Source organism: Melanostigma gelatinosum (genome assembly GCF_949748355.1).
Source record: "Melanostigma gelatinosum genome assembly, chromosome: 1".
Classification (NCBI taxonomy): domain Eukaryota; kingdom Metazoa; phylum Chordata; class Actinopteri; order Perciformes; family Zoarcidae; genus Melanostigma; species Melanostigma gelatinosum.
Window position 1 is genome coordinate 12,666,396 of NC_136634.1, and position 245,979 is coordinate 12,912,374.

Consider the following 245,979-nt stretch of genomic DNA (forward strand, 5'->3'; position numbering starts at 1 on the left):
TAACCCATTATGTATCCCACTAGTCAGCAAAAGACTGCTCTACAAGAGGTTGAACTGAGACACAAAAAGCACATTATGTATCAAGGCCAACCCCTGTGTCACCAATAAACTTTAACAAAATATGACAACAAAAAAAAGACTTACTCTCTCCATGTGTGGACCAGATGCAGATAGAGACAGAGAGCATCAGACCCCAAAACGGGCTACCCATCCGTGTGTCAGATCTCATGTTCAAAAATGGTTGACCTTTTCTGTGGTCTGTAGTTGAGTGTGGCTCCAAGGAAATGCCAAGCCCAGGGTTCAAATGTTGCAATTTTGAATGTGTCACTTCGAAAGAGTCATTTTAGCACAATTGACCATTCGATAAACCCCTCCCCTCCAACAGCACTTGCTATTTTGTTTTAGCACCTGTAACAAGATCCAACAGGTCGTTCCACCTGCAATAAGGTATTTCATGACAGTCGACCGAATCTGCCAGTGGCTGGAAATGCAAACTGGATTTGTCAACTTCTGTGTGAAATGAAGAGCCAAAGTATTTTGAAGAGTAATCTCGCCCCTGTCCTTACTGTAAACTGCATGTGCAAGAACGGACAGCTCTATAGGAGTCGCGACAGTAACTAAGAGAGATGGGACTAAGCAAGTGGTGAGTTGCTTCATCATCAGATGGCGTGGTTTCGTCCAACACTCGTGTAGAAACAGAAAATTAAGAAATAGAAGCAGTGGTGGGAAAAGAAAAAGCATTGTATGGAGACATGAGGTATACATTAACATCCTTGAGATAAGACCATTGATCAATATCCTCCTCTCGTGGGGCGTTGAGTGTAGAAACAGGCATGCTCTTTTGAGTTAAAACATCAGGTAACTCAATGAAATCATTTGAACTCATACCAGACACTTCAAGACCTGACAGAATATGTGCATTTACAATATTCTTTTGACTCATTGTTCTCAGAATACCTGTCTTTTTACCCCTCAAGTTCAACTTTCTTGCCAAGTTCTCTGTACAGAATGTGCCGGAACTCCCTTGATCCAAAAAGGCATATGTCTGCACCGTTTTGTCACCCCTCTGGCTCTTGACTTTGACTGCGACAATAGAAAAGATGGAATCATCTTCATAACCAGCCCCAATATGGCCGCAGGTCTGAGACATGGTGGTTGAGACACTTGGAGGGCTCACAGACTGTTGGGCTTGTTGAAAGGTTGTTCTTTTATCTTGTCACTCTATGTGAAGGACTCCTGGGTGCTTTTGGTGACACACATCTGCAGTCTTTGCTTGTGTGGCCTACTTTCAGGCAACCAAAACAAATACCCTGATCCTTGATAAAGTTTATTTTATCACGATGTCCTTTCACTTTAAACTGTCAGCATTTATCCAATGAGTGACAACTTTGTGAACAAAACAGACAGTTGTGAATAGAGGAAGTCTTGGTCTTGTTTCCCGTGTACTGAGTGATGATGACTCCTTTTACTCCAGTAATTGGTGGCAAAGCTGCTTCCCTGTTTTCTTTGCTTCAAGTGACTAACGTTGGGGACCTTCAAGTTGGTGGGTTGTGAGTCCTGAATGTTGCAATTCTGACTTGTTTTTCAATGAAGGCAACAAGGTCATTAAACAGTGCTCTCTGGCCACTTCGCTCTTGCAGATCACAAGCAACATTTCTCCACATTTCACTTCATTTATAAGAAAGTTTCAAGATGATGCTCCTCATATTAGCTCATCAAACGCCACTGATGCACCGTGGTTGGTTTTTTACGCAGGCAGAAGAGAGTAGATTGTCCATGCAGGATTCCGATTTTTCTTCTTTATTTAAGTAAGCCAAACAAAACAAGCGAACAAACAAAAAGAACAAAGAAAACTCCTGTCTTACTGTCCTGTGCTGGTAAAAACTATAGGCCCACCCCGGTGCATGCTGGTCCTATACCTATAGTCCTATATATAGCCACAGGTGCCCACAGTGTTACCCAAAGAACTAACAAACGCACTAACCCAAAACTAAGTATACTTAGACAACAAAAAATAATATAACTAAACAAATGACTATTAAAGAGAAAAAGCAATCTTAACATATCAAACAATCAATCTAACCTAAATAAGCAAGCATTTGGCATAATTAAACAAAACTACTTATTAATTAAATAACAAAATACTAATATCAAATAAATAGCTCCAACAGACTGTATGCTGGTGACATTTTTTCAGCTATTTCTAAAGTGTGTTTGTTTCCAAAGGACGGAAAATGCTTAATTTAATGAGCAAACCCACCACTAGAGGGAGACATGCATTTATTTTTACCCCCAGTTACAATAGAAAAGATGGAATTATCTTCATAACGAGCCCCAATATGGCCGCAGGTCTGAGACATTGTGGTTGAGACACTTGGAAGGTTGTCGCCGTCCAAACAAAATTACAGGTTTCCTTATTTGTCCAAAGATTTTAAGAGTGGATCTCTCAGAGAAGTGGTTTCCAACCTTTCTTGTGTACGACCCGTGACTTGTTTCATCACAGGTATCGGCCTTACTGAGAGCATGAGTGCCCTTTCTTTGTGAGATTTGTGTGTGCTTGCTGAAGGAAACCTTTCAGTGTCTCACAAGGAAAAAGTCAGAAAAAATAAACATGGTTTTGTGTAACAGAAATATTTTTCATCTTCTGACTTCTCAGATTTATCTTGGTTCCAAAGCCTCAGGTTGAGAACCATGTCTTAGAGGCTGTGAGTTAAAGTTTCATTTCACCCAAATCACCAAGATAAACAAACAAATGTGCCCAGATGAGGATCATGTGGCTGCACTCCACTCTCCTTTTATCCTCCCTCCACCAGCACCTCACCTCACCAAGTGTTTCTGCACGCATGTACACAAACACACGTTATCATTATTTCCCAGCAGCAGTTGAGAAACTGGTGAGCTCGGATAAACTTTGCTCGAAAGAAAAAGATAAACAGTCGAACATATTGTACAGAGGTTACTATATTTTACTCTATTGTGTGTTCTGTTTATTTATATATACAACAAATTGTTTTAGTACTGAAGGATATTAATTATAACACTGATAATGACTGTAATGCACTTTTATGTCAAGCTCTGAGAAGTTCAATTTCTAAAATAAATAAAAATAAAATCAGTATGCATTGTACACAAGGTGTTATGTTAATAAATCAGGAATGTGCACACCCCTTTCTCTCCCTTGTCCTGGATCATTGAAGCCATTGAACGGATGTTAGATGATGACAAAATGTTTACTTCAGATTCTGTGTGACGGCTTACCAATAATGCAATAATTATCCCCATTTGTCAGTTTTAGCTGATGGAGCATTTCTCTCTCACACATACACTAGCAGACAAATATTCAGATGTCAGTGATGATGAATGGGCCACCATACAGTAGCCAATATGCAAAACATAAAATATTTAATTCAACCATGTTGCCTAATTGCCTTAATGTTAAGTGCAATTCACAAGTTATTTCACCAAGTATGCAATATTCAGACAAACAAAAATCTGTTGAAATACTTGCTAAATCTTGGCAATGTGCCGTATGTTTTTCTTAATGTCAAATGCCATGAAAACACATGAGTCAGCCACACTGTGTTAAATACTTCTTTATTAAAATGAACACACACGGTGGTTTATTTTGACTCAATCCCACCTCCACCGTCCAGCTGCTGTGAATACTCACCAGTGCACCAAATCTGTGGCTGATAATAGTTCCCAACAAACACACCCTTTAGTCCAGTTTGTGTAACATTTGCTTAAAGCTGCAGTGCCCAGCTCTTTCAGGAAGTGACTGTATATTTGTGACCCACCTTACAATATGTAAGGGACTGACAGGACAAGGAAAACTAAAATGTCAGCAGCCTTGTCCTCTGAGCTTCAAATCGCTTCTTCAGTTCACTTCGATTGGAGGCAGGTCTTCACAGTCATGCCCCTCAGAGCCTTTTTTTCGCCACTGATATATTTGAGTCACATGGCGGGTGCGTTTGTGCTTTCTACCTGCTTAGAAGCATGTTGCAAAGTCTCTCAGGTTCAGCCAGCTCCTTGGTCCTGGACTTCACCTGAAAGCACCCGGCTATGCTGAGACTAGCGCGCTAAAGCAGGTAGCACCTTAGGAGGAGAGGGCTTCTGTCTCATCTCCTGCTGCTCTTTCTTTACCGCTTCTTCACTCCTTTTGTCCTGAGCTGCTGGAGGTTTAGGGTCAAGGATGAGACTCCGAGGCCCACGAGAAGCTGTGGGTTTCAGATTGTCCTCCTCCGGGTTGGGGTGATGGGGATCCAGTTCTATAAGTTTGGTTAAAGTCACCTCTTTAATGTTCTCCTCCTGCTTATCTTTCCCCTCTTCTTCTCTTCCTTCATATATCTGCATTTCACTCTGATTTTGAAGAAAAGTTAAATTTACAATTGGAGGATTTTTTTATCACCATCCTTTAAGAAAGTAGTCCCTTCTCTTCTCCTTTACCGCATCCAAGTGTGTTAACAGTGCGTATTAGGTGAGTGCATAAGTGCCAGTGTGTGTGTGTGTGTGTGTGTGTGTGTGTGTGTGTGTGTGTGTGTGTGTGTGTGTGTGTGTGTGTGTGTGAGGGCAGCAGACTCAGATGTGAATCGAGTGTCAGGGGCACAGAGTTCAGACCACTGCGCCATCCCTCTCTCTCCCCCTGGCTCAGCTCTCCCTCCCTGCTTGCATCCTTCCTTTTTTCCTCTTCTTCTCCTCCCCTCCATCTCTCATCCATTCCTACCCATTTACTCATCCTTGTCTTCTCTCCCCCTTATCCATCCTTACCGTTGCTCTTCTTTCCTCCCTCTCTCTTCTTCAATCTCCAACTACTTCCTCTTCTATTTCCTTTTTTCCCCTCCGCTGGCCATCCCCTCTTCCTCTTTCTCTCTACCTCCCTTTTTGTCTTTCCCTAGGGCTCTCCGAGTGAGGCGACCTGCTCAGACGTCGATGAATAATTCAGACTGTGTTGCACTGCAGGTTTTCCCCGCACCTCCCTACTCTGCATCATCCTTTTATTTTGTAAATACAGGAAGAATTTTTTTCATCTCCATGTCTGTTAATTGTTTGATTCTTATCTTAGATGATTGATGAAATGAACAAGTGCACATATAGTATTTCAGAGTGTCGGTGTGTGAAAAAAGAAAAGCGAAGAGGGAGAGATCCCCTTCGTGTTTAGTATTCTGCAGCTCTCTTTCTGGGTGTGTGGTGTCTCCTCTCTCTTTTTGTCACACAGACACACACACTTCTATAGAGGAGGTGCCACTCGACAGCAGGGCTCTCCCACTACCCCTCCCAACCTCAGCACACACCTCCATCAGCATCGCCCCTCTCAGCCCTTGATCTATTTTAGTCACTACTGGTTTGTGACGAGGTGAGGCGCCGAATGCTCAAAATATGTGAGGAAGATTACGTTCGGTGAAGAAATGGAGCCAAGACAATGGACCATATGGACTAACGTTCAACACTAAAATGAGTTTGATCTGGTGTTAATGTTGCTCCTGGGATAACACACACGTAACGTTACTGTTAGCGTTACCTCAACAGACCAAGAGAAACATTATCTGAGATGTTAACAGTTCAATAATCATGAAGACAAGACAATACTGGAGACTTTGAATTTGGGATGATAAGAGTAAGTTACCTCGGCTCCTCGGTTGATCTCCACATGGCTCAGAAGGATGAACTGAAGCTGTGATGTCCAAAGTCACGTCTTGTCACTCAGAAATGACTTGTAGGCAATGAGCAGTTTGAATAATAAAAATATTCTATCGTCATTACAGACACATTAACCTACAACAGACAGTACGAAGTACTTTTGAAACGCACCTGAATGTATTATGTGGATTTTCCCTGTCTTTTTTTTTAACCCACTTGTAATACTTAAAACGGTGAATTAAAGGGGTAGTCTCACTATGACATCATCAGAATAAATAGCATTAAAATAAAATCACCTATCCCCAACCTTGATCTTCTATATTGGGAAATCAATGCATTTAAAAACATTTAAAGTATGTTTCTCGTATTGCTTTCATTTAAAATATTACCAGAAACAAAATGAAAATAAATAACATTATAATCGCAGAGTCCTGGAATTTAAATATAACGCGTTTGAAGTTGATTGACTAAATCTGATAAATACTTTGTGCAAAGATGTAAGTAAAGTGTGACAGGAGCGAATGCATAATTTATGTCGTGAAAATAACATTAACTGTAGTTTAGGGTTAGGTAATGCATTTATTTTATCAAGTCATAAAACTGAGAGCCTGTGCTGGAAAGTCTTCTGATATGATGTTGAGGTAAAGTGAGTGGTTAAGCAAGTGTAAGAAACTAAATAAATCTCCCCTCGGTGTAAAATTGTAAAAGCAGCACGCGCCACCATAGATGAGTGACACTGAACCAACTGGCTTTTTTAATTTATCTATTTATTTTTTGTAAAACTGAAGTTTTGGATTTTTGTTGTGGTTAGCAGCATCTCCTGAGATTCGCTCTGGTTAGGTCCTTTCAGTGTTTAGGTGCTGCCCTCTGTTGCTACAAAGGTGGCATTGCAGCTGTATTGTTGGAGCAAATGTCAAATACCACTGGAACATCAAGTCAAAACTGTGCAATAGAGGCAACAAAGGCACATCAAAAGACACATATTCCATCAGATTCAAAGATAATAAACAGATATGGTTTCATTTTTTTTATGAACGCTTGCAATCACAAAACATCTAAAAAATAGCAGTTAAAATTCTATATCTTGATGGTCCTTCAATGATGATCCCTTTAAAACATAAAATAATGGTAAATACTTCAACAAGCAGGCACTTGCTGCTCGATCTTTTTTGTTTGCGGGGAATACTCAATCTCAGCGTCTCAAGTATTGCATCACAAATGTGATTGCTTTGTCCCCTCAGTGCTTGATCAATGCAAAGAGCCAGAACTCCTTAGGAAGTGATTTCACAATAAAATAACACCACCTGTGTTTAGCTTCATTTACAGAAAAGGTTTGAGTGGCGGCGACTTAATTAAAAAACTACAAAAATGTTTGTGTCACCAGTGACAATTGAGGAAAGAGGTTCATTTAAAAAGAGGATTGTGACGATGTGAAAAAAACTTCTGACATTAAGATCAGAATCCCGAGGTCTTCATATGTGGCCTTAATCCTCTTCTGTTTAAAAACGACAGCCAGCACGCATCAATGCCTCCCTGAATCACTCTCCACACTGCTGGTCAGCTTGGTGCATATAAAGCATATGATTCAGTATTAAACACGTGTAATATACAGTACATGTAAGAAATGTGCAGAGAGACGAAGGTTGGTAGGAATTTGCGTAAAAAGAGGTTTGAGTATACTTTGGCTGATGTTGTACTTAAGTTAAGCCTAGGAGGGGGGGGGGGGGTTCCCTCCCACAGTCCACGAACAAGCGGGTTAGATGAAGTGGAATTTATTTTGAAATTGTCTGCTGGTGTGAATATGTACGTGTGAATGTCTGCCTGTAGGCCCAGATAGACCAGCAATCTGCTGTAGGGTCTATGAAAGAGCCTTGGTGGGAAAAATAGTGCTGTTGCACAATAGTATCGATAAGTACAATGTGTGCCCTTCTCTGGCTAGGACAACTTAAACTCTGTGTCCATGACTTGTGACGTTAAAGTATCTGCTGCTTCATAGTTTCTGTCGCGAACCTAAACAAACCCTTGCACATGTACTATTGCATTTCCGTCTTTTACATGGCTAATACTGACAGTGTAAGGGAAGTAATTCAATAAAGGAACACTTTGGCGCAATACATAGAGTATGTGGATTGTTCATTAGCCATGTTGGTTGACTTTGTGATGTATTTGAGTGCAACTACAGGCACAAAATCTGCATGATCTTACGTCACGAAAGGATTGGCAGACTTTGGATCTATACCCTGCATCTAGTCCAATGCATGCTGAGATAGGTGAAAGGCCACAACAAGACTAGTTAAAGACAAGCAGAGTTTGAAAAGATGAATTACATAATGTGATACATGAGTGTGTGAGGCTGAAAATACAACCACAGGGTGCTACTAAACAAGAAAACAACCTTGTTAAAATGCCAGACAATGTTTTGGAGCGGTATAATAAGTTAGTACAATAGCCTTCACCTCTCCATCTGCTGTGTGTTATCATACAGAGGCTTCATTCACCCTTTTTAAGACCCTGTGAAGTCATTGTACCTTTCACCATGGCAGAGCCTGTACTTCATCCCCATATCTCATCAATATCTCCAATAAAATCTATTTCAGTGGAAATTCCAAATGCATGTGAAATTGACCCAAATCGTCCATATCACAGTCCATTTATTATGCTGCGGCCCAACCAAAACAATAGAAGTGTTGTTTGAAGAAACATATCAAATGTTTTTTTCTACAAAGCCTCCTGGCTGGCTAATGTGTATCATATAACCTTTACGTGCTGGTTGGAGTTCATCCTGGAATCTCTTCGTACGAGAAGAAAAAAAATCAGTGACCCAAACATCACAAAAACAACCTTTATTTTAAAATTATGTCGGTGTTATTAACGATGTGCTATCTATCTGCCGTAGTGGCATGAGAGTGAATTGTGTTACTGTCGATTTAGATATCAGGGTTTGCCTGTGCGAGCTCCTCGTCGTGGGCCGCTGACTGTGGGTGGTTGAGAATTACGAGCCCTTTCCCTGCAGAGTCAGAGGTGCACAGGATCCAGTGGTTGTTGTCCTGCTCGCCTCTGCACGAGTTCAGGAAGGTGTGAGCCGTCAGCTCATACTCGTTGCCGTATGGAGTCCTGCAGAGACACAACTGTTACATACACAACCACAGATGGCGATGACATGACTTTTAGCTGCCATATTGGAGGTCCTCATCTTTTGAGTAGCTGTGAAAAGCTGACTGCAGCTTGATCCAAGTGAATCTACATGGTGTGTTTCTGTTACATTTGGACAGGGCTGATTATTTTTGTTAAGATGTATCACATATTTTGTTTGGGTTAAGAAAGCTGATTCGTCTCGAGCTACAGCTGACTGGGTCAGAGTTATGTTTCTCTTGTCACTGTAAAAACACAAGTCCTATCAGGCTGTCTGCTTGTACCTACAGTTAGCTGACTTACATTAACATTGCAGTTTTCTTGCTCTGGTATCTCCTTTGTGGATCTCACATATTTAGATATTATTTGTGCCAATTCTTCAGTGGACCTCCAAATTGACATCCAACATCAAATTGAAGGCGTTTATATCGCATTTAACACGGTAACATAAGGTTTTGGGTTCTTTTTAGAATTAAAAATGGAAAATACCAAATGACATGTTGTCCCAGCACAGCAAGAGCCTGGTTTGTCTTGCAGTGTTTGATCAGCACTCTCACATTAGCCTGTAGAAAAAATTATCAGGATTGCATGGACATCCTCAATGCCACAGAGGAAAAGGAACGTTACAGTTCAGCTACAGATTTAACAGAACACAAAATGCTGACGTTGCAACAGTTGTAATAGTTAACCATGAAGACCCATTAAATACTTACTGGAACAGGCTGACCTTCATATTCGAGCCTCTCCTGGGGTTCAAAGTGCACTGTCTTCCACCATGACGTGAAGGAACCGCTGTCATCCAACGTTACTTCTTGTAGACTGGACTTCTTGGCACACTTTAAAGGAAGTCATACTAATATGAGACTGACGATAGCAGAAAAACCAGTGAAAATGACAAACACAGCGGCTGCATTATGTGCTTTATGCACGTAAGCTCGGCTTTGTTATACTTCTCATCACAGATGGTGGTTGTTCAGTGTAATGTATTCTACTCGATGGTCTTCAATAATTCATTCATGTTAAAAATGTATCTACCTTTTCAAAACTTTTTGTGTCACTCATCAGGTAAAGCTGTGCAGAGAAAGGAAGAGAAATGTGTCAACACAAAGTTAGTTAGTTTTAGTTTAGACACAGACAGAAACACACACAGGCAGACATAGAAGTATTTTAATTGGCACAATTTATCGTCACATTTGACGTCCAAAAAGTACTTAAATACGTGTGTGTGTGTGTGTGTGTGTGTGTGTGTGTGTGTGTGTGTGTGTGTGTGTGTGTGTGTGTGTGTGTAAATGTTAGTTCACTTACACCACCAGCAAAGCCACTTGTTGTTTTTAGAGCAAAACGTTGCTCGAAATGCAGAGTCGACCCTTCAGGACTGCCATCAACACTGTAGTCAGAGAAGCAGCATTACAGGTTTACATCTGGGAGTGTTATTTGTGAGATAGATTTACATTTAATTGGTTGTCAATTCATCAAAATCTAGGCTGAACCGAGAAGACGATCAAACTTGACTATCTAGGAAGTAAAAGTCGTAACAAGGTTTCCGTAGGTGAACCTGCGGAAGGATCATTAAAGTGTGTTTGTGCGTGTACCTGGTGATGATGAAGGCGGTGCGCACGCAGCCCTGAATACCTTTCCCTGCACTGACTTCACATGGGGCCTGAATGCCAGGCGAAGGGCTCCTCCTCACACTGTTAATGTCTGCGTTAATGCTCACTGCACTGCACGCCCTATTTTCTCCTCCCATGTTCACCAGCATCACAACATTCCCAAAGTGCAATCTCCCATCATCTGTCACAGTGAGATTCACCTAGACACGTGAACAAACATTATCATTGCCATCCACATCAGCATTGTGATATTATTGGTGTCATTGATGGTGGTTTGTAATTAGGATAAATTATTTTTACCGGTCTCAAAATGTTCTGTTTGAGGAAGTCTACTTTCTGGGCAACAAGCTCACCCCTCTCTTTTTTGTCGGGATCTCTCTTTGCATCCTGGAAAAAGATCATATATCACTGATTAGCCTGCATATACAAACAAACAAATAGCTTACGATACACCCGACGGCTACAAGGCTGCACGTTGTATTTAAACATTGGTTATATTGTTGCTTAATAAATACAAAGTAATTGTTGCCTGTGTCACGTGGTCTTCCTTGTCCTGTAAGTAGAGAAACTGTGGATGTGTCACTATGTTAGCTAGCTGAGATGAACGACGTGACACTAGCTGTTACGTGACGTTATGTTACGTAGTTTAAACATTAGCTACGCTAGCTAAAAGTTGAGCGCTAGCTACAGCTATATTTTGAACAAACCTCGCAGAGCACGTCCTCAAACCAGTTTCCCATCTTCACTTTGTGGCTATAACGTCCCGAATAAGTCATGTTGGAAAATAATTCCGACAACTATCCGTATGCTAATAATAATATTGTTTGCCCCAATAGACGTAGAATTTGCATGTGTATGGTGGTTTCTATGGTAACTGATGACCAGTCATCTGTCGCGAGAGGGCGTGCTAGTCCAGCAACTGATACCCAGAGCCAGTGAGATCATTATGTGTCCCATGCGAGCAGGACGAACTCATGAAATAAAGTTTATAAAAATAAATACACAAACAATAAATATGTTTTAAAAACATTTCCTGTTGTGCTTTGGCTTGACATCGATGTGCCCCACCAAACAAGCACATACCCAAACATGTGCTGAGCATACCTATCCCCAACAACATACAAAAATGAAAGAAAAAAAAAAAAACTTATGAAAGGAGTCTTCCTCGATTTAATAAGTAGAATAAGTTGTTAAATATTCTGAATTCAGAAATCTGTTTATGTATGTATAATCATTTACAGTTCCTTTGGAAATGACATTCTGCTGAATTAAATACTACTGCAATGGAGACTGAATGAGTTGCGGAGCAATCAGTCCCGCTGTCCATTTTCCTCTCAGTCTGTATGTGTCAGTGACCATTGGCTCTGCCTCTGCCATTTATGTGACTCAGTTTGTGGTGTCTGTCCTTCGGTGAGTCACTGTCATCATCATCCTCCTCTTCATCACTCCTGTCGTCACCTTCCAGCTACAGGATGAAGATGAGCCAGCGAGAAGAGGTTGAAAAGACTCGCATTCATGCATTTCCTTCACATAAATGAATATAAACACACCTTGCTAAAGATAAACTTGTAAGCCATTCGGGATATAAGAACAGCCCAGTAGAGGTGGAGTATCTGAAGAACCAATAACATCACATTGAAGAAGTAGTAGCCAAAGAAAGGAGCAACCTCCTCCAGTGGGTACACCCATGTACAGTGGATCAGCCTGTAGAAGATATGCAAACATAATGTTTTTAACACATTACTCCAAGATCATCTCCATGCATCATCCTTCCATTTCCCACACTTACCAGAAAGGAAAAATGACAAGTCTTGTCAGCATAAAGAGAACTGTAAACACCACAAACATGGCATTAGCAGTCTGGTGCCACTTGGCATAGTTGAAAACCTTTGCACCCTGTGAGATAAAAACAGGAAAAACAATCATGTTCACATTTTTTTCCCTATGCTAAGGCAGGAGGTTGACATATTATAATAAATACATGTACAAATTTACAGTTACATTTTTGCAAACACTGCAGTACGTTAATTCAAGTCATGTAGTGTTGCTTTTACAGTCAACCTCATCTCGCTTTAGTCATCTCAATTGTGATACTTAGTTACCCGTGAATCTGATTGGGACTTTTTCTTTTTTTTTACTTTTGCGCTGCTTAAATGAAAAAAAGAACGTGTGACGAAATGTATGGTGGGGCATGGCAACCGCCTTCCACATAACTGCTGTTCAAAGTCTAATCAATGTTCATACAGCATGGAGGGGATGTACAGGTGGGTCCTGTAGATTTTATCCACACTATCTTGAGTGCAGGTTTTAGGCTTTACATACTAACACGGCGACTAAACCACATGCATCACCTTAGAAGCGAATTGTTGTGCTTTTATTTGAAGATGTAAAAATTCTGCTTTGCAATCTTCAATGTATTTTGATTGTTGCTGCAGAACTGTGACCATTCAAAATCACAGTTAACCTACAAATGACAATAGATATCACGCAGATTAGCTTGCACATGCACTGATGCAAAAACCAGCACTGACCTCTAGCAGTATGTCAGCAGAGTCATGAACTGCCATCACAAGGGTTCCAATACGAATGTAGTTTGAAATCCAAGAGAAACTCAGAAGAGTCAGTGTGGCTATGTGATGGATCACCTGCTCTTTAAAGTCCTACACAAATACAGCAGTGTGCATATGACACAAAGACATCCAGAATGTATTGCATCTTTACAACATTAAACGGAAATACATGGTTTGGTTCATGTGCAGTACTTCGCTTTGATTTTGGACACACATCAGCATACTCACCTTCCGTTTCACATCAAATGTGAGGCTGAGGAGCAGAGAAAGGTAGAAGCCCATTTCCAAGAGGTAATAAAAGTACTGAGACGGCAGCATGGACTGCATGGACACACAGCACACACACTTGGATGTTTGTATACTGTAATATTGTACAAGCCACCCTGATAGCAATGGAAAAATCACTTACCTGTTTAGGGAAGCCTGCCCAAACCTCCTTCAGATTATAAAGCCAAGGTTTCTTCAGCCAACAAAAACAGAGAGGGAAATAAGTGTGTGTGTGTGTGTGTGGGGGGGGGGGGGGGGGGGTAGCCTTGAAAAGGGGTAAATGTTAGCCAACGAGCTCATGCATGATTATCTGCCATACCAACTGTCAAGTGTGTGAGAATAACCCTGAAGCACAAAAAGACATGAGATAAAAAGAGCGACAAGGAGGTTCACAGACTGCACATTAGAGTGAAATCAGAGCGAATAGAGAGACAGAGACAAAATAAAGAGAAAGAACTGTCCCAAAGCAGGAAAGGATGGAAAAAAGGTACCGACACGGGAGACAAGAGCTACTTACGTCATAGAGAGCGAGGACTCCGCAGACAAATGCAAAAAAATAAAACACACATCTCCAACTGTTGACAGACGATGACGATAATGTTACATATTTACACATAGACACTTGTTCTCATGTCAGTGCACAGTCAAACACAAACCTGGCCTCGCAGAACCTCTTGCGAAGCCCTGGACGCTCCTGGTTCCTCCTTCTCTTGAACCAGACTTGAACTCTGCTTTCCGACCAGCTGGTCTTCTTACACAGAGACCTCACATCAGCCTGAGACACAAGGGAAACAATTCAGTTGTTCCACTCTAGGATGCACATTATATACCAGCATTCAAATGTACCCTCTCATGACTTTTGTTTCCTTACCAAGAGAACAACTTCATTCATCGTTAATACCACACAAAGTCACATAACCAAAATCTTATATTCCATATGTGTGACTGTTGATTAGGATTACTGCATGTGCACAACAAAGCACCTATGTTTTTCAGTGAAATGCCCCTTTTAATATACCTGCGATGGAGCTCTTGCTTGGCTGCAGAAGTAGTTTTCGAGGCTGGGGTTTGGCTCTGCTGTCAGACGTACACTGTCCCTGATTCCCCAAACGTTAGCCAGTGGTGTGGCCAGGTACCTGCAACAGCACACAAGCAACATCACAGTAAATGTGTGTCCGTGTATCATCCTGTACTGTCTGGCCTTTAGAGTTCCATATGTAGCATTGCGCCACACAGTATTTGCAACACAATCCCAGTACTCTGAAACCATACGCTTGCATATTCTCGCCTCTCAAACAGGCATCTGATGAGGAGCAGGCAGAGGGCGCAGGGCAGAGCAGCGTGAAGTTGAGAGGCTTTAGCGTAGACATGACCTTCACCGTCTTCCAGATCAGACCAGGAGACGTTTGCTGGCAGCCACAGACGCTCCCACCACAGCCACTCACTGACTGTCTGCAACATGCTGCTGGAAAACACAGAATACAAATCGGATACTGTAAATTGCAGAACCATGATTAATATATTGTTTCATATTCAGGTAATGAAATCACATTTTCTGCAATGTAATATAATTAAAGTAAGCGTTGTCCACTCATTTCTAAGAGAGAACATGAGTTCACAGAGTTCTACAAAAAACGTTTGAATTGTCAACGATTAAGACTGGATTGAAAATAGCATACCACATTGTCAGCCGGAGTGTGCATTCATGAACATATTCATAAACTGGACACAGGCTGAAATAGCTACGGTAGGGATCTGGTCCACGTGGATTCACAGTCAAAAGTGCACCACTATCTTTGTCTTGAATCTAGAGCGCCAATTTTCAGCTGTGGCCACTTCTGGTCTCTTTCAGTATACTTACACTTAGGACATGCAGTCACAAAGGAAGGGAGTAATTTGGAGATAGAGTACAATATATATCAAAGGGCAAGGAAGATAAAGAAGGGCGAGGAGCAATTTAAAAGGAAGAAAGATTAGAAGAGAAGTAAAGTCCTTTCTCTGGACTCTGCCCATAACGGAGTGCAGATAAAAACAATGTTATTTGAACAGTTAGAAAACTATCAAAATGTGAAATAAATAATGAATTCCTGTGATGCCCAGATTTAACCACTGGGCTGCAGTATTACTCATATCAGTGTGTCCCTGAACCTCAATGTTATTAAGTCAGCATCTGAAAACAAGCATACATACCTGCAGCCAGTTTTGCTTTACAAGTACCAACCGAAGAGAGGGAAGCTGAGGAAGATGGTGGACACAAAGTGTGTGACCAAATCCATATTGTGTGAAAGCTAAACCTAAACTGAAAATCTCCAGTTCCATACTTAAGAAGTGATTTCATATTCAGTAGTTTACAGAATTCATCCATTAATGTATGCACATGCCCATGTACACACACACACTCACCTTCAGTATGCCCATTGTGAGACGTACAGGGACCTATTTGTCGGAAGCCAGTCTGTGACTTATACAGTTCATTCATGTAATACACATCAGATAACAGCCCTTAATATATCCTCTATGTTCACTCTCTCAGCGTGTCTGGAGACGTTCTTCAAAGACAGCATAAAAAGTCAAGAAAAAGGCAAATATGCTTCCCTTAATCTGTACAGTGCACCTCATGGTGTGTGAGGCGACAGGCTCCAGTGAGCATGTTGATTTGTTGAGCATGCAGGTGGTCGCTCACCTGGACAGAAACAATGGGATCCTTCCCTCCCACTCTGTCTGCTCTTGTGATCACACCCTCAATGGTGCAGCAAGTCCTTCAAGGTAAAGTAAGCTCATCGCTGGACTGCCCTTACTTGCTCTTGTAGCAGCAGTCTTAAGTGTGGGATAGATACCCTCACCTGCAGGAATTCCCCTTGGAATGCTGGGAAGCCCCCACAAAGGCCCCATTCAGTGGTGGGGCGGGGGCGGCGGAGACAGTGCAGGTTATGGAGAGAGGAGAAAAACGCACAAAGAGAGCGATAGAGTGAAACACCACTCTGTATAAATAGCTGCCTGGGACAAACATACCAATGAAAAACAAGTAACCTCGGTTACATTGAACCATCTTACGATTCTGTGGGGAAATATTGCTGATTAATGACTGTGGTGGTTGGGCGCAGCTGCAGAGGGGACGGAGTGTGTGTGTGGGGGTGGTTCAGGGAACGGTGCCGTGAAGAGGCTTGATTAGCCGCAGCTGAAACGGATCCTTGATTGTCTCTCTCTGAACATTAGTGGGGACGGAGCAGAAGTAAGCAGGAGGCAGGAGTTGACAGGACGATCCTGACGAACGCATGGTACGCTCGGTGGCACGGCAGGAGCGCGCACGGCCGAGACCAGCATTAATAACAATAAAGAACATTACGAAACGCTATTTGAGTGTGTGCTGGCGTCTTTGTGCGTAAAGGACCCACGGCGCTAACAAGAGGTTGTTACAATTACAATTCGTAATTGTGTGTTTTAAAAAAAAAGATTTAAGCAGGTAAACACTGAAAATGAAAGAGGGATACAAAAGTAAAGCAACACATCACTGACCATCCATATTAAAAATACAGCACAGTGAATCATTTCTCAATGTCTCACTACACACCAGAGGGTGGCAACAGAGACAACAGACTGTCATCTCCAAATTAGGATTTACTAGTGACGTTATGAATGCTGTGTTGCTGTTAGTCTCGTATTGACAACTTTATTCAGCTTACGGTCTCTGAAAATAAATGATGTTAATTGGCATCTCTTAAATTCTCTGAATATGTGTAAATTCTTCACATTAGCTGCAAAAAAATACAACACTTCCAATTTCGCCTGCTGTCAGCACTAAAAGCTCTCGTGGCTACAATGCAACATGACAAACCATGACCTTGAGATTTCAGAGAAAAAAGCAGATGTCAAAAATATGTCCTTTTATTATAATTTTACATTTTTATATATCAAAACATCTACAAATAAACTGTAGAGCTAAAAGCATAAGTGTTGATACTAGCTTTGCTGTATATATGTCCTTTCTCTGGTCTAAAGGCAGCACTGCTGCATGTGTGGGGCTGATAAACAGAGGATCAGTGGCTATTGAGCTGTGAAAACGAACCATGAAAAACAATCAAAAAAAAATACGGAAAAACAAGAGGTTGAAGTTCAAGTGGTATAGTTTCAGAGCAGTCTTTCTCTGAATAGTCAAGTAGTCTCCTTGTCAGGGTCAGCCCCTAAACCACTGAGTGGTACAAACAGCTCCATGAAGATTATTAAGAGGGCCAAAAGGACTTTCAGTCAATCTGGATGGTCTCTCTTCAGACCCCAGGTATTATATATGCAAATACGGAGGACAGACGGAGGTCTCTTGGCACAGATGGAAGAAGCTAATCTGGATAGTCCTCGCCGTCCCTCTGCCACAATTTGTCTCTTTCCCTTGTCTTCCAGCTTCTCCTCATACTGGCGCTTTGCGTTTCAGTTCACTGGGGGAAGGGGGGATGCAGCTTTGTAAAGCTGGCGGAATGGCTAGGCTTGGTGGAAGGCTCCTCAGGACCAGGGGCTCTGTGTCGAGGTGGCAGGGTGGAGCACCGGGCTTTGCCCCTGGAGCGTGGCTGCTGAGGCGGAGGGCCTGTCAGCGCGAATAGTTCACTGGGGGCTTCGGGCTGTTGGGCTGATGGAGACTGTGTGGGATGCGGAGATGATGGTGACACAGGTGTGTGTGGGGGAGGGAACGGGTTGGTTGAGGATGTGGCTGATAATGAAGAGCCCAGAGGAAGCAGGGGAATAAGTGTTGGCGCCTGCTGGAACCTTGTGAGGCTGGTGGAGTGGCTTGGCCTTGGCAGGCTGTAGCAATCCTCAGACCCTTTGTGGCGGGAAGGCAGGGTGGAACAGCGGGCCTTTCCCCTTGAGCCTTGCTCTCTGGGAGGAGGAGCAATAAGTGAGAAGAGCCGAGTGTCGCATTCTGATGTCATTTCTGCTCTGGAGCCCTTTAGACTCTGAGATGAGCTTCTTTGAGATGATGGATGTGACAGAGGCTCCTGGTCTTTCTGGTGTTCCTGTTTGGACTCTGAGCGGGGAAGCTCTGTATCTCTGGCTGCGCTCGATGGGAGTTCTTCATCTACGTGAGAAGAAATGAAAGAAGAAGAAAAATGAATCTCTAGACACAAACAAGACCAAAACAAGAAGACAACAGACACATAAGGGTTTCTCCTCTCACCTAACAGGCCCATCTCGCTCATGAATTTGTCCAGATCGACAATAAAATCCTCCATCTCAACTGCTTTATCGTCAACTTCCTTTTCTTCTTCTTCTCTTTGATCCACTTCCTCTTTTTCTTCTCCTCCCTCTTGCTCAGTATCTCCCTTTCCTTCCTCTTTATTTACTTCTTCATCTTTTTCCTTTTCTTCCCCTTCGACCTCGCCACCCTCATCTTCTCCATCTCCTCCTCGCTTTTCCTGTCCATTTTCTTCAACTTCTTCGAATGACTTCCCAACCTCTGGATCACTGTCACTGCTCCTCCTCTGTTGATCCAGATTGATCTCAACCCTTTCCTCTTCCACTTGTTGCTCCTCTATTTCTTCCGGTGGTGCCTCCACCACAATGTCTATGTTGGCGTTAGAGCAGCGCATGGAGCGTTTTGGGGTGTGAGATTTGGCACGTGCTTCTTGGTCTTGATTCAGCAGAAACTCCATCAGCATCATGTTCTCTTTCTTCAGCTGTTCCCGCAGAGATTGAGGTACGTCTGGTATCATCCAGGCCACCAACATGCTGAGGAACATGGCGAGGTTCTAAAGGGGAAATGAAAGTTTTTCTTGCAATGTATATACAAGAAGAAGTATCAGGTGAAAGACAGTTGGTTTGGCGCATTTCTTTTATTTATTTTTATTTTTTAAAAGGGACCATGTACAGTTTAAACATAAATGTCTCCATTCGATGCACTGTACCAGATTGTAGCTTAAGCTAATTTGCATCTGCAGTCCCTTGGCTGGCATACCTCCTTGTTTCTAATATTATATCTGTGCCAGCAATAAAGACAAGACAATGGTGACGAATGAGTGAAGATAGAAAAAAGGCCTTTGCTATAGGGTGCACACCTGCCATTAAAGATATCTATATGTCTCATGGGTGCAATGGTGTACATGGATTTGAGTGGGAAAGACTTGGAGATCTGAGACCACTTTTTAGACGGACATTAACATAAGCACAATTGTAAACATGATATCCATACCTGGAAGAATATAACGAAGGCCAATTTTGCAGCCAGGACCGACCAGTACTGTTTCGAGAAGGTGTAGGCATCTGGGTCCCAAGGTGGGTCTCTGTAGTCCTTATACCTTAAAAAAATACAAACAGTAAATTTGCAAGGAGGAATCTAGACAAACTGAAGGAACACGTTAACACAACAAGAGAAACATTTCATAATTGTTAGGGAGATTTGCCTCAGTAAAATCCCTGCATAAACGACACATTTTACACTTTCAGAGTGGCCTCAAGGACATAAAGGAAAATCCAGGTAGGTCAGGGTTAAAAGAGTCACTCTGACCTGCACATAGAGACTCCGGTGATGAGGGCGGTGTTGGACGCACTACCCGGTGAGAAGTTGCTGATATTAAAGTAGGACAGTGAGTGCTCTGTGTAGCCATTCATTGTGCCATTTACACTGTACATGTACTGGTAAACCATGCGTGGAACAAACTCTGACGTGAAGGAGATGACAAACGCCTGAGAAGACAAACAAGGAGTGGAAACGACACATTGACTCGTCATCAGCTAAATTCAACTTTTTAACATCAATATTTTAACATCAATAGTATGATCTGCCTCCAACAATTAGATTCATTTTGATAATACTTTTGAGAATTATCTCCACATTACTGTATTACTGAGAGATCGAACCAAAATAAACCGTTTTACACAACAGGAAACAGCTCACAGCCTCAGCCAGACGGCATTGTACCCAGAATTATTGAGACAGACCAGCCGTGACAGCGGCGCTTGTATTGTTTTTATCTTGTGAGTCTTTGTGTTTGTCACAGTGCGGTCCTGGACACATGTAGCGGGAACTACCACAGAGGTGGTTTGAGTACTTTGCCAGGTGTTTCTATGTCTGTGGACAAATTCTGTAGCTGTGAATGAATTGCACCTGTACAAAATGCAGTCATGAATCTGAGCACATGAAATCTAACTGAAGTTTGAGTTTAAATATAGGCTTGGCCCGAGCGAGGGCACTGGAAGTAAGGGGGTGGGAAGTGAGGAAGGGGCCGTAGACGTTTTTCACAGCAGACATTTTCAGACTGAGGCAGGAAATGTGTTAAAAACCAAAGAACTGTTATGCTGGTTGGATGTCTACTGCAGCAAGGGAGAGAGACAACGAGCACCTGCAGCTTTTATAGCCTGAAAGGCCCAAGTGAGCTCAATCAAGCTGACGACCCTCCCTAGTCAGCTGCCTGCTGAGGTTGGCTAGCACAGAGGGAGGGGCATCTCAATAGTAAGAAAAGCACAGGTGAAAATGACTGTTAATGTTAAATTGACAGAAACTATCCAAGTAAGCTGTTCCAGTGAGCCAGCATGCACCACATGACCTCCCCTAAGTAGATTCAAGCCATCACTAATGTTATGAAATAAACCTGTACCATTCCTCCGATGACAAGTCTAAAAGTTCTGCTGTGATAAAAGTCTATTTGCCCCTCCCCCTTACCCCGCTGGTGGGATCCCATCGCAAGATGGTCTCTAGTTATGAGTAGTCCCCTTTTTGTGACGTGAAACACATTCCTACCACCGGTTTTCTGTGACTCCAGTGATAGACAGCTGGCTTAGGTAATGTGTAAATCAGTGTACCATTGCAGCAACGAAGGCAAAGGGGAAGAACACTGCCTGCTAGAAACATGAACGTAAATTCATCCAAGCAAATTATTCCAAAAACTTAAGATACACACAATATGTTTTGGTGAGAAACAGAGTTTGTTGAAAACACATGGTAGGGATTCAAGATGTAGATTGTTGTGCACATCACTTTAGTAGGATACTCTACCAGAGGTCAAAGGTTATGGGCACAATAAACATATACTCACTCACTCACTCACTTACATTGGTAATGACAGAGAACTTGCTGATTCCACAGAGAATGTTGTACCAAATCCCTGGAGAAAGCATGTGCATGAAAAGAGACAGAGAGGGAAAGGGAAGTGTGTGTGTGTGTGTGTGTATTTGTGTAAAAGTGACAGACAGACAGACATGGAGACAAAGAGACAAAAACACGGAGGGACAGAGTGGAGTAAAGGAAAATAAAGTGATTAAAAGCTCCAGGATAGTTTGATTCACATTCACACAGAGACTGGCGGAGTGGACACACTCTCATGTGTCATCTGTACCTATGTCTTTACACCTCACAGGATCAGGCCGTCGGAGCTCAGTCACAAATTTTGCAGCATCGAGGCGGATCTCAATGATGTTGTTGAGCAGAGCGAACGCTGGCGCCAGCGGGAAGGAGGCCACGAACAGAGACACGAACCCATACTGGATCACTGTAAATGTTAACACACACACACACAGTTAAACAATCATCTTATGTGATTGCAGCTCAGTGAATAATAGAGTGAAACCAAAAGAGACTCACTCATCTCCATGTACTCTGGGGTCACGCCTTCATAGGGCTCAAGAGCGAAATCTTTGTCAAATTGTTGCTTCGGTCTCTTCTCTTCTGTATCATTCTCCTCTTTTTCTGCTGCTCTTTTCTTTACTTTTTCTTCCTGTATTGTTCTGTACATCTTTTTCAGCTTACTGTAAAAACAAGAAGAAGCAGAGGATGGAGTCAGAGCAAAGATATGAAATTTGGTAAATCTTTTGTGAGAAGTGTATGCTCGTAGAAGTAAACAATATCTTTATATGTACAGTATATACATACGGTATGAGAACCTCGAACACATTGTTTTGGATGAGCTGCTTTCCGAGCATGATCATGCTGAGCTGGATGCACAACTCGATGAGGCAGCCTGGCGGAGCGCACTGTAGAGAAAAAGCACACGTGTACAAGGGTGCACGTGGGTGCACATTTGCTGTACATAGACGTAAACAGCAACCACTAATGTGTTTAACTGAGCTCACCTCCTCCATGCGGTAGTGTCCAAAGACATAAACATAATCGCCAGGCCGCCCACTAAACCTGAATGAAGAGAGGACCAAGTCACATGATAAGAAGTAAAGAAAGACAACGGAGGAAAGTGAGACTTTAAAAGAGACACACACACCTGCCCTTGAAGAAGGCCACATAGAAAATAGGTGCAAAGGCGTTCATGGACTTGAGGAAGAAAGACTTAAAGATCAGCTTCTCTTCAAACTCTTCCTTTGTTTTTGGAAGTTCTATCGGGAAGAAGACACAACAAACGTAAACACGTTAAGCAGACCTGCTCATAACAGTATGTTACAATCACAGTGAGGGACTTTCAACGAGACTGGTGATTCCTAAATCAGTAACATGGCCTTTTATGCTACTGAACTCTACCACATTCTGTCTCCAGTGGAACATAAGTTGTATAACATTGTGAGTCCTCATCATTAAATACTATACCCAGTTCAGTCAGCCACACAGCGATTGCTCCATAGACCTCCTCCAACACCAGAACGACCAGCATGTTCAGGACGATGCCTGTGGTGGTGACGGTCATCCTCACGCTGGCCTTGGCTTCAGGATCGGGGTTCACGGACCAAACGCTTAACATGCAGATGCGATAAACTACCACCCCAAACACAGCTGAGAAGGTTACGAAGATCTGAACACACACACGAGTAAAAAGTGACTCTGGTGTTTAATGACAATTCTTTATGATGATATTATATTTTTAATAATTGGTTTGTAGAAATATCAATTTTTCTTTTTTTCTTTTCTGTATCAATTTTATTTTAATAAATGTTTTAATGGTTTTTAATGTCTGGAATTGTTTCCCACAATAAAACAATGTTACTAGTTTGTTACTTTAGAGTCAGTACTGTTGACACTAGATTTATGAGAAACTAATGGATACAATATGAGAAACAGTGAGGAAATTATATAGATAAATAGAAAATGATGGAGGTAAAATCACAGATATTATGACAACAGAAGGGAAAACTGCTGATTTCTGTTAAATGCCTGGTATGTCCAGAAAAAAATGCAAAAAATGTGATAGCATTGAAATAGTTTAAATGCAGTACCAGGAATAGTAAGGTGGAGACATTGATGAGATAACCTGACAGATGATCCTCAATGTCCAGTGACTCTGGTTCTCGCTGTCAAGAAAAACATGCATATTACTTGGGCACACAGACACACACACACACACACACACACACACACACACACACACACACACACACACACATACATACACACACACACACACACACAATGATGTATTACTTAATGCATGTGTAGAATGTGATGTGCAGTAATGCTGAGCAAATGTTCTGCACACATGTTATATTTATATATTTTCTGTCTGGCAGGAGCATGTTTGCCATCTGAGAGGACAGAAGTCCCCTCCCCTTCTTCCTCTCCCTCCTCCCTTTTCTCGCTTCCATCAGTAATCTGGGCTAATCTCAGGAAGGTAAGCAGCTTTGGACTCAACCACCCACTGCAGGTGGAGGGGTTTTCTGTTTGTGCACCAACATAAATACAGACAGACAAATACAACTAGCATCTCTGTCCACATAATGTCCTATCACAGCAGTGCAGTGATACCTGCGAGGCCAGCATCTGGTCTGTTTCTCTATCCACACCATCCTCAGCTTGAGTCAACTGCAACAGAGTGAGAAACAACTGTCAGTAACAACCTGTCAATTTCAACCATTTATATGTCACAAGTCATACAATTGTATCTGAAACACAAAAACACACTCAGACACAATACCTTCTTCTTAGACTGTGCTTTCATCTTAGCTTTCTTCTCCTGTAGAACTTCTTCATATGCAGGCCTCAGCTCCTCCTGTAGCACACACATGCACATGTTAAAACAAGGGATCACATACAGCAAGAAAATAATCCTGAGTATCACAACTTCACAGTATGAGGGCTCCAGTCACCAGTTAAAGCGACACATTTTACTGTCCCAAATCAATCTAAAGCTGCAAACCCACTCAACGCCGCTATATTCTCTGACATTTTTCATGGCTGTTGCATGATATTTGCAGTTTTAGGTCCGGGACAGATTCAAATTCTTTTACTGACTTTAACTTGAAAACATTTTCAAAAGGAGCAGACTGATTTTAATTGGATTTTCTGTACAAACACAGAAAAGCGTTGTTGATTACGGTTTCCTCATTAGAAGACACTATTCGCCACCGTTAAGAGTAAACAGGGTCTCCTCGTCGACAGCTCAGAATATGCTTCTCAAGTACAAAGTGAAGAGAACAGACCCCAACAAATCTATTTGCAGTATAAAGATACGCGTAAACTGTTAAACTGCATGAACGTTAAATGCAAGTTGTAGTTTTATTCGTAAAAATTCCAGATTTGCTTGGATTATTGATTCGTATTATATGATTTTCAACTGCTTATAAATATTCCAAAAAATAGCAATGACATTTTTGGAAATTTCTAAAAAAACTAACAAATATAATACAGCTTCTTAAACCAGATTGTGGGTACTTTAATAGGTATAGAAACTTGCCCACCTGGACTCGCTCCTTCAGGCAGCAGAGACAGAAATACATAAAACAGAGACACACAGAGAGAGAGAGTTTATGTTGTAACCCTGCTGTGTCATCAGCACGTGCACTGCTTTAAGAACAGAACAATCCCATTACAGGCCCTTACAGAGAAAAGGGTTAATGCATTGGTGGCCACGTGTATGTGTGTATGTGTGTGTTATAGGGGGAGGGCACTGTTCTGACACAAATAATAATCTGCAAGGTAAACAACTGTCGTCATGATTGACCCGGGCCTTGAGGTTAACACTCTCACTCTGACTGACTTGGCACTTTAACAAACAGAACGATAGACACAAGGATCCATATTCAAGTGAAGGCTCTGACTGCACAAATGAATCTGTGTGTGTGTATTGCTCATTGCAGTATTCTTGAATCTATTTTGGTACCTCTTCATCCTCCAAGCTAGTCAGGTCCCACATATGTTTCAGAAACATCTGTTGCCTTTTCCAGTGCTCAAGGAAACAGGCAGCTACAAGACGATACACAGAAGGAATATTAACATATTAAAATGAAAAACACACAAGAAGATGCAGAAAATATACTCCACTTGAATTCATACAAACATGAGCCACCTCAAAGTTGACCGAAAGCACATTAACATGCAGGGTAGCAGCATGATGTTGATATCTATAAGTACAGCGATTAGAACCAGTGACTCTCATAGTGTCCAATCATACTCTCACTGTCACTCCTTGTAACATGATCAGGAAAGTGTATGAGGATGTTTAGCTACCCCAAAGAGACATGAAAATGGCGAAGAGGACAGTGGCTCCATTGTCAAAGAGGTATGACGCTCGGGCCAGTGAGCACACCGTACTCAGATGCCAATAGTCACACACTCCATCACACAGTGGACACATGGTGATGTTCAGGTTGTCATCACATGTCTCCTGGCTGAAAAAGACCAAGAAAATAATATAAACACATGTCCATTGACAATATAATGTACTTTTGACAAGCATACACAAGTATGAAGAGTTGTTTTTATCTGCTTACCTTGGCACATGGGCATCCACAGTGAATATGCCGTACAGGAAGACAATGATGCCCAGTACAGAGGGAGGGATGAGGAGCTGAGTGTAAACACCCAGCCAGGCAAAATACAACCCAATCTGCTCTCCAAAGTACTTCCTGTTAAAATAAAGCCAGCGTATCAACTAGCTGTCTGGATTTGCAGGTTTACAGATTTATATTTTTGCCCCTCTAACCACAGGGCCTACTGTCTAACTCTGGTCCACAGCGGTAAACAGTATGTCCACGGCTACAGGCCCGATCATCCCAGTGAAGTCTAGTGCCACCAACATATCAAAGCTTTCCCTTAACCAACTCTGTGGTGCATCATAAAAGGCCTCGCCAAAATAGTGGCTAATATGTAGTTCATTATCAAAGTACTTTACTGATATGATTATAATAAACACATCATGACAATAAATGCACAACATCACCTCTAAAGTGTTCATATGATTATCAGGACAATCTTTTTATGTTTAGCCCCACTCGATCTTCAGTATATTTGTTTTTTAGTGACTTAATGAACATCGCAGTCTGAAGCTCTTTTATTCACATTTTGCTTAGTACCTGATCAGGTCCACAGGCTGGTATTTGTGCATGACTCCATAGTTAGCCCATTCTTCATGAAGGAGCTGAAGGACATCCGGGCACAGGACATGAGAGAAAAACACAAGTTAATGACAGTTAATAATCGAATATTTGACACGTTGTGTCTATGTAATGTTTTTGGGACAAACAGCATAGCTTTGAATTTTGTATATTTACAAGGAACCAGGCTGATATCATTTTTCAAAATCGATGCAGCAGAACCAGAATTATCATCTTTTATCATGCAAGATCAGAACAAGCTCATCTTCCAAATAAGGACAAAAATATGTCTTTTAACAGCGTCATCTGTTCCTGCCTTAAAAGAGTGACTGGCATCACCTCCAATGACTCCACAAATATTAATAAAAGGGTAGTTTAAAAACACTCATCTCACCTGTCGGTCATTTCGCTGATCTTTCCGTCCTCTCCTTGTGAACGACCCCTAAAGAAGAAAAACAAGTTACCAGCTCTTCATAGAGAGATACACTGCCTAACAGTATGCCATGTTTTTCAGATTCTCCCCATTGCCCCCCACTTGTATAAACGTCCATACTGCAGATATATTGACTAACCTGTCCTGTATGACGCAACAAAGTCCTCTATGTACATAAGATGTAGCACACACAAATATATGTTCACATTGTCCAGTGAAGGTTCTTCTCCTCTCATACTCACATCATGCAGAGGGAAGGCAGAGTCGTAGACACCCCGAGCCAATAATGAGTTGATGCCTTATGACACAAAGAGGAAATGCCACACAGTGTCATGGACACGCTCAGTTTTGTGACTGATAGCATACGGAAACATGAAATCTGACATAATAACACCACAGCAAGTTAGACCTTACCAGTGGTTTGGCAAGTTTGTCTGCAGGTAATACGTGAAATAATTTCAGCGACCTAGACACAAACAAAGCAAAGTCCAAATTGTGTGTGAGCTCAAATATATACACAACATATTTCTCTTAATATAAAATGAGAAGATATTTGTTTCTGGACTCACCATTCTGCTGCGTGTTGCATTATCAAATACAGTTTCTGTTGACTTGATGTCGTACCTGCAAGAAATGACAATAACAATATTCAATATTAACAATCGACCTGTTCACCAAATGTATGCATTGTAGTGGGATCATTGTGAGCTCTTTTATATTTGCCAATGAAAGTGTTTTTTGTTTGTGAGTTTGTTAAATCAAATAGTTTTGGTCAACCTAAGAAAGTTCCTACTACTACAGTAAACATTCAATTGACGGCGAAGCTCCACCATGTTATGATGAAAGCACACAGCCTGCAGGTGATTCAGATATGAGGGTGTTATCTAAATCACTGACCAGGACTGGACTGAAAGGCATGTGTGTCCCCAGCCGAGGGCGACTCCTAAAGTTGGTTCGTTTTTGGATACCCCTCCACTACATGTGTGCATGTGAGCATCACAGTCCAGGTATACTCACAGGTGGAGCTTGTCTCTGATAAAAGGGTGTTTGAGGGTTTTGAAGCGGACGTGTGTCTGTGAGTCTCTGTGGATGTCAAAGTTAGGGACGTCCGGTTGAAACGGTGTGTTGACTTTGCCCATTATGGAATCCCATATTCCAGCAATGCCCATCCGTTTCCGCAATTCACACTTCTGCTCAATGAAATACATACATGGATTAATTACTCAGTCACACTATGTTGTATTTACCACACTACACATATCTGGTACTATTCATGTCATGTCACAGCTTTCTGACATATAACTCATTCGTCTTTAAATGGGATTGTAATGTGCACCCAAATTAATGTCATGCAAATGTGAAAAATATATTGTATATTGTAGAATATTAAAGACCAGGGTGTGTAAAAGGCTGCTGACCTTTTTCACAGCAACTTTGATCTTCTGAAGCTCGGCTTCTCGGCTGAGGATTGGCCATGGGATATGCAGCCGAATAAACCCTAGGCCATTTGCCCTCTGCAAATAAACACACACATTAACACACAGATCATCACGATATTTTAACTTTAACCACTGTGTACATGACCAATTAGACTTGGATTACAGGCCTATATGGACAGATTAACTGTGTATCATGTCTTCTTGACTCCCTTTGTCTTTTGCATGTAATTGCTCCCGCTAGTCCTGACTGAGGCAGCCAGGTGAGCTTTTCCTAAACCTGTAAGTATGCTGCTTTGTCTTGTAATTGAGGCTGGTCATATGGAATCCCATTAGTTCAAGCCCAACACCTCCCAAACATCCAGAGTATAGAAAATGAGTGCAAATAATGTTGGGAGAGGTACCTGAAGGCCACCATAATGTAGCCAGTTATCAATTATGATCATGTGAACAGTGACTAGCTTATTACCTAGCTTATTCTGGACCACTGAGTTACAAGTTCAGTGCAAGGCAGATACAACTGCACAGGTTAAAACAACTCCTGCTACACCTCTAATGTCGAATGTCTAGTATGGTGGTCGCATTAAAATCTAAATCTGCACCAAAATACTCTAATTCTGATCCAACAACTCCCTCATGCTTTAGCCCACAGAAAACAACACAACTGAGCGTATGACTATCAGCAACACTAAATATTAAAATGTTTCCTTCACTGTTCTTTTCCCAAAACGTTAGCCAAATCGTATTTTACTACACACACAGTGAGTGCCCCCCTTCTACCCATTCAATCAAAATGAAACCTATCTCGCCGAATGTGCATTCAAGTGTCAGCACACACACCTCCGAGTAGTGGATCACTCTCTAATAAGGCCCTATAATCTGGCCCATAACTGTCTATAGGAGTGTACAGCAGATGAAAAAGTAATCATGGTGACAGCAGATACACACCTCTTTATCACGCTGTAGCTGTAGTCCAGCATCCAGTAAACCCGCCTCAAACTCCTCCCTCATTACAGCCTTTTCCTCCTGAGACAGCTTTGACTCCTCTACATCTCCTGCAGGTGCACCTGCCTCCCCAGACTCTGCTTCCGTTTCCCATCGGCCCGATATCGGAAATGGTATACTCCCATTGGATGCAATGGAAAGGCGTGCCTTGGACGCCCGCCTTTTTTTGTATTTGTAGCACAGGACGTAGTCCACTTTTCTCTTGCCATCGGCAAAATAAAGCCCAGGGCCTAGATCGATGCCAGACTCCTGCACAAACACACACAGGGAATTAATGAGGTCAGCAATGAAGGTTACAAGTAGAGAATTTAGAGAGTAATATGATGTAAGAGCATGACAATTAGATAATGCTCCGTGTGTGTCGGCTCAGGGACGGGAAACCTGAGCTGACATATTGCAGCAGGATGTTAAAGCCTCAGGATGTGAGGAGACCGTACCGGAACAGGGGGCTCGTCATTGTCAGGGGGGGTGATAGCGCCTCCGTTGGCAGCATCCAGCCCAAGCCCGGACAGAGATCGGGCCAATGACACCAGCTTCACTGAGTGAAAAGTGGATGACTCACTCATTTCTGTGGTGACAGGCATACGGTCTTTTCCGTTTCATCACTGTTGGTATATGAAAAGAAAAACAAAGATTTAAGGATTCAGAAGTCGGGATGAACTGGCAGCTCAGGCTGCAAGTGAACAAAAATGTTCGATTAAAGGACGAAAAATTCCTCCCAGTAGCATCATGATATTTGAGCACGTTGGTCGCAAATGTTTGTCCGACCCTTTAAAAATGCTGAATGTAAAATTATCCAACAATTCTCAAGGAATAAAGTAAACAGAGCAAGGTCTGAAAAAAGTAAACATAATTCCCAAATTTCTGGTTAATATGGAAGCCCATTAATGCACTTGGGAAAGAAAGTGCAATTCATTCCTTTTCTGATTAATAAGACTTTTTTTCTCACAACTATGACTCATAAATATGTTTTCTCGTGTCAGAAATGTGCTTCCATTTCTTTAACCACTATTTGAACCAATCATTTTTTTTTTACATTTTTTTTTACATTTTGAAGCGTTGATAATGGCCTGTGGCAGATATGTAGAGCCAGCTAAACATGTTACACCTGGATCAATTTTACTTTCAAAGATGTGATTGAAATGTCACACACAGTAGTAGTTGTTTTAGACTGACAGTGAGCCAAAGTTAAGCTCTCTCATCTATATTTCACCCAATTGAAGATGTAGGCTCAGATTAAGCTCACAGTTCAATCCAAGCCGCACAGTTTACAATCTGTTGGGGTAATTTGGTCGCTGGGCTCATTCTTTGGAGATAAAGGAGGAAGTGTTAAGAGGAAATTGAGTACCGGTAGATAAGTTCACACTAAAAGAAGCGCATGACTCCAGGTTCAACATGCAGATATAAAATATGGAAGTGTTTTAAGTGCAAATAACAAAGCTAATATTCCTAAAATGTGCAATTCAGTTCCTCAATTGTTCCTAAAGGTCAGAAATAACAAAAAAGATAAGAATATTGTTACCAGTATGCATCGTTTTAAAAATTGTTTAAGATAATTACAACATGGGACAACAAAAATTGAACATATTTCTCAGTGCTTGCTCAACATTTATTGGATGTGGGAAAGCATTGTGGCATTTTATGATAAAGCTTCATCTTTCATATGTTTGTGATCATCTCATGTTTGTCAGAAGATGAATCTATCAGTGACGCCGACATTGTTGCTGTTACTTCGGTGAAAGACAAAGGGAATTGCATGCAACAGTGGTTCCACCACAGTTTCAAAACTACATGTCCTAGTCGCCGGAGACGCCGGGGAGCAGACATGCAGGTATACCAACAGTCAACCACATAAACATATACAGTGGGCTTCAACCGTCAATCCCCTGACACATAATCCCAGTTTACCATGTGTTAGCAAACACAGAGCCAAGCTGGAACTGGAGAATATGTCTCATAAGAGTTCAACCGGTCAAAACGATGACAATTACGGCTCCATCAGGACACAGTGCTATTTAAATCAGTGGTTCTCAAACTTTTTGTTTTGTAACATTCATAAAACAAGTTGATGTCATATGCTGTTATACTGTTAGCCACATGCTTCATTTGCTTATTAGCCATGATTCCCCAATGGCTGATTATATTCTTAAAGCTTCCAAGAATGTTTATGTTGCTAATGCTAATCAATATGCCTGCACAATTTGACTCAGCTATGATAGTTTGATAGTTATGATAGTTTAATTCTGCCAAAATGGCTCCTTTGGAAATACCTTACCATGAGGTCCAATATAACAGACCATATCGTGTTGTATTATATTTTCATATTTCTAACCTATTACTACTTTTTGTGTTTATTTTAAGGCACAGATTTTGTTTTTTTTGTTTTTCTATATCCTTGCTGCGTTTTCGCTCTGGAAAAGGCACAAGAGGAATGCATCCAAGTGTGTGTCTCTGCGAGGGGCTTAAAGGCCTAAAGCTCCATGACAGCTCAACAGCGAAGGCAAGAATGTCAGCTGCACCCTCACCCTAACTACCGTGAACATGTCAGAGGACAACAGGGGAGCAGTCTAATGCTGTCTCACCTGGAATACAGCAGATTACACTTTGCTAATTTTAAAAGCTGCTTGCTTTCTAATGCTTGAACAGGAAACATACAACTCAAATAAAGACTTTAGTTTGAAATGATGTGGTTTTGTATGTTATGTGATGAATCAAAGTCCAAAATCAAATGTGCAGCAAACGTTCACTTTACACCTGTCTGTAAGTCTCATTGGTGTATACATAAGATCAACAACAGAGAGTACATCAAACTAATTAATTCCCATTTTGACTAATTAGTCCTGGAGCAGTTGTCAGGAGCTGTTTATTCGACAAATATGAACGCAACAGTTGTCTGCACCCAGATGGTCAGATGAAAAAAAACAGCCTCAGCACCCGGGCACGCGCCCCTGCTGTCACGGGAAGATTGAAACACGTAAAGTGTACACACAAGCACCTATAGCTCACAACAATCAACAAGTGAACGCAAAAGTGCAAAAAGACGCTATCAAAGCCGAGTGATGAACGTCAACTGCGCACATTTTTATGTCACACTTCACATGAAAGAAAAGTGGAAAAAGTGAACTCACCAGTCCTCGTGGAGGATCAGGGCTTCGCAATGGAGAGGGATAATAAGACGCGTGAAATGCACAGCCTGGTGAGATGGGTCTGAGATGGTGGACAATCCGCGCGCGCTCCCGGTACCCATGGCTTAACACGCGCGCACACAGCGCGGCTAATTCCTCTGACCGTTTCACACGGTAGGGAAAGAAGCAGTGATGCATACCACCGATGAACAGGTGTGTGGGTGCGTGCGCACGCGCGAGCGAGTGTGTGTGTAAGCCAGAGAGGATCGAAAGCTTACGGTGACCAGACTTGAAAGTGAACCTCGCTTACCATCTGGAGGTCTCAGAAGACCCAAAACACAACATTAATGCAAAACAATATTTATAATCTTACACAGAGCGGCAACATTCATTATTTTATTGATTGATTGATATATTACAATATTTGTGTATGTTCCCAAAGCATTCAATAATAATTTGAAATGGAGAAAAGCACTTATCAATCCCTATCGGAAAAACATATTCAAACATCTAAATGACCAACATAAATCTCTACAAACCCATACATTTAATTACTAACAATAATATTAAAATAAAAGACAGAGACAAAATTAGTGATTACCAAAAACTGTCAGGTTTGTTTTATTGTTGTGTATTTATTTTGTATATGGGTACATTTTACTTGGATACACATATACCTTCTGCATTTATAAACGCTCTCTCTCTCTCTCTCTCCCTCCCCCCCCCCCCCCCTCTCTCTAGGTGCAGTGTTTGGACAGACAGTCACATGCGGTGACAGACAGGACAGTCTGCTGGCTACGAGTGCCATTGGCACACAGGACGGGAACACCGAGAGGCTCCGTCTCCACGGCAGCACAGCACACACACTCCTGCTCCACAGCAGCGCTCTCCAGGGAGAACATGGACTTACTGCGACATTTGCCCTGATAGACAGACGGACAGATGCACGGATAGACAGAACCACAGGGAGAGGCAGAGAGGGTGGGATGGAGAGGGACAGTGTTACAGTGTGATTTCATTGAACTTTGCTGGCTAATCCTGGGGGGGATTAATCATCCTGTGTGTGTGTGTGTGTGTGTCAGAAGCCTGTTACCTCACAATAGTGCAATTCTATCTGGTGCTCTGATTGGCAATCATCCACTTTGATGTAGTTAAGCGTTCCTACTGTCCTCCGACACTCTGGCTCCGTACCTTCATACATGCACACACACACACTGATTAAAATCAGAAAGTCTAAATAAATAAAAAACAAATAGTGTACCAGTCTTGCAGAGACCACAGCTATACTTACACATCTCACAGCAGGTTGTTCCGAGCTGGCTAACTTTCCCCTGAAAACAAACAGGAGAGGAAAAATGTTATCCAAATATTTGGCAGCTACAGCTGTTCAGGGGTGGGAACACTGGGAGATGGAGATATAGGGCCGTTTTTTGAAGCAGTCGTATACCCCCTGGTCCAGGCAAGTTTGACGGTCAAAAGGAGGGCAGGTGGTCATTCTGGTTTGAAGGACAAGATCCCCTTTACCGTTTACACCACAGGTATACAGGTTGCAACCATCCTCGCTAGTGGTGTTCACCTGGAGGGAGAGAGGCACACACTTAGATCAGCATTCATATATGCTGCTGAGAAGCTGTTGTCTCCTTTTTAAATGAAAACCAAATATTATATTTCTGATGTAGACAAACTGTTTTGATCCAAGGAACAAGCATGGTACAGCGTAGAATAACAAAGTATAGCAGTTGTATAAAATAGTATAACACAGTATGGTGCTATCTGGAAAAGGTCTGTATGAAATATATCAACATCAAAAGCATCATCCTTATTATCAAGTTTCTTTTCAACAGCAAAAGAGTCGGTATGAGCATCAATGTCTGCGTTCTGTGTGTGACAGTGTTCATGAGCAAGGCGTCGTCTTGTCTGCTAAGAACCTACCTGCAGACTGATCAGTTTCCCGTCTGGCCTTTGCATGAAGCAGGCAGTGGGAACACATCGGCCGCAGCAAGCATCTTCCTCCTTCTGCAGAGTGTATCCCTGAAAACGTTGTGGTTTGTATTGCCTGTTAGCTCATTTAGGCAGACACCAGAAGGACATTAATGTAAATACAAAGACAAATGTGTCTGGGCCCTTTTGTGCTCATAAATAATTCACTATTTACCTCTGTAAGCAGAGTGAATCATGGAAAACGTTGTGGCCACAATTAAATGACGAGTAGGGAGGGAATGTGGTCAGCGGATTAGAAAATCTTTGATGAAAATGACGAACGTTTGAATTTGTTGGTTAGTCATGACGATGATGATGACGATGATGATGATGCCAAATGATAATGGTAAAAAATAATGATTGTGGTTACCGTAGGGCAAGTGGGACAGCTGGTTCTCCTGCAGGACAGTCTGTATCTCCTCACGGCACCGTTTTCCACATTACACTCACAGTGTGTGCACACGTCCACCATCAGCTTCTCCCCGGCCTGCACAAATACACACAGGTGGAGGATTGAAGGAACCATTCAAAATGTCCTAATCCAAAAGAAGGGTTTGCTTTTCTGCAGGACTTACTCCTATCACAGTCGTGTTGAGGACACAGACATCCATAGGAGCTGTGGAGAGAAAAGCACAAGTAATTGAAATGCTATTTATTCAACACAACATTAGACCCCAGGCTTTGTGAGGTCAGGTGAGGATAAGAGGCTCTGGGGTGACACTAATGTGAGAGAGAGTCATCTGCTGGACAGACACTGCGACTGCATCGCAGTATCCTGAGTTTATGATATAGTGCCTGCTAGTTGAAGGACACTCTCCTCCTAACACCACCCTGCTGTGCCAAATGGTCTGTTTATGTTTTCCCATGTGTGTAATTGCGTATGAATGTGTGTTTACCGCAGTGGCAGCTGGGGCAGCAATCCTGGGTGTCGCAGCGTAACTCTGTCCCCAGCGGGCAGGAGGGGGTGTCCATAACAGAGCAGCTAACGTTTGTTGCAGAGATGAACGCCTCGTCTTTCACTTTCATACACTGATGTAACACACATCTATCCTGAGGAGACTGCCATACCTCTCCCACCTATTAAAAGAAACACAGAGATTAGATGAAAAGAGAGGAGAAAGTGCTCCACTGAAACAATACACAGCCAGAATTATATTTCCGAAGCAGAAGGATTGTTATTGTTATTCAACCATCACATTAAGCTGTATATGGAGAATTGGTATTATTCAGGCAAGTATGATTTCTCTGCACATACGCGTCTGAGGTTTTGCCCAAACAGTGTGTCCCCTCGTATCTCTCCCTTTGACTCCACACAGCTGGTCGTTGTGCACTTGCCACAGCACTCTCCTTTTGATGGAGTGTAAGTGGAGCCCTGAAATATATAATACATATATATGGATTGATGGTTATAGAAGCATAATGAAAATGTGTACATTTGGTGTGTGTGTGTGTGTGTGCTCACCTGAGGGCAGGTTCGATCACACACAGGCGGCGTACACTGAGCGATGCGCAGTGATGTGTCTTTGTCCTGCAGCTGGGTGCACCTGCACCTCTGGCATACTTCCTCCCATTCACTCCCCACTGGGTGAACCACGCCACCAACCACACACACCTGGATAGACACAAATAATAAAAACAGGATCGTTTAAACAGTAAAAGCACATCAATGAAAACAGATGCATTTAAACAAACACACACACACTCCTCAAACACCTTGTCTGGCAGGCAGGTGGTTTCTGTGCAGCCGCAGTCGTCGGTAGAGGAGGATGTGATGAACCCAGCAGGGCAGGTGTGGGTGGAGTTATGGCAGTTGCACTCACATTCAAACACGTCGCAGCACTTTGTGTTTTTCACTGACAGTTGGCGGTGTGCGGCACAAGCGGGGGGAGCTTGAACGGCACACTCTCCTTTTTTGCAGACTGCGAGGGGGAAAAGAGATGAAGAGAAACACGTGAAAGAGATCACATAGATGTGTGCTCTGTTTCATGTCTGTATGTGTGCCAGAGAAAAGCAGAGCTTGAACATCACAGAGAATGCGTTCATGGCATACCGCACTCGTGTATAGGTTGACATTCCCCAGGGTTTTTCAGAACCACAGCCTCCCCGTCCTCACAGCGGGGCACTTCAGGCAGGTCACAATTCACCAGATCACACGCTGAAAAGTCACAGAGAGACAGTCTGTTGCATTTGGTCGAGATATACATTCTATATGAGATACAACTGCGTGATAGATATAGAGCACTTACAATTGAATGAATGATTTCAGTTGTTTTTTTAATTAGCTGTTGAATATTTAGGTGGTTGAAGTTTAATTACGTTTCGCGAGCAATAAATTACAATAAATTGTTGCATTGTTGATGTGTGAGCAATATATTCTAGCGTTCAGCACCAACCTTCCAACATCTCTTCGAGATGGAAATGGGACCTAGTTTCACACACACATATTATATCCTATTGAACACAGACAGGTCTATTTTCCCCCTCTCATTTGATGAGGCTACTGTAACACTGAACTGGAAACAGAAACGTAATAATGCAACATGGTGTTTTTTTACATACCACACTCGTACTCTTGGCAGCACTTAGAGTCTCTCTTCTCTCTCAGGATCTCACAGGGTCCACATACTGGAGCTGCACACACATACAGATGATTCATTATTAAAGCGTTATATCCAAACACACAATGCAACGCTCATATATATATATTTTTTTTACTGTATGAGCACAAGCAGCAGAAAGCTTGCCTTTGACGTCATTGCAGGGCCGGGCAGTGCAGTTGATGTGTTGTTGGTCCAAACACATGCAAATCAAACATGGGTTCTCATCTGGTACCCAACTCTGCATGTACTGTACGAAAACATCACACCATGTTTAATGTTATTGATGTCTTAAAAAGAAACACTAGAGGGCGCTCAAAGCACACTTTACTGGTGAACACCTCAGTGGTTCTATCAGTATGTGTTTCTGTAACTGAGAAGTTGGAAGTTGATTTAGATTTTGCCTCCTGTCCTCACACATTCAGTCATATTTGTCTTCTCATGCGTCTCACCGTATACGTGCGTCCATGATGGTCGACACACTGCCTGCATGCTTCTGGTGATACACACTGTCCGTGATGCAAAACTGTCCCTCCAGTGCAGAAACAGCCCTCGGTAGGCATGTCCATACAGGATGACTCGTTACCTCTGGCAACCGACCAGTCGCCTTGCAACGCCTGTATGCTAGCACAGTCCTCTACACACCCTGTCCGACATGCAGCATACAGCATGGACCTGGGGCATTGTAATGCTGCAACACACAGATCAGGCTAAAGTTTAGGTTCATGCTCAGACTGGGTGTTAAACTGCGTCCGCTGAATTGAAACACATATACACATGTCAAAAACTAACTTACGGCAGAGGTGCGGGCCCCTCCAGTCCACACACACACCTCTTTGTCTACAGAGGCGTGCGTAGGCAGAAATCAGCTCGCATGCATCTGACTCCTCACAGGCCTGCTCCTCACACTTTGCAAGGAACACCTGGACGGGAATATGATCATGGCACAGCTCAAAGACCTCAGAACGTAGGGCCTGACATCCCATCGCTGCTCCAGACACACACAACGGCCTCCGCTTTGGCAGACACACACCATCATCTACAGCCACGGTCCAGTCTGAGATGAAGCCTGGCTGGTCAGCGGTCGAGCTGCCGTTACGTAAAGATAGGACGCTCAACTTCTCCTCCCCACAGGCACCTGGAAGAAAGATAGAAAGAGAGAGGACTGTGGTTTGAGGAAGGAGTAACAGTTACGGTACACTACAAGCAAATAAATAAATAAAAACAGGGCTGACTTATTTTACACTTGCATGAATGGGTTTTTATTTTTTGTTACCGCAGAGTCCAGCGGTGGCTCCTGTGGTGGCGGAGCTGCGCAGTGTGATGGTAAACTCATTGCTCTGGGGAGTGAAAGTCAGGACGTAGCCGTTGTCGGACTTGAGCTGCAGCATCACTCCTCCATAACGCACCAGCTCTAGTCCGGCAAACCGCCACGGCAGAGCAAGTTCCTCCCGATTAATCACTGCCTGCTCAAACAATTACACAGCCAGTAAATAAACATTCATCGACTCACGTATAACGATCGATTTCAGTATGAAGGCATCCTAACCAGTGACACACACAGCTTACCGTCATATCATCCTTCAGCAGCAGTTTATGTGGTCCATGGATCACCTCCATGGCTTTCATGCAGACCTGGTTGTAATTCCCTGAGTCCTGACAAGGCCCACTGTGGAGTTTGACCTCTGACCCTTCACTGATGCCTCTGCTGACAGTGAGAAGTGTATAGGCGCACACACCCGCCCCATCCAGCCGAAGTGCCAAGCCATCAAACCTCACCACGTGATTGGTGGAGCTGCCTATACACATGCCTGTCAACACACACACACACACACACACACCAGGCAAGAGGAAGAGAGTGATTGTACAGGAGCCACGTGATCCGTTAACAGTCAGTATAAATAGCCTGGAATGCAAGTCCCCAGCACTCATTGTTAACAGCCCACGTGGGAAAGGGAATATAGACGGGTTAAATGCGATGCAAGAAACTTCAGAAGCTATTTGATTCTTTAGATGAACATACAAGGGCATTCCCAGTGGCAGCCACAGGTCTCCTGGACTCTGACAGGTGGCATGTTGTTTCTGCAAGCCGGCGGCTCCAGTCTGTCACAGCTGACTTTGTGGTTTTGTAATGTCACTACCCCACCGGGGTGGCACAGGAGAGAGTGGCAGCCGTCCTCCTGCAGCCATGACTCGCCAGGCTGAATCACAAGATCAGACAATTCATGACAAGTAATGCTGTAAAAGCTTGCTGCGCTGCTCTAATTGGTCTTCAACCTCTGCAGACATTACTCACCTGTCTCTCATTGCCATTATCATCAACACACCGTCGTGGTGGAACAGCTAAGAACCAAAGTGAACAACCGATACCATCATTGTGATCAATCATCACTTGCATTATAATGCATTACTATTAAAACCATACAAAAGAACAGATTTATTTCTGAGCATTAATTATTTTTACTTGGAAGAAAGAGTAACTGTATGTGTGTGTGTGTGTGTGTGAGTGTGTGTAAGCACCTCTGCAGATTCTCTCTGTGTAACTGTTGTCTAGAGTCAGCAACATCAGTAATTCATCCATGCTGTTCAAGTGCAGAGTGTTGTCTTTGTTGCCCTGGTGGCCGAGTATGCCCATCTCGCTCCTGTCATAGCCTGGCCCCACCCCGATGGGGAACACTGACACACCTGAGTGAAGGGACTGTTGTCAGTAAAACTGATGATGGAAACATACCAACTGAATTTCGAACTGAGGTATCGCATGTTCATTTTGTCAATGGCGACTTAATCACCTGCTGCCAGTGCCTCATTCGCTGCTTCTTTGACATCATCAGCTGATTTGTCGGTCACCAGCATCACCACAGCCTTGGCTACACCGACTCTTCCACCGCTCTTCCCACCGATGGCCGTCTGCACAGCGAATCGCAGTGCAGAGCCTGCAGAAAGACAAGAGCAGTGAGCTCGTGTGGGTCTGCTGTAATGTGTGTGTGTTACATATTAGTCGACGTATCCACTACCTAGCGCTGGGGCAGCGGCGGCCCTGCTTGGTATGCTCCCCACCAGGTTCAGGAGTTGGGATTTGCTCTGTTCATCCTTCCAGGTAAGCTCTGCAGTGTTGGTGTCTCCATACTGAACCACACTCACCTGAGTGCCACTCAGCCCTGCACACATAAAGAACTTAAATGAATGAAGCAATGCAGGGAAGGGAGATCTAGAATCTGGTTACCCGAATAAGTATTAGTATATATGTACCTGCTATGTTATACACTTGAAACAACATGTTAGCCTCTATTGGCATGTCCCCTCTATTCTGTGTCTTGATGACCCACTATTTAAATAAATGACTAGAAATCTCTGATCCAAAACGATTAACCTGATTGCTGTTAAACCACTTATGATCTGACTAATAATAGTGGATAAATATCACAGTTGCCCCCTTGTTCTTATTATTATTCTGAAATATTATTGAACAAGACCAACAACAATACTAAGCATCAGTGAAATGCAGTTGACATTACATAAAAAAATGTAGCTGGGCGTTTCGTGGCTGAGTCACACTTACCTATGTCAGCATTATTGATGAAAGCTTTCACAAATGTCTTCATGTCCTCAAACTGCCCTCCAGCCTTCAACAGGAACATCACATCCACAGGCGTCTTACACGGCACTGTGCAAAGATATCATCACAAATGAGTACAGGCATAGGACCCCTGGTGGACTGAGTGATTGGACTGAGTGTGTCTTCTGTACCTGAGGGTGGCAGGCTGGAGATTTTTGGGACAACCAGGGGTTGCAGCGTAGGAAAGAGGGGCCTGACTGTGGTGTGTGTGATATTGACAACACGGTGTACCAGGGTTGACAGACCGTTGTAGTCATCAACAATCACCGGCCATTGAGGTGAGCTGAATGGCAGCAAGTCAATCGGTATTTTTGATCCAACAACAATGGGGTACACTTGTGTGTGGGTACTCGTAGATGGCGGGCGTGTCACTGTGTCAGTAGGCGGATTTTCTGTCACAAGGAAGACCAGCTGAGGAGGGGTTGGGCCGCGTGAAGGCTGGACCGTAGCCATTTCTTGAAAAGACGTAGTGACAGCCGCTCCTGTGTTCGTCTTACTTCCACCCCTCCAACGAATCTTGCTCAGTCGCTGCAGCAGCAGGGTCCTCTGCTGCCTCAACTCCCACCAACGGATCTCCACAGTGACGGTTACCGAGTACTGGATCACAGTGATTCGAATGGACTCCTCCTTCTCCGTCAGCTGTGAGATAACTTCCTTCACGAAGAGAAGCGACTTATTAAAGTTGAACTCACCAACTGCGTCGGAGCCTTCCAGGATGAAAATCAGAGAGGCAGAAGAGATGGATGTGGTGATGGGAAACAGGCCAGAGGGGGAGGTGGACGTAGGAGTGTTTGGAAGGTATGGTGTGGGGTTGGGCTCCAGACCAGGAGCCGATGTTGTGGGGGTCATGCCCTGCCGAGCTTTACCCGGAGTGGACTTTGGCATTGGAGGTTTCGCCACCTCAGGCTCCATCCCCAAGGTGCAGAGGTAATCTGTCAGCTCTAACAGACGTTCAGGCAGCTCACCTGTGCTGCTCAGCACATAGGCTCTGTTTTCCGGGTTGATGTTGGTGATGTCATTTATCTGCCCCATGTTTACCCCGGGACCCAATGCCACTGTCAGGGTGGTGATGGTTTTCTTTCGGAGCATCTTGACAATGGCATTGACGCGGCGAGGGTTGGCACTAGCAGTTAAGATGATGGCAACACGGCCGGCATGGTCACGTTTGTTCTTGTCGTAGATGTTGATAGCCAGGTACTTGACAGCCTCGTCCAAGAAGGCCGCTTCTCCTCCCGTGTAATGCAGCTCACGCACAGTCTTCTTAAATTGCCACTTCTGAACCTACGGGCATGAATGAGAGAGAAAAACAGGTTGATCAAGCAACCAGGTGAAGACCTTTACGATGACTTTCAGTTTCTGTAAACTTGAATGACCGATTAAGTATTATTCCACAGAATTCCTAAAGCAGCATTGCATATTTTTGCGCAAGAATAAAGACGTTGCTGTGTCACACATGTACAACCTATGTTAATCTACCTGCAGGTCATAGGTTTTGACTCCAGAGTGGTAAAGCAGCACTGTGGCTCGAGTGTGAGCTGAGCCCATGCGGAAGCGTTCAACCACTCCCAGTATAAACTCTTTAGTTGCCTGAAATTCATCTTCACTCAGGGCTTTTGAACCATCTAGTAGGAATGCAAGGTCCATAGCGCGGTCACACGTGCCCTCGGGCATCAAGGTGGTGAAGGGCAGGGTTGTGAAGGTGGCATAGTCGGCTGTTGGTGCGGGAGTGGTGAACACGGCGGAGGAGGCACAAACTTCACAGCTCAGTGTGTTGTTGTCACAGTGACTAAGAAAAGAAAAATACAGCATCTTATAATGTGCAAAGCATTCGTGACTAATCCAAAATATGCAGACTTGTTACTGAGGGTTCCAATGCAGTATTACCATATCTTGCAGTGCTCCGGGTTATCGTGGTTTAAGATGACTTTGTTGCCGTGGGAAATTCTCTGACCCTCGTGGATGCACACCTGACACTGAGAGGGATCTACACAACGCATAGCCACCTCATCCAGTAGCTGGCCTAAGAATAGAAAAAAAGGGCTGAAGTTAAGCTAGCCTACATTATTTGCATATTGACCTACATACGTATATATATACGGTATACTGCATTAGGATTTTGCATGCTCAAATATGTTTCGTGAGTATTTTTGGCACCTGGGGGGCAGTAGGCATGGCAACCTTCCACACATGCGAACGAACAATGGAGGGGATCTGGGTGCTGGCAGGTGACCGGACAGGCAGGGCCGCAAGTATTATATCTCCACTGGCATAACTCTTCCCCTACACCTGGGCTCCTCGGGTTCAGTTCCTCACAGCTTATGGCTACAGAAACAAAAGTGAAACAATATATTGTAATATTAACCATGCGACAAAATCTGGCCTTTTCTTTTTAACAATCCTAACTACATAGATCTCTTCCTTCAAGATAAACAGGACATGTGACCTGCATAATAAAGTATTCAGAAATGCAGAAAGAAATTTAAATTAAAATGAACAATACCATAAAGAGTCGATTTTTTTTCTTCTGATATCAGAGTACAGATATAGTTTATCCGAGTGAAAAACAAGAGCATGATGCTTGAACTAAAACCCCAAAAGAAATTCATGGTAACTTTAAAAGTTCTAACTCTTGTTGATGACACAAAAGGTGTCATGTGGGGGAACGATAGCAGTACTGAAAAGTGGTTGTGGTATAAGTGTTTTGAAAAGAGCTGCATGGGAGGTGGACTTATGTTTCAGACAGAATTCTTCAGTTATTATTGTTGTTATCTTATTTTACTTTTTTTCCAGCCACTTGATTTTGATAGATTAGAAGACATCGGTTGACTGGTTTAGCTTGGTCGAGCAGACATGATATATTTTCCAGACAATAAATTATATTTCAGCCAGAAAATATACACGATGAAATTCTAAATGTGGATGAGGAAACGGAGAAATTCTTCACACTCACGGCAGAGGTCATTGGATCTCCAGCTGACGGACACACCGCTCTCTGAACAGGCCTGGGCGTAGGCCGCGATGACGTCACAGAAACACGCACAGTCGCCCACTGACGGACAAGAGCATGCTGCCTCCACACACATATCTACATATGGCTCTGCATCCACCTGGAGACACACAGGAACATGTTAAGAGAGGACCAAGTGCATGAACCTAACAATGCTGTCTGTAATTACACTCACCTGGCTGTTGCATTCCCTAAAGAGAGGACCAGTGATCACACGACACGACTGCTCCACTGTTACCAGCTTGACAATGTTGTCGCTGCAAGGAGCGGGTATCTAGAACACACATAAACACACTTAAATATAGGGTGACAGTATCTACATCTTATTCTATACTCGAAATGCAATAGTTAGTAGTTAATAGTTGGCAGAAATTTATATTTTAAGGTTGATTTCAAACCTTCCAGGCAGCCATTGGCTTGTAGTCAGTATGCTACAAGACCCAACTTGCCCAGGCTTTCCTGGGGTAGGTAATCCACCCCTGGAAACATGTACGGTAGTCTGCTTCATTTTCTATTCAATTTCTCATCTTGTCAATTGACAGCCCATCTGGTATTCTTATACTTGCCCACAAACAACAAAAGTCTATGTTCCTAAATGCTCCAGTTCTGGACCATGTATGGAACATTATTGTATACAGCCGCATCTACGTATTGCTGTTAAAGAGCTGGCCCTAACTTTTCCTAAAACCAAAGCTGGACAGGAAATGTGATACTCTGTAATTTGAACCGACCCTTTAATCTACGACCTTACCTGTGTTACATCTGCACAGCTGGGAATAACCTTCCAGGAGTTCCCAAAGTGTGAGGAGTCCACCTCGAGCTGGTTGTTACTGCTCACCAAGTCGTTGTTGACGTTTCCATCAAAGTTCCCACACAGGCCGCACACCCGGCCCTACGCACAATACAATGTATGCAACAAAAATATGTTTAAAATGAAATAACGTGAATAAGACAAACAAGTTCAAACCAGTCAAACGTGTTGTTATAATACATAAGTACCCTGTATGTGGCTGAGATGTGAACCAGGAGGCGAGTTCCTTTATCCCAGCTCAGGGAAATGTGTTTCCCCAGCAGCACGGTGTAAAACTGACCAGATTTCACAATCTCCACCTGTGAGCTCTGTAGCACCGGCCTCTTCATCTTCACCTGTGAGAGAGAAAGATAGAGAATTTCCCCTGTGCTGGTACATTTCTACTGTGATTTAGTTTACGTGCCTTATTAACTAACACAACTATATATGTGACATGTGATTGTGCACCTAGGAGAGTGGGAACAGGACCACATGGGTTATCTCAGGCCTTTGCTTCGATAAGAGGGAGTGACTCAGTGGGGGTTGCAGTTTAACCAGAGAATGTTGAGGTGTGAAGATTCTCAGAGATATGCAAGAGTAATAAAGACACATGTCTTTGTGTGACAAGGCTCAGAAGATGAAGGGGATGACTGGAGGGGTCAATGGGGAGCTTGAAACTGCTGATCAATTGTTATAATGTAAATACCTGATGTTCCCCCCCTACTGTGTGCTGAGATGCTGATAAGCAAGAGAGACACTGGGTTCCTGGCTGATTCCTCTGCAGACTGTGCTGCAGTCTGTATGACGGTGAAGCCTTCTCTGGCCAGAGAATAAATACTTTAAAGACAAACTTATTTCCTCAATGTTTCTTGTTTCAGTATTCAGTATTATAGGACTCACTCGGTACTATTGAATAGTTTTTTTCCACCACAATACTCACAGGTCAAGTCTGAAAAGTTAGGTTGCAAGACTGAGTGAGTAAAGCAGAATATGACGTATATGAATGTGTCAGACATCTGACCTCTGACCGTTGGTTGTGTGTGATCAACTTTGCTGCTATTTTATAGTTTGTACGGTTTGTACTTTTGCACAAATGTTATGCAAATGACACCATGCTGTTTGTTCTTGCATTAGAGTGATAAACAATATTCAACGTAAACACTTCTCTATTTGTATATGCTTATTGCTCACAAGTGACAAATTATGTACCTAGTTGTGCAACTGCTCATACACTGCATGTACAGTACATACTTGTAATTAAATCATAAACATACCATTTCATGAAACACAACGACAGTGCTATAAAAACAGGCAGGTTTGATAGTCTCACTGATGAGAAAATACTTTGTTTGCAGTGTTATCGTCTTTTTCTCATGATTCCTTTTGGTTGCATGTAATTAAAAGAAAGAGTTGCGTTTTAGGAAGTGAACCTTTATTGTTTGCAATGTAATGTTATATGTAAGAAGTTATGTTCATGTCTGATGACTTTCATCGCTGCAACGTTTTTTGAGTTTATATGGGCAGGCCACTGTGTGTGTGTGTGTGTGTGTGTGTTACCTCTCCATGTTGCATTACAATCAACCCTCCGTGGAAGAAGACTGTAATAGCTTTTGCACAGTGATGTCCCACAATTCCACAGGCCTCATTCTCCACCAGCACTCTGAATGAACCCTCTTCTCCATTACACATATCCTATTGATAGTAAAGGTAGAAAAAACGTTATTAAATCAATGCATGTTGCATGTTGCATGTTTCTGTTTGACATCAGTGTGCTGTGCGATCCACCCTGGAGCTCCTTTTGTATCTCTCTTACCTGGACCAGGACATATGGACAGAGGCCAGGGAACGAGTATTTGAGGCCATCGAAAGTGACGTAATGCCCCTCCCCCACAGTGCGGCACACACCATCGCACGCCTTCTCTGTGCAGTGCCACTTCCTGCTCTTACACACGCTGTCAACGAAAAAGCCTGTTCAGCAAACATGTTGCAAGTATTCCCCTTCATGACCGTGTATGCAAGCAATCCTTTACCAGGTGTTGCAGTCCACAGAGATGGTCTGTCCTGATGCATATTGCCTGTTGTTATGGTAACAGGGACACTGTGCCGGTGCGATGCAGTCTCTGCGGTGACGTACCTGAAATCAATCCGCTTATCAATCAGCATGTTCTATTTGAGATGTTTGGTATTTTATCGACAGCACACACACACACACACACACACACACAAACACAGATAACAAACCACCTACTGTGCCAGGGGGACAGAGGCAGCCGTGGATGCAGGTGGGGCTGACACAGGGCAGATCCAGATTCTGGCAGGTTCTGGCACACTCAAGGCCTTTTTCTCCTCCAACACACTCTGTACGGACGAGTGGAGGTGGGCACTGTGCTGACCGGCGTTCTGCATACACAAACACAAACACACCAATATGCAGCTGGCTTTCATGAAGTTTGTGATTAATTCCTAAACTGCAAAATGTATTAGAAATTCAGAAAAGATAATAAAGCTGTTTGACTCGATCTTTAGGGGGATCAAACCAGATAAATACTCGACTGACACAGTTGTTCAGTGCATACAAGACCAGCAAAGTCTCATGTTAAAAGCAAATGGGCAAATGAAAGATATAATATGGAGAATGGATTATACAAGTCATGGAAACACACAGACGCTCTATTGACGTCTGTTGTTGTGGAATATTTCTATGACTATTCGGGGGAAGAGAGTATGAAGGTTTTCAATCAATATCAAATAAACAGAGTCTTCATGAATGATCAAAGTTGTAATGTCAATTTATTGGCTTGCAAGCAAAGAGAGCAGAAACAGAAAGGAGACAGTGTTAAAAGGGGGGAGGGGGGGAACAAGTCATACGTGTGCATAAATGCCTGGACATTTCCCACAGGAAAGCGCTTTGTCTTCTGTTATCGCCTTATATGGCAGGTGCCTCGACCTACGCTATTGTCTTGCATGGAACCGTTTGTGATCACAGCAGTCGCTTCCTCTTACACTTATGCTATTCTGCCTTTGCAGAGACATTTTACAGAGAATATGCTGCGAACATGTTCATTTACCGTTACACTGTAAAATATTGAAATTGTACCTCTGGATGGTGCCAGGTCATCATCATCATAGAACAGGTCAGACAGTAAAGTACTCATCTCAGGGGAGCTACAGCGCATGGAGCCATTCTCACAGTAGCTACACACACACAAGCACACAAGAGAAACACACAAAAAGTGAAAGTGTATCGATGAAACGCAATGTCAGTTAGCATAGTATCTGAATACACACATGCACGGTCACTGACCAGATGCTGCTGTGATCCGCGTAGACATCATTAGGCTGGTAAAGCTGTCCATCGTGCAGGCAGTTGCAGAGGTCAGCTGTCACACACTCTCCGGAGTCGCTCAGGTACTTTCCAGCAGGACAAAAACAGCCCTCCTCACACACTCTCTCCTCCTGACATCCTGCCTCAGCGCCAGACAGAGCACGGCAGGTCCGGTCGCACACACTCCCACAGGCCTCATACACCTGGCCTCCAGTGCACTCAAGTTCTGACAAAAACAAATCAGGGTTAGGGATCTCGTCTCATCTTCATCATTTCCGTCCCTGGAATTATGATTTTATGATTATGATCTTTGTTGATTGTATTGACTGTTGTTGTACTCTTGATGATGCAAATATTCAAATAGACAGATTCAGATGTGGTGCTGATATCCTGATCTTCACCTTGTGAAAGCTATGGCTAACCAAGATTATTGCTGACTTTTGCATTTACTCAACAGTGCTGTTTTCTGTCTAAAAATGGAATGAAATGTTTGTATGTTTACCAGTATATGTGCATATGAATGATCAGCTGTGCGTTAATCGAAGCGTTACCACAGAGTGAGGGAGACCTCCAGTTGAGCAGCACTCCTCTGGCAGTGCAGGCAGCTGCGTAGGCAGACAGAGCAGAGCAGAGGCACGCCTCACCGTCCGCACACGCACACACATCATAACGGCAAAACCGCTGGAACGGACTCGGGTTCACCAGATAGTGGCACGCACTGAACATGTCTGACATCATCACCAAACAGGCCTCTTCTGCAAAACGTACTGCAAGGGGCAGGAGGTAGTAGATATATAAAATAAATATATATATATATATATATTTTAAACATGTCCTTTGGTCATGTGCGATGTCATGTGGGTGAGTATACCTCTTTTGGGGTTAATGGCACACGGATCGCTCTTCTGTTTGTGGCTTGATTCACAGTCTCCGTTGATCCTCCATGATTGGCCGAACGCCTGAGGACCCGCCTCAACCAGACCAGATCCAGACAAGAAGTCGTCACCTTGGTTACCATTAAAGTTACCGCAGAGGCCGCAGGTCTGCCCTGCCCATCGTGGTCCCAGCTGGGGATGTGGACACATTTCAGTAAAGTTGTTTGCTTATCTTATAACATCAGTACCATTACTAGTACCGTTATAGAAGTCTTTATCCATGAGAATTGTTCAACCTTTAAAAGCACGCGGCCTCGCCCATCCCAGTCCAGACGAAAGTCATCTCCAAACTTAACATGCACAGAGTACTGCACAGATCTCTGGATATGCAGACGACCTGTAAAATTGCGCAAACAATCACGATAGTGTTGATTTAAACAATTGAAATAACAGGCCTACCAATAACTAGGATTTTGTTTTTGTATCTTTGAGCTGATGTTTTATTCTCTTCGGAAAAGGATAGGTTGAAGTGCAATATTTCCAGTACTTTCTCTTGTATACTTCAGGCTTTATTATAAATACAATGTCAAATACAGTATGATATGCTAAGAGGAAGTATAAAATGTAGATCTTATGCACGATTCAGTCAAATTGGCATACCATGATGCATTGGGGTCTGGATGTCCATGCTGTTGACAGAGACAACCCCTCCATGCTTCAGCTTCACTGTCATGTCCTCCAGAGAGGGCAGGCTGAGCGTCACTGAGCGTGTGCACACAGCATCCTGATCGTCTGCACACTGAAACACAATACCAACAGTCAATATGCTGTAGATGACTGAGCAGCTAGAGGCAGGAAAGTGAGAAAAAAAAAGAAACCAAAAAAAAGACCATTACCTGTACGTTCTCAATAATGACAGAAAACCCATTATCTGTGCAGTCTCTTGCCAGCAGATACTGACAGTGACCAGTGAAAGTGAAGAACTTGTTGTCCAAGGTCTTGAAGTGAGACTGGCCAACCACCAAGCACTCGCCTACATACAGAAAACAAAGACATAACACCAGAAATTAGCAACCGGGGACTTTATTTATCAGTAGAATGTGTAAGTCAGCGCATTGACTCCTACTGTACATCTCTCTCACCAGGGCAGCCTTCATTGGTGCATTCCCAGGAGCCGTGACGGCAAACACTGCAGCAAAGAAACAATTTATTGAGGAAGCATTATACTTTTCATCGAGTAGTACTTCTGTGTATTTCTACATGTTTCTGCATGCACGTAGCTCCCTCACCAGGTGTTGCAGTCCTGAGAGATGGTGGATCCTGGAGGGAAATGACGTCCCATGTGCACACAGGAACACTGAGATACCTCCACACAGCGGTTACCATCCAGCACCTTACCCACTGAGAAACAAACACGACCATGTTACAACTAGTATCAGAGCAACAGACAGTGAAAACGGGAGATATAGTGAGTGGGAGGTTACCAGGGCATGTACAGCCATCCACACACTCTTCCTTGCAGACCTCCTGGATGTTGAGACTGTGGCAGGTTGTAGAGCAGGACTTGGTGCATTCACTGTACTGCATCCCAATTGGACACTTGGGAACTGAACGCACAAACACACACATTTAGATTATGAATGGGACTTCTGAGCTTGCAACTACCTTCTTTTGTAACTGACAAACATACAGCACTGGCTCTCCTCCAGCCAGCCACGAATGAGTATCCCGTGGGCGTGGCACGTGCGAGCATACTCCAACAGGATTGGACAGTAGCAGTCCTCTCCCGCCCTCTGGTCACAGTGGCACGCCTCCTCCTGACACAGCGACAGGAAGGCCTCGGGAGAGACCAGGTGGGCACAGTGCAGAAACACACTAGACGTCTGCAACACACTGCAGCTCGACAAGATCTACACAAACATCAAAAGAAAATGGTTCTTTATATGTCGTAGTGATGTTCATTTTTGTTTTCTTTTTGCGGTGGTAGGTTTTTCTCTCAAAAACATTTTTTAAAGACCCCAGTTATTTGTGACTGAAAAGATTAGTATTCTTGTCTTGTCATGCATGAGCTGCCATGTCTTGTCAGCTCATGTAAATAAGGGTAATGGGAAATGACACGTGATGAGTAGGTTATAAGATGGCTACTTGTGTCATCATGATGGAAACAGGATTTTGATGATTTAAAGACCATAAAATGAGGTAAAAAGAGAGTTTAAAGTCAGTAAGTAGTTGAAATTGTAAAAGAAAACACTCCGATATATCAATTAAGATATGTGAAAGATACATATTTTCCTTTAGGGACACAAGGAAAATTATCAGATTTGTAGTTAGTGAAGGAGACATTCATTTCATGCAATGGTTTCACACTAATATGTAGCCTTTCACGGTTTCATCACACGTGGGTGTTCCTGAAGTACAAAATGTTCTTGGCTGATTTTTTGGCTGATTTTTTCATGTCAGACCACCCACAACGACTACAGAATACATGCACAGAACTGCTGTCACACCTGTCAGATCAGCTTGCTAACCAGCTGTTCCTTTATAATGAAACTCGTATCTACTGTAAGTGGAAGCCCATTTGTACCAGGACAAAAGTTGTAAAGGATACAAATAAAGTTTCAAATAGTATTAGCAATAGAAATACTGTTTGCAGAGCGTGTCAGAGATGCTCAGCAAGTGTAAGCAAGCTGCAGCTGGCGGTTTTAAGCAGAGTAAAAAAGCGTGTGTGTGTGTGTGAATTGTCCTCTCACCGCTGAACTCTTTCTTGTGCTGTTACAGGACTTGCTGGGATTTGAGACACGTCGACATGACTGATCAGCCCCCTTCACTTCCCACGAATTTGCAAAATCATAACTGTTCTCTGTTAGGAATCCTAAAAAACACACGCACATAAACAAGTTGACAGATTTGTTAATCTCATCCTACCACGACTGTTCCTCTTGCTTTCCTTCACCTTGTTATCTTTTCCTGTACTGAGCTGATACTCTTCCTGTTGCTGAGTGCTGGTGACTCAAATCATTTCCTTGATTCCCGTAACAATGAACTCTCCTCACATATCCCACATACGCACACAGTTAGAAACTTTTGACGCTAGGCCGCATTGTCTTACCCTCTTGAGCGGTGTATTCGTCAGCTGATACAGTGTTGAAGTTGCCACAGAGGCCACAGGTGCGGTTGGCATGGTGTTTGGTCATTGTCAAGGCGATGTTGGCTGCATTATCGATAGTAACAGTGAAGCCGAACTCCTCACTCCAGAGCTTGTAAAAGCCGAGCTCTGAGCCCACGAAAACAGCATGAGATGCAAAGGGCACAGACAGTCTGCAAAAAAAGAAACACACATCAAGCTTCTCCATAATCAAATGACAGGATGATTTTATACTCTGCAATATTTCAATACGATAACACACAACTTAAAATTTTTGTATGACAACTTCAATATTCTGTTACTCAACTTTTTTTCTCCTTGTGAGAGCCGTCCGTTAACAGACAGTTGCAGCTCAAAGGCATCTCCCAGAAACAGAGTGACTCCAGTTCTTTTGCCATTGACAAAATCACCTGCAAATTGAACATACATTTATTTTATTATCATAGAAATGATGATGTTTTTTTTCAGAAAATTTAAAAAAGTGGAGGATAAATGAGAAAGCAATTTCAAATGTCAGAACAATATACACTGTTTTAGTACACACATCCCAGTGAGAATCAAACCAATAGCAAGCCACTGAGCTGCACTGGCTGAGTAGCAGATGCCATTAGAGGTCAATTCTGTTTGTTTCTTTATTGAACTGTCTGAGTGTGACTCACCCAGCAGTGTGAAGGAGCGATGGCTGCAGTCTCCTGCCAGCAGGTAGCTGCAGTCTCCGGGAAACTCATATAAAACCCCATCAAAAGTGTGAATGTGTTGTCGTCCGAACAGACTGCATCTCCCTGTCATACCTGCCACGCAAGCTGGACACACGCAAAATACACTAATATGCAGCTGACTGTAGAAGTAGGGCAAGAGGGGATCTTACATGAAGAATTTCACATATTAATAGTCTGTAAGACTTTTGAGTGCAAAGACCAAAAATAATTTGGACATCCTCCGACGTCCACTCACCTGTCAGATGCAGAAGAACCAAAATTGCTCGCAAATACCTCCGCATACACACCTGAAACACATACATATGCTCACCATTATGATCACCACCACCTGTACCAGCATCATCATCATCATATAACTAAATAACACATTATGCTGTGTGCTGTGCATGGCCTGTTTCAAAAAAAGTTCACCAAACTCCAGTTAGTCCTACCTCCATGGCTCCAGTTAATCCACACAGTTGCAAAGGAAAACCAAACACAATCGAAGATCAGAGAATCCAAATGTGCACTTTTAGACCTCACACGGTCAAGGCATACTGACGCAGTGTGATGGTCTGAGTCAAACAAGCATTTGGACTAAATTGAGATTTTATAGCAAAGAACGTACCCCCGTACTCCAGCTGCCATTGGCTCAGTAAGGCCAATCCCCTTAGCCAGGTTATGTCAAACAGGGCAGAATATAATTCCGTCAAAAGCTCAGTGCCTGCAGACTGACACCATTAAACACGATCAGCAGGACAATACCAGGATATGCCCACTGATCGCCTGGCTGAGTGATTAGTCTACACGTACGTATCTGTATCGGCGCCAACCCAAACAATTCTTGTGGAAAACACACTCACTGGAGATATCGCACGCAATAATACTGCTGTGGTGGTGCACAAACACATGACTAAGCTGCGACAAAACAACAGACACACACATACTGGGAACATGTACGGATCAACACTCTCAGGTGAAAACTTCGCCTCCCATCTGGCCAAAAGACAAAGACAGTATTGTGTCCAAACATTTGCTTATCCAATTCTGGCACCACTTTCCAACTTTGTGCTCTGAGGTGTTTTCGTGAGACATCTCCTCAGTTTGCTGTTGGGTGGAGCTGTGTTGCAAATTACAAGACTCAATATATTAATAGCCATGACAACGTTTTAAGTTGTCAGGTGACATTGTGAGCAAGTGAGCCAGCGCAGTCTGTAGCTGTCCACTTAGTCCTAAAGGGTCGAGTCAGGCTCAAGTGAAAACACCTGTGGGGGTGGGCCTTTGGTTTGTAGGTGCTTTAGGAAAAAAGCCCCGTAGACCTTTTTCACAGCAGAGATTATGATTTATGACAGCAAGAAAAGCACGGGTGAAACTAATTTGGTTAATAACAATGGGTCCGTTCCATTAATTGTCCGAGGATGCCATGCCAGTGAGGTATCACGCACAATACCAGAACCCTGGAACTAGCTCACTCATTGAAATAGAGTTGTTTTTAATGTTATTATCAATTACACCTGTGTTTTTCCTGCTAGGACATGCTTCACCACCCATCTTCAACCTGAGCACAGGTCTAATCGTCCAGAATGACTGAAAAACACATGTGTGCGCATAATGTTAAAAGAGTTGTTAATGTCGGTAATCAATGCTTGTGATCCAGTAATAAAATATAATGGGTTTCTTACTTTCTAAAAAGTCTGCAGTTAGCAAGTCAATATATTAATTAAGGGTTCTATAGAAGTGAGTTTTAAGTTTTCAAGTCAGCAGTTGTGAATGTTAATGTTGGATAAACTTAAAGAATGTTCTGTTTAGTCACTGAAACATAGGCAGCTGCTTCCATAAAGTGTGTGACCTCGTGTTGAACCTTTTCACTAATAGCTGTCTCAGCTGTTTTTCTCTAGCATCTTCGAGTGACCTTTCGTCAAGGGAGATAGTCAATTTGTTGTGCACGACAGTATTTACGTATGCTGATTTGAGACCGTAACGTCTTCCGATATTAGGATGAGATGACCTTTGACAGAACAAATTTGTCAAAGGAACGGGTCCAAACGAGGTCCAGACTTTATCTAAATCATTCTGCTTCGTCGACTTTGTATGTGTTTTCTGCAGTATATATTCCAGAGACTCAGAGACAGACCTCTGAGCAGCAACTTGACGCATAACCTGTGTTTCAACTCTGTTCCTTCTTGCAAGAATAAATGTCCTGTTTAATGATTTTACACCCGGTGTCGAGTAATATTTTTGAAAATGGATTTTGGTCCAGAAGCTCTGCAATGCTTTTCCAGGTCAAAATGATGGTTCCTTATGGTGAAATTCTTATTAATGACTATTGATAACTAATCTATAAACCATTAACCTTAGACCTATTGTTAAGCATTAATAAAGCCATGAGTTATTGCATAAATTATAGGTAGTGCCCAAAAAAACTGTGTGGATATAAAATGTATACCGCAGCAGAAATGGTTCGAGATATTGATGCAGAAAAACAACACGCACACAATACAAATGCCATGGAGATGATACAAGTCAAACTGATGACTTGGATAATAAGAGGTTGGTCACTTTGTGTTTGTTTGTGATGTGAGCTGTCTGTCTGACCGCGTGGAGATACTCGTGCACCGTGTTTATTCATGTAAATTCAATCCGTGAACGCGTCTTTCTTATTCTGGGAGGATTACGTCATCGCACAGCCGAGGCTGCTGCAGGAATTTGCGGTCAAAAAGCCCACCGCAGGCTGCTTCTCAGGGCATTGTATGCAGGAAGGACACACGCTGAGCACAGACTATAGATTCACTATCAGAGCTATTAGGCTGCCATTTCAAAATGAAGTCATCTGTAATCTCGTTTTGGAGACACAAAAGACAGAAATAGTGCAATAAGTATATAACTTGCTTATTCCTACTTAGTGTTGCAAATGCTATTACAAGACCCAATATGAAATCATGATGGCTATGACAATGAGGCAAAAGCCATAAAAATGCGAAAGAATGTTAACATCGTTGCATCACTGAAAAGTCCCACAAAAAAAGATCCTGCAGGAGTATTAGGCCTTTGCTTAATACTAAGTATTGGTAAAACATGTGGGTTATTTTAAGGAAGCAAACGGGTTGAGAATAAAGTAACAAATACATTTGTAAGAAAAAAAAAGAGAGAGAAAAGCTTCAGGAGGCTTTGCCTTTGCAGTCCGTTATGTGTGGGGGCGGACACTTCAGGCGCGCACAGCACGGCGCGTAGCAGTGCGCGTCGGCAAATAACCTCATTCTGCATACTGACTGTTATTTAGAAGGTCTTCTATTCTACCGTAGGTCTGAATTAGGGGATACCAGCAGAAGTGAGATCCGTAGCTCAAGTACCACCATGGCTGCGCTGTCGGGAGGAGAAATGTGCATCAAATACCTGATGTTTGCCTTCAACCTGATATTCTGGGTGAGTTTAAAGCGAGTAAATGTAGCGTTCTCATGCATCCTGCTTGTATGTCATGTGTGTGAGTGTGTGTCAGTAAGAGAGAGCTTTGCGTGCATGCGCGTTGGTGTGTGAGCAGGTTATAGTGAATTAAATAGCATGGCGTCCCAGATGCAGAACCGTAAACGTCCTCGTTTGCTAATCACAGTATATTCTGGGATGCCCTACGCATTATTTTTGGCGCTGGCCACCACCAAACACAAAGTGTCCCAATACGCGTGGAGACCGAGCTGGCTGGAGGAATAATCCCCAGTGGCCAAGTGACCCAGTTCTACTGCGCTGACTTAACTCTGGAGTTTGCGCGCACGGAATTTTAATAATTGCAATGGGAGGGGGGGAGGGGAGGGGGGCGTTATTGTGGTGGAGAATGATATCCTGATATAATAATAATTCAGACTTCTGCTCCCTCACGTGATGTGAAGAGTTGTGCATGCAAGCCAGCCTGTGTGAGAATGAATCCTGGATATCCCATCAGGCTATTTGTGTCCTTCTGAGCCTGCAGGGTGTGTCTGGTTTGTTTGTGATCTCTGTATGTCTGTGTGGTTTCGAATGGATGCTTTGCCCTTTTATGAACATTTATGAAGTGTGCAGCTATAGATATAACCAAGGATAACTATTCATTACAGGGCAGACAGGGATTTCCCAATGTGTGTGTGTGTGTGAGCCAGAAAGAGAGCGAGAGAGAGCGAGAGAGAGAGAGAGAGAGAGAGAGAGAAAGAGAAAATGACAGGCAACACAACCACAGAGATTCAAAAATGCAAAAACTGACTATTTGTAAAATAATAATCATAATAATTAACCGCAGTGTCAGTGTAGTGCACTTCTTGTCCATCATTCAGAGTCAATGGAAAGCCTGCTCAAACATCACATCCACATATACAGTATATAAATGCAGCTGTTCCCCATTTGTGGAGGATTGAGCAGGAGGTGACGATATGACACACTAGTCATAGCCGTGCTCATGCAGCCACAAATCACATGATACAGATATCTGATCTCAGCTCTGTCTGCACACAACAGGAGTGTCCATGCAAAGTTTTGTGTCAATGCATCAAGAGCAGGGTTCAAATGCCTTGCTTTTAATAAAAGCAGCTTCTGGGAGTATAGGAGTGGAAAGTAGTTATATTTCAGAGCAGTCTATTAGTCACACATGGTTCAGACACCAGAGCAGTAAATAGTCTGCTATCGTACTTAAAGGTTTTATGTCATCGTGTCTCAACAGAGCCCTCTGTGCTGCTATCTCCCAGATCATAAAAACCTGTATGCCTGCACAACATGCACAAATGCAGTAGTTAAAGACACAAACTGTGCATGCATGGACATGTTACAAAAGAGAGAAAGAAGCACTGGGAATGACTCATATCGTATACACAATGATCTCTCTTGACACTCCCTATATCAGGTGACAGTTTGAAGGCTGACACCATTATGCTTCACTTCCTGTCTGGGAAGAAGTTAGTTTTTACCGACTCATAGTAGTGCATTGTGTCGACGGAATCAGCATGGCTGTCGCTGGGGGAATAAAGTGTGTGAAATATGCCATGTTTGTCTTCAACTTTTTCTTTTGGGTAGGTGTGCTTTACTTTTTTATTGTTGTGTCTTAATGTGTTGTGTGCCAGTGTGTGTGTGGGAGAACAAGAGAGAGAGAGAGAGAGAGAGAGAGAGAGAGAGAGAGGCGGAGAAGCTACCGTTTGTACATTCGTCCTTGTTGCGGTTTGCTCTAATCTGCCATTTTGTTCATACAATGGAACATAAAAAAAGATTAAACAACATAAAGTATTCACAGTGAAAACGCTCAAAAAAACAGTAGAATATACACAGAAATACGCACCCCTACTGAGTAAAACAGACTGCCATCGTTCAGTCCGGCTCTCACTGTTAAATATTCACTGACCTGTCTATGCTGACGAGCCCTGTACGGACGTGTATGAACAATACACAATATGGCACCAGTGTAAAATACAGACATGTATGCATTTCTGTTCTCATGTTATGTAAAAAGACAAGTACTGCAGATGTAATAACATGCATATAACATGCATGCAGCGATGTGTCGATGGATTGACATGCTACTTTGTCTCAATATTAAATACATATACTGATGAATAAGGGAATGTGTGAGATTTTTACTCTTCTCTCTTCTCTGATTGTGAGACTGGTCTTGTTTTCTACAGGTAGACACATGCACACATTCTGCAGACAGACACGTTGACATGCACACATGACCGCATTTCATGCTCCCCATCAATGTGTTTTAATACCACTATAGTATCAATAATGAAGAGTTGTTGGTGAAGAGTTAGATATGACACGAGGACTGCGGAAACCTCTTCCTGGACTGAACTGATACTAAAAAAGTTTGTTTGGGGGAGACCTGCAGGCTTCCAGGGCAATGTCAGTGCACATTTGAAATGACAGCTGGGAGCAGCTGACAGAAGAAGAGTTTTAAAATGCAGACAGCAACGAGATAATTGTTATTTGGTGTGGTGAAATCATAATCTGCTAAATGAGTTGACAACATGCATAAACATGGAGTGGGCTTACTTCCTCGCCGAACATTTATTGATTTATCTCACTGTTACACTCTCTAATGATTAATCCTACCACTGTACATTTTAGACTGACCATGTACAGTGTGCACAATGCATTTAGTGTGGTTATAACTAATTACACTGCTGTATGACAACATCTAAATGTGTTGTGTTTCAGCTTGCAGGCACTGCTGTCTTTGCTATAGGCCTGTGGCTAAGATTCGACCCAAAGACCAAAGGCCTGTTTGAAGGAGCAGATTCTCCATATGTGTTTTACACAGGTAAGATCCTCTTAGTCCTTGAGATGGACTCATTACCCATTATCATTTAAGCAAAGGTAAAAGCACAGTTTGGGATTATGTGAGCTCTGCTCAACACACAATGTGCTTGTATGTATGTATCTCTGATATTCTACATGTACGTGTAGGTGTATATATCCTGATTGGAGCTGGAGCACTGATGATGGTGGTGGGTTTTCTGGGATGTTGTGGGGCCATCCAGGAGTCCCCCTGGATGCTGGGACTGGTTTGTACCACTTTTTATTCTTCATGTAACTTTTGACTTAACTAACAGAGGATTTAACCTCTTTAGAAACCACAAGTTTCTTTCTCTCTGTCTGAGTTATTGTTTTAAATGTTTTTGTAGTGATGTCACTCAGCAGAACTTGGACTTGTTATCTAACTTAAGCAAGTGTGGATTGAGGACTGCCCTTGGGCTCGTTAAGAAATATGAGCTATTCAGTTTACTGAACAGTATCAAGACCAGAGAAGAGTCTCTAGATTTCCTTACATTAGTTCTCCTCCTCCCTCCCGTCCTGTCTGGCCCTGATCTTCTTGTACTAATTCTCTCAGGAGGAGGAGCCTATGTAAATTGGTTTCAGCGACACTCAAATGACCTCACTTGTTCACACATGCGCGTAAAAGACATGAGCACACGCATGCATGGAGGCACACATTCACACAATCAGCTGAGTTTAATTCTGTCTCTCCGTTTTGCAGTTCTTTTTCTTCCTGCTCATCATATTTGCCATTGAGGTTGCGGCTGGAATCTGGGCATTTTCCAACCAAAGCAAGGTAATGTACACGTTTAAATTATGATACATTGATCATTTAATTTGTGTTCAACTTTTCAACAAAGTCACAAGCACTGTGCATATTTAAAGAAGTGCATTCGAGACAGTGCAATAAGAAAAAAAAACACCACGTAGAGACAAAATACAAGCCACAAACTAAAATAAATCAGAAAATGAAGGGTTCAGCAATGCATAGTGAGTTATGTCAATAAAATGTTTGTTCCCGGTTTGCTGCTGTGTTGCAGGTGGTGAATGATATCACAACGTTCTACGTACAGACCTACAATAACTTCAAGGCGACAGGGGATGAGCGACTCAAAGAGACTCTGCGGGTGATTCAAACCGGGGTGAGCATCGTCTGCTTCGATATAGTTCAGACTGACTCAAATCATATCCAAAAGGAATTTGGCACAAAAGGTATTTTTCAAGCAAATGTTTATTTCATGTCACCTAGCAATCATTTTCAAAACTCTCCACAACAAGTATTATCCAGTGTTTATGATGACTAGAAGTTGCAGATTCAGCAAATGACCAGGACAAGTTCAGCATTTTAGGAAATAAACTAAAACTTGGACTCAAAACTTGACACAAAATGTTGAACTATTCCTTTTAAACACTTAGCATTAGAGATTTGTGTTTTTCCTTCCGCCGTCTTGTTTTAAAGCTATATGACTTTCTGTATGTCTACAGCTGAACTGTTGCGGGCCAGCTGGTTCTGTAGTAGATTCTGCCAAAGACACCTGTCCCCGGGGAGAGCCACTTGAGGAGCTCATTGCGAAGGTACAACTACCCTCGGTGTCTGTATAGATTGCATGCACACACAGCCAAGCACTTCCGTCAAGAGATAAAGGAAGAGAAACAATCAATACGAGAGAGCATCAAACAGATGCCAGACATGTTTTAGCCGAGAGCTGAAGATGTTACCGTTTGTCAAATTCATAATGATGGTTTATTATCGTAATTTATTATTCTTCCTCTTTGCAGCGCAATTACCTCAATTGCCTTGCAGTGTTACTATAGCAACGATGGTTTACTGGAGCCTGCATGCTCTCAAGCCGTCTGTGCCACACCACAAACCATGTTTTTCGGCATAGCTGCGGAGAAAGTTGAAAGGATTTGTGCTTGTGTGTTGCAGAGCTGCCCTGACGCCATTGATGAGGTGTTTGACTCCAAACTGCACGTCATAGGAGGAGTGGGCATCACCATCGGTGCTGTTATGGTAAGTGTGGTATTAACTGTAACTCATCGAATTGCAGTGTCCCGCTGCCCTGGAGGATGAACGCAGTGCAGAAATAATCGAACGCAAACACAATGTACGTCTCCCTCTCTTTCATAGGTGTTTGGGATGATCTTCAGCATGCTCCTGTGCTGTGCCATCAGGAAGTCTCGAGAGGTGGTGTGACACCCACCATCACATCCCAGAGTCTTTTGTAAATGTTGCATGATGTCATTCGAGTCACATGACTCCCCACTGCCAATAGAAACACTACTTGTTCAAGGAAAGGCTGGGTGCAGATGTTTCAGATTATTACATAATCCATCAGTTATAACTGTGCTGCTGACACTTAAACCCAGCTCGTGATGTGGTTATTCGGCCCAACTATAGAATGGGTGTCATCTGTTCTTCAGTGGCAGTGTAGTGCAGAAATTTGTAATTTTGTGGTCATTTGATTGAAATTAGTGTTGTGTGAACTGCTAATTATCTAAACAAAAGATCATATTATTGTATACTGATCACACTTCTATTGCTATCACTTGGGGTCACCTACCGGATGGAAGAGTCATGGATCAGGGCCATAAAAAAGGCAACCGCTACCACTTCAGCACAATACAGCAGCAGCCAATGACATTATTTTTCTTACAACATCAAAGTCAAACCACGGTGACTAATAGCCAATTCAATGCCGAGCTGTGAACTGCGGTGACCGAGTAGCGTCTTAGTTCCTTCATTGTGACATTTGTTCCCTTTTTTATTCACCCTTTACAAAAAAAAAAACGCCTTTCATTTTTTGTCACGTTTTGTAAATGTCTTCTTTTTTATTTGTAAAAGATTCATAAAGTTCGTGGTTATATTGTACATGTGGTTTAATATGTGGTTTGTATTTTATAATGTTCTTTTTATTTTACAGAGATTGGGTTGATTTATACCATATGTTTCACAGAGATAAATATTAATGAGAACCAAATAAACCAAAATGTACTGACTGAGTCGGCTCTGAGGGATTATATGATGGCACGCAATCACTCACTCACTCACGCACACACACACACACACACAGTAAAAGAGACAAATGAACTGTAATGTTTCATTAAGCCTAATCTCAAAGGGTTAGTGAGTAAAGTTCATTATGAGATTGATGCATTAGCAGATTGTCTGGTCGGTATGTTAGATTTAGCTGTGTAGGATATCGGGAGCATGTAAGGGTTAGGAGGGCGTGGGGGCCGTGATAAGACTGAAAACAACCTCCAGGTTATTGTCTTTGTGTGCGGTGGGAAAAAAACATTCTGAATACTCCCCTCAGCTTCCCCCTCTTTGATACCTGGGACCGACAAGTGTGACTCATGTAGTTTGATCAAAGCACAAATCAAGCCATGAGCTGTCTGTGTTTCTGAGTAATGCAATCACAATTAAACTGGAAAATCTGTGTTTAAAACTAGGTGCACGCACTGATTACAGTAAACAGTGCACAATTATGTATGATAGTTAATCTAGCCATTTTTAATGACTCACTATTTTACCAAAAAGAGGTGAGAATAGAGTTAAGAGTTCCTCTTCTGATTGTAGCGCAAGGAAGTACACTTTGATTTGGTTGTTGATAGCTGGGCGTTGCCCTCCCAGACACCCCATCCGCGTGACAGAGATAATGCTGATTATAAAAAGGAGTGTGTCTGTACGTGAGACGATGTCTCCATGTTGTTCTGTGCGTATGCCTTTTATGTAAGAGAATGTGTTGGCCAGGGGAAGAGGGCAGGAAACTGAGATAAGAAAGAGAAATGTGGAGGAAAAAAAGGAACCCTAATGAGAACTCAGGAGGGAAGAGGCCAACATCCACATGTACTCACTCACACTACTTCCCATTAACACAGGAGATAAAGACTAAACTATTTAGAAAACAATGGCACATTCTGTCCTATACAGAGAACAACACTAAGTTGTTTGATGTTTTTTTTTCCACTGTTATTGCCGAACCTAACCTTGATACAGGACAGGTTGGTACAGTAGCACCATAACATTATATTTGCCAATAAAGTGAACCACACAACAGTGCTGCCATGAAATGTAGTTTACTATCTCAGTGGAAGTATAAACTTGCATTACAAATACATTGAATACACAAAAAAACACTGTGGACATACAAAAAACGGCTCTAACAATATATTCAAATGATACCTGAGTAAGTGTTGAGAGAAAATATGTTTGTGGATTTCATCTTGGGACATAATACAATCTCAGTCTTCTGCCTCGTCGTCCGTTCCCTCCCAGGAAGCGTTATGACGTCTGTGTGAGTGCGTGTGTAAGGCAGTGTGCGTGTGCAGCACGGTGTCCACCCGGAGAACACTTGAGACGCACTGCAGCACGGCCAACAGTACCTGGTATTTACAGGAGACAGATTCAAGGCCCGAGTCCGACATAAAAGCTTTTGGTGACACGTCAGCTTCTCTACAACAATGCTTGGTTAGTTTACCTTCCTCGAGAGGACATTCACAATCACCCCCGACCCGTATGAGGATTGTGTTGTGTTCTTGTTTGTGTGCGAGGCTGAAAGGGTGGGAATGATTTTGAACAAAACTCAGGAGTCTGGTTTGAGTCAGCAGGAAACGTCGTGGACTGTGGGAGTAAAGCTGTCGTGGCACGCTCAGTAGAGCATTTGCCAAGAGCTGGCAAACAGCAGGGACATCCGTCATTGTGTCATCACAAATTGAGCAACTGCTGCCATGCTGTAGGAGGGCATGGCTTAGGAGAAACTCAAATGTCCCACCAGCAGCTATAACACAGCCTGGCTCCAACACACACTGCTTGAAGGGAGCTGCATTGGGGATCTGATTGTCCGTACGGAAAGAGGTGCTTGTGTTTGACTGCCGGGTCCTCTCCGATGCTGTAGTTGCAGTCACACCCATGGGCTCCCAAGTTGAAAGTAGCATGCAGATAGCATCTCGAAGCGCACAAGCATACTGGTCAGTTTGCCCTTCCCCCAGGCCACAAATGACCAGACTACAGGGTTTGACCGTCACCCTTTCCTCTGAATCATGGAAAGCCACATGGACATACCTGTGGAAGAGAAGAAGAAGAAGAAGAAGAAAAACTTGTGTAATCCAATATTCATTGTATCATATGTGTGATTTTGCTTATACACAGTGGATGAGAGGGAAAGAGAGACATGTTTTCATACCTATGGGCTCCCAGCAGTATAGGTCTGCAAAAGGTCAGTAGAGCAACGTGCTCTGGTTCAATCATCCAGCAGTCTCTGACAGGTGTGGCCCCACTTAGCCTGGCAAAGAGAGACAGCTCGTCTTCACTGACACACTCCACAATGGACATCTCTGCCTGTGCAGCCAAAGCCAGGACAGCCGCAGACTGTTTCACTGCAGACAGGAGCACAGAGACACCCAAACTCTGCAGGTTCGCAATGACACGCTCCAGTGACCTTTCTGCCCAGGCGCTAAACTGCACAATGTTTCTCTGCTTCCCTTCTTCTCCGCACCCCAGCTCCAGCACTTCTTCTGCACGGAGCAATTTTGGCTGCAGGAACCCAGTGAAAACGACCGCTTTAACTGGCTGGTGGTCAGTCCGAGGGCAGGGTGCAGCAAAGTCCCTGTGAATGACTTGCCCCTTAATCAAACGGGAACAACTAATAGGGAAGCCTGACACAGGTGTATGCAAGGCAGCCAAGTTGTCCTTTACAAAGTGAAGTGACGAGGAAGGTAAGTCATTTTCAAACTTCCAGTGAGTGAGCAGCTCACAGGTGAGGTTGCTCATTAAGTCACAGTGGGTGCGACCCAGACGTGAATGAAAGAAGGACGCCAGCAGATTTTGAACACAGTGGTTGTTTGTGTGCGCCTGTAATTGTGTTTGCGTCGTAAAATCCTCCCAAGAAAGACAGCTTCCATACGGGACCACTCCTACGGCAATGAGATCATGCAGCTCCTCCAATGCAAATGCCAGCATTTTGTCAGCCAAGTGCCTGGCAGCGGCCGCCTCTGCTGCCGCCTTGGAGTTATAGGCGTGAGACACATTAGGCTCCTTGCAGGCCGTTGTGTGAATTATCCGTAGTAATGACGCCATCAGCAGTATGAATGTCTTGGACCCATCACCAGTAACGGTGCAGTGTTTCAAGACACACTCCACCACCATCCTAAAATGAGAACCCCACAAATGCATCACAAAACAAAAGGACCCTTGACAAAGACCACGAAAGAGAGAGAGAGCAGTGCGTGTTACCTGGCCAGTGGATGATCCAGTCGTAGTGCAGTGAGAATGCGAGCCCCACTGCGGCTCAACATGGCCCGACCTGTGTCTTGTGTGAACAGCACCTGTCCTCCTTCGGGGCCAAAACTGCGGCGGACGACTGACTCCAACACACACACAGTCTGCAGAACATGTTCCAGGTGAAGATGCTCCACCGGCAGCATCCCCGCACCCTGAAAGGCACACATGCTGAGGATAGGCAAGGGTATCAACTGTCAATTCCAAAAAACAAACAAATATACAATTTAGAAACAGGCAACAGACACAGTATTTGTATTATTTTGATTTAGCGTCATAGGCAGTATTCAGAAGTTTTTGGCTTATGATGAAAATCAATAGAGGGGAACATACCAGAGGTATTCAACTAGTATTGGCTAGAAATGCTGCAAGTGGGCACAAAAGGATAAATAAAATCATGTATGCAGCATACGGTAGTTGTACTCTACCAACATTTGACTCATGACAGATGTCAATTTTGGGTCTTTGCTTACATCACATGTTCTCAGTTTCAAATGTTAATGAATCACTACCGCCAGCCTGGTTTTGAAGTTCACAGAATGAGTATTCTGTATTCAGTATTACTCATAATAAATAATTGATTACAAATAACTATTTCTACAAATATCTGTTCACAACATAATATACAACCTAAAGAGTGATTTATAATGTTTTAATCGCTGTCATACATTATTCAGTATAGTGTATGACACATTGTATGTATACTTTATACGTAATGCACTGCATGCATGTATGAAATGTGTGTTACAGTCTGTATAGAGACATAGCATTGAACTTTAACCAACAGCCTGCTATATGCTATATGCTATATGCTAGATAGCATTTTAGCATCTGCTATCTAGCTAGTTAGCTGAACGGATACGGTGAACTAGTAAGCGACAGCGGCTGAGCTTATTATATTACAGACCATAAACATGACTTAAAGCCACAACTTTCTACCTGCCAGACAAACAAAAACAATCCGTTCCTTCCCCATAAATTGATGGTATAATCTGAGAGAACTCACCATCAGTCCAGCAGGAACGCGTTCTCTGTATCCTAGAGACGAGGCTTCTTCTGTGGTTTGTGACGAAGATGTAAATGTAGATCAGAAATGACTGTTGCCCCCTAGCGAGTGGAGGTATGAGCTGTTTTCTATCCCTACAACCAAGATCGTGTTTGTAAATTGATTTAAACAATATATAACAGTGTTCTTGGTACATATACAGTGTACATTTTAGTGTACAGTGTTAACATCATATCTCCTTTCATTATCTGATAGCATGGCTTTACAGGGTTGATAATAGTGGCGCTATGTGGAGACAAATATGTAAGAAAATGTGCAGCACAACAGGCCTATCACAGCAAAAGCAGACACCTAAACAATAAAAAAGACTGATGGCTGAATTCCTTAGCTGGTTTAGTTGAATGGTTAGTGTGCTATTGTGCATGTTGGCAAAGAGTTACACTGTCATGGGTTGCTGGGATGCTTGGATAGAACGAAGCCATCGTTGATGTTATTAGTAACACCTGTGCTTTTAATAATATTTGTGACTGTTTCAAATTGTGTGTCTGTATGTGTGACGACCGTTTTGCCCGACTCAACTGTCTTGTTGTAATGACGTTTGTATGTAATTTGCTCTCAGGCCTCCCTTGTAAAATAAATCCTATTTCTTAATGGGACCTCCTCAAAAATAAATGAAGCTTCATTTTCTTCAAACATAAATGTGCTGAGCCCAAAATGGCAGATCCAGAAAATTGATCGAAAATGTTTGTCATACACAAAAGAAAAACTGTATATTTCAGGTTATGTCGAGCTCCCACTCCCCTGCCCATCCCCCTACCCCCTCTATTTCCCTCTGTCCCTCCTTCTGTACAGCATCTCTGTGCATCTCTGGTACCTCAAGGTGAACGGGGCGGGGCCGGAACTTGATCTCTGTGTTGCTGCAGAAACCACATCCTTACTTTCTAAATCAGGCAACATCGTCTATACATAGACAATATGAGACAGTTCTGCAGCTACTGCCAGATGTACACCAACACACACACAGACATAGCTTGTCCACTCTGAATGTGTATGTCCTCTATTGCTGAACTCTCACTATGCTAACGAGCCTTTTAAAAAGCCATGTCACTACACTAATGAATATGCATCAGTGGCCTGGTGAGGGTGACTTGTCGGGCTGGGGAACAGAGGTTACAAGAGGTGGGGAGTCAGAAATAAGCACCCATGCGCCCATGAGACCTGCATTGACAGGAAAGAACACATTCACAAGGAACACATAACGCACTCACACAGAGGGAAGCAACACCAGATGACCGAGCTGCAGTTACACCTATCCCATCCATATCTTGCCCCAACCTTCCTCTCTCTCGCTCCAGCTTCCATACACCTGCACTCTTCTTCTTGATCCCTATAGAACTGGTGATAGAAAACTCTCTCCTGCCCTCTTTGGTCCTGTCATCTTTCATCCTCCTCCTCCACTTCTCTGCGAAGAAAAGGAGTACCTGTGAGTCTGGACATTGCTGCGTAGACGACTGAACACAGGTATGTCTCTGGGTGCTTTTGTTCTTTCTCTTTGTTTCATCAATGAAAAGTACTTTGATTTATTTTTCTCTCGACTGTGCTGAGTGAAAAAAGGAACTGTTCATAAACCCATGAACGCAGATGAATAATATTAATCAGGTCTGTGCAGGTCATTCTGGTGTTTACCGGATACAACAACTAAATCCTCATGGATTTGTTTGTAACTTAAATTTCAGTTATTTTCTTTTGCTTCTACTGAAAGATTCACATCTTCTGAAGGTTGAAAAAAATGTGCAATGTCAAGCTAGAAACAAAGCTCTCTGAAGTTGTCATTTTTAAAGTAAAGAGCTGCAATGTTGCAGAGGCACTATATTCAATACCCTGTAATGAATTTGCAACCTTTTTAGATCAGGTGTGGAGTTTAAGCTGCATTAACAACTGAATTAGGGGACCGTGTGGTGCGGATGAGTCAAACATGAGAGAAAGATGCACATTTTCACAATTTAAATATATTTTTGTTTCATACGCACATAAAAATATAAAATCTCTGAATTATTGATTATAATTCATTTGTTCATCACATTTTCCCAAAAGCACATCAGAATCAGAAATAATGCTTAAAATAGATAATAACATGATCAGTGTTCAGGAAATGTGAGACATGCTGTTCTTTTTGGCATCATTGAAGTTTTGTTGGATGCACCGTAAATTCTTCTGTTTTCTCGTGCAGCTGTTAGTGAATCAGTGGTGGCTTCTGTCTTTTCAGTAAACATATTCTACACATATTCTGATATCAGTGTCTGATCACAACTGCTGACTCAACCCCAGATACTCAATACCTGTGATGTCTGCAGAATACAAAATAACAAATCGAAACATGTTTGCACTTGGGAGTGGAGTCTTGGCAGTGGGACTTTTCTTTCACATACTGAGCATGACCTTGGCCCATGATTCTCACCCCTGGAAGCTCACTGTGGGACAGCAGCAGCACACGCGTGACGCTTCCACCTTACGTCCTCTCCTCCCTCCCTCTCCCCTCCATGTCAGCAGGTTTGGTAGAGACAGCTGCTTGCATATCCTGTATTCAAGTGCCAGGGCAGCAGAAAGGGGAGAAGTCATTTGACACCGATGGTCATACAGTGTCTATATGCAGATTATTGCTACAAATACATCTTATCAATAGCATTTATGCTTTGGCATGTGTGTGTTTATGTGGACTGTTTGGATGGATCCTCAAATAATTTCATTTGCACATTTGGAGGGGATTTACAGGCTTGCCTATTTCTGCTTGTTCCATATATTGTACAAGTTGCTATTTTAAAGCTGAGAGAAAAAAAATCTGTATCTCCATTTTTCCACCAGTTCAATTCTGGATCTATTATCACACCTCAAATAATGACCGGGAACCGTCGAGCTCCCCCGGCCTCACCAGGCACCCCAGCTATCCCGACCCACATGCCAAATGCAACAACCACTCCAGGCCACAGTCACAACAAGTTCATGAATGAACTGCACAGCATCCACAGTGAGTTGGACATCTAAGTCATCTAAAGGTCAGGTATAACATAACTGTATGTAATAATGCCAGCGAGCTGTTATGGTGCAGCCGTGAAACATTGCATCTTCAACGATATTTGTGTCAAATATCCATCACCAAAGCCAAATGTAATTCTGGAGCTTTTTGGTGAAGCATGTGAAGCAGAAAAGCATTTACTCAAATGAGACAGATATACATGTTGCTTAATTAAAGTGCATGATCAGTTTCTCTTGTGTGGAAGTTATTTTCTTTCATAAGTTCAGACGATAAAAAAATGTCATCTTGTATTTGAATATGCCAGTTGATATCTGTGTTAAGTACTTTTTATTCTACGACTTGCTTATATGCTTTATTCGATGTTTAACTTACTACTGTATGTCGGCCACAGCTCCCTTCCAAGGAAGAATCTGGAAGGGAGGACTGCGAGCCTGTTTAGGTCTAAACTGTGGTGAGTGTTGTTGTCATAGACCATTGAGTGCAGATAGTAATCACTGGGTGTTTAGCTTAGAGGTAGTAAACCACAGGATCTATAGATTAGGATCCGTAGGAAATGTTTTATTTCAGGTACTGTTGTGAAACGTGTAGATTAGAAACAAACCAGATGTCTTGGAGAAACACACCTCCCCCCCTTCACTCTTGATGCTCTGAGGCTTTAATGGATGAGCTCAAACGGCACACAGGTCACTCTCTACATCCCACGGACGACACAGGCACTCTGTGTGATGATTGAGTCTTCTCTGCGCAGAGAATAAATACTTCAAGGACAAACGTCTTTCCTCAATGTTTCTTGTTTCAGCTTTCAGTATTATAGGACTCACTCAGTACTATTGAATCGTTTTTTTCCACCACATATCACAGTCATATATTGCTTCAACAATGCTATAGAACAAGCAGAATACATAGGAGATGGAAAAATGATAAGACCTTACAATATATTGTAATCCAGTATTACACCACGGACAAAAATACGACTTAAAAAGAACAATATTATTGCATTGCATTGTATTTCCCAATGTTTCTGATTATCTTCTACTCTCTGTATGTTTGATTACCTCTGTCTGTGTTTTCAGACCGTGAAAAAAATAGATTTATCTTGAGGTGAAATCGTAGGGTAACGTTTTGAACACCGTATTCAAGTGGCTGACTACAACAGTATCAAGTGTGAGTATCATCACCGATGTGTGTGTTTTGTGTGGATTTGCAGCGCCATCATGGGCTGTTGCTGCCCTTTGCCTCGTGAGTTTGTGTGTGGTGCTGTCGTGTGCTGTGTGTGTGCGGAAGAAGTGCTTGAAAAACAAGGACAAAGAAAAGGACAAGAAAAAGGGAAAAGAGAAGAGCAACAGAGGCTTTGACACTGAAATGGATGGAGGTTACAGCGATGTAAGCTACACGCACACACACACACACACACACAGTCTCCCCCTGCAGATGTATTGTCCTTGCAATGTATCACAGTCCTGACATCCGGGTCACCCAGGACGAGTAAAACTGTCCCTGCTCGTTAGGACGAATGGATGTTTCGCCCATTGCTCATATTGTAGTAAAGGTTGATGTCTGCGATGAGTTGTTGGTGGTCACATTTAAACACACTGATGGTGTAAAATGTGCCTGTTCCCTTTAAACAATAAATGAACTTTAGATGGTAGCTTTATCTTTGTTTGATTGCCTCTAGCTGTGTAGTGCTATGCTGCAGGAACACAGCACAAACAGCTGCTCCACAAGCTGTGAGACAGAAGGTCTTCCTTGCTTGTAAAGCTATATTCTCTGACCGCATGTGATTTGTGTGCGTCTCTGTATGCTTGCAGCCGCTAAAAGATGAAGGTAACAAAAAAACAGAGCCGTCAGATAATGAGCCCAAGGATGAGGAGAAGCTGGGCCGACTACATTTCACATTAGACTACAACTTCACAGATAATACGGTGAGCTGCTGTTTTTCACTATGACTATTTCAACATTCAAACACTTCTCCTGTCTCTGTCGATTAGCCAGATTCTCATCTCTTGTTAATGATTTCCTTTGCCATCACATTCCAGCTGATCGTCGGCATCTTGCAGGCTGCTGAACTCCCTGCAATGGATGTGGGCGGTAGTTCTGACCCCTATGTTAAACTCTATCTGCTCCCGGACAAAAAGAAAAAGTTTGAAACCAAAGTCCATCGGAAGACTCTTGAACCCAACTTCAATGAGAATTTCACATTTAAGGTAAAATTAAAAAGTAAAATATGTATCATGACTGATTGGGTCAGCACATGGTACATGATGTGTTATTGACAGGTTCTTGTCTTTTGACGTGTGTTTTGTAGGTACCATACACTGAGCTGGGCGGGAAGACACTGGTGATGACTGTGTACGACTTTGACCGTTTCTCAAAACACGATGCCATTGGAGATGTGAAGATACTGATGAGCAGTATGGACTTCAGCCAGTCTCTGCAGGAGTGGAGGGATCTGCAGAAGGCAGAGAAGGAGGAGGTGGGAGCACACAGTGAGAGTTCAACCTGAGAAAAGGGATGCACAAAGTTGCATAGGAGAAAAAAAATGTTGCTTTTAGATTTTCCAAAATTGTTATTCGGTGGAAAACACTTTTTAAAACTGGCTCTCATTTGATTCAATGATATATTTCTTTGTGTTTAAAGAAAAAGGTTACTGATGCTTGATGATGTCTCTTTGGCTTGAGTAAAATCACATACTTTCTCCTTTTGATATTTACGCTTATAAGTTTCGAGCCACTTCCCCAACAACATACTCAATTCTTTTTCTCTGTATTAGAGTGAGCGGCTTGGAGACATATGTTTGTCCTTGAGGTATGTGCCTTCTGCAGGGAAGCTGACTGTGGTCATTTTGGAAGCCAAAAACCTGAAGAAAATGGATGTGGGTGGATTATCCGGTGAGTCAAGCAGTAAAAAAAAAAGTATTTATATTAGATTTAAGCTTAAGCTCCATGTCAGGCTATTATTGTGCTGGATGTTTTTTTTTAGTACAAACAACTTCAGTTAAACCACAGTTAAAGTAACGCTTCAAAAAAATTATTTAAATCTCTTCAAGTTATATAAAATATAAATAATGTCTCAGTTATTTTTTTATAATAAAACTAGATGCACCCTAAATAGCCCAGATTTGTTAACTCTGGTTGAACATTAAGGCCTTACAACTGCTTTTCAGTGGTGTGTCCAGAAGCCATTTTTAATTCATGGAAATTGTCAGGAGCTACTACAATAGATGTTGTGTTTCACTGATGGAGCAACTGCAACAGTGCCAGGCTGTGAGTCTGTCGCTCTGACGTAAAACCTCTCTGTTCTCTCTGTCAGACCCTTATGTGAAGCTCCACTTAATGCAGAATGGGAAAAGACTCAAGAAAAAGAAAACAACGACAAAGAAGAACACTTTAAACCCTTACTACAACGAGTCTTTCAGCTTTGAAGTGGCATGTGAACAGATAGAGGTACATATAACCCATGTGCACACACACACACACACAAATGCAATTCATCAGAAATGTCATTCATTTTCTTTGTGTGTGTGTTTTCATTCATAGAAGGTGCAGGTAGCAGTGACTGTGTGGGACTATGATAAGATTGGGAAGAATGATGCCATCGGGAAAGTGCTGCTGGGCATTAAAAGCACTGGGACTGAGCAATGCCATTGGGAAGACATGCTGGCAAACCCTCGTAGGCCGATAGCCCAATGGCATATCCTCAAACCAGAGGATGAAATCAACGCCATCCTTTCGAACAAGAAATGAAACCGTGACCCCTGGTTTGGTGGGCCGTGACATTGCAGCATTTAACTCAACTTCCGGTACTTCCAAATTGTGTTCCTAACTCTCCGCTAATTTCTCAAAGAACCCTTTAAGCTTCGTAGCTCCGTAAATCCAACCAATAATACCCCGTTTTACCCTTGACACTATGCAAGTCACTCTTATGGACTTTCTTCTTCCTTCAGTAACTTCCTCCTCCTGCTTAGACCTAAACTGCAATAAGGAGTTGTAAACAAAGATGTATCACTAATCACTATGTACAGTGCTAATAAACCAGATGGGATTTTTTGAATTTGAGTGTCTTTCTGCTGTTCTGTCCTGATATCAGCTACACCTGATACATAATCTAATTATATAACTGATGCCTTTTACTTGTTAAATAATGGGTTGTTATAAATTCCCTTAACAGAAATGTATGTACTCGAGAATTTCCATTTTATCCCATAGCAACATCTTACAATAGAAATAAAAAGCTAATAGAGTACACTGGTTAGGGTTGGAGTACAGCCTTGAATGAGAGAAGTGCCAAAATAAGAGTCTTGGCATCATCATTTATAGACACGTTTCTCTGCAGCATCACAACCTAAGTAGCAGAACAGACGAAGCATCAGCCATCCTTTCCAATTCATTGGTAGACGGTAGGTGTGGTTAGACTTCATAACACAAAGGAAAAAGATGCAGAGCCTTGCAGTTTGAAGTGTAGATGGCAACATAACAATAACAATGAAAAAAAACAATATTGTGTTCAGAGTGTGTTCTTCCTCAATATGAAAGGAATAAGAGAGTCAATAAACATTATAAGCCTAACAATAATAACACTATTGGGCTATTTTGCATTAGACTGTGTTATATTGTGCAGATGCTGCTTTTCTTGTGTCTGCACCATGGGCACTATGGTCAGCACCATGCATACGCTTTGACAACAATCAGCAGCAACCTACTTCCAAATGTGGCAATTATTTAAGTTACATATACTGAGTTAGTCAATAGTTTACCACAGCACAGCAACTCATAACTGCATAGGAGCTCCAAGGCATATGGCGACGTGTTTTCTTTTCTTTCATTTTTGACACTAAACGTAAAAAATAATTTAAATATAACTTTCTGCCTCTCACCAACAACATAAACATGAATTAAATACTTTATGAATAGACAAGACTTTTGCCTCACTATTTTTGAGCAAAAACATAAAAGGGGCGGGAGTGCACGGCCCTTTTTTTTACTGCAAATTGTTATTTGGCAAAGTGTTCACTCAACATCATTGGTAAAACGTGTACGTTGTAGCTGTTCTGTAAAGTTCCGTGGTTTCGTTACAGTGATGAGGTGATCTACTGTTTTGCTGACTAGTGGCATATCGATTCCGGGTTAACTATTTGTGGTTGGTTGAGAGGTTTGTGTCAAAAAAAAAAAAGGGAATTCGCTGCCGGTTTCCTCCGTTCATGTCTACGTCAGTGGCGTAACACTTAGGTCATGCGGTCAGCCAGATATTCAACCGTAACTTTGGAGGTGAAAACCTCCGTGATGGAGCGACAGACCTCTGGGCTCGTGCACAGCTCACAGAGGCGAAGATCCAAGCCGGTCTGGCTGCTGAGGATGTTGGAGTGACAGAGAGCAGTGCACGTGCTCACCTGCCCACATAGGTGCTGCTCGTCATCTGCTCAGGTGGGCTGGTCGCAGGTGGGTTTCACAAGGTACGACCAAGCATCGTCCCGGTGCTACCAAACATCTTAAACCCTTTCCTCCCGGGACCATTGAGATGCACCGTTAACGTTTCTACGGAACTTCCTTTCGGACTCTGAAATGAACTTAAAGTGGACAGTGAAACGATTTCTTCTTATGTCGTTTTCAATCTCCCACTTGCTGTTACTTGAGGGTGAGTCTGACAGTTTGACCTTTCTCCAAAAATGTTTATGATAGTCTAATAAAGTTTGCTACACAGATATGAATGTGAACTACATTTAACAACATAGAGGGATATTAATCTGAGGTATATTCTTTATATTAGAAAGTCACATACACTTGTATTACAAGTTATTTGTTAATATGATTGGTGTAACCATTCTTTCTTTTTGTTATATATCAGTGGTCATTTGCTTTTATACATATCATAAAGCATACTGCTCTCCCTTACTGCCCTTTCATATAGTTGTTTCCTAACATGGCATCTAACTGCTAAATCATTACAAATGACACATTGGTGAATTACTAAAATGTTTCCGATAGGACTCCTCTTGATCTATATTTAGCTACATTTAAAACAAAAAAAATGTTTATAATAAAGAACGGATACATTTAAAAAAATGTAATGTTAATTGTATAACTTTGTGTTTAGGAGCTCAGAGTCGACTTTCAGTGGCAGAAGGAAGAATACAGAGGTAAATCGTAGGAAGAAATGGAAAAAAACATTTCCTGACATTACTAGTGTGGCCAAAATATAAGTAAAATTGTGTAATAAAAATGTATCTGTATGATATTTCCCAGGTAATTTTCACAATTATACAGCAGACAGTGATTAATGCGTTTGCACTTCATGTTTCTGTCACTAGAGTGTGTGGCCGAGATAGCGTATGAGTGTGTTTGCGAGTCCACTTGTGTGCGTGTGTGAGGGTTCAGTTAAGAATAGTGTGGAGTCCGAATTCAAGTGGTGTAAAGTGCACTGAAGTCTCCCCTCTGACTGTTTCTTCCCACTAATGTGCATGTTTGTGTGTGTGTGTGCAGAAGGGCTAATGCACTTCGGAGGAAACGGGATCTCCTCGGGGAGGAGGTTGGTACACTACACCTAAGAGAACCAGAGGAGTTCAGGGCACCCACAAGCGCACAACACCCTAACCGGCACAAAGCTGTCTTTGTAAAGAATGAGACACTTTCTCCCACTCAATCTGACGCAACTTTTAACTTACGGTTACCAACGGTACAGCACTGTGTCACTGACGCTGTTAACTTAAGACTTGTTTCAGGAACTACTCTAAGTGTTGTTGTTTGTTGTTTTCCAAGACATACAGACCACTGCTGTCGGAGGGTACTCTGTCACGCAGCATTTTACACAACTACACAGCCAGAGATTCCTCTTCAGGTAAATATGCTGCTTATGAAGCGACCCATTCACAGATGCTTCACACCATCATTACCCAGATAGACTGGGGTAAATGAACTCGAGCCGGTTCGTGTCTTTCCCAGAATATTGTGGCTGCCTCAATGGTGGCTGGTGTCAGGAGGGCGGTGTGTGTGACTGCGCTCAGTTCCAGGCACTGGGAGACCGCTGCCAGATCAGTGAGTAAGACACACAAACACACGCAAACAACTACATATCTTCCTTTGGTGTGGGATCAGATTTGTCAGAATATCATCCACATGACAATGTTATTGTGGATCGACAAGCACCATTCCTGGTATGCAACAGACTCGTTGGTTAGCAGGCTTACACATTTTTTATATCAGCAAACAGTATACAGTTACACACTCATTTCAACAGGAATGTGTATGAGAATGTTTCTGTGTGTGTGTGTGCATCAGACTCACCAATCATTCAACAAAGGTTAATTACATGCACACACTCCAGTATTAATTATCAGATTTCCCCACATCGCTCTCTGTCTTTACTCCCTACAGCAGCAGGTATATAAAATCACATGCAGTAAGGTAATAGGGTAAGGGCTGAGTGATGAAGGTTCTGGTTTCGATATTCTGAACAGACTCCTTATACAGACTATCAGGAGATCTGAGGTCGCAATTATGGTAAAGACATTTTCCTTTTCTCATGTTGGAAACAATATACAGTAGTTCCTTAGGGACCTGTAACTGAACTGAGGCTGGAGATGAAATATACTGTTAACAAGAAGATAAATACCACACATATTTAGCACAGCCGAGTAAAACATAGTAGCATTAATAACAAGGTTTCTTAAAAAAATAGTCAAGCTTCCCACCTGGAATGCAACATTTTGAAGGTCAGGGATCAGAGCTGATGCCACAGAACACATATTCTAAAATTGTTCAATATGATTGGGAAATTTTGTTCATTGAATTGTATCTTGTGATTAAATTATGCAGGGAGGGTCTTAGGCATTATCTCGGCATTACCAGCTATGGGGATTTCCTGTAACAAAGGGCTTTTTTTTTCTTAAAGAAAATTTGGGTATTCATTTTCCACTGATAAGATTAATGAAGATGATAACTTACCCTTCTTAGTTTGACGAAAAAGGATTTGCGTCACCACATGAAACTGAATGTTTGAACGTCTGAGTGAATTGTCCATTTTCCTCTCAGTACCTAACCAGGGCCAGGATAGAGACGGGATCTGCAGGTCGTGGGGTCAGCACCACTATGAAACGTTTGATGGAATATACTTCTACTTCCCTGGAAGCTGCTCTTATATTCTGGCCCAGGACTGCCACTCAGCTGCACCACAGTACACGGTGTGGGTAAGAGCACACAGATCGAAATGACCCACTGAAAGATTTAACCAGAATGTAACCTGTATGTATGTATACGGGGTGGTTTGGCTTTTTTTACAATAACACCATGTTTACATTCAAACTAAAATAATCCATAAATCACATTAAGAAGCTAAAATTATAAGTTATATAAAGTTATATATACTTTAACCAACCAAAATCCTTTGTCAAACAGGAGTTAGAGATAAGGGTTATATAACAGTATTAGCAGTTATTGTCAACCCCTGTAAAATATGTAATTATCATATTCCTTTGGTTAGTTTTAAATTGTCTGTTTGGCATACAGCATGTTCCTCTTGACTTCTTACATCATTTTGCAGTTTGAATTTGGGAACAGAAGACTACACTAGAAGACTACACTAATATGTTGCATTTAAAACTCATATTAAAGGGATAGTTGTGTTTTTTTTGAAGGGTCGTATGAGGTACGTATTCATAGTCAGTGTGTTAACTACTGTAGATGGTGTTCGTCATGCACACAGTTTGTAGGTACATGAGAGCAAAGAAATATATACTGCTGTGGACAGGGGCAGCAACAAAACTTATTTTAGAGACCTAAATAGGGAACTGAATTAAAAGTGAAACCTATCTATGCGCTCTTCAAAGCCCCACAATACAATTTCACTTCAGTTCCGCCGGAAAATATTATAGATATATAACGACAATTTGAATTTGATATTGATTTTGTAACAGGTGGGTCTTTCTTTTAGGTGTCTAAATTACGTTTTGCTGCTGCCCCCATCCACAGCAGTACATTTCTTTGCTCCCGTCCTGGCACTCCTGTCTGCTTCTTCAAACTGACGGTGTACTGTAGGTAATACCCTGATGATAAGCACCTCATACAAACCAACTTCAAAACACCCGAACTACCCTTTTAAAAGCGGACTTCTCCTGACCTTGTTTAAAGGATAAGTCTGCTGATTTTCTCTGTTTTTGTTGCCTATAAATCCCACGAAAAGACCAAAACTATCAATAAATCTGTTCGACTAACAACTATTGTTGAGTCAAAGCCTAATATACAGTAGATTAGTCCATTGTTTTCCAAAAACACTCAAAAACACATTAGTAAGCCACACTGTTGGACTGGGTGACATGTTTCTTTACTGCCATAGAAATGGGCGCTGTAGTTTACTGTTTCCTCCAGTTTGAGTAATATTTGCTGATAACTACAATGCAAAGCTTTTTGAGGACATTTTAAACAGATTAACTGATCGATTAAGTGTTATTTCTGGTCTTTTCCTGCCTTTCGTTAACAATAACAAAATAGTTTTGTTTAACAGTTATAACATAAGTAAATCAGACAGGTGACTGTTTTTTAGAATGCTAGCTTAGGTTACAGGCCGTGGCTAATCCTTGGTTCAGCAAACACACCCATCCTTTTCCCCCTGTGACCCTTTTAAAAAATTCTCTTTCATCTTTTACTTGCCTTCTCAGGTCCACAACAGCAGAGTGTGTGACGGAAGTGTGCATTCATGCCCAAGAGCTCTCAGTCTGTTCTTCCCAAATGAGGAGGAGATCCACATCTCTGGATATCAGGTCCACCAGGGAGGCCGCAGGTGTGTGTGTGTGTGTGTGTGTGTGTGTGTGTGTGTGTGTGTGTTGCTTCTGATGTAGAAAGAAAAAGACACAGATAGATTTTGAGAGTCTTCAATTAAAAACATCTTGACACAAAACTGTAAGAACAGAAATGTAAAAACAACTCAGTGACTCACCGCCCCATCAACACCCACTGGTTATCATTATGAGCATGCTTTCCAAAAAGCTTGCATTCTCTTGTCACTCTCTTGACGTGTCTATCTCTGAAATGTCAGGTTAAGTCTGCCTCAGACTGTTGGCGGTGTGTTTATTGAGCGACTGGCCGATTACCTGCTGGTGAAGAGCGTGTTTGGCTTTTCCTTGGCCTGGGATGGAGGCTCGGGTGTCTACCTGAAGATGAGCGAGGAGCACCAGGGGGGCCCCTGTGGCCTATGTGGGAACTTCAACCATCTTGCTGGCGATGACCTCACCACTCCCCGTGGTAAGACCTCACCCCCCCCCCCCCCCCCCCCCCCACACACACCCGCTTATCCCTTCTCTCAGCACCCACTCACCTCAATTATTATTATTATACACTCCACACTGATTCTGGGCAATTATAGGAGTGGTGGAGGAGCTGGAGAACAGAGTGGAAGGATAGGGGAGAACCGGTACTTTGGGGTTTGAATGGCTGGAAGGAGCAAGAATTCTTCCTCAGATGACCAGTAATATGAACTGCTGTCCCCTACTTGTTTGAGCAGAGAGCTTTCCATTCGAGCGAGGATGAGCTGAGAGAAAGAGAGAAAACAACTGGAAAGGCTCCGACTATAAAGCTACAATAGACATGGCACAGTTACAAACACAATTTTATCACATTTCCTCTTAATGCTCAATTTCATTTTTATTTTATTGGATTAATACAATAAACTACATTTTATGTTGAATGTAAATGTGTTTGATGACAATATGGAAAGTGTTGATGTTTGAATAGCGCATCAACTGTACAGTTTACCCTTGTATGTGCTTAACAATGAATGTATCTGTTGGCTGTGTGTTTCAGGCATTCGGACAGATGAACCTGCAGTGTTTGCTAACAGCTGGGCAGTGGACCTGCCTCACGAGAGAGCCTGTCCCTCAGTAGACCTTGACTTCAATGGGCCCTGCCACTCTGAGTCAGATATGGATGTAAGAACCACACACACTTTCTCTCTACTCAATATTACTATTGGCATACACTCAATATGTCAGCATAGTATACCATGTACATATTTGTTTAGTTAGCTTTCTCGTGATTCAAAGACAAAACAACTGACATCTCTGTTGATGTTTTAAGAGGCTGGTTAAAAGACTGCAGCAGTGTTTGTTTTGCTGTACCTCTCTGTATATTATAGTATGTGCTTCATATTCATACTGTATTTATTGTGAATGTGTGCAGGATGCCATAGAGAAATGCAGCGCACTTCTCTTCTTCCCATTTCTGTCGTGTCATGAAAACATTGACCCAAATCCCTTTGTGGCCAGCTGTGTGTCTGACATTTGTGTGTAAGTCAAAACACTTTGTTGATACATTCAACTTTTTCTTCAGCCTGTCTTTTCTTTGTTGTTATCAGTGTGAGCCCAGATACAGAATAAACCTTCCACCATTAGCTACAGTACAGGCTTCAGTTGTAGAGACTTTTCAAATAAAATAAACGCAATTCCCAAAAACAATTCACATGTCGTTTTTTTTTCCTCTTGTTTTTTTTTTTTTTAGATCTGATGACGAGGAAACGTTTTGTCGAGCCTTGGTAGAGTACACCAGAGCCTGCTCACATGTTGGATACCCAGTAAGAGAGTGGAGAGACAGCTTCCCTTCTTGTTGTAAGTTACGACTGAGGCTCAACGTACATTTTCATTCGGTCAACCTGTATTCCATGCTTATGCTCTGTAATCTGCCTTTGTCTGAAACTCAGGTGTTTGTGTTTGTATGTAGATGATGGCTGCGAGGAGAGTTTTGTCTATAGAGACTGTATCAGTTGTTGTCCACCCACCTGTACATTTGAAAAAGAGTGTCTAGGAACCAACTTGCATTGTCTGGATGGCTGCTACTGCCCTGACGGTACCTAATTATCTACCAATTACTGTTAAATAATGTCAGTTGATTGACCTCTATTATTAAACTCACTCTTAACTTTTCAATCCTCTTTTCCACAGGTCTTATCCTGAAAAATGGAACATGTATTGCTGTTTCTCAGTGTCCATGTGTTTACCATGGTGCTTCATATGTACAAGGACATGTGCTTCATCAGGGATGTAGTGTTTGGTAAGTATGGTGGTGTAATCACTCGTGAGCATGCATCAGTCCAGCGTCGCGTCATCGCCAAGGCCGCGCCCCCTTTTGCAAGAAATAAACACACTTTCACATGAGGAGAGAAAAGGTAAAATGACAAATTACATTGACATCTATAGGATCTCCGGTTTTCTGTCCCCTAAAAAGTGGTGCTACTTTGAGTTTTTTTGAAGTACCCATGTGTGCCGGTCTGATGTATGTACTGTAGCTTTGCCAATGTGCTGTTAACCTACTGTATGTTCTTTCAGTGTGTGCATGGGAGGAGTGTGGAACTGCACTGAGAACAACTGCACAGGTGAGTTTACGTTTTCAGAACAGGTCAGTTACTGAAGGGGGAAACTGTGAATTCAGATAAATGACTGCAGCTCTTCTCCCTTCTTAGCCGAGTGTTCGGTGGTAGGTGACGTGTTTGTGACGACATTCGACGGTAGGATGTTTCTCCAGCCGGGGTCGTGTCAGTACGTCCTGGCAAAGAGCCGCAGCAGCAGATTCACCGTCACGCTGCAATATACTACCTGTGCAGAGGTAGCGTGCATGATTACTTGTATACACACACACACACACACACACACACACACACACTCAACAACCATGCAGTTTTCTTTCTACGTAGATATAACCGGCCGTCTGTGTGGTCTGTGTGTCTACAGCAGCAGGTGTGTATTCAGTCAGTGACAGTGGTGTTGGATGAAGATGTGAGTCGACAGATCACTTTGACCAGAGAGGGGGAGGTGATAATTGGTGTTAACCCGGTGCCTGTCCTGCCCTATGTTGATGGTAGGAATCACAAAAGCTCTTTGATAAACCACAGGTTTATGTTACATATCAAATAAAGTCAGATTAAAGTCAGATAGAAATAATTCCTCCTCGTGATGTAATAAAAAGATGATTACATCTGTCATTTCATCTTTGATCATGGGTTTCAATGTTTGTTTCTGGGTACATAGATGCATTGGAAGTGCAGAAGCTGACCTCCGTGTTTACACAGTTGAAGGCAGGGATTGGTCTGAGGCTGCATTATGACGGTCGAAGGGGGCGGGTCTATCTGCAGCTGGACAGCCAGTGGCGTGGACAGACGCTGGGCCTTTGTGGAACCTTCAATGGAAATCTACGAGATGACTTCCTGTGAGAGAGTACTTCCCAGTTATAGATCAATGTTTAAAATATCACTCTACCTGACTGCGTGTGTGTGTGTGTGTGTGTGTGTGTAGGTCCCCAGCAGGAATGATTGAGGGCACACCTCAGCTTCATGCCAATGCTTGGAAGGTTTCTTCTGCCTGTGCGGCTCCAGTGAACCTGCCCATCATAGACCCATGTGAGATGAACCAGCACAATGGTAATAATGGTATATAGCAAGTAGGTAATACTCACCCATCTTTTAAGTGGTTATCTCTCTAGTCTGATCTTGAGCGTGCAGCTGATAGGTACATGGTTTGTTTACATGACGTAGCGTAGCGCTTGCTGTTAGGACACGGTGTCACTCTCTGTGGCCGAGTTTTCTGCCATTATTGTGGATGTTGTAGAATTATTCCTTGTTCCTCTTGACCTAAGTTACATTTTAATTTCAATTAATAAAGGTGATGCGTCATGCGGTGCATGTAGTGTGCACTGTGAAGGGTATCACCGTTTGTTCAGACTACAATTTGAAATGTGTTGCACGGGGTTGTGTGTTTGTGTGTGTATATGTTCTAGTATTCTATGCATCCCAGTGTGAGGTGCTTCTGGGGAGTGTGTTTGCCCCGTGTCATGGCTACATCAGTCCAAACATCTACCAGCAGCAGTGCCGCTACCAGGCCTGTCGTTGTGGAAGCAGCTGTTTGTGCACAGCACTGGCTCACTACGCTTACCTCTGCTCCAAACACGGAGTCGACGTTGATTTCAGATCACACGTCTCTGAATGTGGTGAGTATTTAACTGGGTTTTATCCATACTGTGTTGTTTTTAGCCCAAAATGGTCACGGATTGAAATGGTACTCTATGTGTGGATTGAGTATTTGTCTTTGTTCAGAATCAGAAAAACTTTATTGTCCGTCAGGGTGGTTGATGTCTTTGATGTGGCTCACCCAGTACGAACCTAATTGTGTGTGTGTGTGTGTGTGTGTGTGTGTGTGTGTGTGTGTGTGTTTACACAGGAGTGGTGTGTCTTGGAGGCATGCTGTACCACTCTTGCGCGTCGTCTTGTGGGCGTGTCTGTCGTGCACTGTCTAGCACGGAGACGTGTAACCCTGGTGACTGTGCAGAGGGGTGTGGCTGTCCAAACGGCAGTTACCATGACGATGTGCGCCAGCGCTGTGTGCAACTGTAAGACTTCGCCGCCTCATACATCATCCTAATAAAAGTCATCAATTGCTATTTGGCTGGAGCACACCTACATGCAAACAGTGACAGAGAAAGCCTCGTCCTTAGTTCATGTAATCAGAATAAAGTTTCTCCTCAGGTCTCAGTGTCACTGTTACTCCATGGGTGGTGTGTCACAGCCAGGGGAGGTGACCTTCAGCGCCTCTGGCCCCTGGTGAGTCACAGCTGGCCTTGACCGTCACTGAGAAGTGAAAACTCACTTTGGCTGCTCTGCTGATCGCACACAGTGTAACATCCTCACACACTCTATCTGTCTAATACAGCTGAGAAAGCAATAAAGGCTTAAGTGATTGTCAAATGAGACGTAGAGCTCTTAAACTAACCTTGTGTTTGATGGCATTACTCTCTTTCCTGAACACTCACCTCTTTTTCTCTCCCTTCCTGTCTCCATCAGCCTGTGCAGAAATGGGAAGATGGAGTGTGTGCCAGAGGAAAAAGGTAACCTCTCCGCACTCCCCCCCCCCCCCCCCCTCAGTTCCTGCTCTCGTTCTTTCCAACAACAAAGTGCCGTTTCAGGCTGTGTCCCTCTTGCTGAAATCAAGAGCCTTATGTCTGTGGATGTAGCTTGTTTCCCATGACTGGCTGTTGTGTTTGATGTTTAAGGCCACTGGGGCATTGATTTTCTTAAATGTGTGTGTGTGTGTGTGTGTGTGTGTGTTTTCATGCGTGTGCGTAGAGCCAGATAGTGTAGAGGTCGGGGAGTGTCCAGAGGGTAAAGTGTACCACAGCTGCAGCGAGCAGAGAGGAGGCGTGGCCTGTGCACCGACCTGCCGTAACCTGATGTTGAACCTCACCTGCCCTCCAAGCACACCATGCATCCCTGGCTGTGTCTGCCCTCCTGGGTAAATACGCATCTGCTGCCTTCCAATATTGTTGTCTATTACACAGACCATAAAAGTTATTTTTCCAGTTCACCCAGTTCATTTCAGAATAAACATCTACTTGCAGATTGTGTGAAAAAATGCTTGAGATCAGTGCTTTATTAGAGTGACAATTTCTTTGCTGTAGTGCCTGCTTGCAACTGAGTTGTCATGCTAAGATAATGTAACTTTGGCAAAAAAATCACAACAACTTACGGAAGCGAAATGTTGATTATAATGGATTACAAAACACTAAATCAAGTCTCTGCAAGTGGATTTTCATGCTGTAATGAAAGCAACTGAAACCAGTGGCTGCCTGGAAACTCGTCAGTAGTCATCTGTAATCAATGAGCAAAACCACAGGTTTAATCTTTTCACGGTGTATTTACTCAAGAAACACTGACAGAGCATGTACAGTTGTGTATGCTTGTGTCAGTTTCAAATTGAAAGCCTTCATCAAGGGTAACTTGACCATATTCAGTGGAAGGTTTTCTTATTTACGTCCCACACCTAAATTATAGTAGATCACAGAACTGGGAAATGAACTTACTGTAGTGTGGGTTTTAATTCAGGTGTTTGCATGTTCTGTACGTCCTACTTAAGTTATGTTTTACCTGTGAAGGCTGGTGCTGCATCACAGCAAGTGTTACTATCCAGAGAACTGCCCTTGTGCCTGGCTGGGCCTTGAATACCTGCCTGGAGAAACCGTGGAAACACCATGTTACAAATGGTAAACACCTTTACTGCATGTTTGAAGTCATTTCTAACAAACTGTATCCCAGAACATAACATTGTATAAATCCTAGTACAATGAGTTTCTCTTTACTCTCATGTTCATCTGCCTGTCCGTCTCCTCTAGTGCGTGTCACCGTGGCTATTTTAACTGCAGCTACTCACCGTGTCCAGCTGTTTGTACTGTCTACAGCGACAGACACTACCACACCTTCGATGGCCTCGAGTACGACTACTACTCTGACTGTCAGGTCTACTTGCTTAAAGTGAGTAGATTCATTGTGTGTGTGGATCTCTATAAGTATAGTGTTACATGTGCAAATAAAAGTGACATTATTGACCTTACAAATTCATAGATTCAGTTTGGGCACTGGAATGCTCATCAGATGGTGTAAGAATGCTTGTGCTGGACTGTGTCAGAGAAGTGTGTGTGTGTATGTGTGTGTGTGTGTGTGTGTGTGTGTGTGTGTGTGTGTGTGTGTGTGTGTGTGTGTGTGTGTGTGTGAGAGATAGTATGTGTTTAAGTGCAAAGAAGCAGCATCCTCCATGTTTCCTGACCGAGATTGGTTTGGATCAGGGAAAGAACACCCAAGCTTGTTACCTTGAAAGGTTTTTTAATTAGAGCAGATTAAAGTGTGTGTGTGTGTGTGTGTGCGTGTGTGTGTGTGTGCGTGCGTGTGTGTGTGTGTGTGTTGCTGGGTTTTCACCATGGTAATGCTAGCAGACGATGCTCAAAGCTGTAGTGACACAAAGAGACCAGTGTTCACTTCAAACCCCAGGACTCCTGCGCTCCCAGGGATATAGAATTAGAATTAGCAGAACAGACATTCCAATTCAGACCGAACAGGCTGCCCACCACCGTGCAGACCTGAAAAGAATGGGGAAGCAGGTCAGAGCTGTGTCTTAATTGCCGAGAGGTGCTTCCTCTTCTTGTCACCCCTCATGTATCCAGAATGACACTGGTTCCTGAACAGGTAGCATCAAATGTCAAGTTAGATTTCTGGTTTCTGCCTGCTGAGGCTAAAGAAAAAGGGAAAGAGTGAACAAACATACAAAAACATTGTGTTGTGTTCTTAGGACGGAGATGAGAGGAGCTGACAAGACTTCCCTCCCTCGCAAGAGTAATATTTTGTCTTTCCCTCTCACCAGAGTTCAGGAGAAACCGAGGTGTCCATTGTTGCTGAAAACAAAGACTGCTATGAGAGCGGCATTGTGTGCATGAAAATACTGGTCATTCACGTGGGACTTACCAAGATCTACTTCACCGACAACTCTGGCAGCCCTGTATGGACTACACCCGCACAGTCACGCTCTCTCTTTACCACTTCATTTACATACCTGTGTCTCTTTTTTCCTCAAACAAATATGTAAATGAAATATATCAATACAAATCCAGTGAATTCTGCGAATATCAATTTCCTTTTTTTGTCTTGCCTCAGAGCCCGTCCTCTGTTGTAGGTCGAGGATCAGAGTTTGAGCTTTGGAAAGCCGGCTACTACACTGTGGTTCACTTCTCAAACCAGGACCTGACCATACTCTGGGACCGCAAGACTACTGTTCACATTAGAGCCGGACCTCAGTGGAAGGTCTGGACCAGGAGCAGATTTTACAAAAGATATATACATATATATATATATATTATAAACTGTTATTATGGAAGGACTCTGAACACATGGCTCAGTGTCTTTTCTTTCTAATTTAGGGCCTTCTCAGTGGGCTGTGTGGAAATTTTGACAGTGTGACAGTGAACGATATGACCACCTCCAGCCACATGGAAGTCAATACTGCACAGACCTTTGGAGATAGCTGGGCCCTGGGACAGGTATGAGTCAGCCCAGCTCCTCCACTCCATTGATTCTCCCCTTACCCTCTTTCTGTCTTTGTGAATCTCCCACCACTCCCTCTTTCACTCCTCTCCAGCTCTCTGTTGCTCCTGTAATTTATGTGTCTCCCTCGAGTCCACTGTGATATTTAAAAGTAATCAGACACTCAATCACCTTGCGTGTGTGTGTTTTGTGTGTTTTAGTGTGAAACTGACTATGTAGTTGAGCCACCGTGTGAAGGCGACTTAGGCAGACAGCCGTACGCCAAGAGGGAGTGTGCGCTCCTCTACAGCGATGTCTTTGCGACCTGTCACAACGTGGTGAGTGCCATTGAACTGGTGCACACACATACACACACACATGGAAAGGTTCTCTTGCAGCAGTGGGAGTAAGGGTTGGTGAGGGGTTATGGGAACAACTCCTAACTGATCCCAGTGAATACGCTCCAATGCTACACACACAGACAGACACACGCACACACACTTAAATGTTTTATTACAGTTTTGTATTTCTCTATGTGGCCAGCAGATGGAGCTATGTATATACAATATGTAAAGGGCACACCGCATAAATACAGTAGCCAAAGATAACATTGGGACACCCAGACTTACTTGACCATAATGGACATGTAAGAACTAACCTTGCATCTTTTACAAGTCCTTTGTTCTCACGTGTGATGCTTTTAATGTGTTTTCCGCATGATATGACGATTGATGGTTTATATACTTCCCCTCCTAAGTAAGTGCTGTCACGGCACTGGTTTGAGCATTACTCCCTTCTTAGCAAGAAACAGACACATCGCACATTAAAACATTGTTTATTTGCGCCTTGTTAATAAAGTAACAGTGAGTAAGTGAATCCTGTAAGTCGCTTTGGATAAAAACGTCTAAATGACTAATGTACCAGGAAGAGTTTGTTTTCGTCGTTTGTTTGGGTCGTTGTAGAAAACGCAGTTTCACACAAATAAATAGATGTGAAGGGTAGTAGCTGCTGTGACGCTTTTATTCTATAAGTTCATGGTTAGAAGACACATTCAGAGTTTTCCTTTTGCATTCAGACAAGAGAAGTGACTGTCTCCAGAGTTTTCCTTTTCAACAACGGGACTATATTAAATTGCAAGCCTGACGCTACACTCAGGTTGCAGCACCCTACCCTAATCAATATGTGCTTCTCACATTCAAAAGGGAAGGGAACAATACATATCAAAGTTTTGATGGGATGAAGTGTGCTCTTTTTGTGCATTGCGGTAGCCCGTGTCAAAAACACAGAGGGCCAGTTAACTGTGCCTTTGGACAGACCAACTCATTGGTGATGCATTGTGTCCGTGTGTCATAGAGCTCATCTGATCCCCTCTGCACCAGAGGTTGACCCACATTCCTTTGTCCTGATATCTCATCACTCCTTCCCTGTCTGAATAATTGAAAGCTACTCACCCCCTCAACAGTGTCCCCCAGCGACGGTCGCCTGGTCCATTTTATGATTGTGTGTTTGTTTGTATGCGGCTGTGTGTGTTTGTGTATGAGCATGAACATATGTTGTGCGTACCCTCCAGGTGGATGTGGCCTGGTTCTATAGGAACTGCCTGACAGACACTTGCAATTGTAACCGTGGGGGAGACTGCGAGTGTCTCTGTACGTCCATTGCTGCGTATGCACACAAATGCTGTCAACAGGGGGTCACAATTCACTGGAGATCGCCCTCTGTCTGTCGTGAGTACACACACACACACACACACACACACACACTTATTGTACTTTGGTCAGAGATGTGACCCCTGCTTACCTCTTTGACCCACTTTGCCCAGTCCCTCTTTACAAACACCAATATTCTGCTATTTTTCATCTCATTCACATATTACCTCAAGCTGCTGAAATGTTTTATAACTTCTGAACTGTCTTGCTCTCTTTTAGCCTATGATTGTGAATACTATAATCAAGGTACGTATGAGTGAGGGTTAGTTGTTTTCAGAGAGCTATTTTGTTTGACTGTCATTTCCAAACCTGACACACTCTGATTCCCTGCTAGATTGTCACTACACCGATTTCCTCTCTCTTTCTCCCGCTTCCCCCGTAGAGCTAGGTGATGGCCCATTTTCCTTGGTGAGCGTTGTTTATAATGACACCATGTTTGGAGTGAACCGTAGCAGCAGCTCAGTGTTTCCTCTGGTGAGAGCGAGACCAGGACAGTTGCCTGCCCCGGGCTTACTGTTCAACTTCATGATCACAGAAGGCTTGCAGAAGGACAGAACATCTCGTGAGCATCCACATTCACACAATTACACACTGCGACTCTTTGTTTTTTGGGCGAATTAACCTCTACACGCTTATGTTCACAGGTGTCCCTGTGGTGTCACTTGAGTCTGCGGAGAGGCCAAACTATTTCCTTGTCGTGTCAGGAAACAGCCGTCTTCAGTTGGAGCTCTGGAGTCGAGGGCCAGAGTTCAGTCACAGGGCAACCTTTATCCAGCACCAGGGGCTGTTTCTGCCAGGTCGCACCTCGTTCGAGCTCGTCGGCCAACCTGGCATCTTTCTGACACTGACACGTACTGCTGCACGAGCTCAGAGATACGACTCCTCAGCGGGCTTCAAAGCCAGCAGTAGCTTCACACTGGAGGGTCAGAAACGCATGCATGTACCCAACAGACATACACATGTGTGTTTACATAAACACCAAAACGAACTAATCACGTGTTTTTCCTCTCCTCTTCCTCTGGCAGAGAGTAACTCTGTGATACCTTACCGTATGATGTGTGAGTGGCGCTACCAGGCCTGTGCTAGTGCTTGTGTCCACACGTGCAGTGACCCAGCTGCCACCCGCTGCCAGTTCCTGCCTCCGTAAGAGGCTTGGTTTATTAAAAGCACACATTATATAACCAACATTATCAATGCTTAGCTCAGGTGCTGAAATAGTTTGCATATGTTGCAGTGTGGAAGGCTGCTTCCCACGTTGCCCCAAGAACATGGTCCTTGATGAAGTCACCAGAAGATGTGTCTATGCAGAAGACTGTGAGTACAGCGGATGAGGGTTTTGCCATCGAGCAATTAAGGTTTTCTGATGCATTATATTTTTTTAAATCAATACAAAATATGTACTTCAATGTTAATCGTTTCTACCAGGTGTGTCCCTTCCCCCAACTCCGACACCCTTTGCATATGTGACGCGGTCCAACAGAACTACTACTGCACCATCAACAACTACAACTGCTGCGACTACTACTACTACTGCTGCTGCTACCACAAGGCCAAGAACCACAACCACCACTATGACCACTACCACAAGCACCACTGCCACTACCAGAGCAACGACTACCTCCTCCACTGCCGTCAGGCCCACAACAACCACCACAACTCCCACCACTTCCAGTACGACATCAGCCACTGAGCGTGTCACCACTCCGCTGACCCTGTCTCCATCGGCATCTCCTCCTGCTCCTCCCACCACCATTGTTTCTACCACTCTCACTCCCTCAACCCGGCCAGAGACAACCACTCTCAGCACGACTGAGATGACCCCCACTCAAACTACGGTAACCACAGGGGTAACCACAACCAGCACCACAGCAACTCCCTCCGTCGCACCCACTGAGGCTACAACAGTCACCACGACTGCTTCTGCTCAATCCCCTACCACTCTTTCTTCCACCACCTTGCCCTCCACTCCTACCTCAACCAGCGTTACCGCACCGTCGACACCGTCGCCAACATCCCCAGTAACTTCCACTCCACCTCCTCTAACCTCCCCCTCCACACAGCCACCACCCACCGCAGCAGTCACAACTGCCGCCACTTCTGTCCCTGAAACCACCACAGAAACGTCGGCCACTCCTCCGCCTCCACCGGTGGACACAACCATCACGATCGAGACCACTACCCCAACGGATGCCTCAACAGCTATTGTGACAACCACGGCACCATTTCCTACAACCATCGAGCTCACCACCGAGCCGTTATCCACAGAAATAATCACAAGTCCTGACACGTCTTCTGTAACAGCGGAAGCATCAACCACACATCCTCTCCTCTTGCCCACTACCCCCTGCACAGTAAGTGTTATACTTGCACACAAACACATTGAAAATGCATTTGTGTATTCAAATTGATGGGACAGTTAATTACGTAATTGATGACTTTCATGAATTGCTTTACTTATAGTGGTTTCAAGTGATTATGTCGGTATCTAAAGGCGTTTTTTACAGCAGACATTTTGACTTGTCTTAGTAGGAAAGGCACAAGTGTCAGTAATAACATTAAGGATGGCTCTGTTCTGGTTCATGTTGACTGTCCCAGTAAGTAATGACAGTGTGACAGTGAGCCAGCATGAACAATATCAGCACCTTGAAACTGAGGCAGTTACATGAAATTCAGACGTCAATCATTTTAATGACGACTGTGCATTTCTTCAGAGAAAAAGGACTTTTTACTTTTAGAGATATTAGTAGAAACATTACACTGTGCACTCCTTCTGCAGATGGCTATGAAGGAGTGCTGAGACATGTAAACATGCTTTGTAAAACAAAATGTGTGTCGTTGTCCCCACAGCCTCCGTACTCCTACCGCATTGATGAGTGTGTTGAGTTGATCTGTTTCAATGGGGAGCTGCTGCTTCACAACTCCTCTCTACACTGTCGCTACAACACCACTCAGCCCCAGTGCAGTCTGCTGGGCCTGCCCATCCTCATCAACACAGACGCCTGCTGTCCACTGTGGCAGTGCCCCTGTAAATTTGATTTATGTTAAAAAAACTGATTTGCCCTGTGATTCAGTCATAGGCAGCGGTAGTGATTAGAATCCATTGTTTACGGCAATGATCTGTGTTGGATTGTACTGAGACAATTTGCTTTTGCCAGGTCGCTGCACTGTGATGTCAGACCTGCGTGTCATCACGTTTGATGGCAACAATGTGGCCTTGTATGATAACGGCTCCTACATCCTGGTTAACCTGCCCAGAGAGACTATTATTGGCACCGTGGAGAAATGTCCCACCAGCCAGGTAATGCCCAGAATAAAATATGTATTGCGTCATAAAACATCTTAGAACTATTTTGTGAAATGTTTTTTTTTTTTGTAGAGTGTAAACTCCATCAGACGAACTGTGAGTATATTCTCTTCTCCCCCTATCATCCCCTACAATTGTGTTTGCATTGAAATCAAAAGCTGTTTTTCAATCAATAGATATTATCTTGTATCATGACATTCTCTTATTTCACTCCCCTCCAGAGTCCTACAGGTGGAACATCTGGTCTGTGTTTTAGGAAGCTGAACATTACTACCTCCTCCTACAGAATAATTATCAACCGACTCGATCGCACGGTGAGTCTCCGAATCAAATTGACTGCCAAGAGTTCAACTTATCCCACGTAAATAATGTCTGCCCGTCTGTCTCTAGGTGACAGTGAACTACAGACCTGCTAGACTTCCATACTCCCGTCACTCTCTTTATGTGGAAGACACAGGCAGCATGTACCTGATCCACACACCTGGCGGGGTCAGCATACAATGGTATCACAGCACTGGCATCTTGGTGCTGCAGTACATCGCTCTTCATAATGCATCTGTGCCCACTCGAGGCCTTTGTGGTGAGTCCACACAAACACATCAGCAGCGGCCTCATTTATCTAAGAGCCTGCTATCAGCACCGAAAGGCTTAATGTCCCAGCAGCAGCATCACTTTGACTTGAGTCATTATTGGATATGACAATTTCAGATGTTGAGAGCCATTTGGTTGAATTAATCACACACACATTATCTCCCTGTTCACTGAAAAAGTAGCAATATATCTCACACACACACTTAAACCAAACATATGTCTGCACATTACGTCAGGTTGTTGTGATGGGAACCCAGAAGATGACCTGAAGCTGCCCAATGGTACAGTGGTCCGAGAGGTGGGAGACATGATGCTCTTCCTTCAGGCTTGGAGAGTCCACACAACCGAGGAAACGGAACACGCACGCAGAGTCGGAGACAACTGCACCATCGGGGACTGCTCCACATGCATCTCCATGCTCCACCAGAGAGCCTTCATGCCATGCCACAGCAAGGTAGCTACAGTGTACACGCAGCATTTTACAAGGTTGATCGTGGTTGGTTACTTTGTCGTAACTCCAGTATATGGATTGATTGACGAGTCAATAAAGAGAAAATCAGTCTGCCAAACATTCTCTGGCTCCAATGTTTTCAATTTGAGGATTTTTCAGTGTGAATTTAATGTCACTGAAGGACATTTCCATTGCCCTCTCATAACATTTTAAAGACTAAATGTGTGTTCTAAAAAATTCAATTGTAAAAATTATTATTTCTAAAGGCCCTTCATAACTTTGGCCTGGTTGTGTGTTTTCAGGTTCCTCCAGAGCAGTTCTGTGACATCATGTGGGCGGGGGACCTGCACTACAAGGATCACCAGTGTGACTTTCTGGCGGCATACGTGGCGGTCTGCTACACACATCAAGTCTGCATCAGCTGGAGACGACACAACTTCTGCCGTAAGGAGACACGGGCTGAGAAATAACAAACACAAATGCAGATGAACTTATCCGTGGCTCTCATTTGCTCATGCATTGCTAAGTGCCTGTCATCCTGTAGCATTGCGGTGCCCTCTTGGTAAGGAGTATCAGCCGTGTGTGAGCACCTGCGCCAGCCGCACCTGTCTGAACAGAGAGTACTACGAGGAAACCACCTGCTCCTTCATCAGAGAGGAGTGTGTGTGCCGCGGTGGAACCATTCTGCACCGCGCTGACTCCCCTTACTGTGTTACTGAGGATCGTTGTGGTGAGTGACAGAGTAATTACATGCCTTTCGTGATGAAAATGGAACTGTCAGAGAGTCTGAATTCATTTTGGACTGTATATTCCTCCTAGACTCACATACAGTGTGTATTTACTTGGCTTTGATGTATCCAGTGTGCACAGATAATGAGGGTAACCCCCGGGCCCCTGGCGAGGTGTGGAATGGCTCGGCCCGCGGCTGTTGTCTGTACAAGTGTATGGAGAATGGCTCTGTGGTGGCTGTCGAGCCAGACTGCAACTCTGTCCCTATACCGCTGTGTGAGAGGGAGGGAGAGTATGTACTGGATGTGTTGGAAGAAGGAGCCTGCTGCCCAAAGAAGATCTGTGGTGAGCAGAGCATCTGATCCAAGTACAAACTTCTGGAGATTGCATTTGAGAGATGGTGGTCTAATCTTTTCCCTTGGTTCTGCCCTTAAGTCTCACCCTTTATAGTACTGTTATATTACTGGTGACGGTTCACCTATTCTAGCTAACCAGTATCCCCAAATACAGCTAATGTCAGAGACCAAAAATCACAACATTTCAGCGAACATATATGACCCATTCAATTATTTTTTTTTCTCCTCGTCTTTTTTTGCTCCTTGTCAGAGTGCAACATGACCATCTGTGACAGCGAAGCTCCACCTTGTGATAATGGGAACAGGCTAGTGATTGGTTACAGTGCTCTGTCCTGCTGCCCCGAGTACAGATGTGGTGAAAACAAACTTTTAATTGCTCTACTTTTGACTGCAAAGTTTTTTGATGGGATATTTGGCCTAAACACTTTGCTGTGACTGGTCTTTCTCAGAGTGTGACCCCATGGCATGCCCTCCTGTGTCTGCCCCCAACTGCAGGGAAGATCAGTTCCTAGTCGAGGTCAGGGGGGCAAAATCCTGCTGCTACTCTTACCTTTGTGGTAAGTTTTAATTGTGGTTCACAGGTCAGTCTAAAACGGAAATCTGAAGTCTTTGGCAGGAGGTTGGCCATCTGCTTTGTCTCAATCTTTGGCACCTCCATCAATTACAGCAACAAAACTGAATTTGTTGTTTTGTTTTTTTGTCTGAGCAGTGTGTGAGTCATGTATTGAACCCATTCCAAGTTGTTCACATGGAGAAATTCTGGCTGTGGATCTAAACACAACCAACAGCTGCTGTCCACAGTACTATTGTGGTAAGTGTGTGAGTGTGTTTTTATATCTGGCTTTTTTTGTGTCTGTGTTTTCAAAGTCAAGCTTGTACTTTCTCCCATGTGTTGCAGTGTGTGATGTCAACCTGTGCCCTGAATCATCTGTAACCTGTGCACCTGGTCTGTCTTTGGTTCAAACCGCTGTCCCTGGGCAATGCTGCCTGCAGCACCACTGCGGTACACACTCAAAAACACTCACATACATATGTATACGTCCTATTTGTTGCCGGCGGGTGTTGAGGTGATCGCTGCATTAAGACGTTGTCATGCCTGTCACGTATTTGCATAAACTTGACGCCTCCTCTTTCTTTAACTTTCTGTCTGTCACTCCCAGAATGCCAATGTGAGGACAACTCTCCCCCCATCTGTCAGGTGGTAAGTTAGTAAAAAGCTGCATCCCATGTCCCTGTCTAATCGGGTCCTTGCTTGAAGGAAGAACAAGTGAGCAAATTCAGTCAAGTCTGTTTTTCTCTCAGGGGGAAGTCCTGGTCGAGGTTCAAGACAGTAGCACCAACTGTGGCTGTCTTCAGCATACATGCCGTACGTGTAACGCAAGCGGTGAAAGCACACACACCTGACACTCGTGTGATGATTGACATGCTGTTGACATAGTTTCATCTACTGCCTCACACTGCTCACTTTCCAGGCTCCCTTCATCTTAACCATGACAAAATAATGTTATTTGTCACTTATGGTAGGGTATGATTATTTATCCTATGTTTTTTTCATGTGCGTGTACAGAGAAAGCAGAGGTGTGTCTTTTCCAAGGGGTAACAGTGCTGGGCCCAGGCCAGTCTCTGGTTCAGTACTTTGAAGGAGAGATGTGTTACGCTGTTCACTGCCTGCATCACAAAGATCCAGATTCTGGCTTCTACGCCATGGACATTTCCTCCGTCAACTGCTCCCAAAAATGTGGGCCTGTATGTTTCCACATTTACAACATTTTGCACATGCCTCGTCGTCGTCTACTTCTCTTCCCTTCTGTGTCTTGTACTCATTTTTCCTTTCTGCATTCGGCTCATCTTCTTTAGCACCAGGTGTACGTAACGTCCACGGACCCTCAGGTGTGCTGCGGCTCATGTAAAAATGTCTCCTGTACTTTCAACAATGAAAACGGGACAGCAGAGCTTTTTGCTGTAAGAACAAACACATCCACATGCGCTCAATGCTCCACTTTTGAGCAGTGCTGATTCTGATTGTGTGTGCAGGCAGGGAGTTCCTGGGTGGAGAACTGTACACGTTACGACTGCATGGAAACAGCAGTGGGTGCGGTGATACTTGCCTCTGGGGTGATTTGTCCGCCTTTCAATGAAACAGAGTGTATTCAGGTCAGGACCTCGAAATGTACTATATAAATGTATTTAAGGTTAAACTCTTGAAGCCACTTGTTTTTTTGCATTCAGTTTCAGGTAGAACCGGTCTAATGCACAATTATAGTGAATGGATGCTGTATAATACAGATTCATTCCCTGCTCACAGTCGTTTTGTATTGATGGAGCAGTTGGCAAATAATTTTATATCAACTTTCAACTTTTAACTGTCAATTATGACTGGAGGCTAGTTGATAAGTGTTATGTGTTCAAATGTTTATTTTTGACTCTTTAAATAGTTTTTCCCATCATGAACTCTGGTTTTTCATCTTACTCTCGTCCTACAGTATGGCGGTGTGGTTCAGAGCTATGTGGACGGTTGCTGCAGGACATGTGAGTCTCCAAATGTATTTGATGCTTCTGGTAATGCTTTGAGCTGTCAAAGTGGTGAGCGCCTTGTTGCCTGGCAGTGGTTGGGCTTTTTGGCTGAGTGGTTGGGGGTGACCTGTTGTAGAGGGTGGAGACAAAGCCATTTGTCGGCCTTTCACTACATTTCCCACAATCCCTCGCTTTCCCAGTTTGTTCCCCTTCTGCTGACGCAAGAGCCAGCAGAGCTCAGACGAAAGGACTATTTGGTGGAAATGATCAATACATTTAATAGGCTGATGAAATATGACAACATTTAATAGGATTACTAAGGCAATATACAACTTCCTGAACTTGTGCTTTCAAGATGATGTCGTGTGAACTGTTCTTCATGTCTACTTTACAAAATGATGTTAAGTAATGAGGCATTTCTTAATTGCTTGGATTAAAGCTTTAATAAACATGCAGTGGTGACATTTTTCTCTCCTCATACGGCATTGCAGCCTCGCCCGCTTGCCTGCTTTTGCAGCGACCTTGCAGTTTGGCCAACAATGTTTCTCCACGGTGAGCGTTTTACCAATGAGGATGCGAGATGGTGCAGGGGTTTGAGTTCGCCCTGCTGAGCTGCTCTTTGTAGTACATCAAATGACTGAGTTCCTTGGCTGGCTGCGCGGAGTGGCCCAAAAGAGAAATAAAATCCATGTGCATGCCAGCTGCACTGATTTGCTCCTCTGTGTGTTTGTGTGTTACGCTGTACTGTGTTTTTGTGAACCAAACGTAACCTTGTGTGTGCTCTCATGACATTCTTTGAACCCGGCGGCTGCGATCCTGACGATGCTCCCAGGTTCTGGAGTGGGTCTTTTACCGTTTACCGTTAATCCCGTAACCCCCACTGGTAGTACTAACTGTGACACAGGTACCACCACTTTGCACTGTCCCACTTACAATGATTATTTGGCATCCTGGCACTCAGTGACCCATTCACCTGCAATTTCAAGCTTTGTGTGAATGTGAGTCTGTTGTCTAATTTATTGTCTTGTCTTTTCATTTTCTTCCTCTCACTGGTCAACCCCCAAAACACACTACAACATGAGCTAAGGCTGCACGATTATTATTCTTTTTTAACAAAATTGAGATCATGATTATACAACACGATTATTGGTTTTAGAGACAACATATTTGTATTGCACTTTCACAGGCTGTGCTTTATTTATGCTAATGTACTGACATTTGCATCAAATTAGGTTCTTCTTTAACTACATTCAGTGCATCTCTATTTTGCCCATCTGCTCTCTGTTTTATAATAGAACAGAGAGCAGACATGCAAAGCATGTAATACACAGTATATGACTCTTTTAGACTGCAGCAGTAACATTCATCCATTAAGAAAAAGCTGAAGCTCATTTACTCTTTTCCTACATTCCAGCTCTACACATAATCCTTTTGACCAGCTTTGATTGGCTTAGAAGTAAGGTTAAGTTTAGGTCGGTCGCCAATAAGAGAGACCAATCTCTGCTGTGAGGAGTGTGCCCCTCCCGTCACCCAACTGTCAATCAAAGCAAGCTCCTACTGCTGGGCAACAAAAAACACCTGCTCAATAGGCCTCTCGGGTTTGTGTGAGTGACAGATCTCTGCAGTAAAATGATCAGAGAGTTTGTGTGTGAGCATACGTTCACCATTGTGTGTGTTGTATGTGTGCGTGCATTTATGTATGAACTTGCATGTTAATGTTTTTTGCTTTGAACGTCAATTCTTTTTTATTTCTGAGTGTTACTCTGTGTATGTGTCTTATTTCTGTGTGAACGTGTGTGTAGGTAAAGAGGATGGTAAGACTTGCAAACGTGTGGCCATTCGAACTACCATTAGAAAAGATGACTGCAGGAGCAACGCACCGGTGAGAAAATAGAGACATGCCAACTAAATTATCATTGTTTAATTATTTAAAAGAACTAAAACAACTCCTCCTGTCATCATCCTGTCCCCTCCGCTTACAGGTAACAGTCTATTCTTGCGATGGAAAATGCCCGTCTGCCACCATATTCAACTTCAACATCAACAGTCACGCCCGGTTCTGTAAATGCTGCCGCGAGAGTGGGCTGCAAACCCGCTCCGTCACACTTTACTGCTCTCGCAATGCCACAGTCGTGGAGTACAACTTTCAAGAGCCTCTGGACTGTTCCTGCCAGTGGAACTAAAAATAGGGTCCGGGCAGAAAAATGAATGAGAGCATAGAAAATGAAGAGAATGCATGAATAGGGGGATGAATTCGATTTTTTCAGTACCGATGGACGAGCGTGAAATCCAGCCATGTTTCATTGTATTTGGTATATAAGTACACTTTACAACTCTGAGTCGTAGTTACTTAAAAGATATTGAAAATAACTGAAGTAAGATTGAGATGGTTTTCAAGTAGTTTTGTCTGCACATTAGTCTTTACTTTCTAGAAGAGCTGCTGTGCCATCCCAGTCAGCCATCTAGTGCTTTCGGGTGGTGCTGCGATGCCATTAGCCTCTTATCCTACTGTATATTGATATATATTGATATTATGTTGACACAGAAGTTGTTGTATTTTTCATATCCGCTGTTGGGTTCAAATACTGTACATGTTAAATGTAGCCTTTGTACAAATGAGTGTTGTGTGCAAAGCTTTTTTCCTTAGAAAAGTGTATTGTGACCTTAGGGCTTTTGTAGTTTCTGTATTTTGTAGCAGGGAAATAAAAGATTTAACAGGTGACTTTGTCTGTATTATTGCAAGACTGGCTGACCTCGTGACCTGCAGTGTGTCCTTTTCAAACTCAAATCTCATTAAACGCACACTCTCATCCTGATTCAGCATGTGTAGTGCGGACATGTGTTTGTGCTTCTCCTCTCAGAGATGATTGCTGTGTGGGAGTCACCTCTTCATAACAGAACCCCTCAGTAGACTCAGCTCACTGTGTGTCAATCACTTCTCCCTTTCACATTCCTGCCATTCCACACGGGCCAGCTCTCCTACCACACCCCACATCCGAGCCAAACCATTCTCCCCGCTGCACTTTGTTATGAACAGTTTGGAGCCCACGCTTATTTTCGAGGTTAAGAAAACAAAATCTTAGACCTGTCTGCTGTGACTGACTTGCTGATTGTCAGTCATCCAGAAGCATGAAGCTGGTGGCTTTGCCAGCTGAGCGCATCTCAATTTACCACACAGCCCCACCACATCTCTCTTACCCCTCTCCCTTCCCCTCAGAACGCCCCACATGCCCAGCGGCCCCACCTCTCCTCTCCTCAGGAGCCCAGCTCTGGAGTGGCCATGTGCCCGAAGTTACCATGGTGAACTGCTCTTATCCCAACAAAGAGCCAGAACTAATTGGGCTAAACTCATACATCCCCTCTCTCTCTCTCTCTCTCGCTCTCTCTCTCTCTCTCTCTCTCTCTCTCTCTCTCTCTCTCTCTCTCTCTCTCTCTCTCTCTCTCTCTCTCGCTCTCTCTCTCTCTCTCTCTCTCTCTATCCATACTCACCCAAAGACCGTCTCCTACTTCACTAGAGGGTCTGCTTCTCGGAGGAAACAGCCGGTGAACTCTGACTTTGAGTGCGCGCTAAATTCAAAGTGCAGGCTCTGCGTAAAACTGAAGTAAAAGCAAGTCGAGATTTCCCCATGATTTAAGACGGCTATGAATATGTAATCCACGACTTGTCAACTCTTAAAAAGTTACAGTTACTTTTTGACGCTCAGCTGGTCGCCAGCGGGCCAAATAGTTTGGGACTTTCCACAGCTGATGTTTCGTGAGAAGGGTCTGCTCCGAAGTGATGAAAGTGATCGTTCGCATCCAGGTGGATCAGTGACTGCTCGATGAGATGGAGTGACCTTTCCAATGGGTAGAACAGAGATTCTGTGTTTACTTGCCAGTTTATGCCAGGTAAGAGGATAACCATCATGCTTATGTGTCAGGTGTATTGTAACCGTTTTTAAAGGTGCTGAATTGACGCTCTCCGTGTGTGTGTGTTGTAATCTGAGTGTCTCTGTGCTGTGTTTGCACAGCCGGGGCGACCTTGCCTGCATGTTAGTGCATTTTCATCATTTAGTTGTGTACCAATGGCACTGGCTAGCTAATGTGTATGCCTGTGCACGGAAGCACCTCTTGAGGTACATTGTTAGCTTCTGTGTCACATGTTACTTTTACACCTCCTCAGGTTGTCTTGCTGACCTGTGAACAGCATTTAAACCCTGTTGAGGTTGAAGTTGTATTTCAGTCCTTCCCATCCACAAAAGACTCAGATGCCTACTCAGTCACCTGCAGGACTGCAAGTAACCAGCTGGTAAGAACAATGGGATGCTTACTCTGGTCCAGTTTCATTCATGTGAGTTTATTTTTATAACTAAATGAATGGTCACATCTCTGCAGGTGTATGTGGAGCCCATCCACCAGTCAGCATGCTCCCCTGAGTGCAAAATGTCATTACGATTGGTTGAGGACCCAAGAGGATATAACATCTCACTGACAGCCAGCAGAAGTGATACTACTCTTGAGGCAAAGACTTTTCCCTTCAGTGAGTGTCTGTGAACGCTGAATACCACTTTTGTTGACGTAGAAAAATAACATGCTTGATAAGTGTTTGGTATAATGCCTATTGACATTATTGTGTTTCATCTTGTCTCTACTCCTTCCCCTTTATACAGTTCCAGTCTCCCTGTCCTCCCTTCATGTTTACAGCACGACGACTACTGCTCTCCTGATGTGGAAACTTCGCAAACAACAAACCCTAGCCACCTTGAGTCTGCACAACACTCACACACAATCTGTCACCCACATCTTCAACATAAACTCATCAGAGACAAACTCTCAGTACACAGTGAAAGGTCTCCAGCCTGGCACACGCTTCAAGGCCAAAGTTGTGGTCACTACATTCCTCAAACACCTTAATATGACCCTGAAGCAGAGACTCAGCATCGATATTGAAACAGGTATTGTATACCACAATCAATTCATCATATGACAACAATTTGATCATCTGCCTTAAAAAAGACTGTGTTAGTTGATGCTAATTACTGTCTCCAGCTCAGTGCCCACCTGGCTGGTTGGCCAATGGGAGAAGCTGCTACACTGTGAGAAGAACGGGTTTGACCTGGACTGATGCCCAGCACAGCTGCGGAGGCCTGGCAGCCGGAAGTCACCTGGCTGATCTGAAGACTGTTGAAGATCTGCTTTTCATATCTTCTCACCTGCTGAGCCACAACCTGCTGCTGCTATGGACCGGACTCAATGACCAGCAGGTAGCGAAATAATTGCCACGTATTGTGACGTACCATTTACAATTTGCCAAATAGTTTCATATTTATAGTGAATATACTTAGGAAATGACTACTCTTTGTATGATTTACTTTTTATGATTTGAGTAGAATACAAATAAATACAGTTCACATTTCAAAACTAGTCTATGGAGGCAGTTTTCTTTTTAGCTGCCTGCAGCGAGGTCCTTACATGTTCGGGTATATCCTCTGTTTCAAACTCATAGACCAGTAAAAACACAGGGGCAGGTGATATTCCTCCAAAGTAGTTTACACTTTCAACAGGAAAAGCCCCAACGCAGCAGTTACTCCTTAAAGAGGAGTTTTGTTTCTGATACTTTCACTTTAATGACACTCAGCTGGTGCACAATGTCTCTCTTCTGTCACCCCATAGGAGGAGGGGCATCCTCTCTGGTCTGATGGCTCAGCCTATAACTTGACGAACTCCACGATGCCATTACTGCCAGCCAATCAGACAGACTGTTTTGCCCTTCAGAGCAATGCCACAGGGCCAGGATACTTTCTCACTCCATTCTTCTGTAACATCCCCTTACCCTTCATCTGCCATTGCCAGAGTAAATACCTTGTGTAATATACCTTTTATTAACCACACCATTTACTGTGCATACATATATATTATATTATATATAATAATAATTGCAAATTTTGCAACGTCATAACCCTCAACCTATGATATTGTTCAATCTCAAGGTAAATAGGTAATGCTAAACACTTACTCGTTAACCCATACCATATTAATTGTGAGCACCTCCTTCCCTTATTTCCTTCGTAACTTGTGTCTCCCTCTTTCACAGCCCCTCCTGTCCCTTCCCCGTTCTCCTTTGACCTGGTTCAGGTGACAGAGCAACAAGTACAGCTTCGTTGGAGTGACCTCTCACCCGTCAACTCTCTTAGTCTTTCTTCTTTTGAGATATTCCTCCAGTACCAAGAGGAGGCAGATGGAGAGTCGGGTCAAGATGAAGAAGATGGAAGCAGGAAGTCAGAGGACAAAAAGGGGACGCAGAGCCTGAGCGGTGTTAGAAAAATCGTCAGGGTCCCCATAGTCCTCTCCTCCAGAGGGGTAGCAGTGACAGGCTTGTCTCCAGGGAGCATCTACTCTTTCACCCTTCGAGCTTCTCATCCTGCTGGCTCCACCTGGAGCTTGGGACAAACACGAACTGCGCACACTAGTGAGTGTGCTGACACACGTAAAGTACACACAAGGAAGCACAAGCATCTTGTGGTAACAGATGTAACTTCAAAGCTTTATGTTCTCTTCCTTACAGGACCTCTTCCTCCTCAAAATATCACTTTTGGCCCCAGTACCGTCAGTCAGGTTAGTGTCCACTGGATAATGACAGATGCACAGTTAAGGCTTAGATGGACCTTTGTTGTGCGCTATGTGGACATGTCTTCACAACAAGAGAGCATAGTTGGAAGGACCAATATCTCCAGGTTATCTGAGACTGGTGGGCTGCAGGCATACGCTGCTGTGATTGGAGGGCTGGAGTCGCACAGGAAATACAGAGTTGAAGTTTACACCGTCACCCAGCATGGCATAGAGAGCTGTGGACAAGCGCCTGTGACTGTCCAGACTGGTAAGCACGTAACAGGACGTTTTCACAGCAGATATTTGTGATGCCTCTGTTCTATTGTAGTGTTCCAGTGAGCCATGACAGGGTCACAGTGAGCCAACATCCACGATACCAGGACCCTGACATTTTATGATTTACACCTGGGATTTTCCCACTGATTCATGATGATTCATTTTAATTTCTATGAAATCTACAAAGATGTATTTTGAAAATTTCGGAAAGATACACAAATGAGAACTTCACAATCAGAAAGTTTCATTAATTCACTGTTATTGCCATTATATACCTTCTTTTTCACCCAGACAGTACAATACAATCCAAGATTTGACTGGACTTTTGGTTGTGAAGCTAAACATCTTCACAACAGAGGTCCAGTCAGGGGTGTTAGTGGACTAGTCTTTGATTGTCTTGCTGTGATGGTCATTTTTCTAGATACATTTATGATCAAAAGCATTAATAAAACACTTATTTGTCTGCCAAAGTGGATACGTTTCAGATGTTTTCAAATTTACAGTATGTAATTGTCCAAACAAAAAACATGCATAGTTGTGTAATGCAGACTTTGCTTTGACTTTGACTCAGGTTAGCTGACAACAAAATAACAATCTCCTTTCTGCCTCTTAGCGGTGAAGGCCCCTAGTGGTCTGGTGGTGTTGAACACAACAGGAGATCTGACAGTCTGCTGGACCAGTTCACCTGATCACCCACCAGATGGTTATTATGTCACATCCCACCCACCCATTTATCCCACTCTAACCTCACTGTGGATAAACCAGTCCAGTCCTGGTGCACACTGGGTACGTCAGTCTGTGTGTGTTCATTTGGGCACATTTACTCCAGGTCAGACTTATGAAATAGGAGTTGTCTCTCTGAGGGGAAAGGACAGGAGCAACAGGACCAGAATCATACACACCACAGGTAAGAGAAACAACAATACCGCCTTTAAAGGAGAGGTTTATCTGAAGCTAAGATAAGGCCTCAGTAGTCAGAGGTAGCCAGTGGATATCGACCAAAATTTACAGCTTTTTTAGATTACATTTCTCTTTTTTGTCTTTTTTCCCTGTTGAGTTGCAGTGGAAGGATAGTGATTAAAAAGAGGGGGGTTTTACTAAACTGGCTTCAAGCTTCAGATAAACCTCTTGATACACAGACAGAATGAGGACTGTGGATTTAGTCCCCCATGGCCAGTATGAACAAAAGGAATGATTACAGCAAGCAAAACAAGTTTCAATATTAATTTGGGCACCTGACCTGAATCAACCTATCTTTTAATCTTTTATTGTTGTCTCTTGTTTCTCCCTCTATGTCTAGATCCAATGCCAGTTCAGGTAGCAGTCCCCCTTTCAGTGGGCACAAACTCTGCACAACTTTACATCCAGCATCCACATCTGGGCCTGATTGATGGGGTGAACGTGTGTGTATGTCCAGGATTGTGTGACAGTCTGTGTGAGGGACTGTGTGGGAACACATGTCACTGGTACTCCCTGCCTGCTGGTGTGCATATCATAACCCTGAGCAACCTCAGTCCAGGATCAGAGCACCAGCTCAAGGTGTACAGCACAAGCCGAGAGCAGATGGGACCACCGTACTACACCCGCCCCGTTAGAACAAGTGAGTTGCCTCTGCTCATACTCGTACTTAGTGGCAGCAGACACATTCACATTGCTGTAGTTGAAGGTGTCGGCATAAACATTTGGGCTTATATTGACCGAAATTATCTCACAACATCGTGGGTCCTTCTCTGTTAGTGTATTTTAACCTGGAAAAGGCCTCTCATCACATTTTCTCTTCAGGATAGCACTACTCTATCTATTTAATATAATACGGTACATATGATTTGACATCAATTAAAAGTACTTTTTCACATCTTTATCTATTGCATATTGCAGCAATTAGATTAAATTAATTCACTCTAATATTGTCATCACTTTACTGGTTAACTGTTTGATTTTATTTTGAAAATGTATGTTCTCAACATGTGGGGATTGCAAAAAAATCCATACCATTTAGGTCAGGCCTCAAGCTATATGACAGATGTTATTTTGTATGATATATTTTGTATCTTGTTTTGAGACTGTGTGCTTCTTAAGACAGACAGACCTCAAACCCAAACCCCAAATGAAGGGACGTTAAAATAAGACAGTGGCATGATGTTTAAATGCATTTTTAAAATGTTTGTTTGAAAAACAAAAAAACATACCGGTATATACTATGTATAAACATGTACAGTATGTGGTGTCTTTCATGAAGTTGTTGCCAATTTTTTACTTCATTATTACTGCAATAATATATCATGTATAAATTACATGATCCCCAGGTTTAAAAACATAAAATTAGCAACTTTCGCCCAACCAAAGTTAATTGGTATTTTCAGTATGTTAGCAGAATAACTACAGTGTAGGATATGTTTTTTGATTTTAGGTCTGGCTACTCCTAACAGAGTGAGGGAAGGCGTGGTGACAGATTCGTCCATAGAGCTGCTTTGGGATCCAGCACCAGGACCGGCTCACAGCTACGAGGCCACCTGCCTAAACTGTGACCACTCACAAATGGTAAACCAAAAAAAGGAGATTTTACTTTGAGATTCATAACGGCCCAAGTTTATTTCCTCTCAGCCACTGCATGAGCAAACATTGCATCAGGAAATACAAAGGGACCCATATAGAGTGTTTATGTTATCCAGTTTGAAAAGGTCTATACCATTTGTGTGCTACAGGTGCAGAAGGTGTTCAGTCAGAGCGCAACGTTTTCTAGTCTGACTCCAGGCAGAATCTACCACTTTGCAGTACGAACGGAGAAGGAGTCCTTCACAGACAGTTCCCCTGTCACCATCAACATCACTGCGGGTAAGCGCACACATACACACACTGCTCAATCTTTCTATTTTAACTAACTATGTGGAATATTTTTTAATACGCCAGCCCCCAGCCCAGTAAAGATGTCTCTTGTGAATAAAACCACATCATCCATATGCGTACGTTGGAGTATGGTCAGGGGAGTGGCGAGCGGACTCATCCTGTCAATCAAAAACAGAACATTCAGTCAAGAGCTGATGATTTCTCATCCGGAGGCTAGGTCAGTCTCACTCTTGCACAAATTATGCACAAATGATTACAGTTTTATGAGACTGTAATAACAATCACCAGATTAAAACTTTATTTAATAACAACTGAGTGCAGTTGTAGTGCAACATGGATTACTCAAAGTCTGTGCTTACAAAACAATGACTGCTAGAGCTGTGTGTTCACAGATCTTACAGCTTTGAAGGCCTCGCTTATGGAAGCCAATATACCATTGAAGTGATTCGCACCAGCGGGGAGAAAAGGAGTAAACCTGCTACTATGATCCTCCATACTAGTAAGTTTAAGACTTTGTGATCCTCCATACTAGTAAGTTTAAGACTTTGAGACATATGCAACACCGGGACCAAAGACTGGTTGTGAGTGCCCACATTTGCATGTGTGTGAGGGGGGGGGGGGGGGGGGGGGGGGGGGAGAGAGAGAGAAATTAGTTGGAACACAAATTGAATGTAGCAGGAAATGTCTCGTCAGAAGAGAGCCAAAATATGCAAATATAACTTAAAATACATATGAATGTAAAAGTATAAAGAAAATATTTATATTGATAGTATTGCTTGTTAATTGCTTGTTTAAAGTGAACCTATAAAGTTTTCAAAGAGTTTATATTCACACGTGTATTACCTATAGTGACAGATGGCGATGATTATGAGTCAGTTCATGAATGGTGTCTCATGCTAATGGTACTCTTGTCTCCAGTCCCAGAGGTGCCACAGGATGTGACTCTTTCAGAGCAGGCAGTGACGTCTGTGTTTGTAACCTGGAGACCACCGCCAGGACAGGTGGAGGGGTACAAGGTAACCTTAGTTGTTTCCTGTGAAGATGGAAGTTTATTTTGAAAAGACAGTATGCATGTAACAAGCGAAAACAGACTCATGTTGCTGGACTTTTGCAGGAAAAACGCACGAAAAGTGAGGAGTAACTTTTCGTAAGATATCAATAAAACGGGGATGAATTTATATCATTGTATAAAGAGAGTGACATGAGAAGATCAATCTCATGTCTGTAAGTTAAATCAGCTAAAATCACTCTTTTAAAGTGATTAGTGACTCGTCTAAAACATTTAAAAAAGGAATAACTTCAATAGAATCATTCTATACTCTGTAGCTTCTTTACATTCTAATAGAATGTAAAGAAGTTACATTCTAATACAATGTAACTTATTTACATTGTATTAGAATGTCAAGAAGTTACAGTGTTGCCTTTTCTTTTCTTCCCACAAGAACGTAATTTTGTCAGGTTGATAAAAAAATGTCACTTTACTTCCTGACATTATTGTTACTTGGTAAGACATGTAAAATACTTCAGCTGTTCAGTTCTAAGAAATCAAAGGAGGAGAGACAGGCATTGCAGGTCGGTATGCCATAGTAACTTCCAGACAGATGTCAGTCCTCATTTGTCTTACACACACGTTCCTCAAAATGTGTTTTCTTCAAAGGACAAAAAAGGCCACATGCATCAGGTTCTGCACTCACCTGTTGGTTACTTAGAACCCGTTGTCAGCACACCACAGATTTGGTTACCAGCCCTTTAATTAAAGATGTATGACCTCAGTAGAGCCACGACCAGGGAGAATGACCAAGCACATTACATGCACGTACAATACCCACCCACATTAACAAACATAAATAAAAGACACATAAAGGATTGATAAAGCAGAAATGTGGCATGTTTTTGCGGCCAGTAATTGAAACTTGGGACTTTTTTTTTTTTTTTTCTCAGCTTGTTTTTGGCCTGCGGTCTGTGGACAGGAAATCATGGATTGAGGTTCTTGTCCAGGACGCACGTTATGAGATCAGGGATTTGATCCCGGGGTCAGACTACAGTGTCAGCATTCAGAGTGTGCTTGGCTCAGACACCAGTCAGGCAGTCCACAGAGAGTTCAGCACACGTAAGAGATACTCATGCATACAAGCACAAACGCACACACACACATACAGAAACAGACCAGTCTAAATTCTGTGCAGTATTTCAGAAACCTTTGTCCTGCCAAGATAGAAAAAGATGTTTGTGATTCCTCAATGCATAAAGCCCTCAAAACACATAAAATAATGGAATAGCAGCCAAAGAGATGAAAAACAAAGGTGTAAAGTTGCAAAAACTGTGTTCCAGGCCCAGCAGGAGTATGCGCTCTTCATTTAGACCACATGAACTCTTCTTCTGTCTCTGTGAGCTGGGGCAGTGCGTTTGGAGAGTTTGACTTTCACAGAGTCACTGTGGCCAACACCTCAGGCACAACCACGCACACCGTACCAAAGGAGGAACAGGTTGCCGTAGTTACAGGGCTGGTGGACGGCTGCAGTTACAACGTGAGTGCTGAGAGAGTCAGAGGAGTGACAGCGGGCAGCGCTGCCTTTCTGACTGTAACCACAGGTAGACGATATTGCAAGGGCTACAACACTACATTAATATCAACGAACCTGATCACCCTTTCATTGGGTTTGTTTACTTTCTCCACCTCTCTGACTCGATTCCTCCCTTTCTTGTCTTTTTATGAGGGCCAGCACGTGTGCGAGGTGTGCGTGTCATGAATGTCTCTGCACGTGCATTCTCGTTACGTTGGAAGCAGGCGATTGGGTGTGTGGATCATTATCAAGTCAACCTGCTACCAAACCAGGGAAAGGTCACAGTGTACCCTGCGTGTGACGAATACATTCAGGTACACACACACATACTCAACGAAACACACACACTGCTTAGATATAACAACAATGACATTTCTGAACTTACAGTTTCACCTAATAAACTCATTGTAGCGAGTTGGACAATGGGACAGTACAGTTCACCTGAATACACTCAATGCAGTTTCATGAAGACCAGTACAACGGGAAGAAGTCAGGCATTGTAGATCCAGACATGCAGCTGAGTTATGATACTGAGTGTACAATCTACACACACACACACACACACACACACAAACATGCATGCTTCTTTAGCTCTCTTCCCAGCTGCCAGGTGTCAGATACCCCCAAAATGTAACCTTACACACCACACACACAGAGCAAAGGGTTGAGTAATAGATCTCATTATTTATTAAGTTGGCCTCATGAGCTCAACCCTGAATCATTCATTTGCTTAAGCAGCTCTCCCTAGAGAGAGAGAGAGATAGAGACCAGAGGGAGAATGTTAGCCTCGTGCTAATGAGAGGATTCACTCTCCTCCTTAGTTAGCCACAACAATTTGGAATACCTCAAGACCAAGAGCTGTTAATATCCAATTCCTGGACAACTAACCCTGTGACCTTTTACTCATGCCGCTAACCAGCTCCTAGACCCTGGAGTTATTCCTCTTTACCCCAGTGGAGTACCTGTAGACCACCGCTAGCCATTGTGCACTAACACTGGATGCAGCTCCACTGGCGACGCCTGTAACCTGCTGTGTCTAAACTAAAGCTAACTCTGCTAACCAGCATGGCCTTCTTCTCACTTATCCTGCTGCTAACGCTCTGCTTGGGACAGGTACACTCACAGGTAAGAATGCAACACTCTGGCATTGATGTGCACATAGATGTTTATATACTCAGATATACAGAACATTAATATAACACAGTTCGTCATATTTCTGGGAGGTAACATAAAGTATGAGTGTGAATTATTGCTATCCAAACATACTAATGCCACAGGTCCAAATGTTTAAAAGCAAAAAGACTGCAACACAGTTCTTCTGTCTCAAAAATATATAAAGATACAAACAAGTGCAGCCACAAGCTGTCAAGTTAAGTTGCAGATCATTTTGTAATTTAGTTTTAATCCTGGTTCTATTTGGGGAGATTCGTCAGAGGAGTGCTTTATTTTACTAATATGTTCTACAGTAGTGATTGCCAACCAGGGTATTGTGTACATGGAATACTTGTGTAATTGTGAAAAATTGTAAAGTGGCAAATTTGGAAAAAAAAGATAATTAGATTTAAAACAAAAATATCCATACATATTTCTGTTTTGAAGAAAAAGAAATACTTGAAATTAGTCGATTAGTTGATTGACATAACTTTTTTTTAAAGCACTGAAACAAGAATTACCTAAAGTTATCCAATTCCAGGTTCACAATTATGAAGATTTTCTGCTTTTTCTTGTCTTACGTGATAGCAAACAGAATATCTGGAATTGGACTGTTACCAAAACCAGCAGTAACAAATTGCAATTGACAGACCAAGCAATGGCAAAAAAATATATATAAATCACCTTGGACTTTAGGAAATAATGATGAACCATTCTTCTCGTTCTCTTGTATTTTTAGAGAGCAATACACACTTGCATTGACAGTGTTAAGTCACATCGTGTTTTTTAAATCAATTTAAAAAATGTATCCTGTGTTTTGTTTTTGTTTTTGCAGGCTGATGTGGTGAATGTCACTCCAGGGACACGATACAGTGTAACAGTCACAGCAGTCTCCTCCTCCTCCAACATCAGCCCCGGAGTCAGCCGCATGATCAATACTAATGAGAGTGGTACGCTGTTTCGTGTTGTTTGGATGGGTTTTGTTTTTGAGTGTTAAAGTGCCATCAGGTTCTCGTCTGCCCTCTGCTGTTTAATACAGTCCCTTATAGCAAACACACACACCCACACACACACACACATCGACGGAAAGGAATTAGTACAGTAGGTGTGTGTGTGTTTAATTCCTCTTCGGTAACTTAAGCCTGGGCTTTTGAACCGCAGGATGAATGGGTCTCCAGTGAATGTCATTGAAATGCCACTACTGTGTGAGGGCTTATTCATCAGAGTTCAGCCTCAATCGCACTCAAACCCACACACACACACACACACACACACTCGTAGGATCAGTCCCCACAGACAACTACACTATTCTTCAAATGACTGTGGTACTGTGTATGGTTGAGTTCTGACATACAGAAGTTCTGTACCAAAATATCTGTGTTGTATGTTTTCTGTATTTATGGTGTGGAACACAGTGGACGATGTGGAAAGACACTCTTCTGTTCTCTTCTCTCCTTCACACACTTCATTTCTTCTCCCCCAGTTGCGGGCCCACTTTTAGGCCTAGAAGGAGAGGCCGTGGGCTCCAATGGTATTCTTCTCTCCTGGACAATGCCACCTGATGCCAACAATATTGACGGATACGTCATCAGGTAATTCATTGTTGTCGTCTTGAAAAACTGTGAATTATTTTGGTCTATTGGTAGGAGTCCACAAAGGTTGTAAGTCTCAACAATCCAGGAGAGCTTTGTTGTCTTTGTCTCTGTCAAGAAAATTGCAGTTCGCAAATCAGGCGCTGACTCATCATGAGATCATGAAAATATCAAATGTGAAATAAACAAATATTCAAATCAAATGTAAGGAAAAAGGACAGTCAATAAAGGAAAAAAGGTATCAATGTAATATCTAAAAAATACTGAATGTCATAAAAATATATCATTTAGAAATAGGATGTAAAGAAATATAAATCTAGTGTAACAATTTAAAAACAATTTGCTCTTGGTTTCTATGTACGTTTAGGGCTCTATGTGTATTGCACAACTGAGACTTGTATTTATTACATGCATGGCATTGAGCCTATTGATGTGTTTTCAGGGGTGGAAGAAGTATTCAAGTCCTAAAAAATACTCCATTACAAGTTAAAGTATTCAAAATCATGTTATTAGTAATATTATCAGCAAAAGTATACTTAAAGTTACTGTGAGAAACTTTTAACTGATTATGAAACAGTCTCAATTTAGTACTGATGCTTCTATATGACCTACATAAGTAAACTAGACCATTACGAGAAGATTTTCTATTTTTATATGCGTATTCTTAATGCTTGTAATTGATGAACCGGCTCGGATTCTGCTCAAAATCAGACAAAGTCATGCAGGATCACCAGAAAGTCCTTCAGCTCAGACTCCAGCGAGGCCTCTGGCAGCGATCAGGGGAGAGCGAAGGAGAGCTCCCCGGCCCGGCAGCGGCTCCTCCTCCAGTTAGGAGCAGAGCTTTGCATTGCTGGAGGGAAGGGAGGCACAGGAGAACCAGAACTGACTGTCAGACCCCGCTGCAGTACATTTTCAGTTTTCTAAAGGGAGGCTGGTGCTCGGAGATACACCATCACTTTTGTCCACAGGGACGCCAAATTCGACACGTAAAGAAAGTTCTTTGTAGTAGTTTTAGAAAGAAATGCTCAAAACTATTTGATTTGCATTGAATACACAGACATATTCTTGCAGCACTGGCAGATTTTTTAAATATTTTTTATAAGAAAATAATCCTCAATTCTGGACTTGATTCTAGTCTAAAATGGCCAGAAAAGACATATTTATTTTACTTATGCATTAGATTTAAGGAGATAATAAAAAATGTGAATGTGTTAAAAGTTCCATTCAACAATATAATGAAGTAGAGGTCGCATAAAATGGAAATACTAAAATGAAGTACCTTAAATCTATGCTTGAATACAATTGTTGAGAGTCCTTCATCCAGCCATGCTGTACATAAATGTATAATGTGAGTTGAAAGATGATGATCTTGAGAGTGGATTTCTGCCTGTAGATACAAGGAGGTGTGTCCCTACCCCGATCCCACCTTCACACAGGTCACCAAGTACCAGGACGCACCTGAGACCCTGCTCACTGACTTCACCTCAGGTTCTACGTACCACATTGAGGTAGGATATGCAATTCAAGATTTAATTCACTTTGGTGAACTCACATCACATAACAGGACTGAGACATGATAACCCTAATATAGACTCCGATATCCAACAATCTAAGGTGTATCTCAGAACAAACATATTCCTGGAAACTGTCCTCCTGTCCTCTCATGTGGACAGATCCCACTGGACCGGACTATTCTCTTGATCTGGCTGAATACTGGTAATTGATCCGTCCTGATTTCATTATTAATCAGGTAAACAGATCTATGGATCAGCCATGGCTCTTTCCACTGTCTGTTGTCACTGAGCTTGAATGCGATCGTGCTTATTAGTTTTCAGAATTCATTAACCCACAATGACCTTAATACAAATGACACATGTCACACATCATGACACCTGCACATTCTGTATTTGTGTGCACGCCTTTATGAGTGTGTGCTTGTATCATATTACTACTTTGAGTGTGTTGACCCACACACTGAGCCGTGCAAAGACAGACCTAAGAATGTTATATTCAAGGTAATATTACCTGAGCGGTATAAATTGTAGATACTGTGTAAAGTATATGATTTTGTCAAGTGTTGACTTTTTATTTTAGGGTTATTATCAGGCAATATAGACAATGTCCATTCTCATTCATTACAGTGGTAAACACGAAATGCCTAATTCAGAGTCATTGGTTCGACTCTATGGTAATTTTAGACTGAAGTTTTTGACGAGGTTATTTTGCATTCGACTTAACAAATGCCGGTGTTGTGCTTGCTCTCGAAGCATGATCCTCTGTAGGTTGATTTTCTAGAAGTATTTGCATTAAGAAACATTTGAAAGCCAATTACAAAAACTTAACATTGACATTTATATTTTTGTTAAATCTGTTCAGTATAAATATATCGTAAATAAAAGCTGAAGATGGATGTTTCAAGATAACATTTTGGATGTAGCATGCATTACAGTCCATTTAGATGTATTCCCACTTTTGCCTGATACTCAGACTTTAATTGGCATTACATTTGTTACGTCATTAATTTATTTTTCATTCATTTTGATTGACACAGTTTAAATCTTTGAGAAGATCAAAGATGTAGCTGGCAATTCAGAGGCTAAAGGTCTGTTTACATACTGTTCACATACCTGTTGTATAATGTTATGTCATGTTCGTGTTTTACTAGGATCACTGAATCACCTCCAACATAGTGTTGTTCCAGTTGTGGTCATTGCCTGAGATCAGCACCTAATCTGGATCTGATGACTGCCCTATTGACACCAACATGAATTAATCATCATTAAGTAATACCTACTCTCTCTCTCGCTCTCTCTCTCTCTCTCTCTCTCTCTTGCTCCCCCCCCCCCTTTAGGTAGCAGCCACATCTCCAGCTGGAATAGGAGCCTTCAGCAGATCTGTATACATAAAGACCGCTGAGTCCCGTGGGTGTTCATGCACACACTTGCATAAGGATCTCAAAATCTAAAACAGTGATTTGTGTATACAGAGTATTGTTTGTCTATGTGTGCATCTCCTGCAGCCCCTGGCCTGGTGACCAACTTGACAGCGCTTGCTTCGAACCACACCTTCGTCGTGGTCACCTGGTTGCTGCCGCACCGCATCAACGGTCTCATCACGAAGTTTGCTGTGAAGGCTATACGCGCTCGTACCGGGCAGACGGTCCGCACGCTGGAGGTCAAAGCAGAAGACATCATGACCGGAGCACTGCCTCACTGCAATGTACTGCATTATACTGTCACCTTCTGTCCTTTTCATTGTCATTGTGAAATGTCCTGTTTCTGTCAGGAGTATAGATGCTACCAAGGCACAAGGCTGACCGTATGTACAACATACCGCGAGCTATTTTTTTTCTGATACACGTTTCCCTCCGTGCATGACTTTGTATGTGTAGGATGCAGCAGATATCCTGTCCCGAGCGACTCTCAGTCCCTTGGAGATTACAGCATCGTCTTCACCCATCACCCTTTCCGCCATACCCCCTGCAGCCTCCTGGAGTGTGCCCATATCAGTAGGAGTTGATCAACTACGACCTTACACTGCCTATCTATTCGAAGTGTCTGCCTTCACCTCTGATGGAGAAGGACAGATAGCCTCCACTATGGTCCGCATGCCAGAGTCAGGTGTGAAAAAGAGGCAAACGAGGCTGTACCTTTTGTCTTATTAGGATATACAGTATGTATTGCATGTCTGAAAATCTTTATTTACGTGTCTTTGTGTATGGCAGCCCCAGAAGACCCGCCACAAAACTTCTTCATATTGAATATGACGTCTAGATCGACCTCCGTGTCCTGGGGCTCTCCCAGCATTATCACAGGAAGATTCACCTACGTGCTCTACCTTTATGGACCTACAGGTTATTAAATATTAACTCTTGAACACACGTGCATTCATGCATAGCCGGACTCAAACTCTAAATTGATAAAAATCCATGCAATTTTCTATGTCCTATTCATTGCAGGATATTTGTATGAGAACAGCACAGGAGACACGCGGTTTGCTCTGACTGGTTTGACCCCCTACACAAGGTACACGTTGGCTGTCCGAGCCAAAGCTGCTGGAGAAGTGGGTCCAGCAGCGCAGGATGATGTAATTACACATGCCGAAGGTGAGACCACTCGTTTCTTTATTTAAACATATGTTGCATGTAAGGATGTTTTTCTAAACACATTTTTGGAAGGGGTAAGTGGACATTGACTCACACACTACTACAGAAATGTCAAGGATAACACAATAAAGTCCTATACATGCTTCGGGGTGTGTTTTGTGTGCTTCTGTCTGTGTCTGATTCTCTCTGGCTCTATGTGTGTGTGTGTGAGTAGCACCCGGTGCCGTGCAGGACTTGATGGCAGAAGCTGAAGATTCAGTTTCAATCCGTGTGGGTTGGAGAATCCCTGCCCAGCCCAACGGTCCAATCACCCACTACAAAGTGCAGGTTCTTGTTGCCGACAATCTGCTGCAGGACATCACCCTCTCTGCAGAAATGGTAGGCCAGATGTTACAGCTATCCAAGCCACCATAAATGTATCCCATCACAGCTACTACTGTTAAAAATGTTTGGTTAAAAAGGTTGGATGAAATTGTTCTTTTTTTATTAACACTGAACCCACCCAGAAGAAATCAGAACCTCCAGTCAGGCTATAAAATGTAGTTTTTCTTCCTTCAGAATACAACTGGTTTAAATGAAGATGAGACCCGTCCCCCTGATGTCGATAACAATCCCGGGCGGCGTAAGAGATCTGCGGAGCTCAATCTGATCACATCACCCCCGACTTTCACGGCCACCATTGCTGATCGCACACTGCCCTCTACGACTGCTTCCAGTGTCACGCAGTCTGGACAAAGAAGCGCTGTTTACATCACTGACACCGATGCTCAACCAACTGCTGACTCAATGGTCACTGAGAAGCCCAGTACCAGTTATGTTTCTGCTTCACTCTCCAACAGCACAAATATTCAATTTACTGCCTCTGCAGTCTCTGGGACCTCTGCATTCCCTCTTACCTCTGTGCCGCCTGCTACGCTTCCACCTTGGCTGACAAAGCAATCGCATGCTGGGGATATGACCTCAGATTCTTCCGCCTTGTCCCTGACCCCAGGCCAGCTCCGCTTGTCCACACATGATGCATCGATTACGGGACACTTTTCAACACGCAGTGCAGCAGCTTCTGGTACGACAGGTGGGAGAGCACTAGCCCGAACCACTGCTTCTCTTAACTTCCTGCAGCCCTTGATACAAGACGGGTTCCAGTGTTTATTAGTCCTGTGTGTGCATGTGGGTCTTGTTTCTCTATCTGTTTTTGTATCGCAGGTGTAATGGTGAGAGAGGAGGTGATGGACGTTTTGTCTGAGGAGCTATCATACCTGGTGTCAGATCTGAATCCCTTCACCGAGTACACGTTCAGGGTCACTGCTTCCACAACAGTGGGAGAGGGTCCTGCAACAGATACCACTGAGAAGACAAGGGAGCAGGGTGAGTACCGGTAGTCATATTACATTTATTTAGCTGACTGCTTTTATCCAAAGTGACTTGCAATAAGTGCAATCAACCATGTTGTTACAAAAATGTTGTTACCAAAATATGCATGAATCATGCAAGTACATGTACAGTACAATTTGCTGATCGACATCAAGTGCTACATTTAGAGACTGAAGAAATAGAGAAAGTGTTTGGGCTGGTTTTTACAGATTGCATTTATCATTAAATATAAAACAAATGCTACGGCCTGCAAAACCAGAAACATTCTTTGTCCCTAACAATGTCTGTATGTGTTTAGTCCCTAGCTCAGTGCTCCAAGTGTCCTATCAAAACATCAGCTCCACCTCCATACTGGTGAACTGGGTCCCACCACTGAACCCCAATGGGAGGATCACACATTACACTGTCTACGGCCTCAAACTGCACAGCTATCAGGCCCTTAACTGGTTTAGTAACGATACCAGCATATTAATAACAGGTAGAGGAACCAACTTTTCTTCAGAGCTCTATGCAGTCATTATAATCTTTATCATCATCATGACATAGATCTGATTGTAAATATCTGTTCTAATATATAGATTTGGACAAGTATACTGGTTATAAGCTACGTGTAGCTGCATCTACAGCTGTGGGAGAGAGCTCTCTGTCTGAGGAAGATGACATCTTTGTTCTCACCTTAGAGGACGGTATGTACTTAACACACACTGTATACAGAAACAAGTCTTCAAGTGTTCAAAATATTGGTTTGAATATGAATGGAAGTAATGCAAATTAGATAATGAATGTTTGACGAATTGAAATGCCAATAAATCTCTCATTGATTTAAAAAGAATGGAATTAAAGCTGTTCAGTCAAACTTAAGTGACAATTTGTGCAGCTGTTAAACCTTGTTGGATTGCATGCACCTCATACTGTTAACAATTCAAAGTCAGTCAATTAATATCAGTGATTAGTAGGGGTGTAACAATACGCGTATTCGTATTGAACCGTTCGGTACGAGGCTCACGGTTCGGTACGCATGACGAACCGAATACGTTTGAATAAAAAAAAGATTTATTTTTTATTTTTTTTAAAACCTTTATTTAACCAGGTAGTCCCATTGAGATTAAAAATCTCTTTTGCAAGATGTAAGTAACAATACAAGATGTAAGCAAGATGTAAGTAACAATACTACATAACATTAAGGAGCAGTTTTTGTTTTTTATGCTTCTGTGTTGCTAAGAAGACACCCCAGAAGATGGGTCACTCAGGTATAGTTCCATCATTGTTCAAAGTCAAAGAATAACTTCATGATGTTAGTTGTAATGAATAAATATATTTTAAAATCAAGTACATTTCTCTGGCATTCATAGTTTTCTACTGTACCGAAACGTACCGAACCGTGGCTCCACTGTATCGTACCCAACCCAACCGTGGATTTTGTGAACCGTTACACCCCTAGTGATTCGATTTGAAATTTGATAAACAAACTCAAATATTTCATATGTAGTTATTGAATTACCAATATTCAATGTGATGCTAGGTCAGCTATATTATCTGGTCAATGATTTTTCTATGGCTTCCTCAGAGCCTGACTCCCCCCCTGTGAACCTCACTGTGGTTGACACCAGCCCCTCTGCCTTCACACTGGCCTGGTCTGCACCAGAACAAGCCAACGGGGTGATCCAACATTACGAGGTCCTGTATGAGAATGAGTCCTACTCTGCGTTAATGAACACGTCCTCTAACACAGTCACCCTGATGAACCTGAAGCCATTCTCCTACTACAACGTGTCTGTGAAGGCGTTCACGAGTTACGGACATGGCAACCAAACGTCTGACACTTTATACCTGCTGTCCGGAGAGGACGGTGTGTTGATGGCTGCACCCACCCATTGCTCACAAATACACACATATGAGAGCCTTTAGTAACACCATCAACTGTTCCGATTTTAAAATTGGTATGTTCTCTCTTCAGTTCCTGGCAGTCCTCCGTATGGCGTTACGTATGAGTCGGTCAGTCCCAGCGAAGTGAACGTGACCTGGCAGCCTCCTCTGATGCCTAACGGGGTCATTACCCACTACAGCCTGGAGCTGTGGAATTCCAGTCACTACCTGAACCTCACCTCCCCAACCAACTACATCCACATCACGCATCTGAGGAAGTATGCACACTACCGCATCATGGTGCAAGCACACACGCGTGTCGGGCCAGGAAACTACAGCAGCGAGCCGCTCAACATCACCACACTGGAGGATGGTGAGAGGGACCGGGTGGGAGAGAGCGGAAAGGGGAGGTTTTGTTTTGCAGTTCCAGGACGCTGCACGCTTACATGATGACTGAGTTCGAAGATTAAATCTGACTTTCCTCTCGTCTTTTCCTCCTCAGTTACATCTCTCTGTCTCAGCTCATGTTAATGATGTTACTTCACAGGTATGTGATGCCACGTGCTTTCCAGCAGGACTGAGAAGCACAAACAAGTCTTAACCAACCAGTTTTTTATTTCAGGGCAACATTATGTTTCTCTCTGCCACGTTCCTGAGGGGCCATATGAGGTTCCGTTTTGCCCAATGCAAAAAAATCAGTTTTGTCTTTTGATAACCCATATACTCCTGTTTGTATTTTGTTACTTGAAAGTGTTTCTACTGCGTCTCAGCTCCAGATACACCTCCTCAGTTCCTCCACGCCAGGAAGTTGTCAGACTATGAGGTAGAGTTATCATGGCAACCACCACTTGAAGCCAATTCCGACATACTCTACTACATCGTCAGAGTTTGGTGAGTTTCTTAATCTACTTTTCTCTGTGTGTTTGACTCAAAAACATAAGTTTAAAAATGAAATGGACCACATTGCAACATTAATGATTGCTCTCTTTGTTAGGAATGAAACAACTGAGATGTGGCAGAATGTGACACAGACATCCGTGGTTATTAATGTAGACTCAGAGAGTCGCTACAATGCCTCTGTCTCCAGCTGGAACAGACTGGGAGACGGAGGAGTGCTGATTTACATCAGCTTTACCACCACCGATGCAGGTGCTGGACGATTGTTCAAGAATTTTGGCAGATTGTTTTTTAAGTCATCCTCACATTCAAAATGTTTGTGACAATGCATTTGTATGAGGTTTCTCCCATTAACTGAACATGTGTCTGTGTGTGCTTCCTGGCTCTCAGAACCATTTGACCCCCCGCAGAATGTGACTTTTGCAAATGTGACTGCCTCCTCCGTCACCTTGCTGTGGCACCCGCCTATTGAACCGAATGGAATCATTGTGCACTATACCATTCATTACTCTGATAACAACACTGTGGCTGAGCAGGTGAGATGCATATACAGACTAGTGACAGATTAAAGCAGCATGAATCAATATTTACATTTCACAAAAATGGGTCAAGCAGTTAGAACTAACTAGTAGACTAATTGGTCATTGTGGTCTTAGTCAACTAAGATTTCTTGATTATTTTAGTTGTTTTTAATGCTTTTCTTCATGCTGAATGACTTATTACCAAGGAACTTCTGAGCACAAGATTCAAAGCGGTGCTTTTGTTTAATTCTTGATAGAAAAACAACATTTTTAAGATCTATCAATGAAATCAACGAATTGATTAGTCGACAAAATCGTATAAGTGTAAGACTATATCTGTAGATCAATACTTTTTTTGGTTGAGGGGCAGCCCAACCGCTCGCGGTCACGCACCTTCACAGAATTATTATCACCCAACTTGGCACTTCCTGTCAGCCATACTGTGCAAAGCTTTTGAGCGTCTTGTCACTCATTGTTTTGGTTTTTCAACCTGCAACTTGACTGGTTTGGTTTCCTTGCACTGATATCATAAACCTTGTTCCAGCAGCAGGCAGTTGGCTTGCTGTATGCTTCCTGCTCAGCACCGAACAGCAAAGTTAGTTTCTAGATGGTGAACATAGTGAAGCTGATAGCAGCTAAAGAGACCAATATTTCTCTCAGGAGTTGGTGGAGAGGACACAAACCTGACTCCAAAGGAATGCTAATGTTGCTTCTTGTCTGCTGGATTTTTTTAAATGGCTAACTAATAGTAATGCATGGCTAAATGCTACGACATGCATCAAATCAACTTTGTTGACACTATAAACAGCCTGTTATGCTGCTTCCGAGGGGCACACAAAACAATACTGCTCTGAAGAAAAAATCTGAATAAATGAGTGGTGAAACTTAATAAATGTGGATGTTTCCTGATGGCTTGTGACCATGCATTTGTTGACCACTCAATGCTGGGTTTTCCTCTCATTTGTTGATCATCTGTATATTAAGCATACATTTTGCTCTTGATTAAATTTCTATTTCAATGTCTGTAAATAACTAATGCTCCTTTTTTCTCCACAGAGGGTTCTTCTTTCAGACTTACCTGCACCTGCATCTCCTGATTCAGCCCTCTCCTACACTCTGACCCGGCTGATTGGGGGCACAAACTACACCCTGTGGATGACCTCCAGCACAGTGCAGGGGGACGGAGGGGTCCAGAGCGAGCCACTTAACCTGTTCTTACCGGAGGACGGTCAGTTAGACGCACACACTGACACGATTCCATACACACAAATATCAATACGTTTAAAAAGAATAGATATATAAACATGAAATACCACACATAGTGCCAGATGATTGTTACACACAATGATTCAAAGTCTCACCGGAGGGTGAGTCTGCACCCTTTTTTCAAAACTCTTCCAAAAAGAAAATTACATAAGAACTCTGCGATTGAAGATGTGACTTTCAGCCTGTTAGTGGAAGGGGATAACAGTTAGTCTGGCAAACTGGCTCTGCTTTTGTCCTGCCTTGAAGACAGCCAGTTTGTGTTTTCTTTCGCTAAACATGCCGAAAGTTTTGGGGGATTAAAAGAACAGAGAGAAAAGAGAGTGCGGAAGCTTTTACAATATGATGACAGAGAAAAAACAAAGCCTGATGTGCTTTGAGACCGTTTGTGCTGTGCATTGTTGCCCCAGAACCTAAATTTGTATGTAATATTTAGTTGTACTTCGTCTTTTTGATATCCTCAGTGTAAAAACTGATCTCTTTGTTTTTATGTTATTTTGGGAAAAATGGTGCAGACAGCCGCCACAGACTTTGTCACACACAGTTCATTTTTGTACATTGTTATTTTCTCGCTAACATCGTATTCACTGTCTCTGAATGATCACTGCTCGTACTGACTTTGTATCTCTGCCTGTGCTCTAGCTGCTCCACTCTCAGCCAAGCACCGGATCGTCAAGGCACCTTGTCTCTCCCGCACAGCCAAGCCCCCTGCTAGGCTCAGACCCACACACATCCACGCACTCATCTTATGGATCTCTCAAATTGTATCTCCCGTTTTCTCCTTCATCTCCCTTTTTTTTCCTCTCTGTGTACCACGTTATTTCTGGAGGGGCTGAGAATGAACAGGATGAGTATTTTCTCGTCAACTCCTTTCCTTTCCAAGGTTTTCAGTGTGCTCGTCTCCTAAATCCCTCTGTATGTCTTTTATTTTGTAGGATATTGTTTCTGTTCACTGTGCTGGTTTACTTTGCTGTGTTTCTGTGTTGTTAAAGGGATGTCATGCCATATTGTTCTATGTAATGATGATGATGTCTGGTGCGCTGTTCATTTTCCTTCAAATGTCACTGTGTGTTGCTGATTGATGCCATAATTTACTGCGTCGTAGTTCAATAAACGCATCAAAATGCTCTAGGTCTTAAACCAGTGTTGTCACTGCACGTTAATAATAGTGACACAGTTATTCTTGTTTAATCCTTTAGTGCCAAGTGACTCAGTCCGAAACCTGACTGCTCAGATCTTCAGCTCCACAGCCATCATCGTCAGCTGGGACCCTCCCATGGAGCCGAACGGCCGTCTCAGCTACCTGCTCACCTTACAGGAGGCCGGCATCCCCACAGACATATCCAACCAAGGGGCTCCAGCTGTCAACAAGACCATCACGCATACCACAACTGACAATGTCTTCCTGTTCACCAAACTCAAGAAGTATTTTCCTTATGTGTTGACTGTTACCCCTGCAACTGGTGCTGGCGCTGCCTACAATCATACAAGCACAATGTATCTGAGAACGGATGACGATAGTGAGTTCATCTACATCAACGTTCACTTATGGAGTATGGTTCATGTATTCATTGTTAAACCGTTTCTCATTAGTTCCTAGTTCGGCTCCATTGCCGGTGTCCTCCAGGAATCTGTCGTCCTCCTCTATCGCAATGGTCTGGCAGCGCCCTCTGGAGACCAACGGGGAGATAACAGAGTATACCCTCACTCTGTTTGGCCCAGGGGGCTCCAACACAACTCATACCCCCAGCACCTCGTTCATCCTCACAAACCTGCTTCCATACACGGCTTACAACCTCACCATTACTGCTGCAACACGTATAGGCTCAGGGCCTTATCTGCTGGTGCATCTGCACACCGATGAAGGAGGTTAGTTTGAAATTGAAATTGTCTGTAAAATCCTAATTCGATGATATTTATTCATGAAACTATGGGTGTATATCTGCTGTCTGTTTTAGTCCATCTTCCTCTCTAACTGCCTCGCTTTGTGTTTCAGGGCCCATGTCGCCTCCCCGTGACCTGACTATATATAACCACACACCATTCTCTGTGTGGCTGAGCTGGGAGCCTCCTCTGGAGCCCAATGGAGTGGTGATACAGTACGGCTTCAGGATCCGTAACCTCATCACACGCACGGTCACACATAAGGTACCGGTAATTTCACACAACGAAAGCTTCTCCACAATAACAACGCTCCCACTCACACACACTCCAGACACGCACTCTGTCAGAGTACACACAGTCACACTTACGGTAGCTCTAATTTCACACTCCAGATACCACATAGCAGTAACATTATACGTACACATACATGTGTGCTGATACAATAAGATATTATCCACTCCAGTGATCAGTATTGGATGATTTAATCTCCATCTAATCTGTCGTATTTTTTTTCATGTGTGTGTGTAGAATTCCTCCGGTCCGTCGACCACTGAGTATCTATCAGGCTTCAGGCCTCATAGCTCCTATGAGATCAGTGTTTACAGTTACACCAGAGTGGGCCATGGGAATCAGTTCAGCAGCCCAGTGACCTTCACCACTAACGAGTCAGGTAAAGTACACACTGTCTGCCCACAAGGGATGTTTCACTGATGTAGGTCACTGCTCACAATTTGTGGTTCAAAATTGGTTTGCACAGTATATTCAATTCGAAATACCTTTTTTGTCCTTTAAGGGGCTACTAAAGGAAAGCTGCTTCACTGACATAAAAACACACAAAAAACACAAATTTCATCCACATGCATCTAAAAAATACAAAACATGACGGAGTAAAAGAAAAGAAGAGAAAAAACAAGTTGAAAGACACATGGGTTCGGGACTAGTCCATACCTGGCCAGCGGTGTACGACACCACGTGACAGTGAAGAATGCCAACCAAAGCTGATGTTAGGATAACAATTCCACTGTATCACCTCTCTGTCTGCAGTGTCTGATGCTGTGGGGAACCTCTCTTGCTCAGGAGTGAGCTGGGATTCAATCCAGCTGTTTTGGGAACTTCCAGCCAACCCGAATGGGCAGATCATTTTTTATGAGATTCTAGTGGAGGTAGACTCACAGTCCTACACGCACCAGGCTCACACACCAGAGTACACATTGACTGGGCTGTCTCCAGACCAGAGGTATGCACTCACTGTTGCCGCAGTCAACTCTGCAGGACCCGGAGACGGACTGAATTGTACTACTTCCACTCTTCCTGAGTCAGGTAGTCAGTTTTTTTGTATTGTGCAACATTTTGGCTTTTAATTGCTAATATACAGTAATACTGAATGGATACCTCATTCAATCCTTTTGTCTACATTAACAGCCCCAGCTGCCCCTCGCTTCCTCACCATCTCTCAGGTCACACCTAACAATGTGACACTTCAGTGGGCTCCACCGTTTTCCATTCCAGGCCTCCTGAAAGAGTACCACATCATTGCACAGCTGCTTTCAACTGCTTGTGAACCAAACACACTGACTACTGCACAGCCGGCCCCAGAGGACGAACTGACATCAGACTGCGTGGACTCTAATGCCACAGTGTCAGTAAATGCTTCGGATGGCATTGAAGAGAACCACAGTGTCACACTCCACTCCCTGGCTAAGTACAGATACTACCGCTTCAAAGTGGCTGCTGTGACCAACGCTGGAGTTGGGGAATATACACACTGGAATTACGCACGTACACTGGCTGGAAGTAAGAGCGTCGCAGTGATGGTATCTTTTTGTGTTGCCAGGGGAGGGTTGCAGTTAGTCAGTATTTATTTCCAGGTATTCAGCAAGAATAAATATAATCCTATCTGATGTTTGGTTTTTCAGAAGTAACTTGGGCATCGCCTTGACAAGACCTGAGCAAACTTAAATTGTATCTCGCTATGAAGGGAAATCTTTCTCTTCACATGCCATAGTATTACAGCAAGTTTGAGTTGTTCAGAGATTCAGCATTCATAAGTAGCAGAAAACGCTGTCCACTACCTCCTCTTCTTGTTTTTTTGAGTGGTTCACATCCTCATAGCACTGTGTTGCTACCCTGCACTTACTGTGATGTGGCAGTTTGTCTTGTTAAACCCTGTTATTATTCTTTTAAATAATAGTAGCAGTATTTTTACTCTACAATTGAAATGACAGAAAAATCTGAATATATGAATGGGTTTGATAGTAGATCAGTGGAAATTACATGATTCATCATTGCAGTGCAGAATATTAGCAGGCTGCAGATTCGTAACCCCTGTCCACATTAATACTTCACAGCTAATTCACAATCGCGACAAACACATACTTAAAAGGCAAACAACACTTTAGAGGCCACATGACCACAAAAGCATGGGCCAGGCTTACATTCAAAGAGCCAAAGTCATGGAAGCATCAATCGACATTGGCATGATAACAAAGCAACATTTAACAGGGTTCTTTTGATTTGATAGCACATCATAAGCATTCTGTGTTCCTCTTATCTCCTCCCTCAGACCCTGATGACCCTCCCCGGGACCTAAAAGTGATGCCCACCTCCAACGGCCTTCGCATTTCATGGGACGCTCCAGCTGTTCTCTCTGGACCGACTTCGTATCTTGTGCAGGTCAGTTCGTTGAGTTTTGGTTTTACACAAACACAACATGTCACCAATAACTGTAAAACACACAGATGTTCTTTGACCAACGTACCTCTGTGTTGATCTGTTCTGAGTTTGTTAAAATGCAAATCATGTGAAATGAATCCAACTCTGCTCATCCACATACAAGCATTGAATCCTTCCATGAACTCTCCTGTCACACCAGGTGGATGGTCCTGGTTTGAACATCTCAACAGTCAGAGCTCCAGGAGAGTTGACAACTGTCGTTGTGATGAACTTGACTGCTTTCACTCGTTACTTGGTGACTATCACTGCTTTCACTGGTCCGTTGGAGTACGCGGCCAGCGATGGGAAATCCATCGGGCCTATTGAATTTCAGACAATGGAGGAGGGTACGTGGACATTTACATCTTGGGTGCACCAGGCCCACCTGTAAATATACCCAAATCATTATTATTTCTCATGTCATTGTTACTCTGTCCCAAGAGCCCACAGACCCTCCCAAGAATGTGATGGTATCAGTTATCCCAGAGGAAGTGAACCGTGTGAAGGTGACTTTCACCCCTCCAGAGGAGCCCAACGGAAACATAACTGCTTACTTTGTGTACATCTACGAAAAAGACCAGCTGGTCAAGAACATCAGCCTTAATATCACAGAAAGAGACCAAAACATGATGAGCGCTGTCATAGAGGGCCTAAAGGGAGGACACAGCTACAGCATACAGGTGAAGCACACACACACACACACACACACATACACACAGCCCAAACCCAAACAAGTTTAATGTTGTTAAAATTTTCTTTGACTACTTTTTGTGCTTGTCCCACTCTCCCTCCTTTCTTCTATTTGTCTGTAGATTTCAGCAAAGAACGGGGCTGGTAGGAGTCCACCCAGCCCACATGTCCAGATAACGACAGGGATCACAGGTACCAGTCCCTCTGTATTGTGTGTGTGCACCGCATCCCTCCACAGGGCTTCTCCCTTTCTTGTTGCAGCATTTTTTACGAAAACAGAGAATTGCTGCTGCACAGTCTCACTGCAGGCATATTCTGACACAGCAAATGTAACTCAGCAATATTGTCAGATGTGTGTTGATGATGTAGAGGACTGAGCAGTGGTCTGTTTGTCATGACTTATATGTAAATGCCTCAGACTAATTCCACATCTTCACAAACACCTCTGTCTGTCTGTTTGTGTGTGTGTGTGTGTGTGTGTGTGTGTGTGTGTGTGTGTGTGTGTGTGTGTGTGTGTGTGTGTGTGTGTGTGTGTGTGTGTGTGCACGCTCCTCTGTGCTCACCCGTGCGTGTGTTCAAGCCCCATCTAAGCCAACCCAAAGACCTGAGGCAGTCTTCAGCCATGGAGGGGTTGCCATGGTAACCCACAGGAGTATCGCCATCCGCATGCCTGCCTGTTTCTATAGGGATGACAACGGGCCAATCAAAGAAATTCAGGTCATCGTGGCCGAGTCAGGGGGTATGCCTCTTCAAAAACATTGACAGCCGTCACTTTTAGTTGAATACACTTGGGTATCAGCCTCGCTTTTGGCTTTAAGCCTGAAGTAGAATCTTGTTTTACAGTACGTCACTCTGTCCTAAGCTCACAAAAGTCAAAATGTATGCAAAAGCCAAAGGGCTTAACGTCAGCCGAAATTTGACTCATTCTCCCTGCGATTCCTTTCCTCTCTAACTGACTCACTCATCCTGTCACAGTGAAGGACATGCAGAACCTGACCGACTGGAAGAATGCCTTTTTTGATCGTCCTGCCCCTTACCTGACCGACAAGGGGTTCCCCAACCCGCCATGTTCTTTGGGGGATGGGGCATTGCGCACAGACACGCACGTCAGAGGTGGTCGCAATGTGTCTGCAGGGGGCCGGCCTGCAGTGAGACAAAATCACACTACGGAAGGAACGTACGTGATCGGAGGGAATGATGACTGTATAAAGGAGAACAACACTGACAATTTCTGCAATGGGCCTCTGAAGCCAAACACGGTCTATGTGTGAGTGCAAGACACACTCAACCCCACAGGAATTTAAAATTCATTGTATGTACATGTTTTATAATAATATTAGGCTGACACGGGACTGTTCCATATTTACCAGGTTCAAGTTCAGAGCCACGAACATCAATGACCAATACACAGACTCTGAGTACTCGGACCATGTCAAAACTGCAGGTATTTCTATTCATGTCTGTATTTCTATAAATCAAACAAATGTAATATAAAACCTCTATCGTCCTGTGTGCTGTTGTCACCTCTTTCTCCTCTCCCTCTCTCTGTAGCGGACGGGCTGTTGACCAGAGAAGAGCAGATCATTCTGGGTGTTCTGCTCTCCTTCTTTTTGGCGGTGTTGCTCATCATCATCATCTGTGGCTCTGTCAAGTAAGATGGCAACAGGCATTCAATTGTTTGCCAACATTCATATGCAAGATTGATTGCAATTTAGTGTCAATGCACAGAAATTACAATGTGGAACATAATGTGTAGAAAATGCAAATTTTGCATTGCATGATTTGCAAACAATCTGTTTCCTATGGTGTCATTTTTATTCTGCATATACCTTGTTATGAACTCAATTTCATTGACATATTAGGATCCACCAGCGCAAGAAGGAGGGCGGGACTTATTCACCCAGAGAGGCAGAGATCATAGAGACAAAGTGTAAACTGGATCAGCTGATCGCTGTCGCGGATCTGGAGCTGAAACAAGAAAAACTCAACCGGTTAGTCTGTGTGTTCAGTTGTAATCTAAAAGAGCCACTTTACCAAGTATAACACACACATTGTTCGCAGCTCAGACTGGCTGCACACGACATGAGTTCAGGCTTGATTTAGCTGCTGCAGACAAGATTTTAAATCCAAGTCAACAAGACAAAAATCTCTTTGCTGCAGCCAACTTCATGTGCGCTCCTGTCAGCACAAAACCTTCTAGTGTTGTAGAGTGTGTCCAGAAGCACTATGAAATACCACAGCAGTATGGTGGCTTTATAGTTTATCTTCAGTTCTCTGCAGAACAGACAAGTCATCCTGCCTGCATCTCTCCAACCATCCTCTCATACAAACTCAGCATCAAGCCCTTCTGTTTTTCTGCTTTGGCACGAACAAGTCTGCAGACAATCAGTGCTGCAAGCCGGTGAGAAACAATGTCAAACTCAGTGTTAGTTTTGGTGTATTAAGGTCACCGATGGCTAAGAGGAGGCAAGACACTGCAAGATAGAAAAGCTTTTAACATGAGTAGCACAAATAAAATTGTTTTTATGTATTTATTTTCCAATATAGATAGACTTCAGCATCGGAACAACCAATAAGCATAAACTTTCTGAACACCCTCCATCCCCAACATCTAAAGAACACCTACTCAATGACAAAATACAAAAATAAACCAAAAATACAGGGGTTCGTGAAGGACGTTGTAAAATTGTGGCTTGTCTTCAAGAGGAATTGAATGAACAGGAACATAAAAACATAAAACCCACATGAGAGGAGATGGATAAATAAAAGGGCTTCTTCTTGCCAGATAGCTGTCCCTTATCTCTTACTGTATGTGTAAAGTAATGTAACAGCCCTACTTGAGCAAATATTTGCCTTCCTTATTAAACTTCCAATAAAACATTTTTGCAGTGACTCTTTGTAGTCCTGAAACAGGAGGCAGATCCTGAGGATACTTTGCTTTCCACTCATTTTAAATGTCCAAAAAAGCATGATTGTAGGTTTTTCACCGTTGCATGTTGTGATCACCGCTTGGCTGCGCCAGCTGTCTTGTAAGTTGGCGTCATTAGGATCGTGTATCTCTCTGCTTTACTGGAGCTGAGATTTGTGTAAACACCACATTTTTTAACTCAGTTTATGATATAATAACACACTTTTTCTTGATTCTTGTCACGCGAATGGCACAAATAACATTCCTTGCACAGCACTTGCATCGGCTCACCTTGGCTTTGTTTTTCTCAAACCGAGCACTTTTCTCTCACCAGGTATTCTTCCTTCTTCTTTAGGCGGAAAGAGATGTATGTGATCCAGTAAGTTGGGCTTTTTGTCACGTGTGTGCCACATTGTGGTGTGTATGCTTTCTTTGCATGTTGCATTCCACCTTTCAGTCATCACTATGTGGGTGTCATTGTCATGTTACCCATTAAGGTTTAAATCATCCATCCGTGTTGCCTGTTAATAAACCTTTGATGGACGTAGCCAGTTGCGTGAACGAGTGACATCAGCGTTTCAGCCTTTTTCCTTTTCCTCCATCACTGGCAGGAGTTGTAGAGCTGTGCAGACACTCCTCTGCTTGAGACCATTTTCATTTGTTTACCCACTCACTATCTCAAAATTGCACATAAGTGGAAAGTGAAAGATCTGCGTAGCGACAAGTCTTCAGTAATGCAAAGAAACAACATCCATAGAGGGAATGACCACATGTTTCATTGTAAAGAAACGTGAAGAGCAGAGTGTCAAAACGTGTTTCATCAAAGTGGATTTGATTATAAATGGTTAAACCTCCTCTTCACATACTATGCCATGTGCTCTCTGCAATGAGGATCAGTTCAGTTGTCATGGACAGAAATACCACAGTGTAGGTTGTGATTATTGAGTTAATTAGATTCTTTTTGTTTGATGTTTGCTGTCTATTTTTGTCCAGGCTGCTCAGCTACAGGAAATCACTCAAGTAAGTCATCCTGCATAAATAATGAATATACACACAATAGTTGCAGCATAGATCAGTCCGCTCTGTATGGCTCCGCATAAAGAATATGTTTTATCTTAGAATAAACCAGCAGGAAATAGCATGTTGTTATAGAGCTTTTTTACATTTCTCTCTGTTCCTCACATTCGGTGTATTTCATCCCCTTACCTCTCTGTCAGGCCCGTCAACAAGAAGTCTTTTCTGCAGCACGTAGAGGATCTGTGTGCCAATGACAATGCTAAGTTCCAAGAGGAGTTTGCTGTAAGTGTTTTCCTACAACCTGGACCGGTGTTTATCATAATTGTGTCGAATGTAGAAACATATAAAATGGGATGAAATAATCGAAAATCTCCCGGAATTGACTAAATAAATAGAGCATGAAGAAGACAGTGAAGACGCATGGAAAGTCATTGCAAACAAAATCAATAAAAGCTTTTTCATCGGGCTTTTTTGCACCTCTGCTTTATTTATAATTTTTGACAAATTATATAGTCGTCGGAAGGTGCGTGCTTACCTCTTTCTCTACTGCATCCATCTCAGACCACAACTTAGAGACTTCTGCCGCTTTCTGGATTTTAACAGTATTTTTTAAGTCGAGAAAAATGTAATACCAATAACTTTGAAGTACCGGTAGGTGTATTTTTTAAGTTAAAAATACGTGCCCTGAAATTTGACCTCATGTTTGTGTGTCTATTTGAATACCGATGTGTTACATATTATCTCTCCAGGAGCTCCCAAAACTGCTGCAGGACCTGGCCACCACAGATGCAGACCTGCCGTGGAACAAATCAAAGAACCGCTTTGCTAACATCAAACCTTGTAAGTGATCAGGCTGAAAATGAACGTTCCAGAGTCATGATACTTATAGTATACTCAAATTATGTGTGTTAGTTCTACCATTAACTGCAAATGGATTTCACATCAGCTGCATTTCACTAAACTCACTAAACTGTGTCCAGACAATAACAACCGAGTGAAACTGCTGTCTGAACCGGGCACTGCGGGCTCTGACTACATCAACGCCAGCTTTGTCTCAGTGAGTGCCAGCTTTCAGATGTTAAAAGCCCAGCGGTTAACTCCTCCGCATGAGAGGAGTTTGTTCTAGATATTTCCCCGTCCTTTTGTGATTCTGTAGGCTAGATAACCTTTTCAAGCATTTGCGAGTGAATAATGTTTTATCATTTCAATAGGTCTTTATGTTGCTGGAGTGATTTTTAGAGTTAGCGAATATAATCACTTGCCTCTCTTTTTCTGTTTTCTAGGGCTACCTTTGTCCAAATGAGTTCATAGCCACCCAGGGTCCTCTGCCTGGCACAGTGGCTGACTTTTGGAGAATGATCTGGGAAACGGGAACCCACACCATCGCCATGCTCACTCAGTGTTACGAGAAAGGCAGAGTGCGTTATGAGAGATTTTCCACTGTTATGAAATAATATTCAGAGGACAGGCGGGGCTCCGTTTTGGGCTCCTTGACAAAAGGAGGGTTATATCTGCTGCGAAGATCTGATGTGTTTGTGTGTGTGACATTTCAGATTCGGTGTCACAAGTACTGGCCCGAGGACAATAAGCCAATGTCTGTGTTTAGTGACATTCTCATCTCAAAGGTGTCAGAGGAAGTCCTTCCTGACTGGACTGTCAGAACCCTGAAAGTAGAAAAGGTAACTGAGCTAACAACCCCTTATGCACACACGCAAAGTTGTTTCCAGTCTTTATGCCAAGCTGAGCTAACAGTCTCCTGCTTCATAATGAACTGACAGATATGAGCGTGGTGTTGATCTTCTGTGTAGAGAGTTATTTGTTCCACTTCTGGCAAACATAAAACCTTTTGCTCAGTACATTGTTAACTACATTTCATATTAATTGTACTTGTCTTTTTTCTTGTATGAATTCCTCTGTGCAGCATGGGCACTATATTTTGGTTCGCCACTTCAACTACACGTCGTGGCCTGAGCACGGAGTCCCAGAGTCCTGCAGCACTCTCATTAAGTTTGTGAAAGCTGTCCGAGCTCACAGACACAACAACACCACTATAGTGGTCCACTGCAGGTATCATGACACGGCAGTGGTAGTTTGTTGACACTGCATAAGCTACAGCAAAGTCATTAAAGTAAAGTGTAAATTATTCTGTTTTTGGTGGCAAAATGGAGTTTCATCAACAAAGTCCATCTCTCATTGTTCCTCAGTGCTGGTGTGGGCAGAACAGGTGTGTTTATCGCTCTCGACCACCTTATTCAGCACGTCAGAGATCACGACTTTGTGGATATTTATGGCCTGCTGGCTGAACTCCGCAGGGAGCGGATGTGCATGGTACAGAATCTGGTGAGTTCAATTCAAATACAGTCATGTATTTTATTCCTGTGGTTGAATTTCACAACCCAGAGAGAATAAACAAAAGACAAAAAAGGGTTATTGTACAGTGTGTTGTCTTAAGTTGTTCCAGTACACTTAAGAATCATCAAAGACTCACAAATGGCAGTCTAGTTGTCCTACTTTTTTTTTTTTTTTAATTCATGTCCTGCTGTGATCCCATCCCCACAAGAAAACATTTGGTAAAGTCTTGTATTGACAAAGGGAAAGGATCTGGCAGTGGATGAAAGACATATGCTGAGCAGGATTCCCCCCTTAAAACAGCATGAACATATCCTAAAATGACCCGATTCAGTCATTACTTGCAGAGCAGTGGTGTGTGTCTCAGTGCCTGCAGGGACCCTCTGCCTAGTGCCTGTGCTTTTCCTCAGTGTTATGGTCTTGTTATTTCTAGAAGTTCTGTGCATTTCTTTTGGCTTTAAAGTATGAGCCTGCAGTGTCTGCAGCTACAAGAGCTGCTTGCTTCTTTGAGACAGCAGTGTTCAGTGTGCTAGACAGCTGTTAGCATTGTAGTCCAGTAAATATGAGAAAAAGAGGCCATCACAATATTAGAGCCGTTGCAGACAGCTTTAAACAAGCCCACATTTTAACTTATCTAAAACACTTGCTGTCGAAGGAAAAACAAAAGCAAATGTTGAAGTTATTGTAAATATGACTCAGATCTTGCAAAGGTTCTTCATACTTCCAGGATCCTACTTTGCTTTCCATTGTCGTTGTTTTTACTATAAAATGATAATAAATGACAAATTGAACAGGCGTTTCATATATCTCCACATCCACCAATATTGAATAAAGCTATGAAGTCATGAGGCAGATTGTACAAACACATTTGCTTTAAATTCAGCTTTCGTAGGTGCAATGTGACACAGCACAGGTAGACGAGTAAAACAAATTGTTGTTAGGCTAGAGGAATTAATTACTTTATGTATATACCAGCTTCTAACAGGCCATGCGTATGATAAATGATGCAGACCATAACTGAACCACAGTGACTTGGACTAACCTTCTGCCATAGCGCCACTCATTCCCTGCAGTGGCTGGGCCAGCTCGGTCAGGCCTGCTCTCCTCGGGTCAACAGCTGTCTATTGATCTCATTTGGTTTCGGTTCATTTAGGTTAACAAATAGACGCAGATAGAAAGTAAACCAAATTCTTTCAGGGGTGAAAGTCATCATTCATGGTCCAAACAAAAGAGAGGCTCTGTGCATTCATCTGAAGCACGCCGGTCTCAAGCGTCCGTCTCTCTCCACTCAGCCAGAGAAGCACTCTAATGAGTCGTCTATGGGCCAAAAAACAGGAGGAAGCCTGAAAACCCTTTTTTCAGCATATGCACCCAGTGACACACTTTTATTTAAGAGGAAAGCCATCTTGAAATATGATGTCCAGTAATCATTTCCAACTATTGTAGTCTAGGTTTGAGTCTTTAAAATGTTGTCTGTCCTCTGTCTCCGTAAATTGGAATTGAATCTGTAAATCAGCTCTGAAATGTGTATTATGTTATTGCCGTTAACAGACAGAAGACAGTTGGACACAAATCAAGGTTGTTGTATTGAAATGATCACCAGCATAAGCCAGTAGCACACCCGACTCAATTCTACACAAATTGAATTTGATGGACTTCTGCTCAGTGTCTGTAAATGTGTATGTGCGTGTGCATGTCAGGCCCAGTACATCTTCCTGCACCAAAGTACACTGGAACTTCTAAACAACAAAGGCAACAGCCAATCCATCTGGTTTGTCAGCTATTCAGCTCTGGAGAAGATGGACTCCCTGGATGCCATGGAAGGTAACCAACATATAAACACACTCACATGCACCCACGCACTTGAATAAACACACGTGCACAGTGCTCACTCCACACATGTGTACTGGTCTTCAGGTGATGTTGAGCTGGAATGGGAAGAGACCACTATGTAAAGACCGAGGGGACACCTTTGCCTGGGGGAGAGTGAGGCCTGTTGGAAGGCAACCTTGTGCACAGACTCTGGACTGGCCGCCTCCAGAACACGAGGTTAGAGGGAGGAGGAGAAACAGGAAGCGAACAGCACTGTTTGAACTGAACGATCCGTCAGTCAACTAAGACTTTGTTGCTCCACTTCAACCCACTTCTCAGTACAGTCCTCCATTTAATGAACCTCTTGTCCACTAGTTTTCAAAGCGAGTGAGCGAAACAAAAGGGGTGAGACAGTGACGAAGAATGTCAGAAACGACGGGGAGAAAAGAGCAGAGCGGTGAGCTGAGTGTGATAGCTTCTTCACATTTGTAAGCCTATACAGATACTTTGCACAAATTGATTTCACTGAGTATTGTAAGTATTATGTTGATGTTACCTATGTTTTTGTAAGCTAATTTATTCAGCCAAAACGGAATCTCGTTTTAATTCTGACTATGTTGAAGTGTTGGCAGCATTTCTGTTTTGTTTATCCTTTCTCAAGAGTGATTTGCAAAAATAAAAGTAACTTGTATTTTTTTCTCTGACCATGACCTTAACGCTAAAACACTTGAACTTTCCTGCGAGACACTCTTGCATCAAATGTAGCCGTTTTGTCAATGCCATATGAAATTACAAATTAACAAATTGCTCGTCTTATTGTTTAGAGGACAGACTCAGCATCCATGGAAAATGATGTATTCTAAATCGTGCACACACACACAAATACATGCAGACTCACTACAACACAACTTGATATTCCACACGTACAAGTCAGGTTCAATACTGCGTTCTCATTTGTTCATGAATGAGGTCGGGCCCACTGTGCTGGGAGGACACTGTGCAGACCTGTGCAGACTGATTTCCCATAAGCGCCTTCATTCCACCGTCCTCCTTGCACACCTGGAGCACATTCATTCATTACAGAGGCCGGGAGTGATACAGACGCAGACATTGTGGCGTCTACACACACACACACACACACAGAGAGACGGACAGTTCAGGACCGAGAGTAAAAACTACTTTATTCTTTCATTCTCTTTGAACAGAAAAAAAATTTGAAATATTCCATTCGTAAACATGTTGATCTTTAAGAAATCTCCCTTTTAGAAATATTGTGAGGGTGCAAAGATTAATGACAGTGCTCCACAGTGAGGATGCAGATTGGTGCGTCTCCATGACAACCATGGAGAAGGCGGGGGAGGGGGGGGGGCAGAAAGGAAGTAGAGGAGGAAGGGGAGAAAATGACATCAACCAGCCCAACATGCCCTGACAATAATGATACAACATATAATTAAACTGCCCCTGTGTACTGTAAATGAGAAAAACAAAAAAACAATATCATGCTGTATAGTACAAGTCAGTCGGAGTTTACAGGAAACAAAGTGGGGTAGCTGACTTGAGAAATCAGTCTCTAAGGTGATTCTAAGATGTGCTTTAGCAGCTATGTGCATGTGTGTATGTCAGTGTGTGTGTGTGTGGTTGTGTATGCACGTGTGTGCATGACTTGTGTTTCACTGCACATATTCATCAATACAGCATAGCCCTTTACACACCTTAGCAGGTGACAGCTTAACATCTCTTGATTATTTAATAATAATACGACGCTGTAATTTCATGATGAATGTAGATCTGTATTAATATCAGTGTGTGTGTTACCATGGTAACTGGAGTGTGTTCTACAAAAGCTGCCTGTTTCCCGTCTCTCGTTGCAGTAGGATTTAGGACGCCCCCTCATATTAAATGTGAATAATAATAATAATAATAATAGCTATAATAACGATAATATCCTTTTTTTTAACTAGATTCTTCTCTGTACAAATACATACGTAGATACACACACTGGGCAAACCAATCACTTTTTCAGAATAAATCTATATTATCTATTTACAATATATCCAATATATTCTGTGGTGCAAAAGGTACAAGACATGTTCGGTGTGTCTCAGTTGGATGATTTGCAATCTGCTGTACAAACTGGCTCAAGCTCGAACCATCGAAACTGGACAGACAACCCGATGATGAAATCAGTGATTACTTGTTATTCCATCTTCAGTTTCCCCCTAATTAACATTCAGTATAGAAATGCAACTCTGCTTATATAACTTTCAGTGTGCAAGGAAAAATATAATTTGTGAGCGGGGAGTGATGTTTTTGTGAGGTGACCTTGATCTACCGTTTGTGGAGCAAATTATATCAATTTTTGAACAAAAGTTAAGAGTTTTCTTGGCACAGATACTGCCTAAATCCAAAGGTAACAACAGTATTCACACTATGTAACCCATTTCAGCCGTTTTGGATTAATGACCAGCCCTACTCCCTGCTGCCCATGAGTAAGCAAACTGAGCACAGTACACAAGCACGGCGCTCTCAGTACAACTCAGATATTACATGTTACAGTGCAGCAAATAACCTCCGGAGCTCTGTGGGAGCAAAATGCCACAGAGTCAGGGCAGTCACACACTATTGTGAAGATTTCTTCTCACACAAGTTCAGCGAAACACACAATGATTAAGCACAGGAACATATGATTGTCGTCAGGATGTGGTTTTAGGTTAGTTTAGTGAGGAGCAACGTCCTTGCTTACTGCACGTTACTGCACATGACAGGGTAGAGATGCTAGAACAGTTTATCTTTTTCTTGGCCTTCTGCCTCACGCACTGATTATCTGTTCCCTAGAAGATGAAGGAAACAAATAAGCTGGTATTCTCGTTTCTTCACATTTCGCAGAGATGAGGGTGGAAAAAGATTGCGGTGAGGAGAAGCGAGATTAGCTCTGCTGTAATGATTCTTCACTGAGACTGGTATCTAACACTGAAAACCTGGACCAAACAAAGAGGTGTGAACTTAACATCAATATCCTGAAAGAGAACAAAACAAAACTGAGTTTTGTTCTTCATATTTAAAGCGAACACTTGTCCTTTCAGGGCTGCCAGGGTTTGCTTTTTCTGACAATGCCCCTCGGTTTCACAGTCAAAGCTCGCAGACACATTTGTTGGAAAGGTGACATATCAAAAGCAAAGTCACAAGATCTCTTACGAGTGTGAAATCTAGACAGACAACACCATCAGCTACCGGTTGACATGTTGGAGACAAAAGAAAGAAGAAAAGTTGTCTTTCAGAATTGGCGTCACAACTACTCCATGTTCAAAAACAACCCCACTCAAGACTGTGAATAGATTCTTGTTGGTTTCCTTTTCCTTTGTCCTTTTCTTTTGTCCTTTTGCAGTATATTCCTCAATACATTTTCTTTTTAGCAATGCTTTAATCTTACCAATCAAAGAGAGTCGACAAGTGCTCCAGCATGTGTCTGTTGCTGTATGTGAGTGTGAAGCTTGTGTCTGGCCCCCAAGGTTTGTAGAGTAGCCGTCGACTCAGACGATGCTGCGGGAACCGCTGGAGTTGCGCCTACGGGTAAGAGGCAGGGTGTGGTGGAAGGGAATGGGTGAGTCGGGGGGACAGAACTGGTGGGGGTGGTTGTAAGGTGGAGGTGGAGGTGGCAGAGGAGGCTGAGGGCCATCCCCCTCTCTGACGCGCACAGGGGTGGACAGGGCCGACTGGATGAGCTGATGGGTAGCCGGGCCTTGGCTGAGGAAGGCCTCCATCCGCCCTCGCCCACTCTGGTCCACGACAATCACCTTGACGATCTGCTGGCATTGGATGAGTGTTTCTGGGCGAAGCTCTCCAGGCTGGATGGAGCTGAGCAGGGCGGGTGGCGCAGCCAGGGCCAGAGGCGTCGACTCAATGCTGGGCTGGCTCAGTTGATAGGTCTGCAGCCTGTTGTGAATTGACACCTAGTTTAGGAACAGTCAGAGAACGCATGAGGAGTTACCAGCCTGAACGCAGCCTCTACGCAGCCCTCTGGTGTGTTACGCACATGGGCATGCAGGTAGTGGTGCAGAGTGAGCACATGCAAAATATACACACACACTCCACACTCTTTTTCTCTCAATCATGTTTTACTCACACTAGCCCAGAAAGAGAAAAAAGATTTTGGTCAAAGATCGTGGCAGGAAAGTTTTGGATATATTGTGTGTTTGTGTGCGTGTGTGTGCGTGTGTGTGTGTGTGTGCGTGTGTGTGTGTGTGAACATGATCAATGAGGAAGTTAAAGTCATAGGGAGTGTCAGGAGAGGAGAGAGGTGACACCGAGGGCGGGGTGTCTCCCTAACACACTTATTTACAACTCTAAAGGACTGACTGAGAGGCAGGAGAGAGAGGAAAGAATGGGCAAAGGAATAAAACAGAAAAAAATGCAAAAGAGGAAAACAGCCTCCATCACTACGCTTAGTTAAAGGAAGGGCTGGTTTTACAGACACACACACAGTCCCTATCTAACCGCGCACACACACACACACACACACTCACTCAAACACAAAACCACACCCACAGAGCAGGGGAAGCAGGCACTTACCTGAGGGAGGCAGGAATGGCTTTTGCACTTACCTCTACTGTGTTGTTGTTGCCAGTTTTATCGTACACATCCTGTTGGCCTGTGGGAACAACAGGTCTATTTGTAAGTCAACAGGCAGATTTAAGCTTCATATTCAGAATGTTATAAACAGAGAAATAGTTCTTCACGCAGGGGACTCATTTGTTTAAGTTCAGCATTTTGGGAATACGCTTATTTGGTTTATTTCTGAGAGTGAGATGATAAGATTGACACCGCTCTCATGGAGCTAGCGCCTGGTTCTGTCCAAAGTGGAGGAAACATCTCTCAAGCTAAAGGTTTGTTTTCAAGGAAGAGTTTGGGAAATACAGTTATTTGATTTCTTGGGGAGAGTGAAAAGAGAACATCAACACCTCTCTAATGTTTGTCTGGTAACTATAGAGCTGGAGCCAGCATGTTAGCTTAGCATAAAGAAACAGAACAGCTGGCCTGGCTCTGTCCAGAGGCTGCAAAATCCACCTACCAGCACCTCTGAAGCTCACTAATTAACATGTAGCTTTTCAATTTAATCCATACGAAAAAATTCTGTGCGCAAAGAGAAATGCAAAATCTACAATTTAAGGTTTTGCTGGAACTAACAACCATTTTATTAATAAAAATATGACATTTACATAAACTTGATGCCCTCCGATCATCATCCACTCCTTTTCTCAACTTCTTTTTCAGCATGGTGGGCTTTTTCACGCAACCGTCTTCCATGAAGTTGGCCTATTTTCTACATTGCCTTGAGTAATGTATGCATTGTTATGAGTTATGTATGCGGTGTTGTGCATTTTATGCTGCACGAGCAAAACTAGCACCTGAGGGAGAGCCGTGTCCTGTGTGTGTGTCCACTTGCCCGCCATTGGTGTGTATGCTGTGTGGCTGGATGCCTTGTTGCCTCTCCAATTCCCCTAGAGCACAAGAAAATAGATTGAAACCAGCCATATAGAAGTGTGTGTTTGTTTTCCTTTGCATATGTTGAGGTGTGTGTGCTTCACTTACACTGGATGTGTATCTGCTCCATCTCGTTGACCTCCGTTATAGCCTCTCTGAGCTCCTCTGCAAACTTCCTGAGTTCTTCTCCACTCGGGGAGCAGAAACTCACCAGCTGCTTCTTCTCCGAGGTAAACGGGCTCAGCATCGTGATGCCATGGGCGTAGTCTGATGACAAACCCCATCAATATGTCAAAGAGAAAAAGAAAGCGCCTTCACCATGACTTTGATTGTAAAAAGAAAGGATGCAGGATTTTCAAAACACTTCAGTCTTGCAGTTTTTACTTCAGTTTCTATTTCACAAAATGAGGTCAATGACCAGATGTGTTTTTGTTGCCAGCGATGGCTTTTTGATCAACATGTTGTGCCTGAATACAGTCTTACAGTGCCACCTCTATACAGTGACCTACATCATAAACCTGGACAGGGAAGTGAAGAAAACATACATTTTCATGTAGTTTACAATCTACAAGGTTCCCCACATTTGTGGGGGCCCATTACATGTTCAGTTCTTCAACCATAACCGCTGATGACACTGTCCTGACCCCCGGCATCCCACCCTCCGGTTCCTCTCCAGATGAACACAGTTGGCTCTGTAAGCACTGTTGCCGTTGTCTGCACTATTAGCATCATTAGCTGCTATCCACCGGTTCAGATGTCGCCATGTTGAGAGCTGTGTGGCGGCAATCCCTCACTTGTTATGTGTAGTAAATATCTGCAAAGATTCATTTCATTCATCCTTTTCTACTGAACAGGCTCTGGTTTTAAAAAGTGATTGTTTAGATTGTTGATAGAAACATTTATGGTTATCGCTATGAACAGATTCTGCATTCACAGGCAGATTTTTATTGGTTTAAAATGAGCTTTTACACTGGCTACTTGTAAAGCAATCCTGTTGCACACGTCGTTTCTCAACTCCAACTCCAGTCTCGCATCTCACATTGCTAATCGGACTGTAAACAATGAGCTGCGGACAGAAAAGGAAGTCTTGGCCCGGAGATCCGCTGGCTACACCAAAACTTGACAGTTAGCTCAGCCTTTTTCCAGCACGAGGGTGGAACTGTACTGAGAACAAACTGCAGCAGAGTAAAATAGTATCTCACATTCATTGCTGAAGAGGTGAAACTGCATTCCCAGAAGACCCATAGCTTTACAGAAGGTGTAGGAGGCCGAGCTTTTCTTCTTGGGACACAGCTTCAAGATCTACAGCAGGGACACAACATGGCAGAATTAACATTATGTCCGATTATGTATATGAAATAGCAAGAAATGTGGTTTCAGTTGCATACAGTATAGTAGCGAGTCACTGAATAGAGGTTCCTCACCAGCAGCAGATCATTGAAGAGGAAGACCTCTCTCTGGAGCTGGGACAGTTTCTGTTTATGAGGCTTGTTGGCGTCGGGTACCTCAAACAGACGACAGCAGCACACCAGACGTCTGTGGGGCACAGCGAGGATCTACAGAGGCCAAATTAAAGAGATGGAAATGACAGACAGTACAAACGGAGTGCTGTGAAATATTACATGACACAAGAGAAAAGGCGACAGTACAAACAGCTCGCCGAAATGAGAAATATTAATAGGAAAGACACAAAGACAAATATTACTCACAGTTTTGAGGCCCAGGATGGACTGCTCCACACGGCTCACATAGGAGACGTGGTCTTCGTTGGAGCGGAGCTCTCTTTGTTGGATCCTCTCATAAATGCCTGCCACCATCTCTCTGGGGATGTCAGCTCCATCATCCACACCTGAGGGAACAATATTCCAGAAAAAGTAGCAGTGGTCAGTCTCAAAGTTAGAAGTACTCTGTAAGCCTCCCGTCGCTCTTCGTTAATGTTGTTATGTCTGTCAAGCATTACATTTTCGCGCGGCACATGCAGTTTACAGTGATAACGGTAACAGATCCAGAAAAACAACGGCTCCTTGACCTCAGACAGCCACGTTGATTTTAGAAGCTGTTTTAAATCACCTGCCCACCCTTTGGCGTTAACAGCTGGGGGTGGATTTAGGGACCATTAATAAATTACTGTTTTCATGCTGACTTGTCTTCATGTTGTTTTGTCCATATTAGTGAAAATTATGATTTAAAATATGCTGGTTTTGGTCTCATATAGTACACTTATTTGTTATTAATTTATTTTGCACAAATATTTTAATTTAAAGCAATGGCACTTTTTATCAATAGCGCCCATTTATACTGTGACCGAAGCTACGCCAAAACGATTAAAAGAAATATTCAATTAACATTTATCTTATGAATGTTTTTATTTTTCACAGATGTTGATTATAAATGTTCACTGTGCGGATGGGAAGATTAGTAGCAGCCACAGTCGAAGTTGATAGTGATGAAACTGACTGTATGGCCTCAAATCATTTTTTTCAAAAGATGTTATGAAATGTTTTTCATTGAGGGTTTTGCGGCTGAGAAAATGTGCTTTTAACCCAGTATGTATGCTGTCATGGTGTCCTGGTAGTTGATATAATATCGCTGTGGAGCAGCACACAGACATCCTCACTACATTTTGAAGGAGAAACCTTTTCAGCTCACAAATTAAAACTGAGTTGTACGATATCGTATGAAAAAAGACATTTCAATTAATTTAATGCTTTTTTTTACCATTAACTGAAGGTGCAAATAAAAGCTAAACTTCTCTTCTTTAAGTTCTGGTTGACGTAAATGTATTTATCTGTTCAGCTGCTGGACGGAGACCTTGTTTAGAGCCTCAGGTGATGAGATGCCTCTAGAAACCCAAGCTCATATCGTGAAAATCTAATGCTAAGTGAGCCTCAATTAAATGGATCAATGCCACGGTCTCTGGAGCAGAGCTCTGAGTTAAGGATATCATGAATCTCCTCCTGCACAGCTGATGGTTTTCTTGATGGCAGCTAGCGGAGGCAAGCACCCGTCGCCTCTTTGAGTAATTTACTTCACTTGAAGAGGCTGTCACTCAAACGACTGATGGTAAGGTTGATAAGAGAGTGCTTGTTGTAAAACGTTGACTTCCCCTGCCCTCTTTTTTGTCCTCCTTTTCATTCTGCCATATTTCTCCACATGATTTACAGTAAAAGGTATGAAATGTGCATGTGTATATACATGTGGTTACTTAGCCCATGTAACTCTTTGCTTATAAACTTGCCATGAGTGTTGAAACATGTCTGCCAGTCGTTTTATCACCTCTGTCCACAGGTTCAGTTCACACTCCCTGAGATGACACATACGCACGGCCTCTATACAAACACAATATTTTTTTCTCGGTCAAACATGCTCATACAAGTATTTGGACGCACTAACCTCTTAGGTTGCGTATGAAGTCATCAAGGCCCATTTTGCGCTGGGGTTTGATGTTCGGTGAGTACATGTCAGTGTTGAGGAGGACCACAGCAAAGGCCAGGATGAAGATGGTGTCTGGGTTGTGAAACTGCTGCACCACATCAGGATTACACATACAGTACCTCTGGCTGTGGAGGGGAAATAGGACATCAAAGTTATATATCTTTAGTGGGACACTTCTCTATCAATTACACCTTCATGAAGCTTTTAGTATTTACATGATCTAATATGCTATTATTATTGTATTGCTTAATACTAAGAGGTGTTTCTAATATTGTGTCAAGCCCATTTATAATCAATGAGGGCATACTGAATATTAGCATCATGTCCTCACACCCCTGTATCTTCAGGCTCACAGAGCCAATGTTTCAAAACTCAATGACGCTCCCCTTGACTTTGTTATTGTGCCCAACTGCAGCGCCAAATCCCAAAATGTCCCCTCAGCCCAAGTTAAGAAAATCAAGGAGTGCATCGTTAAGAGAGATCAGTGCATCGTTAAAAGAGATTCCTTTGCTCCATCCCTGCCCACAAGCTTCACAAACTCTCACTTGCAAGCCCCTCTTCCCCCACAGCTCCCTCCCTATATTTCTTACTGTCACTTACACTTACACAGTGGACCATTTCAGTGGTGGGAGGCTTTTATCTCTGCAGCCAGGCAGGATACAGACATGGAGAGGGCTACTCTGTTCCAGAGAACTATGTGCTTGCCAGAGCATATGCAAGCGAGAGGCCACTTCTGAGACCTGCAACCAGAAAGCCTTTTCCCCGACCCCAAACAAGATCTGAGACCAGAGTACTCATAGGGTATCAATTGACTGCAGCCCAGTTCAGTGGGTGTTTGAGGGAGAATAGATCTTGCTTGGCACAAACACTGCTACATATGCACATACATAGACACACAGAGGCAGAAACGAGCGTCCTGATTTGCCATCTTGATGTAATTCTGCAGCAAATTCATCAAAGACTGAAAGCAAAGCAAGATCTACTGTGTGAGCGTGTATGTGATACCTAATGGACATGTGTATGGATGTGTAGTGCATAAGTGAGCAAACAGGTCGAGTGAATAAATAAAGCTGTGGTTAGGCCTATGCATGTGTGTTTGTTTGTGCTTCATTCACACATTTTCAAGCACGGATCTCCGTCTTATGTAACCAGTGTATTTAATGAACACTAGCTCCTGATCTCTTATCTTTATATCTGCACATGAGTGTTGCACGCCAGCTGGCACAAATACCGCTTCGTAAAAAAGAACGACTCGCGACAAGAGTACAACGCGCTTCGAACAGATGACATAATAACTGTTACGTAACAGACATGGCATCGGATGTCTGGCTGTCCTGATAAAAGCCCGCTCTTTTCCGACCTATACTCACAGCTCCCTGCTGCAGAGTGTGGTCTCAGATTGCTGATGAATTTGTAATCTGCACCCAGGGGCTTGGCAGATATGATTGAGTGAGTTGTGATTAACTGATGACCTCGGTGGGTGTTCTGATTGGCCCTTCAAATTTAGAAGCAGAGAGGGGATGTGTCATGACTGCTCCTTTTCCTCTCTCCACTCACCACTTTGTGCCTGTAGTAAGAACCCATTTTCCTTAATAGATAGGGCCGATGATCTATGTTTTACCGTAGCCCAAAACCAACAAATCCTTCAAACAAGTATTGCTTATAATCTACAGCCTGCTATACCTAAACTGCATTAATTAGCCACACATTTGCACTGACTGAGTCAATCCTACATAATCCGTCTTGCTGCTATAAATACTCATTAGAGCACAAAATTAATATTAATCCGCGGCTGAAAATACTCCTTAAGCTATATGCTATTTTGTTTATTATTGCTATTTACTGTCAAAAAAAATGAACCAATGAATGTTTGCCATGCTAGCCAGTGTCTCTTGCAATGGCAATGTTGATCTGAGGGCCAGTCCCCCATTTTGTCCAGGTTGAAATGTCTTTACCACTGAATTGTTCAGACATTCATGTCCCCCTCAGGATGAAGTTAATAACTTTGGTGATCCTTTGACTTTTCATATAGTACCATAATCAGGAAATTCTAATTTCTTCAAAAACTGTCCTGACTGTAGACTCTTAGTCTTAAAGGTTTAAGTATTCAGTATGAACCAATGGCCTTGGGGCCAAGTGCCACAGTCATAATAGGAAAAGGGCTACTAAATGGTTGGCTTTGGCTTTTGTTGATCAAAATGATAATAACAATAATGAAATAATGCAAACATAAAAAGTTAGCAAACCACAAAAATACAAACTCAAAGTCAGCAGCTCAGGCAAAGTCCACATATCGTGGATGCAGAAATGTGTTGAAAGACAATTAACATGCAGTCATTTTCTATGGTAACTTTGAATTATACAAACAACTTAGTGCAATTCAGAAGGACATCTTGGTTGGTGAGTTTAAAGGGGCAGTGGCTCAACTCATGGTGGTGACATTGCTGATAATCCTCAGGCAAAGAGCAGCACATCAGCAAAGGGAGATTAAATGTATTCAACATTGCGACCAATTACTCTGAAACAGAAAACAATGATGGCCAATTGTATTGCATTTTTAATCTTGGGAGCAATCGTTGAATATTACCAGGACATTTCAAGGGCAGTGTCAGCCAGAGGATAAGAAGACAATTGCAGCTTCTATTTGTCTGGTCACTTCTGTCTGTTTTTGCCTCAAAGACCTTTCAGTCAGCAGGTGAAATTTCATCATAAAAGCCTCTTTCTGTCAAGGAGTTTGTTATCGGTAAAGCTGGACAGTCCACTAAAAGGCACAAAGGGAGCCTAGAGAACCTGAAGATTTGGCTAGAAAGTGCCATCCAGGGGAGAAAATTTGTGAAATAGAGCATGTATTTTTGTTTCACTGATTGCCTGCAGCTCAGATCACAGCTATGATTGGCTGACAATCAAACACTGGTCAAAGGTTACAGGCAATCAGTGGAATTTTTGAATGATACACGGCTTTGGTTTCATCAGAGCCTGACACAGTGAACTTGCAGAACTAGACACTACACAGTCGCCCTATTAGTATTCCATTCTGGATACGTGTGTTACCCCAAGGCTGCGAGATGAGATCAGAAAGCACTTTTCTATTCTGTTGCAAAATATGTGAGCCTGGTTAGATTTGTTGCATAAGTGGCCAAAGGCAAAAGTTCTATTCATTTCAAAAGGTTCAGAGTGCCCTTACCATCCCCGCTAAGTTATGTGATGGACTGTTGTTGTGTTGAACTGTGTTAAAAAATGAAGCCAGAGGCCGTTGGTCAGCGAGGCCTGGTTGTAAGCGAGTTGACAGTCTCACCTAAAGGCTTCGATGAGTCTCTCCACTTTCTGTGCTTCTCCCTGAACACGAACGTGAGCCTGGAACTTTCTGAGGGCTTCGTCGAGCTCCATGCCTGAGAAATCCATCTCATCCACAACACAGCTATTCGGGACAGACAGAGAGAAAAGAGAGAGAGATTTAGTTTAGTTGCAGTGTGTCACTATAATGAGAAGGTGAGGGAGAGAGTGTGAAGTGTGTGCGTGTGCATCAAACTATGGGTAACCAAGTGCTGATGGCAAATCTTCCTCTTACAGTCATACCTCCATTACAGAACCACTGACCTGGAAGACGCACATAGAGACAACATGTTTGCACATGCACACACTTTGTGCAAACATCAATAGGGAAGACTGGGTCTGATGACAGTGGGAGATAAGAGGGAAGGAAAGAAAGAGATGAGAGGGCGAAATAATGAAATGCAAAGAGCAAGGGGGCAAGAGAGAGGTACATGAAACGCTGAGGGCTGGCTGAAGCAATGGAAGAAGTGCGTGTGCATTTATGTGTACATGTGTGTTTGTGTCCATGTATGTGTGTCTATGTGTCTGAGAGAAAGAAAGCGAGGATGCGCGCTTGTGTGTGTGTGTGTGTGCGTTCAGTGCCGTGACCTATTTCTACAGTCTCTGCAACAACCTCAGCAAAAAGCCTCTCTATCGTGGATCTCTCTCTACACTGGTTGGATTCAAAAAGAGTGAGTGTGAAGGCATTAAGTAAAAGCGTGTTTTCATGGATGTGTTGAATTTATGACAAGTGAGTGTGTGTGTGTGTGTGTGTGTGTGTGTGTGTGTGTGTGTGTGTGTGTGTGTGTGTGTGTTTATATCTGGTTAGGTTCCAACAGCTAGTTATATTTTAGATATTTTAGAACACCTGAATCCATTAAAGTCAGAGTCAAAGTCTCATATTTAATCTTTTATGTCCTCTCTTTTTTTAGTGGTGAAGAGCAACATACAAAACATCCATTCAAGTTCATGTATGACTGGTACAGACTTAGATACAGTTGAAAGCTCCATAACTGCCATCAAATGGACCTTGGGGTGGGATTTTTATCTGAACTGCTGTTTCCAAGGTCCTGAAGGAAATTTGATCATTAACTTTAAAGTCATGGATGAGAAGTCCTAGAGGTGATCAGAATAATTTAAAGTTTGAACATCTCTAAAATAATGGCAATGAAGCAAAGTCAACTTGATAATGAGAACCATGTCATGTGGTGGAAACCTCTCGAACAGCTGTAAATGGACCTTGAGTTGAGATTGTTATGTCAGGTACGGGGCGTCATTTAGTTAAGAAGCATATTAAGTTTCCGTCTTTGAAAAAAAGTAATTAATTATACAAGAACTACACATGTTAATAAATAGTAGATAAAGGTACAAAAATCAATCAAATCTGTGAAATAAATAGATTTTGGTGCAGATGCTAAGCAGCTCTTTTGTAAGGTAAGTGGTCAAATAGAGAACAGCAGAGAGGTCTTCATGATAAACTACAGGGTGTCACAACCTGACAACTCAAAATTGGTTCTTATTAAAGCAGCACTCCACCAATTTTACACATTAAGATCAGTTTAATTGTAATGAGGACTACCACTGGCTTGTATAAGGACTTCTGTGGCTCTGGAGGAGCTTTCTAAAGTCTGAGAGAATAACCGGTGATCTCGGCATGGGCTTGGAAAACATGAAATCATAATAGAAAACCTGCGTTTCAAACTAGAAGTGTGGAGTTTGAAAGAAGTGGGCGTGTAAAGTCCAGAAGTCCATGAGATGCAGTTGAAAGAGTTAAGATAATTTTATAAAACCTGAATAGATGCAATAGGGAGTTCAACGGGATTTGAATTTGATGACAGGACTCATTACATAAAACCCAATCACGTATGTGTGTGATGTGTACGTGTACACATAATCAGGACTCACTCAAGGACATCTCTGTTGAATTGCAGTTTGCTGTTCCCCAAGAACTCTCCAATCATCTGTCGGCTCAGGCCCTTCCTCTGCAGCAGGAAGTGAGCCACTCCAATGGCTGTGTCCGGGACGAAACCACGCGTGATCAGGAAGTGGGTGCCTCTCTCTGGGTTCCTAACCGCAGATGGCCAGCAGCAAAAAAAGCAGATAGTATAAAGAGTTAAACAGCGTGTGTGCAATGTATTTGTGCGTTCAAGCAGATAGGCGAGTGGGCCTGTGGGATAAAGGACATGTGTAACACAGCATATAAGTGTGTGAGTGTGTGTGTGCGTGTGTGTGCGTGTGTGTGTGTGTGTGCGTGTAAGAGGAAGCAGAAAGAGAAAGAGGGAAAAGAAGGACGCATTCAAGCGCAAGAGCTGTTAGCTCTGGACTTCTGGATCAGACCCACTGTCACTGATGCATATGAGTTCATTTACTTTAATTTGTATTAACCAATAATAAGTGCAGGCCAACCGTGGGCTCTATTTTTAGAAACTGAGAGGCTCTCACATTGTCCATGACCTCCTTGACTGCCTCTCCTCTTCAACCACATTTGCCCAATTTCTCTCTTCGTCCCTCGCCCTCATCTCTAACTCTTTTTTTCCGTTGACGTCACAAGATGGCACTGAACACGCAGCTCCTCCCAACAATCACAAACACTAATGAGCAGTTTTTCAGGGCAGTTGGAAATTTGTAAGACACAAACAGTAATAAGTGTACTTTCAACCCTGAGCCAGAGGGTGCAGAAATAATTCACTGTTTGTGTCAGTGTGTGTGTGTGTGTGTGTGTGTGTGTGTGTTGCCGGCCTACTCACACATTGAAGAGGTTAAGTCCTATACGGTAGAGGCGTTTGCGGTGTGTGTCTGTGGATAGAGTTGGCGAGCGGCAGGAGGCTGGATCCTGGCAGCGGCCCCTGGGCAGAGAGACGACCAGGGCCTGCAGGGCCTCTGGGCTCGGCCCCCCAGGGATCTGCTGAGGATGAGTGTAGTGGTACTGCTGGTACTGGGTGTAAATCTGAGCAGGTTGCTGGTTAGACTGGGCTGAGGTGGAGATAGAGGTGGAGGTAGAAGTGGATGTGGACCCCAGTCTGTCTGAGCCGCACTCCCCCTCCATTCCTCCTCCTCCTGCTGGCAATGCTGAGCCCCTCCTGGATCCTGGATCAGCCATTTCCAGCTCCTCACTGGGTGGAGGTGCAGGAAACTCTGGCTCCTCTGCTAACTGGCCATCTCCACCTCCAGCCATTCCGCTCACAGAAGTCGTCCTGCTGGCCGACTCGGCCCCGCCCGCATTGCCCAAGGAGGTGGTGGTTGTGGTGGTGGCGGTAGAGATGGTGTAGGAGCTATTGCTGTCGATATGAACAGTGACATCCCTGAAGGCCATGAGCAGCGAGCTGGCACTGCGGGGCAGACAAGCACTCTCAGCAGCTGCACGTAGGGCCCCGGGGTCCATCAGTAGCCCCTTCCCGTCTCCACCTTCCGACAAGCTCCAACCATGAAGGGCATCATCAATTGACTGGGCCAAGGAATGAAGCTGCAAATATGATCATAGAAACAATTTATAATTTGTGACTATTTGTAAGACTATAAAAGTAAACGGTGATAGTTGGCTACCGAGAAGACCATTCATAGACAGATTTAGATGAAACTACCAATCAAGCCATTGGGTCCAGTGAATGTAGTGCAGTCTAAGCACATACATGTAGATATATGGTCAAACTGTTGAGTCTTGGGGCGGTAGGATTGGACAAATTTAAATTATGACCTGATAGTGGCCCTTAACAAAACGTCAAGGGACCACCAAAGATCGACCCTCTGGGCAACATGAATGTCTGAACACAATTTCATGGCAATCCATCAAATAGTTGAAGGGTTCTCTGTTGATCTTCCTTCAGTAAGGATGGCAAACTAATTTTGTTGAGGTAGTTCAGCCTGGACCACAATCGTGGGCCAAATGGCTGACATTGACATTCCTAATGCAATCATGCTAGCCTGCTTGGCTGACAAACTACAATGAAACCTTATTTATTGATTTATTTTCTTTGGATCATTCTGCATCCCGACATAATTCCACTGTTGGAAGCTGTATCATGAAAAAAAAAACACCAACCTGTTCAGAGAAGCAGTCTTCCAGCTGTGTCAGTGTTTGTCCAGGGGGTTGAGGTGGGGCTTGGGCAGGAGGGGGGCCAGCTGGTGGAGCAGACGCAGGAGAAGGGGGCAGAGAGGTGGAGCGACACGGGGGAGGAGGAGGAGTTTTGGAGTGGCAGGGAATCTGTCCTCCTCCAGGATGCAGACTGTAGCTGTGTCTCTGGGCTGTGTTTCTGTTTTGGCCTGAAGGGCTCGGATGGCGCAAGGAGATCCGGCGGGGCAACTTGCTCTCCGACAGAGAGTTACGGATCTTCTGGAAGTTTTTGCTGAGCTGGTACTGACGGAAGGCCGTCTGGATACGACGGGCTGCCCGTCTCGCTATGAGATGGCCTCCATATTTCTGCTCCAACTCATCTATCTGGGGATAGGAGGAGAGAGAGTTAGGGGTATTGAGTTTAAATATCAAACATGTTTACAAGGTTATGAAACTCACTAAAGACACATGCAGGACTCATTGCAAAGCACACAGCAGCCACTGACAAATATGTATTCATCCAGCAGGCAAATGTCATGATGCCATTTTGTGCCCATGTCTACAAAAGATCAAACGAATTTGAGCATTGCCTGAGTCATGAGTCAGCACACTCACTCTCTTCTTAGAAGTATCCTTCTTACTTATCTGTCCACTCTTTTTAAAGCCTCTGAGGGTTTATGGCCTTAGAGCCAACGTAAACATCATCTATCATCATTCAGCTGCTAATAATGGCTGAAGAGCCATGGGAAGGAGGATGGATGGGCTGTGACAAAGGTGATTTTGAGAAAATGAATAGAAAAGTAAACACCCGCACAAGCCTATTTCTGTTCTGTTTGTTGGCAGAGCAGCTCAGCCCAAAATCTCAGCTTCTTCCAGAATTTTTTTCCTATATTTCCAGCAAAAGTGAGACAAGGAGAGGGAGTCGGAGGAGAGGGAGTCGGAGGCAAGGGAAGAAGAGACAGAGAGGGAGAAAAAGGAGGACAGCCACACATGTGCCAGTGTCTGTGTGTGCGTGTGTGTGTGTGTGTGTGTGTCTGCCCACACAAGCATGTCCACAAAATGTGCATGTGCACCCATGCACATACAGAGACACACACACACACACTCATACAGCAGCAGCAGCAGTAGCAGGAGCAACAGCAGACCCTTCAGGAATTTGGTATGAGAAATAAAGACATCTCCAGCCGCCAGAAGCAGTTATTAGCTGTTACCATGACAACCTAGCATAGTTCGCATCGCTGTTGCTGTGACAGTGGAATTGCTGATGTTTTTTAGTTTTTTTTAACGTCAATACAACAGCCAGAAATAGATCGGAATGGTAATCTTCTTTGTCTCGCAAAGTGAAATGATCATCCTTCACACACATCCTCACGTTAAAGCAGGTAGCAGGGGTCACAATCACACGTGCTTACGGGTCCGATGCACACACACACACTTGAAGAAAAGCAAATACCTGTTTGTTCTTATTCTCAAGGCTGATCTCGTACTCGCTCGGCCCCTCTCTTTTGGTCCCCTCCACTTCCTGTCCACCACCAGAGGATGTTCCATCCTCCAGGCTCAGCATCTGTCCACTGCCACGGAAATAAGAAGAGAAAGCGATTAGTCCTCCCTGCTGACCTTCAGATCTCTGCCGTCATTGCAGCGGCAGGTCATCAGCTAAGCAGTGTTTGAGGAGCTTCACGAGGGAAGCGGCAGGCGCAGAGTGATGTGTGGCTGAGGCGGCTCGGGGCGAAGGTGAGGTTTATGTGTCAAGTGCTGTTTGGTCAGATTTGTGGCTCCAATGCAGGTTGCAGGAGTGAAATTCTGGATATAAGACCAGGAATAAAATATCTTTATTATGAGTTCTGTGACCAAAATCATCACCTCCTTCACTATTTTACTATTTCCAACCCTTTTCTGCTTGTGACTCCTCGTCACAGGTTGCATGTCTATAAATTATGAGCAGTTCAGTCAAAGACTTAACTTCACTTAAATAACAAATCAATTCATTTTTTGAGGTTTGTCTGAGGAGGTGAAACTGTGTAGTATTTCACAAGGAAACTAAACACATTTTGGAGTAAAAAATAAACATTGTTATGTGTGGCAGACATTTGTTTTCTACTTGTGTGATCTTCTTGGCTGAACATATAGGTCCATCTTGACACTGAACCACTAGAGTGCATCACACTCTCCCAACAAGCTTAATTTATAGAGCAATGCTTTGATGTCACAGAGATCTTTGTTAGACATCGTCAGCTTCACAATGCCAAAATGGTGCGCTGCACTCTTGGCAGATGCAAATGTAATCAGCGCACTAACAACGTTTTTCACGGAAATCAGAACGGATTTTGTGTACGAGACTCCAGAAGCGGATGTGTTTCCATGGCAATGACATACTTTGGATGAGAATTTCAGTGGAAGTTGTGATGAGTCTCCTACATAGAAACAAGATTACTATTTTTCATTGATATAACAGTTTTCTATGTGCTGCTGAAAGGGTTACAGTAGCATAATCAAGTCAAGTGACAGCAATATAAGAGATAAAAAAAACACTGGAAGAAATGCAAGACAATCATATCCCCAAAGTCAAATATGACTGGCAGAAAAAATAGGAGAATAAATCAGACAGATTTAACTCATAAACAATCATTTACACAATATAGCGGCAGCTGGAAGCGAAAGCAAAACAAAGATACATTTGAATTCGGCCTGAATCTGACTCAACAGAGTCGACATAGAGGCTGTCTCTCAGTGCGTCCCGCCCTCTTCTGAATCACAAGTCCTGTCCACAGATGCAGACATTTTCTTTTTCAAGACAGCATTATCAAAATTCTGTGAAAGCATGTAAGGCTTATACCAAAGCAAATTACTGCCATGACAAAGCAGAAAATGTCCCTTTTTACCCAAGGTCTGTTGAGGACAATTTAAGCTCCGTTCATTTTGGTGAAACTTGGAGAAAATAAGGTGTCTTGTGGTCAACATCTCTGGCATCAAACCACCTCTAAAAGATACGAAACACTGCCATTCAGCACTTTTTATACAGCCAACACTGGCCTGATGCAAGCATAGAATATGATCACACCCTAAGAGGTTTTATAACGGTGTGCAATTATGAGTGTGAGTGTGCAGGATGTTGTGTGCTTGTGCAATCTTCCTTCCACCCAGATAATGCTTACCGTTATAATTTTTACACGAAAGGGACTATTGTGCTAGACACGACTGGGGAGACTAAAAGGCCTGCTCATGGTTAAATAATGAGCTCATCACTAAAGCTCTTCTTTGTTTTCTTTGATTGCTGTTAAAGCAAATATTCTGCGTTCCCCTGCCAAAAGTCAGAGATAGGGCCAGAGAAGCTTGGTCATGTCTTCAAATGAGATAAAGTTAGAGAAAAAGAGAGAGAGAGGAAAAAGGGGGAAGAGAGTGGAACCGGTGGCTGAGATAGAAACAGAAAGAGACAGAAAGATATAGACAGAGAGACTATGTTGGTGTGTGCATGCTGGAGGCAAAAACTCTATTAAAACGCTGCCATGCCCCTGCGCAGCATCAGAATACATTAGAGTACATTAGAGGATTTTAAAGCAAGAGTTGAGCTATTAATGCATCTGGACAGCAAAAGCCTCCACAATGATATGGCAGCTATAATCTCTCTCTCTCTCTCTCTCTCTCTCTCTGCATGCTCACATAAAGCAGCAACAAGCAAACTAAGCACACACTCCCGCTCTGACTGCATGTGTGACGTCATAATGGCAGATAAATGAACATCTGTCAAATCGCATCTCTCAAGGTCCTTCAGAGATTTATAGTCCTGTACAGCCAGGCAAGAAACACACACACACACACACACAGGAGAGAAAAGGCACGGCAGGTTAGACTAGAGGCGGATCTCGTGACATCTCTTGGGAGGTTTGCGTGGTCTGATGGATTCAGTGGATGACAGTTAGGGTGAAGAGGTGGTGCGAGTTTGCAGCCACCAGGCACACACAACTTCATGTGATGATAATAATGAGCTAGTGCTCGTCTACATCTCATCAGCTCAGGTGGGTGTCCACTGCTGCTGTGCTAGTAGCTCATCCAATCAGGAGTATGTGGGTGTAGATGATGATAGTTAAGTCATCAAATCAGAGAAAAGAGAGGGATTCCAGACAGACAGATGGTGATATTACGAAAAACAGAACGAGAGAGAGACTCGATAAGGAGGGATGAGACCGAAATAAACAAACAGATAAATAACGAGTATGATGCATACAGAAACAAACAACACAAGGTGGAAGATATAACAGCAGATGAAGAGACAGAACAAGTAGACATTACTGGGAAAAACTGGATTTAGAAGTACAGAGGAGTTAACGATGGGAGAAATTCCAGAGGGGGGGGGGGGGGGGGGGGGCAAAACATTCAATTCAGTCAATCATTGAGAAACATGACAAAATCAGCTTTCGAGCATTTTACAGCTGAGCTTTGCTCATCCAACCATCACCAAGTGAAACGGCATGCCTTCACACACGCACACACACACCACGCACACAAACAAAATATGAACATATACAACAAACAGGCAAGCTGCCCACACAGAAACAGACGGCAAAAGTGTCTCCAGTAGATCCTCAAAGTTCTATTCTCCAGTTACTATGGTAGTGGTAACCATTGCGTCATTACTGGGTTGCCATGGGCACTTTTGACTGCCAAAATCAGTTCACCCCCCCCCCCCCCCTACTCTCTCGCTCTCTCTCTCTCTCTCTCTCTCCCTATATGTGAATCACCCTTGCGGCTGTAGCATTTAACTCTCTCACTGTAACTCCAGGCGTCCCACGTCCATAAATACCTCAATTCACACTTGCATACACTTCTGTGCACGTACTAACGAGCACGATTAAAAGCCTGGGTGTGGACATTACTCAGTTAGATGACACAGTGTGTATGTCAGCAGAGACAGGGAGTTTTCAATGGATGAAAGAGCATACTGTTGGAGCAAAAACTGTCGAGACAAATAGTGGCCTAAAAGCGTCTGTGTGATTGGCGTGTGACTCGGCCTTACCTGGATGAGCCAGTGGTGGCAGCCTCTGGACGTTCAGGGGCGGGGCAGCAAAACTGATGCAGCACGTTCTCGCTCCTGAAGGGCAGACGAGAGAGGAGGGTAGGTAAGCAAAGGGGGGAGGGAAGAGGATAAGCAGACAGGTATTGGAAGGACAGCGTGTCATTCGGTTATTGGCTGTTGCTGGATGTTTGCTTTGTTTCCATATTCCTCCTTATGTTCATTCTTCGTCCAACATCCCAAAAGACACTGAAAAAGCTCCCTTTATACTCTTCTGGATGATTTCCATGGGTTCTGTTTACACTTTGGCACTGATCCTGTGGTAAATACCCTATGTAGGTCAATTCAAGGCTGAGGACGCTTAGATTGAGTGTGAGTATATGTTTGTCTATGCCTCCTCCCATCCAATTAATAAGATCTGTAGTGCTTTAGCAGAATTCCCAATCTGGACAGATGGTTACTCCAGCTCTGTTTCCTGCACTGTCTCTTCTTAAGTTCCCCTCTCTCATTTCCCCCTCATACATTTTGCATTTACATTCATATTTTAAACATCTTGCTGGTTCTCTTATCTGGAGCAATTTAGAGTGAAAAAGAAAGAAAGAAAGAAAACAAGACACGTCATCACCTTCCACCACCAGGGAAATGAAAATAAGAATATTCCCGAATTTTTTAAAAAGCAAAGCATTTAGCTTTTGTTTAGGAGGTGTGGGTGTGGGTCACATTGGGTCAGTTCACAATGAGCTGAAAGCATTCGGTTGACAGTGAATTTTCTCTTCTTCTGTCTTCTGACCTGAGCTCAGCATATTGCTCGCGACACAGACCCACAGTGACAGGCAGTCAGAGTCTGTGCGAGGCTCGGGGTGACAGTCCAAGCTATAAATAGATACTTTTTCACGGCAACTTCCACAGACTTAAAGGGATGCTGATGTTTAAAAAAAAAACACACCTCTTGATCCTGGTCTTAGAACTTTGAGAGCCTCCCTTTTCCCAAGTGAGGTCTTGAGTGCAGTACCTGCCTTTTTGGACTTAATTTATATATCGATTCATTATTCTCGCAAAATTTACAGCACTTCTCTCAAGCTTTTGCCTTCTTTTACGAGCTCACAGGGGTTTCAGAAATCTCTAAAAAAAAACACATTTTATTACTCAGTTACTTTTTCAATTTTACTTTTTAGTCTTTTGATCCGCATAAATTCTCTTGTATGAGAATAATTCATTAAAGTAATTAAAACTATTTGTTGAGTTAATGCATCTCTTTAATAATATCCTCTCTATAATATAGGTACAAACTAATTTAACCTATAAATCTATGCAGTATAAATGTGCAGGAGTTCACCTCCTCTGCATTGTAGGTTTTGGGGATCAAACGGGGGTCAACGTGTTGTCTGTTTGCCAGCCTGATATGAAACAGTTCAGCCCTGAGGAAGAGGCCAGGCTGCTCGGGTCCCTGAGCGCGCACACACACGCGTACACACACACACACTCAACGGGTCCGTCCATCTGTCTGAACGAGACACACACATTACGGTCGTACGCCTCCAACACCGCTTACAAAGAGAACAGGTGAATATTTCAACAGTACATGCCTCCTGCTGTAAGGCCATGTTCTCTCTCTCTCTCTCTCTCTCTCTCTGTGCCCCATCCTCCCTCACACCATCCCTCTCCTCTGTCCTGCTTTCTAAGAGTACTTTAAACGCAATGCTTTTTCATCAGCCAGCATCCAGTAGAGAGTGTAAGGAAGAGGAGGGTTGACATGAAAAAAGATCAGCTCCATTTGGAGTCAAAACATTGCCAGTACATTGTATGCACCTTCCACTGTGCCACAGGATGCCCCAGCGTGTCCTTCTGTTGTCCAACCTATCTATTTGTCCGCCATGCAAGATAGATAAACTGAGGAGACAGCTACCCCAAATGCACCCTTTATATCATCTCTGGTTCGGTCTCTACCTGTCTCGCTCTCTGTGTACTGAAACCCCTCCGTCCTATTCTCTCATCGTCACCCCCCCCACCCCCCCCCTGTCTACCTCCTTCCCTTTCACTGGTCTACTCCAATGTCAGCCTCAACCTCCTTCCTCTAGACACCTCAAGGGCTCCATCAAAGACAACGACTGAACATTCATCCCTCTCTCTTTCTAGCTCTCTTCTGCCTTTCTCTCTCTCCTGAGAATGGCTGATTACCGTTCGCTCCATGGGCTAAGTGGGGCAGATAGGAAGCTCAGCTGGAGAGAGACAGAGAATGAGTGGAGGAGAGGATCCTGCCTCTCGACCCGTAGAACTCAAACACGTGCACTGACAAAGATGACAATAATGCAATGCACACAAACACACTCACAGCCAACCATACGCAGCCCACAAGTGATTTATCTGCAGGTCAAAGAAAACTGGTCTCTCTAGAGTTAAACAACAATTCAGACAAATACATACAGTTAAATGTACGATGTGTAAAAGAAAGTGTGCACCCACACATGCATCTACACAGACATACCTTCCCCCCATACACAAGGTTTGTAACATATAAACATGCTGACACACATAAGTTAGTGTCAACAGGAAAAGAAGAGGACAGATCTGATCTCCAGTCAGCTGCAGAGAGGCTGCAGCAGGCAATGACAGGAAAGTGAATCCTCTAAATGCAAGTGAAAGCCTGAGCTCCCCCTCACTTGCAAGCAAAATTACAAATTAGGTGTTAAGCTACTGGTCTTAAAATCAATGGGCAGGTGAAGATGCAAGGTTGCATTGAAGGACACACAATCAGCAACTGCAGGAAAAAGAAGGAAATGTAATGCGTGGCAGGTGAATAATTCACTGTGATCAATATCAACAACTGTTTTTTTTTCATCTGCATGTATGCCTTCTGCACTCTTCTTCTCCTCTCAACTCCTCCTCTGTTCTGAGTTGCTCCCATCAGTGGGGGTGGAGTCCCAGAGAGACCAATCAGGTCTCCTGCTGGGAAACAACTTATGAACTGAACATACAGGCGCGCACACAGATCGAGAGAAAGAGGGAAAGATGGATTTTCTCTCATTAGGTGATGTGCTGATGTACTATGAGGCTCTGGTGCCAAGCAGAGGGGGTGCTGGTGTGTGTGTGTGTGTGTGTGTGTGTGCGCGCGCACGTGTGCCTCATCTAACACAGCGACTCGCGGTGTCTCATCATCGCAAGTGAGGCTGCTCCTGTCAAGCTGACAGTGACCGTTGTGCAGAGCCGATGTTTCCAGCACACACTCACACACACGCGCGCACACACACACACACACATGCATAGGCCTACTACAGCTGTTTGTTACGTAATGATTCAGCATTCGTGATACAGCTTCTCATTTAAATAATCCACCTCTTTCTCTTCTGGCAGAGTCCTTGTACGTGTCCTCCTTCACATACAACTGAAATTTGAAAATGTGTAAGCTCCTTCTTCATTAGCCTAATTACACACCTCTCAATCTGCAGTAAGCTACACGCAAATGCGCGCATGCACGCTCGAAATTATACAGTTTTAGAAGGATATGCTCCTCAAAAAACTGAGGGATAGCCTACAAGACATGGGAAATGTATGTATGCTCTAGGTCGAAACTGTAGGATATGCAGGAGGTTTTTAAATGAATACCATAACATTCTGAATAGCCTGCCACAGCCTATTATCTCAATTGGACTATTTTAGGACAGACACACACAAATACAAACAGCAATATTCTCGACTCACTCTGATTGCCTTGACAGGGCCAGGGATCGACAAAGGGTTGTGGGGGTCATCGGAACCAAAGAGCGGCAGCTTTGGAAACTTCCGCAGTTTTCTGGGTCACTGTCAATCGGGGAAACCGTGGATAGGTCAGCCGGGACCAGCTGCATGTCTCCCGGGTCCATAGGTTGGGGAGGCGACGGCGGGACCTCCGGAGTAACCTCGGCTTGTGCTGGTGCCGCCGCGTGGTCTTGCAGAGACCCCTCACTGGTAATAAGCTGAGGGTCCTGAGGGTGGTGGTGTTGATGAAAGCAGCTGGGGTCGGGGTGGTGGTGATAGTGGTGATGGTAAGGATGCTGCTGTTGTACCCTGACGTCCCGCAGGTGCCTGTTCTCACCGATGAGCTCGTCCACCCGCCGGTCCAGCTCCTCTATCCGTGAACGCTGGGTCTGGATAAGGCTCTGCTGGTTCTGGACGATGGTGGTGAGCTCCCGCAGGTACAGAATCGCCTGCACCGGATTTTCCAGCAGGCTGGAGCTCATCATCATACGCAAGACAGGAGGAGGGAAGAGAAGCAGAAGAAAACAGAAGCTGGACTGACGGATGGAGGACAGAGGAGATGCAAAATATCCGTGAGTGCGGGTGAGAAGGTGAGATGTCCTTCCGCTCTCCTCTCCTTGATTCTGCTCAGCTGTGGATGAAGCTGCACCGACCGAGCTAGCCACCGCTTCTCCGGTCGTTTCCCTCCCTCCCTCGATCTCTCTCTTTTTCTCTCTCCCACTGCACTGAGTGGTGCTGATGAGAGGAGCCAGATCCAGATGTGACAGGAGGGAGGAGGGGAGAAGAGGCGCTGGCACCGGATGTGTCATTACGCACATGCACGAGAACGCTAGAGCAAGCACGCACCCTACAGGCTGGTAAAGGAGGCTCAACATCTGAGCCACTCTCCTGTTCCTGAAGGCTGGACATAAAATCGGAAGGTGCATTTTTTTGTGACCAACTTTTTCAATAAATTTTCCACGCCATCCTCACAATAAGGTAAAACATGCACAAATTATAGCTTGCATGTAAAAGAAAGAGAGAGAGAGGGAGAGAGAGAGAGGGGAGAAAGGAGCCAAGGCATATCATAATGTTGCACAGATACCAAATTATACTTGCCCATCCAGATATCACTGTATACAATTATATTTTACACAATGGATATCACCAGATCAGCAGCTGTTTTGATGGCATTTAATGTTTCTCTTTTATATTTGTTTACAGATGCAATTGACAATATTAAGACTAATACATTATGGAGGAAAGATATGCATTGATTAATAAATAACAGTATATGTGGGGGTATCTTGTGATAAGGATTTTGTTTTGGCAGCAGTTCAGCAAAAAAAAAGAAACTGATGATTTAATAAATTAATAGAAGAATCATCGTCCAGCAATACCATGTTTTGGAGGCGAGGTATCTGAAACCCAATTATATCGGGTAGCCTATATACCATGTCAATAACTTGGCTCCTGTTTAACGCAAGTAAACAAAAAAAAAAAGTTCATATATATTACGTAAAAACAGTCTTTTGATTTCACAGAAAGCATATTGGGCTTGGGATCATCCTCAGCTGACAGTATTTCCATCAATAGCCTTTCCATAATTTTTCAAATCATCAATTTCTGTTGTAACGTTTTACACATGCATGACGTAAGGCCACTTCCACAATTTAAACTCTGTAACCTGTTTCTCAACCATAAAGATGCATTTAAATAAGAATATGATAGTTTACAAGTTGTATTATTTGATGGTTTTATTGAAAAGTGTAGTAATATTGACAATACTACCACTAATAGTACTACTACTACTAGTACTACTATCCGAAAGTCGGAATTCAGACATTTCTCAGTGAACTTGAAGGCAACACTCTAGCCTCGGTGTGGTCACGTGTCACATATATGCGGAAGTACAGAACCGTTGTTTCGCTGCCTGTTTGCTAATCAGTTGGCTCAGCTGCTAGCACAGATAGCCTTGCTCACGTTCATTGTTTTCTGTAACCGTTAACAAGTAAACAACACCCATGGTCATGTAAGACATACATTTTCACGTGACTGCATGTTTTTTAGTGTGTCGTATACCTAATTAAATCTGAATTGTTCGGTTAAAGGCTCATGGCGATTATTTCTTTAGCATGGACAGGCTTTCTGTTGACTGTCAATCTATTAGTTCCCTATATTATAACGTATAACGCTAGATTATGTATTGTAAACACTAATAGTGCGGGTTTATTTAACCATAAACAGCTACAGGGACCAACTTTAGCCAATAAAAGTAAATCTACATACGTTTGTGTATTCCAGCATTGTCACGTGAGGTCGAGGAGTGTGGGTTAGCTCAGGATACTGGGTCTAAATATCGTTATGACAGTGTTGGTGCGTTGGATCTAACAACAAGCACCACTGTGAAACAGTTGGCTGACTTTATCTTCCGTTTTCTCTATCATTCTCTGTCATCACTCAGCATTGTTCTTGATTATTTGTCGTGTGTTGCTGTGTACAGAATGACCGAGAAGCACTGCCTGGAGGGCCAGGTGTACTCCGTGCCTCTCATCCAGTCGGACCTGAGGAGAGAGGAGGCTGTCCATCAGATAGCAGACGCGTTGCTCTACTTGGAGACCATCTCTACGGATATTTTCAGAAGGCAAGGCCACACACAAACACAGAAGACTTACCTTAACCCCAAGGACTGTATATACGAAGCCTAACCACGACCAGACTAACCCTTACCGTAAAAGTCTTCACCCTGCGATGTAATGTTTTACATTATGGAGACGTGCATTTTGTCTCCATAAGGTAGGCGAGTCCTGTGTAGACAGATGTATGTCCCCACAAGACGGCACACACAGTATATAATCAGTTCTAGTGATACCAGTTGTATATTTCAGTAAATTAGAACATATTTTACTGTTCAGATCTTCACACATATTAAGCAGTTTTGCCCGCGTTGCTCTGTGTGTAAGGTAACTTCTAATAGACTATTATTTTTGACATTTTACTGAAATGAAATCCATAAATAACAAAAGAATGAGAGATTAACTGATGATGGAATGAATAGTGGAGGTACAACTATTATAACAATCATATTTTCTATTCATTTCTTTAGATTCATTCTTTAATTTTGTAGTTAAGTAAAGTAAAACAATGCCAGAAGGTACTGCAGTGTGAGTAACAAACGAAGCCAGTCAGCACAAAACTACAATCAAAAAGGTTGTTAATATCAAAGCATCTGTTCCAAGTTTTAATTGACATAAAATAATGTCATAGTTAATGGATTGCACAGTCAGATCTATATTCTCAGCCACATGTTATACCACAGCACCTGTTTCAGAACAGCTGGTCCTGTCTGGCACCCTGAAAATAGAGGAAGCGTCTCCTGTAACTACAAGAAACGAGTGACATTTCATTTATTTACAGAATTGTTTTGCCAATAAAAGCTTCTGATAGATGATGTGTTAGTAATTAGATAATTGATATGAAATGATTGATAAGAGTTCCCATCATCTTTATTAATTCATTCAGCAACGTGCACATAGAGAACAAAATATGTTACGCTCTCCTCTATATTGAATTGTGTTGCATGGTCTCAGAAATATCTTCCTCTGTGTGTGTGGATGTGTGGATGTCCATATTCATGCTGGTGTGTGTGTGTGTGTGTTTTGCTTCCAGGGTGTCTGACAGTGTAGAGAGGAACCGCCGTCAGCTGCAGACCGTTACTGACCGGATCAGACTAGCTCAGGCCCGCGTCGACAAGATCAAAGGCAGTAAGAAGGCCACCAAGGTAACACAGCACCTCCAATTTGGCAGGCAGCTTTTACACCTCTGATACCCAATAAGGTGACAAGATCATTGAAAGCAATAATTAGCCCGGTGTCTGCCAGTTGCATCAGCACTTTTCTCTGTGTGTGTGTGTGTGTGTGTGTGTGTGTGTGTGTGTGTGTGGGGGTGTGTGTGTGTGTGTGTGTGTGTGTGTGTGTGTGTGTGTGTAGGTTTTCTCCAGTGCAAAGTACCCGGCGCCAGATCGACTTCAGGATTACTCGTCTATTTTTACTGAGGCTACAGACCCCTCCTCACAAAACCGCCCCCGACGAAAGATACAGAATAAACTTCGCCCCTTTGATGAGAAGGCCTTGCAGGTGAGATAGATGCATTGAAATGTTGATGACACGAGGAATTAAGCCAATTAAAACAAAAAAAACTAACTAGTGGGCCTCTTTATACAGCTGACACTGCTAAAAATGTGGGTTAAAAAAGGGCTAAATAGAGGCATGGGTAATTTCCATTTCCATGGCTTTTATCTTATTACTGAGAGTTACGACGCAGCTCTTACTCCTGTCAGACGAGGACAGGAGTGCTTGGAGCTGAAGTCTCGACTCCTCCATATTTATGTAGACTGTAGGGAAACCCTCCCATGACCCCCTCAGTAGTTATGACATCTTGCTCCTCCAGAATCCATGGTCTTCTTTTCTTCACCCTGGCATAAATTTCCTACATATTTTCATATATATATTTCTTTTTTTTTAATAAATGGGCGTCATCGCCTCTTTCTGCCAGTCCATAGACTCTGTTTCCTGTGTCCACTGTCACTGTGGCATCCACAGTATGTACAGTGTGTGTGAAGCATCAGCTGTCGAACTAGAGTCTATGTCCAAACCCTTAACTATGATCACTGATAGAAGAAGCCTGAATCATATTCTTTCCCAGGGTGCCTGGGCTCACCTTCAAACAGAACAGGTAAAGGCTCCCCATCAGATCTTTAGATTGACAAAAACTGACAAATACTTCAAATTATTATTTGTTTTGGTCTGGATAAACATTTTATTTGTGGCAATAATACGACACAATCAATTTTAAAGTATGCGTCACACTTTTGTGTTACTATTGTCACGCATGGTTATTTTGTTGTTCAACGAACTAAAATGTATTAGAATGAACAGCTGTTTCGCATCATCCTGATTAAAGAATAATTTATTACTCAACCAGCACCGAAGAGCTTTCATCCCCGTCAGTGTCAATTTTCTCATGCCTCTGATTTAAATAACCGACTTGCATCCATTTAATGAAATGTTCCATTGGTCTGCAGAAATAGCAGAGCAATCATGATCGCTCCTCGTGTCTTGCTCCACAGGTGATGCTTGGTTAGGAGGTAAAAAAGGAGGCGAAAACAACAGACGTGTAGAAAAGTGAAATGTGTGATAGTGTTCTCCTGAGTGGTTTTGTGGCCGTCTGTGTGTATGTGTGTTCACAGCTCAGCACAGGCTCCTGCATTATTTATTGTGAACACCACTGTTCTTCCATTAACATTTTAGGAAACTTTACAAAAAAAACAGCATATTTTCTGCTGCGTCTGCTTGGTCTTGGGACCTGTGTGTGTTTTGTCAGAGGAGGGATAACAGGGAGAAATGAAAACACTGCTACTACTTTATTTCTCTGGTGCAGAAATGCATTATTCAACATCCCCCAGAAGCAATGTCCCGCGCATGCAGGAGCACTTTGGTGACATTTTGTGATTTGTGTTATTCAAGATTCAGTTGACATTTTACAGATCTATCTCTGTATGTCTTCCTTTCAGGAGAAATTGATGTATTTTCCAGTGTGTGTGAGCAAGAAGAAGAAGTCTGAGAATGCGACGGAGGAGGGGCTCGGCAGTCTGCCACGCAACATCTCATCTGTCAGCTCACTGTTGCTCTTTAATACTACAGAGAACCTGTGAGTCCACACACACACAGACAGCGATACTAACTGTAAACACACATTGTCTAAATCTCTTCTTCGTGTGCTTTTGAAGATATAAGAAGTATGTGTTCCTTGATCCTCTGGCGGGAGCAGTGACGAAAACACACAACACGCTGGAGACGGAAAAAGAAGAGAAGCCGTTTGATGCACCGCTGTCCATCACGAAGAGGGAACAACTGGATAGACAGGTACATCAAACGCCCCTCTCCAACCAAAATACATTGTTCATTTGACTACTTTGTATGAATGATTGGTAATGATGCATGAATGCAATGTTCTGTCTCTGATCTGATCTTTTCCTCTCGAACAGACGGCAGAGTCTTACTTCTATGTGCCAGACCTCGGTCAGGTGCCCGAGATAGATGTGCCGTCCTTCCTGCCCGACCTCCCAGGCATCGCAGACGACCTCTCCTACAGCGCAGACCTCGGACCCGGCTTTGCCCCATCAGGACCCACACACAACATCCCGGATCTGCCCTCTTTCACTGAGGAGAGCGATGCACATGGTACACACACACTGAGACACACGCACACACACATACAATTTAGGCTAATACTGTGTTTGAAAAGCTGATGTAGACTTTTCATCTCTTTCTCTTTCAGGATCTCATCTCCAACCTAATGTTCCACCTCCTCCTCCACCTCCTCCCCCTCCTCCTGAGCCTGCCGTCGCCCCTGCCATTCCTGCAGGAGCCCCCCCTCCTCCTCCACCTCCCCCTCCTCCTCCCCCCCCTCCTCCCGTTGACAGCGCCACAGGAGTCTCTCGAGCGCCGAGCTCAGGTTTGTCACATGCGCGCAACTCGAATCTTGTTCTGGCTACACACTACAGACTTGTAGACCTAAAATGAATATGATCGAGCTTGACAGTGTATTAAAGCGGTGAAACTCTGCCACTTCTTCACACACACACACACAGAGAAACCCTATTCACTCTCTTGCATTATTGTTATTGCCAGCAATGGGCTTAAAAGAATAGCCTGCCACCCCTGACTGTGTGACTGTGTCCTCTGTTTGCAGGCCCTGCGTCCGGTGCTTCCACCGCGGTGGTTGCGCCACCAGACGGCCGCGCCAATCTCCTGGAGTCCATCCGCAACGCTGGAGGCATCGGCAAGGCCAAGCTACGCGACGTTAAAGACCGCAAGATGGAGAAGAAAAAACAGAAGGAGCAAGAGCAAGGTGTGCGATCGCTTGCATGCGGCTGTGTTTCTGCTCATGTTTTATTAACTGTAACACGAGGAGCTTTAACGATGAGGAAAGAAAGACATGCAATCAAAGCACAGCATTCACCCATGAGTTCATACAATGTGTTACACTGCATGTCGGTGTGTGAGCATACATCTCATGTAGTTATCACAGTCCATGTCTTTGTGAGCTTCACTTAATAAATGGCAACACGGTTATAGTTGTCTTTTAAATTGTCTTAAGCTTAAAAATATCAGAAAGCATATATTTTGCTTTAATTTCCAGTTTATTTATACCGACTAACGAGATAACAAGTCTTGCTGTAATTATGTGCTCCACTCTGAAGCGCGGCACTGGGGAATGATTGAAACCATTTCACTGCTCCAATTACGAATTAGAAAAATAATACAAATGGTGTAACTGCCCGTCTTTGTCTCACAGCAGCGGGAGCAGCAGCGAGTGGTGGAGACTTTATGTCTGATCTCTTCAACAAACTCTCCATGCGAAGGAAAGGTGTGGAAATCTTTTTATGTCAAATGAGATTGAATATACTGATGCACGTGGTTGGAACTGCACACAGTAAGTAATGTGTCCTGTTCCATCTGTAGGCATATCTGGTAAAGGTCCAGCCGGTGGGGAGTCGGCTGGTACCGGCGGTGCATTTGCCAGGATGTCGGATGTCATCCCACCGCTTCCCGCTCCGCATTTGACGACAGACGATGAGGACTGGGAAGCATAACACGATGGACAATGAACACTTAAAGGGCCAGTGTGTAGAATTTATCAGCTCCGAGCGTTGAGGTTGCAGATCTATCTGAATATCCTCTGGTGTGCCAAGCGTGTAATGAGAGCTACGGTGGCCAGGCAGGGACATGTGAATGGCCTCAGCTAGAGCCAGTGTTTGGTTTGTCCATTCTGGGCTACTGTAGGAAGTACATAGCGGAGTGAAGAGGATGTAGATATAAATGGCTCTTTCTAAAGTAACGAAAACAGTTGCTTTCAAATGATTACACAACAGTGAAGACATAATGTGAGACACTGGTCCTTTAAAGCACTGATAATTAAAGCATTCAATAGTTTTGCATATTGTGTAGAAAGGACATGTTCCTCTTATCACTGAACAATATTATAAAGTGATAAGTTCTCTTACTAACAAAACATTTGTAAAATGGCCAATAATTGGCTTCATAATGATAAGTGCATTGATTTGTCGAACAGTTTAACAAAACATCACTAAAACTCACAATAATAAAACAGTTTATTGATCATCGTCGTTGTAAAACATAATTTCCTTAAATTAAACAAGTGTTAGAACATCCACAGAACCATTTTACTAACCTCTCTTATAAAGTCATTCGACATAACACCTAACAATAAATGCTTGAAATATTTAACACATTCTTCAAGAGTAAATCAGTCAACGGCGTGTCTGATGTCTGTAGAGTAGCTGCTTCAGTGATTCATCTCAACATACGGCATTTAAAAATAACCGACATGTTCCACTCAACTCGAAGACATTGCAGGACTGATACACCCGAGTCAATCTGATAACTGCCCTCTGTCCTGCAGTGTGACTTCACTTCTCTGAACCAGAGATGTTAGCACGCCAAAGCAGAACACAAGAACTGAAATGTAACAAACACCAACTATGGTGCACTGAAAAACAGACAAACTGAACTTCAGCCAAGAGCACTCACAGGTCTGACAGCTTCAAAATAAACCCAAAATAAAAGGGCTGAGGCAGTCTTGTGATAAGTATTACAGATATAGATTTATAATAGAACACATACATTTTTTACTAAATTTGCAAATAACGGCCGTTGCGCTGGCTTTTCCTCGAAGTTCTTCCCAACCTCGGTCAGTTGAGCACAGCGTGAGTGACACTACACTTGCTTCTGCTTCTTCTCCAGGAAGAACTAGGACAGAAGAGGATCCAGACAACATATGAATACGTTTCAGTCACGACGCAGTAGTTAGTTTTTGAGAAGTGGAGTCATGAGCGTGTTTGCTTCTCACCTTCCGTAAGGCAGCAAAGGCGGGGCCAAAGGTTGCGTGTGTGCTCGTGCGACTTTTGATCCACGTTGGAAGTTTGGAGAGCGTAGCCGGTCGAGAGTAGCGCCGGTCACACAGCACAATGGAGGAATAGTCGCCACGGTGGCGGATAGCTCTTCCTTCGGGCAGATGAAGTCAAACGCGTATGAATACCGATCATCTCACCAGCTATGGAATCAGAAGTTATTGTATTGCATGAATGTTGCATCGTTACCTATGGATTGATTGACAGCCTTCATGCAGAGGTTCTCTATGAGTGCTTGTCCGGGGCTCCTCCCTCCACTGTGAGGCTAAAAAGAAAACGCACTCATGTGAGCTTGTACTTGTTTTGACAGGTTTGTGGACACAGTGGAGACTATTAGGACAGTTACCAGGTGTTTGTCCAGATAGGACATCTTTTCCTGCAGCTCTGGGGATTTGATGTTGGGATACGGCATTCCCACCATCACCACGCACCTGTCATCACATGCACACCGAAAAAAGAGCATTTAGCATCACGTGCTTTTGCACAGCATGCAACCGCCAGCTGTCTCACCGACAACACACACCTGCCCAGGTCATCGGAGAAGTTGATGCCCTCGCTCATCTTTCCTCCGACGACAGAGAACAGCAACGCTCCCGTGAGCCCACCGGCATCCGCAGCACACCTCTAACGAAAGGAAAGGAGACACTCGTGTAACACTCGTAGAGGCAAACGCTCTTAGACCGATTATCTATATGTTGGTGGTGATGTTTGAGGCAGTGACAGGTCACCTGGATACAGCGGGAGAAGTCGCTCAGCACCTGCTCGACCTGGTTGGCTTTCTTTGGCTCCTGGAAGATCTGAGAAGGTAATGAGATAGCTTACAGACGGTCTGCAAAAATCACGTTAACAATGATTCCCTTAGAAACGGCATGCCACCATTGAGCTAAGGCGGTCGGCTCGGGTGAAAGTACCTTCTTCTTGTTGGCCAGACGAGTCAGAACACCGCTGGCCTCCCAGTGGGAAACCATGCGCCTCGAGTACTCGTAAGAAGGGAAGAAGCACACGACCCCGCCGGGGACCACGTTACAGATGTTGGAGAGAATGCGCCCAGTCTCGTCCATCTGTCACCAGGCACAGATTGTGCTTTCGTGTAAATTCAACGATAGCAAAGCAACAAACAGCATGTGTGAGTGTGTGTCTGTTACCATGCGTGGAGAGTCTCTGTTTTGGAAAGTAAAATCCAGCTCCTGACCGGAGGGACCGCTGCACAAGACGAGGGGAAGAATGTTCTCGGGAGGAATTACATGACCTACAGACAAAGTGAATTTAAAACAACACAAACATATTCTGTTATTTTACATGATCAAATAAAAACAATATTCTATATACAATACAACTCTGACAGCAAATAACAGCTGTATGCAACATAACTAAGAAGTTCCACATCTTGTGAGTTTGAGGACGAAGTAGTCATGAATCTCTTTTTGTATGCCAGTGCTGCAGTGTTGTTCATGTGGAGTGCTGCGCTGTTTTGAAAACGGGCCACTCACCACAGGAAAACTCCGTGATGCGCTCCTCTCCCACTCCGGCAGAAAACAGCAGCTCTTGTTTGAAGTCTGAAACCTGCATATCACATCTTTCAGAATGATAAAAAAACATACACAGCGAAGGCTTGGTTTATTTTTCGGAGAGTGAAAATGACTTACAGGCTGCATGGTTCCTCCTGCGATGATGACTGCTCTGCACTGCTTCAGCACTTGGGCAAAGTGGACGGCTGGATTCAACAGCAGGAACTTGACACTGCTCTCTGACAAAGTACCTGGACATGAAACAGTGAGTGCATTTTTATACAACACTTTGATTTCACTACTATGCTTTATTTGGAGGTGTGTGGATGTATTTTTTCAAATGGTACCTTGTCTGTGCACCAATAGTCTGCCATCAGTGTTGCTGTTGGTGAGAGCCATGAAGAAAACCTCCACTTGCATCATGGGAGATGCAGACAGTACTTTCTCTGCCTCTGACCCCTGCTGGTCTGCTGGGGAAACTGCACACATGGGAGCAGGTGGAGTAGATGAATCATGAACAACCGGAGGAATGCTACACGGTTCAGTGTCTGAGTGTGGACGTGAGGGATGAAACAACATCTGCACATGCAGCTTAACCAAAAACACTCACTTGCATCTTCTTTTTTGCAACATGCTAGTTTTCCCAGTTTGATAACAACATACGTGATATCTGTTCTCCTGCATGTGCATTTTACAAACAAGGAAATGTTGAGACATTTTCATGGTAGTAGTAGTTATTGTGGGTACCGTCTGCAAAAGTGCTTAGTCAGTGTAAAGTTGTAAAATTACTCTTTAAAGGAAAGTGAATTAATCTCAATTTAGTTCTGTGACAGCCAAAGTTTCCAGAAATGAAGAGTTTTAAGTTTTTCTCATTGCTGATGAGGATCTATAACCGTAATGCCACACGTCTGCAATGACGACGTTCATCACGGGCGACGTAAAACTCATCCCTCTGACCTGGCGCATTGCTCTGGTTGCTCTGCAGCGTTTGAAGGTAGCGGTTTAGGCCCTCTGTGCGTCGGTTCTCCTTGTTGGAGTTGCTCTTAGTGTGCAGACTCACACCTGATCCTGCGTACTTCTCCACGAAGCCTCCCAGCTGCAGAGAGAAGACACGTGTGGGATTCATTCAATTTTACAGTGGACCCGTCAATATTTATGAGGCAGAAACGAATAAATACAAATATGTTAAACACTTACTTTTCTGTTAATCATGCTCTTCTCAAAGTATCTCTGTAACTGAAGGGAGCGACATTGAAGGATTCAGAGTTTGCCGTTTGAATATGGCGTTTAAGAGCCATGTTTTAGATTTTTTAAACAGCATTAGAACACTTTCAGCCACCTTAAACAAGTTGATATTGTCGATCTGAGCCTTGAAGAGGAAGTTGTTGATGGTGTGCAGTTCAGTTCCTAAAAGATAAAGAAACATGACCAGTTGGCAATGTATTCTTAAATGTGTATTGTGTGTTTAGGTGCATCTTGTTTACTAACCTGTTTGTGTCGTCTGGCTCTGCGGATTCTGCCCCACCTTACCTGCGTGGATCACATCATTTACATCATCATTTGAAATGCCGAGCAATGTTTCCCACCTACCCTTGTTGCAGACTGCCAGTAATCAATAATCAGAAACTCACCTCCCAGCACTCGGACAAGCCCCTCAATCACAAACAGAATCTGTTTGATGTACATCAGGTTCTTTGCCTTCAGTCTGCTCCTGGTGTTACACAAACATCAAGAATCAGGAGGTCCTATGTAATTTCCTCCACAACCGTTCATCCGAACCGCACTATATTACAACGCTGAATTGGTGGGCGAGTGCATTTTTTTGAGTCTGTGTGTAAACTTACTTATAGCGGTCGGCATACTGGGTGAGCTGCGAGTGGGCACGGCAAAGCTATGGAAGATTCACAAATCAGTATCACGCAGATTTAGACTTACATGAGAAGTACATGAGATGTATGAAGGTGTTAACCTGCGCTCCAGTGAGTTCTGCGCTGTGTATACTGGAAAGTGTGTCACTAAGATTGTGAGCTTCATCTATGATCACCACCTGTAAAAGAAAATATATAGATATGTATATATATATATATATATATCTCAACATTTTTGCTTTCAGTAATATGATTGATACTAATCCAGGTATGGCAGAATTATCAGGAACACAAACTGTCTCAAATGCCTCATAATCATTGCGTGTTAGTTTAGTTATTGCTGTGTTCCAGAGGTTCCTGAGGGGAAACTACTGATGAAATATTGTGTGTTTTTACATCTAATCCTACCTGTCCCTTCAGCTGGACCCCTGCTGCCCTCCTCGTGGCTTCATGAAGCAACATCTGATAGGGCAACACCACCAACTATGCAGATGAAGATAAACATACACCACAAAGATGCATAAATAAATAATGCTTTCAAGAAATTTAGGAACAAGCTAGAGCGATGTTAGCAGCACAGCAAGCAGCTGCTCCCCACTGTGATGAGACACAGGAATGGATGAACGGAGGAGGAAGAGGACAGTGTTACCTGTGCAGGGGGAACCGCTAGGCGTGTGGCGTAGTAGGGACACGAATGTGTCTCTCTGCCCAGCTTCAGCATCTGCTCAATATCGTGGACCGTCCCCAGAACGCCGTCCCTCATCTGCTGCAGTGCTGAAGCTTTCTTATAGGGACACACACTCTTTGCTGGGCCTCGCTTACGCTTTGCACCCTCGTCATGCTGCGGCTTCTCTACAGAATGGCAGAACGGGCAGCAGTGTAAGCAAAACAAGTCTTGTTTATTTTTTATGTTTTAAGACAGCTCTTGGGTTACGGATGCGTTCTATAACGGCATTTCTGTTTAATTCTGATTTGTGGCATGTTTTGTGCTGTTGTTTGACTGTAACTCATTGTGATTGCTGTCTCTCTTGGACCAGGAAAGCTTTTCTGGTTCAACTAAAGATGATATGATATTTTTAATTTACAATCCTCTAGCTATTTGTGAAACGATCGTCTGTAAGTTCTGGTGTTAGTGTGTGCAGGGCTCTCACCATGTTTGTTTTTCTGCATCTCCATGCAGCGGTCGTTAATGCGCTGGCTGCTGCCCAGGCGGCGCACCTCTTCGTTGATACACAGATTCTGGAAAGTACACAGTTTTATGTTTGCCGGGCAAATCCTGTCAGATGTCAAGATTGACGATCATGTTTTAATGATTGAATTCAAGTAACGATTCCTGTTTAATGCCAAGCTTTGTGTGGGATGGACAGACAGGTAAGGTTTTTCAACATCCCATTTTTGATCGTTTTAATCAAAGTTTTTAGCCATGTAATCACATTTTTTGTACTTATCCTTGAATTGGAAAATACACGTAATGAAAGGTATAAATAACTGGAATTGGTTTTCTTGGAAACTTCTACGTGGAAACAGAGTCTGTAGCAGACAACACACTCGTGAAGCTTCTCACACAAAACTATATCAGTGTTCACAATGGATTAGGTTTAACCAAAATAAACTTAAGTGTAACCCGTTCACTGCTGGTGTGTGTGTGTGTGTGTGTGTGTGTGTGTGTGTGTGTGTGTGTGTGTGTGTGTGTGTGTGTGTGTGTGTGTGTGTGTGTGTGTGTGTGTGTGTGTGTGTGTGTGTGTGTGTGTGTGTGTGTGTGTGTGTGTGTGTGTGTGTGCGTGCGTGCGTACATACGTGTGTACGTGTGTGTGTGTGTACATACCTGCCGTGAGCCCAGTGTGACCAGACTGATGTCCTTGCTGAAGGGGCTCTTCTGAACCTCATGGACAAATTGGGCCAGCTGGGAGTGTGTGCGACTGCAGTAGTAAATCTGAGAACACACATGTAATGCGTCACACTCATCCTTACAGTTATTAAAGTTACAGCGTGACATTTCTCTTTCTCTCTCCCTCTCTCACACACCTTAGTAACATGCTCTTCAACCAGCTCGTCGTCGGCGTCATCCTCAGCACCACAAAATCTGAGCACGAGAGCAAACACACCCTGCTGTCATGTCCGTCACAACATTCAATATGATTGGTAACCACTCAATAATCAGCGGCTGCGCTCACCTGCTCCTGGTCTTTGACTCGTCATCACTCTCATATTCCGCAATGATGAGATCCTCATCCTCTTGCTCGCCTTGTGTCTCTGTGTCTTCCTCTTTACTGAGGTGGAGCAATTTGAATGCCTCTTCATCTTCACAGCTCTACAGACGCATACATGTATTTATGAAGTTGTAGATTCTTGAGTTAGTGATTGTACATGCCACCGTGCAGGACCACTTACTTTTCTCTTCATTGCATACTTAAGTTGAACATTGTTTCTGATCATTTCTAATCGTTCTTCCCTCTTCTTCCTTTTCAATTCTTCTTCCTGGCACATAAAAATAAACCACATCCGATAATATTCAAAAGATGAGCAGGTGAGATGTCGAAGTTCCCAGAGATCCGACGCCAAGGACACATCTGAAGTACATTGATAGTTTTACCTTCAACTTTGACACCAAGTCACGCTCTGCCTTTTTCTGAACAAAGTCAGTGATCCAGTCCGGCTCTGCTGAGGAGCTCGTGGCGGAGGCCGGAGCAGTAGAAGTGGAAAGAGATGCTTCTCCTTCATGCAGCAGAGCAGCCATCTCCTGTCTGCTCTTCTCCTCGTGGTCTCTGAGCCAGCTCAACGCTCCACATATTAGACTCAGAGACTTGCCCTGAGTTGAAGGACATTATGTTAAAAGAAAAACACAAAATCATCAATAAAATCGAACGGCTCTTGTTGTAAATCTCTCTTATATACATGCAAACATACACACCGTTCCAGTTGGACTTTCAAAGATTCCAACTTTGCCCTGGTCAAGTGCACTGTACAGGGCCTGCATGAACTGCTCCTGGATGTTATAGGGCTGGTAGGGAAATGGAAATTGGGCCCTGCCATTCTCCATGTTCATGAACCTCCCTGAGAGATGACATCAGGGTTAACAAAGGAGCCCCTTGATCAACAGAAGCACACACACACACACACACAGTGTGTTTAGACTGGCTTGTATTCGCTACAAGCTTCACCTCCTGATTGTTGTGTCTAACATTACAAAGCCAGACAGACAGGCGCCGAATTCTGCTTTTGGATTGGATTCTGCTCATGTGCAGATCAATCTAACGTTAAAGTCATGACGAAGTAACTCACTATTTAAATAAAGAGCTACGTGTTATGTCAAGCTGCTAATTGTATTGGTCGTCACTGCGAGCTTTCAAGTTTCCTTGAAAGGAAATCTGTATTAATAGCTGTCTCGGATTCATGGCTAGCTAACTCATAACCTATTCGCTTATTAGCCGGATTCTTACGGTTGTCATATAATAACTACTTACCCGAAGATATTCCTCAGAAAATAGATTTTACTCTGTGGTTATGTTAAACTCCCGGCTATTCAACAACCGCGCCAACAGACAGCAGTGGGGGCGGATTCTGACCAATAGGGAGCAAGATAAACCAAAGAGCGCATGTTTTTATTTATGCTGTGCTTTCGTGTTCGGTGCTATGTACACGTATGGACTATATATTTGTCATTTAACGCGGGACTATTGAGTTATTACAGAATATTTTAACTAGCTACACTAGTAACTGTCTATGTGATGGCATATTATATCTCTAAATGTTGCATTGGCTCAGATTTTATAAGTGCACCGCCTTTCCGGGACATGCTTAGATGGTATAAGAAGCGCCACCTACGCGGGTTTAACCCCCAGGCCCTCGTAGAGTCTGGAAAATTCTCTGCCCTTTTTTAAGCGCTTGTCAGACGCCACACTGCGAGACAACGTGGACTGGAAGTAACCTAGCCGATAGCTCATACTCTACTATCAATATAGATACAAGTGTGACTGGTGCACGACGATTGCACGGTCTCAGCGCAGCTAGCTGGAAACTGTACCGTGTAGTTTTTACTTCAATAGCACTTACAAGTACGTAAGGCTAGCCAACAGCTTTACCAGCGTTAGCTAGCTAGCTAGCGTTGACGTGAGACAGGGTGTCTCCTACTGCGTGGTTTCAGAAGTATAGTTAGCTTTAGCCACCACGACAGAAGCCAGTGTTCATTTTAAAATTGTGGTGCAGGAGTAACGTTAGGAGGGATACATCTGCTTCATGACGATGACTGCAGAGGAGCCGATGAGTGAAGGACAACACGCCATCCCAATGGAGGGAGAGGACATCACACCGAAGAAAGACGGGGGTGTTTTAAAGGTAAGTGATTGTGTTTTTAACGCCAGCTAACGTTAGCTGAGTGGTTAGCTGGCTGCTTGTTTGTTACTCATTCAAATGTTCTAACGTTAGCTGTTGTTAGCTCATCTAACGCGTGCGCTGTTAATACACGGAGCACAATGTTGACTACACGGTAACACTGCGTGTTGTTTCCTACCATTGGTCTCATAGCTAAACGTCAACTTCTGGGTGTGCACAGCGTGGATAATTAATCAGCCGTTTCAACCGTCCTCACTTCTAGAAGTCTCTGCAGTCCTGGAGAGATTCTTAATGCTCAAACTATTCATGCTCATGGGGACATTTGATATTCACACACCCACACGCGCAGGGGTTTACAGCTCACGTTCATTCACAAAGGATTTCGGCAGCTTTGTCTAATGCAAAGTATCAGATAGCAGTGTGTGTACACAGGTGGCGTATATCTGTTGCTGTGAGAAGTTTTTTTTTTTTTTTGAACGTCCCTTCATCATTATTTTTTGACAAATCATCTTCTTGGTTTTGCAGCTGGTGAAAAGGGAAGGCACGGGCACAGAGCTGCCCATGACCGGCGACAAAGTGTTTGTACACTACGTTGGCACACTTCTGGATGGTTCTCATTTCGACTCGAGCAGAGACAGAGGAGAGAAGTTCTCCTTTGAGTTGGGCAAAGGTTGGTTTCATGTCTGATAGAGACGTTCAGCTGTCATAGTTGCACGGTGCGTGTCGGTAATCGGCCTTCTTTGTGTCTAGGTCAAGTAATAAAGGCATGGGACATCGGCGTGGCCACCATGAAAGTGGGGGAGTTGTGCAAGCTCATCTGTAAGCCAGAGTATGCTTATGGATCTGCAGGCAGTCCGCCCAAGATCCCTCCCAACGCCATGCTTGTTTTTGAGGTAAGCGTCGGTGATATCGGGTAACGCCGATTATCCATTTTATACTTTCAACCATACTCCCTGTTTGTTGTTGTTGAGGAATTGTACACCATGATCCTTTATGTGTGTTAAATATTAATTTACACATCTGCACACTTGTAGGTGGAACTGTTTGAATTTCGAGGCGAGGACATAACCGAGGAGGAGGATGGAGGAATCATCCGTCGCATCATCACTAAAGGGCAGGGATACTCCAAGCCTAACGAAGGAGCTTCTGTGGACGGTAACACTTCCAGACACGGCTATTTCTCAGCTAAAGTCGAAGAAACAAGATGTTACTGTGTGCGATTTATAATAGTATAATTTATGTAGTCAAGTTTCTAACGATAGAAATGGTAGTCTATGTTCTTTATTAAACTTCAACCAACACGTCAGACCAAAACTCAGTAAATATATGAGGCTGTATTTGCAAATAGATTTTTAAGCCATGAATTTACTTGCAAAAATCAGTTGGATTAAGATAGGTAGGCTATGGTAGATAATGGTGAGCTGATACAGAAATGCCTGCAAGTTTGCACAGTTAAAATTGTATGTTATTTGATGCCCAAATGATAAACTCTAATTTGTCTTCTGAGTCTTTGTCTTCTGACTCGCCCGTGTAGGCCTGAAAGGCGGCTGCACAGCGTTTTTAGTTTCGTCCTCCCTGGAGAGCAGAGGCTGGAGTCAGCATGAAGTTATATTTATCACAATAACTTTTTTTTAAAATGCAGGTCCAACACCTTGTAATATGTATGATTCACCTCACAAGCACTGAGACGGAGAGACAATTGTAATGCAGACGTTAACTTTCATGAGTTACAAAAATCCTCAAATGCTCAAATTAGCACAAACTGTTGAAGGGCCTTTAAACTGGACTTCCTGGTTTGTATTTCATGTTCTCCGTCATTCTCTGCGGTACGTTGCAGCAACATGCAGAACTGTGCGTCTACCTGCTGCCAAACCTGACGGGGTCGTATTTGAGGCTTGAGACAGATAGTACATAAGTAATGTTTATAACACATGAGCATATAGATAGGGACCGAAAAAAAGTGGATTATTTGAGGAATTTTGCTTCTTTTTTTACCTCACCATGATATCTGGCCCCTACTGGAGTCTATTGTAACTGTTTAAATCCAACCTGCTGATTACAAATGTTCACAGCATACATCCATATCAGAGTAAGTATCATTTTGCTGTGATAACAAAGCTAAATATTTAGACGGTTTGGAAATCACTCGTCCTCAGGTGTCACAAACCTCACAGCTGTCAGTCTGCATGCCAACAAGTCTCATTTGTAGCACAAACCCCATAACCGTCGCATTCTTCCTCCCCTTCAGTAACTGTGGTGGGTTCCTGTGAGGGCCGCGTGTTTGACGAGAGAGAACTGAAGTTTGAGGTCGGAGATGGAGAGGGTCTTGGCTTCCCAGTTGGAGTGGAGAAAGCTATAATAGCGATGGAGCAAGAAGAGGAGGCCCTCTTCAATATTAAGCCTAAGTATGATCAGATGCACTGTTTGTATGTTTCTCTTTCATCAGATCATTCATGTGTTTATCTCTCAAACTGAATTGTTGAATTGCATTGGGCTTGTGTTTAGACTAATGTATAACAATGAAAGAACTTGAGCAACACAATCGTTCCATCTACTCTAGAAGGTGGCGTGTTTCTTTTGCAATGTTGTTTTAATTCAAACTGCAACAGATAACGCTGAAATGCTTGAGATAATTAATTGTACGTGTTTTTTGATTTGTAGATACGGCTTTGGTAATGCAGGCAATGCCAAATATAACATTCCTGGTGGAGCAACACTGCAATACAAAATCAAGCTGACGGCCTTTGAGAAGGTAAACCGATCTTCTGAACACAACTTGGCTTTAGCTGGTCAGTTACATGTCCACTGTGTCCAGCAACATTCTCCCCTTCAGGAAGTGATTTGTGTGTTTCGGTTTCTTTAGGCGAAGGAATCGTGGGAGATGAACACGGTAGAGAAGCTGGAACAGAGCAGCATTGTCAAAGACAAGGGAACCCAGTATTTTAAGGTGAGCAGTCGGGTATTCACACAGCACACCGCTGTAAAGATCCTTTTTAAGTTGGGACACTTTGTCATGTTTTCTATTGAACTTATTACATATGCTTCAGGAGGGAAAATACAAGCAGGCATCAGTGCAGTACAAAAGGATCGTGTCATGGCTGGAACACGAGTCTGGTTTGTCAGAGGAGGACGAGAAGAAGGCCAAAGCTTTGCGGTTGGCAGCACATCTGAATTTAGCCATGTGCTTCCTTAAACTACAGGAGCCAAATCAAGTCCTAGAAAACTGTGACAAGGTATTTAATGTCTGTTGTTAACACATTTTTACAATTTGTAGACAATTTCTTCAGTAATTAGCAGGTTAAAGACTTGTTAGGTCTTTTTATGTTGAGTATAGTACTTAAAAATGTATTTTTATATGCTACTATGATACTAATATTTCTCTGTACTCTGTTCACAATCGTAGGCTCTGGAGCTGCAGGCATCGAATGAGAAGGCTTTGTTCCGAAGGGGAGAGGCACTGTTTGGTATGAAGGAGTTTGACAAGGCAAGAGATGACTTCCAGCAGGTTGCTCAACTGTATCCTGCCAACAAGGCTGCCAAGAGCCAGGTATAAAGCAGTGTTTCTTAAAGAGGATCCCTTAAATCTGGGCTTGTTTTCCCATCATGACGAGTTTGTTACAAATAATAATAATAAAAAAAAGAAACATTCAGGGAGTTAAATGAATGTGTCCTTTTTGAGATTCAGGGTGTTGCTTATTGTTTTCGACATGACGTGCGCAGTTCTCAGCAAAAATACAAAGTAAAAATGATCTTTTAAGAGTCATATTGACATCATACTAGAAATATAATACGTTTCACTAAAGTGTCTGTCGACATCTGTAGAATGTCACAAACATAAAAAAAGAAATTGGCCTTTTTTTGTGTAAATGAGCACACATTTCCCTTTTCCTGTGTAAAATAAATATTGTAAATAATAGCACATGTCGAATAGGTTTTAGAAGAGCAGTAAAAATCTGAAGACCGTCATGATATATATTTTCTTTTACTGTGCCGTCTCTGAGAATACGGTTGTCTGACCTCTCCGTTGTATTCTGCTAGGTGAGCCTTTGTCAGAAACGAATCAAGGAGCAGCACGAGAAGGACAAGCGCATCTACGCCAACATGTTCCAGAAATTTGCAGATCGGGATTCAAAGGTGAAGGATTGTGCTTTCTAAAAATGGCCACATGGGGGTGTGATAAGCATGCGTTTAGATTTTTCAAAGGGACTGATGTAAAAATCCCGACGCGATTCATGTTTTGTTTTTTCTCTCTGTCTCTCTGTCTGTCTCTCTCTCTGTTCATGAACAGAAGGAAGCAGAGACTGTGAAGGGTGAGGGAAAGGCGAGCGAAGATGATGGGATGGAAGTTGAGAACGGAGAAAAGGAAGTTGCCAGCGAAGCAAAGGCGTAGATAAAGATGCGACCATTACGGTTCATCTGTGCTTCAGACTTTTGTAACTTCAGCCATTTGTGTTTCAGGTGTGACTGTGTGTGTGTGTATATGTGTGAGATCGAGCATGTCAACGAGAGCACTGACTTTAGGAGCGTCTCCAAATGGCTCTATTTGTCCCCCGGGCTCTTTGCTTTAGCGGCCACCCAAGCTTGGGTGGGGCTTCTCCAGCTGATGGCACCATGGGACGTGGTTTTAATAAATTAATCATGTGCCCCACCCCACAACAACCCCACCCCTCAAACCTCTCAACCCGCAGCTTTGAACTGTGCATGTGTTGTCACAGCGCTTTGGGTAGGATAAAAGTGTATCCAAGTGTTAAGAGCAGAATTTCACCCGTCAAGGGCTCGACCATTCACCCCCTGTCCTCTACCCTTCATGTATTGCTATCCATCGAACACTCCTCATGGGCCTACTGATCAATTCCTGGAGTTGGGATGGTCATGTGCATAGATACGTGTCTGAATGTGAGAGTGACTGAGTCCCAAAGTACGTATGTAGCAGCACTGTGGATAGGTGGAGTAATAAGACGTTAACCTGGAATAGCTATCAAACTTTCAGCTTCTTTCTTTATCTGAAGACGGTGCTCCTCTATAACCCCCAGGTTACATGACTGTTTACCATGACTTTGTACTTTGCTTTTTCTGGTGTTGTGCTTGTGACTTCTTTGTTCTCCAGATGATGAATTCAACCAATGACTTAACTGGAATACGTGCATTTTAAAGCAGCTAGAAATGACATGCATTAGCCTCTCCTGGACACACTCAAGTAATAAAAGTTAGTCTTAATTTACTGTAAAAAAAAAACCACATGAATGAACGTGTGCTTGTATAGCCCGTTGGAATCAGGCTGTTGAAGATGGTACGCCAGGATAAGAATATGTGAGCCCTGTTCACCATCAGTCAACAGCACCTGTAGAGTGGGGCAGAAGCTGAATTAGGGGGTCTAGTTTAAAACTGGTCTATGGATCGTGTGTTGAGTTTCTTTGTCTTCTGAAAGGGTCACTGCTTGGTCTGCCCTGACGGAAGTATATAATAAAGAATAGCTACAATTTGATATTGTGTGATCTTTTTTTCCCTTGTCCCGTCTTGAAAAAAACTGGGAACCTGTCAAATATAATAAGGAATCTGCTGACAATTGGTATTTCACAGGCGCAATTAATCCAGCCAATTTTCTACACCATGATATGGAACTTTTAATACATATTGATTTACAGCACTTGTTTTGATTGATTTAAATAATGAGAAGAAAGTTTGTATTTACATTTGAAGCCCAGTTTGAGCTTTAGATTGAATTCATTGCATTAACTCTGACTGAAATTGAGATATTACTCATATTCTTAGTTTTAAAATAATGTTTAGTGGACATTTTAGATGATTTGTCGACGAGCAAAAAGTGAATCTGTAAAAAATCTTACAATTAAACAGTTTAAAGCAGAACTTCCAAGGTCAAAATAATGTCTCCTTTAATTTCTTCATATTAATTGTATATCAGTGATTTTTGCACTGTTCAAAGTAAAGTTATTGAACAATAATGGGAACATTGTTGGAGGCAGCACTAAATAGCTTTGGAGATATACTAAAAGACCACTGTCCACAAAATAGGATTAAATGGCATCAGCGTGTAAGCATTTCTATTTTGGAGGCTTTTGTGTGCTTTGAAAAAGACCCCAGTGTAAAATGTGTTTTCATTATTTGACCCAGTGTGTACCTGCAGCTGTCATGAGGTCAGAGTCTTCTTTTCCAAGGACAGCCGGGCTCTGATCTGATCCTCCAGCTCTCTCACGGGGACACCGTGTCAGTTTACGGATGTGCTCTGTCTACAGTGTGATAACTCACAAGAACCGTTTGTTTTCTCTGCAGGTGGCTGTATTTGAGTTATTGTCGGCTGGATGTTTGCTTTCTTTTGATGCGTCTTTGTTTTGTGACAAACTTATCAACCCAGGTTTACACAGAAAGGGAGGTGTAGGGTTTACTCAACTGGGAGGGGTTCTTTTCTTCTTTTGAGCAACTGGAGCTATCTATAAGTTCTTGGTTTGCTTGCGTGGTGGTATACAGTATATAAGTAATTACAGTGGAGGGCCGTCAGGGCCTGCAAGGCCTTCTCTGCTGGCCTAAACAGAATCACAAAGCTATATATATTTTATAATTTAATAATTTTTCTTAAATACACCATGTATTATAATTTATAAAAATATGTTTCCCATTATCTTATTTTCTCATTGCACAGCTACTGTCTTCCTCAGTTGCTCTGCTTCCAGTGCAGCTTGTTTTAAGTAGAGCTTTTATCCAATCAGATCTCACCTGTGTGTCTCTCGGTAAGAACAGAGGCAGAGGCCTGCAGACTCTCACCTGCAGCCAGTGCAGATTAAAGTGAATGGGGACGATATTGTTGATTGTCATCGTGTTCAACCAATCGGATCTTTAGTTTGACATGTTGGGCGTATTCTTTGACTATCAGAGCCTGCTAGCCGGCCTATAATGACGTCAGCATTACGTGCCTGTGTAGCTTTGCCGGGAGGTGCAGAGTGTGCTGTGATTGGTCAGTGGGCGAGCACGTGACTATCGTGAAACGAAACTTAACAGCCAGCAGAGGCTGCGCGCGATGGGGATATCCAGGGCACCGGTACATCAGGACATTATAGTTGATCGTGAGTGCTCAGTGCAGATCACCGGATACCCCAGGTCATACTACGATTCATCGCGGGAACGCAGTTCATTGCCACACAACAAAGTGCAGCTTCATAAATTACCACAGCGCTGAATCTTTCTGACACATATCAGCAGCATTTTTAATGCCGTGTGATGGGAGACAATGACACATTTCCACGATGTCCAACTATTATGTAGAAATATTTGTGTCCAGTAATAAATAATATATTTGACATCTACTTTTAGTTTCCATTAAAACAGTGAGAATAGTCAGGTTGGGGTCTGCCAACGACAGAGATGTAACAACACATGGAACACACTTTGAACAAAGTCTGCGATGTATTTGTCTCGTCAGAATGTAACCAATGGCAAGCTTTGAGACAGATGAAATGTAGATTGTGGATAAAAGTAATTTACATGGCTCAACAAGGGCTTGAATAACTATTGCACATTTGCACAGAGTTGTCCTTGTTACATGACATTTTAGGTTTATTTGAATGGGGACAGGTCCATTGCACGGACTGATGTCACATACCACAGACTTTACTGCCTAAGCTTGTTGGTAATGCACGTCCATATCTGTATTCTGTCAAATCTTGGTGAGCTTTTTAAAAATGCAATTATGAAATTTAAAGTTGCTGGACTTTAATCAAATTGTTTCAACCGTTTATCCATCACTTTTTAGTTAAACCCGTTATAAATGGAACAGGGCTGTGTTTAAAGCGTCCTCTGAGAAGTGGCATGAACCAACAAAAATGTTGACAGACGGCTGTTTTTGACCGGAAATGTGACTACTACGTGCAACAGGTGGATCTCAAGGTAAACGGTAATGGGTGCTGCCCATGATCACTCCTCCCTTCAATCTCAGATCGAGTAGTGTCAAACTAGCTGCAAACATAAACGTGTTTCCGGTATCATATTTCAAAATAAACTATCCAGCGACAAACATGTTTGCGTATACACATAGACTGTGCGTATAAAACACCACTAACAAAACTATAAATGAAACAAAACGTGCTATCGGTAATATATAGTGAATTCCAGTCAAGTTATCCGTACGTGCACACACCAATGATTCATTTATTCACCACTCAGTCATCATCACGCTTTTATTTTGAAGGCAGAAGTAGTTCAGTTCCGATGTTTTTCAAGCATCTTCTGTCTGTTCCATGTCCTTATAAGAGTGGCTTTGAGTTGAACTGGTGTGAGATTTCCCAGTTCATTCCACTATTTGTACGGCTCCGTGTGCACTGATATGTCGGACTAGCCGGAGCAGAGGTCAGGAGGATTTACATCTCCTCGAGTGCCCAGTTTAGTCTTTCAAACTGGGAAAGACTAAACTGTCTATCCAGGTCATAGTGGAATTTGTTGCGGGATGAGAGCCACCAGTGGCCGCGCGCCCTGGGGATACTCAGGGCACCGGTAGTGCGCACCCACTGAGGAGCAGCGGTGAGTGGATAGCGGACGGGCTCAACAAGTTCTGTGTCCTGATGACAAAGCGGTGGACCCGACCGATTAATCGCCTGATTGCCAAGAGGATGGCGGTATTTTTCCCCGCGAAGATTTTGATGCACAATCGCAAATACCTCCTGTTCGCTGCTCTTCTGACGCTCGGAGCTGTGGCCGTCTACCATGAGATGGTTGCTGCAAAAGCATGGAGCAGTGATACCAGTAAGTTTGCTCAAGTGCTCAACAAGTGTTTGCCCATTCAAGTTTTTGTTTATGCAATCTAAGCGCATTATTTAAACTGCGCTTAGATTTAATAATGAACCTAATACAACAGCGGAATAATGGAAAGTGTGCACGTAAAGAAAAGAAGCATGAAATAACCTTGCAGAAAGATTAGGCTGCAAACATCTTACAAAAAACAGCAGTTCATTGCCACACAACAAAGTGCAAGTGTGTAATGAATGACAACAGGATCAACAGGATCAACTGAATCATTCTGACACATACCTGCAGCATTTTTAATACAGTGTGATGGAGACAATGACACATTTCCACGATGTCCAGATATTGTAAACAGTAGGTACATTGGTTGCTTAGTTGCATAAAATACAACAGAGTATTATTGTACTCATTAATAATCGAAGTTCATGCTTGATACTTAATTTCATGGACAGAAAAAACAAGTTTTATTTTTCGAACTGAATTACAAGGCTGCAGTTCTTGCTCTATCTCTCTCTCACATCAAATTCACTTCAAAATGAAGAGTTATTACTCGATTATGGGTCAAGAACTGTGGTCAACACATCTCTCACTCGTCCATCGCCCTCCTCAAAGCTGCAAACCTTGACTTTAAAGAAACAATGTGTAACATTTAGGGGGATTAATTGGCAGCAATGAAATATAATATTCATAACTATGCTTAATCAGCGCATAATCACCTGAAACTAATAATCATATTGTTTGTATTAGCTTAGCAAAGGCCATTTATATCTTACTAGATTTGTGCAGATATGGGTCTTTAAAATGCTTGTTTTTCCTATATTCACACGGGCACTCAAGAACAGATAACGTATGAAGTTATATGTTAATAAATGTCCGGATGGAGAAATGAATGACTGACTGTGAGGGAAGATGATTTATTTTTCTATTAGGCACTTTTCCCACATTTTTTAAATAATCCTTTAGCAGAGAAGAACAAGATTTAGTTCAGTTAATGAGCAGTTTCTACCAGCTTGTCTCTAATACTTACTGGGATAAACATGTTGGCACACTGTCTGCAATATGCTTCTTCCTCATAACCGGTAAATAACATGATATATTTGACCATGTAAACTACATTTTGACTGTTAAACAAAGCCTCTCACCTGAAATATACATGTGCAACAGTGTTTTTCTAAATCCTTCTAACTCTAAAACAGTATCAGTAGAAACATCCAATTGGCTGCATCAGGAGAGTAGCGGTGCTAAACCTGGAGTACAGTCTCCAAAATGGACAGAACAGACCAAAATGCCATATTAATACAATAGCCCCATGAAACACGTCCAGTCCCTTTGTTGTTTAGATGTAATAGTTGACCTGTATAGAGGCTGAAAGCCAGTAAAGTCCTGCAGCCATTTGAATTTTACCGAACAAAGCACTGACAAAACAAATGCATTATCAGTGCTGTGGGGAATATTGTAACAAAAATGAAACGGAAGAGGGTAAGCTGGATGAGTGCAGATGGAGATAAAAATATTCCTCGCTTGCTTTTCTTAACCGGCACTCTAGAATTACGTGTGTTGCCAAAATTGGCCCACATGTCTCAAGAGTGTGCGTTTGGAGATCTCCACCCTGGCGGTAATGACAGACTCTGAGTCCACTGGCGCTGTAATCCCAATTCACTCACTGACGCCACAAAAAAGCCAACACTGAGGACCTCCTTTTTAAAATGCACCCTATAATTTCAAAGATGGCTGAAGAGGTTTGAAGGAATCATATTTCTGCATCTGCTCAGCTAGACTGCCAGAGATTTTTGCCGACACATGAGTGCTAAATAATAGCAGCTCATTGGAGTTACGTTCAGTAAACAGGGAGTGGTTGGGACTCTGCTGGGACATTGGGCTCCATTGTTCGCTCAAAACAAGTCCACAAGAATTCAATTAAAAAGCATGTATAATTACAATATGAGAGAGCTTGTAACACCTGAAATGACGGGACCTGTTACCAAGCATCAAGTGAGTTCGATTTATAGCATTGGATGTGATGGTAGTTGGAAATTATTTGAAGGTGTGGTCGTTTTTCTGTCACTGTAGCAGAATGTTGTCTGTGCCATGTTTTCAGAAGCACTGTTTGAGATTTGGCTTTCAAGAGTTTGTCATTCATACATGTGCGCTTCCTCTCACAAACCCATCGCCCTGTAAATAAACAGATTTTCAAATGCCACCAGCCATAAGGAGCAGATCGAGCCAATAGAACACATTTTGTTTGAATGCAAAGTCAGTAGGATGCCAATACAGGAAAAAACAACCTGTTTCACCTCCTGGGGAAATCACACATTTCTTTCAAATCATCAGAAGAGACATTGTGACAGTGTTGTCCATCTTTGCACAGTCTATGCATATCTGCCTGTCAGCTGATGTTTTCACCCACTTCCTCAGGTATGAATCCTGACAGCAGCTGGAAGAGAGCCATGTTTAACGAAACGGTAAGGGTGATGCATGGAAAAAGAAGTGGTGATAGAAAATATGGTGACGCAAGAGTTTGTGTAGGAAAGGATGGAGGAAACCAAGATAACACTTATGCGTGTGTATGTGTGTTTTCCAGGCCAGAAGGGACCATCAACCAGATGATTCAGCTGTTTGGAGGTCCAGCTACACTCCACAAACCTGGAAACCAGAGGTGTGTGTGCTTCTGTGTCTACAGTGCCTGCATGCCAACACTCTGTCTCCCCTCTTTTGAACTACCTGCCCAATTTCCTCCCACCTCAGTGCATTTACCTCTGTATACAGTGTGTTTCCTGCAGCAGAATCAGCTTCAGTAGCCTTCATTGCTCTGTCATCATGTTTCCACTATATTAAGCAGCGCTGTGCTTTGGCCAGTTGCTTGCACCTCATGTTTCATTTTTGGGGGAAGCTGTTACTGTGTTTGGCTCTGCAGGCCAGCCTAAGCAATCTTGCATTCTCGCATTATAATAGTTTCACAAAGTGTACATCCAAAAACGGTTGGGCGGTATGACAATATATACAATTTGTCAACAATCAGTGATTTCCAGTTGCGACAGTGGTGCTGGTATAGTTCTCTGTGTATTTGACATCATGGCAAAATGTGGTCCTGGACACACCTGTAGCAGGAAGTACCACAGAAACAGCATTTTGCCCGGTGTTTCTATTTCTGTCTGTCTCTGTAAAGATTTTGTCACTGCGGCAGCATCAGAACTGTGCAAGATGCAGTCACAAAACTTTACAGATGTGTAGTTGAAATCAGAATGAAGGCAGAGTTCAAAGACGGGTGTAGAGGGGTAGGAAGTGGTCATTGCCCCCCACGTTACGCCCCTGGCCCGATTTTTCTTTTTCTTTTTACATTTCTTTTTGCAAGATCGTCTCTAGTTTTTTATACTAGGAGTTATCTGTGGAATATCTATCATTGGAATATTAAATTGACATAACTTTTGCAACAATGTGATAAAGTACTTTTGTTTTTTAGGGGATATAACTAATTGAATTAGCCAAAAACATGCAAATAATTTCTTTATTTCATCCATAAATGTTTGGTTTTTTAACTTTATTTTCAGAAAATTTGTTCTGTCATTATTGATTCATCTACCGAAAATGTTCTTAATTAATTGACCAATTGTTGGGTCTATAAAAAGTCAGAAAGTAGTGAAACAGTTTTCTAAAGTCCCGAATGATGTCTTGAAATTTCTTGATTTGTCCAACTACACTCCAGAACCCAAACATATTCAATTTACAATCACAGAAGTCAAAGAAAAGCTACCATTTCTCACAACTGTAAAGCTGTAACTACAAATAAACACAACAATAACACTTTAGAAGTCCATTAAATGTCATGACTTTCACAGATTAAGCACACTGCCAATAGGAGGGAAAGGAAAGAGAAAAAGGTGCAGCAGAGCCATGGTTGAATTAAAATATGGTTGAGCTTGACAGCAAAAGAGTTCCTCAGACTCTCAGTCAAGTGGCCTTTGATCACAGGCATGACAACAAAGAGGAGGCGGCTTGTTAAATGATTACAAGCAGCACTGAGCCTGTGAAGCTCTTTGAGTCATTATTTTACAGAATAACTTCAGAAACCCGGGTCACGCGAATATTTAACTGACTGTGCTGATGACAGCAGAGCGTTTCGCTTGACCACTAATGAAATTTGATCAACTACTGGACTGGTAATACTGAGGCTTTGGCACTTGCCTTCATCATCAGCACACAGAGATCAGATAACATGGCCTCTTTGGCAGATGTCACAGAGCTGTATGTTCACAGGACATCTGGGCCTCTGCTGAAACTCGACTGCTTCTCCGTTTACCTTTGTGTGTTTCCCAAAGAATTCGATTGAAGAGCAATTTGACAGCAGTCTCCTCTGTCACATTTCTGGTGATTCACCCCTCTACCAGAGTATAAATATATTTGGTTTAGTTTATTAGGATCCCCATTAGCTACAGCATGGCAGCAGCTATCCTTCCTGGTGTTCACGAAACAGACTTGCATAGTGAGTGTGCAAGTATAACCAGAGCAGGACAAAAACACAGACAAGAAAAGCTCCTGACAATTCAGATCATCACAAAAATTAGAAGTAGTCCGTTACACTCCAGTGCCCCCATCATCAAACCTTGCTTCAAGGATCAGTTTATCTAAAGAACAAATTAAATGTAAATACTCACTTGCAAACTATGCAAATAGTAGTGAATTTATCATATGCATAGATCGTTTTGATCCTAATCCCCACTAATCCCCATTGAACGATCAATGTGGTTTCTGTGAAGATAATTTGTATTTTTTTTTAATGTAATTTCATAATGTTTTGAGCACCACATACATTCTATTCACCTCTATAGAATAAGGATGGAGCCAGGTAGTTTAAAAACCTGAGCAAATAAATGAAACCAAAACTATGTGCATGGTTAGATGCCACGAATGTTTTAAAATTTGGCTGAACCGACTCTTTAAATAAAAGTAGGGTTGATAGTAAGAATCGGGTGTCAGTTGAAACCAGAGGTACTGTCATTGTAAATCAAATGATATTTAAGGAAGTCTGTATTTCTTTGTTTTAGTTTGCAAAGTACTGAGGCCAGATGGTTAATTGTCCCACTGCAGCACAAACAGCAGTGTGTTTCCAGCATCGTCTTCACCCTCTCTTTACTTCCTGCAGTACAAGGGACGGGCTAATCTGCACGTCTTTGAAGACTGGTGTGGCAGTTCTACAGCTGACCTCCGCAAGAACCTGCACTACCCTCTGTACCCTCATGTGAGTCAAACCCTTATCTTCAGAGTTCACTCAGTTGCCATTAATTATGTCTCATCCATAAATTACCCTTTTAGCAAGGCTAGCACCGTGGCTCTAGGGATGGAAATATTAGTCGGTCTACCACTTTGTTCCAGACGGAAGTATCTCAGCAACTATAGGAAGGATTCCCATTGAAATTTAGTACAAGCATTCATCGCGCAAAGACATACACAAGCGTAGTCCAACACACACGGTTGTCTTCACTCAGAGTTGCATTCTACATCCACATGCTAGATCCTCATGCCCCTGGAGTCAAGATGTAGTCTCACTTTGAGTAAATATCATGGCTGATTCTCGAAGTTTACCTTTCCTCGCTCTTTCAGTCCAGGGTTACAGTGCAGAAGCTGGCCATCTCTCCTCAGCGGACCAACTACGGACTCAGGATATTTGGTTATCTACATCCATACACTGATGGTACAACATGCACTTTTTGATCTAGTTCCTTGTCTGAAAGCACACCGAGTACACGCATGCTATCTCTCCCTCAATCTGTCTTTTTTTTCTCCTCATTTCTCAGGAGAGTTTGTGTTTGCCCTGAGCTCTGATGACAACTCTGAGTTGTGGCTCAGCACAGATGACTATCCACTTAACTTGCAGTTGTTGGCATGGGTTGGGAAGGTACGTGTGACTGTTTTCTCAATTGGCAAAGAGTATTTTTTTCATACCTTAAACTGTAATATTTGTTTTCACGTGGGCTTTCTTATTCTAGGCAGGCACAGAGTGGACAGCCCCGGGCGAGTTTGAGAAGTATGCCAGTCAGACCTCCAAACCCATAAGGTAAGTTTACACCAGACGATATTATACTGTTAAAAATGAAAAAAATGCCCTTCTGGGACTCCAAACTATAGCCATTGATGTAAAAACTCAACATTACTCTTACACACTTGTGCTGGAAAATATTAGATAGATATTTCTAGCTATTTCACAGAAATATTGCAAACATGCTGGAAAGTTTTGTCACTGTGTGGGCGTGGTTTACCGTAACTGGGCAAGACATTTTGTAGGCTACACATAATCTAGAGTAGACTGTAGAGTCAGTTGACTTGACACTAACAAGAGAAAATGTAAATATCCGCAATTACCATCAACACTTATGTTTATGTGTAGCCTAGTGGCCTTGTTTGTGCAGATTATTTAGACTTTAAAAAGTTAGTTTGAATAGTGTCACGGGGTGTCGTGGAGGACTCAAAAGTAGACATGACCAGAAGCAGAGTGGAACGGGTTTTAATGAACCAAGAACACAACAGGGAATCCGAGGACAAGACGAGAGATGAGGGGGAGGAAATCCGGCGAGGCAGACTGGGAAACCAGGAGCAGGACGAGCCAAACGGGCAGGTTGACCTGACAATGATCTGGTATTTAGATAAAACAAAGAGTAAAGTTTTAAAAATGACCCCAATTAAAACAAATGTGTAATATCTGCTTCATTAGCCTTAAGAGGCCCCAGAGAAAAGAGACCGATACACAGATTTATATCTGCCCATGGTAGATGCTGTTTCCTTTTTATTTAGTTGAGTCAAGGTTACATTTGCATAACCCAATCGCACAAATTTGCCTCAATTTATAATCTGTAAAGCAAGGCAAGGCCAGTTTATTTGTATAGCACATTTCAACAACAAGGTAATTCAAAGTGCTTCACATAAAACCATTAAAAGCATCAAAACATAAGGCAAAAGAAAAGGAGATTTAAAAACAATTAAAGAAACCGTGTAAGAAATAAAATTCAGTAGCAAAAAGTAAAGGAGATTTAAAACATACATTGAAACAATAATCGATGTCTCCCTGAGACATTGCGCTGCACGCAATCAACCATACACTGCCGCAATTCTGCAATTACTCGCACACAAACCACGTCTGGAAAAGATCTCTGCCGATCTGCGTTTTATAGTGTACGCCTTGCACGAACTCTGTCCCGGAGGAAATGGCGACATATTGTGCACTTTCTAAATTTGAATCGATGTCTGCCTGAGACATTGCGCTGCACGCAATCAACCATACACTGCCGCAAAACTGTACAGCATACGACAACATTTGGATGAATAAAAACTCTCCAAACAACCTTTTTAATGGTGAAAAAATGAAAGAGTAGCCACATCCACAGATCCTGCACTTAGAGCAACATGGTTGTATTTCTTTGTCGAAACTGTTTAGATTGCGTCAGATGTGACTTCATTGAATATTAACCTTCACTTTCTGACAGGCTGTCCGCTCAGAAGAAGTACTTTTTTGAAGTTATCCACAAGCAAGACGAGAAAGGGACCGACCATGTGGTGGTGGCAGTAAGTATTTAGACTGCAGTCATATGAGATGTCCTCTCCTTCATTCTTAGTCTCATTTCATTGGGTCCAACTCTCATGTCAGGTTTGTGCTCATTTTCATGTGCAATGTGAGAAATAAAGTGCAAGAGACATGCAGTTGTTTGTGTTGGTTTTCACACAGTGGCAGCTCCTGGACCAAGGCTTTACGTTCAAGGTTATTGAATCCAGTCACATCTCCCTCTATGTTGGTAAGTACAAAAACCCACTTCATTCCTGTTACTTAAAAATACATCATCCAGTGAGCTCAGGGTTGAAGCTCTATCACAAAGTGTCTCATAATCCAAAACTGTTTGCCTTTATTGTTCTGCAATGATGCTCAAACCTGCATATCAAGTCAGCGGTTTTGTTTTACAATAAATACGGCACTTGACTTATTCTGATACGCTGTGGCTTCGTCCGACAGATGAGTCTGCCTTGTCTGTGAGTGACGTAGCCCACATACCACAGACGGCTGCAAGTCACCAGCACACCCCCACAAAACAGCAGACCGGTGCAGCAGACATGCTGAGGGAAGACCCGCGAGACACTCTGTACGAAGGTGAGAGACGTGTCTCTTTTGCTCTATTTCTTCGCCTCGCAGCAGATGAATCACCTCATCCTCTATTTCCTACCATCAATTGCAAGTGTTTTGCAACATATTTCCTCAAGCTGAACGCACAAAGTGATCACATCTCAAATCTGTGTGTTGTTTCTCTGCAGTGCCTTTGGTAAACAGCAAGTTTCTACAAGATGTCCTGCCTAACTGCTCTTACAAACCCAGCTACACACTCAAAAACTTTGCTCTCTACCGTTACCAAGGACTGCAGTTTGTATGTATTTATATAGTTTGTTTATTTAACTTACATTTCTACTGGTGGAGCTCCAGCCCACATTGTTCTCATCATCTTCTATTATTCTAGACCTCATACAGTGTTGGGATAGCACTGAGGAAGCAATTGTTATAGGAAGCTTTTTCCATCTTGCATGGCCCTCTCTTATTTATCTTTTCCTGTTTTGCTGAGCAGAGTTTCCTATTTGAGGATTCAAAATGATGCCAGCGTACCTACGGTCCTCAGAGGACCGGCTGCTCCCATCACTTTGTGCCTAGTTCCTGAAGTCTCTGCTTTTTGCCGAGCAACCTTCTAGTGATAACAAGGACGTCAATGCCCGGCTAAGAAATAACATAAATGATAATACAAATATAAATCATTATTTATATAGCACCAAAATGACTGAACTACTTGAGTTCTTTAGTTTGAAAACTATTTGAATATCCTTCTGAAATCTGGTATGCATCCAAAAGAAGACATGATGCAGTGTGTTCTGTTCTTATCTTAACTCTGCACACACGTTTGATCCCTGTGGACGGGTGTTGGACAACCCTTATATACTATACCAGATCTCGTGATTCATCAGCAAGCTCTCGCAGGTTTAACAGCATGTCATTTCATTTCATCTCCCCAGATCCACATGTCCTACATCTACCCCAATGACTACACCAGACTTACACACATTGAGACAGAGAACAGCTGCTTCTACCCCAAAAGCTTGGAGTACACGATGGGGTAATACACCACCGAATGAGTTCTAGATCCATATGTAGTAACGTTTATCTTGACATACTATATTAAATTAAAATGCATACGGACAGTGTAATTAGAGGTAGGTTAACAGTATCACCAACAGAGGGTGCTGCACTCTTTAATGTACTGAGAATCTTTTCACAGCAGCAGATGAAAATGTTTTGTTTTATTTTTGAGAGAGTCTCAACTGAAAACTGATTCTTTTATTTATGTGTTTAACAGGGACAGTGCACAGCTTCTTAGTGCCTGGGCAGGAGAATAACATTAACACTGTATTATAAAAACACAATTACGAGACAGTACATATTTATTATACAACAACTACATCAGCAACAACACAACGAGAAAATGAAGGCAGCACAACACCAACAACAAATCTGGGATCTTAACGTAACATCAGGCTACTTAACTTCTTCTAAATCTTGGCATAATTGTGTGTTTTGTGCTCTTGTCTTCAGGTTCCGTTTCGCTGCATACATGAGACTAGATCTTCCTGATATGCAGGACATAGGAAACACAGGACGAAAAGTAAAGAATAAAGTAAATAAAGTGGGCAGAGAGCAGTTTGAAGCAAAGAAACTGCCTCTGCTTGAAAAAATCCCAGTGGACAAGCAGGGGAGGAATTTATTAGGGGAAATGGAGCTCCAGTCAACCACCAACACGAGTTTTACCACACCCAAGAGAGACATTGGCCGCTCTGCAAAAATGCTAAATCAGAGGGACACATCTAACCGTAAACGCCTCGGGGATAAGAAAAAAGGGATGAAACGGCCTCTACCAGTTGTAGAAAATAGCATCCACAGAATTGGCACTGATATCAACTGGAACCAGACCTTCCAGATCCGCCACCTGAACCTTCAGGCACATCAATCAGATCGGATCAACCTGGGATGCTCCATCCTAGGCAACCTGCTTCTCCCCTCTAATGACGCTCTGCCTGTGGTCAAAGCTTTCATGGACCAACTAAAGGAAAAGCACCACGGGTAAGTACTGTATTTGTATATGCACTGTGCTTCAGGAATCAGCCTTATTAACAAGAATAAGATATTAATATATGTTTCCATTATGAGAGATCTGAAATGGGTAAAAAGCATCAGCATGATATATGTCAATTTGTTTCATTAAAATAATTTTACTGGCATAAAGATAGAAACTATCCAGTATTTCAGTAAAAAAAATAAACAGTTTTGTATAGCAGCAATACTACCTGTTTTTTCCTAATTCCTTTCCTGTTTTCTGATCATCTTGCAACCGCTCAGATTTATCATTGGACTGCACGGTGGAGCCCGACCCATAGGTTGGGAACCACTAAATGAACTGACAAATGAATGATGGCATGTCAGTTGTGAATGTTAAAAAGCCATTTAAAAAAAAAAAAGCTAGGTTCAACGATCCTCTGGGCTTGTTTTATTTCATGGTTTTGCTGTATTTTTTTTAATAATGATGTGACATCTTGGAATCAAATAAACTTCCAATATAACGAAATAGCGAGTACAATCATGTTTCATGGCTTGCACAATTGTTTTGACACATTTCAACCATGTTTTTTTGATTCTCTCTGTCCTTGCAGGCAATTCACATTGGTGCGCATTGTTAATGTTGTAAAGCGCGTGGACGCGGTCCAGGGCAACCGCTACCTTCTGGAGCTGGAGCTGAAAGATGTGAACGGCCAGCTGCTGCGCCTGTCGTGCTACATCTATGCTCCGATTCGCCACAGCATGCAACGCAGCCAGGACTTAAATTTCCAACGACCGGAACCTCAGCTGAAGCTTTGCAACCCGGTGGGCTTCCAGTGGAATCCCGACGCCACCGTCCACTTCATAATACCTGGTACATCCACCTTTAACTCCGCTCACTACAGCCATTACATTCACCGACTCCTTTGGTTCCTTTGTCCTGTGCCGTGCTCCTTTTTGTGCGGTGGCTTCTGTTTTACTTTGCAAGTCACAAAAACATTCATCAAGGACAAGGTACTCTGCTGTTAAAGTTGTTCTACTTCTACTCGATCTCCAGTAGAAGAAAAGGCCTCCAATATATGTTTTGTCCTTGATTTGTCTGTACGATTCTCAGTGAAAAACCAGGCTCGCTGGGTGCAGCAGCTGATTGCAGACATGGAGCAATTGTTCAGAGAAACCGGAGACACCAACTTCAGTCTCATCGTCACTGATTACAGCAGCACGGACATGGACGTGAGGAAGGCTCTCCAGAAATCCTCACTCCCCAGGTGTGTGTATGTTTGTTTCGCTTGAATTTGCCGACTCAGATTTTTATAAAGCTCACACATGTATGTGTTGTGATTTTGCCTGTGGAATTTATCAGGTACCAGTATGTGAAGCTGAGTGGAAACTTTGAGCGCGCGGCTGGTCTGCAAGCAGGTGTCGACCTTATACGTGTGAGTGTTGCAACATCACCCTGCAATAAAGCTTTAAGATGAAGTGATAGATGTGCGAATGGACTGTCATAATACATCCCTTTTTGCATCTTTCCCTCCTCGTTATCCCTCAGGATGACCAGAGCATTGTGTTTCTTTGTGACCTCCACATCAACTTCCCTCCCTTCATCATCGACACCATCAGGAAACACTGTGTGAAGGGCTACATGGCCTTTGCTCCAATAATCCTGAGACTGGGCTGCGGGGTTACGCGTTTAGAAGCCAGAGGTAGACGCAGATACACCGTATGTATCATGATTATATTTCTGTGTGACCATGGTTCCTTTTGAAGGTGGGAAGTGTAATCGAATTGAAAATCAAATTTGAAAGTACTTCCTTAAGCCAAATATAATTCTCACATTTTTGTTGCTCTAAAGCCTTACTACCACTTGAGTCATCATTATCAGAAGTTTTTTAATGGAGTGTTCATAAAGCAGTAGAAGCCTAGAACAGCTTCGAACACTGTCCTAATTTACTCCAAAATACAGCATTTTAGAGGTCTTTAACGTGACTAAGAAGATGGTAAATATGTATCCATGTCTAAATGCATTTCCAAGGGAGTGTAGGAGCCCTGTTAGATGCACAACAAAGTGGGAGACAGACAGTGAGGACACAGGGGACAAGACTGCTCTGGGATTTAGTCTAAAACACGAACATGAAAGGAGCCATTCAATGCAAAATTAACACTTTGGTTTGGTTTAACCAGATTAGCTGCCATTTCACTCAAAGTGCTTTAACACTACATGTCGTCATTCAACCATTCATACAGTGATGGCAGGGGCTACCATGCAAGGTGCCTCCTGCCCATCAGGACTCTGAACTAACCAGTCATACAACATACACCGCAGGCACAGCTACGGGAGCAACGGGGTAAAGTGTCTTGCCCGAGGACACATCGACATGGAGCCGGCCATCTTTGTGTTACCACTGACCTGTTTTAGGAAGCCATACTCTTCCACGGCGTCTTCGTCGATGTGGGGCTTCAGTCTTAAGACGAGCAAGATGTGTGACTCCAGAGATGGAGGGGAACCTTTTGAGTGGATGCAAGCAACATCAAAGTTGAATGAAAACATGCCCACCTGTGTTGCAGGTTTGTGGGAGGTCAACGGTTTTGGCCTGCTGGGGATCTATAAGTCAGATTTGGACGCAGTGGGAGGAATGAATACCAAGGACTACAAAGACCGCTGGGGAGGAGAAGACTGGGAGCTCCTCGACAGGTCTGTCCTCACTTTCTAAATTTCCCTTTGTTTGTCAGTGATAGTCATTTTTAGTCTATTTCCTCTATTTGCTATTTTCGTTTTCATTCAACTTTTTTTACACAACATTTTAAAAGCTGTTGCTGCTCCCTATGGACTCTCGACTTGCATTCACCAAGCTGATTGTAACAAGTTCATGCATGTTCCTGGTAAAGATGTTTAAAATAAATATGCTGTGACAATGAAGGCATTGAACATGACAGACAGATAATGCATACCAGTGTGAGAGTATACTCGGGTTGATTTTTACTTCCCGAGAGCAGAGTATTCCAAAGTGGAACCTTAGGCTCCGAAGTATGATGCCGCAAGATTTATTCACATACCTTTTCTGTTACAGTACATTCAGCTGACTGACAATTTTTACGACGTATTTTTACCAACGTTTCATTATGAAAACTACATGAAAAAACAAGGCGACATTTACATCACCTGCATTTTTATTTTGCACTTGCACTTATGTTCCTACTTGGTTGAATGTATTTATTTTATTCCCTCCAAATGAAACAACAAGCATACTTACTTTTGTAATTAATTCGTTTAGGTTCATTATTAATCCGTGAATCTGCTGAGCAATATAAAACAAGCCTGTTTTGGTTGAGACTTGGCCTGTTGTTTCACTTTATATCGCTGTTGTGTCTTAAAAAGCTAGAGACCACAATGATAGGAATTGTAACTAAACAAACTCTGCTCCAGGATTCTCAAGGGAGGGCTGGAAGTGGAAAGGGTCTACTTGAGGAACTTCTTCCACCACTTTCACTCCAAACATGGCATGTGGAGGCCAGTGTGACCCGGCCACAGTGGACCTTGTCACCTGCTCGCTGCACCATGTGAACTTTAAGGCCGGAGCCTGATTCCTGCTACGTAACCGTAATACCTGCTGTCCGACAGAATAGGCTACCGTCTTCATTCACAAGTGGCAACCGTGATGGTCGTTGGTAAGGAGATACTACTGATATGTACAGAGTTTATTTCACTGGATATACTGTTGACTACTGCCAGGTGCTGGTCGATGAATGCCATTGTGATATTACAAATGACACCTGGTCACTGACGGACACCATGGTGATCTGCATTTCTGGCTGATTTTGAAGGAACTGACCTGATCCAAAGACAAATTAAATGATACTCCAAGGATCCATTCACACAAGTGTCCTATATCATGAAGATCACACGTTTTGCACATGAGTCTTAACTGGAGAAAAAAAATGTTTACTTTTGTTTGTGACTAAATTAAATACACTGCAGATTGTGTATATGATAAACAGCCTTATTTGTCATGTTGTAAATTATTGTAAACTTGATATTTATTGTATTAATGTTTGTAGGATTTTATTTTCATTTGAGTTAAATATTATTTCTGGAAACGCACACATATCAGAAATGGGTAGCTCTGTTTACCTGTTGAGTGTCCTCCCAGAAATGTTGTATTAATTATGAAACGTGCCTTCTCTTGTGACGGTTATCCAGGTGCTGGGGCTACAAAGTGATATTTTTACAGGGTCAGGAAAATACTTAAACTAGAAAAAATGAGTCGATATTTTAGTGATTTTTATTATTGTATCATTTAGTTGTGTCAGAAGGACAGTCAATCATATTTAGACACAGACAATTTTGGCATATGAATCAGTAATCAAATGTCAGAAAACTTGGAAAAGAAATGCATTGTGAGAATTTCTGCCAAAGATAATAGTTGAAAGTAGAGTATAATGACCTCTACTTCATTCCTGTGCACAAAAGTTCAAAAGCAGGGTTTTTCTTGACATGACGAGCTATTAAAAATGTCTGTGTAAATATAGCATGAAGGGCCATTTTAGTCAATAGCTACTTGTACTGTCATGTCTGTGCAGCCAGCTCACATTACTTTCCCATTTTAACAGTGGGAAATATTTTCACTGTCAACACAGTAAATACAGATATTGTAGGAAGTATAGGGAGTGCGAGATGATTTGTGTATTTGTCATGTTTCATTGTTTTTTTAAGACGAGACTAATGATTTTTCTGATTGTTTACATTCCGGTTTAACAAACTTGTACCTTTCGTAGTCCTTTGAATCAGGTTAATTTGGTATTTTGGGCAATGGAAACACAATTCTGGTCAGATGCCATACTTTGCTGGTGTGTTTTGGTTTGTAACACTACCAGGAATTGTGTGATGTTTTTGTGTACCAAAGCAGCTTTTGAAATGTGGTTTCTGGTTAGGCCAAAATGTTTGATGCTTTCGTATTTTACGACTCCTTGGTGTCTTACGTTGTTGTTTTTAGACATACCTCACCCCTCTCTCCGTGCTGACAGTTGACCTCTGCCTTATTGTACGGTTCTCTTCTCTCAGGGACCGTTTTTGCTGTTACACTTTACACTGCCTTGACAAATCGGAGGAATAAATCCCTTGTCTTTATTTCCATTACATTATGTGTGCTTTTTAATCGTAAATATTTTGTTCAAATAGAGAACTGAGACAAAACGCCCATCCATCACTACCTACCCACCTAGTCAATGTGTCCTTGCTCTGACTACACCCATCTTCAAACTTGTTATTCATTTTGATCTCAACTACACACCTGTTAAGTTTTGTGATTGCACGGTTGTGACACTATTGTGTGGACAAAATCTGTCCACATACAGACAGACATATAAACACCCGACAAAGTACTCGAACCCATTTCTGTGGTAGTTCCTGCTACAGTACATATCTCCAGGACCACATTTTACCTTGATTACACACACACACACACACAAGTTGCGAATAACACCAGCCAAATACTGTCACACAAACGCAACATCATAGAACATATCAATATCATAGTAAAAATAGGTTGTTGTTGTGTTCTTCACTTTGAGTTGAAGGTCTATGCAGAAGGTCTATGCAGACTTTGTAAATGTTAAAGAAAGGTGAGGTATAATTTGACATAGGGAGACATTCTGCTCCTCTAAAGATGTGTTAGGAATTGATCACGTAACACATCTTTAGCACACACAAGTACCACCCTTTATTTAGCAGTGTCAGAACAGCACACACACAGCCAATGGCAGAATTGGACACTTACATTACCTCACCTCATTGTCTCGCAAGACAATTTAAGCGAAACACAAGTCTGCACAGCTGTGGTGCCTTTAAGGCCATTTTTAGCTTTTACAATGGTGATGGAAATGCTCTACACAGTAGGAATAACAGTATGTGGCCCCCACTCAGCCATATATTGTATTTTTACAGATGCTCATGTGCACTCTTAAATTCCTCAGAGGCTCCCGTCACCCCTCCATTTCAACCTTCATCTTACTGACTGTCAGCCCAAGGATAGCTACTGGCACATGTGACAGTTTGTTATTGGAGAGGAATTCATTCCAGTCCAAGGGTAAAGGCTAAGTATATCCCAGCTCTGACAGAAGATGTCTCTGGTGCTTTGTCACTGTAAGTCAATGGCATAACTTAGCGGAGACGCGACATGAAAAGCGTCTACAATACCCTTTTCATAACCGTGTCAGAGGACAATGTCAAGTCGGTTGCATTTACAAATGAAATTAAATATTCTGCCAGAAGAAGTTCTTTCTATGCTGCAGCTTTAGAGCAGAGGTTATAGTTATTTACATATTTGCTTCAATGTTCATATATGTAGGTGAAACGAAAGGAGAGGCAAATTGTACGACTGTATTGTGTTCTTTTACATAACTGCATCGTCTGACAGTAATAAGCTGTGTATTCACAATCCTATTTTACAAATGTTCTACCTGAGAATGGAATAAAAACTACAGTGACTTGAAAGTATGGTGTATGATTTTACTTTATGTATTCTTTTATTTATTATAACAAATTCCAGTCAGTTCTTAATCCCTAACATCATGCATTAAACATTTTCTTCCTGCCCTCCATACCAGACATGGCCTCCACGTTCTTACGCCAGTCACCCACCTCCATGGTCAGCTCCTGGTGTCAAAACAAACAGTCAGACCATTACGTTTTTTGCAGTTCATTTTTTTTTCTCTCTTAAGATTTTGGAAATCTCTGTTAGTTTGAGTAGTTGTACCTTCTCTTGTTTGATGTCCTCTTTCTTTACAGACTTGAGGTTTCCCCTTAAGTCCATGGAGCCCTTGGTTTTGGATCCAAACAGAGCTTTCAGCATCTCATCTGCTGACACTCTCACCTTCCTCAGAGCTGGCTTCTTGAACTTCCCTCCGAGGTCCATAATCTTCAGATTCAAATTGTTGATCTAGAGATGGTGAAAAGCTCAGCTGGTGACGATTTGATAAGAAAGAACTCTTTCTCTTGATGCACTTCTATTTCAGTGATGGTGGATGACATACTTCTCTGTGGTTCTTGAAGACTTTGGCCTCACAGTCGTACCGCTCCTCATCCACCTTATCAATCTTTTCAATAATCTCCTTACAGATTTTCTAAAATCAACAGCAAACAAATAACCAGACTGTATTTAAGTACACAAACGAGACACATGATTATTGTTTGTACATAATCAATGTTGTACAGTTAATCTCAGGGTCATAACCCCTCTCACCTGCAGGTCATCCGTGTCTAAACCCATGAGCTGCAGCGGTGGAAGCTTCTCTCCCAGGTAGCGGACCTTCTCTTCCTCTCTTGCAGTCTTCTCTGCCGCCAGATCTTCTGTTGCACGAGTCAGCAAGAGGATCTGGATGAGTCAAAGTCAACATGGAGAGAAGTATGTGACATCTTGGTGTTTAACCAGTGCTTCTAACTTTCCTTTTGGTTGTTACATGACAAAAATGGTGTCTCGTATTCATAGATTGTTGTTAAGTCAACACATGTGTAATTTACCTTCAGTGATAGCCTGCGGGAGGCTGAAATCTTGGATTTAGGCTGAAAATAATAATAAAGATGACATGTTACACTAGATAATTTAGCTATGATGCAATGTAGATATAAGTTTTGTCAGATACATTGTAAATTCCTTACCTGCGATAGTTCAAATGGGTTAGTTTGGTACAATTACTGGTACCTCTTTTTGATATAGCTACTCAAACCTTTATGAGATTGACAATGTGACTTTGACTTACTATGTATCATGGCATACTAGACAGCAGCTTCTTATAATGCCCAGTATTTAACATTGAATATAGTTATCCTTTTCTGTCTAATTGTATTCTGCCACTATTTAATCATATCTCCAAGCCGGGTAAGATCAAAATGAAAGCAACACATCAACAATTAAAGCTGAATGTGCAAGAGAGTTGTTCAGTCAATGCTCCATTCACCAATACAATCATACAAGAGAAGGTTAACGTTTCATTGTTAGTGTCATTGTTTCTTTGTAATACTGATCTTTATAACGAGGGGAATTGCATGAGTCTGTGTCAGTATGATACAGTACATATCATTATAGTTAACATGATAATATATAATTCAACTTTTGTTTTTAAACTATATATCCTATCCCATCGCTATATAACCCATTTGCTTTGTAATATTGTTTTCTTCCAGGGAAGCTGTTAAGCTGAGTGAAAAGATTCAGTCATTCAAACAAGTTCGCACAGTGGAACTATTATTCATGAACATATTGTCAGTTCAAATGAGTATATTTCTACCTTTGCAACACATTTCTTTGGGGCCAAGGGGGCTGGTGAGTGCTGAGAAGAAAGGAATAAAGACAAGGAATTTAAACCATATTAAATATCAAATTGTAACTAGTTTCCCCCATTATTGAGGTTAGAAAGAATAGTAAGACATGCAGTCTGTAACTTACATCACTGTGATAGCCATGTGGAATTGGTTGGGCCAGAGAAAGCAGAGACACACAAGAAAACAAGAGACAATGTTATTATTCTGCGACAAACCTGCTCCATCATAGGCCAATAAACACTCTTGAAAAATAAACTTTTTAAACTGTGTGATGACAGAACTTACTCATTCATCATTGTCAAAAAAATGAGGAGGCTGGTAGATCTGAAAAAGACAACAACAACAAAAACAGTCCAGTGAAAAACAGAACTCGACACCCTCAGTATCAGAACGTGCATCAAAGTGAAGTGTATGAAATCAGAATGTTTTTTGACAGCAGTTGGTGCATACGTCGGAGTTGTGCACTAAAGATCCTCTCTAAGAAGATGCATCACTCCACACACCTCTCCCTCTTTGTGTATCTGGTTATCCAGTCATGACAACATCTGTGGTACTTTGAAGTAAGGACGTAGTGAGACATCTTCTCTTTTTATAACTTCTCTAATATCTGTATTTGTGACACCACCCACCTCTCTGTCACAAATGATTGGTCAGTCATCGGGATTAACGAGAAATCTCCGTTTGTGAACTCAACTACATACTGACTGACATGATTATCACCTCTGTTGGAAAGGATGATGAGGCTGAAACTAAAGTATTTGCCTCCTGATCAGCAGATCCTGGAGTGTGTCATCTGAGAGCAATAACAAAAAATAGGCTACTTATTAGTCTAATATAATTAACATTGTACAACACATGTAACATATTTGTGAAGGCATATTTTATGGGAAAGGCCAGAAGAACATACATTATTTTCCTGTATGTTTGTGTTGCTCCACAGAAGAAGTCACGTCGCCATATCCAATAACCTTTTGGTGCTATGTCGATCATCCTCACAATGTGGTGCACTGTGTAGTATGACCAGTGCAATAAGTTCCACAACAACATCAAAGGTTCAACCAGTAGCATTCACTCATTCGTCACGCCTGTGTATTGTTTTTCAGGGTCACAGACAGATTGGGGTCCCAGCATGCACGAAGGGAAGGCTTGCTATGCCCCATTCCCCCTGATTTATGTATGTCTTTGGACTGTGGGAACAAACAGCTGAGATTCAAACCAAGGACATTACTTTGATGTGAGGTGAAAGTGCTAGACCCAAAACCAATATCTCTCTTATTTTTAACGCCAGGATGGTTACAATTTTATGTGAGACTATACCAGGAAAGCATGTTATGAAAGCCTTGCATGTCATCACTTTCAAAGATGGACACATTTTGTACCCTTTTCTCTTTTCTCTCTCTTGGGTTTGCATTGATACAGAATACATTCACGTGGTCATAGCATGTGTGTGCTTTGTGGCATGATTATAAATAGTTTGTAATGCAGAAAGAACCCATTGGTTCCATATTCATTGTATCTTTTCTTTATTTGTTTTATGGCACATATCGGTTACCATCCTTTAAAGGTTGGAAATTGTTGACCTGGATGGTGTCCCCTTCTTCTGGCATGCTTCATTTCTGTGGGAGTGATGATATGGTTTGTGGGCCGACATGAACAAAAGCATGTTGTGTTTTAAATAGAGGCAGGTTCAGTTCAGTCCGCACAAGACAGCATGCAACACATATATACCCTGAGTCTTCCACTTAGCACTTATTGTATTCATAGTTTGCTGCACTTATTGTATTCGTATTAGTCTGTTGCACTTATTGTATTCGTTTGTTTCTGCACTGTACATTTGCTCTGGTTTATGCTCTTAGATGCTTGTTTAAAAAAGGAGATGCACTTATGACTTCTGGTGAGTAGTAGTTGTCTTGAATACCGATGTTGAATACACTTATTGGAAGTCGCTTTGGATAAAAGCGTCTGCTAAATGACTGTAATGAAATGTAATGGAATATATAAACTATATCTATTTTTGGATGAACAACTCTCTCGTCATCCTCCTGTCCTGTAATAATTTGTCATATTGTAATTAACAAGGGGCTAGGAAAATTGTAACCTTTAAAATGGGTCCAGATAAAAAGAGGTCATATAGATGGTCATACATGTATAACCTTATCTTGAGTGATGACTCCCTCCTCATAGTTCCAGGGATGGCACAGACATGTTTCTTTATACATACAGACCAAAAATACCAACCTATGGTCTGACTTCCTCCTCTGGATAGAGGTGACAAGCTGTATGCTTTGTGTTTTGATTTAGACAAATCCACCAGGCACACGGCTCAGCATTGGAGTATTTAATGGGGGATAGGCCTCAGCCGGCACCTCTGCAGAAAACACTGAAACAGCATACCAAGTGTAACTTCTTGACAATAAGAAAAATGTAGAAAATCCACAGACTTGGCCTCTCCATTTCTGCTACAGTGCGAATAAATAAATGATTCATGAAATTCATTTGATATATTTTCAGTGAGATTCATTGTTAAAAGGTTTATTTTGGGTTTTTTTATGACCGGAGGAACATAGGTGCAGCGTTTCAAATGGAAGCACAAATTTACGAGGCGACCTGAAGCTAGCATCACACCCGTGAACACTCATTCATCATGAGCTGTATCCTTATCAAGCTAGCCGTTAGCTTCACGCGCTAACCAGTGCTATGTGCTGGTTATGAATCGATAAGTCGGTCGTATCGTCACTTTTATAACCCTATCTATTTAGTCGTAATACTAGTTAATGAATGTTTCTCATTTGAACGAGACTATCCGTGCAGGTGTTCTGTGAACTAACGTTAACGTCTCATGTTATGGGAGATACACGGAGGTCAGACGAGCGGTGGGCTGTCAACAGTAATGTCCGAGTCGCGCTGCCGCGTTGACAGCTGCGTGTTGATATCACAGCACTGGTGAGGATACTACTGTTTGTACTGGGAGTAACGTTCACAGTATAGTATTGCTGTTACGTATTGGTGTTTGGCTTTGCAGTATGATTGTAAAAACATGGCCGATCAGGTGGCGCTAAGGAGATTGACTGCAATGCAGTTGATCTAACGCTAAATGGCTTTTCTTGCTAGCCTTGCTTTGCTAACATGATTTTGCTAACCAGCTAACGTCAACTGTCAGTTGCTGTCGCGTTCATGAATGGTAGTTCAATACATGCCTATACACGAAGTGGATAAACTATTTAGAGTGGAGCTAGACTCGTTAAATGATAGTTTAGCGGACGGATGCTAGCTCATTAGCTAATAAGTAAATAGATGGAATGGGCTCTCCACACTGTCAACAACATATGCTCACGTTACGTTACTTGAGTGGCTCGCTCTTCAGTCATCACTGCTGTTAGTGAGAGCAGTGTTGATTAACGCAGGGGATCAGTTGAAAAGCCATGTATACATGTTTTATTGTTGTCATATGACTTGTTCACAGATTAAATTAAAAGTGAATCATGCCTGGGAAACTGAAGGCCAAAATTGTGGCTGGACGCCACTTGCCTGTGATGGACAGAGCCAGTGACCTGACGGATGCTTTCGTAGAGGTGAGTGAACCTTGAAGAGCAATACTTTTAATGAAACCAAACTATTCACGTCTGTAACATCATATATTTAACATCGTTTCAGGATCACACAAAGTAGTAAATGTGGCATTTTAAAAGATGTGTCTCGTGCATTTTATTTCCCAGGTTAAGTTTGGAAACACAACTTTCAAAACCGACGTCTGTCACAAATCCCTCAATCCGCAATGGAATTCAGAATGGTTCAAATTTGAGGTAAAAGGCCAGCGAGCTTCTCTTTACACCTGGCGGGCAGTAAATGTTGGCATTCATAACCTCTCTTACTCTTGCTGTGTAGGTTGACGATGAGGACTTGCAGGATGAGCCATTGCAGGTCACAGTTTTGGACCACGATACTTACAGTGCCAACGATGCCATAGGGAAAGTTTACATTGACATTGACCCGCTGCTGTGCAGTGAGGCTGCCTCTGTCATCTCTGGCTGGTTTCCCATCTATGATACAATCCACGGTACAACAACAAACTAATCTGACCATAATAAATGCACCTTTCCCCTTATGTCCTTTACCCTTGTTACAATGTATTTCTCTCTATTATTTGTTCTTAGGTATCCGCGGCGAGATCAATGTCCTTGTCAAAGTGGAGCTTTTCAACGATTTGAACCGCTTCAGGCAGTCCTCCTGCGGGGTCAAGTTCTTCTGCAGTATGTCTGACTGGACTTTTGGTTCACAATTGTTTTACAGTTTACAGAAACAGCATATCGATGGCCGAAGAGCAAAACCTCCTATCTGAAAAATGCCTGGATCACTTTGCAGATAGGATCTTTGCAATCTTTCCATCATTTGGTGCAAGTTGGAAGAGGTTCTACAAAATGATGCTCTAAATTAAGTTTCAATAAAAGGCGGGATTATTTTAAAACAGACTGAATATGAACAGCCTTCCTTGTTCTCATCATCCAAAATGAAATCCGGCAATCAGAAAATTCTGCAGATAGGAGGTTTTGTGCTTTGGCCCTCGATATGACACAATCTGTGTGCATGAAATACAGATTGACATTATATATTGCAGTCACCTACAAAAGCAATGCATGGAAAATCTCTAATCTTTTCACTCTTTGTGGTGTTTGGTAGCCACATCCATTCCAAGGTGCTACAGGGCGGCGATGGTGCACGGGTTTGTGGAGGAGCTTGTGGTGAATGAAGATCCAGAGTACCAGTGGATCGACCGCATAAGAACTCCCCGGGCCTCCAATGAGGCACGGCAGAGGCTCATCTCTCTTATGTCCGGTAAGATAATGTACTGTGATCCTCTGTTAGTGGCGGTGTGGAGGCAGAACAGATTGGTCCTCTCTGTTCTACCCCTCTCTTGTTAATGTGGCTGTGTGTTACCCCCTATTTAGGAGAGCTGCAGAGGAAAATAGGGCTAAAGGTATTGGAGATGGGCGGGAATGCAGTGGTGGGCTACTTACAGTGTTTTGACCTGGAGGGAGAGTCTGGTCTGGTGGTCCGGGCCATAGGTACTGCCTGCACACTGGACAAACTCAGCTCTGGCAGCGCCCCCAACACCAACACACACATGCACCCGAACACAGCCCCCACTTCCAATGCCTGCAATTCCCCTTCCAAGGATGGAAAGGAGTGAGTATGAACCAACAACACAAGCATGGACCCTGCCTCTTTTTAACGTGCAAGATTCACTGCAAATCTAGTTTGTGAGAATGTGGAAATATGATCGGTGTGTGCATGACGGGGAGAGTGTGAGTGTGCATTGTACTGAATGTTAGTCTGTGTATAGTCTAGCTGTAACTCCTGTGTGTGTGTCTCAGAATCTTTGGTTCCCTTTCTGTAGTTTGTGTCTATTGGGTCGCGTGTCATTGCATCATGAAACAGCACACGACATATCCTGAGACACACACATGTGCAGTACACACACACACAGCCATCCTCAAACCGCCTCCTCCCTTTGTCTGCTCTTTTAGACTGCTCTTGCATGGCTTTCCGCTCTGCATGTTCTAGTGCTGCGTCTTTTAGTGAGTATCCAGCCCACGTGTGCTGCTCAGCCTTTAACAGTGTGCTCCTTTACTTTGTTCTTTGGTCCTCACCCTGACTATTGAGTGGTTCAATTGTGATTTTTATCCAATTACTGTAAGCATATCTACAGTTGAGTGCATATGTGCCTCTTTTTTTGTTTTTTGCATTTAGACAGTTTATCTGTGCGTGAGATTGTGTGTATCGGGGATTTACATATGTTGGTTATTCTGCAAGGGATCCACCTACTCCACATTGTTCAGTCGATGGTTATTGTTTCATCTATAGTGTTGACTTTAAACACAAACAATGTCTCTACAGGTTAGATTATCCGTGTGTCTTTTTTTCCTGTGGTGTTTGCATCCCCTTTGTGCATGTTTGTGTGATACTGAGACTTTTAGCTGAGCGACGCATAAGCTCTCAGCTAAAACTCTTGAGTTTCCTGCTGCTTTCACATGGCGTTAAATGCAATCACAGGGGCTTAGGGAGGGAGTAAAAACAAACTTCCTTTCCCCTTCCTTTCCTTCCTACTTCCTTTCCTTTCCTATTGCAATGTTGTGGTGTTGGTTCTTGTGTGAGTCTCTTTCTCCCTCTTCTGGCTCTCTGGCTACATTTGGATTGGGACGTTTCTCACTGCTTGTGTCCAAATCGGTCCTCTTGTCTTCCTCCCTCTGCGTGCTGATTGGCCCAGGTCTCCCCTTGCCCACGGATACCGCTCCACCCACAACAGTCCAGTGCATTCGGCCTGCAGCTCCCAGAGACTGTCCCAGAACTTCTCTGTCTCTGTTCCCACGCTCATCTTCACTGGTATGCAGACGCATAGAATAGATACAAGAAGTTAGAAATAGAGAAGTAGACAGTGATGTTTATATGAGGGAGACTGAGGCATCGAGACAAAGACGACCAGGCAGACCCATATACCTTTTGTCAGTGAAAGACCAAGCATTGATGATAGACTCATAATCCCTCCACCTGTACTGTTTTTTTCCAACGATAGAGGGTTGGCAGTCAGATTCCCAGTTGCATCCTTCTGCGAGGGCCCGATATATCTCGACAGTCACCTCACCGTTGCTTCACTCTACTGGGACACATGCTTCAGCTCGTCATCCTTTGTTGACCTCCTCGTGTTTTGCCATGTTGCTTTCTTTAGTTCAATGTGTTTGTGTGTGCGTTTAATTTGTGTTAATCTCTTTTTTTTTTTTTTTGCTTTCCATGCTTGCTTTTTTGTTTTCCAGCCATCCGTAGCACCTCAAACACACCTCACCCAATGCAAAACAAATCACACATTAAAATAGACACCTTTCCATTTATTGGCAACGCTGACCCACTCCCATATACACACACACACAGAGTGGTGACTGATGTGGGTGGGTGTGTGTTCGTGTGTGTGTCATGTTCTCCTGGCAGGCCGGTATTTGGTGAGGACCTGACGTCCTCCGGCCCGCCAACCCCTTTCAGAGCCCTTCCCACCACCTCCTCCTCTCCTCCCCCCTTCTCTCCCTCCAAGCCATGCAGCCGCCAGTCCTCATCATCAGATACAGACCTCAGTTTGACGCCCAAGACGGGTAAGAACACAAACACTCTTTCCCCCCCCCCCTCACCCATTCCTATCCCTCTCCTCTCCCTCACCTCACTGTGGTGCTACTCTGGTGGTGGGTTTTTTTTAAATTTCAGTTTATTTATTTATTCTTTAAACATTTTTTTTTAAGATTGAGTTGAGCATTACTTTATTGTAAACAGTGTTGCAAATATTTATTTAGCTGTGTCCCATCCTAACCATTGTCCTCAGTGCCCCCCCCCCCCCCCTGTTGTTGTGGTCTTTAATAGAAGCACTGTGTCTCATGAGGGGCTGTTGTTAATCTGAGGTCACTTTAGCCCAACTCTGCCCCAGGGACATTTTGAGCACATTTAGCCTAAAGAAGCTTCCTACCAGAGCCGCTCACCTGACTCCTCAGGAGAGGACCAGCAGTCCCCCCAAGCCGACCTCACTTGTCCTTGTTCCCCCTCCTTCTTTTTCTCATACTTCCTCCTCTCCTATCAGTTTATCATATTCTCTCCCTCTTTTTGCTCCCAACATTCTTCTTTTCCTTCTCTCACCTGTTTATGTGAACTTGCCTATCCTCATCCTTTAGTGTACCACTTCCTTTCTGTAGCTTGGTTCCAGACCTCTGAATTGCCTCCCACATCTCCATGTGTTCTGCACTGAAATGGATCTAGGTTTGTGCCCACTGATGATACTTTAAGAGAGTTGGAGGAACAGTAACCCAGTCAGAACTTTGTAGGCGTTATCTCCTTGCACAGATTGTTAGCCAGATCCATGAACAATGGTAACAAAGCCTTAAAGAAGCAATGACTCTCAACTCTAAAACATTCCTCCTTTGTCCTGAAAAACCATTGAGTTTGCTGCTCTTAGCCGCCTCGACCACAGCGTACGTGGCTCAATCCAGAGTGATTAGAGATGATTAGATGAATGAGTGGTTAGGGAAAAAATAAAACATCAACATCAACCACCAAACGGCTAACATGAACACAGTATCACGCTCAATAAATTACGTGAAACATAATGGCAATTCGGTCTGATTATCAGGTTAATCTCTCTCTACACTACTGTCCACTTTCTCCCTGTCACATCCTCCTCCTTCTCCTCATTTGTTGTGCTTCTGACCTCTCGCCTCATTGCTCTGCCTGTCCATTCTCAACATATCTTTGTTTCTCTGTGAACCCTTCATCTGTTTTCCCCCCCCGCTGGATAGTGGAGCCAGTGAGACGCAGGCCGGGGATCTTCCTCTACCCCAGCTCCCCCACCCTCTACACAGACACTCTGTCCCTTGCTGGTTCTGGCTCAGTGGGCTATGGTCACAGCTCTGCTCCCAGAGCCACCACCCCGCCCCCTCCCGCCACCGCCCACTCAGACTCTGTCTTGCTGAGAAAGAGCGTGTCCTTCACCGAGGACCTGCTGCTGGCAGCCTCCGGTATAGTAGGACTGCTGTGTGTCATCACGTGACAGAACTTTACAACAGCGTAGTGTTGGCACCTCTCCTGTATATTGGGTCACCAGCAGGACTGTTCAGATTGACTTGACTGGTGTTAACTGGAACAAATAACTCAGCATGCATGGTGCAACTGCCCACAAGCTACACCACTGACTGATAGTCCCGAGTCCCATTCAGGATTCTCCCACCCCATCATGTGGTTAGGTGTGTTAATCAGGTGTACCCAAACTACGAGGTCCAGTATTCATGCCTGAACGAGACAAAATCTTCTGAGTAGGGCAGGTTCATTATGAGGAAGAAGCAGGTTTAGTGACTGTTCTCAATCTAATGTTTCTGTGTGCAATTCCAGCTGTTGCTTCCACTTGGTTTGTCATAATAACATGAATACTGCAAGTAATGATCAAGGTGTTGACGACAGATTGACCGGCTCTTTAGTCCATTGTGTGTTGAAAGTGCCGAAACTGAAGCCGGACTCTCCTCTGTGATCAGGAATGGGCAGTGGGGGCAGCGTCGGGAAGGAGGCGGGGCCTCTGAAGACCCTGCTGAGACAGCAGACTCAGACGGCTCTAGAGCAGAGGGTACAATGACTCAACGCTCACACGTGTATACACCGACTCACTCTATATGCAGACATTTGAGGCTGACATGCACGGCAAAACACGAGTTCAACTGCTCCCTTTCAATGAATTTCACGTACACATACGTTGTGTGTTCAGGCTGTGTCTTGATTAACTACAAGCGGCATCACAAGCCAAAGCAGCTAGCTAGGCGTGGCATTTTTTTGCCAGTTACCGGCCTCAGATGTCTGCACGTAGGACAAACAGTCACTTGCACACTGTGTGTCGCTCACAAATTTTCCCACGGCTACATTCTCTGTGAAATATCACTAATTTGCACTTCAGTGTTTAACGGGGAGTGGGTCTCTGAAAGAGCAAGTAATGTTCCCTTTCTCTGTCCTCTTGACCATTTGTGCTACTCAGGGAGCGACCTCCTCTGGGTTATTGTTAGACGCCAGGGTATGTCCCATCAGTGTGATGCTCTTTCTCTCTCTCTCTGTCTCCACCTTTCCCCAAAACACCCTGACCAACTGCGGGCCACCACCAAGTCCGAATCATCTCCTAGCCCCGTCCCTCCTCTAGTTTGTATGTAGATCTAAGAGGAGCAGGCTGGGCTGAGCAAAATGGTGTGTGTGTGTGTGTGTGTGTGCGTGTGCGCGTGCGCCTGCCTTCTGGATACTCCTGTCAAGCACCTCCCTCCTTTCTGACTTTCTCTCTCTCCCGAGTCTGATTTTGGTTTCCCTGTGTCCATGACGGTAATGAGCACGCTCACCTCATCACCTCATTCTTGCCTCCTTGCTCGGAGTGGGAGGAGCTGTCAGTCAAATTAGTAGTCGTCTTGCTGGAGTGCTGGAGAAGAAATAAACCTATTGGTCGTTTATTTGCCATGAAAAGCCATTCATCACATACACCTGCATGGTCCCTCAGGTTTTCTGTACAAGTGGTCATCACTTCAGTCTAGGATGAGGACTAAGACGCTAACGGATGGATTTGCGTTCACATTATTTGAGGACAGGATGTCACGTCGGAGGACAGAACAGCATGTATAACAGAGTCCTGATCCTGAGCCAGGACCTTGTGTGTTCTTCACTTTTAACTTCAAACCTAATTAATGCATTTATATAGATTTGTAAGGATTGAATTTATCACTAAATGAGTGATACAAAATACGCAGGCTTTATTGAAAATACATTTTCTCAATCACTTCCAGATCTATTTAAAATCGAAAGTATAGGCTTGAATGGAGTGAGTGGGGGCTCCTCTGGGGTATTGCATGGGGGGGAGGGGGTTTATATTTTTCATTTTGAAAAATATAAACTAATAAAATGTTACATCCATGGAGCACTCATTACATATGATCAAACACACACAGATACAGTCCAGAGTGTGGGTTCCCTTGCTGTAAATGACTCAGCCTTTTTCTGTCTGCAGGAGTTCCCCTTCTTCACCCTGGCGTCGTTTCCACCCGGGTTTCTGGTTCATGTCGGCGGAGTGGTCAGCGCTCGCTCTGTCAAACTACTGGACCGTATTCACAACCCCGGTGAGTGCAGCACACACGCTAACACACGATGTCCTAATGTAGCTCGTCCACTGTCCCGTGAAACGACATGATTGAGCTCCTCCAGCATCGTGAGTGCTGTTTAGTCAATGCTGCCCGTTATCCTCTTGTGTTGACCAGCTATCCCACGAATGGTCCAAGTCCCAATCTGTTTGATTGTTTGGAGAAATGATCAGTCATGTACTTAAGTCTTAATGCAGGTGAAAGCTGTTCCTGCTCACATTTATAGGCTGCAGCTTTGTAGCATATTCAAGGAAGTAAAGTTAGCAGAGGCTATCATCAGATGTGTCAAAACGTGTCATGGATCGGGGCAACTTTCACCTTGTGGTTTGACTCACTGGCTTTGTGTAATGTAGAGCCTGTGCAGGTCATGTGATGGCTGTGTGTGTGTTGGTCGCTGTGGTGTTGCCCCCTGGAGGTTAGGTGCAGTAGTTGTGCATGGCTCCAATCTGCTGCCTGCTGCTTCTGTTGTCTGGTGTTGTTGGCTGCAGGTGGCGCTGTGGTGTTTCATATACGCTCCTGAGTTTGTCGAAAGGCTTCTTATCTCTGTGTCGGAATTCTTATATTTTCTTGTATTAAGCAGACTTTTTTTTTTTGAATGAGATTTATATTGATGACAATAAGACATTTGCTGAGTCCACTTTACCGCCTCCGTAATGTTCCCCGTAATGCTCTTTGATCGCTCTGACTCAAGGATGTCTGAGAGTTTAGGTAGAGGGGAGAGCTGGGTTAGGATGAACAGGGTTCTTTTCAGGGTTAGACAGGGTACTCAAAAAAGATTTTATTAATGATCTGCATGAAGGAATAAGCAAGCCAATGCGATTATAACTTGGAAACCATTCTGAAAAGAGCCCTGTTCACTGTCGCAATGCCTCGACTCCATCAACGACAGAGCAACATTAAAGGCACCTTGTGGAGTTTCTGACCATGAGTCATCATTTTAAAACATCAGCTTTTATGAGTAAAGTTTGTCACACCTCAAAGATACACAATGTGCATTTGGTGAGAAACTAAATGTTTGTTTATAAGAAAACTCTACAGGCCACCTTTTTAAATTAGAAAGAATACTGGAGTTCTACTGCTACTGTATGCTCCTTTTTGCATTAGACGTAGTATATCTTCTCCTTGCATCTTAGCTTTGACTCATCTCTATTCTCCTCTTTTCCCTGTCAGTTTTCTTTTTGTGAGAGTGAGTGTGTGTGTGTGTGTGTAGGCCTGAGTATAGTTTGTCTTTGCATAGTGTTTGTGAAGTGCTGTCTGTCTTTGCATAGTAACAGTGGAGTGCTGTGCTTGTTTGTTAGACTGTCTCTTCTCTTCTTCTTCTTCTCTCTTTTCTGTACTAACGGTGTGTGTTCTGGCCCAGCCTTGGGTAACACACGCTCATACAAACTGCTAGACTGGAATAGTGTCACTGCAGGTATTTCCTCCCCTTTTTACTGCTCTCACCCACGGGAGTCATGGCTGCTCACTGAAGTTCAGCGTGCACCCAACACTGACATTTAACCACGTCCACAAACATACTGAGTTCAGTGAGCTGCCATTCTCCTCCCTCTAATCTGTGTGCTGAGCTGAGCATGTGCTGTCTCCCCCCCCCCCACTCTACATCCGGCCTGCCCCCCCCCCCCCCCCCCAGCTCCTCCCGCTGACAGTAGAGCTTCCCTGACATGACATTGTCCCAGCGCTGTTCTAACGCTTCCTGAATCAAACCTGTCTAGACCAGAGCAGGTTTAGGAGGTTTACTCTGTGACAAGGAGCCACTGGCCGGGCATGTGCATCCCTGACTCACTGGGCCGTATTCATACTGAGAGAGAGGGAGAGAGAGAGGAGGAGGAGGAGGAGGAGGGATGGCTGCATGGATGCATGGAAGACAGGTTGATTTGATGGGTGGCAGTTGAGGGAAAAAAATGGATTTGGGATGGAAGGAAAAGAGATGTGATTGGGGATTGAGGATATGTGTTCACTTAAAAATGAATCTAGATTTGATGGACTCTGGTGAATGAATATGGCCCTTCTCTGCCCATGAGCGTGCACATGGTCATGAGCGTGCACGTTGGTGAGCCTGTCCCTGTGTGACATGCTGGCTCTGGTTTAAAGGAACCCACCTGGTGGGTCTGTAGCCTGGCCATCACTCATTGTTCTTCATCTCTTCAGTTGATCTCCCGTTCTTTCCCCCTCATTCAGTCATCTCTCCCGTCTCACCCGGAAGATGATCTTCTCTCTGTTTTGTTTTTTTTGGGGGGGGGGGGGGGGGCTCCGTCCGCATGTGGCCCTCTTAGGGAGTCATTGGGTGCAGCTCAATACTCTAATGTAGCTTCCTTTATGTGTTGTTTGTTCAGAGATCCAGAAATGAGTGCGATTAAATCGCTCCTGGCAACAATTAGGCTTTCATGAATAATGTTAATAAAACAGAGGTGGTATTGGAGCAAAGCCTCATTATTAGACTATTGAAACACACCCATGGTTTAGCCTAAGTATGATGAAGGCTCAATACCTTTTTGAAGTAAAACCTTTGTCACCAGGGTAGGAAACACTTGGAACACATCAGGCACAGGGTGTCCTAAGGACACACCTGTGTCCTGAAGGAGACGATATGTTTTTAGATAATGTTCATTTAAGGAATGCCAGTGAGAACACGCACAAGTAACCTAACCATTGACTTTGCCTTCATCATCATCCTCTCATTTCATTATTGTCACCTTGTTTCACAAACTGATGGTTGGTTTTTGTCTTGCTTTGATCCACCATTTAAATCATGTATCAGAAAATACAAAGTGAACTGTTGTGACCTCTGTTTATTTTCTGCTAAATCAAAGCAATCAGTTTCGATACAGACTTGTCTCATTTCCTGTTGGAATGTTTGTAATTGTCTTCTTTTTTTTTTACGTCACTACATTGACACGAGTTAGTTGGGTTTAGCGTTACCTCATCGTTAGACTTCAGTGTTCAGTGAGGTTTTGATGGATCATTCAGAATGTTGTGTTTTGCAGATGAGCCGGAGACTCGCGACGCCTGGTGGGAGGAGATTCGCCAGGAGATCAAATCTCACGCCAAAGCTCTTGGTTGCCATGCTGTTGTGGGCTACAGCGAGAGCACCAGCATCTGGTATGCAGTAATAGCACACATGGGAAAGCATTTCCCTTTTCGTCTCTTTTATGCCTAATATTTCTCATTTGTCTTAAACACACATAGTTTCATGTCCTGTTCTCATTCTCTTCCCTTTCTTCCTCTCTTGATCTGTCCACCTCCCTTCAACACAGTGAGGAGGTGTGTATCCTGTCGGCAGCGGGCACAGCGGCCATCTTGAATCCTCGGTATATGCGCGAAGGCTGCCGAGACATCGGAATTGCCGACCACAGGTTGTCATGATTCAAAGACTGAGCTAACTGATTGTGAATCCCCGTAGGGTAACAGTGTGTATATATACAGCACAGCTTGAATTGACCCATGGAGGCTGATACCAGATGGCGTGTGTGTGTGTGTGTGTGTGGTGTTCTCCAGGTTTGAGGAGCCGTCTCCCCCGAGCTGTGGCTTCTGCCACATCCCGTATGATGAGCTCAACATGCCCTTTCCCGCCCAGCTCACCTACTGTTACATCTGCAGGCGACAGAAGGTCTCAAATATAATTTAACTGAATCACAGACTCCTACATGAGTCGTGAAAGTATAACTTAATTATAGTAATTGTTGTGTTTTTCTTTAAAGGTTCCTGATGTGCTGTTCACAACAATCGACCTGCCACCAGAAGCGGCTGTTACGGGAAAGGGCTGCCTGATCCAGGCCAGGTACAACACCTCACAGTTAGTGAAGGCCTCCTCCCCACAGCTAAGATATTGAACAAAGTGAGTAAATACCTGTGTCTGCTGTCTTCTAGACTGTGCCGTCTGAAAAAGAAGGCTCAGGGCGAAGTGAACGCGACGGCCATCTCCAACCTGCTGCCTTTCATGGAGTACGAGCTGCACACTCAGCTGATGAACAAGCTGAAGCTGCGGAGCATGAACTCTTTGTTCGGCTTACACATACAGATCAGTGTCGGAGAGAACATGCTTCTGGGTCTGGCTGTAGGTTGACATTTTAGGTTAACGGCTTTATCAGCAGCGCAAGTGTTTGCTGCAACTCCTTTAAAATATATGTGCGTGTGTGTGTTCAGTCTGCTACAGGAGTGTACCTGACAGCCCTACCGGCACCAGGGGGCATCCAGATTGCGGGGAAGACTCCTGGTGACCTCAGCAATGAGCACCACATCCTCACCATCCAGAAAAGGATCAATGACACCATAGCCAAGAACAAAGAGCTGTATCAAATAAACCCTCCGGTGAGACACACAGCACATGCATGAACAGTAATCAATCTGAGGAAGGACTAGCTTTGTGATTTAGGTCTGCAAATTCTCCCCTAGTAGGCCAGGTTTCCACTGCTAATTATGTTTCTGCACTTTCATTCAACACTCTGGAAGCCACACTGTCATGTGGGTGTTAGCCTACAGCCCATACTGTACATAGAACACTTTGGGAACCTGTTTCAACCACGTTTGTTAAGATGTGTTGGGAACTTAGCATGTGCCCTGATAAATCTTGGGAATATTAATAATTTACCTGCATCTTAGGTCAATTTAATGTGTTTTTAGGGCTAATATCAGCAGTTTATGGCCATTAAATACTGACTGTCACATACAGTGTTGCATTAAGTTAATACGGTTTTATTTTGCACATTAAGTGCAGTCAATCTTTGACACAAACCGATACATTTCATGCTGAACTGTTTCCTTTATTTTGGGATTAATTCTCTCTTTTCTAGTGTTAAAATCATGTCCGTAATCATACATTATAAGTAGTCTGTTCTTTGTGAATCATGAAAAACTTACCCCTCTTGTCTTTCTCTGGTCATCAAAGAAATTATTTGCCCTGGACCCTGAGGTGTTCTGCGGCATAAACATGGTACTGAGCACGGCAACTTTTAGCTGTGAGACACAGCAAAGCATGACAAATATTTCACTGTATTAATCTCAATATTACACCACTTTTACTGTAACTGAATGACCGTTCTAAACTGGGGACGTTTGGGAACAGATAGATGTGTAACCCACTCCGGTGTCACCTCTCCAGGGCGGCCCACTGTAGACTCATTTTATCTGTGTTGATGTGCTTTTATTATGACCATCTACCCCATTCGCACTCTCACCTGTGTAAGTGTGTGTGTGTGTGTCTGCGTCTGCCACTCCTTACTCTTTCAGATCCATATTCAAATTAACATCAGGTGTGTGTGTCTGTCTGTGTGTGTAATGGTGAATCGTATTTGGGTACTCGAGTGAGTGCGAGCATGAGGTGTGTCATTAACATAGACTTTCTACTACCTGTGCAGTCTCGGCACTAGTGAGATGCAGATGTGCTGCTGCTGTGGTGTTCTGGTGTTCACTTGGACGTCCCGCCCGCTCAGGTTTTGTGTCCCCCCCCCCTTTGCTTGTAGGAGCTGACGGAGGAAGTGCTGGGTTCTCCGATTCCTGAGCCGAGGCAACGCTCCAGACTTTTCCGCTCCCACTCAGAAAGCTCAGATGAAGTGTCCGAACTGGACCTCTCCCATGGCAAGAAGGATGCCTTTGTCCTGGAGGTGCGTTTCTACAAAAACAACCAAAGACATTCATACGCAGCTGTTTATATGGACAAGTAGTCTGTTCTTTGTGAACACATTTGCCGTCATTTCCGTAGATCGACGACACTGATGCTGTGGAGGACATCCACTCCCTCCTCACCGATGCCCCGACCCCTACAGGTGTGCGCCGTCTACACACTCCACAGCAATCACAGTGCAAATGTCGCTATGCTTAATCACCTTTTCCACTTTCATATATTCAGGTTTCTACAGCTGCAACACTGAGATCATGCCTGGGATTCACAACTGGACTTCAGGAGTTCAGGTAACTCTACATGATATAGTGTCACTTTCTGTACACATTACAGCAAATCTTCACCAAACAATTGCTCATACATGTAGATGATGCCATTGTGCACATTTAGTATTTTTCAATCTTTAGAGTCGCCTACAATTTGCACTTCATTATAACAAACTGCCATTTGTGCAGAGTACAAATTTACTGTCATTTAGGAAATGAAGCCCCTTGTGTGTATCTTTGGTAAGTTTAAGCTATGTGTTTGTGTTACAGATGTTTACATCTGTGAGGGTCTTTAGGTTGAGTAATGCCAATCTTACTAACCAAGGCTTGAACAAGCTCTTCACTGACCTATGTGAGAATCTGCTAAAGGTAAGAAGCCGTATGTGGTGCCATGTTTATCCGTTGTAATGGGCATGTTATACACTGTTTATAATGAAACTTGTTACAAGTCAATTCATTGTGTTTGTTTCAGAGTTTCTACTTCAAGTTGCGCTCTATGATCCCCTGCTGTCTGTGTCAGCTGAACTTCACTGTAGCAGTGCCAGAGGAAGAACTCATACAGGTGGGAGGTTTCAGGACATCTCTGATTAGTGAAATTGCAAACAAAACAGAATTGATAAGTCAAATTTAAATGTTTCTTATAACTACTGTCTCCCATTCAGGTCGCAGTGACAGCGGTAGCCATGACGTTTGACAAAGACCAGACTCAGGAGAAGACGGCAGACAAGCCCCCCACCAAAGGTCTGTCTGGTTAAAGAGATTATCTTTTAGTTTTTTCTGCTCAGCCAAAGTCCGACAGTCTTTAATACCTTCACCAACACTTGTTAGTCTTGTTTTAAAAGCTTACTTTAAAGAGTCAGTTCACCCTAAAATCAAAATACACACTTTTCCTCTCATGTCGGAAAAGGAAACTACTCACAAAAAGGTCTGTAGGTTATCTAAAGTAACCAGCTCATGATTTCTGGGAAGAGACATTTCTGTTCAGTTTTTCCAAATGTATTTATTTGGCGCTTTGTGCACCACAAGCCGAGTGACATACAGTCTCATTATATGTCACTATATATAGAAACATCGCTTCTGTTGTGTTTGAAATCAGATTAAAGCACCTGAGTGATGATATGCGCTTTGTTTCAGGAGGCAGCGAGACGGAAGAGCAGCTGCAGTTTTCCATGGAGTTATGTGCAGACTCGTCATCCGCCAACTGTCAGCCAACACCCAAAATCCCAGGTAGTCTCAAACAATAGTTTTTTAATTGCCCCCCCCCCCCCCTGCCATGCTTCATTAACAGGCATTGCCCATCTCCTCCACTAACAACTTTAGATACAGTCTCTTTACTCACCCCAGCTGCAAAACTCTGCCAAAATCAGCCGGTGATGGTTCGTTCACCAGGTAAACAAACCGTGATGTGTCATAGCCCAGTGTGTTCTCCTTTGGTCTGAACTTAGATGACCGTGTGTGGTTAAGCTCCTAAAACCGCATGGCTTACTTTTCATTCACATGAAAAGAACACAGAGCAAGGAGCTTGCTCCATCTCTAGCAAGTACTGATTAGGTGGATAACTATGATCGCTGGTTAAAGCTAAGTAAAGCATGCGTTGTAAGCCTTGTGGCAAGAGCAAGGGATTGATCCTGAACCCTTTCCACTCCCTGCCAAGTGCAACGGTAGACTTTGATCTTTGTTTGTGTGACAGGTTTCCCAGAGAGTACCAACATCTCATCCAGAGGTGAGCTCCCTTTCCCTCGACCATCTCTCCCCGCTACCAAAACCACCACACTGTTTTGACCTTTTCATCCTTTCGTCTTGGACAGAGTTATCCTGCACCACTCCCAAACCTCATCAACTTTTGTTCTTTTCTGTTCGTTTTTTGTGTCCTGTTTTTATTTTTTATTTTTCTCTCTTGTTGTCGTCGTTGCGTTTGTGTATGTTTGGGTGTGGGTTTTTGTGTGTGTGTGTGTGTGTGTGTTCTCTCCAGCTGCCTTCGTTGATTACGGTTCCTTTGCAGACAGATGCAGCACCTGGCTAGAGCTGCTTAGGCTGAAAGCTCACACCATAAGACGGGGATCAGTTAAGACAAGTAGGAGGACACAGTCTCTAGCACACTCTGGTGATCATACCCACAAATACCGTTTCACAAGCACTCACTCACTCACACACACACACACACACACACACACAAATGTTCTCATACATACACTCGCACACCCCTCCATGCATGCCGCTGGGGGGGGCGGAGCGTTGGGAGCGCCAGCTTTTTAGCTAGAGTGTGAATGTTGAAGCCCCGCTGCTCAGAGGGATCCCCAATCAGAAGCTTGGCTTTTAAATGTCTGCAGCTGCGGCCACCATGATGACAACTTAATCGTCTTTTTTTCAAAAATATTTTTGCTTGTACCTGTTTAGATGTGTAAGGGTTGGATGGGTTGGAGACATTTGATGATTTGTATAAGAATTCCTTTGATTTTTCTCGAGTGAATGTGCTGATGCTGAGAACACACCCCATGATTTGTAGATAAACTGTTCACAAAGAAATTTGAACACAGAAAAATGTGGTAGAGATCAAGGTGGGGCAGGCGGGTGGGTGGGGCAATGACGTTTTTGCAAGGATCACCTGGTACGATTTTTGGTCAGGTACTCGGTAAGTAAACTACGATCTAATGTGTGGCTCTGAAGGTTCCTGGTTTGATGCATTTTAAGCCCCATCAGGTAAATTTGCAGTAAGACGGCGGAGCATCGTTCACACTCTGGCTCGTGTACATGTGCCCAGCTCAGCTCACAGCTGCCTCTGTCCGTCTCCATTTCTCTCAAGCCTCTTTCACAAATTGAAACAGATATAAATACTCTCTCATGTACTTCACTGTACTGCAAAATCCTGTACTCACACTTGTACACATACACAGCTGTGCCCAGGTCTGTCTGTCTGTCTGCAGACACTGTTTCACTGTCTTGTCCGTTTGCTTCAACTGCATGCCACGCATGGCAACGCACGCTTTCCAAGTGATTGTTTTGGCACCACACATCCACACAGGCAACTGACTTACTTGCAGATAAGTGCGCACATGTCACTCCTGCTGTGAAAATGCTGACAGGGTTGCCTTTTTGCACGTACATTCCACATTCACATTTCTTTCTGCTTCAGAGTTCATATCTGCTTTTATTTTTCCCCTATTTTTGAGTGTTTTTTTTTTGGTATCCATTCTCTTTCGTCCCCCTTCCCTCCTCTTGTTTTTCTTTTGGACCTCTACATGCCCTCTCTGAACCTGCAGTCTCATCTTTGGAGCGCTGCAGTCCGCTGCTGCCTGAGGGACGCTCACGCTCGCTGCGGTCCAACCGCTCTTTCAGGGGAAGTTCCGTCACTGTGGTGAAGATGACGCCGCTCTCCTTCCTCCCCGGGACACGCATCATTAAATACCTCGGGATCATCAACATGTTCTTTATCAGGGAGACAACATCGTTACGGGAGGTACGTCTGCAGGAACAGGCTACTGGTGCACAGGCCCCATGGTATTGTGCAAAGTGTCGACATTGTTTGTGTTTTTCCTCTGCAGGAAGGGGGTGTCAGTGGCTTCCTCCATACGTTCATAGCAGAGGTGTTTTCGATGGTTCGAGCCCATGTAGCAGCCCTGGGTGGCAATGCAGTGGTGTCTTACAGCATGAAAGAGTGTATGTTAATGGAAAATCCAAACAAGAACCAGGTAATCTCACACACAGAAGTATTTACCTCTAAATCCATTTATACGTGAAAGCACAATGAACTATTGTCTGCATCCTCAGACTTCAGTTGTTCGTGGTGTTGTGGTTTATTCTTCCTGTCTTTTCTTCTTCTCCTCAAGGCTCAGTGTCTCATTAATGTGAGTGGTGATGCCGTCATCTGTGTCAGGGAAACGGACCCGGAGCCCACTGCCTCAACGACAAATATCGGACAGACCTGCGCTAGTGCCACAGATGAGCCGACATGACGGTGAAACACAGAGCCTCACTTTGTCTGCAGGACACACAATCTGAGTGAACACGCTTTCTGAGTCTAGCTGTCCAAATACGAGTTGTTTATGCCTGCCCTAAAACTCTGTAATAGATCCACAGGTTTGACCGCAGGCAATAAAGAACAATTACTCTCACACACTCAGAAATATGCAGTCTAGATTAATATGGTAGTGCATTTTTTTTTTTTGTTGAGTTTTTAAAGAGAATATTTGTGCAGAAGATGCTGATGTCGCTCTTTGGGAATTAGATAAACTGGGTGTTTCAAAAACAATAGCCAAAGGACCCTCTGTATATGTATTACAGCCGTCCATAATGGGGCCACCGACAGCTACAGTATGTTGGCCATTCCTTTGTGTGTGGGCACAAGTGCGGCAGCTATGACTAATTTGTCCCTCTACAGCTCACAGGAGGAGTCATTGAACGGCCATGCCAAAAGGGATATTGCATGACATCAGATCATTTTAAAGTGGCCACATAATGACTAACAAAGCTGGTGCTCTTCCTTAAAATAGAAAAGCCTCACTCGAGTGGAAATGTTGAATCAAAACAACCCAGAGAACCCCGTGAGGCCATTTAGTTATAATTATCTATTTGTTAATTGGTGTCCACTTTTAATGTCTAAATTACAGTTTATGTTGATTTCTTGCCGATGGATAATCTTCCTACTTACTGTCACAGTATTGCTCACAGGCAGTATCCTACAGGTGGTCAAATTTCTGCAGAAAGTGTCAAATAATGATCTCATCTATACTGATAAGAATGAAAACAAAAAAGGCAAGGGTTACTGGCACATGCATGTATTTTTGTAGGGCACGAATATTCCTTTCCAACAGCCATAACTGTTTATTCCAGTAATTATTTTTATTAATGCAACTATTAGAGTTTTGTAATGCTTTATCTTGAAATGCTCCGATTAAAAGGCGTGTATGCCTTTTATTAACTTGTACAGGAGTGAGAGGGCAAATGGTGAGGGGTATATTGGGTGAAATGTGGCCCTGTGGGGTCTAGCACCAGGGTGGTTTCATAGGATAAAGTATTAGATGGTTTTGACTGAATTAAACCGTAAGCAGTTTGTACTTCACTTGCAGCTCTGGGATCAGTTCCGCTTCTAGATGCTTCTTGGTGTCTGTGAGATTTGACATACCTTTGTCAAGCTTCATCACTGTTGCTTGTGCACTTGTGTTGTGTATGATAATCCTGCTACTCATCTCTACATCTCTGACATTCATGTCCAGTGCTGGAAAAAAGAGCATCTAATGGTGTAAGTGCCACCTGCAAATAAACTGTGTAAATGTTCTCTAAAGTCAGATTTTAGTATTTTTGTAGCATAACATGTATGAAACATACAGCTCGTTTTAACTGTGCAATGGTGACTCACTGTGTCAGAGAACACGTGGTACTCTAATGTGTTCGTCTGATCAGTTTTCAATACCTGTGTCTAAAACTTGAACGTACATACTTTAGATGCTTTTGCTTTCTGATTAGCAGCATGCAGACCCACTTGTTATTGCCATGAATCTGTATGCTCGCCTGGTAAGTCTTGCACAATAAACTCAGTCAAACCAAGATGCATCTCTTTGACCATCATCTGTGATGAGACTTTTAAGACTTTTCATCTTTTTTTAATTCAGGAATAAAGTAGAAATGTATATGATGCTGTGGTTCCAAGTTTAGATGTCAGCTGTCTAAGAACCACTGGAATATAACAATGCACTCTCAATTAACACAATACATCCGACAGTAGGACTGGCAACGAAAAACCATGTCAAGACTGAACATGTTTCATCCGATGCCACGTGAATGCCGCATACCGGTCAAATACCTGCAGCGACACCTGGAGGCCTTTAGTGCGAGCTGCTGCACGCTATATCTTTATCCCCGCTTCCCATCCGGCTGCAACGGGAGCAGACCAGCGGAAAACAGCGGCTGTCCCCACCCAGCAGCTCGGCCCAGACATGGGGGAAACCATCCTGCCACGGCGCATGTTCCTCTGGAGCATGGCGGTCATCTACCTCGCTGCTTTCGTGTCTCTCTATGTGCAGATACCAGGTGACATTTACAAACTCCGCTAACTGTGTGAAAGCTAGCTACCTTAACTTACTACTAACCTACTGCTATGTGTTAGCTTGTTAGCGGGGAACTTGGCGCTCCGGTTTCCTGTGGTGCAGACGACGTTTCTCTTGGGCTGCAGTCAGTAAGAGTTACCTGCTCCTGGCTGTCTGACTTTAGCAGCTAAGAGAGACCCAACCTGTTGGAAAGACGCACGCATGATACTATTGTATTGTACTACAATACCCACAACCCCTCAGTTTCTATCTCTTAAGGTCGCTTTATTTTAGTAGCCCAGCAGAAGTCCAAAAGACCTCGCCCACGCCACGCCCATATGTTTATTTAAGGAATTGTTTTTGGTACATAAGCATTTAGGCACAGTGCCAACATACATCTCCAGTGCATGATTTTCCAAAAATGCACTCTCAATTAATTTTAAGCCATTCCAGAAATGTCTTTTAAACATTTTAAAACTTTGAATCTGTGAATGAATGACATAGTCAGACTTTATATTCCCAGGTGTTGAAGTACATTACATTTACAACGGATGTTAAACTTTTTTTTCTTTATATGTAGCAGTTTTGTAGCAATAAATGAGCGGAGAAACGTAACAAACGCAGAGAAATCACGAATGGCTTCATGTGTATAAAAATGATTAATCAATCAATTACTCTTCCTGTTCATTTACGGTACATTGCTCTTCCCGTGTTTACGTCTTATTTCTAGGTCTGTACGGCAATGATGGGCTGTTGCCTGCTTGCTGGCAGCTGCGATACAGTGGCAAGTCTCTCGGGGAGCTGATGCTGTCCTCGCCCACCCTGCTGTGGCTGGGCCCTCAGCTCGGCGTGGACACGCACACCGCCATGGAGCTGCTGTGTCTCGTGGGTGCTGCGCTGAGCCTCGCCGCCACGCTGGTGGAGGCTCTCCGAGACAGCGTGATGTTCTTCTGCCTCTGGGCCTTGTACCTGTCCATGTACCAGGTGCGTTTTACATTTTCGACTGTACCCATTTTTATTTTATTTTTTTTGCAGTAGTTGCTGTCATGGTGTCCCTTCTCTCACTGGCCATTTTTGTTTCTCATTTCAGGTGGGCCAGGTTTTTCTCTACTTCCAATGGTGAGTGATTACTTTGTGGATCTTTGTTTATTTATTTTCTGTAATTAACAGCTCCCAAGATAGTTTTGGTGGTTTGCCGAAGGGGTTTATGTCGTCCTCGGTCCACTGTTTCGTAACATCGTAGTGATGTTTGTCTCTGCTGCTGTGCAACCACGCTGTAGACACCAATAAACTAGTACGACAACTTACCTTGTCCTCTCTGTCTGCCCCCTAACTTGCCACTTTCTCCATTAATTCATTGTTTTCCGTTGCTCTTTCTACTCATCACTGTCCAGGGACAACTTGCTTCTGGAGGTGGGGTTCCTCTGTATCCTTGTTGCCCCGCTGACATTGATCAGAGGGTCACGAGGGGTCAGAGAGCACGATCGTGTGACCTTCTGGCTGCTCCGCTGGTTGCTCTTCCGGCTCATGTTTGCCTCTGGTGTGGTGAAACTCACGTCTCGTTGTCCCACATGGTGGGGCCTTACAGGTACGAATGACAGTCTGTAGGAGTGAAGAGTGTTTTATGTCTCCCATGTGTTGAAGTGGGACGTCCCTGAAGACATTACTAGAATCGAGAGCTATCCGGCTCTTGTCTGGCTGATGACATTTCTTTTTCACCGTGTGTTGAACAGCTCTGACGTATCACTATGAGACTCAGTGTCTCCCCACCTCGCTGGCCTGGTTCGCTCACCAGTCGCCGGTGTGGTGGCAGAAGCTTAGCGTGGTGGCGACCTTCGTTATTGAGATCGCTGTACCGCTGCTGTTCTTCAGCCCAGTGCGCAGACTCCGACTTGGGGCTTTTTACCTGCAGGTGGGTAGAAATCCAAGTGCTCCCTTCTCAAACAGCTGCCTGGTTGTGTGCAGCAGAAGGAATTATTGGTTTGTTTGTTTTTTCTTGTGTAGGCGTTTCTTCAAGTGCTCATCATTTTGACGGGCAACTACAATTTCTTCAACCTGCTGACTTTGGCCCTCTGTCTGTCGCTCCTGGACGACCAGCATGTTCGCTTCTGGCTACGCAAGGCGGACACGAGTAGCAGCAATGGTGTGATGGACGTTTTCTGTATACATACGCAGGCTATACTTTATGTGAAGTCTCTAGAAAATGAGAAAAATAAGTATCACTATTCCCGTGTCTAAGTTTTGGATTTGCTTAAATAATAAAGTATGCATTTAATCCTTAAGTTACACATTTGATAAGTAGAACTTATCAACTAAAACTACAGTTTCACAATATCTTTGTCGTCAGCGGACGTCAGCATATTTAACACACGCCTTCACAATCGGTAAACTCACTGTGATTGGGAAAACAAAGTTTTCCATTTTAAAGTAAAGAAAACATCTGAATCCTGCCTCCAGAAGTACACACACTAAAGGCTTAAGTTTGGACCTGAGTTATGTGTCCATTCTGCCAAATGTTACCACAGCGTCATCACGCTCTCGCTCTTTGATCTGCTCAGACTCCAAGCTGTGGTCGTGGCTGTGTTACTTGCTGGAACTCGCAGTCTGGTCTCTTATGATCTTCGGATCAATTGTATATTTTGACCTGAAGCCCAATGCAACGAAGGACGGCATCTCCTCCAGGACAGGTAGGTGTGTGTGTACATCCATTTCCGTAGGAACAATTGCACTTTGCGGTTCATTGATGTGCATCTTTGTCCTTTCAGCATTCACATACCACCAGTTTAACCAGTTTCTGAAGACGGTCATTATCCCCTGTGTCTGGATTGCTGTCCTCTCTCTCACCTGGGAGATGGTCGCAGCCATGTTCAGGTAGGACTCTCCCTGTGCGGCTGCTTGATCATGTTGCGTTCTCAGTATTACATGCTGTTGTACAAACATAGTATACGTAATGTGTTTTTCTAGGTGTGCGTGTGTCTCCGGTTTCCTGAAGAGGTTTTGGGGAACTGTCCAGTGGACGGTGTTTGCTACTGCCGCCGCTGCTATGTTCACTATCAGTCTGGTGAGTGTTGTTGGAAATACAGTATTGATTGAATTTCGTACCATAAAGCTGACGAGTCATGCAGTTGAACCTCTTAATTGATCGGAAATGTTTCTTCAAATCTTGTTGTGATCACTCTTTTATGCCGACTATGCTCTTCTGTTCCCAGGTGCCATTCACCTACATAGAGTACGACTCTAATGCCAGGTTGTGGCCGGGAGTGCGTCGGGCCTATGACCTGGTGGATCGCTACCAGCTGGTCAACTCGTACGGCCTGTTCAGAAGGATGACCGGGGTCGGCGGACGCCCAGAGGTCGTCATCGAGGGAAGCAACGACGGAGTCTCGTGGACGGTGAGAGAGAAAAACCGTATCATGAATGAGCCTGTTGATGATGACGGCACTGCGATGCTAATTTTAATGAACCACTGAATTAAAAAAGGGCCGACTGTCCTGCTGCTCTGTATTAAGTAAGATGTTCCTATCAGTTTCTTTTTTTTTCTTCTTTTAGGAGATTGAGTTCATGTATAAGCCAGGCAACCTAAGTGCACCTCCTGCTGCAGTGACGCCTCACCAGCCCAGGTTGGACTGGCAAATGTGGTTTGCCGCCCTCGGGGATCAAACACAGGCTCCGTGGTTCACCAGCCTCATGTACAGACTGCTGCAGGGCAAAAGAGATGGTACGCAGCCTCGGAGTGTTCAGTCTATTTTCTTACTGTGTCTTCTGTCACTTTTTTATCTCCCTAAATTCAACACTGTTCGGCACTGAAGGCCTTTCTCGATGGAAAATACGTCGTCACTCTTCCCCGTACTCGCTTTGGCCGATGGTTCATCCAATCACCGGCCGAATATGTTTTGAAAGTGCCGGCCCATTTCCAAACCGTTTCCAGTGACTGCACTCCTCACCAAACCTGAAGTAGTGATACAACAGAAGGTGTTTCACTGTTGTCGGCTTATTCAACATCTCTGTGACATCACTAACTGAGTTGTGATAAGAAGTGAATCCAGCTCCACATCACTGTGAAGTAGTGGGTTAAATAGCTGTTTGTTACTGTTTGCACTGAAAGCCAATATGTGCAGAAACCTCTCGTGAGACTATCAGGAAAGATTGCAGACCCCAATGCCCACCCACACTGCTGCCCCAGCTTCACTTTGATGAAAACCAAATAACAGTTGATATGACTTATTGTTGATGCATTTTTCAAGTATCTCTGATGGGATGTTAGTGTGGGACACAGCACAACCTTGGACCAGGGCTTCAGGCACGTGAATGGTTTAACCCCATAGAGCACAGAGCGGAAAATGTTTTCTACCCAAAATGAGACGGTGTTAAATTTCCGCTGAAAAGAAGGCAGTGTTTTGTTTTTAATTACAACCAGATCTCTGAACGCTTTGCTTTATGTTCTGCAGTGATAGAGTTGATCCAGACAGATGTGTCACGGTATCCGTTCCACCAGCAGCCTCCTGCCTACCTCCGAGCCCACCGCTACAGATACTGGTTTACTGAACTAAAGGCTGACGGGTCAGTGCTCACTCTCTCACTCGCATATTCACTCTGTTAATTGTTTCCAGGCAAGGAAGAAATCTCACTGTGTGCACTGAAAGATGTCACTCAGCATATGTTCAGACATTACTACCAAATTCAAACAATAATTAATCAGCAGTTGTATCAATATTTTAATATTATTCTTAGTGAAGCGAGTTGCTGTGCAAACATCTGCCCTTAAAACATCAGGATATTTACTGTTCTGGTCTTTGTTGGCAGGTCCTATCCACAGCATTGGTGGAGGAGGGTTTATGATGAGGAATTCTATCCCACAGTGCACCTGGGCAGCACCTTCCTTGAGAGCATGCTCAATCAGTATGGACTCAAGGTAAAAATTTAAAAAGCTATCATTAAAAATGATCGAAAACAAGCGGAGGAGGATGTGTCCCTTGTTCATTCTTTAATCCATGGAATATCGATTACTTGTCTTCTTTATTTGTCTGTAGGACAAATCGCCTCCACGTCGGCTGTCCAACACCACTGTTGCCCAGGCGGTGAGGTGGGTGCGCTCCCAGGCCAGAGGTGTTCCTACTCACATACTTATCTGGACCCTTATCGCCTGCAGCGCCACCCTCTGTCTGCTCCAGGTATTGCAAAACAGGGGAAAACGCCCAGAAAGGACCCCGCTCACTCATGAGGCCGCTGGGAACAGTTACACAGAAAAGGTACCTGAAGGCTCTGCAGACCATTCTGGGAAGTCTGATGAACAGCACACCACGGAGGAGGAGGAGGAAGAGGAGGAAGAGGAGGAAGATGGAGACGGCAGTGAAGATGAGGTGGAGGAGGACAAAGGTGAGGAGAAAGACACTGTTGCTGATGACGAAGAGGACTAGGCTCCGACGGAGGCTGCAGAGCAACACGGGGGGGAAAAAGGATGAACGAGAAAGTTTTGAAAAGATGCAGGTATACCCGAAGTAGAATGTTATCACCAGCTGCCTTAATGAAATATTACCAAAAAGACCATGTGTATATTTATGATTCTTGATCAGCCAATTATGGAAAAAGATGTTTATTTACATTCTCCCACCTACACATTACTGCATCAGGTGTCTACATCAGAAAGCAGTCACTTAATTCAGTAGATCTTTGCCAGATGTTGAGGAATTTTAAAACCTCGGTTTGTTTGGACTTATGGTGAACAATCAATCTAGTCAACAGATCAAATCCTGTTGAAAGAAGAGAGAAATATAAAATAAAAGGCAGCTTCTGTTGCCTATTCAGAGAGCAAATGTATCTTCATGGTATTCTTTGTCTCCCGTTTGTGTTGCATACTGTAGTCCGTGTGTGTTTTTACATTACTGTCGTCCCTTGCCTCTTGCTGTATGTACTGAACTAACGAAAACAACTCTATACTTTCTTTTTTGCCCACAAATGTCTCTTTTTCTTCTGTTAATGTTTGAAATGAAACATCACACACATTGATGTGGTAGCTTTACTTTTTTTTTTATCACATTAAAGTAAAATAATAAATAAATGCTTTTCTGTCATTTCTTCATCTGAAATGTGTAACAATCACAAGTTATATATCTATGTACATTTATTAACTTGAGTTAAATTAGTAATGTGGATATAGGAGACACTAAATCCAGTGTTATTACTGTTATACAACAACACAAGTTATTGATTTACTTGTCTTATGTAATCACCCTCTGTTCCAATGTAGTGTTGCTGTTTGTCTGTTTCACCACTTCAGTACTCCAGGACAGTACTTGTCGATCAGAGACTGGTAATACGGCTTCAGCGTGTCGACGTCGGGCATCTCGGTGCCCTTTGAGTACAAGTCAAATTTGCTGTGGAAAGGATAGAAGATGCAGCTTCAGTTTGAAGCGGAGCGCAGTGATAATGTGAACATGAGAGAGGAAGATGCTCACTTAAACTCTTGGACCCAGAGCAGCATGCGCTGGTCATTCTCATTGCACAGGTGCATGTAGTCTCCGAGGGAGTGCCAGGGGTAGAACGAATGGAAGCGAATCATGCCCAACCCCTGACGAGAGACGGACAAAGATGAGATCCCAAACTGAGCCTGTACAGCAAGCACCACAGGAGAGGAGAGAACGTTGCATACTCAAACATGGCGTTTTCGATGTCATTATTTACTGACCTGCTCGGGGATGGAGCAGTTGTTGAACTTCAGAACTCTGTAGAGATACTCTGAAGACAACAATGCAAGAGTTTAGGTACAGTATCGTAGATAAACAGGCACTTCAATGGTAATGCACGTTTTCTTCTTTTAAAAGTCGTGCGTTTGTGTGTGGCTCAATGTGAGGACGTCTCTTACCGTCATGGCCCCAGGACATGAGGACTTTGTCGAGCCCGCAGTTTGGTTCATAGATCCCGTATTCGGTGCTAAAGAGCGAAGAAAATAAGTATGTAAAAGGACAAATACCCAGTACTTCAAACAACTAGCCTATAGGCTTTGTTGACAACTGTAGTACTGAAATAAACAGGTATATTAGAGCAGAGTACTGTTAATGCGTATTGCCTACAAATACAAAACATTTCATTTTATTCCATTCATTAAAACTGATGGACTACACATATTGAGGACAACTGCATGTTTTAAAGAGTCCTATTTACATTGTAGAATGCAAAACCTGACAGAAAAAAGTTTTGCAAATGTGTGAAAACCTTGAAATATTCATCCACAGACTTTGATGACATGAGAATACTGACTTGTAGCTGGGGTTTTTCTCATCTGGGTTGTCCTGGAAGGTGTTGCCTCTGAACACTATGGCGTTTTGAAACCTGCAGCCCACTGGGAAGGTGTCGCCTGTTACAGCCCACTGCAAAGCACACATACAAGTTTGCTGTGAGAATTCATTATAACTCTCCATATGTTTTATGTGAAATGTAAAGGTGTTCTCAGTTTTTATAAGAATGAGAATCAAATCAGATTTCAAGCAGACCGTACCTTTGATAAAGAGACAATAAGGATCGAAGAGGAGTCTTAGAAATAACAATGGGAGTATTGGGAAGACAAAAAAGAAATACTTAGAAGAAGTCAAAACAAAAAACTCAGCCCGAGGAAAAGCACATCTTTAAAAAAGTATGACATTAAGGTAGGAAGTCATATTCCAGAGTGAGTGAACTGTAATACCAGAGCATGTGTCCTACCTGGGGTTCGCCCCAAAGAGCCATTGCCTTCCCAACATCATGGATCAGACCCACCAACTGGAACCAGTCTGGAAAGGGAGAGTGAATACATACATTTGTTTATGTGTGTACTTGTACACAGTGTGTGTTTCTGTCTCTCTTCCTGTATGGTACCGTTGTCTGGGTGTGCCTGGCGGATGCCCTCAGCAGTCTGGAAGGCATGGAAAGAGTTTGGGAAGTTCACATCAGGATCGGACTCGTCCACCAGGTTGTCCAGAGACATGACGGCGTCCATCATCGTCATCTGAGTGTGGTTGCAGCCGCCCCATCGAGAGTGCTTTAGGGAGGTAAGAGTCACAGCATCAAACTTGCAAGGGAAGCTCCCCCTGAAAAAAACTTTTTGAAGTGTTGATTTCTGTTGAGTTTTCAGAGACAATGGGATCTGCTATAAATGTGCAGTTCATGTGTGATGGAAAGCTGTAGCTGGGTCACATGTATGAAACAGAACAGTGTCCCTGTGTAACCTTTGAGAGATAAGGTCAGTCCAAGAACACTGAGTCCAGAAAGAACATCTGTTGGCCCTTTGCCAGGACTGGATGACTTCTGTTTGCTCAGTCTGACACAATCACTCGGTCATCCGGAGCAAAACAGAAATTCACAAAATACAAATTTCTTTCGTTCTTACTAAACTACGGTTTTCAGCGACACATTGCTGAATTTCTGTTCACTTGCTGTTTTTGCTCCTTATTTACGAACCTTTTGCTTCACAAAGTCCAGCGTCTGATTGGTGTGCATAAGCTTGTATGTGTTGAACACACGGTCGATCAGACTTCCACTCTGAAACACGCACACGCACACGCACACACACACACACACACACACGCACACACATGAAACAACACACTTTAAAAGATGTACAGCATCTCAGGTTAATACAATGCTATTGAGTAACTCCACATGAAATCTTTTATGGCTGAAATGTATTTTGTTGATGACCTATGGTTCAAAGTATACAACGATAACGATAACACGCTCCTTCACTGTTCCATGTGGCACGAAACAATGTGAACATTTCTGCTGCTACATGGCAACAAATGTAGATTTTTAATTCTGGAAGCATTTACACCGACGCACCAATAATTTAGCCCATCTTTACAATGTTGTTTATATTGTAGTTTTTAAAAGCAATACAACGCTCAAAGCTCCAGTGGAAAATGTTTTAAATATGTTTCATTATTACTGTAAAACAGTAAAATAAGTCAGTGAAAATAAGTTCCTGTTCCAGCTAAGAGTACTAGCTTAGCAAGTCTTCATTAATAGAGACACCACAATGTTTTAATACCCCATCCTTCATTGTGATTCAGACAATTGTGAGAAATAATCACAGATCACCTGCTGAAATGCACTGTTTTTGAAAAATGTATTTATATACTACATGTAATTGGAAGTCAGATTCCTTCCTTCACTCTCTCCTCAGCAGAAATACATTTAAATTGCCTTCTGAGTCTGTCAGTCCCTAGTCCAGAATTCGGAAATAAGGGTTATCGTCGGAAGAGGAGCTTTGAATGCTTACCTCAAAGTTCCTGTAGTCTTGCTTTTCTTTCGTTTCATTCATCTTCAAATTCGGCTGATATGCCAGAGACGGGTCTGGACCCTGCGTTTGAAATAACAGACATTTTCAGGATTTTCAAAGATAAATAACATACTTGCTTTCGAAATAAAACAAAGTATAAGTAGTTTTAAAAGCAGTTCAAATATATATATTTTAAAAAGTAAAAAAGGATCAAAGTGAAAGCATAGCCTTTCTATATATTAAAGCCACACATACGATGTTGATGACACTGATGGCTGACAGATGAAGTCTGTGTTGTGGTGTTTTCGTTCCTCCTGTCTACCCTGCCGTTTTAAACTGTAAGGCTATCGACCTGCACTGTAAGTCTGCATAAATTGGACATCAATGTCCGGTCACACTTTAACCCAAGGTCACTAATGTGCGTGTGTGTGTTTAGGTGTGTGTCGCAATCCTCTAGGAGGAGGTAGGACTGATGTAGGATTACTCAGTAGCTCTTTGTTTGTTCCAGTTTCTTTTTAGACACACATTTGTGAGGATTCTTGAACACACTGGTTTGGGTTGGACAAATATGGAACAAAATGTTTCCGACCAGAGAATTGGTCCCGAGAAGATACTTAAATTCCCAATGTAGGGAGATTACAACAGTGAATGAGTGTTAACAAAACACTGTAAACTCAATTCTTCCAAATGTATAACTTTACAATCATAAATCTTAGAAGCCAATCTGGGGAAACAGCTCTCCATTAATGAGACATGCTACAGTCCACTTAGTGGAGAGCTCAATAGTGAGGTTCTGAAAATGGAAATTTCTAAGAAAGTGCAATAAATAGAGGGTGGACAACAAAAGTTCAGCTCAAAACGACACGTTGTGCAGTGAATAACAGGATCAGCGTGGCTGGGTCAGTATTATGTCACAGCAGGGCATGCATTCATTGGTCTCCTCCAACTGTACATATAGAGTTCAGTAGAGGGCGAAGCCTGTGGGAGTTAGAACGAAGGTTTTAACATTGTAACCCTAGTTTTATAAGCACAAGTAGAGCCCTCTACCAAGGGGGCTCTGTCGCTCCTATATGTCGCTCGCCTGAGAGGGTGTAGAATGGCAGACTGCTACTGTGGGGTCCACACATATTCGGGGTCAAGTCGGTTTCACCAAACTCTGTCAACTGAACAAACTTGTCAAAGATGTGTGTGTGTGTGTGTGTGTGTGCGTGTGTGTGCGAGCGTGTGCGTGCAGTAGTGGCCCAGATTAATAATTGTTTTTACTAACATGGTGTAAGGAACATTTTCCAATCATAAACTATGTGGTTATTAATATTAACAACATAGACATGTTAGACAGACAAATTACATGTGAAGGTTTGACTGGAGTTTTATTACACAATGCTGCTGTTGTAAAAACAATGTATTAAGCAACACAGATGTTATACAAAAGGACACTTGTATCTTGAAGGGGCGCTCGCATGAAGATTCAGTAAAGTGGGATATTTACAGCAAAATGGTCTTAAGTTAAAAAACACATTTTTAAAATTCAAGTCATACTGAACATAACATATTAACTACTTACACTGTTATGCTGAACTGACACACGCAGAAAAACAGAAGACTATAAAGCACTATAACACTTTGAAAGTCAACATTCACAGTGATGATTAATTTGGATACGTAAAAAGGCAAAACATAACAAGGCCTTTAATGATTAAAGCAATTAAGGCTGAAAACCCGACCAAATAGTGGCAAAAATCAAAATGATCCGTCATAATTTTACTGTTCACACAACAGTAAATGGTAGTTGTCCCTGTTAAGAGACGTTAAGAAGCATCAAGACAGATCGTGGATTAGGGTTGGTGGTTATTTTGGCTAATTGTGTGCTCTGTGGGGTTTTGGGTGAAGGGTTAACGTGGTTTGATTGGAAGTTATTCTGGGTTTCTGTTCGCACTGAAGTAAAGCTACTTGTTTGCAGATGGAGATGAAGGTCCTTTTAACAGACATAGTGGATTAGCTCTGAGCTCAAGTAGGTTCAGATCAACAGGATCACCATTGATGACGATAGTAGACATTAGTCAGGTCTGCCAGTAAGGAAGAGGCTTCTCTCATTCACAGTTTACATGCATAGTGTCTCAATGGTTCTTATTGTATGGATGCCAAAGCACCTGGGACTCTAGTTTCACTCCAGTAAATTGCCGGGGACGGCCAATAACGCTATGGAAATCTACCGTTTGCGTTATCCGACACCTCCATGGATCTAGAGGCTGTTAAATTAAACAATTCACAAATTACAGGAAACATGATATCATCACTACATTAGAGTCTGATGGGGCAAGAAACTCAATGTTTCTTCTCAGTTTAAATGATCAAGCGAGCCACAGATTTAGCCAGATTATCTAAACCACTTCATTTGCAGGTAAACCCAAAAGTGAGCACCGCTGAAATGTTGGTGATAAGAGATTAAACCGGCAAGTTGGCGTATAAACTAGGGAGAATCTTGAGGCACCAATACAACATGCAAAGCAAGGGTCATGTGCTCTCGGCCCTGTGCAGACTGTGATAGATATTGACAACGGGCAGTTTGGCTGATAATTCTACTTTTCCCCTTTGTGCCCCCAGTTTAGCTAACCTGGGGGTTTGTTTCAAATCTGTCTGTCTGCTTGTGTTTTTTGCTCCTTCTGACTTCTTTATAGCAATGATCTCAGCAATTTATTTATTAACAATGAGAGTGACGGTCAAAACCCCAAGTCTTAATTAACCATAATTATACATTTTCTACCAGGTAGCTGAGATGCCTCATCAAGGACCAACCCTGCCTCTTTGAAATGACCTGTATACCGTATATTACTAATTTGGAACAGCAAATGTGTTTTGGGAGACAATAAATGCTACTCGCTTTACTATTTATATCAATATAGTAATAAAATGTTGTTAGTTAACTTATGCAGCAATTTGAAAAACTGGAATGATGCTGCACATAAATGCTCTCTGACAACATGTTTTATTTGTTTTCCACCAAAATATCCGATCTTGCAAGCAGATATTGTACACCTGCTTCATTTACTCAAAGAAACTCGCTGAACGTAATCCAGCCAGCGGTTACGTTTAACATCATGACGTTATCTCTGGGAGACAGGGTTGCAAGGACTGACATCGAAGGCTTATTGTGGGCCCTAACTGTGTCATTGTGCAGCAAATGACCTGAAAGGCATCAGTAGATTCATGGTGTTGTATTAGCCGTAGCTGTAAGGACTGCGAGGGTTAATGGGGGAGGATTCTTCCCTCCCACTCTGTCCGATTAGCTGGTAGAGACGGTGGCTGAGGTTCTGAACCTGACAGGTGCCGAGGACACACCCCACCCTCATCAGATGGCTGTGCCCTCTCCCGCCACCACTGCTGGCGTGACGACGCCCTCGTGACCCACGCTGCCGGGCCGGTTCTTCCCATAGCACACTGTCTCTTTGGTCGAACAACGTGTCGGACAACCTTGGCGGTGGCTCTTTGTGCAGCAGGGCCCTCCAGATGATATGTCTGTCTCCCTCAGGGATGTGGTTGTCAACAGCAGCAGAGAGATCAGATGCAGTAGGCGTGATGGCGGTGTTTATAGACTTTGGGTATTTAGAGGTTCTGGGTAAACTAGACCTGAGATACAGAGAAACAGAGGAGGAGAGAGGAAATGTTTAGATGCAATGCAAACGCAGTACAACACACACACACACACACACACTAGGCCCGATCACATATGATGCTGGGCAGTCATGCGTTTGTCGGCTGCAGTGAAACTGAATCACTAAAACGAGATTAAATGCCTCACAGGAAGTCAGGCTTGTTCTGCAGGAATGTCCAATGTACTCGACCTTTGGTCTCTCTGTTTTTTCAAGGAACAATACAGAGAAAGAGTAGATTGAAAGAGAAAGTGAGAAGGAACGATAGTAGGAGAGATAAACAGAGGGTGGTGAACAGGTTGAAATGTACTTCTATAGTTCGCTAATCCAGCCGCACTATCTGATTTCACTGATGGTCTTATTGCCTTTGTTTGATCTTTTATTTGTGAATATTGGGATACATATCTACAGAAAGCCAATCTTGTATATTTAAAAAACTTCAAAAAATTTCTGATCGAATGCTGCGGTGAAACACTTCAACAAAGCACCTTTTTAACTTTAGAGCCATTGATGCCTGTGTTTTATCTTGTATATATTTATTCAATGTCTTGTTTTAAATCAGACATCAGTCTTGTCTTAATGCTTTTATCCATTTTTTACCTGTTGCTGCTGTACTGACTGAGTCGCCAACTTAATTTCGTTGTATGTTTTTACACTGACAATAAACATCCTTATCCTTATCCTTATCCCTAGGGTTACAGCGTAGTTTCGTCAGCAGTTGATGCTGAAGGCTATGTATGACTGTAATCAGTTAGTAAACAGAGTAGTAGAAGCAGAGGTTGCGACCTGGAAACAAAATAAGTCCTCTTGGCCAGCTAACCATATCTATCTATTCGGCAAAAGTGTTTTCATAAGCCATTTAGTGCATCGTCTTTTTTGAAATAGGCAGAAACCACCTCAAGCGAGCATAGAAATGTCTTCGCTATTGAGGAGATTTTATTGAATTGTGCCGTTTCAATAATGCTTTTCTCATACAATACTTCACAATGTGCACAGAATATGTGAATGTAAACACGGTTACAGTCACACTGAGAGGGGCCGTGCATGTGTTTAAGTCTCATAAATGCATGTATCTCTGTAAGTCTGTATTGAACTCAGTGTCCTATGTCCTACCACGTCCAAGTCTTCGGTTAAACAAATGAGACACCCAAGTACTGCTTACTCATCTTCACCTGCAAATACAGTGAAAGAGTGACACACTGTTTCTTTTACATGTCTCTTAGACATTAATCATTGAAATTTTAGACCAAAATGCCTGCTAAAAATATATCTTTCCAGTTAATCAACATCTTAGCTGACAAATCGTTGAAAACTGCAGAGCACAGTGTAGAAGGTGGTAAGAGCCTCCTACACCACCACTCTTGTGTGTGTGTGTGTGTGTGTGTGTGTGTGTGTGTGTGTGTGTGTGTGTGAAATACTGTTTTTCTCACCTCCCTGCTCTCGAAGCTTCCTTTTTTTTCATATCGTTACAATACCTTTTTTTGGTTTTTCATTCATCCCTCACTCTTTCTCAGACATTCAAGAGTTCAGCCACTAGAGAGAGCCGGTCTGTTTGGCCATGAAATTATGTAATACTCAGTGTAGACAATGTAAAGTAGCAGGGGACAAAGAGCACTTGGTGCTTTACAACTGTTACGAACTGCAGCACTGTTAAACAAACTCAGAACAATAACACAGTCGGTTAATCTGTTCACTCATTCCCTTTTCACCGCTGACACAAATAAGTGGCTGAATCAAGCCACTGGAATTTGGGGCATACCTAAGGACATATGTAACCATCTCTTATGTAAGCAACAACTTACCATAATTGCTTTTACTTGATATTTAGTTTTTTGTCATGTTAAATAATTGATTCGTTGGTTTGAGCGGCATTTGAATGGAAACACATTGTGTGTATATATGTGAGTGCGCACACACGCTTCCCCGATCACAAGTGTTGACTATTCTTTGTGAGAAACAACGAATAAAGGGAGAAGGACGGATGCAGCGAGATGATGTTTGTGTTTGTTTGCTGTGAAAAAGTGGGCCATAATAACGTACAATCTTTATCCTGTAATCCTAACTGGTATTATAATCACTATTCTGAGCTGTCACTGCCAACACACACATGCACACAGGCATAATGTTGGTGGTTGGTGGGAGCATTAGTGGGCACAAACATGTGACTGCCAAGATTAACTTTAAGATTAAAAGATAAAAACATGCTCACATATATACAAACAAGCCTGCAATATATGCTCTACATGTGCATGCTCAGGTGCACGTTTCCACCATCGTGCTCACTGCTACAAACAAAAGCATGCACATTCGTGGTTTAAATGCCACCTTTGGGTGAGGTTTAAAACAGTTGTCTCTGGTGGGAAAGGCACTTGGTGCCACATTGCCTCCCAGTACGAGGAAATGTAGACTGCTGATGAGAATATTATTAGTTCACAGTTTATAATATTTAGTTTTGCAGGTACTTGCTTATAAACAAAAGTATTGGACAAATTCAACTTTTGACCTGATGATGGCGCTCAATGACAAAAGTTCACCAAAGTTATTCATATTTATCCTTCAGGTAGCCTTGAACCTCGAATATCTGCAGCAGATATCACAACAATCACGCAGCCGTTGTTGGGATACCTCACTGTGGTGCTAGATAAGAAGTCAGGGGATCACCAAATTAGGATTCATTTCTGTGCAAACTTTGTGCACGTTCATTCCATTAAGATGTTTCAGTATGAACCAAAGGGATGGACCGACAGACAGACAGGTCAAGATTAATAGAGACATAGCTAGCATGGCTAAAGTCGTTTTTTAGGTTTGACTTTGGACATTTGTCACAACACTGCAAGATAACAGTACCCCATGAGTTGAGGTGAACACACAGATTTGTTTCTGTACTTTTCTATCTGCACTCTCTATTGGGACCTCGTTCTCACACTTGTGAGACACTTGTGTGTGTGTGTGTGTGTGTGTGTGTGTGTGTGTGTGTGTGTGTGTGTGTGTGTGTGTGTGTGTGTGTTGTATGGTTGTCTAGGTTGTGAACCAGTGGAGAGTCTGAAGGCAAAAGGAGCTTCTCCAACATTCCTCCTAAGTTAGGGCACAGCATGGGGTTCTTCAGAGAGGAACTGAACACACACACACACACACATGCACACACACACTTTCCTGTTGTAACTCCTCAAAAATACTTTTCGCCAAGAAAACCTTTTGTCCCTGTCAGATCCTCACTGTTTCACTAATAGTTATTGCTACTGGGTGTACTCATTATTTTCTCCTCCTCTTTTCTCTCTCTGTCTTTTCTAAATTAAAACAGGATCCTTTCATTGTTCTTTCTCTGTCCGACTTTTTGTTTCTCTCAAGGCATTTTGTGAAGTGCCAGCAGCAGTACTATGTTACATCCATCAGGGTTGAATCACACCGAGATCCTCTCCCCTCTCTCTCTTTATCCAGGGACTTTGTGTTGACGCCTGAGCTCCAACCTATAAAACCTTCATGGAGCTTTTTTTCTTATGGAACAGTAAATGCAAATTTCCATCGTACCATCAGATAGTCAACTTGAGAAAAATAACATAACCATGTCAGAGATTAATGATACATGAATTGCTGTTGTTCCAAAACTTTATCAATATATTAAAGACGCTCTTTTCTTTCCACTATTCAAATAGCCAACATAACCTGATATTAATGAGCATGCAAATGGTGTGGGAATAAAATGTTATAAAAACTATAAGGCCACTGGAAAATAAACTGATGATGCATGAGTCTGCATGTGACAGCTGTTGTTAGCTGAGATCCACTTCTATCACAACCTGTGTGTGGAGCAGTTGTAGTCTACCTTACTCAGAGTTGGTTGCTGCTTGGCCTCTCGGTATGTACTTGTATCCTTGTCCCAAATCCCACTAAATCACCTTCACCTCTGTCTCACCTCCTGCTTCTGAGAGGAATTGCCTCATTCTGCTGTTGGACCTTTTTCTCACATTAATGACTGCCAGAAGATAGGACACAGACGTTTAATGTTCTCCAATTGCTGCCCTTCACCAGAACGAATGATTATTTTAATAATTGATGAACCGGTCCATTGCTTTCTTGATTAATCAATTGATAATTCAATCAAAAAATAGTGGCAAATGCTTATTGCATGTTCCCATAGCCCAAGGTGTCCCAAAGCTATTCAATGTACAATAACATAAAACAGAAATCATTACTTTGAAAAGCTTTTGTGTTGTTTGCTTGATAACTTAATTCTGTTTACATTGTTTGTGATTAATTAACAAATAGTTTCAGCCCTACGCACTAAATCCAAACAAAACTATGTTGTGAAATAAGGGCTTTATGATTTGATGGAGGTTTTACTCAGAAGGAGAATGTGGTCCAGGTTGCAAAAGTAGACAAATATGTGATTTTGGGCTCAATGATAGGCCTCTACAGGCTAAATTAAATTTATTTAGCTTGATTTTCTATTTAGATTCATTACCAAATACCTGGACAAAGACAAGATATTGTGATTTCTTTTCCTCTTATAATTTCCCCCTTTCCTTACATGCAATAATACTGAATACATATAAAAGCATTTCACTTCCAGTTCTGTTACACTGAACCTGACCTCGCACTTCATGTAGAAATGACTTCTTGAATCACACTTTGCCAAAGCGAGCAACATAACATCTTTAACAGACGTCTTTGTTTTTCACCTTCAACTAGAACACCATTGACGCTTCAGCGTGTAAATGCTGAGTGAGCCAGTGGTACCTCTGTCTGTGCGTGAGGCTCTGCAGCGTCAAAGCCCGGGACTGGACCTCCAGAGGCAGGAGACCGAGCAGCAGGCACATCCACGCCGGCAGCAGCGCACACATGGCGGCGCGGTGGAGACGCGCAGTCCGTGGGGTAGTGGTTGTCAAATTGTACGTTTGTTTTAAGAAGTAGTTTGTCCCGTATGGACGAGTGACGGCAGCATCAGTCTTGCCTGCTGCATCCTCTCTGGACCCCGGCCCTCTCGCTTTAAATAAGAAAATCCACTGAAGAAAGACGCAGTGAAAACGCAGGAGCTTGTTGGGGCTCACGTCGGGAGCAACTGGAGTCTTGCTCTCTCATTTATAAAGCCTGATCGAGGGAGGAGGAAGGCTTATTGTCTGTCCTCAACAAGGACTCAGCAACCTTACCTTTAATTAATGACCCACAAGAACTCCAGTCTTCTCATTTATCTTGGTTCTAGAGTTGATGTACAGGGGACTTCTATTCATGGGCAGGGTGAGCTTGGCCCACATAGAAATGAACTAGAACCCATCATTAACCAACAGAGGTCATATTAGAACCCTAGAGTTATTTATGTATCATGTACACACACGCTAAGCAAACCACAAGCTAAATTGTAAATCATATTTCTGAAAGACATTTTCAAATTATTATTAGTTTTATTTCTTACATGTCCCTGCTGCATTTATGTATGTCCATATTTTTTTGCAACCCAAATAACTAATTTGACTAATTGTGAACCAGAGATTTGTAAAATATTTTAGGCGCCAGATTCAGTTTTCTTGCATTTTGGGTTTCTGGCAGCTGCTTTGTTCAATTAAAAATTTGAGAAGTCAGACTTGAAGCTATACGTTTATGTTGAAAAGGGATAGGATGCATGTTGTTGACAAATACAATTATCCATAAATAATTAGCTCACACTAAAGCTTTGATGATAAGAGATGGAATAAGATCCTTTTCGTACGCTTCCTGGTTCTGAAGTGTCTTGCCCAACAGAGAAATCCCATGTTGTATCTGAACTGCACTGTAAGAGCTTTTTCAATCTAGACTTATGCCCACATGCCCTTTTTAAAATATATAAGCAGAACATTTTCTTATTTGTAAAGTTAACGGCAAAAACTGACATTTATCTTTACAAGCCAACACAAGAATTCAATCTCAATAAAAACAGAAAAATAGGGATCACTTCCAGGCACCCAGGTGGTACATGAATTAATGTGGTTGTCCAGTAGTACGTATCTGTCCTCCTGTTTTTGAGATGTGGATTTCAGCCATGTCACTGTACAAACTGCAACCCATTGGTTCCCAACATTGGGGTTGAGATCCTCCCAAAAGCTTTAACCTGACCACCGAATCCTGCGGCATACGTTTCGATCTTATATCAGATATTAAACGGTCTGTGTGCAGATAAATTGATAGTTTACCAGGTTCATGGTTGTCATGATGTCCCTTGAATTACAAACATCCAAAGAAGTAAAGGAAATTACTCAGAAAGTTAATCTGGCTCTGCTTGCAGTGATCCACCTCATTTTCCTTGTGTAACTATTCTTTTTTTGTGAGAAGGACACAGATGATAAGCTCAGTCTGAACCTGATTTAAAGAATGCTCTGTGTGTGGAGGTGGCTTCAGGCCTTAATTAAAGGGCTGTGTGTGTGTGCTTGTCTGTGACTCAGCAGTTTGCAGTAATACCTTGTAAGCTCAGTTTCCAACACTGTGAGCCTCAACTTAGTCCAACATGTGCATTAACACATATCTATCCTAAGAACAGAGTGTGTGTCCACACTATCCACTCATCCCCTCTCCGTCTGATCATTTTGTTTTCTGTTTTTCATTTTGACATACTTACTATGACTATTTTAGACATAGTAAGAATTCTTTTCTTCAGACTATTTTCTGTGTCATTTTCTTTAAGGTATAC

The 245,979-nt window shown here is 43.0% G+C and overlaps 18 protein-coding genes across 31 annotated transcripts; 9 read left to right on the plus strand and 9 right to left on the minus strand.

Annotated features, from left to right (window-relative positions):
• Positions 1-8,564: 8,564 nt before the first annotated feature.
• cfap161 (cilia and flagella associated protein 161) lies at positions 8,565-11,168 on the minus strand (the record flags this gene model as incomplete). The annotated part of the gene is made up of 8 exons (XM_079277855.1): positions 11,087-11,168; positions 10,680-10,766; positions 10,362-10,579; positions 10,075-10,156; positions 9,805-9,840; positions 9,483-9,605; positions 9,259-9,332; positions 8,565-8,751 (listed from the first exon to the last, which is right to left on the minus strand). Exons 1-8 carry the CDS (start codon positions 11,153-11,155, stop codon positions 8,565-8,567), a joined length of 876 nt encoding a protein of 291 aa, XP_079133981.1. The 5' UTR covers positions 11,156-11,168.
• Positions 11,169-11,727: 559 nt separating this feature from the next.
• On the minus strand, positions 11,728-14,677 carry cers3b (ceramide synthase 3b; the record flags this gene model as incomplete). The annotated part of the gene is made up of 10 exons (XM_079277678.1): positions 11,728-11,844; positions 11,930-12,083; positions 12,169-12,275; positions 12,911-13,039; positions 13,178-13,270; positions 13,359-13,409; positions 13,734-13,791; positions 13,873-13,991; positions 14,235-14,352; positions 14,505-14,677. 10 exons carry the CDS (start codon positions 14,675-14,677, stop codon positions 11,728-11,730), a joined length of 1,119 nt encoding a protein of 372 aa, XP_079133804.1.
• A 2,966-nt stretch (positions 14,678-17,643) lies between these two features.
• ano2a (anoctamin 2a) lies at positions 17,644-29,904 on the minus strand (the record flags this gene model as incomplete). Its single annotated transcript, XM_079290382.1, has 26 exons — positions 17,644-18,281; positions 18,381-18,951; positions 19,392-19,497; positions 19,707-19,885; positions 21,251-21,303; positions 21,535-21,687; positions 21,780-21,943; positions 22,068-22,168; positions 22,268-22,325; positions 22,411-22,522; positions 22,731-22,932; positions 23,354-23,428; positions 23,880-23,936; positions 24,049-24,123; positions 25,234-25,316; positions 25,581-25,741; positions 25,844-25,978; positions 26,426-26,490; positions 26,841-26,888; positions 27,122-27,177; positions 27,294-27,345; positions 27,449-27,503; positions 27,897-28,069; positions 28,298-28,393; positions 29,264-29,569; positions 29,758-29,904. 26 exons carry the CDS (start codon positions 29,902-29,904, stop codon positions 17,644-17,646), a joined length of 3,921 nt encoding a protein of 1,306 aa, XP_079146508.1.
• A 3,277-nt stretch (positions 29,905-33,181) lies between these two features.
• vwf (von Willebrand factor) lies at positions 33,182-53,043 on the minus strand. The gene is made up of 53 exons (XM_079296995.1): positions 52,931-53,043; positions 52,735-52,786; positions 52,440-52,583; positions 52,088-52,190; positions 51,745-51,953; positions 51,386-51,507; positions 50,326-50,545; positions 50,120-50,242; positions 49,925-50,036; positions 49,778-49,824; positions 49,532-49,668; positions 49,296-49,434; positions 48,932-49,032; positions 48,632-48,827; positions 48,312-48,527; positions 47,740-47,986; positions 47,533-47,630; positions 46,684-46,835; positions 46,466-46,569; positions 46,249-46,387; positions 45,993-46,127; positions 44,645-44,791; positions 44,397-44,537; positions 43,821-43,919; positions 43,589-43,745; positions 42,793-42,960; positions 42,523-42,658; positions 42,115-42,424; positions 40,770-41,919; positions 40,582-40,686; positions 40,037-40,180; positions 39,812-39,955; positions 39,543-39,707; positions 39,319-39,365; positions 39,046-39,223; positions 38,592-38,833; positions 38,299-38,488; positions 37,819-38,160; positions 37,475-37,713; positions 37,170-37,272; positions 36,985-37,056; positions 36,476-36,580; positions 36,139-36,344; positions 35,888-36,037; positions 35,681-35,797; positions 35,322-35,502; positions 35,001-35,041; positions 34,796-34,912; positions 34,378-34,476; positions 33,893-34,021; positions 33,737-33,776; positions 33,539-33,636; positions 33,182-33,368 (listed from the first exon to the last, which is right to left on the minus strand). Exons 1-53 carry the CDS (start codon positions 52,934-52,936, stop codon positions 33,183-33,185), a joined length of 8,550 nt encoding a protein of 2,849 aa, XP_079153121.1. The 5' UTR covers positions 52,937-53,043; the 3' UTR covers position 33,182.
• A 2,711-nt stretch (positions 53,044-55,754) lies between these two features.
• Positions 55,755-61,745, plus strand: cd9a (CD9 molecule a). 2 transcript variants are annotated; one of them, XM_079297144.1, is made up of 8 exons: positions 55,755-55,901; positions 58,647-58,749; positions 58,896-58,993; positions 59,467-59,541; positions 59,786-59,887; positions 60,231-60,320; positions 60,676-60,759; positions 60,877-61,745. In XM_079297144.1, exons 1-8 carry the CDS (start codon positions 55,833-55,835, stop codon positions 60,940-60,942), a joined length of 687 nt encoding a protein of 228 aa, XP_079153270.1. In that variant the 5' UTR covers positions 55,755-55,832; the 3' UTR covers positions 60,943-61,745. The 2 variants fall into 2 exon arrangements, with proteins under 2 accessions (XP_079153270.1, XP_079153271.1); XM_079297145.1 differs by lacking the exon at positions 55,755-55,901 and adding an exon at positions 57,365-57,505.
• A 1,169-nt stretch (positions 61,746-62,914) lies between these two features.
• Positions 62,915-66,053, minus strand: bbs10 (Bardet-Biedl syndrome 10). The gene is made up of 4 exons (XM_079267126.1): positions 66,032-66,053; positions 64,981-65,196; positions 63,932-64,894; positions 62,915-63,810 (listed from the first exon to the last, which is right to left on the minus strand). The coding sequence occupies exons 2-4, from the start codon at positions 65,193-65,195 to the stop codon at positions 62,991-62,993; spliced, it is 1,998 nt and encodes a 665-aa protein (XP_079123252.1). The 5' UTR covers position 65,196; positions 66,032-66,053; the 3' UTR covers positions 62,915-62,990.
• Positions 66,054-67,419: 1,366 nt separating this feature from the next.
• LOC306776135 (synaptotagmin-A-like) lies at positions 67,420-72,808 on the plus strand (the record flags this gene model as incomplete). Its single annotated transcript, XM_079266737.1, has 9 exons — positions 67,420-67,552; positions 68,894-69,056; positions 70,273-70,448; positions 70,874-70,987; positions 71,102-71,269; positions 71,371-71,538; positions 71,836-71,953; positions 72,375-72,508; positions 72,602-72,808. The coding sequence occupies exons 2-9, from the start codon at positions 68,927-68,929 to the stop codon at positions 72,806-72,808; spliced, it is 1,215 nt and encodes a 404-aa protein (XP_079122863.1). The 5' UTR covers positions 67,420-67,552; positions 68,894-68,926.
• Positions 72,809-74,623: 1,815 nt separating this feature from the next.
• Positions 74,624-98,713, plus strand: otogl (otogelin-like; the record flags this gene model as incomplete). Its single annotated transcript, XM_079273096.1, has 57 exons — positions 74,624-74,696; positions 75,156-75,198; positions 75,542-75,587; positions 75,818-75,896; positions 76,001-76,093; positions 77,090-77,244; positions 78,712-78,833; positions 79,089-79,294; positions 79,853-79,977; positions 80,228-80,334; positions 80,546-80,652; positions 80,765-80,890; positions 80,986-81,094; positions 81,370-81,416; positions 81,504-81,646; positions 81,772-81,898; positions 82,069-82,246; positions 82,333-82,457; positions 82,814-83,023; positions 83,254-83,422; positions 83,559-83,633; positions 83,874-83,917; positions 84,156-84,321; positions 84,962-85,069; positions 85,199-85,337; positions 86,221-86,355; positions 86,511-86,657; positions 86,774-86,893; positions 87,098-87,214; positions 88,447-88,603; positions 88,805-88,831; positions 88,968-89,147; positions 89,230-89,508; positions 89,611-89,728; positions 89,820-89,899; positions 90,011-90,936; positions 91,433-91,610; positions 91,741-91,883; positions 91,962-91,985; positions 92,111-92,203; positions 92,280-92,469; positions 92,717-92,934; positions 93,234-93,375; positions 93,476-93,661; positions 93,793-94,005; positions 94,267-94,371; positions 94,466-94,573; positions 94,726-94,827; positions 94,915-95,019; positions 95,177-95,217; positions 95,319-95,382; positions 95,584-95,762; positions 95,874-95,978; positions 96,051-96,170; positions 96,500-96,545; positions 98,333-98,412; positions 98,513-98,713. 57 exons carry the CDS (start codon positions 74,624-74,626, stop codon positions 98,711-98,713), a joined length of 7,851 nt encoding a protein of 2,616 aa, XP_079129222.1.
• A 1,660-nt stretch (positions 98,714-100,373) lies between these two features.
• Positions 100,374-135,087, plus strand: ptprq (protein tyrosine phosphatase receptor type Q; the record flags this gene model as incomplete). Its single annotated transcript, XM_079280830.1, has 63 exons — positions 100,374-100,418; positions 100,693-100,818; positions 100,905-101,049; positions 101,180-101,464; positions 101,559-101,773; positions 102,183-102,363; positions 102,604-102,978; positions 103,075-103,386; positions 104,008-104,301; positions 104,695-104,994; positions 105,805-105,935; positions 106,100-106,229; positions 106,305-106,458; positions 106,634-106,740; positions 107,160-107,257; positions 108,183-108,351; positions 108,573-108,833; positions 108,959-109,119; positions 110,793-110,907; positions 111,441-111,549; positions 112,943-113,057; positions 114,401-114,470; positions 114,569-114,768; positions 114,941-115,169; positions 115,274-115,402; positions 115,508-115,654; positions 115,869-116,026; positions 116,213-116,726; positions 116,858-117,019; positions 117,324-117,503; positions 117,604-117,711; positions 118,593-118,874; positions 118,983-119,264; positions 119,662-119,782; positions 119,886-120,040; positions 120,179-120,324; positions 121,366-121,537; positions 122,772-123,092; positions 123,166-123,441; positions 123,569-123,720; positions 123,985-124,126; positions 124,501-124,776; positions 124,879-125,250; positions 126,020-126,129; positions 126,329-126,515; positions 126,610-126,848; positions 126,981-127,050; positions 127,439-127,597; positions 127,834-128,125; positions 128,229-128,302; positions 128,410-128,509; positions 128,721-128,849; positions 130,101-130,145; positions 130,760-130,786; positions 130,984-131,065; positions 131,533-131,623; positions 131,764-131,840; positions 132,067-132,201; positions 132,337-132,462; positions 132,705-132,850; positions 132,988-133,123; positions 134,833-134,956; positions 135,050-135,087. The coding sequence occupies 63 exons, from the start codon at positions 100,374-100,376 to the stop codon at positions 135,085-135,087; spliced, it is 10,809 nt and encodes a 3,602-aa protein (XP_079136956.1).
• Positions 135,088-138,474: 3,387 nt separating this feature from the next.
• On the minus strand, positions 138,475-160,457 carry iqsec3b (IQ motif and Sec7 domain ArfGEF 3b; the record flags this gene model as incomplete). The annotated part of the gene is made up of 15 exons (XM_079266252.1): positions 138,475-138,894; positions 139,546-139,592; positions 140,350-140,442; positions 140,534-140,692; positions 141,628-141,727; positions 141,850-141,981; positions 142,135-142,274; positions 143,819-143,985; positions 147,156-147,278; positions 149,078-149,239; positions 149,920-150,635; positions 151,212-151,607; positions 152,677-152,794; positions 156,238-156,312; positions 159,934-160,457. The coding sequence occupies 15 exons, from the start codon at positions 160,455-160,457 to the stop codon at positions 138,475-138,477; spliced, it is 3,372 nt and encodes a 1,123-aa protein (XP_079122378.1).
• Positions 160,458-161,863: 1,406 nt separating this feature from the next.
• wash1 (WAS protein family homolog 1) lies at positions 161,864-168,124 on the plus strand. Its single transcript, XM_079278265.1, has 11 exons — positions 161,864-161,980; positions 162,452-162,592; positions 163,618-163,729; positions 163,938-164,084; positions 165,521-165,657; positions 165,737-165,872; positions 165,995-166,190; positions 166,288-166,464; positions 166,702-166,860; positions 167,308-167,379; positions 167,475-168,124. The coding sequence occupies exons 1-11, from the start codon at positions 161,973-161,975 to the stop codon at positions 167,603-167,605; spliced, it is 1,416 nt and encodes a 471-aa protein (XP_079134391.1). The 5' UTR covers positions 161,864-161,972; the 3' UTR covers positions 167,606-168,124.
• ddx11 (DEAD/H (Asp-Glu-Ala-Asp/His) box helicase 11) lies at positions 168,107-175,839 on the minus strand. Its single transcript, XM_079278254.1, has 28 exons — positions 175,784-175,839; positions 175,231-175,373; positions 174,913-175,128; positions 174,711-174,797; positions 174,494-174,630; positions 174,345-174,402; positions 174,145-174,252; positions 173,471-173,558; positions 172,969-173,171; positions 172,728-172,802; positions 172,421-172,498; positions 172,296-172,342; positions 172,083-172,162; positions 171,940-171,981; positions 171,791-171,858; positions 171,649-171,687; positions 171,409-171,547; positions 170,799-170,930; positions 170,590-170,702; positions 170,434-170,506; positions 170,089-170,192; positions 169,855-170,004; positions 169,672-169,740; positions 169,467-169,567; positions 169,290-169,374; positions 169,133-169,208; positions 168,883-169,037; positions 168,107-168,782 (listed from the first exon to the last, which is right to left on the minus strand). Exons 2-28 carry the CDS (start codon positions 175,363-175,365, stop codon positions 168,750-168,752), a joined length of 2,691 nt encoding a protein of 896 aa, XP_079134380.1. The 5' UTR covers positions 175,366-175,373; positions 175,784-175,839; the 3' UTR covers positions 168,107-168,749.
• A 366-nt stretch (positions 175,840-176,205) lies between these two features.
• On the plus strand, positions 176,206-182,136 carry fkbp4 (FKBP prolyl isomerase 4). 2 transcript variants are annotated; one of them, XM_079277727.1, is made up of 11 exons: positions 176,206-176,654; positions 177,177-177,321; positions 177,402-177,544; positions 177,686-177,806; positions 178,900-179,056; positions 179,313-179,403; positions 179,515-179,598; positions 179,699-179,884; positions 180,055-180,198; positions 180,690-180,785; positions 180,940-182,136. In XM_079277727.1, the coding sequence occupies exons 1-11, from the start codon at positions 176,556-176,558 to the stop codon at positions 181,039-181,041; spliced, it is 1,368 nt and encodes a 455-aa protein (XP_079133853.1). In that variant the 5' UTR covers positions 176,206-176,555; the 3' UTR covers positions 181,042-182,136. The 2 variants fall into 2 exon arrangements, with proteins under 2 accessions (XP_079133853.1, XP_079133854.1); XM_079277728.1 differs by having other exon boundaries at positions 180,943-182,136.
• Positions 182,137-185,010: 2,874 nt separating this feature from the next.
• Positions 185,011-201,699, plus strand: b4galnt3b (beta-1,4-N-acetyl-galactosaminyl transferase 3b). Its single transcript, XM_079277866.1, has 19 exons — positions 185,011-185,402; positions 187,818-187,864; positions 187,984-188,058; positions 190,543-190,638; positions 191,001-191,091; positions 191,195-191,295; positions 191,387-191,454; positions 192,878-192,956; positions 193,117-193,183; positions 193,399-193,533; positions 193,695-193,804; positions 194,439-194,539; positions 195,016-195,540; positions 196,128-196,387; positions 196,628-196,781; positions 196,877-196,949; positions 197,063-197,216; positions 198,079-198,205; positions 198,938-201,699. Exons 1-19 carry the CDS (start codon positions 185,222-185,224, stop codon positions 199,029-199,031), a joined length of 2,538 nt encoding a protein of 845 aa, XP_079133992.1. The 5' UTR covers positions 185,011-185,221; the 3' UTR covers positions 199,032-201,699.
• Positions 201,700-201,844: 145 nt separating this feature from the next.
• tnni1c (troponin I, skeletal, slow c) lies at positions 201,845-204,401 on the minus strand. 2 transcript variants are annotated; one of them, XM_079265936.1, is made up of 8 exons: positions 204,334-204,401; positions 204,112-204,154; positions 203,797-203,838; positions 203,030-203,071; positions 202,752-202,883; positions 202,543-202,632; positions 202,266-202,448; positions 201,845-202,165 (listed from the first exon to the last, which is right to left on the minus strand). In XM_079265936.1, the coding sequence occupies exons 5-8, from the start codon at positions 202,776-202,778 to the stop codon at positions 202,079-202,081; spliced, it is 387 nt and encodes a 128-aa protein (XP_079122062.1). In that variant the 5' UTR covers positions 202,779-202,883; positions 203,030-203,071; positions 203,797-203,838; positions 204,112-204,154; positions 204,334-204,401; the 3' UTR covers positions 201,845-202,078. The 2 variants fall into 2 exon arrangements, with proteins under 2 accessions (XP_079122062.1, XP_079122063.1); XM_079265937.1 differs by having other exon boundaries at positions 204,281-204,358.
• Positions 204,402-206,511: 2,110 nt separating this feature from the next.
• c2cd5 (C2 calcium dependent domain containing 5) lies at positions 206,512-225,679 on the plus strand. Of its 11 annotated transcripts, none has more exons than XM_079268930.1 (30): positions 206,512-206,773; positions 207,294-207,402; positions 207,547-207,633; positions 207,716-207,887; positions 207,985-208,080; positions 208,508-208,663; positions 208,777-209,014; positions 210,812-210,969; positions 212,158-212,376; positions 212,887-212,975; positions 214,386-214,494; positions 217,500-217,614; positions 217,770-217,868; positions 218,011-218,122; positions 218,214-218,293; positions 218,383-218,569; positions 218,659-218,823; positions 219,401-219,445; positions 219,975-220,115; positions 220,214-220,277; positions 220,361-220,422; positions 220,669-220,767; positions 220,871-220,960; positions 221,061-221,139; positions 221,533-221,625; positions 222,089-222,121; positions 222,371-222,502; positions 223,659-223,855; positions 223,941-224,087; positions 224,226-225,679. In XM_079268930.1, the coding sequence occupies exons 2-30, from the start codon at positions 207,313-207,315 to the stop codon at positions 224,349-224,351; spliced, it is 3,480 nt and encodes a 1,159-aa protein (XP_079125056.1). In that variant the 5' UTR covers positions 206,512-206,773; positions 207,294-207,312; the 3' UTR covers positions 224,352-225,679. The 11 variants fall into 11 exon arrangements, with proteins under 11 accessions (XP_079125056.1, XP_079125059.1, XP_079125060.1 ...); XM_079268933.1 differs by having other exon boundaries at positions 222,371-222,472; XM_079268934.1 differs by having other exon boundaries at positions 222,401-222,502.
• A 591-nt stretch (positions 225,680-226,270) lies between these two features.
• Positions 226,271-231,965, plus strand: lmf2a (lipase maturation factor 2a). The gene is made up of 14 exons (XM_079266843.1): positions 226,271-226,425; positions 227,152-227,405; positions 227,512-227,540; positions 227,816-228,009; positions 228,155-228,333; positions 228,426-228,564; positions 228,980-229,108; positions 229,187-229,292; positions 229,386-229,482; positions 229,631-229,813; positions 229,971-230,139; positions 230,870-230,981; positions 231,225-231,333; positions 231,452-231,965. The coding sequence occupies exons 1-14, from the start codon at positions 226,332-226,334 to the stop codon at positions 231,836-231,838; spliced, it is 2,181 nt and encodes a 726-aa protein (XP_079122969.1). The 5' UTR covers positions 226,271-226,331; the 3' UTR covers positions 231,839-231,965.
• A 721-nt stretch (positions 231,966-232,686) lies between these two features.
• On the minus strand, positions 232,687-244,162 carry miox (myo-inositol oxygenase; the record flags this gene model as incomplete). The annotated part of the gene is made up of 11 exons (XM_079277878.1): positions 232,687-232,795; positions 232,877-232,989; positions 233,107-233,156; positions 233,284-233,351; positions 233,679-233,788; positions 234,120-234,187; positions 234,273-234,435; positions 234,855-234,935; positions 235,672-235,752; positions 239,016-239,298; positions 244,059-244,162. The coding sequence occupies 11 exons, from the start codon at positions 244,160-244,162 to the stop codon at positions 232,687-232,689; spliced, it is 1,230 nt and encodes a 409-aa protein (XP_079134004.1).
• Between the last annotated feature and the right edge of the window lie 1,817 nt (positions 244,163-245,979).

Coding starts and splice junctions, on each gene's coding strand:
- cd9a (XM_079297144.1), top strand. CDS start 55,833: ATGGCTGCGCTGTCGGGAGGAGAAATGTGCATCAAATACCTGATGTTT. Junction 58,750..58,895: donor TCCATATGTGTTTTACACAG/GTAAGATCCTCT, acceptor ATGTACGTGTAG/GTGTATATATCCTGATTGGA. Junction 58,994..59,466: donor CCCCCTGGATGCTGGGACTG/GTTTGTACCACT, acceptor TCCGTTTTGCAG/TTCTTTTTCTTCCTGCTCAT.
- c2cd5 (XM_079268930.1), top strand. CDS start 207,313: ATGCCTGGGAAACTGAAGGCCAAAATTGTGGCTGGACGCCACTTGCCT. Junction 210,970..212,157: donor CAGTTTGACGCCCAAGACGG/GTAAGAACACAA, acceptor CCCGCTGGATAG/TGGAGCCAGTGAGACGCAGG. Junction 221,140..221,532: donor AGACAAGCCCCCCACCAAAG/GTCTGTCTGGTT, acceptor GCTTTGTTTCAG/GAGGCAGCGAGACGGAAGAG.
- fkbp4 (XM_079277727.1), top strand. CDS start 176,556: ATGACGATGACTGCAGAGGAGCCGATGAGTGAAGGACAACACGCCATC. Junction 177,322..177,401: donor CTCCTTTGAGTTGGGCAAAG/GTTGGTTTCATG, acceptor CTTTGTGTCTAG/GTCAAGTAATAAAGGCATGG. Junction 179,404..179,514: donor AGCTGACGGCCTTTGAGAAG/GTAAACCGATCT, acceptor CGGTTTCTTTAG/GCGAAGGAATCGTGGGAGAT.
- tnni1c (XM_079265936.1), bottom strand. CDS start 202,778: ATGGGTTTAGACACGGATGACCTGCAG. Junction 202,449..202,542: donor TCTTCAAGAACCACAGAGAA/GTATGTCATCCA, acceptor CACCATCTCTAG/ATCAACAATTTGAATCTGAA. Junction 202,166..202,265: donor AGGACATCAAACAAGAGAAG/GTACAACTACTC, acceptor TTTTGACACCAG/GAGCTGACCATGGAGGTGGG.
- b4galnt3b (XM_079277866.1), top strand. CDS start 185,222: ATGACAAAGCGGTGGACCCGACCGATTAATCGCCTGATTGCCAAGAGG. Junction 193,534..193,694: donor GCGAGACACTCTGTACGAAG/GTGAGAGACGTG, acceptor GTTTCTCTGCAG/TGCCTTTGGTAAACAGCAAG. Junction 193,805..194,438: donor GTTACCAAGGACTGCAGTTT/GTATGTATTTAT, acceptor TCATCTCCCCAG/ATCCACATGTCCTACATCTA.
- lmf2a (XM_079266843.1), top strand. CDS start 226,332: ATGGGGGAAACCATCCTGCCACGGCGCATGTTCCTCTGGAGCATGGCG. Junction 226,426..227,151: donor TCTCTATGTGCAGATACCAG/GTGACATTTACA, acceptor TCTTATTTCTAG/GTCTGTACGGCAATGATGGG. Junction 229,814..229,970: donor ACGACGGAGTCTCGTGGACG/GTGAGAGAGAAA, acceptor TTCTTCTTTTAG/GAGATTGAGTTCATGTATAA.
- ddx11 (XM_079278254.1), bottom strand. CDS start 175,365: ATGAACATGGAGAATGGCAGGGCCCAATTTCCATTTCCCTACCAGCCC. Junction 174,798..174,912: donor ACTTGGTGTCAAAGTTGAAG/GTAAAACTATCA, acceptor TTTATGTGCCAG/GAAGAAGAATTGAAAAGGAA. Junction 170,005..170,088: donor ACAGAGACTCTCCACGCATG/GTAACAGACACA, acceptor GCCTGGTGACAG/ATGGACGAGACTGGGCGCAT.
- vwf (XM_079296995.1), bottom strand. Junction 52,584..52,734: donor GGTTCTTCTGCATCTGACAG/GTGAGTGGACGT, acceptor GCGTGTGTCCAG/CTTGCGTGGCAGGTATGACA. Junction 40,181..40,581: donor CATCAATAATGCTGACATAG/GTAAGTGTGACT, acceptor TTATGTGTGCAG/GGCTGAGTGGCACTCAGGTG.
- wash1 (XM_079278265.1), top strand. Junction 163,730..163,937: donor GCAGTAAGAAGGCCACCAAG/GTAACACAGCAC, acceptor GTGTGTGTGTAG/GTTTTCTCCAGTGCAAAGTA. Junction 167,380..167,474: donor ACTCTCCATGCGAAGGAAAG/GTGTGGAAATCT, acceptor TTCCATCTGTAG/GCATATCTGGTAAAGGTCCA.
- bbs10 (XM_079267126.1), bottom strand. CDS start 65,195: ATGTGTGCCTTTCAGGGTGCGGGGATGCTGCCGGTGGAGCATCTTCAC. Junction 64,895..64,980: donor CTGGATCATCCACTGGCCAG/GTAACACGCACT, acceptor TTCTCATTTTAG/GATGGTGGTGGAGTGTGTCT. Junction 63,811..63,931: donor ATACTGCTGGGAGCCCATAG/GTATGAAAACAT, acceptor TCTCTTCCACAG/GTATGTCCATGTGGCTTTCC.